At 52.4% G+C, this 280,135-nt stretch overlaps 10 protein-coding genes across 15 annotated transcripts; 5 read left to right on the top strand and 5 right to left on the bottom strand.

The window, feature by feature from the left end:
* Positions 1–12,645: 12,645 nt before the first annotated feature.
* LOC132430328 (SKA complex subunit 2-like) lies at positions 12,646–13,038 on the bottom strand. Its single transcript, XM_060019717.1, is given in 1 exon segment — positions 12,646–13,038. A coding segment is annotated over 1 exon segment (393 nt).
* A 57,610-nt stretch (positions 13,039–70,648) lies between these two features.
* FTH1 (ferritin heavy chain 1) lies at positions 70,649–73,597 on the top strand. The gene is made up of 4 exons (XM_060019023.1): positions 70,649–70,978; positions 72,591–72,737; positions 73,052–73,177; positions 73,274–73,597. The coding sequence occupies exons 1-4, from the start codon at positions 70,865–70,867 to the stop codon at positions 73,436–73,438; spliced, it is 552 nt and encodes a 183-aa protein (XP_059875006.1). The 5' UTR covers positions 70,649–70,864; the 3' UTR covers positions 73,439–73,597.
* Positions 73,598–73,693: 96 nt separating this feature from the next.
* BEST1 (bestrophin 1) lies at positions 73,694–82,238 on the bottom strand. Of its 2 annotated transcripts, XM_060019022.1 has the most exons (10): positions 82,087–82,238; positions 80,768–80,862; positions 79,961–80,194; positions 79,182–79,336; positions 78,711–78,788; positions 78,259–78,411; positions 77,959–78,039; positions 77,520–77,671; positions 75,137–75,778; positions 73,694–74,072 (listed from the first exon to the last, which is right to left on the bottom strand). In XM_060019022.1, the coding sequence occupies exons 1-10, from the start codon at positions 82,236–82,238 to the stop codon at positions 74,054–74,056; spliced, it is 1,761 nt and encodes a 586-aa protein (XP_059875005.1). In that variant the 3' UTR covers positions 73,694–74,053. The 2 variants fall into 2 exon arrangements, with proteins under 2 accessions (XP_059875005.1, XP_059875004.1); XM_060019021.1 differs by lacking the exon at positions 73,694–74,072 and having other exon boundaries at positions 75,106–75,778.
* Positions 82,239–112,134: 29,896 nt separating this feature from the next.
* On the top strand, positions 112,135–129,989 carry RAB3IL1 (RAB3A interacting protein like 1). Its single transcript, XM_060017463.1, has 11 exons — positions 112,135–112,234; positions 120,418–120,664; positions 121,059–121,154; positions 121,241–121,318; positions 121,987–122,205; positions 123,444–123,572; positions 123,667–123,779; positions 124,056–124,079; positions 125,253–125,352; positions 128,066–128,132; positions 128,964–129,989. Exons 1-11 carry the CDS (start codon positions 112,224–112,226, stop codon positions 129,044–129,046), a joined length of 1,167 nt encoding a protein of 388 aa, XP_059873446.1. The 5' UTR covers positions 112,135–112,223; the 3' UTR covers positions 129,047–129,989.
* A 7,566-nt stretch (positions 129,990–137,555) lies between these two features.
* FADS3 (fatty acid desaturase 3) lies at positions 137,556–153,199 on the top strand. The gene is made up of 12 exons (XM_060017462.1): positions 137,556–137,978; positions 147,060–147,170; positions 147,667–147,864; positions 148,247–148,348; positions 148,481–148,603; positions 148,868–148,928; positions 149,486–149,562; positions 150,045–150,142; positions 150,493–150,589; positions 150,701–150,780; positions 150,965–151,090; positions 152,753–153,199. Exons 1-12 carry the CDS (start codon positions 137,772–137,774, stop codon positions 152,802–152,804), a joined length of 1,332 nt encoding a protein of 443 aa, XP_059873445.1. The 5' UTR covers positions 137,556–137,771; the 3' UTR covers positions 152,805–153,199.
* A 4,707-nt stretch (positions 153,200–157,906) lies between these two features.
* On the bottom strand, positions 157,907–223,197 carry FADS2 (fatty acid desaturase 2). Of its 2 annotated transcripts, none has more exons than XM_060019017.1 (12): positions 222,733–223,197; positions 183,438–183,548; positions 181,707–181,904; positions 181,486–181,587; positions 175,194–175,319; positions 166,640–166,700; positions 166,153–166,229; positions 161,342–161,439; positions 160,983–161,079; positions 160,597–160,676; positions 160,013–160,138; positions 157,907–159,658 (listed from the first exon to the last, which is right to left on the bottom strand). In XM_060019017.1, the coding sequence occupies exons 1-12, from the start codon at positions 223,195–223,197 to the stop codon at positions 159,607–159,609; spliced, it is 1,593 nt and encodes a 530-aa protein (XP_059875000.1). In that variant the 3' UTR covers positions 157,907–159,606. The 2 variants fall into 2 exon arrangements, with proteins under 2 accessions (XP_059875000.1, XP_059874999.1); XM_060019016.1 differs by lacking the exon at positions 222,733–223,197 and adding an exon at positions 192,677–192,944.
* Positions 223,198–223,209: 12 nt separating this feature from the next.
* Positions 223,210–235,853, top strand: FADS1 (fatty acid desaturase 1). 2 transcript variants are annotated; one of them, XM_060019019.1, is made up of 12 exons: positions 223,210–223,401; positions 225,323–225,433; positions 225,999–226,196; positions 226,863–226,964; positions 227,068–227,196; positions 228,888–228,948; positions 230,063–230,139; positions 231,043–231,140; positions 231,309–231,405; positions 231,656–231,735; positions 231,844–231,969; positions 232,323–235,853. In XM_060019019.1, exons 1-12 carry the CDS (start codon positions 223,210–223,212, stop codon positions 232,372–232,374), a joined length of 1,323 nt encoding a protein of 440 aa, XP_059875002.1. In that variant the 3' UTR covers positions 232,375–235,853. The 2 variants fall into 2 exon arrangements, with proteins under 2 accessions (XP_059875002.1, XP_059875003.1); XM_060019020.1 differs by lacking the exon at positions 223,210–223,401 and adding an exon at positions 223,495–223,551.
* A 373-nt stretch (positions 235,854–236,226) lies between these two features.
* Positions 236,227–239,698, bottom strand: FEN1 (flap structure-specific endonuclease 1). Of its 2 annotated transcripts, none has more exons than XM_060019014.1 (2): positions 239,658–239,698; positions 236,227–238,605 (listed from the first exon to the last, which is right to left on the bottom strand). In XM_060019014.1, the coding sequence occupies exon 2, from the start codon at positions 238,585–238,587 to the stop codon at positions 237,445–237,447; it is 1,143 nt and encodes a 380-aa protein (XP_059874997.1). In that variant the 5' UTR covers positions 238,588–238,605; positions 239,658–239,698; the 3' UTR covers positions 236,227–237,444. The 2 variants fall into 2 exon arrangements, with proteins under 2 accessions (XP_059874997.1, XP_059874996.1); XM_060019013.1 differs by lacking the exon at positions 239,658–239,698 and adding an exon at positions 239,302–239,505.
* TMEM258 (transmembrane protein 258) lies at positions 239,690–243,140 on the top strand. The gene is made up of 4 exons (XM_060019015.1): positions 239,690–239,759; positions 241,687–241,796; positions 242,263–242,399; positions 243,013–243,140. Exons 1-3 carry the CDS (start codon positions 239,757–239,759, stop codon positions 242,387–242,389), a joined length of 240 nt encoding a protein of 79 aa, XP_059874998.1. The 5' UTR covers positions 239,690–239,756; the 3' UTR covers positions 242,390–242,399; positions 243,013–243,140.
* Positions 243,141–243,662: 522 nt separating this feature from the next.
* Positions 243,663–276,964, bottom strand: MYRF (myelin regulatory factor). Of its 2 annotated transcripts, none has more exons than XM_060019011.1 (27): positions 276,828–276,964; positions 264,596–264,683; positions 264,144–264,407; positions 261,671–261,732; positions 260,517–260,775; positions 259,208–259,458; positions 258,998–259,121; positions 257,148–257,343; positions 255,608–255,684; positions 255,314–255,424; positions 254,823–254,913; positions 254,270–254,470; positions 253,910–254,021; positions 253,312–253,421; positions 252,472–252,632; positions 252,327–252,399; positions 251,963–252,051; positions 251,603–251,671; positions 251,088–251,168; positions 250,847–250,932; positions 250,558–250,737; positions 250,069–250,320; positions 248,650–248,755; positions 248,330–248,422; positions 247,855–247,960; positions 246,437–246,511; positions 243,663–246,257 (listed from the first exon to the last, which is right to left on the bottom strand). In XM_060019011.1, the coding sequence occupies exons 1-27, from the start codon at positions 276,871–276,873 to the stop codon at positions 246,177–246,179; spliced, it is 3,444 nt and encodes a 1,147-aa protein (XP_059874994.1). In that variant the 5' UTR covers positions 276,874–276,964; the 3' UTR covers positions 243,663–246,176. The 2 variants fall into 2 exon arrangements, with proteins under 2 accessions (XP_059874994.1, XP_059874995.1); XM_060019012.1 differs by having other exon boundaries at positions 248,330–248,404.
* Positions 276,965–280,135: the final 3,171 nt, after the last annotated feature.

The raw sequence follows: 280,135 nt of genomic DNA, 5'->3' as shown, positions 1-280,135 counted from the left end.
TTTTAAAAAATGAAAAACAAAAACTGAACGTGCTCAGTTTAAAGTCTTTGTCAGATTATTTTATGAGACTAATTTCATCTGAAATAAACTCATATTCTAATTACTGATTTTGTTGACTGCCTTAGTATTACATCTTTTCAGTGCTTCTTGTTTGTTTGTTTGTTTTTGCGGGACGCGGGCCTCTCACTGTCGTGGTCACTCCCGTTGCGGAGCACAGGCTCCGGACGCGCAGGCTCGGCGGCCATGGCTCACGGGCCCAGCCGCTCCGCGGCATGTGGGATCTTCCCGGACCGGGGCACGAACCCGCGTCCCCTGCATCGGCAGGCGGACTCTCAACCGCTGCGCCACCAGGGAAGCCCCTCCGCGTTTTATAATACTGGTTTATGGGCCATGTTCAGAGTCCGTGTGTCTCTCTTTGTCTCTCTCCTTCTGTGCTCACCCCTCCCAGTTCTATGCTTTCGCATTTGCCTCCCTCCCATCCTCAAGGCTCTAGTCCAGAACTGGCTCTTATTATGACAATTGGGCTGCCCCACTGAGCGATTAAGGATGACACAGATCCAGGCACTGAGCCAGCAGGCAGCCTGGCTCACTCCCTGGACTGCAGGCTGAATCCTGGTCGACCCACGTCCCTGGACTTGCAGCTTGTTATACACCTTAGCCCAGGCAGGTTTCAGCAACAATTTAGTTCAGCCCCTAGCCTAGCCTGGCCCAGCCCACAACTTTAAGCAGGGATCCAGCTCCAGCCCCCATCTAATTTGAGACTTTTAGTTCCCATGACCCCCCCCCAGGAATGAAACTTGGGGGTCCCACTGAATGTCTGGGCCTGGAGCTCTTCAGCCCACTTACTGCAGTGCATTTTCATCCTGCTTCTCATCCGTGGTTCTGAGCCCCCCATATGCAGAATAATGGCCCGTAGAGGTGTCCACATTCTAATTCCAGGAACCTGTGTGTATGCTACCTTACATGGCAAAGGGGAGTTTGCAGATGGGATTGAGTTCAGCATCTTGACATGGGGAGATTGTCTTGAATTCTGCCAGTGGGTTGATGTGATCACAGGGGTTCCTTGTAACGAAAAGGGGGAGACAGGAGAGTCAGAGAAGATGTGACGATGGAAACAGCAGAGGTCAGAGAAAGAGATTTGAAGATGCTACACTGCTGGCTTTGAAGATGAAGGATGGGGCCAGAGCCAAGGGATGCAGGCAACCTCTAGAGGCTGCAAGGGAACAGATTTTCCCCGCGAGTCTTCAGAGTGAACGCAGGCCTGATGACACCTTGATTTTGAGCTCAGTGAGACCTAATGTGCACTTCTGACCTCCAAAACTGTAAGATGAATTTGTGTTGTTTTACGCCACAAGTTTTCAGTAATTTGTTACAGCAGTAATAGGAAACTATCTTTGTTTTTCTGATGTTGCTGCTCTGTTTTCTTTTTGATTATTTTAAACCTCCCCCTCCTTTTCTGTGTGTGGAGCTGAGAAAGACTGTTAACCGTGCATTTGCCCCCAAGTGGACCCTTTCTCTAGAAATAAGTGGTGACCATTTATTAAAGTGCGAACACAGATTGGTAGTGACAGGAGTGCGTAGAATGCTAGCTAGTGTACTTTCAGCATTTTTTTAAAGTACTTTAAAAAAAGTTTTTTCTAAATTACACATATACCATGTATGCACCTATAAACCTAACATTGTACGGCCATAAATGAATTGCCGGACTGTTTTTGAAATAGCTGTAACCAAGTACTGGACAAAAAATAATTGAAATCTGAGATATCTTTTTATCCCTGCCATCTAGTCCCTGTGAATTAAAGAAATAACTCACCTTCTCTAAGACTTCCCTTTTCACTGCCTGCCTCTTTCAGAGTCTGTGGGAGTAATAACAATATTTAAAGGCTTTTAAGCAATTAGAATTGTTTTCTTGTTATCAGATTGGTGATGCTTCTATAAGAAAACCATTGTATACGTTATCTATTGCTGCAAAACAAACTACCCCAAAGCTTAGTGACTTAAAACAAAACAAATATTTATTATCTCACATCATCTCACATCATTTTTGTGGGTCAGGATTTCAAGAGCAGCTTGTCTGGGTAGATCTGGCCCCAAGTCTCTCATGAGGTTGTGGTCATGGTGTCGGATATGGTGCAGTTGATCTGAAGTTTGATTAAGGCCGAGGTTCTACTCCCAGAGTGACTCGCTCACATGGGTGACAAGTTAGTGCTAACTATTGGCAGGAAGTCATGGCTCATCTCAAGGATCTCCCCATAGGGCTGCTGAGTGCGTTTACCACCTGGCAGCTGGCTTCCCACAGGGCAGGAAGTTCAAGAGAGAGCAATGCAGAAACCACAGGGCCTTTTATGACCTAGTTCAGAAGTCACGTGGTATCATGTCCACACAGCCAACTGGCTACACAGGTCAGCCCTGCTCAGCATGGAGTGGACTATAGAAGGGCATGAATAACAGGACCACTGGGGGGCTATCTTAGAGGCTGCCTACCAGGACCAAGGAGAAGGTTCTATCTAGTCTTCAGCCTTAAAGCCTTCCTTATCCCATAAATCCCTAGAGAGGCAGAGTAGGAAGGAAATTCCAAGGTTAGTCCAAACATCTAGCTCACAGGAATCACATCTTTGAAATCATATCACCTAAAACTCTCTACTGATAATTTAAAACTGAGTTGCCTAAGCCTTGTCTCATTTGCATTAGAGCCTCCCGTATCCCCCAGGAGCAGAAACCCTGCCCTGTGCTTCCGAAGCTCTTAGGACATCTTGCCTGCTCCTTGGCACAGAGTCAGGAATACATACATTTTTGTAAACTTGACAAATTGTCAACGGGCATTGGAAGAGTAACACATTGGTTAATATCCAGCCCCCCTCCCCCCCACCCACCCTGCCCTCTTAATTTGATGTTTCTGTGTGTTTTGAAAGCCGGGGCTCATGGGAGTGGCTGACTCCATAAGAATTTTAGGAGAAGTCAGTTGTAGGGTGAATCTCTCCACGCTGAGGTTGAATTTGGAGCCCAAATAGGAGCCAAATGGGGGTATATACAGAACCGTAAATATTGCCAGCGTCCTTGTCCAGGGATGCTAGTGAAGGAAGCACATTGGACAGAAGCAATCTGTGTAACAGAGAGACAGGATGTCAAAGGTGGTGGAGACATAGCTGCACCTGCTGTGTGATTCTTTGGCAAGTCCCCAAATCACCTAAACGTTCTGGGTGTGGCTTCCTTATTATTTAATTGGGATAATAATGCCCACGTGTTTTCAAAGATGTGAAGCAACTGGACCTCTCTACTGGAAGGACCGTAAATAGTTATAATCACTTTACAGAGCGCTGGCAATATCCAGTATAGCTAACGATGTAATACCCACCCGATGATAGACACCCCAGCAATTCTATTCTTGGTCTGACCTTGGAGCAGAAGTTCTCAGCCCTGATTGCATGTTAGAACCACCTGGGGGAGTTGGGGTTTTTTTAAGTGCTAATGTCTCAGCTCTACCCTCAGGGATTAAGATTTCATCAGTTCTGGGAAGAGGCCCAGAAAATGATTTTTTACAAAGCTCCCAAGGCTATTCTAATGTGCACTCTGGCAGAGAGAAACTCACACAGACAAAGAGACATCCACCTGGCACCAAATATACACGTAAAACCAAGGGGGGTTAAGCATCTAAATGTAAAAAGTCAATCTTTAAAATTCTTTTAAAAAGGTAAAAACTACCACATGACCTTGGGATATGGAAGGATCTCATGAGATTGGAAATGCATACACCATAAAAGGTAATACATTTGCCTTTGATGTGTAAAAATCTTGTGTTTGAAAAGATGCCATAAACAAAGAGAACAGATAAGCCACAGGCTGAAAGAAGTAATTTGAGAATCAGATAACCAAACAAAAGATTAGTATTCAGAGTATAAGAGAATTCAATCGTGTTAGTAAGAAAAAGGTGAATTATCTATAAATGCTCCAACCAAAAGACACAGGCTCGATGAATGGATACAAAAACAAGACCCATATATGTGCTGTCTACAAGAGACCCACTTCAGACCTAGGGACACATACAGACTGAAAGTGAGGGGATGGAAAAAGATATTCCATGCAAATGGAATCAAAAGAAAGCTGGAGTAGCAATACTCATATCAGATAAAATAGACTTTAAAATAAAGAATGCTACAAGAGACAAGGAAGGATACTACATAATGATCAAGGGATCAATCCAAGAAGAAGATATAACAATTATAAATATATATGCACCCAACATAGGAGCACCTCAATACATAAGGCAACTGTTAACAGCTATAAAAGAGGAAATCGACAGTAACACAATAATAGTGGAGGACTTTAACACCTCACTTACACCAATAGACAGATCATCCAAAATGAAAATAAATAAGGAAACAAGAGCTTTAAATGATACAATAGGCCAGATAGATTTAATTGATATTTATAGGACATTCCATCCAAAAACAGCAGATTACACTTTCTCCTCAAGTGCACATGGAACATTCTCCAGGATAGATCACATCTTGGGTTGCAAAGCAAGCCTCAGTAAGTTTAAGAAAACTGAAATCATATCAAGCGTCTTTTCTGACCACAACGCTATGAGATTAGAAATCAATTACGGGAAAAAAACCGTAAAAAACACAAATACATGGAGGCTAAACAATACGTTACTAAATAACCAAGAGATCACTGAGGAAATCAAAAAATACCTAGACACAAATTACAATGAAAACACAACAATCCAAAACCTAGGGATGCAGCAAAAGCAGTTCTAAGAGGGAAGTTTATAGCAATACAACCCTACCTCAAGAAACAAGAAAAATCTCAAATAAACAATCTAACCTTACACCTAAAGGAACTAGAGAAAGAAGAACAAACAAAACCCAAAGTTAATAGAAGGAAAGAAATCATAAAGATCAGAGCAGAAATAAATGAAACAGAAACAAAGACAACAATAGCAAAGATCAATAAAACTAAAAGCTGGTTCTTTGAGAAGATGAAAAAAATTGATAAACCATTAGCCAGACTCATCAAGAAAAAGGGGGAGAGGAATCAAATCAATAAAATTAGAAATGAAAAAGGAGAAGCTATAACAGACACCGCAGAAATGCAAAGCATCCTAAGAGACTACTACAAGCAACTCTATGCCAATAAAATGGACAACCTGGGCTTCCCTGGTGGCGCAGTGGTTGAGAGTCCGCCTGCCAATGCAGGGGACACGGGTTCGTGCCCCGGTCCAGGAAGATCCCACATGCCACGGAGCGGCTGGGCCCGTGAGCCATGGCTGCTGAGCCTGCACGTCCGGAGCCTGTGCTTCGCAACAGAAGAGGCCACAACAGTGAGAGGGCCGCGTACCGCAAAAAAAAAAAAAAAAAAAAAAGGACAACCTGGAAGAAATGGAAAAATTCTTACAAAGGTATAACCTTCCACGACTGAACCAGGAAGAAATAGAAAATATGAACAGACCAATCAAAAGTAATGATATTGAAACTGTGATTAAAAATCTTCCCACAAACAAAAGTCCAGGACCGGATGGCCTCACAGGTGAATACCATCAAACATTTAGAGAAGAGCTAACACCCATCCTTCTCAAACTCATCCAAAAAATTGCAGAGGAAGGAACACTCCCAAACTCATTCTGTGAGGCCACCATCACCCTGATACCAAAACCAGACAAAGATACTACAAAAAAAGAAAATTAAAGACCAATATCACTGATGAATATAGATGCAAAAATCCTCAAAAAAATACCAGCAAACAAAATCCAGCAACACATTAAAAGGATCATACACCATGATCAAATGGGATTTATCCCAGGGATGCAAAGATTCTTCAATATACGCAAATCAATCAGTGTGATACACCATATTAACAAATTGAAGAAGAAAAACCATATGATCATCTCAATAGATGCAGAAAAAGCTTTTGACAAAATTCAACACCCATTGATGATAAAAACTCTCCAGAAAGTGGGCATAGAGGGAACCTACCTCAACATAATAAAGGCTATATACAACAAACCCACAGCAAACATCATTCTCAATGGTGAAAAACTGAAAGATTTCCTCTAAGATCAGGAACAAGACAAGGATGTCCACTCTCACCACTATTATTCAACATAGGTTTGGAAGTCCTAGCCATGGCAATCAGAGAAGAAAAAGAAAAAAAAGAATACAAATTGGAAAAGAAGAAGTAAAACTGTCACTGTTTGCAAATGACATGATACTATACATAGATAATCCTAAAGATGCCACCAGAAAACTACTAGAACTAATCAATGAATTTGGTAAAGTTGCAGGATACAAAATCAATGCACAGAAATTTCTTGCATTCCTATACTAATGATGAAAAATCTGAAAGAGAAATTAAGGAAACACTCCCATTTACCATTGCAACAAAAAGGATAAAATACCTAGGAATAAACTTACCTAGGGAGACAAAAGACCTGTATGCAGAAAACTATAAGACACTGATGAAAGAAATTAAAGATGATACAAACGGATGGAGAGATATACCATGTTCTTGGATTGGAAGAATCAATATCATGAAAATGACTATACTACCCAAAGCAATCTACAGATTCAGTGCAATCCCTATCAAATTATCAATGGCATATTTTACAGAACTGGAACCAAAAAATCTTAAAATTTGTATCGAGACACAAAAGACCCCGAATAGCCAGAGCAGTCTTGAGGGAAAAAAATGGAACTGGAGGAATCAGACTCCCTGACTTCAGACTATACTACAAAGCTACAGTAATCAAGACAATATGGTACTGGCACAAAAACAGAAATATAGATCAGTGGAACAGGATAGAAAGCCCAGAGATAAACCCACACACCTATGGTCAACTAATCTATGACAAAAGAGGCAAGGATATACAATGGAGAAAAGACAGTCTCTTCAATAAATGGCGGTGGGAAAACTGGACAGCTATATGTAAAAGAATGAAATTAGAACACTCCCAAACACCATACACCAAAATAAACTCAAAATGGATTAGAGACCTAAATGTAAGAAGGGACACTATAAAACTCTTAGAGGAAAACATAGGAAGAACACTCTTTGACATAAATCACAGCAAGATCTTTTTTGATCCACCTCCTAGAGTAATGGAAATAAAAACAAAAATAAACAAATGGGACCTAATGAAACTTAAAAGCTTTTGCAACGCAAAGGAAACTACAAAGAAGACAAAAAGACAACCCTCAGAATGGGAGAAAATACTTGCAAACGAATCAACGGACAAAGAATTAATCTCCAAATTATATAAACAGCTCACTATTAAAAAAACAAACAACCCAATCCAAAAATGGGCAAAAGACCTAAATAGACATTTCTCCAAAGAAGACATACAGATGGCCGAGAAGCACATGAAAAGCTGCTCAACATCACTAATCATTAGAGAAATGCAAATCAAAACTACAACGAGGTATCACCTCACACCAGTTAGAATGGGCATCATCAGAACATCTACAAACAACAAATGCTGGAGAGGGTGTGGAGAAAAGGGAACCCTCTTGCACTGTTGGTGGGAATGTAAATTGATACAGCCACTATGGAGAACAGTATGGAGGTTCCTTAAAAAACTAAAAATAGAATTACCATATGACCCAGCAATCCCACTACTGGGCATATACCCAGAGAAAACCACAATTCAAAAAGACACATGCACCCCAATGTTCATTGCAGCACTATTTACAATAGCTAGGTCATGGAAGCAACCTAAATGCCCACCGACAGATGAATGGATAAAGAAGTTGTGGTACGGATATACAATGGAATATTACTCAGCCATAAAAAGGAACGAAATTGGGTCATTTGTAGAGACATGGATGGATCTAGAGACTGTCATAAAGAATGAAGTAAGTCAGAAAGAGAAAAACAAATATTGTATATTAACGCATATATGTGGAACCTAGAAAAATGGTACAGATGAACCAGTTTGCAGGGCAGAAATTGAGACACAGATGTAGAGAACAAACGTATGGACACCAAGGGGGGAAAGTGGTGGTGGGGTGATGAATTGGGAGATTGGGATTGACACGTATACACTGATGTGTATGGATAACTAATAAGAACCTGCTGTATAAAAAAATAAAATAAAATTCAAAAATTCAAAAAAAAACAGAAAAAGAAAAAGATGAATTATCTAATTACCATTACTTTTTGTAAGGAGATTAGGTAAATAAAATGGGCAGAATTATATAGGGAACTTTTCAGCAGTAAAAAAAATGAATCAACTGTGTATTAACATATATACACATTTACATATGTGCATACATACATATGTATTAACATAAATAACTCTTAAGACAATGTTGATCAATAAAATCAAGACCTTCAGAATGATACCATATGACGCCAATTTCCTGAAAAAATTGAAACACACAAGTCAACACTATATGTGTTCATTAATAAAGACTGTACAAGTATAAATACACACATGGGTCTGAAAAACACTATCCTGAGTTTTATTTTTACCTCTAAGCAGAAAGGGAAATAGGATTGGGATTTCAAATAAATCTATAATATTTTAGGTGTTCAACTGAATCATAAATACATGAATGTCTATTGTATCATTATCTATGCTTTTTTGTGTGCTTAAAAATATTATAGGGACTTCCTTTGTGGCGCAGTGGTTACGAATCCGCCTGCTAATGCAGGGGACACGGGTTTGTTCCCACATGCCACAGAGCAACTAAGCCCGTGTGCCATAACTACTGAGCCCGCGTGCTGCAACTACTGAAGCCCACGCACCTAGAGCCCGTGCTCCACAAGAGAAGCCACCACGACAAAGAGTAGCCCTCCACTCGCCACAGCTAGAGAAAGCCCACGTGCAGCAACAAAGACCCAACGCAGCCAAAAATAAATAAATTAATTAAGATATTATAAAAATTATTGAAAAATCTAAAATTAGTTATAGCGTCTTTGGGGGCTAATCCTCTAGAACCGCAACAGACTTTTTGGTGTGAAATCTTGATCCGATTCTCCTGGTTTTGTAAATCGTCACTTTAAAAAGAAAGCTCGTGACCCTGTAAGAGAAACGAAGGCAGAAAGTCTTTAGTTCATGGAGTAAATATTGGGGTTTTAGCTTCCTAGACGAGGCGCCGCTTGGGGGCGCCAGAGGACAGCACAAGCCCGCCGATCCCAGGTTCTCCCAGGGGAACAGAACGCCGGGTTCACCTGTTCCACACTGGTTAATAATCAAACATCTGGTGGGTTCTTACCTCCCGAAGTGTCTTGTGATGACGGTAGCGCGTGCTGTCTTTAACGCCCTGGACTTGATATAGTAAGGGTTTGCGGAGCCCCTGAAATGCAGCTTATTTTTGACCAGAGCACTTAGAACTTTGCAAGCTGAGTCAGGTGGCAATGGTCCTTCCATTGCATAGGGTTATGGAAAATTAATTTGGCTGAAACTCTGTACTTTCTGACACCCCCAGGATCCTCTTGAGCAGGAAATGAGGCTGCTTGATGAACGTGCTTTTTTCACCTCTTGAGGAATTGCCATATATTAAAAATAATTTAAAAGAAAAACTGGATGATCGAGGTTGTTACCCAATATTACAAAGAAAATTGCACGTAGATAGGTTGATGCCTGGTGAAAATGGAGTGTGAACGGCTTTCCTTACCTAATCGGAGGGTCTTCTGAGAGGTCCTGTTAAAATCATCCAGCCAAGTTAGGAGGAATTCTTCCCATTTTATAGCAAATGAAGAGAAAAGATCACCAAGAAGTCCCCTCCCCTGGGTCCCCTAGACCAGTGCTGTCCATTAGAACGTTCGTGATGATGGAAATGTTCACATTTATGATGTACAATGAAGGAGCCACTAGCCATGTGTGGCTGCAGCATGCTGAACTATGGCTAGAATGAAGAATAAAATTTTACATTTTATTTAATTTTAGTTCTTTTCAATTTAAGTGACCACATGTGGCTGGTGGCTACTGAATTGGACAGTGCAAGTCTAGATATTTTTAAATGTTTATTTTTGTGTTGTACCACTAATATATGCACTAAAGAAAATGAGATGCATGTTAAATTCAAATTTGGGTGTATATACTTCTAAAGTTTTCCCTACTGATGTCAAATGTACTTATAGAGACACACGTTTTTCTTTTCAAAAGTGGGATCATACTTAACATATTGCTTTTAATGTTTTAAAAAAGTAATATACAGGGAACATCTCCCCATACCAGAGCTTTATATAATTTTTAGTACCTGGAGTATCCTCTGTTGAGTGATAATAATGGACAGTTATTATTCTAAGCACATTGCCCGCATTATCTCATGTGATCCTCAAAACCCCATGAGGTAGATATCATTCCATTTTACAGATGAATTCTCTGAAATACATAAAGATTAACGTGTACTTTGCAAAACTCAAGCAGAGGCGGTGGGAGAGTCAGGGTTTCAAGGCTCCCAACCAGGTGGGCCGACTTCAGAGCCTGCTGCTGAATTGCTCTGCTTTAAATAAAGTTTTTTATTTAATTAATTAATTTATTTATTATGTATAGGATGGATAAACAACAAGGTCCTACTGTATAGCACAGGGAACTATATTCAATATCCTCTGATAAACCATAATAGAAAAGAATATAAAAAAGAATGTGTGTGTGTATATATATATATATCTGAATCACTTTGCTGTACAGCAGAAATTAACATAACATTGTCAATCAACTATAGTTCAGTTTTAAAAAGAAAACCCATTTCAGCTCCTTACACTAGTAAGATGGTAAAGGTAATTAGTCAACTTCCTGCTGGGCCAGTCTCTTAACTAGTTTGCTAATTTACCCATAGGATTTCTCCTCTACAGGAGTATCTAGAGGACTCCCTTAAGCTTCTCCCCAGAGGGTTATAAAAACGCAACCATTTAGAAAATGGAGAGGCACTGTCCTAATCCTCTATAAATCCTTAAACTAGAGAAGAAGCTGTTACTGATTGACACACGTAACTCAGGGGAGCCCAGTCTTGGGGATGGGGAAACATGAGTTCACCATAGGTGGCCTTTGTTTGTTTGTTTAATCGTAGAGACTTCTCTTAAGTCAGCTGTTAAAGACCAAGGTCTCTTTGCAAACCAGGCCACTCAGACGCCCTCAGCTCCGCCCTCCCTCCCCCCCCCCACCCGCCCCCCTGCCTCCGCGCAGGCCCCTGCAGGGCGTCCACTTCCTCCAGGGTTTCAGTTGGAGGCATCAGCCCTCTTGGCCTTCAGCCAACCCTTCTGTAACTGATGTCCCTGTGGACGAGAGGGAGCGAAGCTTCAGGTTCATGTCAAAAATATTTTAACCCTTGCTCCACCCAGAAGCCGCCTGCGTAGGGTTGATGGACTATAAGGGCCTCGGTCCTAATTAGGGTCAAGCGGAAGTTACTAATCAGCACCGTGCCCAGGACTTCTAGGCTCAGCTGAAGCAAAATGCAGAGCATGCCGTCACACGCCCCGTGCGCGGGAGCCCATTGGAAAGGAGGAAACGTGAGCCCCCATCAGACACGGGCCTTTAGATGCAGTGGCGCTGACTGCCAAGGAACTCCACGTTCTCTGCTTTGCGCAGAATCTGATGAATACTCAGATTGTTCAGTGCGCAAAACATACACACCCAAGTTCTGGAACTGGAGAGCGGTGATGGTTGCACAGCACTGTGGATATACTTAACGCCACTGAATTGTGCACGAAGTGGTTCAAATGGTAAATTTGACACTGTGTGTGTTTAATCACAATTAAAAACAAAAACCAGAAGCTCAGTTGCTTGCTTCTAGAAGCTGAGCCATCCATTTTATTTTTCATTTACGATGTTGACTTTTTAAAATCTTTATTTATTTATTTATTTATTTTTGGCTGCATTGGGTCTTCGTTGCTGTGCGCAGGCTTTCTCTAGTTGTGGCGAGTGGGGGCTACTCTTCATTGTGGTGCACGGGCTTCTCATTGCAGTGGCTTCTCTTGTTGTGGAGCACCGGTTCTAGGTGCACGGGCTTCAGTGGCTGTGGCACGTGGGCTCAGTAGTTGTGGCTCGTGGGCTCTAGAGCACAGGCTCAGTAGTTGTGGCGCATGGGCCTAGCTGCTCTGTGGCATGTGGGATCTTCCCGGATCAGGATTCGAACCCGTGTCCCCTACATTGGCAGGTGGATTCTCAACCACTGCACCACCAGGGAAGCCCGACTTTCTTTTATCTTGAACTATAATTGACACATAACATTAGTTTCAGGTGTACATTGCAAAATGATCACCACATCCATTCTTTCTTTTTTTTTTTCTATCCTTTAATTTCCACAGCATGTTCATTCACATTTGACTGACTGGTGGTACATAATTTTCTTTCACAATAGGCCAGGACATCTGTGTTATCCTGATTATACAAAAACAGATACAAAATGGTGTTGAGACTTACTTGCCTGAAATTACAAGACTAAGTGTATATGCATATAGTTTTTTAAATCTCTCTATTTCCATTCCATCCCTTTGGCCGAACATTATGAGTACAATATTTGCCCTTCTTCTCGTATTCCCTTCTCTTGTGGCAGGCATCACTGTCCAGTAACCCAAGCCAAATCTCCTTTGTCATCCCCCCCACCAACGGTCATCAAATGCTAGCAAGACATCTTCCTAAATCTCTCTGGAATTGATCTCTTCCCCATTAGGGTTCCCTTTTGCAAGTCCATTTCTTCATCATAAGTCTGATATGTGAGCTCTTAATTGCTCGGCCTCAGTTTTCTCTTCTTCAGTCAGTGGTAAGAGCTTCAGGTCTGTTTGCTTTTGTAGTCCTTGTATCAAGGTCATAGTCTTATTGAAAGTAGCACAAATGCGGCTCTTAGTCTCTTTGTGCTCCACAGCAGTTGGTTGAAAGCATGCATGCAGAGTTTGATATCGAGACTTTATTGCTGACAATTCCTTTAAGAGTGTAACTGGATTTTTCTTGCCTGCCGAATCAGGATAATTAGTCTTGATTTCCTATTCCAACCTGTGCTGAATGTAATCCGGATCAGAGTCAGCTTTCTGGAACATCAGTTCCAGCTTATCGACCTCTGCCTCCGTGTTGAATAGCTGACATTCCTCCTCCATTCTTTTTTTTAATTTTAATTTTTTTTAATGAAGTATAGCTGATTTACAATGTTGCATTAGTTTTAGATGTACAGTACAGTGATTCAATTATACATATATATGTATCTATTCTTTTTCAGATTCTTTTCCCTTATAGGTTATTACAAAATATTGAACATAGTTCCCTGTGCTATACAGTAGGTCCTTGTTGGTTATCTATTTTATATATAGTAGTATGTATATGTTAATCCCAAACTCCTAATTAATCCTTTCCCCCCTTTTCCCTTTGGTAACCATAAGTTCATTTTCTATGTCTGTAGGCCTATTTCTGTTCTGTAAATAAGTTCATTTGTATCATTTTTTTAAAGGTACCACATATAAGCGATTACATATGATATTTGTCTTTGCTGTCTGGCTTACTTTGTATGATAACCTCTAGGTCCATCCATGTTGCCGCAAATGGCATTATTTCATTCTTTTTATGGCTGAGTAGTATTCCATTGTATATATGTACCACATCTTCTTTATCCATTCCTCTGTTGATGGACATTTAGGTTGCTTCCATGTCTTGGCTACTAAGATCCTTTTTTTGGTTGGGGGGGGGCGGGCTGTGCAGCTTGTGGGATCTTAGTGCCCCCAGCAGTGGAAGTGTGGCGTCTTACCACTGGACCACCAGGAAAGTCCCCTAAGATCCATTCTTTCTTTTTTTAATTAATTAATTAATTTATTTTATTTTATTTTTGGCTGCACTGGGTCTTCGTTGCGGTGCGCGGGCTTCTCACTGTGGTGGCTTCTCTTGTTGCGGAGCACGGGCTCTAGGCATGCAGGCTTCAGTAGTTGTGGCTTGCAGGCTCTAGAGCACAGGCTCAGTAGTTGTGGTTCACGGGCTTAGTTGCTCCGTGGCATGTGGGATCTTCCCGGACCAGGGCTTGAACCCGTGTCCCTTGCATTGGCAGGTGGATTCTCAACCACTGTGCCACCAGGGAAGTCCTAAGATCCATCCTTGAGTCTCTCCTTTACTTACCCCACATGACCAATCTATCAGGAAAACTTGTCAGCTCGACCTCCAGGAGATTTCCAGCATCTGTCCTCTCCATCTCCGTACCACATCCTGGTCCAAGCTACCAGGAGGCTGTGCTCCGCAACGGGAGAGGCCCCAACAGGGAGAGGCCCGCGCACCGCGATGAAGAGTGGCCCCCACTTGCCACAACTAGAGAAAGCCCTCGCACAGAAACGAAGATCCAACACAGCAAAAATAAATTAATTAATTAATAAAACTCCTACCCCCAACATCTTAAAAAAAATTGTCAATCACTATATTGTACACCTGTAACTTATATAATATTGTACATCAAGTATACTTCAGTCAAAAACACAACAACAGCATTTAGCTCCTGTTACCTCCGTCCTCCCTGAGCCTGACTACGGTGGAAAACTTGTTCTCTGGCTGGAACTTGTAGGCTTGTCAAAATGACTGAGTTCTCGGAGGGGGACCACCCGGATGGCGGGGGAGTTAATGGCTTTGTTCTTGGTTCTCATTTGCTCCATCTCTGGGCACACACCCAAGTCTGGTGGTCTTCGCTGGGGGCCTCCCCAGGTGAAGGAGGAAGGGACAGTGGGAGAGAAAATCAAAGGGGAAAACATAGCCCACAAGAGAGAGGGAGAAATAGCAGGCCCAAGGGAAAAGCAAGGACTTCAGAGTTGGTTCATCCCTGAAAACTGGTTCTGGACAAAAAGAGACTCAGCTCTGACCTGTGGGCACCAAAGGCACCAGCGGCCGCGTTAGGGAGCAGTGGATGCTGGTCTTTTCCTAAGAGGACACCTCTTGTTTTTCTTTCCTTTTTTGACTGTGGGTTTGTCCACTTTGTCATTTCTGCCCCGGCTTCTCTGGGGATCCCTGTGCTCCTTCACAACAAGGTTCTTCTGACTTTGCTGCCGAGAACAACTTCTATAAATGCTCCGTGGGGTGCCCAGGACCCCCTCCCCGCAGAAGGCAGCAGGGACACCCCCCCATGCCCCCACTCCTCCTGTGCCTATTTGAAGCATGAGGGCAGAGACAGTTGATTTTCCTGCCCTGGGGCATCGGAGGGCAGGTGTGGCCATGTGGACAGCATCCCGGACAGAGATGACGAGAAGTGTCTCTATTTTCCGTTTCTCTGGACTTCCTTTTACGGATTCACCCTTCCCCCCCATTTTCTTTCCAAACTCAGAAAGGAGCAAAACTTAGTGTGAAGCAAGAAGTGAAGGTAAAGAGGGGGAAAGAGCAGAGGGAGGGGGAAAGGTGGTGGCCCTGCGGTAACAAGGTGAGGTTTAACCTGATGAGCAAAGTCAGTACAAGCAATTTACGTAAGGAAGAGCTGTTCAGTAAGCATCAGGGGTGCTAAGTACCTTCTAGAGAGTTAAGGCCCGGGTTGGATGCCTTCAGGAGTAGATTTTCTCAACCTTGGGCTATGAAGATTGAAAATGGCCACCGAGGCCACTGAAGAAATGGACTTGAAAGGAAAGAGGCTTCCACCTGTCCCAGCAGGTACAATCTGAGAAGTGAGGAGGGGATGCGTATGATTGGGTCACCCGGACACACGTGCTTTCACATGGACACACACACACACACACACACACACACACACACTTTGGCTTAGAATGAGTCTGTCTGGGCCGTGACTTGTCTTAGAAAGGTTCTCAGTGGACCATGACCGTGGCAAAGGCACTATGGGACATCAGACACTGCAAGGGTGGCCTTCGTGTGGTGGTACCAGGACTAGCCCTGGGGTACAATTTTAAAAGTTATCTTGTTGGGGCTTCCCTGGTGGTGCAGTGGTTGAGAGTCCGCCTGCCGATGCAGGGGACACGGGTTCGTGCTCCAGTCCGGGAGGATCCCACATGCCGCGGAGCGACTGGGCCCGTGAGCCATGGCCGCTGAGCCTGCGCGTCCGGAGCCTGTGCTCCGCAACGGGAGAGGCCACAACAGTGAGAGGCCCGCGTACCACAAAAAAAAAAAAAAAAAAAAAAAAAAAAAAAAAAATTATATATATATATATATATATATAAAATATGCCTTTAAAAATACATCTTAATAAGTTGAAATATGTGTCTGCTCTCCTTCTTCCTAAGAGGCTTCTCCTCTTCTCTATTTGCTTTGGCATTCGAATGCGTTGCAGACAAATGAGTCAGTTGAGATGAGGTCTTCAATTTGCTGGAGCCAGACATGTGTCAGCCCTACTCTGGGGAAGAAGCAGGAAGGTGCTCATTTCATACCTCGCCTAGGACACCCTGGCTGAAGTAACCTCAAAACATGCCCTGCCTTCCCCAAGGGTCTGTTTTGTTTTATTTAAAAAAATTGTTTTTGAAGTATAGTTGATTTCCAACATTGTATCAATTTCTGCTGATGATAAGGTGCTTCAAATCCCTTTGAAAGTGAAAGCACTGGCCAGGGGCTAGTGGTGTTTTTGTGTATTTCTTTCTTACAGACCAGGAGCATAGGAAATGGCTTGTCCTCAGGCCTGGCTGGTGGCTGTACTGGGACCAGAATCCATGTTCTGACCCCCAGCCTGGGGTAAAGGCTGCCCAGCCAAGTGCTTAGTTGGGTCTCATGTCTTGCAACTCCTTCAATTAAAAGCAGTTTAACTGGGACTTCCCTGGTGGTCCAGTGGTGAAGACTCTGCTCTTCCACTGCAGGGGGCACGGGTTTGATCCCTGGTTGGGGAGCTAGGATCCAGCATGCTGTGCGGCTCCACAAAAAATTAAGGGGGAAAAAAAAAGCAGTTTAACTGTTGCCTAGAAGGAGGAGAGCCTGCCACCGTCTACAGTCAGCGTTGAGGGAAGGACATCTGTCCATCTAAGGGTGGCTGGTGGGAGTAGGTGGAGGTTGGGGCTGAGGTGGGCAAAGGCAGGAGACAGAGAGACTGTCAAGAAGTCATCCTGGCAAGAGATGGTGAGAGGCTGGATTCCAGAAGGAACAGAGCAGAGGGACCAATTTGAGAAATGTTATTTATCTTGTGTTACTTAACTTTCTGTTTTGGAAACAGTCAGACTGACACACAAATAGAGAGACTAGTATAATGGACCTCCATATAGCCAGCACCCCCCTATTCACCAGTTATCAACATTTTGCATTTGAGAAGTTGTAGAAGGTGAGGTGGAGAGGACTTGGGGATTGATTAGGTGGTGGGGGAGAGAGGATGGTGATGGAGAGCAAAAGAGAAGGAAGAATCCAGAATGATCCTGGGCCTCTGGCTTGGTCAGGTAGACAAGGGAAGAAGCCGAGCCAGTCTGGAGGGAGATGGTAAGCTGGGTGAGCAGAGGCTTTCTGCAACGCGGGGACTGTGCTCTTTGCAGCCCCCAGCCCCTTACACGGCTACCTACTAAAGGAATAAGCAAAGGACACTGGGTGGCAGGGTCAACCAGGGGCTCTCCTGAGGGCTGAGCCAGGGGAAGCTGGCGGAGTATTTGCTTTCTTTCCTCTCTACTCCTTAAACCTTGGTTTTACCCCTTGAGAATTTCTTTTTTTGCTTTTTCTTTCTTTATTTTTTTGGAGTATAATTGCTTTACAATGTTGTGTTAGTGTCTGCTGTACAATGAAGTGAATCAGCTATATGTATACCTATATCCCCTCCCTCTTAGACCTCCCTCCCCCCATCCCCCCCATCCCAGAGAATTTCTGAAAATGAAAATAACCACCTAGCCTTTTTCCCAGAAAAAGAGAAGCTTTGCAGATGAACAGAAGGTTGCAAGAGGGTGTTCTGGAAAGAGAACAGTGATGTAACAGGGCTGACGGCTCCACCCTTCAGGGAACTGCCCAGGCTCTGCCCCAGGGCACTCTTCCGGGCATGAGAATTCAGCTCTACCTCGAAGGTGCCCACATTCACCCTCCACTGTGTGTGTCTTGGAATACACTTAGAGTGCACGGCAGAGGGGATAAGAGGTGTCCCATGGTGGGTCACCCTGACCTACGGAGGGTCCGGGATGGGGAGCCAGCCTCTTCTCATGTTCCAGACAGAGCCTGTCTCATTTTAGGTCAGGATGACACTGCCTGGTCCTGATTTGCAGAGGTTCCAACTTGTCCTCCACTGTTTCCAACCAGGGATGTGACCACCCTGGTTGGCTGGTGTTCAAAATTCCTTATTGCCATTCCAGCAATTACGGGCCACACCAAGGGTGCCCTGTGGGTCTGGTTTTATCTGCCCTGAAGTGTCCATGCCTCTGAGACACAGGCCTGAGTCACCTCCTGTGCGTTCATTACCCAGGAAACCCTTTGGCATTCTGGCCAAGTCCCAGGCTATTGCGGGTTTTTCCCTTGTCTTCTAGCCAAAAAGCAAAACAAACAAATCGCTCCCTCTCTACTAAACTTCTACCAGCCTTCTAGACCCAGTGCAGTCTTCAAAGAGGCGTCTCTTTGCACAGAAATTTCTCCCATGAATTTGAACTCCCCAGATGTGCTGGTCCGAGAGCCTGTGGCACTCTGCCTGGAGCTGTCATCAAGTTGCCATCTGGCAGGTTTCGTGCTGTGTCATCTCCCCAACTGGATTCAGAGCTCCTGGAGGACTTGCTTCTTCCCTTCCCTCCAGCGGCAGCCGTGTAGTGTTCCCCAAGTTGGATTCATTCAGAGGTGGTTCTTCTAGTTTTGGTGAAAATTATTCTGCCCTGAATGTTGAGATGGAAGCCTAAGGTAGCGAAGGTCCCCAGCACCATCTAGGACTTTTGAATTGACTTCCACAGCTGTGACACCTGTAGGGATCTTGAGGGCAGCCCGGGGGGCATGTGCTGCCTTGGGTAGATGTGGTCCCAGGTCAACCTGCTCTGAGAGTCACATTTCGTTTACTAAGACTTTCTATATTTAAGCACTTCAGACTCATTGGACTCAAATCTCCTCTTAACACCATCCAAAAAGCAGTGGCTTGGGTTTGGAGGGAGCGAGGAGGGTCATCTGCTTCCTCACGTCCTTCTGCTCTTGTGTTGCTTCTTCTTTTTTTTTTTTTTTTCGGTATGCGGGCTTCTCACTGCTGTGGCCTCTCCCGTTGCGGAGCACAGGCTCCGGACGCGCGGGCTCAGCAGCCGTGGCTCACGGGCCCAGCCGCTCCGCGACATGTGGGATCCTCCCGGACCGGGGCACGAACCCGCGTCCCCTGCATCGGCAGGCGGACTCTCAACCACTGCGCCACCAGGGAAGCCCCTTCTTCTTTTTGTAATTGGAGTATAGTTGATTTACAATGTTGTGTTAGTTTCAGGTGTACAGCAAAGTGATTCAATTACACATCTGTACATATATCTATTCTTTTTCAGATTCTTTTCCATTATCGGTTATTACAAGATATAGAATACAGTTCCCTGTGCTCTACAGTAGGTTCTTGTTTCTTGTCCATTCTGTTGAGAATGGAACCAGGGAGAGGAAATTCAAACGTTTCTCTGACTACCCTTGGCAAGCCACCCTCTCTCTGTTTATTTGTAACAGACCCCATCCATTGTTGTGGCTGCTTTTCTGTCCAGCACTGACCATTCCTTTTTTTTGAGTGTCAACAGCCCGGTGCTGCCTCTCCAGGGGAACTCGATTCTCTGTTCTTCAAAGGGCCCTAAGGGGCCTCCCTGCACAGCCCCCATGGGACCAGCTAAGGCCCAGCCTCTTCCCCCCAGGCCTCACCTAGCTGGGCTCAGCGCTTCTCAAAGCCTCTGGGCTGAAGGGTAGGGTTTGTTTTTCTTTTCTGCCAATGTGTCACGGATCAGTACTTCCATAAAATGCATTAAAAATTACTAGGGGGGTGCTTCCCTGGTGGCACAGTGGTTGAGAGTCCGCCTGCCCGTGTGCCACAACTACTGAGCCTGTGCTCTACAGCCCACCAGCCACAACTACTGAGCCCATGTGCCACAACTACTGAAGCCTGCGTGCCTAGAGCCCATGCTCCACGACAAGAGAAGCCACCACAATGAGAAGCCCTCGCACCACAACGAAGAGTAGCCTCCGCTCACCACAACTAGAGAAAAGCCCACGTGCAGCAACGAAGACCCAACACAGCCAAAAATAAACAAGTAAATAAATTTATTAAAAAAATAAAATAAAAATTACTAGGGAAACCACTATTTACAATAGCCAAGGTATGAAAGCAACCTAAGAGTCCATCGATAGATGAATGGATAAAGAAAATGTGGTACATATATATAATGGAATATTACTAAACCATAAAAAAGAATGAAATAATGCCATTTGCAACAACATGGATGGACTTAGAGATTATCATACTAAGCGAAGTAAGTCAGACAGAGAAAGACAAATATATAATATTACTTCTATGTGGAATCTTAAAAATGATACAAATGAATTTATCTACAGAAGAGAAACAGACTCACAGACTTAGAAAACAAATTTATGGTTACCAAAGGGGAAAAGTGGGGGGGAGGGAGAAATTAGGAGGTTGGGATTAACATATGCACACTTCTATATATAAAATAGATAAGCAACAAGGATCTACTGTATATCACAGAAAACTCTACTCAATATTCTGTAATAACCTAAATGGGAAAAGAATCTGAAAAGAATATATATATATAATTGAATCACTTTGCTGTACACCTGAAACTAATACAACATTGTAAATCAACTATACTCCAATATAAAATAAAAATTTTTAAAAAATGACTAGGGAAGGGTGGCAGAATATGCCACCCCAAAGTATGCCACTTTGGCATAAGGATTAGTTTGAGCTAAATGCATTTTTTGAAATAAATTTATTAATTTATTTATTTTTGGCTGCGTTGGGTCTTCCTTGCTGCCCACGGGCTTTCTCTAGTTGCGGCGAGCAGGGGCTACTCTTTGTTGGGGTGCACGGGATTCTCATTCCAGTGGCTTCTCTTGTTGTGGAACACGGGCTCTAGGCACACAGGCTTCAGTAGTTGTGGCTCGTGGGCTTTAGAATGCAGGCTCAGTAGTTGTGGCGCACGGGCTTTGTTGCTCCACGCATGTGGGATCTTCCTGGACCAGGGCTCGAACCCGTGTCCCCTGCATTGGCAGGCGGATTCTTAACCACTGCACCACCAGGAAAGTCCCTAAATGCATTTTAAAAACAGCAGGTGCAAGAAGGGTGCTCTGACTCTCCCCTTTTTCTCTCTAAAAGCAGGAGATAAAACCCCAGATGGAAGATGTCTTCCCTACCTGTGGAGGAAGGTAACATTCTTATCATCAAGACCAGGGAGTTGAACCCAAGAGAATTCTGTGCAAACAGACCTTGTTGAAATAATTCTCATCTTCCTTCAGCCTCTCTTATATTTTTGTAACTTTTCTACAATCACCTCTCTTTGTTCAACCTACTAGAAAAACATTTAAGGTTTGTCACTTTCTTTGGGTCTGCATTTCCTCCTGAGGGCTCTTGTGTCACAAAAAACTTGTATTAAATAAATGTGCATGCTTTTCTTCTGTTAATCTATCTTACGTAAATTTAATCCTCAGGCCCAGCCCAAAACCCTAAGGGGAAAGAGGTAAAAATCGCCTTCGCTACACTAAGAAAATGACATTTTGAAAATAAACTCCCAAAATACAAGTCCTGTTTTCATTATTAGACTCAACAGTCAGAAAATTACGCTGCCAAATCACTATGAAACTGTCTTAAAAATTTCTCTTTACTTCTGCACTTATTTCTTCTTGGACTGGCCACACAGTTCACGGATCAGTTCCTGTCCCTGGAACACAGTGTGTGTAGCCCTGGGCTAACCCATCTTGAAAGAATTTGCTGTGTTTTAAGAAAACGCATTCTTTACTCTACTGTCGTAAGTAATATCCTAACAGTTTATAACTTAAAAAACAGTATTTATTCTTCCTAGTTTTCTCTCCCTCTCCCCGCAGACCAGCTCCGCTTCCTATTTCCTCCTCTCCTCCCTCTATTCTTCTTTTTCTTTCTCCGGAATCCCGATAGCCAACTAGTTGGATGGGTTGACCTTTTCTTCTGAGTTAATTTGTCTCTGTGTGTGGCAACTACTCTGGGGGAACAGGCAGTAATGGAGCCAGGAACTCACACTGAATAGAAGCAGTGACTTGGGTCACGGCTGGGGCAGAGGTGGTTGAAACAACCACCAATGCTGTAGGAGAGATAAGAGAAACGAATGCTCCCGGCTTCCATGTGAGGGAGGTTCCAGCCCTGGGCGCTTCCAGCTTTGCTCCTTATGGCTCAGCGTAGAGAGGCACTTCCTTAATCTTTCAAGGAGTCCACATAGCCGATGGGCTCCAGTCCTTGCTCAGCCACTTTACCGACCTGTCTTTCTCCCTGTGATGCAGGCTGCAGACTCATCCACGTGGCCCTCAGTGTCCTAACCACCCCAGTCAGGATTGCATCTGTCCTGCCAATGGTGGTTGACGGACACTGGATTCAGCTCCACACTCATTGCTTCCATGTCCACCGGACAGCCTGTGGCAGACAGAACGACAAAAATGAGTCTTGAAGATAAGAGTCCTCTAAAGTTCAGCGAGGAAACAGATTTAGGGCTTATATCCCATCTATCATTAACTCAGACGAAGTAGAGCTGCAGATGTCTGGGGGAGGGCGGGGTGGGGGGCAGGGGGTGCTGGGGAAGAGTCACAGCGGGCAGCGTACGTGAACTGTGTTCCCTGCGTTAGAGGAGAGAGGATTGCAGAAATGGGGTATGGGATGTGCAGGAGGATGAGAGAGGGGTGGCTGGAGCTGCGGGTGGGAGGCAGATGCCGGAGAAGAACTTGCCTCAGGCGGCTAGGCTCCACCACCCACTACACTCTCACGAGACTCCTGCAGTCACGTCCCTACCTTCTGCTCTCCCTTCCTCTCTTGTCCCCTAAAAATCCATGCTCGGCAGCCAAAGCGATTCTTTTAAAAGTAGCTCAGACTTGTCACGGCCTTGCTTCACCCCATCCACTGGTTTTCTATTACTGGTCGAATAAAATCCAAACTCCCCACCTATCCTCAATGCCCAGTGTGACCCCCTGTTCTGGCCTGTCTGGCACCACCCTTCCTGGCACACTGTGATGGGCACCAGCTTGACAGCGGTGCAGCTCGACACCACCTGGACCAGAGGGGAAGAGGTTGGAGTGGCAGAGCCTTCCGGCCTCAGGGGACCACAGGAATGTCAATTTCTTTGTGCAGCAGGTGCTCATGGGCTGATTTGCTTGAGGAGATGGGATTTCCATTTTCCACATGCTGAATTTAAGCATTAAATTTAAGCATTAAAGCTGGGCATTATCTGGTGAGGCTAAAGATGTGCGAACCCTATGACCAGCCGTTACGCTCCTGCAGAAACGTTTATGCATGTGTACGGGGAGCTCAGAGGGCAGAGATCAAAGCCACAGCCCACGGCCCGATCCTGCCCCAAGTCTGGGTTCGTACAGCTCGTGAGCTGAGAACTGGTTTACATTTTTAGGATGACTTTTCCTCTTTTTTCCATATTTTAAAATTTATTTCAAAATAAAGAAGACTATGCAACAGAGACCACATGTGGCCACAAAACCTAAACTATTCCTTTACAGAAAAAATTCGCCAACCCCTGATTATAGGACTGCTCACACAGGATTGCTTGTAATAACAGAAAACCAGAATCATCTAAAGTATCCATCGGCAGTAGATCAATAGATTATAGTTTGTTCACGTAATGAATCTTACTCATTGATGGAAATGAACAGACTGTAGCTCTATGTAACAATCTGGATGATTCTCACAACCACACTGAGCAAATAAAATAGGACACACAAAAAATACAGATGGATTCCATTCACATCAAGATCAAAAACAATCGAAAGCAAACTAATTTAGGAATGCACATATGCATGGTCAACGATGAAGAAAAGTAAGAATTATTTTTTTAAAGTCGAAACTGTGGTTACCTCTAGGGCTGAGGGAGGAGGTGGTGCTCAGGAAGGGCACATGCAGGTTTCTGGGGTGTTGAGTGGTATTTGATTTCCTTCCCTTGGTGGTGGTTTTGTGGGTTTTCCTTGCATAACTAATCTTAATTTGTGGGTCTATGTCTTATACCTCCATCTCTATGTAAGATTGTATTGGTTAGCTGTTGCTACAGTAATGGTGTGTAACAGACCACCCCAATATTCAGTGGCTGAAGACCACGATCCTTTAATCTCACAGCCCTGGGGGTCAGCGGGGCCAGTGGCTGTGATGCATCTGCAGTCATGGGGCTGCTCTGCTTCTGGCGTTAGGTCAGCACTTCGGCTGGGGCAGCTTTGCTCCATGTGTGTTCGTTGCAGGCCCAGACTCAGGAGGCAGGGGAAGCTCCGTTCACCGCAACGCCCGAGACTCAGATAAGGCATATAGTGTCACTTCTACCCTGCTGGCCAAAGGAAGTCAAATGACCGAGCCCAAAATCAAGGGGCGGGGGTGAAGCCCACAGTGAAGCAGAGGGGTGAAGAACTGGAGCCAGGAACGCAAGTATATCTCTCCCAATAAAAGCATTAGTTAGGAGAGAAATCGAAGCTACTTTGGGGCAGCCAGTTAGGAGTCACAGATGCTGATCAGGAGCTCAGAAATCTCTCGAACGCAGACCAAGACTTGGCTCGTCCGCATTTAGGTAGCAACCAATGCCCCACAAGTGACTGAGTTGTCTGGGGACATTGTACTGGGTTGAAGCAAGAGCATCACTAATGTGAGTTGGGTTCAAGATAATCCAGTATAGTGGGTTTACACAGGCACCAGCGGAGCGGCAGGAAGAGGGGGCTAAGAAGGGAGAGAGTTTGAAACTGAACAAGGCAAATGGCACTGATGGTGTCGAGTGTGGAACAATGTGCTGGGCTTTTGCTCTTGGGAGATCGCATTAGAGAAAGGAACTTGACAGCTCTGTAGGGACCAAATCCATCTGCAATGGGTTGAGGCAATTGGAGAGGATACAGGGCTGTTCTTTCAAGCAGCGTGGCTACGGAGCAGAGGTTTTCAACCTTCTCCCCACTCTACCCCACACTAGACTAGTACTTCCCACCGTCATCAGTAGCAGCGCTCACCGCAGGGTGACTTTCAACGGTCCTCACCTTCCTCCAGCCCCGTTTTAAGAAACATTGTTATAAAAACAGGACAGAGAGGTGGTGACTAGGAAAGGATGCTGTACCCAGAGAGGATATCATATTACTGATAAATAGAAGAGCTTGGGTTTCTGCCCTGCCCAAAGGTGAATCCAAGGTCAGCATCCTTGCAGAACTTATTGTCTCTAGGGGAAGTGACCTGTGAACACCTTACAGGAGTTCAAGGCAGGGCAACAGGAGGGATGACTACACTCACCTGCTATCTGCAGTGCTGGCATTGAGGAAGGAGCAAGGAGGGGACAGGCTTACAAAGGAGGAAGCATTTAGGGAGTGGGCTGAGCTGGAAAACAGATGGGGAAGGGTGAGTGGGGATGGGGAAGGGTGAATGGGGGTAGGGCAACACGTGGAGTGTTTAGGAGGGCAGGGTGTGGAAGGAGAAGTCTGCAGATGGGGCTGGAAATGAAGGTTGGGGCTCTGTATGGAGAACATCAAATGCCAGGGGTATTAGGGCTTACACTCTGCAGGCAATGGAGAGCCACCGTGTTTTTTGTTTTTAATATAAATTTATTTATTTATTTATGTATTTATTTATATTTATTTTTGGCTGCATTGGGTCTTCGTTGCTGCATGCGGGCTTCTCATTGCGGTGGCTTCTCTTGTCGCGGAGCACGGGCTCTAGAGCGCAGGCTCAGTAGTTGTGGCTCGCGGGCTCTAGAGCGCAGGCTCAGTAGTTGCGGCGCATGGGCTTAGTTGCTCCATGGCATGTGGGATCTTCCCGGACCAGGGCTAAAACCTGTGTCCCCTGCATTGGTAGGTGGATTCTTAACCACTGTGCCACCAGGGAAGTCCAAGTGAAGTGTTTAGAAGAGTGTGTGGCATACAGAGTGTGCTCAAAAGTATTAGCTATTATGTAGCCCAAAGGTGGAGGCAATCCGTGTGTCTACCATGGGTGAACCAATGAACAAAATGTGGTCTATACATACAGTGGAATATTATTCAGCCTTAAAAAGGATGGAGGACTTCCCTGGTGGCGCAGTGGTTGAGAGTCCACCTGCCGATGCAGGGGACACGGATTCGTGCCCCAGTCTGGGAAGATCCCACATGCTGTGGAGCGGCTGGGCCCGTGAGCCATGGCCGCTGAGCCTGCGCGTCCGGAGCCTGTGCTCCGCAACGGGAGAGGCCGCAGCAGTGAGAGGCCCGCGTACCGTAAAAAAAAAAAAGGATGGAAATTCTGACACATGCAGCAGTGTGGATGAACCTCCATGACATTATGCTAACTGAAACAAGCTGGTCACAAAAGGACAAATACTGTATGAGTCCACTTATGTACGGTACATAGAACAGTCAGATTCATAGAGACAGAAAGTAGAATGGTGGTTGTCAGGGGGTGCGGGGGAGGGGGTATGGGGACTTGTTTAATGGGGACAGAGTTTCAGTTTGGGAAGATGGAAAACCCTCTGAGATGTATGGTGGTGATGGTTTCTTAACAATGTGAAGGTACTTAATGTCACGGAACGGTGTACTTAAAAATGGTAAAAATTATAAATTTTATGTTATGTGTATTTTACCACAACTTTTAAAAATATGTAAGAGCTATTGTTATCTCTAGTCTCAGAAACGGACGTGGCGATTCCTGTCTGCCCTGTAACTCTGGCAGACAGGGCTCAAATTTTGCTCCCCTCATATCTTCTCAGTTACAGTAAGTTACCTTTTCCCCTTTAAATCCAGCCCTACCTTTGTCGTAGGCCAAGAGAACTATGGAACAGACAGCCTAGATGGTGGAATCCAGGAAAGCCAGAGGAAAAAGAGTGAAAGCTCTAAGCAGAGGGGCCCCCAGGCTCTGCTGGAACTCTGGCCGCAGCTCCTGGCTGACACTATACTGACCCTGTTTGCTGCTGCACCAGAGAACAAAGTCTACCCAGAAGCCGGATGCCCGCTGGGGAGCTACGGAAGTGGTTTCTCGTGGCATCCCCTCCGGTGAGCACCAAAAGAATGGCGGATCTGGGAGAAGCGAGGCTAAGGCTCAGGTGACTGTAAAGTTTGGAGGCTCTTGGGTCCCATTTGTACCCTCAGCAAAGCCGTTTTCCCCTGGGACCCCGGGAGGTGAGGGCCAGCGGGCCTGTGCCTTGGGCGGATGACTCTCGCTTACAACATGGCCCAGGACAAGGGCTCTGTCACTGGTCTCCACAAAAGGAATCCTTTTTCATGCTTAATTTAATAAATCTTTTCTTAATATGTCCCGTAAGCAGGACTTAAAAGCAGCTGCACATTCTAAAAAAATACAACAAACTGTGGGGACTTCCCTGGAGGTCCAGTGGTTAAGATGCCATGCTCCCAGTGCAGGGGGCACGGGATTGATCCCTGGTCGGGGAAATAAGATCCCACATGCCTCACGGCTCGGTGAGAAAACAAAACAAAACAAAAACCAACGAACTAGTGAATATAAAAAAAGAGAAGAAGTGTCGCAGATATAGAGAACAAACTAGTGGTTACCAGTGGGGGGGAGGTAGGGGAGTAAAAGGTACAAACTATTAGGTATAAAATAAGCTACAAGGATATATTTTACAACACAGGGAATATAGCCAATATTTTAGAATAACTATAAGTAGAGTATAACCTTTAAGAATTGTGAGTCACTGTGTTGTATACCAGTAACTCAGATAATATTGTACAGCAATTATGCTTAAAAAAAAGGAAAAAAAAGTGGGCTTCCCTGGTGGCACAGTGGTTGAGAGTCTGCCTGCCGATGCAGGGGACACGGGTTCGTGCCCCGGTCCGGGAAGATCCCACATGCCGTGGAGCGGCTGGGCCCGTGAGCCATGGCCGCTGAGCCTGCGCGTCCGGAGCCCGTGCTCCGCAACGGGGGAGGCCACAACAGTGAGAGGCCCGCGTACCAACAACAACAACAAAAAAAGCAGCTGTATGTTGGGACCAGTTTGGGGAGCTTAACCAATATGATGCCCACACCCAAACTCCAGAAGTTCTGGTTTAATTGGAGAGGTGCCACCCAGGCATAGGGATTTAAAAAGCTCTCCAGGTGATTATGAGGGGCAACCAAGGTTGAATACCACTGCTCTAAAGTTCAAACAGGAAGACTATGGCCTCAGTGAGTGAGGTAGGAGCTGCAGCAGATGGAGATTAAAAAGGTCCAGGGAAGCCCAGGTACCACTGAGTGATCGTTTCATGGGGAGGACCATGGACGGGCAGTATCCGCTATTTCTGATGAACAGGAGCCATTAATCTGAAGCTGGTTTGGTCTGTGCACACATAGTGATGTGAAGACCCTGCCTTCTGCATTGAAAATACAGCTTTGGACTTGCCTGGTGGTGCAGCAGTTAAGAATCCGCCTGCTAATGCAGGGGACACAGGTTCGAGCCCTGGTCCGGGAAGATCCCACGTGCCGCGGAGCAACTAAGCCCCTGCACCACAACTATTGAGCCTACTCTCTAGAGCCCGCGAGCCACAACTACTGAAGCCTGCACGCCTAGAGCCTGTGCTCCGCAACAAGAGAAGCCACTGCAATGAGAAGCCTGCGCACCACAACGGAGAATAGCCCCCGCTCTCCACAACTAGAGAAAGCCCGCGCACAGCAACAAAGACCCAACGCAGCCAAAAATAAATAAGTAAATAAATAAATAAATTTGTTAAAAAAACAAACAAACATAGCTTTGTGAAATATAAACTAGGTCCCCCAAATGGTCACTTTTCTGCCAGTCATGGTGTCTGGGCTTTTCCCTTTGGCTTGTACCGGAACTGCTGAGAATCGTAGTCAAAACACACCCTGTCACATCTGCGGGTGTCTGCTGACTGCTTACTTCAGCTTTCTTGATGTCATAACAAAGCTGTCCAATGTATTTCTTAATGGGGTGAAGTCTGCTGTCTCTTCTGTTTTGAAATCCATGAGTGGCAAGACTCTGACTCATTTCCCTGAGCCTGTGGAGTTCTACTGCTTCCTGGATCGCAAACCCTGCGGGCACCAGAATTCATAGCAGGGGTGAAAACTACCATTCCTCAAGGCCACGAGTTCAAATTCAGACTCTCCCACTGTTGGCGGGGGAGTTGCATGGACAACTAGCTGACATTTCTGGGCTTTGAGGGTTTGTAGAAAAGGAGATGTGTAAATACAAAACGTGGTTAACCCTAATTCAGACTTTTGAGGAGAGGACCAGCAGATTTCTCTCAGTGTGTAAGAGACTTGATTGTTCTCCTGGGCGACCCTGACACCGACTAGCTTTTGTTCAAACATTCAAGACATACGCACTGCCCGAAACTGTTCTAGGCTCCTAGAAAACAGGCAGAGGCAAGTTGGACATTATGGACCCGGCCTCTTTAATTTTTTGGAAGACTTTATTTGTTTAGAACAAAAGGTTTACAACAAAATTGAGAGGAAGGTACAGAGATTTCCCATATATCCCGTTCCCTTCAACATGCATAGCTTCCCCTATGGTCAGCATTACTCACCAGAATAGTACATTTTATTTTTACCGAGGATGAACCTACACTGACACATCAGAATCACCCAAAGTCCACAGTTTACCTTAGGGTTCACTATTGGTGTTGTATATTCTATGGGTTTGGACAAATGTATAATGACATGTACTCACCACTACAGTATCATACAGAGTATTTTCACTGCCCTAAAATTCCTCTGTGCTCTGCCTGTTCATTCCCTCACTCACCCTCCCAACCCCTGGTCTTTTTATTATCTCCATAGTTTTGCCTTTTCCAGAATATCAAAAAGTTGGAACCATACAGCATGGAGGCTTTTCAAATTGGCTTCTTCCATTTAGTAACATGCATTTAAGATACCTCCATGTCTTATCACGGCTTGATAGCTCACTCTTTTTTAATCTGAATAATATTCCATTGTCTGGATGGACCACAGTTTATTCATTCACCTACTGAAGGATATCTTGGTTGCTTCCAAGTTCGGGCAATTATGAATAAAGCTGCTCTAAACGTCATGTGCCGGTTTTTATGTGAACATGTTTTCAACCCCTTGGATAAATACCAAGGAGCTCATTGCTGGCTCATAGGGTAAAAGTACGTTAATTTTGTAAGGAACTGTCCAACTATCTTCCAAAATGGCTGCACCGTTCTGCATTCCCATCCGCAACGAATGAGAGTTCCTGTTGCTCCGCATCCTCCCCAGCATTTGGTGTTGCCAGTGTGCGGGATTTTGGCCATTCTGATAGGTATGTAGTGGTATCTCCGTGTTGTTTTAATTTGCACTTCCCTGATGACATATGATGTGGAGCTTTTTGTATGCTTCCTTGTCATCTGTATATCTTTGGTGAGGTATCTGTTAAGGTCTTTAGCCCATTTTTTTAAATCAGGTTTTTTGTTTTCTTATTGTTGAGTTTTAAGTGTTCTTTGTATATTTTGGATAACAGTCCTTTATCAGATGTGTCTTTTGCAAATATTTTCTCCCCATCTGTGGTTTGTCTTTTGATATTGTCTTTTGCAGAGCAGAAGTTTTCAATTTTATCTGGACTCTGCCTTTTCATGAAGCTTACCAAGATGTGTGCTTGGGAAATAGCATTTACTGTCTTCAGACTATTTTTTTTCCAGTTTTATTGAGACATAATTAACATATGGCATTGTATAAGTTTAAAGTGTACAGCATAGTGATTTTTTTAAAACTTACCATTTTAATTATTTTACCATTTTTTGTGTGCACAGTTCAGCGCCATTAAGAACATTAACATTGGGGACTTCCCTGGTGGTCCAGTGGGAGTCCGTGCTCCGTGCTCCCAGTGCAGGGGGCCTGGGTTCGATCACTGGTCGAGGAACTAGATCCCGCATGCATGCCGCAACTAGGAGTCCACAGGCTGCAACGAAGAAAGACCCCGCATGCTGCGGCAAGGATCCCATGTGCTGCAGCTAAGACAGGGTGCAGCCTAAATAAATAAATTAATAATAAATATTTTTTAAAAAAGAACATTAACATTGTTGTGCAATCATCACCACCATCATCTCCAGAGCTTTTTCATCTTCCTAAACTGATACTCTACCCATTAAACACTAACTCCCCATTCTCCACTGCCCCCAGCTCCTGGTAACCAGTATTCTGCTTTCTGTCTCTATGAATTTGACTGCTAGAGACCTCACATAAGTAGAATCATACAGTATTTGTCCTTTGTGCCCGGCTTATTTCACTTAGCGTAATGTATTCAGAGTTCATCTGTGCTTTCGCATACAACATAGTGATTTGACTTACATGTAACCTTGAACCATTCTTTTTCACTTAATTAATAACAGCGAACGTTTAGGGAGTGCTTACCGCATGCCAGTTCCCGTGCTAAACCCTCGGTTTGCACTCCCTTTAAAAACAGCTATTTCCTTTTATCACAATTCTTACTCCCCTTTTCCTTTAAGCAACCATCCTAACATGTTTTGCGTATGTCCTTGTTTATGGTTGTGGAATCTTCAGTTGTTGTTTCTATGCATGCATTTTAATTTATATTTGTCAGATATGCTTATGTAAATTAGGGTGGGTGCACTTTTTCTTCCAGCATATGTTAGTATGATCCATCTGTGTTGCTAGCTGTGCGTCTCCCCTCTTCTCATGGCTATAAATGACTCACAGAGTGCAGCCACTGTGTTTCACCTGTCCACCACCCCACGGAAGGGCTGCGAATTGCGCCCAGCGCCCTGCCCCTGCCAGCAACCCTCTGCTACAACGAGCATCCTCGTGTAGGTGTCCTTAGGCCCCTGTGTGAGACACTTCCGGATATATCTCTCTCTATATATATTCCCAGGAGTGGATTATTGGTTATGTGGCATACATACAGGTGGTCAGGCTAAGGAAGGCGGATTGCCTGTAGAATGGCTACACCACCTACCTACTACCTGCAGTCACGTAGGGAGCTTATAGCCCCACATCCTAACCCACTTGACCTTACTAAGCTTTTTAATTTTTGCCAAATAGGTGGCAAGTAATATCTCGTTGGTCTAATTTGCATTTACCTTATAACCAAAGAACATCTCTCCATATATGTGTTTAGTCCTTTTGGTTTCCTCTTCTCAAAATGACCTGTTCCTAGTCTTGGCCCATTTTTCCACTGGGTTCTTCTCTCTTTCTTGTTGATGTGCAGGACTTCCTGTCTATTCCAGACACGAGTCACTTTTGGGCTTGATATTGCAGTATCTTTGCCCAATCTGTTATCTGGTCATTATCTTTGACCGCTGTGCCCTTTGTTTTACAGAAATCCTGTATTTGGAGGGATCACATTTACCTCGAGTCCTATGATTGTGCTTTTCGACTTTTTTTCAAGAAGTCCTTCTTTGCCTCTAGTCCGTAAAGACACTGTTTACGGTTCTTCTCTTACCAGCTGAGTTTGTATTTCACAGGTCGGGCTGCAGTTCATCTGCACAGTAGCTCTGTAAATGATGTTTATCAGGGATCCACTTGTGTTTGTTTCTGCTTACCCTACTCACTGGATCTTTATAACAGCTCTCTGAGGTAGAGGAATAAACTGAGGGCAAGGAAGGTTAAAATGCTAGCAAGTGGCAAAATCCAAACCTGATCTTGTTTCTTCAAATGTCAAGTAGCTGGACCGTGTTACAGAGTTCCAGGGCAGGGGAGCAATGAAGCCTGGGACCCAGAACACAATTCACCTAGAATAGGCATTATTCATTACTCGGTGGATGGATGAGGCCCTCAGTTTGGTCTCTTGGACTTAGTTCATTAAGAAATGCCAACAGGGCTTCCCTGGTGGCGCAGTGGTTGAGAGTCCGCCTGCCGATGCAGGGGACGCGGGTTCATGCCCCGGTCCAGGAAGATCCCACATGCCGTGGAGCGGCTGGGCCCGTGAGCCATGGCCGCTGAGCCTGCGCGTCCGGAGCCTGTGCTCCACAACGGGAGAGGCCACAACAGTGAGAGGCCCGCGGACCGCAGAAAAAAAAAAGAAAAGAAATGCCAACAAACCCCCAGGAAGGGGCACACTCAAACCCCCAGCTTCAGTAGGAAGCCCCTTCCCATCTCTCTGACCCCTTCACCACGTAGGCCACACACGCAGCCTACTCCAAAGTAGCTTCTCCTCCCTCAGCTTAGGGTCTCCTTCTACTTCCTGTCCTCATATTTTGCGCTTCTGAACTCTAAGAAATCTAAGAAACTCTAAGATGCGGAGAGTATTTTCCAAGTGCCAGGCACTGTCCTATGCACTTAACGTGTAGACACTCATTTACTGTTCATAACAACGCTATGAGGTGGGTATTATCATTGTACCCATTTTGCAGATCATAAAATCAAGGCCACAGTTCTCACTTTTAGTAAGTAGCAGAGCAGGGATATAAACCCAAGCCACTGAGCATGGAGCCTGCACTCCCAACCACTGCATCATACTGTCTCTTGTAGGGTACATTACCATCCTATCCAGATCAAGTACAACTTCAGAAACTATAAAATACAGGTACCTGAATAAGGCTGTGAGTTTTATTTCAAGCATCTTTGTAACAGACGCTGCCATTTGACATTCCAGCATCCAGAATCACCTGGATGAAGACTTGCAGTCATCGCGGTGGCCTGGTTACCTCACATCCCTGCTGGAGCCAAAGACCTCAAACATCTTGCTCTGCAAGAAAGCCCACCTGATTCATTAGGGCTTGCTGTGCAGCACAACTTTTTATTAAGTGAGCATCCCACTAACTGTAGAGTTGCAGTTCCCAGCCCAGCCACACAGCATGGCGCTTGTCACTGCTTTTGGCAGAATCTCTTAGTCCCCTTTGTGTAACGGAATCAGGGGGGCGGCAGTATGACCACTTCCCAGCCTGTGCTGGCTCTGTCCTGGGCTTTGTTCTCCTCTCCCATGACCCATTGTTCTCAGACCCTTTGCTTTCTGCATTATCATCTTGTTTTTAGCCCATCTTGGTTCTGTTCATCATCATCATGTTTTCTTCCATCCTTCGCTCTTGCCTCCAGCTTTTCTCTCCTCTTTCTACCTCTTTCTGTCTCCTGTTCAAAAAGACATCTTATCTACCTGTCCTTTCTCTGCCCTTCTTTTTTCTAACCCTTTCATCCTAAACCCACCTTGGAGCTGGTTCTGTGCAGTCACTTCTTCTCTTTCCCTCCCTGCTGAGCCCCCCATCCTCCGGGCAAGCTCAGCCACTCCGAGGGCAGCCCCCCCCGACTGTGCGACAGTGGCTCTAAATCGTCCTTTGGTCAGATTTGAATGTAAGCAACGAGATAGATCTGGCTTCTCCTTGCTGTAGTTCTGATTTATTTCTCTCCTGCAGGGAAGGTGACTGGGCATGCCTCCTTGTTGGTATTGCTTTCATTTCCTGGGAACAGTCTCCTTTACTCAGCTTTTCCAGTTAACCCTGTCACTTCAGCCCCTCCTGTCTGACCTCTAATTCGTTCCCCACCGTCCCCGACTATGTCTTTGAGCACATTTAAGTGTAAGACTGTCCCACCTTATGAGACATGTCCTCCTCATCCTGTTTGTCCAGGGCACCTGCTCTGGCCAGGTGTCCTGGAACACCTGAGGTCCTGCATTGCCCCAACAGACGCACCCGTGAAGGTCCTTCAGGGGCACTGATATGCTATTAGAAGCACACGTGGGCTGCACATGGGCTTATTCTAATGTACACAGATTATCTCCCAACACAAAACCCGACCTCTGCCAACAGCTAACGCCAGCCAGTCCTGACCCCCTCACAAATGTGAACACCTTTTGCTGTCAGCGCTTTCGTCCCTTTGCTCATTCTGTCCTTTTTCCCCTCAGCTCTCCCACTTCATCCCCATGGCTGAGACTGCCTCTAGGCCTTTCCCAGCACAAGTCCTGAGGGTCTTCCAGGACCCGACTTGAGTCCCACCTCCCCTGCAGAGCCCTCCCTGCTCTCTGTCGTCTGAGTCCCCATAGTTGTACCAGCAATGTAAGGGCACTCACATCCGTACTGATACTACCTGGTATCGCTAGGACATTTTTTATTTGTCTCTCTAGTAAGATTCTTGGTGCCTTTGAGGCAAAGGATCACATTTTCGGTGTTTAGAGTCCAGGTGGGCAGATGGGGAACGATTCTGGATCCTTAACAAGTATCTGAATGAACAGATGTGGAATCTCGGACCCCTCCCTCCTGCCATAGTCACAGGCCGCCTTGGTCTACGGCCGTCCAGTTATATGTTATAGTTTCCCCCACTAGACTGTAAGCTCCTAAGGTGATTGGAGCAGGGTGTCTCCAAAAGGACCTCATCCCATCCCCCCCAGAACTCAGCACCACTGCAGACTGAGCACCCACCGAAAGTTGTCAAATTGGCATGGAGGTCAGAAGACACAGTTCTCTGCCCATGACCTCTAGGGCTGCAGGAGAAAAAGGAAGTTAAGGGGACAGGGGAGGGATCAGAAGCACTTGGGTGTCCATCTGCTGGAAAATCAATCTTTTCATTTGCAAGACCCAGAAGAGAAGGCCTAGGCAGTTAAACCCCAGACCAGGAGTATATTGTACCTTGGCACCGGGAGCCCGGGAGGAATTGGGTACTTGAGGCCATGAGAGTGTTGATGTTGACCACTCAGGTCAGGGCTCTGGGTTCCATGAGCCTTTGGCCTCCTTGCTTTCCTGCCGAAGTGACATAGAGCTGACTGGACTCTAGGGGAAGCCCAGGACTGGGGATTCAGGACTCAGGAAGGCCAGCTGTGCCACCCTGGGTGGGAAGGGGGCCCTTCCTGGACTTCTTGTTCTTGCGTTGAGAAACCATATCACCACCAATTCACGTTATTGCTGACCAGGCCCACATTCATTTCCTTTTGCTGCTGCAACAAATTGCCACAAACTTCGTGGCTTCGAAGAACACAAGTTCATCACCTCACAGCCCTGGAGGTCAGAGGTCTCAAAGGAGTCTTACAGGGGCTAGAAACGATCCTCCTGGAGACTCTAGGGGAGAATCCGTTCCTTGGCTTTCCCAAGGCTGCCCATGTTCATCAGCTCGTCGTGACCACATCACTCCAACTTCTGCCTCCATTTTCATGTCTCCTCTGACTCTGAGGCTCCTGCCTCCCTCTCATAATGAATGACCTTGTGATGCCAGCAGGCCCACTCGGATATCCCTCCATCCCCAAATCTTTAACTCAATCATATCTGCAAGGCCCCTTTTGCCATGTAAGGTCACATAGTCACAGGTCCTGGGATAAGGCCTGGAACATCTTTGGGGGAACATTATTCACCCCACCACAATGCCCCACAGAAGGACAGTTTTAATTATAAAATATTTCAAGCTTACAGGAAAGCACAGACCATGTTAAAGAGACCCATGTACCCACCACCCAGCTTTGTCCAATCTCGACATTGTATTGTATTTACTTCTTATGTTTTTAAGTAATAAAATGGTAAAACATTGCAGATTCAGTTGAAGCCCCTTGGGTGGCTCTCCCCGACATCTTCCTTGCTTCAAGAGATGACAGCCTGGGGGGATCACCCCCCACAGGGCCCTGTGTGCCCAGCTGCCTGGGTTTTACTCTCCAGGTAAGCCTGAAGTGGGGGTTAAGGTCAACAAGCCCGAGTGGGAATTGTGACCCTGTCGTTGCTTGGCTGGTGTGACCCCTTGGAGGTCACTCAGCCTCTTTGCTCCTGTTTCCTCATCTATAATACCAACAGAGCACTCCCTAGACTTGTTGAGAGAACTCAATGCGATAAGCTTTGGAAAGATTTCCTGGAACCCTAACAGCGTCCACTGAGCCACAATAATCCTCCTATCTGCTGTATCGTAATTGAAGGCATTCACCCAGGTGGGAGAGTCTCCCCGGGTGCGGGGAGGAGAGAGGATTTGCAGCTCCAGGGGCCCACGGGCAGATCCTTTCCTGGATGACTCTACAGAAGGTTCCAGGAAAGCCGGGAAGCATGGTGGGTGGTCGGGAACTCCCCGGCAGCTCAGCCTCCCAGGGAGCCAGAGGGAAACCCTGAACCACCTCGCCTTTCCAGAGGCCAGGACTCCAGCTTTCCAGCTCACCATCGGCGTTCCCCGCGGTGTAGCCTGGCCCCCGCCGCCCCGGCCCAGCAGCGGGAAGCAAGCCGGAGAGAGCCGGCAGCGGATGAGGGAGCTTAGGAATGTGGATCCTTCCCTCACTCTGCGTGGCTCAAGGCAGGCTCTTCCTCTGATTCATCTTTGCCTCCTGCCCTGCCCCCTCCCCACACTGCACCTGGCTCTCGGAAGCCACGTGGCTTTGAGCAGCTCTCAGTCCAACAGGGGCTCGGGTTTCCCTTCCCAAAGACCAGGGACCTGGGGACAGCCGGTTCCCTATGAACACAGTGTCCTATTCACGGATGAGGGCTCCGAGCACTCGCCCTCAGGGAGTTGGTTGAGATACAGGGACACAAAGGCAGTCAGTGGCAGAGCTGGGACCAGAGCCCTGTCTCGAGGGCTAGGGAAGGCCATTAAGCTCTGCAGTGGGGAGAGCACACATCAGCCGTACCCCAAGTCTTCAGCTCCGGGAGACAAAAAACTCAACATCGGGGACTCCAAAGGGAGAGCCCCTTTATAGGGAAAAATGAGATCTTTTGGTCTCTAAAGTGGACATGACTGATGTCACAGTTAGGAATGCATTCAGCTGCAGAAAAATAAAAAACCTGACCAACAATGTTTTAAAGAAAGAGTTGTTTATTTTTCTCATAAAGAAGATGACAGGGCTCTGGGTTCTTAGCTTTCCCCTCATGGTTTCAAGATGTTTGCAGGAGCCCCACACATCACATCACATCCTCACACCATGTTCAGAAGCAGGAAGCAGGTGGTGATATCAGGCAGCTTCTTCCCCCAGCTTCCCCCTTATCAGCAAGCAAAGACTGTTTTCAAGGACCCAACAGCTGACCTCACGTTATTGGCCAAAGAGGGGTTATAAAGTGCTCCCCAGAAAACCCAGACTGTGTATCTGGCTGTCCCAGGCTTTACAGTGAGAGGAGGACAGGAAGAAAGTTTTGGGCGATGACTCTGGGTTAGGCAGCAAAAAGTACCTGCCACAGCTGACTAGCTCGAGGACTCCTGGTTTTGAGTAACTAGACTTAGGTGAAAAATTCTTACGGTTTTCTGGTGGGAGGACCAGAGATTGACCTGCAAAGCTAAGGAAAAATCTTCCAGTTTGGACTAGAGAAGAGAGAATTTAAACCCTGTCCCTGAGTGAGACAGAAAACTTCCTGATAAGACATCACTTTCAGGTGGTGTTTCAGTTGCCAATTTCTGTGTAACAAACCACCCCAAAATTTAGAGGTTTAAAAGGATAACTTTTTATTATCTCTCATGATCTGGGAGTTGACTGGGCTCAGCAGGGCAGTTCTTACTCAGGGTCTCTTGACATCACAGAGTGGGCTGGAGCCATCCGAAGTTGTCTTTACTTAAATGTCTGATTCCTGGGCTGGGATAGCTAAAAGAGCTAGAAGAATCATCTATATCCACAATAAGTAGTTAAGGGATACACAAAACAAAAAGGTGTAAAATATGACATCAAAAACATTAGGGACTTCACTGGTGGCGCAGTGGTTAAGAATCCGCCTGCCAATGCAGGGGACATGGGTTCGATCCCTGGTCCAGGAAGATCCCACACGCTGCGGAGCAACGAAGCCCATGCGCCACAACTACTGAGCCTGTGCTCTAGAGCCCGTGAGCCACAGCTACTGACCCTGCGTGCCACAAGTACTGAAGCCCACGTGCCTAGAGCCCATGCTCCGCAACAAGAGAAGCCACCACAGTGAGAAGGCTGCTCACCGCAATGAGTAGCCCCCGCTCACTGCTGCTAAAGAAAGCCCGCATGCAGCAACAAAGACCCAATGCAGCCAAATATAAATACATTAGTTAATTAATTAATTTAAAAACAACAATAACAACCAAAAAAACCCATTAAGGGGTTTTAATGGGTTTAATGGGAGGTAGTGATAATGCAGGGTTGTTACAACGTGTTCAAACTTAAGAAACTATCAACTTAAAATAATCATGTACATATAGGTTGTTACATATAAACCTCATGGTAACCACAAACCAAAAAAAATCTATAATTATAATAGATATACAAAAAAGAGAAAGGAATCCAAACATAACACTAAAGATAGTTATCAAATCACAAGGGAAGAGAGCAAAAGAAGAAGGGAACAAAAAAGAACTTCAAAAACAACCAGAAGACAATTACCAAATGGCCATAAGGACACACCAATCAATAATTACTGAAAGTGTAAATGGACTAAATCCTCCAATCAGAAGACACAGAGTGGCTGAAGCAACTGAAGTGCCCATCAATAGATGAATGGATAAAGAAGGTATACAATGGAATATTACTCATCCATAAAAATTAATGAAATCTTGGGGGAATTCCCTGGCGGTCCAGTGGTTAGGACTCTGTGCTCTCACTGCTAAGGGCCCAGGTTCCATCCCTGGTTGGGGAACTAAGATCCCACAAGCAGCGTGGCGCGGTGGGAAAAAAAAAACAAAACAATGAAATCTTGCCATTTGTGACAACATGGATGGACCTAGAGGGTGTTATGCTAAGTGAAATAAGTCAGACAGAGAAAAACAAAATACCATATGATTTCACTTATGTGTGGAATCCAAAAAAAAAAACAAATGAACAAACATAACAAAACAGAAAGAGTCATAGATACAGAGGATAAACAGGTGGTTGCCAGAAGGGAGGGAGGTGAGGAAAGGTAAGAAACAGGTGAGGGAGAATAGAGATGCAAACTTCCAGGTGCAAAATAAATGAGTCACAGGTATGAAATGTACGGTGTGGGGAATAAAGTCAATAATTATGTAATACCTTTGTATGGTGACAGATGGTAACTAGACTTATCGTGGTGATCATTTTGAAATGTATAGAAATAGCAAATCACTGTGTTGTGCTCCTGGAGCTAACATAGTGTTGTAGGTCAATTATACTTCAGAAAAAAAAAAAAAAACTAACTAAAAAAACTACATTAAAAAAGATTTGCAGCAACATGGGTGGACCTAGAGATTGTCATACTGAGTGAAGTAAGTTAGACAGAGAAAGACAAATGTCATATGATATCGCTTATATGTGGAATCTAAAAAAAAAGGCTACAAATGAACTTATCTACAAAACAGAAATAGAGTTACAGTTGTAGACAATAAACTCATGGTTACCGGGGGTAAGGAGGGGAGGGATAAATTGAGAGACTGAGATTGACATATACACACTACTTTATATAAAATAGGTAACCAATAAGGACCTACTGTATAGCACAGGGAACTCTACTCAATACTCTGTAATGGCCTACATGGGAAAAGAATCTAAAAAAGAGTGGATACATGTCTATGTATAACAGATTCACTTTGTTGTACACCTGAAACTAACACAACATTGTAAATCAACTATACTCTAATAAAAATTTTTAAAAAATAAAAAAGCTAATACATCAGTCTTTTTAAAATGTTGTTTCCACAAATACTATGAGTTATGTATGATTACCAAGGGGAAAAAACAATAGCAACTACCTGGTAATCATTTGTGCTTTTATGAAATTAAATACCATCTGTGCACATTCTTAATATTTTCTCCTCAAACACCTTAATAAGCTGTACCATTGGCATGCCATATGCCTCTCCTAGATGGTAATAACCGGATGAAAAGGAAAAACCCAAACGGAGCTGACACGTATGCTAACAAGGCGTACTGAAATTGCATTTGTGCCGCTGCGTGGACGATTCACCTTGACTTGGCAGCATTCCAGTTTGTTACGTTAAAACTCCATTGTAACCCAGTTTCTTACAAGATGGGTTTAAGTATAACATTTATCACAACATGTGTGCCGAAACCTAACCACCAGAGACATTGTGAAGTTGAATACATGGTTATAGTATTAAAATTATATTGATTTTGTCCCCTAACACACATTTCATGAATTTTGGGGGTATTTTTATATTAAAAAAGTGATCTATTTTGGAGAAATAAATAAGACAGCTGGAGGATGTCGAGCGTCTCTCTTTCCATGTGTTCTCTCTGCTTGACTAGCTTGGGCTTCCTCACAGCATGGTGGTCCTGGGATTGTCGAGCTTCTTTCAAGGCAGCTGGCCCCACTCTAAACAAGTGTCCAAAGACAGGTTTCGGGACTTCCCTGGTGGTCCAGCGGGTAAGACTCCACAGTCCCAATGCAGGGGGCCTGGGTTCAATACCTGGTCGAGGAACTAGATCCTGCACGCATGCCGCAACTAAGAGTCCGCATGTCACAATGAAGATCCTGCGAGCCGCAACTAAGACCCGGCGCAGCCAAAAAGAAAAACAAAAGAGAAAATAGGTTCTGTCAGAACCTGCACGGCTTCTTGCAGCCTTGCCCTAGAAGACCTAGAACACCCCTTCCACCTCAGACGGAAGAGCCACTCACACCCAAGGTGGAAGAGGGGTCATTGAACTCCATCTCCTGACATGAGGCAGGGAAGGCTTGATGGCAGCCCTCGGAGATCGGGGGTCATAAGGTGATCTCAATGTGGCTGCTCTTCAGTGGGGAAGGAGGGACAGTGAGGCCTTAGGCCAAGGCACGGAGACGCCCTGCAGGGAAGGAGTGACATCAGAAGAGGAACTTGTGGGGTCCAGAGGGAGATGTTGGTGCTGAAATGCTGACCCAGCCCAAAGGGCTACCGCAAGGGTATGTCCCTGAACAATGAGTTCTGAGAGTCTCTGACGCTGTGAAACTATCAGCAAAGGAGGTGTGGCCAAATCTCCCCCCTGGAATCATGGGGGATAAGGAATTATGCTGTGGGAGGAGCCTAAAAACAGAGGCGGTGAAGGGCCATTCGTGCCTGGGAAGGGAATGATTATTTGTGCTCAGAAGCTAAGTGCTTAGAGAACTAACTTATGGTTACAGGGGGAAGGGTGGGGGAGGGCACAGACTGGGAGTTTGGAATTGACACGTACACAGTGCTATATTTAAAACAGAAAACCAACAAGGACGTGCTCTACAGCACAGGGAACTCTGCTCAGTAGTCTGTAATAACCTAAATGGGAAAAGAACTTGAAAAAAAACAGATACATGTATATGTATAACTGTATCACTTTGCTGTACACCTGAAACTAACACAACATTGTTAATCAACTATACTCCAACGTAAAATAGAAATTAAAAAGAAAAAGAATAAGTTGAGCACCAAGGAACCCCTTGGGACATCACAGGCTCCTATCGCTCTTGGGAATCTGCTCTTCTCTCCTACAGCCTGTGCACCAAATCCAACCCTGGGCCTCTTTTTATACAACCCAGAACTGAGAATGATTTTAAAGGATTGCAAGAAAAGAGGAAGGAGGGGGTGAGGAGTATGCCACAGGGATGCAAGTGGCCCTCAGAGTCGAAAATATTTCCTCTCTGGTCATTTACAGGAAAAGTTTGAGGACCCCTGCTTTAAACAAAGGGCGTGGCTCCCACTGGTGCCAAGTGCACTGACTGTAGGGGAGATCTGAGCTGATATTAGGTGTCAGCAAGCACATCATTCCCTTTTCAGCTCTCTCCCAATCCTGATTTCTTCCAGGGGCAAGTCTCAGTTGTGTGTGTGGGTATGTCTTGCAAGCACGACTAACATTTGAGAATCTCCTTTTCAAACAGAGAAAGGAGGCCACGGTACCCAGCTAGAATTGTTCGAAGTCCTCTGGTCAGCCCAGGAGTCCCGCATGGCCCAGCACCCCACCTCCACCCCCGGCTTGGCTTCCATGCTCAGCCTGATGCTCGGCTCTCCTGAAATAGACGGAACTCTTCAGTTTGCTACATGCATGCTGTTCCACTTCAACCTTGGACCTCTGCATCTGTGTCTCCTCTTAGAATACTTCATACCTGGCCTGCGCTGAGTAACTCCCACTCACCCTACAGGGCTCTATAGTACCATTGATTCCCATAGAACAATTTCAGTGATTTACAGACAGCCTATCTATCCACTGTCCCGCACCCACCTGTGTGGTTCAACAAATGAAACATTCTTTAACAAAATAGGAAAAGAAGTCATTTTAGGGAACATATAAATACAAAGAAAACAAAAAATAACGCTCATCTCCCAATCGCTGCTTCTCCATCCCTGGCCCTGGGCAGAGGGCTTTAACCAGTCCAATCTCATTTTTCCTTCACAGTGGGTGTGGCTTCCAGTGGACAATGGTTCCATTCAGCTTCCCAGCCCCTGACCCTGGGGGAGAACCAGAGAAATGGGGTTGGGTCTGGAAGAGCCATCTGAAGCAGATGGATGTAAATTCAACCCTGTGGCCCCGTCTATAACCAGGGCTAACCCTCCCCACCCCCCAACAGTTTCCCTCCCTTAGAAGAGAACCTGGGACTTCCCTGGTGGTCCAGTGGGTAAGACTCTGCCCTCCCTATGCAGGGGGCCTCGGTTCTATCCCTGGCTCGGGAACTAGATCCCGCATGCACGCCACATCTAAGAAGTCCACATGCCGCAACTAAGACCCAGCGCAGCCAAAAAAACAACGATAAAAAATAAGAGAACCTGATTCTTGCTGGTGTTCTCTCCAGACCGGGGTCTCAGACACTGTGTGATCGTTTCCCACTCTTACCCCTCAAAAGAGGCACCACCACACGGTGGTTGGATCACGGGCTCTTGAGTCAGACAAACGTGCGTTCAAGTTTCCACTTACTACAAGACCTTGAGCAAGTTGCATAACCTGATGCCAAATGGGTTTATTGAGAAGAAAAACATGAGACAATGTACATACTGCACTTAGCACAGAATCAGGCACATGGGAAGCAAATGTCAGCCACTATCATCATTAACTTTTTAAGTTTTTATTTTAAAAAGTATCACTACAGTAAAATTGACTTATTTTGGTGTACGATTCTTTGAATTTTTGCACCTGTATAGACTCACATAACCGTCACCATAGTCAGATACACAACAGTTCCATTATCCAACCCTCCCGAAAACAACCAAACCACTCTCCTGCTACCCAGTACCCTGCCCCACTCATAACCCCCCGACAACCACTGACCTGTCCTCCCTCCCTGTATTTCTATCCTCAACAATGTCCTATAAATGGAATCTCACAGTATATAAACATCTGAGACTGGCTTCTCTCGCTTGGCATAAACACCATTGCGACTCATCCAAGTTGTGTGTATCAGTGGTGTCTTCCTTTTTATTGCCCAGGAGTGTACACTTGCTGAAAATGGCTTTCTCTTTTTTCATCCCAACGAACTGTCCAAGTCAGATAAACACAAATACTCTATAGGTCTTGATCTAGGAGTCACTTTCCCTGGGGAAGCTGGTAACCCCATATTTTGTCAGGTCCTCTTCCTATCAACCTCCCATAAGCCCTCCTGAAAGAAAGGCCCTGAGTTTACATTTATGGTTTGAGGGAAAGAAAAATCTTTGGTGCCCTGGATGGTAGCAAATGGAAGACCCCAAAGGGTCTGGGGAATAGCACTCTGAGCCTGGAGTCCCTTGTGCTCTGTGACCTACAATTTGCAGCCAACTGGCCAGACACAGTCAGGCGGCCAGTTATCCTATTCCCCTCATACACAATTGCAGGGCAGAAAGGCTGGTGCCTGAGGGTGGGAAGAAGAATTCCAGAGACCAACGGGGAGACCGAGCAGAAGAGGCCGTTTGTGACTCTGAATACCATCCTTCTTTGCACTATTTTGTTTCTCCAGATTGGCTTAGAGGGACACCCCAACTGCTGCCTTCTCTGCTGTTCAAAATTATTATTGAGGGACTTCCCTGGTGGTCCAGTGGTTAAGAATCAGCCTTCCAATACAGGGGACACAGGTTCCATCCCGGGCCGGGGAACTAATATCCCACATGCCGTGGGCAACTAAGTCCGTGTGCCTCAACTACTGAGCCCACGCACTCTAGACCCCACGCACCACAACTAGACAGAAGCCTGCGTGCCGCAATGAAAGATCCCACATGCCGCGATGAAGCTAATGCGTGCCCCAACTAAGACCCGACGCTGCCAAATAATAAATATTCTTAAAAATTATTATTAAAGGGGGCTTCCCTGGTGGCGCAGTGGTTGAGAGTCCGCCTGCCGATGCAGGGGACACGGGTTCGTGCCCCAGTCCGGGAAGATCCCACATACCGTGGAGCGGCTGGGCCCGTGAGCCATGGCCGCTGAGCCTGCGTGTCCGGAGCCTGTGCTCCGCAACGGGAGAGGCCACAACAGTGAGAGGCCCGCGTACCGCAAACAAACAAACAAACAAACAAAATTATTATTAAAGGGCACATCCTTTCTTAGAACCATTAGGGAACAGATACAACACTGGCCTCTGAGTTGTCCTAGGAATGTCTTTTTTGTCTTTTGTCTATCCTTCTGTCCATTCCTGGGTGGCCTAGGGCAGGGTCCTAGGGCAACTGCTCATTAGAGGAGGGGGTGAGAGAGAGAGAGTCTTTGATTTCAAAGTGCAAAGTCCATGGCCAGAGAGCCTTTCCAGCCTCCCAGATCCTTAGGGGACACACCGTGGCAGTGCCACTGACAAGTGACCCAGTTCCGCCATCTTCGGGAGGCTCGTGAGCTTTGGCTCAGGGAAAATGAGCTTGTTCTGGGTTCCAGGGCAAGAAGTTAGCTTTGGGGTTGGGCTGTGGCCAGCTGGTCTGCATGTCCCAACTGGTGCTGGAGGCCGGCTTTCACTTCCTTTGGAAATCCCACGCACTTGGCCTCTGAGGTTTCCGCAATATGCATAGACCCTAAATTCCCCTGGGAGTTTTGGTTGACGGGTTTTCTGAGCAATGGATCAACTTCAGTAAGATGACACACAACGTTAGAGCTTTCTGACCCAGGAGAGCAAAGGTTACAATCCCGAGAAGCCTAGCACCGAGAAACACAGAACACTGAGAACAGGTGTGTGAGTTAGAAACTATGTCCTCTCACCTGGACTTGGCATCAGAGGAGATTCGGGTGGTGTCAGAGGCTCGAATCCCAGCTCTGCAGACAGCCCGGAGACCTTGGACAGACCCTGGACTGCGGCCTCTTGAGCTTAGGGTCCTCTGAGTCCTGTTGTCCATTCTGAGTCACTTCATAGATGCCCAGGTCTGTGTGAGGCCCCGTTAGAGACACGGGAAGATGGGGGTGGTCCTTGCTTCCAAGGGCATGTGGAGATGTGGCCCACACACCAGATAAGACGGGAGCGTAGGAGGAGATGAGGATGTGATTCAGGTCAATAAGCGCTGGAAGAATCAAAGGGTGTGATGTTGGTGCTTGACGAGGACTTTCAGAGGAGCAGGAAGGGGACGTCGGAGGCGGGGGAGGTGGCAGAGGCCAAGGCACCTGGGGGGAGGGGTGTGGCTCATCCAGGGCAGTAGGAGGCACGGTTGGAGGCCGTAGGAGACGCTACAGATGCCCCACCCAGATCCCCATCACCCACTCCCCTGAGCTGTGACTGTCCAGCTGCTGCAGCCCCATAGCTACACCCTTCCCCAGACCAGGAGCCACCTGGTCATTACACCCCCAAGGGGTGGCCGGCAGCCAATGCCGGGACAGTTACGAAGGCCCGCCCCCTTGCATCCGGGTGGAACGGCTCTGTGGGGCCATTCACACTCCAGAGCCCCCAGGGGATCAGGCTGAAGTCAGACTTGAGCCACAAACAACTCTGCTTGGCTTCTTCACCCGCCCTATCCTGCTTCCCCCACTCCCTCACCGGTTTCCATCCTCTGGGTTCTCCCACAACACATCATCTGCACAAAAGCCCCAACCTCAGATGCTGCCTCTAAGGAACCCGCCAACTAGGATCAGCACAGGCAGGGCTAAGGGGTCCTCGGATGCTGGAAGGTCTGGTATGTGGGCAGAGACCAAATAGAAGGAGACCTGGCTCCTTCAAGCTGTTCGCACCTGTGCCACTTACTTTTCTTTCTTTTTTTTTTTTTTTTTTTTTTGCGGTACGCGGGCCTCTCACTGTTGCAGCCTCTCCCGTTGCAGAGCACAGGCTCCGGACGCGCAGGCTCAGCGGCCATGGCTCACGGGCCCAGCCGCTCCGCGGCATGTGGGATCCTCCCGGACCAGGGCACGAACCCGCGTCCCCTGCATCGGCAGGCGGACTCTCAACCACTGCGCCGCCAGGGAAGCCCGCCGCTTACTTTGAAAGTTCAGCACGTCAAAGTGGCCCACCCCACTTTATCCTGGGTGCCCGCCCCACACAGAGAAGAATTTCTAATGGATTTGCTAATGGTACTGGAAGTTCTTCGGTTTAGCTAAAGAACAGGGGCAGGTGTGATTCTGCTGCCCCGGAAACACCTCTGTGGGGGGTGGTCCATCTGCCGACCCCAGCGCAAGGGGGAGTGTCAGCCTCCTTGTCGGTGAAGGCGCTTAAAGGGGGAGACTGGTGAGGTGTTTCTTTCTTCACATGATCCGCCCCTCAGGAGGCATATGAAGAAGAAAGGCAATAGAAAGGAAAGGCCATCTCCCCCCGACATGCCCCCTTCTGTCTCCAAGCCACCTCCTTCCTTTCCCCCTCTATTCCAAGTACCACCCACCAATTCAACTAAACATCCACCAGGTGCCGGGCACAGTTCTCGGCACTGGGATACGGCAGTGATCGCCACAGTGAGGGCCTGCTCTCGGAGACTTCACATTCTAGTCAGTGGAGGCTGGAAAGGGGAAGTATATTAAACAGAAATAGTGTTCACGACCATCAAGAATATACAGTAATGGCTTAGAGAGAGGCTGGCTCCTAGGGGGATGGGCCACCTTGGGTAGGGGTCAGGGAGGGCCTCTAGGAGCTAAGCCATCAGTGCTGAGAAGGTGTTGGTCCAGCAAAGATCTGGGGGAAGAGCATCCAGGCAGGGGGAACAGCAAATAAGGAAGTCCTGGTGTGCATTGAATACGACGAACCTGGGAGATCCAGGGGGATCTCTGCGGAATCTCAGGTTGTTCTCCCTTTCGTCTGGTCCTTGCAAGGATGCTCGTGGAGGGAGGAAATCGAATGTGTCTTCCTGAAGTTTCTACAGCTTTACGCTGATGGCATTCTGACCAAGCAGAGCTCTCTGCTGGGGTATCTTCTCCTCTTCCAGACAGTGAGCTGGGTTTTCAATAGTAACCCAAGGCTTTCAGGTTGGAGCCCAGCCTTGCGTTCTCTTTTTAGTGCCTCGTGGCTTCGGACATCCTGGTCACTCCCTGTACTGGACCGCTGACTCGCACGTGCCAGGGATGATGAAACTTCCTGTCTGGATGCAAAGGCTTCAATTTCCTTCTCTTCGGACACACAAACACATTGCAAACTTACAGACCGAAACTGTCCTATCGGCAAGGTAGGTCCAAAACACCTCTTAGAGCCGAGGGAACAGGGGCCTCCACCTCTTCTCCCAGGAGATGTGGAGCCAGACAACGTACTGATTAACCTTCCACCAGACTCCGGCCAAGTCTTCCCCCCAAGGCATGCTTCCCTAATGAGTCAGCTGGGCCCCAAAGCTGGCTTCCTTCCTCCACTGGCCTCTGGGCTGCCTGGACACTGGCTTGGCTCATGACAATTTATTTTATTATATGGTCAGGAAGATGCTCAGGGGTCTCAGCAGGTCAGATGATGGGCTTAGGAACTTCGAGACACTTAGGAACTTCCCCAGACCCCACGTCAGGGAGACACCTGTCCCTCTGTTCTCTGCACCTGGCACCCCTCTGGCAGGCAGGGGAGAGGGTTGGTGAGGGGCCAGGACACAGAGGAGGCTGGAAAGCGTGGCATGTGGGACACAGAGAGCAGTGTTTAGGGGAAGGAGATGGAGAGAGTGGGAGTGGCCGGGTGTCAGAGCGGGGCACTCAGATGACGTGGGCGCAACTTCCCGGGGCTCAAGGAGTGGGCAGAAGTCACTTTATTGTAATAAGGAACAGCCTGATTCTGCTGCAGCCCAGCAGAGGAAGGGGCTACCCCAGGTGGCCAGCCCCGCCCCTCAACCACGCTGAGCCTCAGGTTCTCAGGCCCGACGGGGCCAACCAGGAGAGCCGGTGGTCCTGGATCTGGACGAGGCCCATACTCGGGGCAGGCTGGGCTAGAACCACACAACCTGGGCAGCTCCTCCCTCCACACACACATCTGAGGGCGGGACATGCTTCCGTAGCATCCCCCGCTTCCCATGAACGTAAATCTCAACAACAGCTGTGGGGCCGGCAAACAGGGCCACAGCCGCCATTGTTCTTTACTAAACCAAAGTGCTACCAACACTGAGAATCACTGCATACCAGGATTTCTAGGGTCACTTTAACTCTTAAACAGTGTCTGATTCTATGAACCTGGGACTTCAAGGTCAACTTGGAGGGCTAAGGGAAGCACAGGAGTCAGAGCTACTAAGCCAGGAATGGCTGTCTGATGGTGGGGAGAGAGGTCGCAAAATCTAGGGCATATGAACAATAATAATATTGTGGGGCACTTGCCTGTAAGTCACTTTATACGGTGTCAACACACACATCAACCCTCCCAGAGACCCTGTGCAGTGAGTGGAGCAGGTATGACGTCATGCAGGTGTCCGGGTGTGGGAGGAAGCGTACCATGGCTCCCACTTCCTGTGGCCCTACCCTGTGCTCTAGAGCCCGCGAGCCACAACTACTGAGCCCACGTGCCGCAACTGCTGAAGCCCACGCGCCTAGAGCCCGTGCTCTGCAACAAGAGAAGCCACCGCAATGAGAAGACCGCGCACCGCAACGAAGAGTAGCCCCCGCTCGCCGCAACTAGAGAAAGCCCGCACGCAGCAACAAAGACCCAACGCAGCCAAAATAAATAAATAAATAAATAACAAATAATTTTTTTAAAAAAAAGGTGAGAGCTTAACTTATCATTAAAGGCTTGTCCCCTGGTCCTCTCCTCCTCCTAGAACTTGTATTTCTGGCCAGCAGAGTTTTGACAACAGACACTGATTTACTGAAGCAGATGTGTTGACCACTGCTCAGAAAACAAGACCCACTCTTCTTTTCGTGATGTTTTTAGCTCTCAGAACATCTGTTCTTATCTCCCCAAAGAAACAAGAACAGTGTATTGATTCTCTTCCCCCCCAGCACAGAGTATGGTATTTGCTACAAAGTAGAAGTTAAGTAAATATTGATAAGATGAGTGGGTGGATAGGTGATAAATGGTCTCTCTGTCTTTTGTTTAAAGAAATGATCCTTTAAGGGCCACCATTAGCCAAGAACTAGATTCTCTCCGGGGCCCCAGCTCTGTAGTAAGGATAGAATATTTGGTCCCACCCATACCTTCCCCAGGGGCAGAATAGGGACCACCTACTTCCAGAGAGCTCTCCTCTCTGAAGGTCATTCTCCAGAAACAGCTCTTTATCTGCAGAGTCTGGGTTAGTGTGAATTTGGCCCCCATAGACTCCCTCTCAGAGCATTTGCCTCCAAAGCTTGACCTCTGAGCCTGTAGGAAAGGGCTTTGTTGTCAGGTGGGAGCCTTCCCCAAGGATGATCTTGGCAAGGAGGGTCCTAAGCAGTGGTGAATGAGATAAAGTGATTCCCCTTGACAACAAAGTCCAAAATCCAGAAACAGCCCCCGTTGCCTATGGAAAGCTTGTATATGATAAAGGCAGCATCACAAATTGTGGGGAAAGCATGGGTGACTTAACAGTTAGTGTTAGGAGGGACTTCCCTGGCGGTCCAGTGGTTAAGACTCCACGCTCCCAATGCAGGGGGCATGGGTTCCATCCCTGGTCAGGGAACTAAGATCCCGTATTCTGCACTGCGCAGCCTAAAAAACAAACACACACACACACACACACACACACACACACACAAACAGTTAGTGTTAGGATAACTGGAGAGCCTTGTGGAATCAGAAACAGTTGGTGGCATTCCTCTTGTATTACCAGGACACATTCCAAAAAAACTGGAGAGTTCAGTATAAAAGTGAAACCATCCAAGCACTAAAGGGAAACATGGGTAAATCCTTCTGTAATTTGGGACCAGAGAAATCTTTCCTGATTCTGACTCAACATCCAGAAGCAATAGGGGGAAGATTAGTAAGTTTCATGGAATTGACGTTTTTCTATGCGGCCAAAAAAAATTTTTTTAATTTAAATAAATAAGTAAATAAAAATTTAAAAGACAAATGACAGACTGGTAAAAAAAAAAAAGATTCACAACTACAACACAAAAGAGTTAACATTCTTAGAATAAATATAAAGTGTTTCTAATACAAATTAAAAGGCCAACTATCTGTGAGAAAGATGCACTAGAAATATAAACAGTTTACAGAAAAAGAAAAGCAAATAAATATTTCAAAACTATACGAAAAGATGTTCAACCACACTTGTAGTTAAAGAAATGCAAAGTGCTCCAAGGAACTATTTCTTGCTGGTCAGATTGGCAAAAATCCAAAAGTTTAACAAATACTCTCTTCTCTAGGCTGTGAGAAAACAGACATTCTCACACTTTGCTGGTGGGAATGTAACCGTCCTGATGGAAGGGGCTTTGGCAATACCTACATGTGTATTTGCCCTTTGATCCTGCAATCCCACTTCTAGGAATCTGTCTTAAAGATTCACTGCAAACAGTACAAAAAGACACAGGGACAAGGTTATTTATTGCAGCTCTATTTGTAACAGCTTAAGCCTGGAAAAAAAGCCAAATGCCCATCAATAAGTCCCAGCAGAATAAACAATAGTATATCCACACAATGGAATACTTTGGAGCCATAAAACGAATGAGGAGTGTTCCTCAAAAAATTAAAAATAGAATGACCATATGACCCAGCAATTTCACTTCCGGGTATATACTAAAAAGAATTGAAAGCAGGGTCTCGAAGGGACCCTGTGTTCACAGCAGCATTATTCACAATAGCTAAAACACGGAAGCAACCCAAGTGTCCACTGATGGATGAAGGGATAAGCAAAATGTGGTCTATACATACAGTGGAATATTATTCAACCTTAAAAGCAAAGGAAAATCTGCTACATGGATGAATCTTGAGGACATTATGCTACATGAAATACAGGATCTCAAAGAGATATCTGCGGGATTTCCCTGGTAGTCCAGTGGTTAAGACTCCACGCTCCCAATGCAGGGGGCCCGGGTTCAATCCCTGGTCGAGGAACTAAGATCCCACCGCAACTAAGCCCACGCACCGTAACTAGAGAAGTCCACACGCCACAACGAAGACCCGGCTCAGTCTAAATACAATTAAGAATATTAAAAAAAAAAAAAGAGAGATCTGCACTCCCATGTTCAGTGCAGCATTATTCACAATAGCCCTGAAATAGAAGCACCCTAAATGCCTATGAATAGATGAATGGATAAAGAAAATGTGGCATAGACACACAACAGGATATTATTCAGCCTTAAAAGAAGCAGAAAACTCTCTCATCTGCACAATGCGGATGAACCTGGAGGAAGCTGTACTAAGTGAAATAAGCCGGTCACAAAAAGACAGTTTCTGCCTGTTTCCACTTATGTGGGGCACCTAGAGTCATCAAACTCATAGAAACAGGAAGTAGAACGGTGGGTGCCAGGGTCTGGGGGGAAGGGGAAGCAGGGAGCTCTTCAATGTGTGTAAAGTTTCAGTCGTTTAAGATGAAAAGCTCATGAGATCTGTTATACAACCATGTGCATTTAGGTAACAGTATTTTCACGTATACTTTAAACAACGATAAATTCATGTCATGTTTTTTTTTAATTTTTTTATTTTTTATTTTATTTTATTTTTTTTTGCGGTACGCGGGCCTCTCGCTGCTGTGGCCTCTCCCGTTGCGGAGCACAGGCTCCGGACGCGCAGGCTCAGCGGCCATGGCTCACGGGCCCAGCCGCTCCGCGGCATGTGGGATCTTCCCGGACCGGGGCACGAACCTGTGTCCCCTGCATCGGCAGGCAGACTCTCAACCACTGCGCCACCAGGGAAGTCCTAATTTTTTTATTTTAATAGATCTTTATTGGAGTATAATTGCTTCACAATAACATGTTAGTTTCTGTTGCACAACAAAGCGCGCCAGCCATATGCGTACACATGTTCCCATGTCCCCTCCCTCTTGAGCCTCCCTCCCACCCTCCCTATCCCACCCCTCTAGGTCATCACAAAGCACCAAGCCCATCTCCCTGTGCTATGCGGCTGCTTCCCAGCACCCAACTATTTTACATTTGGTCGTGTAGGTATGTTGATGCTACTCTCACTTTGCCCCAGCTTTCCCCTCCCACCCCAGGTCCTCAAGTCCATTCTCTATGTCTACCTCTTTATTCCTGCCCTGCAACTAGGTTCATCAGAACCAATTTTTTTTTTTAGATTCCATATATATGTGTTAACATATGGTATTTGTTTTTCTTTTTCTGAATTACCTCACTCTGTATGACAGACTCTAGGTCCATCCACCTCAGTACAAATAATTCAATCACGTTTATTTTTATGGCTGAGTAATATTCCGTTGTATATAGGTGCCACATCTTCTTTATCCATTCATCTGTCGATGGACACTTAGGTTGCTTCCATGTCCTGGCTATTGTAAATAGTGCTGCAATGAACATTGTGGTACATGTCTCTTTTTGAATTATGGTTTTCTCAGGGTATATGCCCAGTAGTGGGATTGCTGGGTCATATGGTAGTGCTATTTTTAGTTTTTTAAGGAACCTCCATACTGTTTTCCACAGAGATTGTATCAATTTACATTCCCACCAACAATGCAGGAGGGTTCCCTTTTCACCACACCTTTTCCAGCATTTACTGTTTCTAGATTTTTTGATAATGGCCATTCTAACCAGTGTGAGGTGATACCTCACTGTAGTTTGTTGTTGTTGTTGTTGTTGTAGTTTGCGGTACGCGGGCCTCTCACTGCTGTGGCCTCTCCCGCTGCGGAGCACAGGCTCCGGACGCGCAGGCCCAGCGGCCATGGCTCACGGGCCCAGCCGCTCCGCGGCATGTGGGATCTCCCCGGACCGGGGCACGAACCCGTGTCCCCTGCATCGGCAGGCGGACTCTCAATCACTGCACCACCAGAGAAGCCTGGATTGTTTGTTTTTTTGATATTGAGCTACATGAGCTGTTTGTATATTTTGGAGATTAATCCTTTGTTGCATTTGCAAATATTTTCTCCCATTCTGAGGGTTGTCTTTTTGTCTTGTTTATGGTTTCCTTTGCTATGCAAAAGCTTTAAAGTTTAATTAAGTCCCATTTATTTATTTTTGTTTTTCACCATTGAGTATCATGCTTGCTGTGGGTTTGCCATGCATGGCCTTTATTATGTTGAGGTAGGTTCCCTCTATACCTATTTTCTGGAGAGTTTTTGTCATTAATCAGTGTTGAATTTTGTCAAAATCTTTTACTGCATCTATTGAGATGATCACATGGTTTTTATTCCTTAATTTGTTAATGTGGTGTGTTACATTGATTGATTTGCATATATTGAAGAATCCTTGCATCCCTGGGATAAATCCCACATGATCACGGTGTTTGATCCTTTTAATGTGCTGCTGGATTCTGTTTGCTAGTATTTTGTTCAGGATTTTTGCATCTACATTCATCAGTGATACTGGTCTATAATTTTCTTTTTTTGTGATATCTTTTTCTGGTTTGGGTATCAGGGTGATGGTGGCTTTGTAGAATGAATTCGGGAGTGTTTCTCCCTCTGCAATTTTTTGGAAGAATTTGAGAAGGATTGGTGTTAGCTCTTCTCTAAATGTTTGATAGGGCTTCCCTGGTGGTGCAGTGGTTGAGAGTCCACCTGCCGATGCAGAGGACACAGGTTCGTGCCCTGGTCTGGGAAGATCCCACATGCCGTGGAGCGGCTGGGCCCGTGAGCCATGGCTGCTAAGCCTGTGCATCTGGAGCCCATGCTCTGCAACGGGAGAGGCCACAACAGAGGCCCACGTACCGCAAAAAAAAAAAAAAAAAGTTTGATAGAATTCGTCTGTGAAGCCATCTGGTCCTGGGCTTTTGTTTGTTGGAAGAGGTTTAATTCCAGTTTCAATTTCATTACTTGTGATAGGTTTGTTTATATTTTCTAATTCTTCCTAGTTCAGTCTTGGAAAATTGTACCTTTCCAAGAATCTTTTCATCTCTTTGCGGTTGTTCATTTTATTGGCATATAGTTGTTTGTAGTAGTCTCTTATAATCCTTTGTATTTCTGCAGTGTCGGTTGTGATTTCTCCTTTTTCATTTCTAATTTTATTGATTTGCGTCCTCTCCCTTCTTAGCCAGATGAGTCTGGCTCAGGGTTTATCAATTTTGTTTATCTTCTCAAAGAACCAGCCTTTAGTTTTACTGATCTTTGCTATTGTTTTCTTCATTTCTATTTCATTTATTTCTGCTTTGATCTTTATGATTTCTTTCCTTCTACTGACTTTGGGTTTTCTTTGTTCTTCTCTCTCTAGTTGTTTTACGTGTAGGGTTAGATTGTTTATCTGAGATTTTTCTTTTTCTTGAGGTGAGGTTGAATTGCTATAAACTTCCCTCTTAGAACTGCTTTTGCTGTGACCCATAGGTTTTGGGTCATCGTGTTTATGTTGTCATTTGTTTCTATGTATTTTTTGATTTCTTCAGTGATCTCTTGGTTATTAGTAGCACACTGTTTAGCCTCCATGTATTTGTACTTTTCACAGTTTTTTTCCTGTAATTGATTTCCAATCTCATAGCGTTGTGGTCAGAAAAGATGCTTGATATGACTTCAATTTTCTTAAATTTTCTGAGGCTTGATTTGTGACCAAGATGTGATCTATAGAATGTTCTGTGTGCACTTGAGAGGAAAGTGTATTCTGCCACTTTTGGGTGGAATGTTCTATAAATATCAATTAAATCTATCTGGTCTATTGTGTCATTTAAAGCTTGTGTTTCCTTGTTTATTTTCTGTTTGGATGATCTGTCCATTGGTGTAAGTGGGGTGTTAAAGTCCCCTACTATTGTTGTGTTAGTCGATTTCTCCTTTCATGGTTGTTAGAATTTGCCTTATGTATTGAGGTGCTCCTATGTTGGGTGCATAAACATTTATAATTGTTATATCTTCTTGGATTGATTCTTTGATCATTATGTACTGTCCCTCCTTATCTCTCGTAACAGTCTTTATTTTAAAGTCCATTTTATCTGATATGAGTATTGCTACTCCAGCTTTCTTTTGATTTCCATTTGCATGGAATATCTTTTTCCCACTTCAGACCCAGGGACGCATACAGACTGAAAGCGAAGGGATGGAAAAAGATATTCTATGTCATGTGTTTTTTACCACAATTTTTTTTTAAGTGATTCCTATGGTGAAGAGGCTGACCCTTAGCCTTGGTTAACCCAACCTTCCCCACACCTGAACTCCGGAGGGGCTCCCACCCTGTTCTGCCCCAGGCTACGTATGGTACCCTTGGCAGGGTGCACGGTGAAAGCAGCCAGGGACAAATCCAAGAAAAAAGGGAGTGACTGCCCTGGGGTTAAGATGCTGGTGCAGCCCTGCCCTTTCACCTCTGCAGCCCCAGGCCTTCCCCAGTCACTGCAGAATTAAGTCGGTGTGTATCTAGTACCTTCCTCCACAAGCAAAGGGCACTTCCATTCTTGGGCTCTTACGTGGCTCTCAGGCTCTCAGCCCGCTCTCCTGAATCCCACCATCCTCTTATTTCATGTCCCTGCTGATGCCAAGTCATGTGCCCGGACCACCGTGAACGCAGCGGTGCTGCTCAGCGAGCTCACCCCTTCAGAACCTGTTGGGAGCTTGGCTTAGAGAGCGCAGTGAACTTGTGTCTGTTAATCGGATCCCAAAGGAACTGGGTTTACATGGCTCTAAAGTAACTCTCAGTTCATCCCCTCTGCTCTTGCAGCTGGAAGGAATGCTCCTCCAGGAAGCACACAGTGAAGAAATGCAAGCATCCTTATCTCCAATGGACAATTGACCACACAGAGGCCCAGAGAGGTTGGCAACTTGCCCAAGGTCACGTAGCTAGTTAGCCGCAGAGCTGGGACCAGCTTCAGCAGGTCTGGCTCCAGGCCTGGTGTCCTTTCCGGCGCAGGCACGCAAGTCACCATCACTAGACTCCACCCAGCTTGTTCTCCGTAATAAGCACCACAGGCCCTGGGCCTCGTGCTCCTGAGCTTTGCAAAGGCCCAAGACAATGTGCTGGTTCCTAAATTCAAAAAGAAAATAGCAAAATCAGTAAAAGCAAATGTTGGAAATCCCCTGGTGGTCCAGTGGTTTAGGACTCCGTGCTTTCACTGCCGAGGGCCCAGGTTCAATCCCTAGTGGGGGAACGAAGATCCCGCAAGCCACATGGCACGGCCAAAAAACTAACAAATAAATAAATAAAAGTAAACGTTTACAAACTGTGACACGGTCACCTATTCAACTGCAACTGAGCTCAGCTATTTTTTAAGTTACTTTTCCATTAAGTTGAATGAGGCATGTAGGTACGTTTTAATGTATTTGCTGTGGTATGCAGTGGAACTTCCAAAATCAGAGTGCTGGGCCCCTCATAGGTCTTCAAACAGACACATGGTGGTAGAACTCTGTAGGGCACAGGCCTGGGTGCGCCAGCTCCAATGTCCTGCCTCTAAGATAACTGTTTTATTTGGTAAAATGACACCAGCAAGCCAGACAAGAGAGCGCTTGGCAGAAACTCCTCCTGTCTCCAGTGAGCCCTGGGGCCAAAATCCCACTTAGAAACACTCATCAACTCCATCTTCTAGGTTTACGTAAGCAGCTATTTAGAATCAGACACTCCAACTGACTCAGGTGAGACCCGATCAGACAATGCTCGTGAAATGGAAGGGCTGGGGGAGTGGGGGCAGTGTGTGTGTGGCATGTCTAACATTACCTCTGGAAGAAGAAGATCTGCAACACTGGATGCTATCGGAAGATAGCCTGAGGATGGAGCTCCACAGATGGGAGCAGATCCCAGAGAGAATCACAGAGAAATAGGGGCAGAGGCCTGATGGAACCGTGCCTGAAACCCATCTTCTCTTGATCTCTCAGCTACAAGAGCCAACAAATCCCTTTTGTTGCTAAGCTAGTGTGGCTTGGATTTTATTGCCTGAAATCAAAATCATCCTGACTGATATAGACCTCCCAGCTTTTTCATCCATCTGATCTTGGAGAGACAGCAGTGAGCAGTCCGGAAGAGAGATCTCAATTCGCTGCCCAGGAATTGAACCTGGCTAGCCTGGATGAAAACCAGGACTCCCAGCCACTAGACCACCAGGGGCTAGAGGCTAGAAGCAAAGTAGCTCTGGCTCTTTCCTTGGTCTGAAAGAATGTTGCAAGGAGGCAAAAAAATGTAAAAATACAGGTACAGAGTTTGTTAGTAGACACAGCACAACGTACGGGAGCGCACACAGAGAAGCAGTTTATTTATTTAAGTCAGAAGCTAGGCAGAAATACATACCCAGAGAGGAGTGCAGGAGTCCTGAATGAGGAGGGCAGCGAAGGGGTGATTTATATCACTTGTATAGGACACTCCTCCTGGTGTCTGTTTACCTTTGGCCAATTATCTTGTTTCTTTTTTCACACCTGACCTGTCCTAGGAGTCTCCCCAACATGCATGTGCAACTTTTCGCTAAGATGGATCCCACAGCAGAGGCCTATGGGTGCATGTCCACACTTACTATGGGGTGGTGCCCCACCCCTTTTTGGCCCCCAAGGAGCCTTCCTGTGCATGCGCAGACAGGGAAGTTTTCCTTGACCTCAAGAGTGGCCACTGTATCTCTTTATTCCAGCACAGCTCAGCTTCTGCCACTAGCTTTGTCCTTAGAGTGTCTGGGTGAGAACAAACTTAAGTTTTGCTGCACTTGACAAACATCAGCTGTCCAGCCCGGGGACCCGTCTATCTCCTACCTCACGTATAACCTCAGAAGCCTCCAGAGTGTTTTCCCCTGGAGTACTTTCACAGGGGCTGGCCAAGAGGCAACTGTACTCAAGCCCTCTGATCTTACACTAACAGTGACGAGAGCCTATCTGAAATCTGGGAACTTTTCAGAAACATCCGTTTCCCTAGATGTGGCAGAGAGTATCAGGGTGTCCAGGAGGCTGGGCTTGGGGTGGGAGTGTCCGTGCTGCTGGACCCAACATTTTTGTTCTTCCCTCTCATGCCCTCCATACCCTCCTAGGGATAACCTGGATAAGCAGACAGAATTCCCAAACTCCATTCACCTGTTCCAGAAGCACTCACTAAACCCCCAGGTGAGACACCCCATGATGGACCCTGGACACGCAGAGTGGAGTGACGAGCAGAGAACGGGTTGGAGCAGAGGGATGAGTGATCTGGGCAGTGGAAGGGGGATGAAGAGCAGTTAGGAGTGTGGGCTCTGGGAGTTCCCTGGCGGTCCCGTGGTTAAGACTCGGTGCTTTCACTGCTGGGGCCTGAGTTCAATCCCTGGTTGGGGTACTAAGATCCTGCAAGTTGTGTGGCCAAAAAAAGTTTTTAAAAAGAGTGTGGGCTCTGGATCCGAACTGCAGGTGTCCTTGGGCAAGTTACTATGTAGTTCGGTGCCTCAGTTTTCTCATCTGGCAAATGGCATGCCTGGAATATCTAGTAAGGGCTCAAAAGTATTAGCTTTTATTATTAAGTATTTGTTTTTATTATTGAGCATTATTTATTATTATTATTGGATTCATTTTAAGAAACGGAATTGACTATAACCCACATGGCTGGGTGGAGCTTGGGCCTGAGGACCCCTTACCTTGGAACACAGGAGTTTTCAGCTAAAGAGCTTCAGAAAGGGACGTCCCTGGTGGTCCAGTGGTTAGGACTCCGCACTTACACTGCAGGGGGCACGGGTTTGATCCCTGGGGAACTAAGATCTTGCATGCCTCTCGGAGCAGCCAAAATAAAAAGAGGGAGGGTGGGTTCAGGCAAATTCCAGAGACCAATTCCAGTTCCAGCTCTGAGGTTCCCATTGTGGGCTCCTAAGGAGAAAATGCAGGAGGGGCCCTCCCTAACCCTTAGTTAAGAACCATGTCTGAGGGAATGAAGGATGCTCCTGGGGCAAGGATTCCTCCTTTTCACAACGGTTCAACTACATCCAACCAGAGCTTGCACTGAGCACCTGCAGTGTGCCAGAGCACGGGCCAGCGTACCAGGAGCACAGAAGAAACAAAGTTCCTGTGTCCACTGAGCCCTCGGTCTCCCAGTGGCCATGGAGGGATGGTGATGCAATGGCACAAGTGCCTACTGTCACTCAGTAAAAGTTGAAGGGACCAATGTCAGAGGAAGAAAGAGATTAGCTCCGAATCCTGGAAGACTCCTCGACAGAAGCAGGGTTTGGACCGGTGTTTGGAGGAAGGGTAGGTCTTTCATAACTCGAAGGGCACAGCTTTGGGAGGAAAGACGTAAGCAAAGGGACAGAGGTGGGGCCCATACAGGACCTGTGGGGCACTGCAGGGACGGGGGTGGATGAGGCAGAGAGCTGATGGGACCAGCAGGAGGGACGCCAGCAGGGACTGAGACCTCTCACAGCCTCAGCCTGCTCTGCCACCTGTCAGGCAACTGTGTCTGGCACGCAGGGCAGCTGCTGGTAGCAAATGCTATGAAAGGTTAGTAAAGCTCAGAAAGACAAGAGTGAGGGACTTCCCTGGCAGTCCAGTGGTTAAGACTCTACGCTTCCCCTGCAGGGGACACTGGTTCCATCCCTGGTCAGGGAACTAGGATCCCGCATGCCACAAGGCGCGGCCAAAAAAAAAAAAGAAGAAACACAAAGGTGAACCAGATTGGGGGGTCGGGGGCAAGGATCCTTGACGGCCCCTCCACAGGTGCCTAATGGGTTTGACAACAGCTCCCCTTTCCCTCTGACTCCTGGATAGAAACACAGGGCATCTGGAATCTGCTCTGATCAGTTCTGGGCAATGTTTCCACAGGCCCCATTCCACAGCTGCTAATTGCTGCTTGCTTGCCCCGGGGCCCCACAGGGAGGTGACATCTGGGCTCAGTGCTGCCCTTGCAGCCAGCAGGTATGGCAGGCAAGGTGGTCATCACAGACATTCACAGGGAACGTTGTCAGACACGGCTGGAGCTCCTGAGGACAGACACGGAGTCCCACTTGTCACTGTATGGCCACGGCTCAGCCCAGCACTGAAAGCATAAGTGAATTGTTCAGTTGTTTCCTTTAGCCATTCTCTACCAGGCAAGCGGTGTGTGTGTGTGTATGTGATTTTCGTGTGTGTGTGTAATTTTCATGTACATATGTGTGCTGAATTTTTCATAAATGTAGTTTTGATCATGGACAGCTCTTTATTTTCTCCTTCCTCCTTCTTCTCTGTCCCTTTCTCTGCAGTCTTTACCACCTCTGCTTTGCCCAGAAAGCAGTGACCACTGCTTAGCATAGAGTCCTCCATCTTTTTCACACTCACGTATCCACGTGCAAACACCGCCACTGGGATTTAATCTCGGGAAGCCGAGGAGCATAATTAGAGAATGCTGGCTTGGGGGGCAGAAGGCCTAGGTTCTGGTCCTTGACTCAGCCGCAAACTTTCTGTGAAACCCTGAGTCAGGCCCCTCCTCCCTCGAGGACTCAGTCTCCTCATCTAGGGCCTGGCCCAAAGCCGGCATTTTAAAATGTTGCTTGAGTGGCTGAATGAAAGTATTCGATAGTCTCAAAATCAACTTCCTGGCTTGAAAATTCTGTGATCCATGAAGGAATTAGTTGCCCTTTAGGTGATTTAAAAGGTAAATTGACTGGAAAATGTGTTGCAAGTGACAGAATATGTATCTTCCTCTGAATGTGGGGGGCAGAGGCCGTTCTAACTGTAGTACAGGGCAGGGGCTGGAGGGGAGGAGATGTCTCCCCAGAGGAAAATCGGGGTGGGGGTTGGGGGGGAGTGGATGTGAGGAAGTAGGTGTGACTCTTCGAGAAATCACCCATTCCAGAAAAGGTAACATTTCTGGATTCCTGTCACTACCACCACATACACACCCACAGTACTGAAAGGACAGCTGGACAGATGAGCAAGTTGGAAAAAAATTAGAGCTGCTGAACTCCAGCTAGTGATTCCAAAGTATTACAAAAGGCGGGGATGTTTGAAAGGGGGACACCTCATTGTGGTTTTGATTTGCATTTCTCTGATTTGCATTTCTCTGCATTTCTCTGATGATTAGTGATGTTAGTGCACTGCCAAGGTGAATAGGGCAGGAGCTCCCCTTCCGGTGTGGGAGGTGGGTACAAAACAAGTCACTGCAGTACTGTGGCCACAGAGAAATGTTCAGAGCACTGGAGGGCACAAAGAATGGAAATTCTCACCTCTGCAGGGGGAGGTGAGGGAAGCCTCACAGAGGATATGTGAGCTGGGTGTCGAAGGCTGGGTTGTTTTCAGGCAGAAAAGTCAGGGCAGGGCAGTCCGTGCAGAGGGACCAGATATACCAAGTCCAAGGGGACCGCCACTGGGCTGAGGGGAATAGCTGAAGAGGAGGCCCAGGAGGAGAGTGGCTGGCGGATGAGCAGGGCCTCTCACTGCACGGTAGACTGGACTTTTATCCCAAGGGCAGAGGAGAGCCTGGGAGGAGTTTTAAGCAGAGGAGTGAAGTGCTTACCTTTGCATTTCATAAAGCTGGGACAGGCAGAAAAGAGACTACAATCTTCCCTCCATATCTGTGGGTTCCATGTCCACAGATTCAACCAACTGGATTGAAAATACTAAAAAAAAAAAAAAATCTAGAAAGTTCTGAAAAGCAAAATGAATTTGTCGTGTGCCTGGCATGTTTACATAGCATTTACATTGTATTAGGTATTATAAGTAAGCTAGAGACAATTGAAAGAATACAGGAGGAAGTGCATAGGTTATATGCAAATACTACACTGTTTTATACAAGGGACTGGAGCATCCTCGGATTTTGGTACCACAGGGGTCCTGGAACGATGGTAGTTAGAGAAGGGCCAGGCTGCAACTGGTAGTGCAGGCAGGAAATACAGGGCCAGGGACACTGGTAACAGTCAAAGGCTGACTAGGGCCTCTTCCACGATAACGGTGAGGTCTTTTGGGTCCTGACCCTCTCCTGGAACACTCAGGACTCCCCTCTGCTGGCCACTGGGCCCCATCTGCTTGCTTAGCCAGAAACACTAGCTTGCCCGGAGCACACGCACCTACGGACCTTCCTGGGAAAGTCAGAGAGTCACTCACTCCCGCTACATTCTACTGCCTCCCAGCTTGGTTAGCCCCCAGCTGCCCTTCACTTCGGCCTCCCCTCTGCCCCGGGCTGCTGGCCTCTCAGATTCCTAACAAGCTTCTGTGCCCTGCGCCCCACCCCCCACCCCCGGCTCAGGGCAGCCTGAAGCTCAGGTTTCTGCCTCCATCCTCAACTTCTCCCAGCAGACGTGGGACTGTGCTCGTGCAGCCTCCCCTGGGTGTGGATGAAATGCGCAGCCACGTGGCGAGAGCAGAGGCAGACGTCAGTCTCTGCTTCCTGGCTGCCCACCTCGGCCAAAGCGAGCACGCCACTCTACTCATTCCCTTCTCCGAGGCTGCCCTTTGCTGAGCCAGGCCTCTCCTGATTTGGCCAGGGTGGGCGTGGCCGAGCCTGGACTGGGTGACGTGGGCATGCCATGCGGCTGGGTACCAGCTCATGGGGTGAAACATGAATCGTGGTGACAAGGGCACCCAAAGTGTGTGTTGGGGGGGGACACCCAGGGTAGCACGGGGGAGGACTAGCTCCAGAGACCGTAAATAAATATAAGAATCAAAGTTTGGAAAGGCCAGGTGACCTCATTGAAGCTTCCAGAATGTGGGCACATACCCAGGGGCTCCTTCGGAAGGATATAGCAAGAGACCATCAAAGGCCAGATGCTTACTTCCAGAGGCCTACAGTCTGAAGGCAGAGACTAGGTATTATTCCACTGGGCCTGATGATTCCAGAGGAGGGCCCTAGGGCTGCAAACTGCTAGAACCGGAAGGGCCCCCGATTGTGCTAGGGTCTGGTGACACAGGTTAAAATGGAGCTCAAAGTCCAGTGGGAAGGCAGACAAGCAAACAACAGCCAGGGTCCATGGGATAAAGTCTCTGGCAGAGGTGAGGTGTGCTGGGCTCTCCCAGAGGGAGCTCCCATGGATGTGGTAAGGCCTGAGTTGCCTTAAAAAGTGGGCCTTCCAGGCTTCCCTGGTGGCACGGTGGTCAGGAGTCCGCCTGCCAGTGCAGGGAACACGGGTTCAAGCCCTGGTCCGGGAAGATCCCACATACCACAGAGCAACTAAGCCCGTGCGCCACAACTACTGAGCCTGCGTGCCACAACTACTGAAGCCTGTGTGCCTAGAGCCCGTGCTCCGCAACAAGAGAAGCCACCGCAATGAGAAGCCCGTGTGCTGCAACGAAGAGTAGCCCCTGCTCACCGCAACTAGAGAAAGCCTGAGCGCAGCAGCGAAGACCCAATGCAGCCAAAAGATAGATAAATAAATAAATAAATAAATAAATTTAAAAAGTGGGCGTTCCTTTCTCACTTATCCCCAAACATCCCAGGTCATGGCTCTTGACCTTAACCTCCTGGAAAAGGGGAAACCTGAGTACCTAGACTGCTGGGTTTTCAAGAAATGCCTTAAGGACAAGCTCTCTGAATCACGGCTGCATCGTCCAGAAACGCACCCAAATCTGATTCAGTATTATTTTTTCCAATTTCTGAACTCTGATTTCCTGCACACGTCACTTTACTTAACTTCAGGGAAAATCCCAGACACTGAAAACACCAGCTCTTCAGTGAAAACATCACTGAACCCGTTCTCTCCCAGTCCTCCTCTGTGCTTCCAGCCTGGGGATTCTTCACTGTCATCAGCTGTGAAGGAACTATTCTGGGCTCTGCTTTTTCATATAACATCATTTCATATACACTTTCCAGCAACAAATGTATCCATTTTAACGACCCCACACCGTATGCCCTCATGCGTCTTGTCCTTCATTTTCAGCTTGTGTTTCTGCCAGTGATGATGGCCTTAGGCAAGCCCTGGCCTTCTATGGGCCTCTTACCTCTGTATCTGTAAAATACAGTGATTTGGAAACTCTAAAGTTCTTTCTGAGCCTTAACATTCCAAGGCCTATGATTTTCCAGCTGTGGAATCATAACCCCATAGCAACAATCCCTAGAAAGGAAAAAGAGACCCAGCATCTGTTGAGAACTCACTGTGAGGCAGGAAAGCACTGAGGAAGAAGCAGGCACAGAAAAAAAGAAAAGGGAATTCCCTGGTGGTCCAGTGGTTAGCACCCTGCGCTTTCACTGCCGACGGCACGGGTTCAGTCCCTGGGCGGGCAACTAAGATCCTGCAAGCCGAGCAGCGAGGCCAAGAAAAGAAAAGAAAAGAAAAAAAATATTAAAAAAAAGAAAAACAAATAAACAAAAAAGAAATGGGTGTGAAAAGTGACACCTTCCCTTTCCTGCAAAAACACTATCTGAGGCCTGGGTGGGTGAACTAGATCCCTTTGTTCCAGGTCCAGCCTGGACACCCGGACACACTACCAAATGTGGCTTACCCTATAGTAAAGCCCTCCAACGTTCCCCTCCCCCGGATGACAGAGCACTTTTGGAGCCCAAGCCCCACCCCTCCAGCCCAGCAGAGTGCTGAGTCACGGTGGGGCAGCAGTTCTCCATCCCATCCCCCACCTCTTCCCCCTCCCGGGTGAGCTGGAGTCCTCCAGAAACCACAGGCCTGGCTCTTCCCTAGCCTGAGGCTCCTCCCGCAGAGGCCCCAGGGAGGCCAGCCAAACTCCCCACCTTCTCAGAGGAGCCGGGGCTGGAGGGGAGGGAGGCAGAATCCTGGTCAACAAAGGTCCAAAGACCAGGCCAGGGCTTCGAAAGGATCTAGAGGCTTGGAGATGGCAGTTCGGACACCCCAGGGTTCCCAGAAGGTGCGGAACAGGCCCAAGCAAACACCCCCCACCCCCAGCACAAGACTGCCCTTTCATTTTTCCCAGCCGGCCTCCCCCAGTGACCTTCTACATCCCAAGCTGACCCTCAGTTTTGCTGTGATGGTCACTGCAGCTGCATGTGTTTTAACCAAGCACGGAGCCAAGAAACCTCCTTTCTGCACCAGAACAACTTCCTTCCGGTGGATCCAACTTCATGTTGGCTCTGTCCACCTGGATGTCCTGGAGGCCCTGAAACTCAGCAAATCCTGTGCAAAACCAAGCTGGCCTCCTTCAACAACCCTCCCCCCAAACTGCATTTCCTTCTGTGTCCCCATCCTCAGTGAACGGCAGCAGCAACTCAGCTGCCCAGGCCAGACAGCTGGGGGCTCTCTTGCCCACCGGCCCCCCCTTACCACCCCCCTCCACAGCTATCCAATCAGCTACCTCATCCTGTCTGTTCTGTCTTCTCCATATCTCTCAAATCTGCTTTCTGTCTCTTCTACTCACTGAGAACTAGGGCTGTTACCTCCCAACAGGTACCCAGCCCTCTTGTCTGACTTTAAACTATCCTCCACATTCAATCATGCATCCATCCGTTCATTCAACAAATACTGAGGACCAAGTTACAAGCATCTTGCAAAATGCTTGAAATGCAGGATGGAGAAGACAGAACTAATGCCTGCCCACCAGGAGCTTACAGTATACAGCAGCAGGGAAGACGATCCAAAAGTGATCTATATGTCTACAATATACGGTTATACATACGAATATATATTGTATAGTATGGTTATGAATCTTCACTACTTAGCAAGCTACAAACACTAACTTAATTGTCATTTGTATTTTAACTTTGTTTACGGCATCTTTTGTCTTACAGCTTTTCATTTTTGTTGTATGATTCCATCCATATGAAATTCTAGAACATGCCAAGTTAGTTAATATCAGAAGAGAGCTCTTCTTGAGGGGTATGGGGGAAATCTGGAAAGGGGTACAGAGAAACTTTCTGGGATAATGGAAATGTTCTGCATCTTGTTTCAGCTGTATTCAAGTGTCAAAACACATTTAATAAAACACCTAAGATTCTGCATTTTATTTAGTTAATTATAGCTTTATTTCAAAAACTTAAATCACTCATCTTTGCAAAGAAAGGAACAATTTTGTTGGCTTTTTACCTACTTGATACCAGTTAGCTTCATATTCCAATAACTATTCACAGTATGTTTCTAGATATGCCTCTCAAAGACTTAACTCCATGTATTTTGAATTCATCAAGATTTGGTGGGACCACACCCTTTGCTCTCCCCGCGGCCCCCCCCCCCCGGGCCCCCCAGGCGCTTGGTCCAACGGAAAGGACTTCCTAGAAACTACCTTAATCCATTCAGAAATTTTAACAAACTGTGTGACGGCCATGCTCTTGATTTGGTCATTACCCTGAGGATTCATCTTAATCAGCCTGTGTTACTCAAAGTATTTCTTGGTTTTATTTTTTACTGGTTGAAAAAGACAAAGAGTTCTAACTTCAATACTACACGTCCCAGAAATTCTGGATTCCCTATTTTCCTCTTCCCTCCCACTGCCAAAGGGGCCAGTTCTGTTCTAAATTTATCTCTTTCCTGTAATCAAATGCACCTGATAACCAAGGCACTCTAGTAACATTCTGTTTCGCAATCTTGCTTCATTTTGGAGCTCTTTCAGGAATTGTAGTGTCATCGATTTTCTCTGCTTTGGCATATTTTTTGTTTTCTGAAGACTTGGACTTTACTTTTTCTTTGGTGTAGTTCAATAGTTGGTCCTTCTTGCTCTGCCATCGTCCAGATTTTCAAGTAGTCATATCTGCCAACTGGCTTCTTTTTTTAAGGCAGCCTCAGAAGAACACTCCCTACCCCCTAATTCTAAAAGATAATTTTCTATACATTCTTCTAATGACTTCATAGGTGGTGGTTGTTTTTTTTTTAAGGCAGCTGCAGAAGAACACTCCCTACCCCCAAATTCTAAAAGATAATTTTCTATATATTCTTCTAATGACTTTATAGGGGTTTTTTTGTTTTGTTTTTTGTTTTTTAAGGCTTGGATCTTTAATCCATCTGGAACGTATTTTTGAAATGCTGAGTCATTTTTCACTACATGACTATCTATTGTTTCAACATCATTTGCTGAACCCACTCTCTCTCTCTCCTAATTGAAATGCCACTTTAGCATGTACCAAGTTCCCGTTCATATGGGGGTAGGACTGTTTAGTTGCACTGATCTACTCACCTTTTCCTGCGCCAGTACCAACTGCTTTATAATATTATATTTATACTACTGTTTTTTTTTATATCGGGGAGGACAAATCTAACCTCATAACATTTTTCCCCCCAAATGCTTATCAGCTTTTCTACACACTCTTCCAAATGAACTTTAGAAGCATTTTGTCAAGGTTCCAAAAGACCACTGAGTTTTACAGAAATTGCACTGAATTTATAAGTTAATTTGGGGAGAATTGACATCTTTGCCAAACTGAGGTTGGCTATGTAGAAACACGGTGTCTCTTCATTTATGCAAGTTCTTTTCTGTCCAGCAGTAAACATTTATAGTTTTCTTCACACACTTGGTAACTTTATTCCTAGGCACTTTAAGCTTTTGTTGCCATTGTAAATGAAGAAAATTTTTCTCTCATTTCATTGTCTAACTGGTTACTGACACATAGGAAAACTTTGCATCTGGTAACTTTGTCATACTCTTACCCTAATAGTTTTTCTGTTGATTCGGTGTAAGATTTCTAGAAACAAAACTAATGTGGTTATTTCTCTGGCTAGAAATCCTTTAGGGTCTCCATGTCCTCCAGGATAAGATTTAACCCCTTTTTACGACACACAACCCTTCCTGACCTTGCCCCTATACTACCCTCCCAGGCTTCACCAACATGGACTCTACTTTCAGGCCAACACATTTTCTTAAGGTGCCTTGGATAGGCCATGCATTTCCACACCTTATACCTTTACATATGCTGCTCTCTCTGCTTGGAATTCCCTCCTCATCTCCCTCCTCCCTTTCACCTTTCTTTTACTTTTCCTTCTTTTACTTTTCCTTGAACTAAGTGACACTTAGTTCAAGTGTCACTTTCTTTTCTTTTTCAACATTTATTTATTTCCCTTTTTTGTGTGTGTGGCTGCATCGTGTCTTAGTTGCGGCACACGGGATCTTTGTTGAGGCATACGGAATCTTTTCATTATGGCCCTCAGTCTGCTCGGGTTTCTCTCTAGTTGCGGCTGTCGGGCTTCTCTCTAGTTTTGGCAAGCGGGTTTTCTCTTCTCTAGCTGTGCTGTGCGGGCTCCAAAGAGAGTGTGCTCTGTAGTTTGTGCCATGCGAGCTCAACAGTTGTGGCACGTGGGCTTAGTTGCCCTGCAGCATGTGGGATCTTAGTTCCCTGAACAGGGACGGAACCTACATCCCCCGCATTGGAAGGTGGATTCCCTACCACTGGACCACCAGGGAAGTCCCCCTCAAGTGTCACTTTGTTAGGGAAGCTTTCCCTGACCTCCTATCCCAGACTGGGTAAGGCACTCCTTGTCTGTATTCTCCCACCACCCTTCTGCTTACTTTATCATATGTAGCTCTAGCCCCACTAAAAACTTTTTTCCTTAAAGTAACACATGTTCGTTTTGAAATGAATAACAGATGCAAGAGATCGTGCCATAATTCCATCAGCAACTTAATATTTTAGTAAAGTTCCTTCTTTAAAGTTTTTAAAATTGAAATATAGTTGATTTACAATGTTGTGTTAATTTCTGCTGTACAGCAAAGTGATTCAGTTATAGAGACATACATTCCTTTTTTTCCATTCTTTCTTTTTTTAATTGAAATTTTTAAAAAAATGTTTTTTAAAGGTTTGGAAGTCCAGCTTCCAGTTGCATGTTTATGAACATCCTGAAAAGGTTCTTGGGTAGGTCTCCCACCCATGCGTTGAAGAACCTGGCTAAGAATAGTGACCCTGAGGAGAGCAGACTGGGGCGCAGGCGCTCGGCCTAGCTCCGTCCAGTTCTGCCACCCATGAATTCACACCCATTCAGTGCTGGGGACACTGCTGCAAGCCACACGCAGTGCCCCTGTGTTTCCCCCCCTCCCCAGGGTCCCTGGCATCTGTCGCGCACATTCGTTCAGTGCCATTGGCTTCTCTCCAAGGACAACCTGGGGGTGGCTCCCTGTAGCGCCTGCTCAGCCCGAGGCTCCTGGGACTGGGGCCAATAAAAGAGGCCTTTTCAAAATGGCCTCGCAGCATCCTTTCCAGACCCAAGCGGCTTCTTCTCTATTGTCTAATCCCTGGTCTCTGAGCTTTAAGCTACCGGCGATTTCCTCAGAATTCAATGGCTCATCCCCACGTTTCCCTCGGGAAGGCGATCACCGCAGTCTCTCGGGAAACACGACCCGCCCAGCCTTTGTTGTATCAAATGCTTCACGAGGAGCCATATTTGCTTTCAGCAAACGGCGGACCAGGTCGCCGGAGCCGGAAGAGGGGCCGACCCGCGACGGGCCGTGGGCCCCACCCGGCCTGCATTCGGTCTCTTTCTAAGCTTTGAGGAAGAGAAATTGAGCCCTTTCCCAGCCCGACCTCTGACTCACTCGGCCTCCTCGGGCCCACGTTCACCCTCCAGGTTCCCTATTTGCATCACGAAGTAATCACCTCGGGGTGTGGCAACTGCGGCTCTACCGCTCTGATTTTTAACATGCCCTTGGCCAAGAGTCTCAGGGTGCCTTCTGGGACCTCGCAATCGCCCTGACGCCCCCGGCGCCAGGGGCAGTTTCCTGTCGGTTTCAAGACCTAGGACGCCACCGGGGTCAGGGCTCCGAACTGAGCTTCCCGCCCCCGCTCAGGTTTTCTCTCCAACCCCACGAAACAAGCCCCACGTTCCACGGAACAAGCTGCACCCTCCAGGCCACCCAGACCCCGCACCGCCACCCCCACCCCTCCTTCCCCACCCACCCCCAGCGGGGCGGAGCCGCGCGTCCACAGGAAGGGGCGGGGCTCAGCTAGGCGGGCGGGCGGCGTGATTGGCCGCGGCGGGCCTGACGCCCATTCCCGCTATAAGAGCCGGGCAAGAGTCACCTGCGCCACAGTCCTCGCGGAGAGTCGCCGCGGTTTCTTGCTTCAACAGTGCTTGGACGGAACCCGGCGCTCGTCCCCCGCTCCGGCCGGCCGCTCAGAGCCAGCCCTCGCCACCACCTCACGGCGCCCTCTGATCGCCCCAAGGTCCCCGCCGCCGTTACAGCGCCGCGCAGCCACCGCCACCGTTTCACCTCAGCCGCCCGCCATGACGACCGCGTCCCCCTCGCAGGTGCGCCAGAACTACCACCAGGACTCGGAGGCCGCCATCAACCGCCAGATCAACCTGGAGCTCTACGCCTCCTACGTCTACCTGTCCATGGTGAGCGCGGGCGGGCCCACGGGGCACGGGCGCGGCCTCCCTGGCTGCAGGGCGGGGGTGTGGCTACCGGGAGGGCCCTCCCGCCTCCCGCCTCCCGCCTCCCGCCTCCCGCCTCCCGCCTCCCGCCTCCGTGCGCCCTTCTGCAAAATGAAGGGTGCTCGGGGTCCTCTAGGACTCCTGCGCAGAAATTCTGAGCAGTTGTCCCCTGGGAGTGTTGCCTCGCGGGCCAGGGCCGCCTCTGCGCACCGCAGTTTATTTAAAGAGAGCTGAGTTTCCTCCCGGGGTTGCCACACTTGCCACCAGTACGACCCTGCAGTTAGGAAGGTGGATTTTCGCATTTCCATCCCTTCTGCATTCGATCACGTGATGGGGGCGGTGCTGAGGAGGTCCGGCTCCCATCCCCCAGAGTCAGGCGGAGCCTGCTGGGTAATGGTGTCCAACTGTGGGGGCTGGTGCGAAGTGGTTTATTTCTCGTGGGCCGAACAGCCGCCTCCACCTCTCCGCTCTGTTTATCTCGAAGTCCCGCTTGAATTGAAGCATATCTCTAGAAATCTCCCTTTCAGTCTCACCGAGTTGTCTGCCACCCGTATTCTTTATCTTTTTTGTGTCTGAGGGTTGTGGCGTAATTAAATCTTTAGTTCTTGGATATAGTCCACCAACAGTTACGGGGCCTGAAAATTTTCCATGCAGTAATCGGTGGAATCAGTTTTCCAAAATCCTGGTTTTAATCGGTGTGGTAGGAGTTTTAGTTATAATTGTCTTATTACGTTTTGCAAATCATCCAAGAATAAACGTGTTCCGGATGGGTTTGGAATACGCCTGGATTTCTATGACTGTCACTCCATTTCAGGAACAACTGAATACAGCAGGGGTGTAAAAGGGACTAAAATTTTTGCTTTCTACTGATAACATGTTTACATGGTAAACAAGGTAACAACTGTTACCTTGCCTAGTGGGTTAATTTTACACATCCATCAGCCTGCTGCAAGCTGGCAGCTCATGTTTTTTGTTTTTGTTTTGCTTTTTTTGCGGTACGCGGGCCTCACTGTTGTGGCCTGTCCCGTTGCGGAGCACAGGCTCCGGACGCGCAGGCTCAGCGGCCATGGCTCACGGGCCCAGCCGCTCCGCGGCATGTGGGATCTTCCCGGACCGGAGCACGAACCCGTGTCCCCTGCATCGGCAGGCGGACTCTCAAGCACTGCGCCACCAGGGAAGCCCGCAGCTCATGTTTTAACGTGGATTACCCAGGGAGGAGGGGGAGAAGGCACTACTAACAGTGCAGGGTAAATACTCCAACATCTCTTCAACCAGATTTCACAGGGGCTGTAAGAACTTTACTGTGCACTTAAACAGATGCTTAAGATGTTCCATGGTGGAGGCAATTCCCATGATATTCTAACGGTTCCTTGTAGCAAACTTTCAGTTTCAAGGACCAAGTTTCATTTTTGTGTTTCAGAGTAAAAACTAATTACTGTCGTGTTCAATCCGGGAACACACCTTGCTCTAGTCTTCCTGTGCTCAGACCCTTTCTTGCTGGGCTTTGAGAAGGAAGCCTAGACTAGCCGACTGCCTTTCTTTGGGAATCCCTAACATGTTCATGTACTGTTTTCAGTCGTACTATTTTGACCGCGATGATGTGGCTTTGAAGAACTTTGCCAAATATTTTCTTCACCAATCTTCTGAGGAGAGGGAACATGCTGAGAAACTGATGAAGCTGCAGAACCAACGGGGTGGCCGAATCTTCCTTCAGGATATCAAGGTGAACTGAAGATCCTAGGGTCGGCATGCCTCATCTGTCTAGCAGTCCTCTGATGTCAGAAATCACTGAGCTCAGCAGTTGCCCTTATCAGATGAGGATACTTTGGGTTTTTGTCTTTTGCGCTTTTTCGGGCCTACCGTCTAAGCTAAAGTTGGCAGACGGTAATGGGCAAGGATATTAAATGGGAAGCGGTTGTCAGGGGGAACTTGGCTGTTCCTTTTGCCAAGCGCGGTTGTTACACATTAGATGCTTGCTGATTTGTGGTTTAAGTGGTAGAGGTTGCAGATGCACTGACTTAACCTCCTCTCATTCAGAAACCAGACCGTGATGACTGGGAGAATGGGCTGAATGCAATGGAATGTGCGCTACACTTGGAAAAAAGTGTGAATCAGTCACTACTGGAACTGCACAAACTGGCCACTGAGAAAAATGACCCCCATGTGAGTATTGGCAACCTGGGAGTAAATGGAGGAAATCATTTGTCTTAGGGGCTGGGGAAGCTTCCCAATAACTTTTTTCCTTGTTCTCTTTTCTAGTTGTGTGACTTCCTTGAGACGCATTATCTGAATGAGCAGGTGAAATCCATTAAAGAATTGGGTGACCACGTGACCAACTTGCGCACGATGGGGGCCCCCGAATCTGGCATGGCACAGTATCTCTTTGACAAGCACACCCTTGGAAACAGTGATAATGAGAGCTAAGCCTTAGGCTGGCTTCCCGTAGCCACAGGGGTGACCTCCCTGGTCACCAAGGCAGTGCATGCATGTTTGGGTTACCTTACCTTTTCTGTAAGTTGTACCAAAATATCTACAAGTCCTTTCCTTAGTACTATTCCTTCAAATAAAGTAATTTGGTACCCAGCTGTTGTCTTTGAATTCTCGGGGTGGGCTAGGAGTGTATCCAGGCCATCTTTATTAAACTTGTAAGTGCCACCATGGCTCAGTCACACTCACCAAAGTGAACCGCTTAGGAGGATCTGTGTTTACGTACGAAATTCCTTAGTTTGCGAAAGATACCAAGGCTTGGGTGTTTTGAATTCAGACAGGACTTAAGGATTCCTGATTCTGAATTAGGTGTTTTATACGTTTCCAGCAGTTCTGGCTTTCACAATTTATATGTATGGAAAGCATTTTGAGGCTTAAAGTAGACTTGAAGCTACTGATTCTTGTTCTTCATTAAGGTAACCATTTAATTCAGGCTGTCGTAGGGACATGTTCTTCAGTGTGGACAGCTATATGGCTATGACTGGATCAGTGTCCTGCTGGTGTACACGCAGGTAGGACCAGGCCGGTGAAGCATCCCCCTTGGGAAGCAGGCTAGGAACGTGCTTCATCCCTAGTGAGAATTTGAGGAAAGTTTACATGAGTATGGAAAGACCTTCATTTCAATAGGAAAATAGCTGCAGTAGGAGGGAAGAGGTTGAGACATCTTGAATATTAACCAGTGAGTAGTGTTAGAAGACTGGGGAGCCGTCTGGGTCCTTGCTAACCAACTACATTAACATTGTTTCCTAAACCAGCCACAGTGATTTGTAAGTTTCCAGCTAGCCCTGAGAAGTATGACAGGTGGTAGGCCTTTTCAGCCTTTTCAGTTTTCAATACAAAGCTAGGTATTCTGACCTCAGAATAACTGCTTGAGAATAATAAGAAATGAGAAGTTACACTTCCCTTTCACATCGTGATGGGGGGCTGGGGTGGGGGGCTGGGTCTAATTGGGTGAGTGAACATCTGGGGAATCTGGAATAAAGGCAAACATCTGGTGGTACCGTGACAACTTTAGGTTGACCTCAAAAATGCATGAAGAGCTCATTTAAGTTCAGAAGTCTTGGTGAGGTCCCCAAAGCAGTAAGATGCCCCAAGGGACCTGGATTGTCCCCCACCTCATCTGCCAGTTCCCAGGAGTGTGGCACCCTTCCCAGGAGGGCTTCAGAGCCACCACTGGTTATGGGGGAGGGCTCATGCGACCTCCCAGCTAAGCCTGGCCAGTAAGTCGAGTTCTTGGGCTACAGTCTAGAGCCCCGAGTTCTGCCTGTGTTTCTGTGTCTGCCACCCCCGCTTAAGGTGAGCTGGGCCCACTGGTATCATCAGCCCATGTAAGCCTGGCCTAGTGGCCCTTTGCCGTTACTCTTGGTGCAAACCTCGTCTTCCTATCCCTGGGCCCCAGAGAAGTCTTGGTGAGTCAGGCTCTCGGGTGAAATAAGCAGAAGTCGCCAACACCTCCCTAGAGCCCCTGCTGTGGCGGCCAGGTGTGTGCCCCAAGCCAGCGCTGGGCATGGCCTGGCAGCCACAGAGCCATAGGAAAACTGGGAGTAGGGTGGGCTTCAGAGCAGCGGAAGCTGGTGGGGACCACCCCTGGTGGGCTGGGGGGTTCAGTGACCCTGGTGTGGGTAGAGGACAGACCTGTTGTTTTCCAAGGCCCAGTAGGGATCGCCACGATCTTTGAGTATAGTGTGTATGTTGCTTGTCGACTGTCCCAAATGCGGTTCTCTGAGATGTTCAGGGGCCTCTGACATGTCTGTTAGGTTAAACTCAACAGTTTTCCTCCTCATGTGACTCACTTCCGGGTGCTCCGTTGAGGCCCCAGCACTCTCTGGGAGCAATTCAAAGCTCTTCTTGGACCTGGGAGTTGGAGGCTGAAGGCTTTGGTCTTTGACGGTGTCATCCATGCCTGAGACTTTGCGAAGACTTGAGGGTGCTGACTGTCCAGGTGGGAAGACCATAGGGGTGTGGCTGAGGGGTGTCTGGGGGGCACTGTGGTAGCCTGACCTCCCGTATAGCACGGCGGACTTGAAGGCATCCTCCCCTTTCCAGGCCTTGACGTCTTCCTGATCACTGGTGTCCTGGCCGTCTACCCCGAGGTTCTTGGGCTGGCCCTCGTGGGAAAGGACTTCTGTCTTCGGCCACAGTAGTTTGGTCTTTGAGTTTGTCCTGGGGGGCTGGCGGTCGTGGGATTGCAGCCCTCGGAAGCGGCCAGCGATGCCAGTGTGAGCACTTTCCTCCTCCTCCGGATCTGGCTGGAACTCCAAATCCTCCTTATCCAGACTGGAAAGAAACAGGAGACTCGGGGGTCAGTGGGCAGACAACGGCCTGAAGCCTGACTTGACTTCTCCCTGACCCTCTCTTCTCCCTCTGGCCCAAGGCCCAGGACACAGTCTTCCTTACCTCAGCTTTGACTCGCCTCTCTGCTGATCCATCTTGTACCTCTCAATGAATCCCTCCTGGCCGAGCTCGCCTCACTGTTCTGTGGCTCCTCCCTCTTGCCCATGTTAACATCCAAACTCCCTAGCCTGGTATTTCAGGGCTTCCTCTTCAGCACCCACATTTTCCCTTTGAAACCCCTCACTCCAGGCTGTCTGAACGGCTCTTCCCCAGGTATGGAGGGTCACGTGAGGCCCAGGAGTGACTGAGTGAGCCAGGGGTTTGTGGTTCCCGCTGGGGAGCAGTATCCCCCCAGAGAGAAGTCTGGCTTCCTGGGAGCCTAAAGCCTTTACTCTGCAAGAGAAAGCCTACCCACCCGTGAATGTGGCCACCTTTGCCCATGTCCAAATTCTCCCCATGCTTCAAGGCCCAGCTCCAGGTCCAGCTGGAGGCCAGCTCTCAGGCAGCCAAAGGTGATCTCTGTTCTATACTCTGTCCCTTGCCCAGGCATCCAGTACTTTGTACCTTGTATCCAGAGTCTGGGCCCTGGGTTTGAACTCCCTCACTAAATCGTGTGTTTCTTGGAGGCAAGGTCTATGTGTTATTATTCTCTGTTATCCTCCTTCCCCAGCAGCTGGGCTACCAACCATGGAAAACTCAGAGGCGACCTCCAGCAATGTTTCTGACCTAAGCAAGCCTCCCTCCTTGATCATTTGATCTCTTATCCAAACCTTCCTCACACCAACTAGAGACTGTAGCTAATTCTAATTACAGCTGAATAGGATATTCGGTTCTTAAAAAGAGAACAGCGCTTTTAATACTGTGGAAGAACACCTTGATGGGATAGATCCCGAGATGCAGCAAACACTCTCCGAAGTCCTCTCCACTCTGTCATCCTAGGGAGAGAGAGCTGTCTGGGGCGCCTCTTCAGCCGGCCATGGCCCAGCTACAGCTCAAAAGGGATTCTAACCAAATCAGGGAAAGAGGACCCATGTGGGGGAAAATGTGGCTGCTGTGGGCTGACCTGAGGCCCGTACTCTGTAGCAAGAAGTCTGCTCCGAAGGTCCCTGTGATGACCCAGCCTCTTGCTCGCTCCCTTGCCCAGGGAGCCCCACTCCCACTCCCCATGCCAACACCCTGGCTTATCAGGAAACATAGCTCTGAACCAGAGTCAGGAACCAGGCCCTGACATCCCAGATGCATCACTAATCACTGACTGCCCTTGAGTAAGTCCCTTCTCTCTCTAAGCCTCAGTTTTCAACTCTGGATAAGGGGTGGGGCTTAGATTGGAGACTACCTAAGAGCCCTTATAGCTTTAAGAGTCCTTACACAGCACAAGGTAAGGGTTAAGGGTGTGGAGTTGGACCCAGACATACCTGGCCCACCTGTGCTGCTTGCTAGCTATGTGACCTTGGGTTGGGCAACTGACTTAACCTCTCTGAACCTGGTCTTAATCATCTGAAAACTGGAGAAAACAAACCAAGTTTATTGGAGGGGGGGGGAATAGCTAATATATGTAAAGAGCTTAGTACAACGCCCAGCACTCAATAGGAACCCAATATGCATTAACTAATATATTCTAAGCTCTCAGGCCCTCGCACTTGGGGTTTTCTACCCACCGAAGTGGTTCCCTGGCACTTCCCACCTGATGTTGAAGGTGGAGCCGAAAAAGGAGGGCCGACGAGACTGGGCAGAAGCGGCTGTGTAGGGGGGATGTGGTTCTGGCTCATTCCAGTACATATCTCGCTCCATCGGTGGCAGGTCCTGGTGCATCTCATCTACGGCCAACAGGGACACCTGGTCATCGGGGACAGAAGGAGAAGTCCAACAGGTCAGCCCAAGCAGGACCATGAATTTGCCAGGTGACTTGGAGAGGTCACTGCTCTCTCTCTGGGCCTCAAGTTTCCCTTCCTGTGAAATGGAGAGACTGATGCAGCCTGTAGCCTCAATAGTTAGGCTGAGAATCCTGTGAGTAAATGGTTGGGCCATTCACTGTGAGGCCTCCCTACAGAACTGTGGGCCCCCCCCGCCCGGGTCCAGTTTGGGGAGGGACTATGGGGCAGGCTCTCTTCCTCCCGTCATACCTGCAAACTCCTGTCGACAATCCAGTTGGTCTCAAAGTCATCATCATCCTCTCCGAACGGGTTGATGAGCTGCTCCGCCACCTTGAGGGCAGGTGAGGCTCTGGAAGTCCTCAGGTGGGACCCCTCGCAGCCTTGCTCCCACCCTTAAACCTTGGCTCCTGCCATGTCCACCTCTCCACCCCCCTCAGCGATGCCCTTCTCGCCTGACCACTGTCTCCAAAGCCACTATGTAGGGCCCCTCCTCTCCTAACTGGCCATGACTCCCTGGGCCACAGCTGGCCTTGTCCCGGGGAGGCTTACCTTCAGCCAGCCAGCATAGAAGAAGAACTGCAGGAATGTGAAGAGGGGCACAACGAGGTCCATCTCGTGGCCGGGGTAGGCCTTGGCTGGGTTCAGAAACTGCCGTCCCACCAGGCAAGCCAGGAAGAAGCTGTACACCGCCACGGTCACCACCTGGGAGGCAGAGGCGGCGTCGGCAGAGATGGGCCGCGTGGGGACCGCGCGATCAGGAAGCTCCCCAGGCTCTGTGGTCTCCCCTTTAGAATGGGGATGATCACACTGCCTCCACCACCTGGACCAGGCAGGGACCTGGACTCTTTGAACTTGGCACTAGAGACGACCTGCAAAGTCCAGACCTGACTCCCCAGGGTGAGCCTCTTCTTCAGCCTCTGAGTGAGCCCTTCCCATCACAGGCTGCTTCCCGGGTCCTCCTCAGTTTCCCAAAGGGGCAGCTTCACCAGCCTAGTCCTCACCTGAGTGTACACCAGTGGGATACTGATCCAGTCGTAGGCATACAGCTGTCCACACTGAGTACGCAAGGTGTTCATTTCCTAGGGGGGCAGGAGGGAAGGTTGGGCCTTTGACCATCACCTGCTCTCCCAGGCTCACCCCCCAGCTCTTCCGCAGATACCAGGGTCTCGTGCTCATGGTCCAGCCCTGGCTGTGTGGTCATGGACAGCTCACTTAACCTCTCTGTGCCTCAGCCTCCTCAATATCAGAAAGGAACCAGGATCTCAGAGGTTCACTTTAGAGAGGGGAGGGGAGGGGAAATTGGAAAGGGGCCACCTTGGGCCACGGAATCCTGTTGGAAGAGATCCTACAGTCCCAAGGTAGGCTCTGGGAAGACCCTCAGAGGCTCAAAGTTCCTCTTTGCAGAAAACCTGTTCCACGTGGGGCGTGACCCTCCCCGCGCTGCAGCAGCCCCATGTGTGTAGCGGGCTCACGTTGAGCAGACTCTGGAGCAGGACAGGGTCCCGGATTCGACCTCCAATCCAGGCCTTCGTTGACAGGTTGGCAAACCACACCCAGGGCATCCAGAATGAGTTGTGTGGCAAGCTCAGTTTTTGTAAGTGCTTGTGTTCCGAGGGGGTCATAAAGCCTGCGGGGTAGAGTGGAGAAGACAGTGGGTAGGGGAACCTGCAGAAGGGGTGGCTGGCCAGGCCCTGCTGGGTGGGACCCAGAGTTCAAACCAAGTCCCTGCTGAGCCCATAGGGACCTCAGAGCTCCTTTGCGATCCTCTTTCTTTCAACAAATTATCACTGCGTCGTATCTACTATGTGCTGCTCTGGGCTGAGTACGTGAGAGGGATCTGTCTTATTAACCAGGATCAGGTCAGGCAAGGCCAGAGAGTGAGACTGCTGACGTACAGACTGGAAACCGGAAAACAGGAAGGGGAAGGGCAGTTCCCAGCTCCCAAAGCCCCACTCTGGCCCTCAACCCTCACTCTTCCCTCATCCCTCAAGAGGCCTTAGCCCTATCTCAAAGCCCTATCCTCCTAGAGTCGGTTCCTGGCCTCTCCCCACCTTTAGACCCCTGACTTCGCCCCGCCCAATTCAGGTCCCCGCCCCCCACCCCCACCCCGCCATCCCAGGTCTCGACCCCACGCCGCTCCTGGTCCCACCCAATCCTCAGCCCTGGGGCCTCTGACTCCACCCATCTGCAGCTCCGGCCCCGCCCTTGTCAGCCTCTGGCTCCGCCCACTGCTTCTCCAGGCCCCGCCCACCTGCTTTCACCAGGTGTTGGGGACTGGGAAAGCGTTTGTAGACCGCAGCACTGACGCTACGCAGGATGAGCACGTTGCCCAGGTTGGCGTAGCGCATGAGCGTGCGCCGCAGCAGCCGGCCCTGCTCGTCCTTGCCCTCGACGAAGCACGACACCAGGTTCATGAGGCGGTCGGGCCATGGCAGGTTCTCATATTGGTTCCACCAGCGGGTCACGACCAGTGTCACGTAAAAGCCTGGGCGGGAGGGGGGCGGGGGCGCGAGGGGCGAAGGCCCACGCTGCGGCTAGAGCCCAGCGAGGGCGACGCCTCGGTTTCTCCATCTTTCTAATGGGGCTGGGCCCAGCACCAACCCTCCTGGAGGGCGCTCGGGAAGGGGAGACCATCAGAGCTTCGCGTGAAGGCACGAGAGACTTGAGTTCTCTCTCTGGCCCCGCTTGCTTTCCCAGAAATCCGCCAGATACCTCCCCTCCTGCGCAAGGCTCCAGAGACTACTGTAATGTCGGCGCTGCCCTCAGAAAGTGGGGTCTTAGCAGAAACTAACACAGCAATGTAAAGCAGTTATACTTCAATAAAGATGTTTAAAATAATAATAAAATTTAAAAAAAGAAAGTGGGGTCTTGAGTGCTAACAGCAGGACAGCCTTCCTAATGTCTAACTTCAGTCCCTCTGGCTGCAGGCTCCCCGTTTCCCTGAACCACCGAGAGGCGCTGACATGCCACTGGCCTTCCCCAGCTAGCTCTTCATGATCTGCCTGTCTGGAGCCTGGAGCAGCCACTGGGACCCCAACACGCGGAAGGGGGAGCTCACCCAGCACGAAGGAAATGGGGATGAGCTGGATGTAGCTGTCGCAATATAGAGTCAGCTTCTCAAAAATCACCTGCTGATCGTCCGTGAGGGCCATCCTGGGGGAGGCGGGGGGTGGGGGGAAAGATGTGTAGATACTGGAAGGGGATGGCTGAGACCGGTCCCAGGTCCAGCCAGGCCCGGGGTAGGAGAGTGGCAGCCTCACCTCCCTATCCCTTTCACTGGCCTGCCTGGGGCCCCTCCTCTGGCCTGAGCCAGGTCCCCCTCTTTCTCCCGCCGCCCTGAAACCCCAATGGGCCCTCTGCTCCATGCCTGGAGGAGAAACCCTCAGGAGGTTTTCTATAAGGTGGAGGAAGGAAGGTCCTGCTGAAGGGGTCAGCTTTAGGTACCACTGACCTTTTTAAAGGATCCAAAAGACAGTTGTTTGAAAGCAGGTTGAAATGAGTGTTTGGTCTTTAAAAAAAAATATCTGGTAGGGAGGGATGAATCGGCAGAGCACAGAGCAATGGAATTGTTCTGTACGACACTGTAACGGTGGATACAAGTCATTATGCATTTGTCCAACCACACAGAATGTACAACACCAAGGGTGAACCCTAAGGTGAACTATGGACTTCGGGTGACAATGATGTGTCCGTGTGTGTGGGTTCATCTGTCATCACAAATGTCCCACACTGGGGTGGGATGGTGATAATGGGGGAGGGCTGAGTGGGTGGGGCAGGAGGGGTGGGGTATATGGGAACTCTCTGTACCTTCTGCCCAGTTAAGCTACGAACCTAAAACTGCTCTAAAAAATAAAGTCTTCATTTTCTTTAAGTATATTGACACCCTAGTAACAACCAAAGGAAATGAACATGCTTTGTTATTAGGATTATCATTATGAACTCAAGAGGTTTATGTGTTTGATATTTGTCAATGCATTGCCATCATTAATGCTTTTTCCATTAAAAATGCTATCATATATTCTGTGGTTTTAGCTGCCTTTTATCGTTTAAATACACATTTTTATTGGGAAAAAAAAAGTATGTTATGGGCCTGTGAGACTATGTGGGATTCAGGGAAACAGGCTGACTGAGTGGGACTAGGTAAGGCCTGGGTTCCAATGCCCCTCCCTCGATTTGAGGAAAGCGTGTTTGAGATGCTCCGACCTACACTGAGCTGCCCCCCAAGGCTGCCTCCTTTTCTCTCCTCCCCAGCCCCCAGGCCTCAGGCCCCACGGTTTGACCACAAGCCCAGCTCAGCCTTATCTGTCTCTGCGCATTGGCCGCCTAGATGGCTGGGAGGCACCCAGGAGCTCCAAGCCCTGGCTTGTCCCCCCATACCTGTAAATGAAGCGGATGATGTAGTAGCAGATGAGGAAAATGAGGAACTCGCCGTAGAGCAGCTTGTAGATGCTGCCTCGCCAGCACAGAAGCAGGCGGGAGAAGGAACCTAGACGGGCATTAGCCACTTGGCTCGAGTAGGTGACGGTCATGGCCAGGCACTGAGCTGCAGCAGGTGGGCTTGGGTGCTGGTGAACAGACAGAGAGGGATACTGATGGGGGGGGCCAGGAAGGAGTAGGGACCTCTTCAGAATCTGTCCAGGACACACGAGTGACCTTATCCAGGACCCTTCCCTTCTCTGGGCCTCAGCTCTCCCATCTGGACACTGGGAGGGGGGCGGTGAGGTGACCTCCAAGAATCCAGGAAAGTGAGCTCAGGGACCGTCCATAGCCTTGGCACAGAAGACACAGAGAGGTCTGTGCCCTTAAATTGTACCACAAAGGCAACAACAGAAATGTCCACATGCTGGGCTCCTTCCTGAGTTATGAGCCCATCATGTTCAGTAGCTCCCCCAGCTCCATCAACCACCCTGGAGTGAGAACTGGTAAGGGGCGTGGTCAGCCTTGGCCACCACCCTGTTCCCCGTGCCCAGAACAGAGCCTGGCTGGTGGAGATGTTTACTGAATGGTGGCCCCAGGGCCTTTTCACATGCTGATCCTCCTTCCTGGGGGATGCTCGTCCTAATCTAACTGTATGGCTCACTCCCACTTCAGATCACCTCCTCAGAAAGGATACCCCCAGCCACCCTACCTGGAAATAACATCCTAGTACCGCTGGCCCTCTCTTCCCCTCGCCTTGCTCCATTTTTCTACACAGCACTTATCATGTTATAACTGCCATTATATTTTGCATGTTACCTGCGTGTTTACTGCCTATTCCCTCCTGGGAATGGAGCTCCTATTGTGTACTCATAGGTGGTGCTCAATAAAAATTTACTGAAGCGATGTTTGGCACCCCATCCTCCCCCTACCTGCTCTGATGCAGCCGCACTGGCTGTCTCTGTGCCTGGTGTTCCCTAAGTTCATTTCTACCTCAGGGCCTTTGCACAGACACACAGGTGCCCGCACACCTGCACGTGTGCTGCCTGTGTGTATCCATCATGTGCACATGTACAGGTTATCTACCCCAAAGGCTCTCAATGTCCCAGCCCAGCCTTCTGGGGTAACCCTTACTCACAGTTGGGGCTCCAGGCTGGTCAGGCGATCCCACAAAAGGTCTGGCCACAGGACTGGTGGGACTCTCTGGGGTCCTCTGGCCAGTGCCCCTGCCCACTTAGGGGTTGGCACTGCCCACGTGTGTGCTAAGTGGTCACTTGACTCCCTAAGCCAGGGCCTCCACAAAGGAACCCTTGTCTTGGCCCCCTTCTCGTAATCTGCCCATTAAGCAGCAGGCAGCACAGTCTGGCCTCTAATTCCTTCCGGGGGTGAGGGGCATTGAGCTGAGACCAGGGCTGAGATGGGGGGCAACCCCCCTCCACCGTGGGCCCTGACTACCCTGCCATTTCCTCTGGGCCCTAGACTCCGGAGACTGAGGGATCTGTTTCTGACCCCTGAGGTCTTGCAGGGAGAGCTGTGGGGAGGAGGGGCCAGGGCCTTGGACCTCACCTCCTGTGCCAGGAGCCATCCAGAGAGGGGAGCCTCCGCCCAGGCCCTGTGGGCTTTGGCAGCACTCTGGGCACCCAAAAGAACATTGGACCACAGGCAGAAGTCCTGGCTTCTAGTCCTGGCTCTGCCACCTGGTGAAGTGACCCTGCGTGGGCCTCTTCTCCTCTCTGTGCCTCAGTGTCCCTCTGTGAAAAGCATGGCGTTGCTTTAGAATTCCATCACCTCATTAAGATGACAGAATTCAGCATATACTCGTGAGGAGCTCTGATTGGCTGCTGGTGACATCATAGGTTATTCGGGCTGTGATTGGCTGGCAGGATCCAGTGAGGTTGGTTTATAGTTATGGAAGGAGAAGGGGGGCAAGGGGGCTGCTGCGTGGGGGCCGGGCCTGGTGTGGGATGACACAGCAGTGTTTCTGCATTTCCCAACTAGCCTGTGCAATAGGGAAGTATGTGCCCAGGTCCCCAAGGACAGCTGGTTGATATCTCAACAGTGGGTTTCATACATTTTAATACATCAGTCCATATGTGAGAACCCTCCCCTAAGTCGCTAGAAGTGATGGGGGTCTAGGACGTATTTCCTCTTGTATTAAGTGAAAGCTTGAAGCAGCAGTGGCTCTTGGTCTTCAGTGGCTGTAAGAAGAGCCTGGAATATTTGTTAAACATGCAGCTTCTCAGGATCTTTCTCCAGAGTCTGATTCTGAGACCTGAGGGATGCTGCATTTCTCACAAGCACTGTGGAGATTATAATGCCAGTGGTCTCTGAGCCACACTTCCGCAGCCCTGATTTACAATGTGACCTTGAGCCTTACCATAAATCCGCTCCTTCCCTCCTCCCTCCCTCTCTCCTTCCCTCTCCCCTTTCCTACCTGTCCCCACACCCCCCACCCCATACTCCTCATGGTTAACAGTGCTGAGATTGCAGGCGATTTTTGTGCACAGTATTTTGCCTTTATAATTCTCTGTCTGGAAAAAAAATTATTTGACAACAACCTTGGGTACTTTTCTTATCACAGCAAACAATCACACCATTATTGTTATAAGGGAGTCTCTTCAGAGATCAGGGACCATCTTTTAGGAGTATTTGCTGCATCCCTGCTGCCTGTGCTGTGGGAGACATATTCCCCACAACTATCCTTAACTGAACTGGGGAAAGGGGCAGGTTCACTTGAGCCTCAGTCTCCTAATCTGTGAAATGGGAGAATAACACCTACCTCAGCAGCTGGGTGAGAATGACGGACGGGAAACGTTTTAGTCAACTCTCCAAACCAGAGAGTTCTCGTGCCTGTTCACTCTTCCTGGGGAACATCTACAAACCCCTGGTGCCTCTGCCCCACCCTCCAGAGTCAATTGGTCTGGGTGGGGCCCAGTGGTTGGTGTTTTTTCAAGTTCCCCAGGTGAGTCTAGTTGACGGTGTAGGTTGAGGATCGCTGCTGTGAGGGAATTTCTCCCTTCCTTGTATTCCCTCTTCCCCCACCCCACCCCAGCGCATATCAACGCTCAAGAGAGAGCTTTCCATTTACCAGATGATTAATAAGTATATTTTATTTTATTGTATTTTTTTAAAATTTATTTTATTTATTTTTACTTTTTTGGTTGCACTGGGTCTTCGTTGCAGCGCACGGGCTTTCTCTAGTTGCAGCAAGCGGGGTCTACTCTTTGTTGCGGTGCGCAGGTTTCTCATTGCGGTGGCTTCTCCTGTTGCGGAGCACGGGCTCTAGGCGTGCGGGCTCAGTAGTTGTGGCGCACGGGCTTAATTGCTCTGCGGCATGTGGGATCTTCCCAGACCAGGGCTCGAACCCGTGTCCCCTGCATTGGCAGGCGGATTCTTAACCACTGCGCCACCAGGGAAGCCCAATAAGTATACTTTAAAATTAAAATTGAAACATGTGCCCAGCACCAAACCCGGCATGAAGATGTTCAATTAGGTGGAATAAATGAACCACCTGCCTTTGTGGAGTCAGGTTCCTGCCTCCCCTGTGGTGGCCACTGGAGGGCGCCCTTGGCCAGCTGGCTTTGTCCTGGAAAGCCTGGTCCACTGGTCAGGGCCTGGGTGGACGGTGGAACTGGCACTGGATGGCACCTTCATCTCCTTGAGCCTGACAAGCAGCTATAGAGAGGGAGTTGGGAGACACTGGAGTCCTCCCTCCCTTTTCCTGAACCACAGGTTCCTTGGCAATTCCCCCAAATCCCAGCAGGACCAGCTGACTGTGCTACCCCAGCCCCCTTCCCTCCCAGATGCCCCAGGATATCCCCAGAGACACCCCATGAGCAGCTGCTCCTGGCCACACCCCACTGCTAAGACAGGCACACCCCAGGCATGCCACTGTCTTTCCCACTGGGTCTTGGCCGTGAAAATGTCCCCAGCCAGTCAGGCATGGCTCAGGCACACAGAAAGGCCACAGCAAGCACTGATTGACTCAAGCCATCTCGGACAAAGGCCCTAGGATTGACCCCTGCAAGGATGGGGCCCAACCCCATCAGTGTCGGTCTCTTCTGCTTTCCATTCCGCAAAGTAGTCAGTCAACAAACTATTTCCAGCAACAGAACTGAGCCTAATCTGATTCCTGCCTCCAAGAATTCACGCTTAATGAAGCAAGTCAGACAGAGAAAGACAAATACCATATGATATCACTTATATGTGGAGTCTAAAAAAAAGGCTACAAATAACTTATGTACAAAACAGAAATAGTGACAGGTGTACAAAACAAACTTATGGCTACCAAGGGGGAAAGGGTGGGGAGGGATAAACTGGGAGATTAGGATTGACATATATATATAACTAGATATAAAATAGATCACTAATAAGAACCTACTGTATAGCACAGGGAACTCTACTCAGTACTCTGTAATGACCTATATGGGAAAAGAATCTAAAAAAGAGTGGATATATGTATATATATATAACTGATTCACTTTGCTGTACAGCAGAAACTAACACAACATTGTAAATCAACTATACTCCAACAAAAATTAATTAAAAATTAAAAAATAGGGCTTCCCTGGCGGCGCAGTGGTTGGGAGTCCGCCTGCCAATGCAGGGGACGCGGGTTCTTGCCCGGTCTGGGAAGATCCCACATGCCGCGGAGCGGCTGGGCCCGTGAGCCATGGCCGCTGAGCCTGCGCGTCCGGAGCCTGTGCTCCGCAACGGGAGAGGCTGCAACAGTGAGAGGCCCGTGTACCGCAAAAAAAAAAAAAAAAAAAAAAAAAAAAAAATTAAAAAATAAAAGAACTCATGGTTAAGTAAAAACCAGGAAAACACTTAAATAACTAACACAGAGAGGCAAGGCCTAATATCTGTGCCAAGTACACAGAGGTCAGGGAAAGTTTTTCAGAGATGGGAGCATTTAAGTTGGGTCATGAAGCATGAGTAGGAGTTTGAGTTGAGAAGGATGGAAGAGCACTATATATCAGGAGTACAGCCCATGAAGTCACAGAGGCATTACTGAGGGACAGTTAAGTATGGCGTTATTATCCACATTTTATAGAGGAGGACACTGAAGTTCAAAGCCCACATTTTTTTTTTTTTTTTTTTTTGACCTTGGCCGTACGGCTTGTGGGATCTTAGTTCCCGGACAAGGGATCGAACCCCGGGCTTTTGGCAGTAAAAGTGCAGAGTCCCAGCCACTGGACCGCCAGGGAATTCCCAAAGCCCGCCTTGTCCAAGGTAACGCGGTTATAAAGGGCCAGGTTGGAATTGGAATCTGTGTCTTCTGATTTTGAATCTGTGCCTTTTCCACCACCCATCATCGCCTCTCCAGTGGAGGTCAGTTTCTGAGGGGGAGAGTCTTACCAGTTAGGGTAGTGGTCTCTGTTGGGGTTGAAGGGAGGTCCAAGGGATGGGGGATGCCTGGAAGAGACTTTGACTGCAGTAGAGCCCGTGCTCTCAAGCCCCCCAACAGAGAGCCATCTCCGGCGGCAGGCAGAGCAGAGCTGGTCAGATGGGTGGAGGTTCCAGAGGCAGAATGTTATGGCCTTCTTATCTAGGATAACCATGGCAACAGGAGCATCACAGACGGCCTGCCACTGTGCCCTTCCAGGCCCTGTCTCAGCCGGGCAGGAAGGAGGGGACCCAGCTTGGCTGGGGGCAGTGACAGGGGGCCCTGGGGTGGGCCAGCCAGGCCTGGATGCTGCCCAGGCTCTGTGTAGGGCACCTGCCAGCCCACAACCCTCTCTTGGGCCAATCACAGTACAAACAGGACAGAAGCCAAGAAAGAAAAGAAGAGGTCTTGGCACAGTTGGACAGGGGTGGTGAGGGAAACTGCCAGCCTGGAGCCTGGAATCAAGACAGACAACACCTCTACCCTGGGGCCAGGCAGCCCTGATCCCTGAAGGGCCACATAGACTCAACATACAAAGATATGAACACGTGAGCTCTGATTCCTGCAGGAAGACGACAGAGACCAGGAGAGGCAGAGAGAGGCTGGGACATGCCCAGGTCCAGCTCCACCAAGCCCAGTCCTGCCAAAGACAACAGAATAGCCCGAATAGGAATTCTGGGATAGGCCAGAGCTGGCCCAGCTACAGACACAAGGCGAGAGCATTCACCACAGCCTTCGGGAGAACACTGGGATCTCCAAGATACCCCGTCCCCATGGACTCTACCCCCCTGAGGCCAGCCAGGTGAGGCACAGACGCCAACCACACCCCCAGCCCACCAGCTCAGGACCGGGGCTAATGGGCAGGGGAGGAAGAAGAGGAGCGTCCCAGGGCAGGGCTCCCCGAGGGTACTGCACTGGGTGCGAGAGCACAGGATGCTGTCATGCATTCACCACAAGTCAGGAGCCTCAGCTTTCCTCATCTGTCCAATGGGCATGTTAGCAGTTTCACATGCTGTAGACAAAGAAAGCAAGGCGTAGAGGCAGAAGTCGACTTGCCTCGAGTCACAGAAATTAGAGTTGGAGCTGGGAGGTATAACACATCATGGTCTAGGTCAGAGCAGTGTGTCTTTTCACTGTTCCAGCAGGTTCCTGAGTTTCAGTTCCACAAGCAAGCACTAAATACCAGCTGAGCTGAGTGCTGTGCTGGGTATCGTGGGAGGAAAAGGGAACAAGAAACAATGGCTTCTCCGGTGACTCAGGCACTTACTGGGTGCCAGGCAGTGCACTAGTGCTTTTTAGAAATGATCTCAGCTCGGGACTTCCCTGGTGGTCCAGTGGCTAAGGCTCCCAATGCAGGGGGCCTGGGTTTGATCACTGGTCAGAGAACTAGATTCCCCAGTGCCACAACTAAGAGTTCACATGTCCCAGCACCCTCAGCTAGGACGCAGTGCAGCCAAATAAATAAATATTTAAAAAGAAAAGAAAAAAAAAAAAGAAATGATATCGGCTCATCATCAGAACTGGGGAATAGGAAGTGTTAACTACCTGTGACAGGTGGTTGTCGAGCCCAGAAAGAAAGTAAGTAACGTGCCTAAGTCTCCACTCAGACCCAAGTCTGTGTGGTCCCCAGCCCTAGAGGTAATGACTGTGAAAGCTGTCTCCTGGCCCGAGGTTGCTGACCACCGGGCCGCCTGGGGTAAGGCCGCCTGTCAGGGTTGCCCTGGAGGGAGATTCCTGTACCAGGTGGGCGACTGGACCAGGCAGCCTGCTCTGCGTTTGCGTCTTCCAGGGGAGCCTTCCTCAGGAGACGGCCAGACCCAAGGGCAGCGGGGGAGGACGGCACAAGGGCAAGCCGTCGAGGAGTGAACCATGGGGGTGACTGTCTGCTGGGCCAACAGGACGGCCAAGCAAGCGGCCTTGAGTTGTCTTGATGGGCCTCAGACACAGGTTGCCTGGCGTCCGCAGCTCCAACCTCTCTCTACCCCAGGCCAGGGCTCCAGAGTTAGCAAGTAAAACTACAGGACAGTCAGTGACATATGAATTCCAGATAAATAATGAATAACTTTTTAGTGTAAATATGTCCTGCACGACATAAGCTCCCTGGGGAGGCGTCCAGAAGCAATGGTCCTTTCTGTGCTAGCCCTCCTGCAGCTGACTTCTAGAGCCTGGCTGCCTGGGGCGTGGGAGCGGAGGGTTGGGAGGTGTCTGTGGCCCAGTTGCAAAAACATCATTTGGAAGCTTTTTTATTTTTAAACAAACTTGTTTATTTTTGGTTGCGTTGGGTCTTCGTTGCTGCATGAGGGCTTTCTCTAGTTGAGGCGAGCAGGGGCTGCTCTTTGTTGCAGTGCGCGGGCTTCCCACTGCAGTGGCTTCTCTTGTTGTGGAGCACGGGCTCTAGGCGTGCGGGCTTCAGTAGTTGTGGCTTGCAGGCTCTAGAGCGCAGGCTCAGTAACTGTGGTGCACGGGCTTAGCTGTTCCGCGGCATGTGGGATCTTCCCAGACCGGGGCTCGAACCTGTGTCCCCTGCATTGGCAGGTGGATTCTTAACCACCGCGCCACCAGGGAAGCCCAGAAGCATTTTTAGAAATTAAATAAACTAGACTCCCAGAATCCCAGGCCCCACCCTGGACCTACTCAATTAGAATCTGTATTTTTTTTTTTTTTTTTTTGCGTTACGCGGGCCTCTCACTGCTGTGGCCTCTCCCGTCGCGGAGCACAGGCTCCGGACGCGCAGGCTCAGCGGCCATGGCTCACAGGCCTAGCCGCTCCGCGGCATGTGGGATCTTCCCAGACCGGGACACGAACCCGCGTCCCCTGCATCGGCAGGCGGACTCTCAACCACTGCGCCACCAGGGAAGCCCTAGAATCTGTATTTTAACAAGGTCCCCAGGAGATTTGTGTGGACATGAGAGTTTGAGAGGCTAGCTTCAGACGATGACAACAGAGATAAGGGAGATTTATTATTGTACTAAGTGTTTATTGTAAACACTTAGGAAAATATAGAGCAGCAAAAACACCCCGCAAATCACCAAAGGTATCATTTTGATGTATTTCGTTCCAGTCTTTTTTTTTTTAATATTGAGGTAAAATCCACATCCTATAAAATTCACTATTTTAATCATTTTAAGTGAACAATTCAGCGGCTTTTAGTTTATTCAACCATCACCACTATCTAATTCCAGGACATTTCTGTCATCCTGAATGGAAATTCAGTACCCATTACTCAGTCACTTATTCATCCTTCTCTCCAATCCCTAGCAACCATTAATCTGCTTTCTATCTCTATAGATTTGCCTATTCTTGACCTTTTATATAAATGGAATCACACATATTTGCCCTTTTGTGTCCGGTTTCTTTCACTTAGAGTAATGTTTTCAAGATTCATTCATTTCCTAGCATGGATCAGTGCTTCATTCCTTTTTGGGTTGAATAACATTCAGTTGTATGCATGCATCACAATGTATTTATTCATCAGTTGCTGGACATTTGGATTCTTTTCATTCTTTGTCTATTATGTATATTCATGTACAAGTTTTTGTTTTTAAACTTCCGTCTTCAATTCTTTTGGGTATGTACCTAGGAGTGGAATTGTTGGGTCATATGGTAATTCCATGGTTAACTTTTCAAGGAACTACCAAACTGTTTTCCACAGTGACTGTATCATTTTACACTCCTACCAGCACTCTATGAGGGTTCCAATTTCTCCACATCCTCTCCAACACTTGTTATTTCCCCTTTTTTTAAAAAAAAATAAAGCCATCCTAGTGGGTGTGCAGTGGTATCTCATTGTGGCTTTGATTTGCCCTTCCTTAATGACAAATGATGTTGAGCATCTCATGTGCCTGTCATTTGTATATTTTCATTGGAGAAATGTCTATCCAAGTCCTTTGCCCATTTTTCAATTGGATGATGTTCTCATTGTTGAGCTGTAAGAGTTCTTTGTATATCCTGATTACTAAACCCTTAAAGGATATATATGTATCTCATAAGATTTACAAATATTTTCTCTCATTCCGGGTTGTCTTTTCGTCTTCTTGAGAATGTCCTTTGATGCACAAAGATTTTAACATTTTGATGAAGTCTAGTTTATTTTTTCTTTTGTTGCTTGTGCTTTTGGTGTTGTATCTAAGAAACCATTGCCAAATCCACGGTTCTAAAACTTTACCTATAATAAGTACAAAATATTTATTTAATAAATATTAATATTTATTTATTTATTTAAAAAAACAACAAAATTATCCTTAAGTTTTTTTTGAAGAGTTTCAAAGCATTAGTGCTTACATTTAGGTCTTTGACCTATTTTGAGTTAATTTTTGTATATGGTGTGAGGTAAAGGTCCAACTTCACTCTTTTTTTTTTTTTTTTTTTTTGCTGTGTTGGGTCTTCGTTATTGTGCGTGGGCTCTCTCTAGCTGTGGCAAGCGTGGGCCACTCTTCATCGCGGTGCACGGGCCTCTCACCATCGCGGCCTCTCCTGCTGCGTAGCACAGGCTCCAGACGCACGAGCTCAGCAGTTGTGGCTCACGGGCCCAGCCGCTCCACGGCATGTGGGATCCTCCCAGACCAGGGCTCGAACCCGTGTCCCCTGCATTAGCAGGCAGATTCTCAACCACTGTGCCACCAGGGAAGCCCCCAACTTCACTCTTTTGCATGCAGATATCCAGTTATTCAAGCACCATTATTTGAAAAGATTATTCTTGCCCCATTGAATGGTCTTGAAACTCTTGTTGAAAATCAATTGACAGTAGTTGTATAGGCTTATTTCTGGACTCTCAATTCTATTCCTTTAATCTAAAAATCTATCCTTATGTCAGTACCACACTGTTTTTATTGTGTAGCTTTGTAGAAGTTTTAAAATCAGAAAGCGTGAGTCTCCAACTTTGTTTTACCTTTTCAAGAATGTTTTGACTATTCAGGGTCCCTTGAAATTCCGTATAAATTTTCAGACCAACTTGCCTATTTTTGTAAAAAAGGCAGTTGGCATTTTGATAGAGATTGCATTGAATCTGTAGATCACACTGCCTTCTTTTCAATATTGTCTTCCACTCCATGAGCATGGGATGTCTGTTATTAAGATCTTCTTTAATTTCTTTCAACACTGTTTTCAGTGTATTTGTTAAATTTATTTGTAAGTATTGTATTATTTTGATACTATTTAAAACGGAATTGTCAATTTTAAATGGGATTATTGTCTTAATTTTAAGATTGTTCATTGCTAGTATAGAAATATAACTGATTTTTGTATGTTGATCTTATATTGTACAACTTTGCTGAATTCACTTACTAGGTGTAATAGTTTCTGCGTTAGGATTTTTTAAAATAAATTTATTTATTTAATTTATTTACTTTTGGCTGCGTTGGGTCTTGTTGCTGTGCACTGACTCTCTCTAGTTGTGGCGAGCGGGGGCTACCCTTTGTTGCAGTGCCCAGGCTTCTCATTGCAGTGTCTTCTCAGTGTCTTCTCTTGTTGCGGAGCACAGACTGTAGGCACACGGGCTTCAGTAGTTGTGGCACGTGGGCTCAGTAGTTGTGGCTCACGGGCTCTAGAGCACAGGCTCTGTAGTTGTGGTGCATGGACTTAGTTACTCCACAGCACTTGGGATCTTCCCAGACTAGGGCTCGAACCTGTGTCCCCTGCATTGGCAGGTGGATTCTTAACCACTGTGCCACCAGGGAAGCCCTGAGTTAGGATTTTTTTTTTTAATATTTACTTATTTATTTTGGTTACTTTGGGTCTTAGCTGCGACAGGAGGGCTCCTTAGTTGTGGCATGTGAACTCTTAGTTCTGGCATGCATGTGGGATCTAGTTTCCCGACCAGGGATCGAACCTGGGCCCCCTGCATTGGAGTCTTAATCACTGTGCCAACAGGGAAGTCCCAAGGATTTTTTATCTATAAGATCATGCCATCTGTGAACAGAGATAGTTTTACTACTTCCTTTCCAATCTGGATGTCTTTTAATTCTTTTTCTTGCCCTAGTTAAAACTTCCAGTAAAATGTTGAATAGAAGTGGCAAAACCAGACATCCTTATATTGTTTCTGATCTTAGGAGGAAAGCTCTCAGTCTTTCACCATTAAGTATGATATTAACTGTGGGTTTTCAAAGATGTCCTTTATCAAGCTGAGGAAGTTCCCTTCTAGTCCTAGTTTTATGAGTGTTTCTATCATGAAAGAGTGTTAGGTGTTTTTTTCCCCACCTTTTTTTTATTGTGGTAAAATATCTTTAACATAAAATATACCATCTTAACCATTTCTAAGTGTACGGTTCAGTGGTATTAAATATATTTATAACGTACAACCATCATCACTCTCTATCTCTGAAACACTTTTCTTCTTGTGAAATGGAAACTCTAAACCCATTAAACAATAACTCCCCACTCCCCCAGTCACTGGCAAACCCCATTCTACTTTGTCTCTATGATTTTGGCTACACTGAGTATTTCATATAAGTGGAATCATACAGTGTTAGTCTTTTTGTCACTGGCTTATTTCACTCAGCATAATATCCTCCAGATTCATTCATAAGGGTGTTGGGTTTTATCAAATTATTTTTCTGTATCCGTTGAGATGATCATGTGGTTGTTTTTCTTCATTCCGTTAACACAGTACATTACATTGATTAATTTTTATATGTTGATCCATTCTTGTAATTCCTGGGATAAATCTCACTTGGCCGTGAAGTATGATTCTTTTAATATGTTGCTGGATTCAATTTTCTAGTATGTTGGGGCATTATAGTGGTGGTGGGGGGGGAAAGCGTTATTATGGGATTATATGAAACCATATGTGTGAAACTTTTGAAAATTGTAAAGCACTATAGAATTTAAAGAATCTTTTATTCAATTAAAAGAAGAGGGGCATCCCTGGTGGCGCAGTGGTTGAGAGTACGCCTGCCGATGCAGGGGACGCGGGTTCGTGCCCCGGTCCGGGAGGATCCCACATGCCGCGGAGCGGCTGGGCCCGTGAGCCATGGCCGCTGAGCCTGCGCGTCTGGAGCCTGTGCTCCGCAACGGGAGAGGCCACAACAGTGAGAGGCCCGCGTACCGCAAAAAAAAAAAAAAAAAAAATTTAGAAGTTTTCAGCTATTATTCCTTCAAATATTCTTTCCCCTCATTTCTCTTCCTCCTCTCTTTCTGAGACTTCCATTATGCATATGTTAATAACATATGCTTGGTGGTGTCTCACAGATTAGGCTGTATTCATTTTTTTCACATTCTTCTTTTTCTTTTTTCTGCTTCTCAGACTGGGTAATCTCAATTGACTTATCTTCAAGTATGCTGACTCTTTCTCCTACCTGCTCAAATCTGCTGTTGAACTTCACTAGTGAATCATTTCAATTAGAATTCTTCAACCCTAGAACTTCTATTTGTTTCCTTTTTATAACTTCCGTCTCTTTATTGATATTCTCTATTTAGTGTTATGTTCTCATGGTTTCCTTTAGTTCTTTGTACATGGTTTCCTTTAGGTCTTTGAAAATATTTTAAAGAGTTGATTTAAAGTCTTTGTTTACTAAATCCAATATCTGTGTTTCCTCAAGGACAGTTTTTTTTTCCCCATGTATAGGTCATGCTTTCTTATTTCTTTGCATGCATCATAACTTTGGTTCTAAACTGGACATTTTTAGTATTATAATGTAGCAACTCTGGAAATCAGATTCTTTACCATGCGAGGCCTTGTTCTTGCTGCTTGTAGTAGAAATTGTTTGTTAGTTGATTAACTTTTCTGAACTAATTTTGTAAAGTTTATTTTTTGTTGTCTGTGGCCACCGAAGTCTTTTCCATTAGCTAGTGGTCAGCTAGTGATCTGACAGAGATTTCCTTAAATGCCTGAAACAACAGCCATGAAAGTCTTTGCAGATGAGCCTGTATGTATGTTGGGACGTACCTTTAAATACTCAGCCAGGCAGTTTACAACTGCTTCAGCCTTCATTTCCTGCTTGCTCAGAGCCTGAAGATCAGCTAGACATGAGATCTTAGAGCCTTCTCGTGTCTTTTCTGAGCATGCTTCCAGCCCTGGGCAGGCATGTGGACTTCTAGTCCCATGAATAGGTAGGTGCTTTTCAAAGCCCTTATCCCTAGAGCATCTCATTCTCCAGCCTTTCTTCCTAAGCTTTTTGGTTTGTTTGTTGTTTTCTCCAAATGTTACCCAGATGACAACATCTAATACAATAGACTTTATATACGTTCAATAAATGCTCCCAAGGTAACAGAGAGTTCTGAATTGGGAAAAATAAGGTTAGCCCTTTGAGCCAGACGTCCAGGGAACCACCAGAGAGGTCAAAACAAACAACCACAGTTCTTTCAGTAGAAGGTCCATTCCACTCCCTCTAATGCTAAGAACAGGAACGCAGGCTGTTGTCTTCAAGGCTACCACAGAGCTGGGGAGTGGGGGATGGGCCAGGGTAAGTTAAAATATCATAAAGTTCTCTTACTGAAATTCAGCTACTTATTTCTTGATTAAGTGTTCACCTGGTTGCTGTAAACTTTATTTTGTTTCCAGAGTTCTGATAAAGTTGATTCTGACAGTTTTGCAGTTTATTAGCTGCTTTTGTGAAGAGATGAACTCTTGGAGTTCCCTACTCCATTTTCACTGACCTCCTCAGTCTTTTTTTTTAAACACAGAATATTTTTACATAAAAATAATTATTTGGTATTTCAATTTTTTGCATCTTTTTCACTTAATGTTATACCATAAATATTTCTGTTTACCTGTATTATTCTTCATTATTATCCATTTTAGTAGATCATTTAGCAAATAGTTCTTGGGTACCACTTACCTGGTGGTCACTCTATGGAGACTGAGTATACAAAAATGAGTAAAACAAGGCCTGCTCATATGGAGCTTATATTCTAGAAGGGAGAGAAATAAGAGTCAAAGAAATATTCATTCTTTTGAATGCTGTATAATATTCCACCATAAGAATATAACTCTGATAGGATGAAAAATGTCCCCCACCCCCGTAATATCAGGTCCTAATCCCAGAAACTTGTAAATGTTACCTTATATGGAAATGGGGTATTTGCAGATATGATTAAGTTCAGGGTCTTGGGATGTGGAGATTGTCGGGATTATCGGAGTGGGCCCTAAATGCAACCACATGTGTCCTTTTAAAAGGGAAGAAGAGGGAAATTTGACACGTACAGAAGGGGAAAAGGCAATGTGATAATAGAGGCAGAGACTGGAGCGAAGCCAACAGATGTCTGCAGCCACCAAAAGTTGGAAGGAGCACGGAACGTATTCTCCCCTAGACCCTCCAGAGGAACACAGACCTAGCAACATCTTGATTTTGGCCTACTCACACTAATTTTGGCCTCCAAAATGGTGAAAAATCAATTTCTGTTGCTTGAAGCCACCTAGTTTGTTACAGTTACCATAGAAACTAATACAGAGGTTTGGAACTGAGAGTGGGCTGCTGCTGTAACAGATAGCTAAAACCTGGAGATGGCTTCGCAATTGGGTAATGGGTAGAGGCTGGAAGAATTTTGAGAAGCATGATAGAAAAAGCCTAGATTGCCTCGAACAAACTATTGGTAGAGATATGGATGTTTAAGGCTCTGCCAGTGAGGGCTCAGACCAGAATGAGGAAAATGTTACTGGAAACCGAAGGAGAGGTGATCTCTGTTATACAGTAGAAAAAGTCTAGCTGAATTGTGTCCTACAGTGGTGAAGAGCAGCATTTTAAGTGATGAACTTGGATTTTAGCTGAGGCAATTTTGAAGAAAAATTTTAAAGATGTGACCTGGTTTCTTTTTGCTGATTATACTAAACTGTAGAAAAAAATATATTGAGAAAAGAACTGTTATGCAAAAAGGAACCAGTACTTGATTTTGGAAATTTGCAGCCTATCCAGGTTGCAAAAGATGTTAAATTAGGTGATTTACTGTTAGAAAACTGTGCTCTAGAGAGAAGGCCATGGGTGTGGTTGGACAGCCTTCTGCCAGCGCTGAGGATATTAGGTGTATGACCCGTGGATCCACTCAACCATCTCAGCAGAAGCCAGGGATAAAAGACGATACTTTCCAGGAAAGATCTGTGGGAGACTCTAATGATGTGAGTCTCTGTGACATACAGAGGAGACCCATAAGGCCTTGGAGAATGTTATACCAGCAGAAATGCTGCCAGCTTGAACTGAAAGGAACAGAGGCAATGAAATGAGGGAAGGCTGTTGGACTCCCAAAATTCTACAGGCAGGAGATGGGTTTATAAAACTACGCAGCTTCAACCATTTGCTTGCCTTTAAGAAAAAGGAAAAATGACTCAAAGGGCAGAGCCTCAGGCCCAGAGGGCAGAGCCTCAGGCCTAGAAATCAGAGTCAAGGATGCAGAGGCTGGAACTGTGAATGACAGATTCACCTAGGCCTTGAAAAAACTAATGAAATTTGCCCTTTATCTCTTCCATTTTCTTTCTTTTGGAATAGGAATGTCTATAACTGTTATACCGTGCCTGTCCCACCATTGTATTTTGGGAACAGACAACTTATTTCTAGTGTCACGGTTCCAGAGATGGAGAGGAATTTTTTTCCCCAGAATAAATCATACCCAGAGTCTCACTTATTCTCGGTTTAGATAATGAGATTAGGGATTCTGAGCTGATTATAGTTAGATGAGATTTTGGATTTGAGTTGATATTTTGATGGATTAAGACTTTCGAAGATGTTGGGATGGGTTAAATGTATTTTGCTTGTGTAAAAGGAGAACGTTTTGGGGTCGGGGGCAGGCTCTAAATGCAATCATGTGTGTAATAAGAGGGAGGCAGAAGACAGACAAAAGAGAAGGCAACGTGAAGATGATGGAGAAATTGTGAGGCTGTGAGACAAGGAATGCCAGCCACCACCATAAGCCAGAAGAAACAAAGAACAGGTTCTCCCCTACAGCCTCCAGAGGAAGCATGGACCTACTGACATCTTGATTTTTGTCCAGTGATACGAATTTTGGACTTCTTGCATCCAGCATGGTGGAGGACGAAATTTCTGTTTTAAGCCTCTGTAACTTTTTAGAGTTGCTATAGGAAGCTAATATGATACCACAATGCATTTATCCAGTCTCTGTTCATTGGACATTTGGATTGCTATTATGAATAGCCCTGTACATGTCTCCTGGTGCAAACGTGCTTGAGTTTTACCAGTTTACGCTCCTACCAACGCTATAGTTCCTGTTGATCCACATTTTGTTTATCATGTGGTATAATCAGATTTCTTAATTGTTGCCAATCCTAGTGAGTATGAGATAGTGTCTCACTGTGGTTTTATTTGAATTTCCCTGATTACCAATGTGATTAGGCTTGAGTATCTCTTCAAATCCTTATTGGCCATTTGTAATGACTCTTCTATGAAATGCATGTTCATGTCTTTGCCTATTTTTCTAATGAATTATTTTATGTATTTTTATTGACTTATAGGAGTTCCTTTTATAGTCTAGATACTAAAATTTTGTTAGTTATGGCTTATCTTTTTACTAGCTGTTCCTTCTGGGCTTTACACATTTTTATATTGCTAAATAACATGTGTATACTGATAACTTTTTTAAAAATTTATTTATTTTATTTATTTATTATTTTTGGCTGCATTGGGTCTTCATTGCTGCACGCGGGCTTTCTCTAGTTGCGGCGAGCAGGGCTACTGTTCGTTGCAGTGCGCGGGCTTCTCATTGCGGCGGCTTCTCTTGTTGCAGAGCATGGGCTCTAGGCACGAGGGCTTCAGTAGTTGTGGCTGGCGGGCTCTAGAGCGCAGGCTCAGTAGTTGTGGCGTACAGGCTTATTTGCTCCGCGGCTTGCGGGATCTTCCCAGACCAGGGCTTGAACCCGTGTCCCCTGCATGGGCAGGTGGATTATTAACAACTGCGCCACCAGGGAAGCCTGACAACTTGTTATTAATTGTTTAACCTATTGACTTATTTAGTAGATGAGGATTTAATTATCTGATACCACTGCGGGTTAAAAATTAGTGTTTAAGTGAACGTTTGGCGTTTACATATTTATGCCTACTCAAATATTATTCATAGCTGAGCACTAATATGACTATATTTTGTACTTTTAGTTTTCTCTAAAGTTAGTAACTGTCATTTTTTTTAATTGTTCAGGTTTCTTTGTACCTAGTGCTCATTCTTCCCACACCTTCCAGTATTTTCAATCACATCAGTTAATCTATCCATTCCAATGATTTTTCCTTGGAGACATTATTCCTAGTGACCATGGTTCTCCTCTGTCTAGGCGTGTTACTCTCCATACTGCTACACAGCCATTGTCCTGGGGCTTTGCCTTCGTCCTTGGAATAATCTTCCCCATTCACCTGGGTTGGAGTCCTTGTTTCCCTGTATCCTCTTTCTTTCTTATGGTTTTACCCTTCTGTTTTGGTGGAACACACCCTGTAAGAGTTCATGAGTTCAAAGTAGTGGTACAGTGGCGGAAGGCACGGTGATGATTGCTCTTAACATACCGACTTCTTGATCTTCTCTCTTCCAGTTTGGTCTGATTGCCGTCGTTGCCTACACAGAATCCCAGCATCTGCTCTCACAATCATCCTGAAGATTCCCTTCCCTTTAGTCCTTTGTTGGCTTTCCAGTCTCCTGACCTATAGGGTTTTTTCCTTGGTTCCCCCCTCATTTTGCTGAAGTGCATCCTTCAGTGGTTCTTGAGAAAGAGTACGTGAAAGTTAAAATTTTCAAGACCTTGCACGTGAACTTGAATGATAGTTTAGTTGGCATAGAGTTCCAGGTTGGAAATAGTTTTCCTTCAGAATCTTGAAGGCATTTTTCTCCATTGTTTTCTTGCTTCTGGTGTTGCTATTGAGAAGCCAAAATCCATTCTGATTCTAGGTCCTTTGTTGTGGTTATTATTGTGTTTCTGGAAGCTTGTAAAATCTTCTTTTTGCCCCCAGTTTCCTGAAAATGTACAATGATGTATCTTAGTGTTTTCATTGACTCTACTAGGCACAGTGTGGGCCTTTTCGGTTTGAAAAATCCTATCCTTCAGTTTGGGGAAGTGATCTCAAATTATTTATTGGATGTTTTTATCTCCATTTTCTTCTGTTCTCTCTTTCTGTAGTCCTTGTAATGCAGATAGTGAGTTTCCTAAATTTCGCCTTGAATTTTCTAATCCTTTTTCTATTTCTTTATTTTTATTTTATTTCTTTATTTTGGGGGGATATTCCCTTAGCCCCTCTTCAGAGCTTTTCTTTTCAGCTGTCATATTTTTTTAAAAAAGGTTAATTTTTTTTTTTTTTTTGCGGTACACGGGTCTCTCACTGTTGTGGCCTCTCCCGTTGCGGAGCACAGGCTCCGGACGCGCAGGCTCAGCGGCCATGGCTCCACGGCACAGGGGATCTTCCCGGCCCGGGGCACGAACCCACGTCCCCTGCATCGGCAGGCGGACTCTCAACCACTGCACCACCAGGGAAGCCCACCAAGAGTTCTTTTTGTTCTCTCAACTTTCATTGTATAAAATCATGTTCTTATTTCATGAATGCAATACCTCCTTTTGCTCTCTCTGAGGGATATTAATGATAGGGGGGATTTTTTGTTTGTTTTTTGAGGGTTTTTTTCCTTCTCAGAGTCTCTGTTTCCTGCAAGTTGCTTTTTTTCTGCTTACTAGGTTTGACTTCCTTCATGTTAGAGGTTCTCCTTCGTTGTCTTATAGTCTTTGGTTGTCTGCTCATTATTATTATTTTTTAATACTTTCTTTCTTTCTTTCTTTCTTTAGGGCTGCGTCAGGTCTTACTTAGTTGCAGCAAGTGGGCTTCTCTCTAGTTGTGGCGTGCGGGGTTTTCTCTTCTCTAGCTGTGGTGCGCAAGCTCCAGAGTGCACGGGCTCTGTAGTTTGCAGCACGTGGGCTCTCTAGTTGAGGCGTGTGAGCTCAGTAGTTGTGGCGCGCTGGCTTAGCTGCCCCGCAGCATGTGGGATCTTATTTCCCCGACCAGGGATCGAACCCATGTCCCCTGCATTGGAAGGCAGATTCTTTACCACTGGACCACCAGGGAAGTCCCTGTCCGTTCATTATTAAGAATGGGAGCTTAAAAATTGATGGGAAGCTCTAAGCATGTTGACTTTGACCTTCACAGTATGGTGTTCCGATGGGGCATTTCATGGGTAACACTAATCTTAGGGTCTTTAGTCCTCTCTTCTTGGGCTGGCCTGAGTCCCCAGGGAAGGTTCATCCAACCTGCTGCCTGGAGGGTAAAAATCTGGCTGCCAGTATTCTGACTGCTTGGTAAGGGAAGAGGGTTTAGGGCCAGGGAAGGGGGTGGTGTCTCAGTTTTCAACTTGTATGCAATCACTTAATCCCCTTAGTCAGCTATTGTCCCAAAGACTGTTTTACCGTCTCCAGAGAACAAATTTCCAGTCTTCTGTTAGACTCAGAAAGGGGAAGTTGCTTAGTGGCATGAAGTAGGGGAGAGGATACAGGGATCTAATTTCTTCTCAATCAGCTTTGATCGAGAGCTTCACGTTTTAGCCTTTACTACCAATGCTAGAGGTCTCTGTTGCTGCCAGTTTCTGATACTTTGCTTCCTTAAATCTACTCATAATTGAGAGAGATTTGTTGATACCTCACACTGTCATGACAGATGTGTCTAATTTGCCCCTGTAGCTTTAAGGATTTTTGCTTTAAATATTTTTAGACTTTTTTATTAGGTGTATACTAATATAGAATTGTTATATCTTTCCGGGTGAATTTCACTTTTATTTTACTTAACATTGTCATCACTTCATCATTACTGCATAGTGACTACCTTTAATAATACTTTTTGTCTTAAAGTTCAGTTATTAATATAGATACACCACCTTTCTTTTGCTCTGTATTTTCTTCATATAACTTTTTTCTTTTTGATAATATGTTTTATTAAAATATAGTTGATTTACAATGTTGTGTTAATTTCTACTGTACAGAAAAGTGACTCAGTTATACATATGTATACATATGTACATATATACATATATATACATTCTTTTTCATATTCTTTTCAAGTATTGTTTATCACAGGCTATTGCATATAGTTCCTAGTGCTATACAGTAGAACCTTGTTGTTTATTCATATAACTTTTTTCAGTCTCAACCTTTTCATATTCTTATGCTTAGGTGGGTCAGGTGTGTGGGTTTTTAAAACTGCTTTAAGCATTTAAGTGTACAGTTTAGTGACAATAAGTACATTCATATTGTTGTGCAACCACCATCCAACTCCAGAATATTTTCCTCTTCCCAAACGGAAACTCTGAATCCATTAAACAAATGTTGATGTCTATCTGCGCTTTACTTTCTTTTTTTTTTTTTTTAAAGAATCAATTTCATTTATTTTTGGTTGTGTGGGGTCTTCATTGCTGTGCTTGGTCTTTCTCTAGTTGCGGCGAGCAGGGGCTACTCTTCATTGTGGTGCGTAGGCTTCTCATGCGGTGGCTTCTCTTGTTGTGGAGCACGGGCTCTAGGCACGCGGGCTTCAGTAGTTGTGGCACACGGGCTTAGTTGCTCTGCAGCATGTGGGATCTTCCTGGACCAGGGCTCGAACCTGTGTTCCCTGCATTGGCAGGCAGATTCTTAACCACTGCACCACCAGGAAAGTCCCTGTGCTTTACTTTCTATTCTTGGATTTTATAGACCTCATAAGTCTATGCTCTATATCTCTTTTCAACTTCTTTTTCAAATTTTCCATATCTGTGTGTACTTTTCTGTTACTTTTTGATTATTTATATATATTTTCCAGGACTCTAATTCTCTCTTTGGCTCTGTCTAATCTATTTAACCCATTCTTTTGGAGATATACATCTATATGTATACTTCATTTGGTCATTCAAAAATCTGTTTGGTTCTCTTTAATAATCACTTGTTTATTTATCTTAAGTTCATACATAACCTTTCTATATTGTATATAGGACCTGAGTATCCGGGGTTCTATAGCATCTAAATCTGTTCTATGTTGTTTCTTCTGATTCTCACTCATAGTGGCTAGCCTCCTTCTGTGCTGGCGATCTCTGATTGGGAGCTCATTACTTGGTATTAACCAATGGGAATCTTCTTACCTGTATTTGGACACTTCCCTCCAAAGGGGATTTGCCTCTGCTTCTGCCAGGAGCCAGAGGGTGCCACCAGCATGGGACACTTCAGTCCTCCTTGAGGGCCCTGGCTTCGTATAGTTGCCCAAGATCCAGCTCCCCCACCCTCTCCTGGCCAAGCTCCCAGCTTCATTCTAACTTTTCTTTTGGAGGCAGGAAGTGGGTTTTGGAGATCTTGGAAGACAACAGGGCCTCAAGGAATCATGGCCTCTCTTTGCAGGATATTCTTTTTCTGTAGCAAGAAGGTTCCTCACTGCTCTAAGTCCACCAAATGAGAAGAAGCAGAAATTTTCCAATCCAGGGACTTCCCTGGCAGTACAGTGGTTAAGGCTTCGTGCTTCCACTGCAAGGACGCAGGTTCGATCCCTGGTTGAGGAGATAAGATCCTGTGTGCCGCAAGGCCAAAAAAAAAAAAAAAATTCTCCAATCCATTCCACACACGTCTATAGTAGCCACCTTTTGGACATGCAAATCTGATCACATCACACCCCTGCTTAAACCCTTCAATGACTCCCTTTTGTCCTTAAGTATAAAGTTTGAACTCCTTGGGAATTCCCTGGCGGTCCAGTGCTTAGGACTCGGTGCTTTCATTGCCGGGGCCGGGTTCAATCCTTGGTCGGGGAATTAAGATCCCACGAGCAAAAAAGACAAAGTTTGGGGCTTCCCTGGTGGCACAGTTGTTAAGAATCTGCCTGTCAATGCAAGGGACACAGGTTCGAGCCCTGGTTCGGGAAGATCCCACATGCCACGGAGCAGCTAAGCCCATGAGCCACAACTACTGAGCCTGCACTCTAGAGCCCGCGAGCCACAACTACTGAGCCCACGTGCCACAACTACTGAAGCCCGCGCGCCTAGAGGCCATGCTCGGCAACAAGAGAAGCCATGACAATGAGAAGCCCGCGCACCACGATGAAGAGTAGCCCCCGCTCACTGCAACTAGAGGAAGCCCGCGCACAGCAACGAAGACCCAACACAGCCAAAAAATAAATAAATAAGTTTATTTAAAAAAAAAAAAAAGATAAAGTTTGAACTCCTTGCCCAGCTTACAAGGCCCCACCTGATCTGGCCTAGTTGCTCAATGTACTTCCCATCCTTGTACCTGTCACATTGTTACAATTAGATGTCTGAATCCCCCAACACGCTCCTCCCCTGAACTGTATACTTCATGAGTATAGAAACTTTGTCTTGTCCACTAATATCTCCTTGGCACCTGGCACAGGTGCTTATTAAATATTTGTCGAATGAATGAATGAATGAACACATTTACTGGGTGCCCAGTGTTTTTCTTACTGGTTTCTGTGAATTCTTTATCTTAAAGATGTTAACATTTTGCGATTCGTTGGGAATATTTTCCCCAGGCTATCTGCCTTTTAATTTTGGTGACTTTTTGGTGGAGGGAGGAACATAGAACATAGATAAGTTTTACATTGTCATGTAAACAGATCTTCTTCTTTTGAGGGTTCTTCAAACGCTTCTAAGTTCAGAAAGTCTTGCCCTCCCTGGATGTTTGATGTGTCCCTTCTATTTTCTATGCACGCTGCTGTCGATTTCTTCTTCCCAAAGCAGGGCTCCAATCACGCCACTCTCCTGCTTAAAAATGCTTAACTGTCTCCTTGGAGCCTTTAGTATAAACTTCAAACTCTTTAACTTGGCCTCCAAGGCTTTTCATGATTCATCCCGAGGCGGTCCATCTGATCTTTTGTTTACTGTCCCCCAACTTAGCCTGAGCAGAATGAAGGGATCCCTCCCTCTGTACCCTGCTCTCTCCCACCTCCCAGCCTTCGTTCCTGATGCTCCCTCTGCTAGAATCCCCGTCTATCTATTTAATAATTATTTATTCTATATATTCATAATTATTACATATTAAACTCCTGCTTATTCTTCAAGCCCTATTTTCTCTAAAAAGCCTCCCCTTACCCCTCCTCCTGAGAGGATGAATGATGGAGGGATAAGAACATGAGCTTCTGGAATCAGATAAATCTGAATGAAAATCCTAGCTCCTTCCCTTGTTCACTGCGACCAAACCCTTTAAACTTTCCACATCTCAGTTCCTTCATCTTCGTTTTGTTTGTTTTCTCGTTTTTGGCTGTGCTGCATGGCTTGCAGGATCTTAGTTCCCTGACCAGGGATTGAACCCTGGCTCCCTGCAGCAGAAGCATGGAGCCATAACCACTGGACCACCAGGGCATGCCCCCCTCCTTCAACTTTAAAATGGGAACAGAAAGCAATGAGAGGACCGATGGGTGATTGCCAGGGTGAACGAAGTCTGATATCATGAATGCAAAGATCCTAGCATGGTCCCTATCCCACATTTTGGAAGGGAGTCACCTGCTGCCCTAGGGTCATACTCTCCCCCTCTAATTGTATTTGTCCCTCAAGGTTCGGCTGGTTCTAATTCCATTAGGTGGCTGAGTTTTCCTGCTCTGGACCAGGGAGTGGGCAAACAGGTTCCACCTCAAAGAATCCAGCCCAGGCCCCCAGGCACCTTTGTGGGACACCCACACCCCTCTGGCGCAAAAGGAATCCCCTCCTTCCTTTCTTGTGAGCTCCAGTGGTTTTGTCCCTGGGAGATAATTTAAGTCTCCAAAGAGGCCCACCAGCCAGCGCTCTCTGCCCCTTGCCATCAGCACCCAAGATGATGATGAGTCAAGAAGAGCAAGAGTAATCCTCCCAGTTTAAAGGTGGGTAAACTGAGGCTCAGGCTATCTTCCAAATAGCTGGGTCTAGAACTTGTGTGGCTTCTCAAGGGGCTCTGGGAGGCCTGGACGGCTGTGGTGGGGAACCTGGGGAGAGCTCTGACCCCAGAGTAGGAGATGGTACAGGAACCCTGGCTCTCATGGCCTCCACCCCTTGTGCTCGATGGGTTGGTGCCACTCTCGGAGGCTGGTGGGGAGCTCAGTGTCTGTGTAAGCTTCGTGAACCTAGAGTACTATGCTGGAGTAGGTTGTTTTGTCTGTGTTGTCTGGGGAGAGTAAGGATGACAGTTCGTTGGCTGGAGCGTGTGTGTGTCTTGGGGGCTGGGGGTGAGGGTGGGGACAACCTGGACAGAGAGAGGAGTGAGCTTAGGGTCAGGAGCCCGGGGCTGCAGCTCTACACCCAGCATGCTGTCACCTGGGATGAGCGCCTGCCCCCTCTGGACACCAACTGCCTTATCTGTAAAATGGGGGTGGTGGTAGATGGGCCGATCGCTGCCAGGGGATCAGACGGCTGCCCTGGGCCCGGCTCCCCCCTGAGCCCAGACCGTCTTCTGGGCCTGACTTCACCCGATTGGCCCCCACAAATCTCTGACACCATTCTGCTGCCTCTTCCCTCTGTCCTGTCCTTCCCCCAGTGGCCTGGGCCGGACTCTGGCTCCCCACCATGGCGGGGGCGGGGGGAGCTGGGCAGGCAGTGGTGCTGGTCAGGCCTGGGCGGGGGGCCTCCAAGCCCACAGCTGGCCTCTCAAGCCTCTTCCTGGAGCCAGCATCCTCTCCTCCCTCCCTCTTGAAATCTGAGCCCGGGGATCCAGGGAGCTCTCGCCCTGCAAAACATTCCATCCAGTTGTCCAAACACTCTGCACAGCTGGCGGAGGGAGGGGCCCAAGCCTGGCTTTCAGGGAAGCCTTGGGCTGTTGTTTTCATGGAAATGGCTGAGTCCTTACTCAGAGGGCCAGTCTGGGATGCTGGAAGTGGATTCGCAGGGCTGAGAGGATAAAGAGCCCCCAGCACGCCCTCCTGGGCTTGCCCAAGGCCTCCCTCACCAGGGCCCGGCCGCTGGTGGGAAGGATCCAGGCTGCCTCATGCCGATGCGAGGTGGCAGCCGGGCGCTGGCGGCCTTGTGACCGTCCCCTCGGAACTGGGCTTGGTGCGGTGGCGGGGGAAGGGCAGCAGGAATGGCTGAGAGAGCAGCCTGAGAGGTGACTTAGGGCAGCAGCTTTTCCGGGCAAGCAGTCCCAGACCTGGCTGCCTCTTGGTTCTGACCCACCAGTGACCCGGGATGAGTCCACAAGCCTCAGTTTCCTCACCTGCAACAGGAAGGGGTTGGGCTCCTTCTGCCTCTGATTTTCCTAAGTCACAACGAAGGACAAGGTCCTCAGAGCTTCCCGTGCAGTCCCAGCTGTGCCTAAATGTCCAGAAAGTAGCCAGATTTTCTAGACAATCCCCAGAACAACTCTGACTCAGTTTCCCCTCTGAGAGGACAGCTGGGGCTTGGCAGGGAGGAACCATAGCCTGTACACTTTGTCACCAGCCAGGCTCAGCCCCTTCACCTCCCGCCACGTCAGGGTGATGGGGAGACCCCCCCCCCCCGCCCCTTCACACATCCTGTTTTTCATTCATTGTTTCCAGGTGGGCCCAGAGGAAGGTGGAGGCACGGGAGAATCTAGCAGGAGGATCAGTGAGGAGCAAAAACAGGAAGGGGTTGGGAGCAGGCCATGGAAAATTCACTGCCAGGAAACAGAGGCCAGCATCTGGTTTGCATTAGGCTGAGAGAGCTTCGAAGCCCAAAGCTTGAGTGAGAGATATTGTTATCCATGCGCAGGGCAGGCGGGGTGTGACTACCCCTCAGGAACTGGCAGCTTCTCCCAGCGGGAACTCAGAGGCTGACAGGAAAAAAGAGGGAAGGCGAGGGAGAAGGGGACAGGAAACTCAGTGTCCACTGTGGCTGCCACCTCATGAATGTTATCTTCTTTGATATTCACAACTTCACAGGGGAGAATTGTTCCCATTTTTATAGTTGTGGGGATTGAGTCCCAGAGAGGTTAAGTGACTTGCCCAAGGTCACACAGCCAAGGGAACGGCAGAACTCCCGATTAGAATGCAGGCCAAATGAGATAGGGTGGAACACTCAAACCATCCCACGGGTGGATTGAGGCTGACTGTGTGCCAGGCAAGGGGCCACTGAGGATTTGGTGATGAGCGCGGGCCAGCCTCTGCCCAGGGGGTCACTCAGTTCATGTGGGGGGTGTCTGACAGTGCCATGGGGCACTGTTCATGACACAAGGTGGACCACGTGTCTGAGGGCTCCAGCCCAATGCCTGCAGAGGAGAAAGCAATCCAGAGGGGAAGGCTTCCTGGAGGAGGGGGTATGAGCAAAAGAGAATTTTATCAGAGGGGGTGGGTTGGAGTGGAGGATGCAGAGAGGGGGTAGTGTGAGGAATGTGGGAAGAGGCGGGTGTAGGGCATGTCTGGGCAATAGCAGCTGGCCTGATGTGCCTCAGAGGGAGAGATTCCATTTTATAGTTGGGGAAACTGCAGCATAGAGCCTAATGTGTGCAAGGGTCCACAGTCTGGGAGTGGGGTTGAATCCAACCTCTCTGACTCCATCCAGGTCTGCGTTCCTAACTGCTACACCATCTGGTCCTTTTTTGCTGGTGGTTAATAGTTTTAAGGGGATATTGAGGCCAGGGACCACAGGGCAGCGGGGGCCTTGCCCAAGGCCACACAGCCAACTAGTGACAGGGTCAAAGCTGGACAGGCTCTTTTCAACTTGCCAACCTGAGTGGGAAGAGGACAGGCAGCCCCATCCATGGGCCCGGTAAAAACCTGGGGCCTTAGGTATGTAGAGGGAGGCTCTCACTTCCCTTCAAGGTATCTCACCTTCCTTAGGAGGGGGGCCCAGCCTCATATGCTGTCTGCTGAGCCACGGGAGTTAATAATTACTGGGTTTAAGGAGATAGAGGCCTGTCTGGGAGGCGCCTCCCTCACTGGCCACTGCTCCTCAGAGATAGCAAAGGTTAGTGTGAGTCTCAGCCTGGGAGTGGGGAGAAGGCTCCTGCCACCTCCCCGCTTGGCAGTCTCCAGAGACACTCTCGGTCTGGCCCTCCAGCCATGGACCCCGCTAAGGAACGCACTGAGTGCCCTGCCCGAGAAAAATGCCCTGTGTTCCTGGCAATGAGCTCAGGGACCGTCCGCTACGCCCCATCAGGTTTGGGCCTTGCACTCAAGGGCAACTTGGGAGAGCAGCCCTGGGACACAGACAGGTGAGCGGAGGGGATGGTGGAATCTTGCCACTCAGCAGGGGCATTGGGGGAGGGGTGAGAGGCGGGGCTCCAGACAGGGGACTGGCATAGAACTATGAGGAATTTCATGAGCATTCTACAAGGTCGGCACCAGGGGTGGCCCTGATTGTCTTGTCCAACTTGGTGGTTGTACAGATGTAGAATCTGAGGCTCAGAGAGGGCAAGACACTCATTCTTGGTCACACAGTGAACTGAAGTCCAGAATCAGGGCCTGGGTCATCTAGGCTGGCAGTCTTCTGGATGGGTCTGTGGCCAAGGCTGCCAGGCTGGGGATAAGGATGGCAGGGGTGAGGGGGAAGTTTGGGAAGGGCAGTGGCTTGGGGGCAGAGGACACACCTTTTATATTTTCTTCCCCACCTGCCGGTCAGGCACCTAGTAGGCTCCTCTTGTTGCCCGACAGCATGTAGCTGGGGCTGCCAGAGAGCCCCTCTGGTTTCTGGGCTGTCTTTTCAGAAAACCGGTATAAGGGGTCACAGCCCCTCCATCCCTGGCTGTGTGACATTGGGCAGGCTCCTTAACTTCTCTGAGCCCATCTTTTTCAACTGAAGAGTTGTGGGAGGAGCTAGTGAGGCCTTGGGAGTCCTAAGCAGCTGCATAGATCATGGGATATTTTTGGCTAGTAATTGGGGTGGTGACAGTGACCCCACACTTGTCCTTCAAAGCCTCCCTCAAGAGTCTCCCCAGCCCACCGGTCCTCCCGGGCTGAGGACCCTTCCTCTGGGGCCATAGCCCTGGACTGACACCCCCTCCACCCCTTATCTCCCACCAGTCCGGGTTACCACGACTTGGACCAGGTCTTATCTCCTGCCTGGGCTTGTGACGACTTGGAGGGTAAGCGCCCTGTTCTGAGCTCCTTTTGTGTCATCCCCTCCCCATTCCCCTAAAGAGTGAACAGAGCAAGGTCCAGGAAGACAGCAGTTGCTCAAGACTATTTGGAGAAGGATTCGTCGACAAACATAATGACATCTGCTTTGGGCCAGACCCTGGGCTGGGCTGCGGTGGGTGGAGAAACACAGCCCCAGGGAGGACCTGGTCCCTGCCCTTGGGAAACCACAGCTGTGGAAACAATTGCCCTGCAGAGTGAAGGAGGTCTGGGCAGAATGAAAAGGACGTCACAGAGGGCTGCCCAGGTTGTTCACTGCACAAGGTACCAGCCAAGGGGGCATGAGAGCCAGACATCAAGTCTGGCTTGCCCTCCACTCACCAAGTCCTGTACCTTGGCATGGGCCATGCCCACCTAGGAAAGGAGTACCGTTCTCTAATTTGAACTAAGACACCATTCACTTGGCAAGGTGTGCCCTGGGCAGGCAGTGGCCCTGGAAGTGGAGGTCCCCACCCCACATCTCTCCACTGTACTGGAGCCCCAGGAGGACAGAGCCTGTGTCTATGCAGTTTCCTTTTGGGTCCCCAGCCCTTGTATGGCCCACAGTTTGTGCCCAGAAGGGGTGGTTGGATGCATGCATTCAAAATACGTGCCCCAGATGAAGACGTGATAAACTCAAGCCTGGGGCCCCAGCTCGGGGTCTGAGGGTAGTGCCCCAAGTTCTAGCAATATCTGGAAGGGAAGTACTTCCTCCCATCCTCCCAGGCCTCCTCTAGACACGGAGGCTGGGAGCCATGGTCCCTGGCAGGAGGGAAGCGGGGTTATGCTCTCACTGGATCAGCCCCAGGCTGAAGTTGAGGCTGATGGTCAGGGCTCAGGAAAGGTGACAGAGGGACAGGGGGGTGGAGGGACAGGCTAGACCAGCGTTCAGGGAATCTGCAGAGGATGTGGGACCTGACAGGTGTGTGTGTGTGTGTGTGTGTGTGTGTGTGTGTGTGTGTGTGCACACGCGTGCGTAATTCTCCCAGAGAGTAGATGGTGGGCAAAGGTAAGGATGGGCAGTATCTGTTCAGAGCAGGAAGGGAGGCCCCTGGTTGGGGGCGGGGGAGGGGCGGGGTTGGGGTTGAAGACTTGGGCCAAAGGTGGGGCCTCCCTCAGAAAATGCACTCAGTAGGAGTGAGAAAACTAGTTTTGGGGTCAGCCCCACTTCTCACCAGGAGGGAAGTTGCCCAGAGACAGGCGCAGAGCAGGGAGGCCAGGGAAGGAGTGATGGCCGGAGGGCCGCGTGAGGGGGTGGGAGGGTGTCTGCCGGCCTTGAGTGACAGTCCGCTAAGAATCTGGGAGCTGAAAGCCCGGAGCCATGGTAGGCTCTTGAGCAGGGGTGGTCCTGGGAGGGTGCTGCGCTGGGCCGCGCTGGGCGCCGGATGTCTGGAGCAGAGTAAGCTGGGAGCGTCGGAGAGCAGTGCTGGCCGCAGGATGATGGGGACCCGCTCCTCCCCCACTCGGGCCGTCGCACTGTCCGGGGAGGGCGGCCGGAGCGGGGCTGGGCCGGGAGCGCGCGCGAGCTCTCCGCGTCGGCCGCCGGAGGGGCGGGGCAGGGCACGTGTCCTTGGGCCACCCCTCGGCCACGTGACCCGCCGAGGGCAGGGTCGCAGAGGGACTGGGGGCCGGGTCGCGAGCCCGGGCCGCACAGACCCACAGGCAGCGGGCAAGACTGACAGGCGGCGGGGCAGCCTGGCTGGCCCGGGGCGGAGTCGGCTGCGGGCGGGGACGCGGCGGGGGCGGCGCGGGGAGATCTCTGGGCGATCGCGGCGGCGGCGCGGGGAACCGACGCCCGGGCGCCCCGAGTCGCCAGTATGTGGAGCGGGTAGGTCCGCGCGGGGTCGGGCCGCGGCTGCCTCTGGGGGTGGGACGGTGCGGGGGGGGTTCCCTGCAGTGTGTGCACCCCTAACGGGAGGTGCTCTACGCCCCCATCCCTGCCCGTGCTGTAGCACGAGGACTGGCGAGCCGGTTTGGGGTGGAAGGACATTCGGCATGGAGGGTTCAGGGGGTCTCTCTGGGGGCAGGAATTGTGAAGGGTGGGCTGCTGACCGTCCCGGAGTGACAGCGCCAACTCCTAGCTTGTCCGGAGCGCAAGTGAGATGGGGGCAAGGGGGTGTGCGGCGGAGTGCAAGCCAGAATAAGCCTGGGATAAGCACCTAGAGGAGGGACCCCCAGGCTGAGTGAACCCTTGAAAAGCAGTGCATTTGCGAAAGGGGGGACTGGGTCTCTGCCACATTCGCTTGCAAGTTGGTGAACTTCCATCTGGGGCTCCTGGAACCTGCTGAGCTCAAAGGTGGGTGGGACCTCCCTGCAGCCTGGAGGGGTGCAGCGCAGACTCTGGGCCCTGGACTAGTGGCTCCACTACCCATATCTGTTCCTTGATTCTTAGGGGTGGTCCCAGTCCCTGGGCAACCAGGTGTGGGACCCTTTCCCTGTATGTGCAGAAAAGCTGTGGCCTTCTCATGGAGTTGGGTAAACACTTCTTCCTCCCCATAGCCTGGAAAGACCAGGTCCTGGCGGAGATGTGGCCAGAGTGGGGGTGGGTTGTACTCCTGGAAAGAACGGGGCCAGATGGGTGGTCCCAGGACAGGGCTCCTCCCAGCCACAGCCGGGGAGTGAGGGAAGCCCCACTGGAGAGGCTGGCGGGCTGGAGAGTTCTGATGCAGGCTAGATCCACTTTACTCCATGGCACCTAGCGAAGTTCGGAGTTCGAGCTGAGATGCTAGGGGAGGGCTGGGGAGTCATCCCCAGCAGGGGCTCCTGAGAGAATGGGCTCCTGGTAGGGGTGAGGTGTGGAGACACGTGAGACTCTTAAAGGGAGAGAGTTAAGCAGAGCCTGGATTCTTGTGGAATTGCGCCCTGGGGGAAGGAGACTGAGCTTACGGAGAAGGTGGTTGAGGTGGGTTGGTGACAGCTGGAGAGGTCAGGGCGATCCCACCTGGGGTAAACCGTGCTTGAGGAGCTTCTGGAGGAAGCTCGTGACCCCTTGTGTTGGGTGCGCCCAGGCAAAACACAGCCACCGAGTTGCTGTGTGATCTTGAGAGTATGGCCTCACTGCCCTGAGCCTCAAGGTGAAATGTGTGGGTTGTGTGGTGGAGGTAATCCAGGCCCAGAGAGTGTCCTTTCCTGGAGGCGTCCAGGCTGGAGCCAGACAGACAAGTCTGGGAGGTGCCAGTAGACGGATGCTCACTTTAAAGACTGGATCCAAGAGTCCCGGGACCGTTCTGGATGGACCAGGCTGCCAAGCTGACGCCCGCTTGATCCTAAGTGTGGCTTACTTGGATCCCCCAGGGTGTAGCTGGGTGCAGAGCACATAGTAGGTGCTTCATAAATGCAGATGGAAAGCATGAGGGGCAGAATGAGGAGCTGGGCATCTGGGGAGTGAGAGGCAGAGTTTTGGGGTTACCTTGAGCTCTGCCTTTTCATGGCCCCCTTACTTGGATGTTGGAGGCAGGGGCCAAGCTGCCAGCACCCGCTGGGGTCCTGGGGTCCTATGAGCTCACGCAGACCCCAGCAGCAGCTGGGAGGCACGCTGCTCAGGTCACACTTGCCCGGGTAACTGACTGAGCTGCTGTGACACCTCTGGGCAAGTGCATACTTGGGACCCTTCCTTCTAGACTAGGAGGGGTGAGGAGTTGGTGACTCTGGCTAAGCCATTGATGTCTCTGGGGCTTGGTTTCCTTACCTGGAAGACAACAGAGATACGTCTCTTGGGTGACTGCTCTGTTAATGGCCAGGTCGTAGTGCCAGTTCACCTTCTTGGCCCTGGACTCAGGGCTGCTCCCCTGGGGTGGGTGGAAGTGGCAGGACTCTACAGGAGCTCAGGTGGACCCTCTTCCTTGGGACTCCTTGAGTGTGGGCCCTGAACTCAAAACCCAGAGGTGGCTCCCCCAAAACAGGACTGCTCCCCTCCCCCTCCCCCACAGTGTCCCCTGTCCATAGTCTAGGGTGCCAAGCCGGCTTCCTGGTGATGGGGTGAGGATGGTGACTGGGGTACTTCTGCTGCTAACACAGTGCTGGGCACTTGAGACTTGGTCATCAGAGCCGAGAGTTTGGGTTCTGGGCTCGTTTTCTGCCACTAAGTGGCCACATGACATTGGTGTAGCCCCTCAGTCTCAGTTTCCCCATCTGACAGATGGGGCTAATCATACCTCCCTAGAAAGGGAGGGGCAGGCTCTGATAGACGCCCAGGAATGAGAAAGACCACCCCAACCTCCCAGGGATGGGAGACTGTGTCTTTGCTGCAGGCAGGATGCTGGGGAGCTGCAGGGCTACAGATGGGCTGTGAGATCTTGAGAAAGTCACCTAACTGTTCTGGGCCTTGGCTATCGTAAGGAGCTTGGATCTGTGAGGTCCTGCCTTTAAGGAGTAAGTCACAGGGAACTCCAGGCTCTGAAATGGCATCTGAAGTATGGCCTAGGGGCTCCAGGGTCAAGAGCAGGAGAAAGGGGTTTTGCGACCTTCACTGTCACCTCCTCCTGGAAGCCCTCCATGATTTAACTACCTCCCACCTCCCCCTCAACAGATGGAAATGTCTTTCCTGCTGTCCCTTAATCAGCACACCTGTCTGTGGCACTCAGTAGAGTCCTGCTTGTCCTAGACTCTCCCCACCCGGGATTTGTGCTCAACAGGGTGGGGGAAGGGAAGCAAAATGAATTCCAGTGTGATGAGAAGGGGGCTTGGTGATGTGGCTGCCAGAACCTGTGCACACTGGGTGGGTCTGGGCCGGTGGAGTGCCTGGCACACGATAGGTGCTCGCTGCATACGTGTTGGATGTTTGAGGGCTTGGGGTGTCAGATTCTTCTAGGACCAAACAGGCAGATGTGAGGCGTGTGCCATGTGCCCTGCTCTACCTCAGTGGAGGAGGGAGCCCTCCACCCTTTCAGGCCTTGTGCCACCTCCGGTGGAGACACAGGGCTGGATTCCCTCCCTCCTCAGGGCTGGGCTGCGCTGGGCTGGGCTGGCAGGCCTGGGGCTATGGCAGGGAGAGGCTTGGCCTGGGCCCCCTGCCTCAGGTGTTCTGACCTCCCTGCTTACCACCCTGAAGCTGTTCCTGACCTCCTCCTCCCTCCTGCTGCCTGTCCTACCAGGCACACACCTGCTTCCCCCTTCCTGGAGCGGTCCAGGCCCACCCTCTCCTACACTGGGGGTCCCGCTTGGCTCACTTCCCGGCATTCTTCTGGTGCCTCGTATGACCCTGTTCTCCCATTCTTCTGGAACCCTCCCCTCCAGCCCCTCTGATGGCTCGTGTTCAGGTCTCCAGGCGGGCTCTCTGGCCCTCAGCTCCTCTCTCACCCACCCCTCATCCAGGCTCAGGGCTGCAGCTGCTCCCTCTGGGCTGGTGCCTCCCCTCAGCCACCACTTCCCCAATGCCTCAGCCACGCCCCTTACCTTCCCTGAAAGACCCCCTCCCAGTTCCTCAGTCGTGTCGTGGGCACTGCTGTTCTCATTCACCTTGGCCTCCGTTTTTCATTAGATTAATTACTGCAACTTTTGTTCTGTTCCCCTCTCCAGCCCCTGGTCCTCCCCTGATTTCCTCCCCACCCCCGCCCAAGTCTTTTGTCTCTGTGTGTCCCCTCTGTGTGTCCCCTCCCAGCCCAGAGCCTGCCTGGCTAGAACAGCAGCCTTGGGCGGAACCGTACCACCACCACTCAAGCACTATCTCCAACTTCCTCAAACCCCCGTCTGCATCCTGCCTCACTTCTCTGAAACCACCATTCATCCCCTTTCCGCCAGTCCTGACTTTTTTGGGTGACAGTTCACATGATGCACTAGTGCCTGGACTCTGGGTTCAGTTTCCCCACTGCCACTCCCTTGCTGTGTGTTACAGCCAGGTCGCCATCCCTCTCTGAACCTCGGGTGCCTCGTCGTTCAAACTGGGCTGGCGAGAGCATCTCCCTGTGGCAGCATCGCAAGTTGACACACGATGACGTCTGTGGGGATGTGGAGTGGTGGGCTGGCGTGGACGTGAACAGGAGCTTGAGAATCGGATCTGTTTGTGGGTCTGGAGCTGAAGACTTGGCCACTCTGTAGGCTGAGCCTGGCCGGGCTTGCTGGTTGGTTGGGGACCCAACACACGAAACCTTTCCTGGGACCCCCTTGGCCTCGTTACGAGAGTCACTTGCCTGTCAGCCTCAGTGTCCTCAGGGCTTACTGGACCGCCCATAAGTGTATGAGCGTGATTCTGAACTGGGCCCCTGTGCCATGGCTGTTCCTGAGCTGCGCCCTGGGTCAGAATTCCTGCAGACCAGACCAGCTGTAGTCGCCCTGGAACCCGGGCTTGGTGGCCCCAGGCAGAGGGTGAGGGTCGCAGTCTGCCCTCCCAGCCCTCTCCTTCCCCGGGTTTTCAGTGCTTTCTTCACTGGCTTCCCCGCTGCTTGCTTAATGAACCCACTGTGCCTGTTAGCACAGGGGAGGGGTCTTTAACCCAAAGAGGTGACCTGGGCACTGGGGGGCAGAGAAGGGGAGGTTAGGGCAGAAGGACCCCATGGCTGGCTGGTTGGGCTGGGGCTGGGAAACGGTATCCAGGACGCTACCTGGGTCCGTCTGGCCCCAGGAGTGGGCTCCGTTCAGGCCCTCCTGGCCCAGTGGGGTTGCTGGGTGACTGGGGACCGTAGAATCCAGGGTGGGCCTCATTTCGCCATTTTTTCTGCTTGGGGACAAAAGCCCTGCTGGCCCTCCTAGGGGTGGCCTGGGGGGGTGAGGATTGAGGTTACTGCTTTCCCCTGCCTTGTGTGTTTCCTGGGGAAGTCACCCAGTGGGGCCTTTCCTGTATGAGCTGCCCTGGGCTCTAGGCCGCAGAGCTGGCTTCGGGATGGGGGATGTTGGCTGCCCCCACCTACCTCTGACCTTGACTCTTAGTATCTCCCACCCCCCTACCCGAGCAGACCCCTTCCTAGCCGGCCCTGCTGTGTGTCCTGGACACTGAACTCTGTGTCTGCAGGGAATGGGGTCCGAGAAGGTTTGTGCACAGGGCCGTGGACCTGAACTGGAAGGGGAGGTGCACGGCAGGAGGGCTCCAGTGGTAACCCGTGCTCGCCCAAGGAGTGAGCTCCCCAGCCCCCAGGCACTCACCCCCGGATTTTCGGGCCTCTGGTCTAGGAGACTGAAGTGTGTGGGAGATAGCAGATGCTGGCTCGGGTGGACCCGAGGGGCCTGGGCTCCCTCCTTCATCTGAACTTTGAGTCTCGGGAGCTGGCCTCATAGCCCAGAAGTGTGAGGGGCAGGGTCTGCAGACTTCAGTACAGGGTGGACCCCCCTTCCCTCCAGCTTCTGCACCCCTGGCCCAGGCATTGGGCATTTGGTGACCACAGGGTGGTCCTGCTGTTCCCACGCCTTCTGCCATGAGGATTTGCTCGTGGGCTTTTCCACCAGGGAGAGGGGGAGGGTATCGCACTCTGTCTCAGGCCTCCCTGGACCACTGTTTCCTCTGGCTGCAAAATAGGGCGCCATCCCCCCAGAAGTAGACCAAAGTGAGCCTGTTAGGAAAATGATGGGGGCCGCCTGGACGCACCCCCAGCCCGTGCCCTTGGGACCCGCTGGAGAGCCCTTCACTGTGGCCAGAGGCCCAGACCACACTGGTGGACGAAGCTCAGGCCTCGTGGGAGGGGCTGGCGGCCTTGTTCCCCTAGGCAGGCGGTGTTGGCAATGTCAGGGTGGTCCTTGTGGTGGGGCTAGGTGTCTGAGACCTGGGATCCTGCCCTGTGCCCTGTGCTGTCCCTGAGTCAACCCCTGCCCTTGGCCTGTAGTTCCTGCTCATTCTATTGTAGTGGGCAGTCCCGAGATGGGGTCCCCACCAAGCCTGAGTGACTGTGGCCATTCTCTCAACTGAGGAAGTGGGGCTGGGGCCCAGGCCTCCAGGTTCCCACAGTGGGTACATCCCCAGGGCCTGGGGTTTCAGGTGCAGGACACAAGAGCCTGGGCAGGGATGGTGGAGATGGTGGAGGTGGTGGAGGCACCTGGCAGATAGCCCACTATTTACCAGGCGATGTAGCCAGTGACTTCCTCATTGGATTCTCAGTGTGTCCCTGCAGGTTTTAACCGCCATCCCACAGGCGGGGAAGCAGGTTGAAAGAATTTCAGCAACTTTCCCAGGGGCTCGCGTGGACCCCAGGTCAGAGGCTGGCATGGACCCGGCCGTGCCCGACTGGCCTGTGCTCTCAGCCACAGCTCCCCCAGTCCTGGCCTCCCTCCTGGGAGGCAGTTTCTCTGCCTGAGCAGAGGCTGAGAAGCCAGTTTGGGCTGGAATTGGGTCAGATTTTCCTGTCACAGCCAGGGAGGAGCCTCCTGGATGCCCCTGGGCTCAGCGGCCCTTGATCCCAAGGCAGATGCAAAATTATGTAGCCCACAGCCCACCTGCCTGTCCGCTGTGGCTGGAGAGCTTTGGGCCTGGACTGAAGACCTGGCCGCCTGTCCCACCAGTGCCACCGACTAGCTGTGTTGCCCTGGGCAAGTCCCATTACCTCTCTGAGCATCCGTCCCTCAACTGTAGAATGGGAACAATACCATGAATGCTGCTGAGAATTTTAAATGAGATAACACGGGCAGAGCACCCTCATGAGTCCCCTGGGTGCAGACCCCAGCCTGGGGCTGCCACAGTACTGCCAGAGACACTTAAGCTTCAGGGACCGCCCCCCTTCCCGACTAGACCCCCCCCAAGCAAAGTATTAGGAAAGATCCCTGTCCGGCATAAACACTGTTGACGGAGTGGTGGGTGTGTGTTCCCACTTTATTCATCAAAGCCCCACGTCCTAGCAAGGCAGGACCCAGCCCCAGGAACCTTGAGGCCACACTCGGGGCCAGTCCCAGCAGACGGCAGGCTGGGCTGGGCAGCTGGACAGGGCCATGCGGAGGGTCGGGAAATGGGCTCATTGCTGGGGTCCCTGGGTGCCCTCTGTGTTACCTAAGGGCAAACTGAGGCTCCGGGGCCGCTTAGTGACTGTCCCAGGGCCCAGAAGACAGGGAGGTGGGACCGGAGAGACCCTGGCCTTGTGTTACTTCCCCTCCGCGATCCTGAATTTCATGACCCCTTGGCCCTGTCTTTCCTCCCTCCCGTGTGGGCCCCTCTTGGCCCCCTCCCCTCCACTTCCCCACTGCTATCAGCAGCCCAGCCCCCAGCCTCGGCCCAGCCGCTGCAGCTCAGAAGCTGCTGGCTCAGGAGCCGCCAGCTTTTGCTGAGTGAGCGAGTCCAGGGTGCTGTCTTGGCACAAACCGCCACGGCCCAGCCCGCTCCTCCCCTCCCTCCTCAGGGTCTGCTGCGAAGGGGGGCGCGTGGATGGGAGGTGGGCAGCGGCTGGCGGCCCCCACCCCGCACCGCCTCTAGGGTCTTCAGCTTCAGAGGGAGGAGGGTCCTGAGGCCCAGAGAGAGGGGGTGTTTGCCTGAGGTCACAAGGCAGACCAGGCAGAGAGCTGGGACTGCCCCCCTGCATGGTCCAGAGAGCAGGAAGTGGGGCTGCCTTGCCTAGGCTGTTTGCAGAACCTTCCTGCCTCAGCCGGCCCTGCCTGCCCTGGCTAGGCCCTTCCTCTCTGGTCCACCCTAAATGGCGTCGAATTTGCATAAACTATGCATGAACCATAGCAATGAAGGCAGTTCCCACTTAATCACCTCGTGTGCCAAGGTTTTCTGCACATCGCTGATCCACTCAGTGACCCTTGAGGTAGGGCCATTGGGATTGTCCCCATTTTATACAGGGGGAAACTCGGGCTCTCGACAGGCATGCATTTACAACATCTGCTGGGCAAACGAGCACCTGCTGTGTGCTCAGCACCTACGGTGGTCCTGGGCTGGAGGGGATGGTTGACAAAGATGAATGAGGCCTGTCCTTGCCCCCAGGAGACCCTGTGCTTGGTCATTCTGCCCTTGTGACGACCCCCGTGACGGCCTATTTTACAGATGGGGAGACTGAGGCCCAGAGTGGCAGGTGCATTGCCCAAGGCTGGTCCCTGGCCTCAGCTCTCTAGCTCTCCAGGCCTCGGGACACCACCCTGTATCTGCTCTTTGCCTCACAGCCAGCCCCACCCGGACGAGGGCCACCCACCGCCCCCTGAAGCTGTCCCAGTCCCCTGGAAGAGTGCGGGCCCCTGCAAAAGCCACAGGGATTCAGGCCTGGTGGAGACCCCTGCTGGGAAGGAAGCCCAAGGCGAGGAGGACCCTGCGGCCACCCGGCTGGACGTGTTGCGTCTGCGCAGCTCTTCCATGGAGATCCGAGAGAAGGGCTCAGAGTTCCTGAAGGAGGAGCTGCACAAAGCCCAGAAGGTGGGCTCTGAGGGCGGGGGCGGAGTGGGGGGGGTGAGGGGCCGGCCTGAGGGGCCGTGGGCTCTCACCCAACGGCCAGAGACGTCACGTTCCTGTCAAGGCCGCCTACATGCCAGGCCTGTGCTGGGCAGGAGGGCAGCCCAAACGAAGGAGAAACAGTTTTGCTTGTGACTTTTAAACGAGTTTTAGAAGTCATGACATCTCTGAAAACCGTTCCCAGGCTCTAACAAACTGACAGTTGGGGTCCAACTTCACGCTCTGAGCTAAATGGAAGCACAGAGGAGGCAAGCTCGGGGCCCTGAGGCGCACGTAAGGCGGCCCCGGGAGTGGCGCCAGGCCCGGGGCCGCTGGGGGGCTCACAGCGCCCTCCCTCGTGCCCACGCCCGCCCCGCAGGAGCTGAAGCTGAAGGATGCGGAGTGTGAGCGGCTGTGCAGGGTTCGCGGCCAGCTGGAACGGGAGCTGGAGGAGCTGACGGCCAGCCTGTTCGAGGTGCGGGGCGGGGCGGCGGGCAGGGGGCGGGGCAGCTGGGCGTCCGTCCGCGCCTGCCGCTCACGTGGAGCCCGCCGTCTTCCCAGGAAGCCCACAAGATGGTCCGAGAAGCCAACATGAAGCAGGCGGCGTCAGAAAAGCAGCTGAAGGAGACGCGGGGCAAGGTGAGGCACGCGCCGGCCCAGACCTCCTGCCCACCTCTGAGCCCTGCGAGCGCCGGCCTCCGCCACCCGATCGGACCCTCGCATGGACTGGGGGGCCAGCAGGGAGGGGCAGAGGCATCCGAGATGGCCCCACTGAAACGTTCCCGCTGGAGTGGGAGCCCAGCTCCCTGGGACTCGAGCTGTGTTTCTGCTGTACCACGGAGACCCTTCTGGGGGCCTTTTCGGGGGCTGGAAGGATCCTGTGGCCATTGTAATTTCTTTTCCTCCGTCCCATACCGCCTTTACAAAGCAGAAACCTCAGGCTGGCTGTGTGAGCCTGGGCAAGCAGCTTTATCCCTTGGAGCCCGTGTACCCATCTGTAAAATGGGAGGGCTGGGCTGTTCCTGGCTCCTGGGGGCCCCTCAGTGGGAGACCCAGCCAGCTCCCAGATACGTGCACCTACCAGAGTCCTGGCTCCCAGTATGACCTCAGCCAGGCTGTGTCTCCTCTGAGCCTCAGTTTCCCTATCTATGGAAAGGGTATCTCAGCCCCCAACCCAGAGGCTGTTCCGAAGATAACGGGTGGAGTTAGGTGCTCAGGGTGGTCTTTCCTGAGCTGGGGTGGCAGTCAGTGGCAGCCGGGGCAGCCTCAGCCCTGGGTTAATATTGACAGCCGTCTCTCCCGGCCAGATCGACATGCTGCAAGCAGAGGTGACAGCCTTGAAGACACTGGTCATCACGTCCACACCAGCCTCTCCTAACCGCGAGCTCCACCCACAGCTGCTCAGCCCCACCAAGGCCGGACCCCGCAAGGGCCACTTGCGTCATAATAGCACCAGCAGCGCCCTCTGCCCCGCCGTGTGCACCGCGGTAGGACACGCCCCCAGCCTGGACAAGGAGGGCAAAGAGGTGAGGGGCAGCGGGCAGGCAGTGGTCACAGGAAAGGGAGGCAGTGCCCACTGTCAGCCAGGCAGCGGTGCCCAGTGGGGACCCGCCTGGACCCTGCTGTGTGACGGGGAGCGTGTCCTACCCTCTCTGGGCCTCTGTGTCCTCTGGCTGTGAGGGCTGCCTGAATTCCCTGTGATAGGAGGTGTTGGGCCCTCAGTAGGGTACGTGGGGCACCTGGTCCAGGCGGGACAGTGGCTGTGATGCCCTTGGCCACGGGTCTTTGGGCAAGTGAAGCCGCCTGTCAGCACCTCAGTCTCCTCGCGTAAATGGGGTTTCCTGGGGCCACAGGACGTGGGCGTCAGGAGCTCAGCTCAGGGCTGCACCCAGCGGACGGCCCTGAAGGCTGTAGTGGGATTCAGCTTCCTGGAGTCTCTGATGCCAAGGTGGCCCCAGCGCTGCCCTGCCCCAGGCCTCCCGAGCGTCCAGGGAGGAGGTGCGGGCCAGGCCTCTCCATCCCCTCCTGAGCTCTAAGCTTCCGGCTGGACTCTAATAATCTCCTTCCTCTGTCTGTCTCTGTGCACCTGTCTGTCTGTCTGTCGTGCCGGCCCAGCCCGGGCTGCCCCCTCTCCTCTCCCTGCTCCTCTGCGTGGTCCCCAGCAAGGCGGTTCACCTCACCTACGAGCCGGCCTGGCAGCTCCCACCTGGGGAGCTGCCCGTGGGCCCCACCTCTGCTACCTCTCTCTCCTTTTCCCGACAGGTAAAGGCTCCGGAGAGGGGCCGCTCCCTCTGCCCCCTCCCAGCCTCTCCCTCTGCATGTGCCCCAGGGCAGCCAGTGAGCTGTGTGTGTTCCTTTCCATGTGCGCATGCCTGCGTGTGCCGTGCGTCCCGTCAGGTCCCTGTGTGTACCTGCGGGTACCTGCAGCGTCACTCTTCAACTTACCCTCCTCAAGGAGGCAGCGAGGGTCTTCAGAATGAGACCCTGGACCCACGTCTAATTCTGTAGGCCAAGAAACTGGCAACACACCTCCAACACGCTTAGAAGTGAAACTTTTGAGTTCCGAATCCAAATTCTTCTGTGCAAGGGGAAGAGAAGAGTTCTTCTTTGGGACTCGGGTCCCCTGCATGGCTACAGGGGACAGGCCCGCTGGGGCCTGCACTGCATCCTCCCTGGCTCCCCACCTCCTGGGGCTCTGCCTGTCTCTGCCATGCTGGCCCCCCCAGTGCCCTGCCCCCCACCACCGGCTCACCTTCCCCCACAGGTGGACACGACCCTGTTTGCAGAGTTCCAAGCCTGGAGGGAATCGCCCACCCTGGACAAGACCTCCCCCTTCCTGGAAAGGGTGTACCGGGAGGACGTGGGCCCCTGCCTGGACTTCACCATGCAGGAGGTGAGGCAGACAGAGGGTGGCCCGCCGGGGGGCCCAGCCCCGCAGCCGGCGGCCAGCCCCTCACCACCTCCCACTCCTCCCTGCTCTACCGCAGCTCTCAGCCCTGGTACGGGCCGCCGTGGAGGACAACACGCTCACCATCGAGCCGGTGGCTTCGCAAACACTGCCCGCGGTGAAAGTGGCCGCTGTCGAGTGTGGCCGTACCAAGTAAGCTTAGCACCCTGCCCCCGGGAAAGGCCCGCGTAGCCTTGGGCTGCACCAAGGGGGTGGCCAGGGAGGACTGAGCCTCAGGCCTGCCTGCTGGGTCCTGCAGTGGGACCTGGGGGTGGGCAGGGGCACCTGACCAGAGAGGGACAGTGGCTGCCTCCGCGCAAGGCAAGGAGGCATCTTTGGCAGACATGCTGCCTCTAGTCATGGAGCCGGGGTCTCCTCCTTCCTGGCTGGCCTGACGTGCATCTCTCTCCTACCCCCTCTCTCCCACAGTGGGTTCCGGGCCCCGATTGACACGTAAGTGACGTCATTTTTCACTCCACCTCCTGACAATGACCCGATGGCCCTGGCATCTTGTCCTCCCTGCTTCTCAGCTGGCATTGGGCAGGGCCAGCAGCAGAGCAAAGCTGCCAGCATGGAGCAAGGGCAGGGACTGGAGCCTGCGAGGGAGGCCCCTGGGTGGGAGCCTTGTCACAGAGGGGAACATTTGAGCCGGGTTTTGAAAGATGAATAGCAGTTTGCTGAGCAGGGAAGGACCTTTCAGGCAGAGGCAACAGCGTGAGTGGAGGTATGAGAAGCTGGAATATTAATGGAAACACCACTGGATCGGTGGGCGGAGCAGTGGGGTGGGTGGGCATGGGGTTGGGGCTGAGGCCACAAAGGGTGTTTGGGGCCAGAGTGTGAAGGCCTCAAATGAGGTTTGGGCTTTAACCCACTGAGGCCAGCATTTCACAAATCATCGATTAACGTTCCCTGAAAAGAGGGTTCCCTGGTCCAATCAGAGTCACAGTGAACCTGGAGGCAGCAAAGGCTCTGATAAGTCCTGCAACCAAGGAGCCTATTTAACCTTCCTTTACTCGGGATTCTCCGTAACTATTTCCTGGGCAGTAGGGAAGCAGCAGGGAAAGATAATGGGCTAGATGTGGGTTTTTGGAGTAGCCCCTGGCTGTAACATGGAGAAGAAAAGCAGAGATGAGGCAGAAGTCTGGTTGGAAGGAACTGAGGGCATCCGGGCAAAAGGTCCTATTGGCAGAACCTAGCCTGGGGACTTCGTGACCTAAGTGGAGGAGAGAGAAGACTCCTGCTTAGGAGGAAGGGATGACTGGGTCTGAGGGCCCTAGTAAAGTAGGGGGCAGCATTTTTAGGGGCGGCAGAGGGTGGAGCTTTTGTACACCTGGCCTGAGGTTGACCAAGCTCTCCTGCCCAGCAGGGGTGAGGTGAGGGGTTGAGGGATGGGGTCCAGCTTGGTTTAAAGGTCTCCCCCAGGGACTTCTGAGACTGCCCTCCTCCTTGGCCTGCCTCCAGGCTCCTTGGGAAGCTGGGACCAGGGGAAAGGATGCCAGGCCCCACCCTGATGTGTGTTTGCCTCCCCCTCCCTCTGTGCCTTCTCTGGCTGCTGCGTCCTCCCTGGACGAGCTGGGTGGGCAAGCCCCAGCCGTCCCCATGGTCCTGAGGTCTGCTTTTCTCTAGTACATGTGCCCTGAGTGGCCTGGCCTGCGCCTGTCGTCACCGAATCCGGCTTGGGGACTCCGAGAGCCACTACTACATCTCACCGTCCTCCCGGGCCAGAGTGAGTCATCCAATGGGAGTGTTACCTGGCTCCTTAGAGGCTCCCTGGGCTGGGACTCTGAGCCCCAGGCTGCACAACCTACAATCTACAGAGCAGGGCACAGGCTCAGAGAGGTACGAGAATGACTTGGGCCACACAGCCAAGCCGGTGTATTTGTTTGCTGTTGCTGTGTGACAAGTTACCATAAACTTAGTGGTAAACTTCGATTTAGTATCTCACAGACTCCCTGGGTAGGAGTCTGGGCACAGCTTAGCTGGGTCCTCTGCTCAGGGCCTCAGGGACTGCAGTCACAGTATCAGCGGCTGCATCCTTTCTGGAGCTCAGGGTCCTCTTCTGAGCTCACATGTTGTTGGCAGAAGTCAGTTCCTTGTGGTTGAAGGACTGAGGTGGCCATTTTCTTGCTTGCCGAAAAGTACTCATGGGAGTGACACCCATCAGCTCTGTCGTTTAATATAACCTAATCAAGGGAGTGACACTAGAGTTCCAGGCTCCTGACTCCTGGCTCCGGCCCCAGGCTTTGGAGAAGGTTCTGAGGCTTGTCTGTCACACAAGGCTGACAGTCAGCTGTGGGCTCTGAGGGGCCTCCAGGGATCCCAGCTTCTGCCCTCACCTGCCGAGTGACCCAGGTGAGGGTCAGTGGATCAAGGGGCCTCACTGGGCTGGGATGAGGGTGGGGTGGACCCCTTTCCTCTGTCCCTTCAAAGACAGTGAAGAAGATTGGAAAGAACAAAAGTTTGGAAAACTCAAGCTTGGTGCAAAGGTGACGTGGTGTGGAAGGTCCTCTTAGAGGAACCATCTCCTCCCCTTGACCTACTAGAGGTGCCTAATTGGACTAAAGTGGGCAAATGGCCTCATCATCAGGCAGTAGATTGACCAGCACAGTCAGCTTGTCTGGTCCTGACAGCCTCTGCAGGGCAGCCCAGCATGTTGTTCTGGCAAATCCCCCAGCAGCGAGCTGAGCTCCCATTAGAGAGGGAGTCTGAGCCTTAGAAAGGAAAGGGGTGCACCCCAGGCCACTCAGCCTAGACCGGAGGTCTCCCCATCCTGGATCCAGTCTCTTACTTCTGCAGTCTCCACCTCCTGCATCTGTGCCCAGAGCCTTGTTCGGTGGCCATGGGTCACCTCTGTTTCTTTCTGATCCCAACGAGGGGATCTGTGCCAGACGCTCCCATGCCTAGAAAATTACATCTAGAACGTTGTTCTGCCAGGCCTATGTGTCTGCTGTCCTGGGCAGAGCTGGGAAGGCAGAGGGGAAGGGTGTGAAGTTCTCGGATGTGGTCCCCACCCTGATGAGACCAAGGAGTGTGGAATCCATAGGGAGAAGAAAGTTCTGTCCCCAAAGCGCAGCCCTGGGGAGAGAGCCCCACTGCTCCCCACCATTCCCTAGTCACGGACCTCTGGTAGGGCCTACTGGCCACTGAGCAATGCCAGGGCCTGGGACCCAAGCTTCTCCTGCCCATCCCATCCGGCCCTACGCAGCCCCTCCTCAGCCCTCCCAGGCGGCACCTTTGCCACACTGGGTTAGTCCCCTCACCTGGCCTCTCTCACACCTCCCTGCCTTTGCCAGGGCCACCAACCCCCTGCACCCAATTTTGTCCTCCTGGCAAGGGCTCCTGTGTGTTTGAGGGCCCAGCAGGAGCATCGCCCCTCCCTCAGCTTTCTCCACTCCCCAGCCTGTGGCCCCCACACACTTGATGTCCCTCCCCCAAAGTGCTGGGTATTCAGCATGGGCAGTTGTGGGCGCAGCTGCCAGCTGCCTTCCACCCTGCTTTAGGTTGGGTACCCTAGAAGCAGAGCCTAAGATGGAGATGGTGTGCAATTCTCAGGAGGCAGAATGGGGGTGGGGGGAAGGACAGGCAAAGGTGAGGCTTCAGCTGGAGTCTGGCTTCAGCCTGATCCACAGGGGCCCTGGAGCCCAGAGTGGATTCCACCCTGAGGCACGGGCGTGGCCTTTTATACCCAAGATGCCTGTCAGTCATTGGCTGAAGTCTGTGAGGGTATGGGGTGCAGAGGGGCACCAGCAGCCAACATTCTCAGCAGTGGGGAGATGGGGCCCCAGCCTGGGGAAGGGGCCTGGGAAGGGCACTAACAGCGCCCTCTCAAAGGTGTGAGAGTCTTCGTGACAGAGCTCAGGTCTGAGCCAGCTGGGGGTCCCCAGTGCCTGGCGCAGGGCCTGGCTGGGAGCAGGCCTCAGGTCAGTCTAGGGGCTTCAGGTGGGGATCCAGGGCAGCCAGGTGAGCAGCTTCTGATCCCCTCACCTTTCCTGGCATTATGAATAGCACCTGGTAAGGCCTGGCTGGCCGGGGCCTCCAGTAGCCAGAGCGAGCAGGCCCCTCCGGGGAGCGTGGGTTCTAGGCAGCCTGCCCGGTTTCATCTTTGCAGCTCAGCCACTTAATAAGTGGAGGCTCTGTGGCCTCCGCAGTCGTTGTGGGGTCGTTCCTGGAGCCTCAGCGCTCCCCACGTGTAGACTGGGAATGATAGGCACGTCCGGCGCACCGGGTACGCGTACTTGATTACGCTTAGTGGTCGCTATCGTTTTTATTAGGAGTACTAGTGCTGCTGTTGACTGTAACGTTAGAGCCCAGAATTATCTGAGTCTCACAGGACGTGGGTCTTCCCGCTCTGGTCTGCGATCTACCCTGGCTTTTTTTGGGGGGGGAGGGGGCAAGTGTGAGGGCCGGGGGGGGTCACACCCTGCCCCCTCTGCCCACAGATCACGGCCGTGTGCAACTTCTTCACCTACATCCGCTACATCCAGCAAGGCCTGGTGCGGCAGGACGGTGAGCGCCCCCTCGTGGCCGCTGGGGGTGGCGCCCGGGAGGGGAAGGGCGGGGCGGGGCGGGGCGGGGCGGCCGGCCGGGCCAACCCCAGGGCTTTGCTGCACCCCGTCGGAGGAGGACTCTGCGAGAGAGAAGGTCGTAGATTAGCAAAGCGATCCGGAAGCTCCTGTTGCTGAGCCCTGTGGAGAGAGGAAGAGCGGAAGGAGCCTCCTGGGCTCTGCCTTACCGGGAAAACCAGCCTGGTGCCCCCACATACCTGGATCCAGCTGCTTTTTCCCGTTCAGAAACCTCTCCAGCCCCCCGGGCCTGTAGTGACGGCATTCTTGTTACTGGCCTGGCCTACACGATGGGGCCTCCCCTGTGAATCTCCTCCCCTCTCCCGCCGCGTGGACCTCCAAGTGGTGGCTGGACACGGCTCGCCCACCTCCCCCTGTAGACACTCCCCGCCCTTGCCCAACAGGTCCTCTGTCCATCCGTTGTCCCCCTGCCCCCATTCTGCCAGGCCAGGGACGGACCCTGTGCAGGGTCGCTGGAGAGCCCCGGGAGCAGGGGTTGGAGAGCATTTGCAGTCTGTCCAAGTGTGTGGCAGTGTGTACGTGCGTGTGCGTGTCAGGCTGTGGAGGTGACCGTCACCTCCATGCCTCCCGGGCTGCAAGCCCCCAGAGTGGAACCTCAAAGAGGTCCGGCTACTCACTGAGATCTGTCCTCAGGGACTGGGGAGTCCTAGGGTGCCCACCAGCTGCCCTGCCCAAAGCCGGGGGAGAGGCCAGGCCATCTGCCTGAGGCGACCCTGAGTGGGCACTGAGCTGTCCACCCTCTGTCTGCCTGCAGCGGAGCCCATGTTCTGGGAGATCACAAGGCTGAGGAAGGAGATGTCGCTGGCCAAGCTTGGCTTCTTCCCCCAGGAGGCCTAGGTCATGGCCCAGGCCTGGAGGGGGTCTCTGAGCTGGAGCCAACACCTGCCCCAGGAGAGACAGACAGACAGACGGGGTCCTAGAGCCAGCCCTGAGCCAGAAGCTGACCAGAGGGACGAATGGCCAGGCCGTGGAGGCAGCACTGAGCCGGCAGCAAATGTCCATCCCGGGACAGGCCTCAGGAGGTGACCTCTCCCCTCTCATAGTACTACAGCCACCAGGAGACTTTCAAGAAAGCACCAAAGACCAAGGAGCTGGGAGCCGTACAAAGGGGCTCAGCCCTTGGGAGGGCACCCCTGGGACAGCCAGCACCCACTCCCCAGTCCCAGGAGCTGCTGCCTGCAGGTGCCTCACTGGCGAGATCTCCAGGGTATCTCCGCACCCCCCCCTTTCCTAAGCCCTGGGCACCAGCACCTCCTTGTGGCCATCCCTCACCTCGTTCCCAGGTGGGCCTGCTGTGCCCAAGGGCCCGAGAGCTAGGAGGAGCGGACGGGGCGGACGGGGGCCTCGCTGGCTGTCTTCCACTCCATCCTGTATCTGCCTGACAATGACCCCAAAACATCCTTAAGATGTATCAGGGGCCCTCCTCCCGCCCGCCCGCTCGACCTTCCTCCTTCCCGCCAGCTGAGCCCAATGCTGCAAGGAGCCTTCGCCCCCACCACTGCTGGGAGGATTGGGGCACTTTCCTCCCAAAGTAAAACACAGACAGGCCTCAGGATGCCCGGGCCTGTTTTCAGCTGTGGATGGCCGTTCCGACGACGGAGGCTGAGATCGCCCAGCCCGGCACACAGGGCTGGGGTGGGGCAGGCAGGCCCCGGGCCCCTCCTCCCCCCTCGCAGGCTACTCAGTACCGGGGTCCAACCTGGACACATCCCTCACCACGTCCGATTTCCTCCTCTGAATGGAATGTAACGCGATCTCTATTTAATAAAGGACGGCTTTGTTGGTAGAGGCCAGGCAGCCACGCGCCTTCACTCCTGCGCCCTGGGGCTTGGGCCAAGGCTTGGGCATCTGAAGGAATGAAACAAAATCCTTTCCTTGCCCGCCCTCGTGCTTGGGATTAAACCCAAATCCTGAAGGGATTGCTGGAGGGAGCACCAACCGAGTCCTCCCCAGTGTTCCTGGGGCAGTAGGTTTTTGGGGGATGAGCCCAGCTCCCTCTCCCGAGAAGTGGTTTGCTGTCAGGAGAACGGGGGCTCTGTCGCTGCCTCACAGGGGATCTTGGGCAGATCCCCTTGCCATCTCCCTGCCAAGTGTCACGGAAGCCTGGAGCTCAGAGTCAGAGCATCAAGGCTGCCTGGTGCCTGCAGGGCAAGGCAGGATTGATTGGTGATGTCTGCCAGCAGCACAGCAAGGCCTGTGGTAGCTGTGGTTTTCCCCGCCCTGGTCAAGGGACAGTAGTCAGAGGTGGAAGAAGGTGGAGTCGCCCAGTCCTCTGAGAACCCAGGATAGGCCTTGGGAGGTGCCTTGTGGGGCCTGATCCCCTCCCCACAAGTAGGGATGTGGGCCCAGGCCAGTTGGTGTCCTTCCTTGTGGGGTGGGGCGTAGCAGCTTCTGGGTCAGTATTTACTGGGGCTGGTGATCCCTCGAGGGGACTTCTCTGTTGGCCTGAGACCTTGGGGTCACTCAGCTGGTAGGTCGAGGCCCCCCCACCCTATCACTCTCTCCAGCCAGTAGCCTTTTCCCTCTCGCTCTCCCGCCTCCAAGACTCTCCCTCTCTTCCCAGCCCTCCCCACTACTCCACTAGTGATTTGAATCCCTTCTGTCTCCCCAGCCCCCTCGGATGTTCACCGGTTAGGCCTCCTGTCACAGATGTTCATTCATTCACTCAACAAACGCTGGGCAACTCATATGCCAGACACTTTTCCTGGTGCAGGGGGTACCTCGCTTGAGCTGAGACGCTCACGGGGAGACTGGCAATAAAAACAATGCACGGGTGACATCCACGGTGTCAGATGGAGGAAGGAAAACAAGGAAGGCGATGGAGGATGTCAGGGAAGGGTGTACCCTGCCACATTATATGGGGTCACCTATGTCCTCTCCTGCATACCAGTCTCTTTCTGTCCTGGGTCAATCCTGGGTCAGCCAGGGGACAAGGGAGGATGAAGGTCTGGGCCCTGGAGCTGCCCGTTCCTGCCCTGAGCTTCTGTGCTCCCGGTCCAGCCACACCCAGCGCCAAGGAGACACCAGGCAACAGTTCAGGCAACCTGGCAGAGAATCCCCACGGCCAGATGTGCTCAGCCTGACCCTGCCAGGTGAGCAAACAGTAGCTGAGATGCCTGGGGGGTGCCTGTGACCCTTACACTCTGGCGTCAGTACATAATAGCTGAGCACTTACTGTGTCCCGGGGCTCGTTCCACACCCTTTATGTGAACGCATTCACTTAATCCTCAGGACAACCCTAGGAGGTCCTGTTTTCCTCATTTTGCAGATGAATCGACCTAGGCACCACGAGGTCATACAGGAAATGGTGGCCCCAGAACAGGAATAGATGAGCCCAGCTCCAGAGCCCACGGTGTGAGCCAGCTTCCTAGATGCTTTATACTCACCACCTGCCACGTCCCGGAGGCTGCGTTAGGTCCTTCCCTGTTTTTCAGGGATGTAGAAACAGGCTCAGGCAGTGACGGAGCAGAATTTGAATCTAGGTTTGTTTCTCACCTTTACCCCCTGAGGGGTGCCCTCGCCCCTGCTCTGCAGGCTTCTGGGGGTGGGTATGGGGGGAGCTCAGGGCTTTGGCTTTTGGAGTTGGGGGGCGGGGAAGGTTAGCTCACGTCAGCCACACAGGAGTTGTTCCTCTCAAGTGAATTTTCTAGATAACCCACTCAGGTCTCTCTAAGTAGTGCCGCACAGGTGGCCACCTCTTACAAGCCAGCACCAACCACAGTCTCCGAGCCTGAGCCCAGCCCCACCCTGGCCTCACACGTTGCGCTGCTGTGTCACATTTTGCCATCTGCCAAGCCTGTACCGATTGGGTCCTGCCAGGGTTGTGTACCTGGGCAAGTCACTCCTCTCTGGGCTTCAGTTTTCTCATCTTTGACTTGGGAATATCAGACTAAATGACCTTTGCAGCCCCACTCTTTCCCTTTTTTTTTTCCATTTATTTTATTGTGGTGAAGACCCACACAGTTGACCATCTTAGCAATTTTTCATCGTATAGTTCAGTAATGTTAAGTATATTTGCATTGTTGTGAAACAGCTCTCCAGCACTATTTTTTTTTTTTTTTCTTTTTTTAGCGGTACGCGGGCCTCTCACTGTTGTGGCCTCTCCCGTTGTGGAGCACAGGCTCCTGACGCGCAGGCTCGGTGGCCACGGCTCACGGGCCCAGCCACTCCGTGGCATGTGGGATCTTCCCAGACCGGGCACGAACCCACGTCCCCTGCATCGGCAGGCGGACTCTCAACCACTGCGCCACCAGCACTATTTTATCTTGCAAATCTTAAACTGTGTACCCATTAAACAAATCCCCTCCCCCATCCCTGGCCACCACCATTCTATAACTACTTTAGAGATTTTATATAAGTGAAGTCATGCAGTATTTGTCTTTTTATGACTGGCTTATTTTATTTAGCATAATGTCCTCAAGGTTCATCTGTTTTGTAGCCTGAGACAGGATTTCCTTCCTTTTTAACGCTGAATAATATTCCATTGTATTCATAGACCACGTTTTGTTTATCCACCCTCTGTTGATGGACATTTGGGTTGCTTCTACCTCTTGGCTATTGTGAATAATGCTGCTCTGAACATGGAAGCACAGATATCTGTTTGAGACACTGCCTTCACTTCTTTTGGATATTTAGAGGTGGGATTCCTGGATGATATAGTAGCTCTTTTTAAAAAAAAAATTTATTTATTTATTTGTGGCTGCATTGGGTCTTGCTCTACGCGGGCTTTTCTCTAGTTGCGGTGAGCGGCGGCTACTCTTCGTTGCGGTGCGCGGGCTTCTCATTGCGGTGGCTTCTCTTGTTGTGGAGCACAGGCTCTAGGCGCGCGGGCTTCAGTAGTTGTGGCATGTGGCCTCGGTAGTTGTGGCTCGCGGGCTCTAGAGCGCAGGCTTAGTAGTTGTGGCATGTGGCCTCGGTAGTTGTGGCTCGCGGGCTCTAGAGCGCAGGCTTAGTAGTTGTGGCACACAGGCTTAGTTGCTCCGTGGCATGTGGGATCTTCCCTGACCAGGGCTCGAACCTGTGTCCCCTGCATTGGCAGGCGGATTCTTAACCACTGCACCAGCAGGGAAGCCCCCATATAGTAGTTCTACTTTTAATTTTCTGAGGAAACTTCATACTGTCTTCCGTAGCAGATGCACCATTTTACAATGCCACCAATAGTGTACAAGGGTTCCAATATCCTTGCTAACACTTGTTTCACTGGTGTTTTTTGATAATAGCCATCCTAATGGCTGTGTGATATCTTATTGGTTTTTTTTAATTGACGTATAGTTGAATTCCAATGTTGTGTTAATTACTGCTGTACAGCAAAGTGACTCATTTATACATATATACACATTCTTGTTCATATTCTTTTCCATTATGGTTTATCACAGGATATGGAATATATTCAATAGTTCTCCGTGCTATACAGTAGGACCTTATCCTACTGTTGTTTATGCGTTCTATATATACCAGTTTGCATCTACTAATCCCATACTTTTCCACTCCTACCCTCTCCCACCCCTCGGCAACCACCAATCTATTCTCTATGTCCCTGACTTTGTTTCTGTTTTGTAGGTAGGTTCATTTGTGTCATATTTTAGATTCCGCATATAAGTGATATCATATGGTATTTGTCTTTCTTACTTCATTTAGCATGATAATTGCAAGTTGAATCCATGTTGCTGCAAATGGCAGTATTTCATTCTTTTTTATGGCTGAGTAGTATTCCATTGTATATATGTACCACATCTTCTTTATCCATTCATCTGCCAGTGGACATTTAGGTTGTTTCCATGTCTTAGCTATTGTGAATAGTGCTGCTATGAACATAGGGGTGCATGTATCTTTTTTTTTTTCTTTTGTATAAAACACAGTCCCTACCATTTATTTATTTATTTTTATAAATTTACTTATTTTATTTATTTTTGGCTGCTTTGGGTCTTTGTTGCTGCGTGCGGGCTTTCTCTAGTTGCAGTGAGAGGGGGCTACTCTTCATTGTGGTACACGGGCTTCTTATTGCAGTGGCTTCCCTTGTTGCAGGGCACAGGCTCTAGGCACGTGGGCTTCAGCAGTTGTGGCTCGTGGGCTCTAGAGCACAGTGTTAGTAGTTGTGGCGCACAGGCTTCGTTGATCCACTGCATGTGGGATCTTCCCGGGCCAGGGATCAAACCCGTGCCCCCTGCATTGGCAGGCGGATTCTTAACCACTGCACCACCAAGGAAGTCCCACATGTATCTATTTAAATTATAGTTTTGTCTGGATATATGCCCAGGAGTGGGATTGCTGGATCATATGGTAATTCTATTTTTAGTTTTCTGAGGAATCTCCATACTGTTTTCCACAGTGGCTGCACCAACTTAAATTCCCACCAACAGTGTAGGGGTGTTCCCTTTTCTCCACACCCTCTCCAGCGTTTGTTATTTGTAGACTTTTTTTTTTGTAGACTTTTTAATGATGGCCATTCTGACTGGTGTGAGGTGGTACCTCATTGTAGTTTTTTGTTTTGTTTTGTTTTTTAAATTAATTAATTTATTTTTGGCTGTGTTGGGTCTTTGTTGCTGCGTGCGGGCTTTCTCTAGTTGCGGCAAGTGGGGGGCTACTCTTCTTGCGGTGCACAGACTTCTCATTGCGGTGGCTTCTCTTGTTGTGCAGCACGGGCTGTAGGCACACGGGCCTCAGTAGTTGCGGCATGTGGGCTCAGTAGTTGTGGCTGGGGGGCTCTAGAGCACAGGCTCAGTAGTTGTGACGCACAGGCTTAGTTGCTCCATGGCATGTGAGACCAGGGCTCGAACCCGTGTCCCCTGCATTGACAGGCGGATTCTTAACCACTGCGCCACCGGGGAAGCCCCCTTCATTGTAGTTTTGATTTGCATTTCTCTGAGATTAGTGATGTTGAGCATCTTTTCATATGCCAATTGGCCATTTGTACACAGCCTCTTTTTTTTTTACTATGGGGTATTCTAAGGAGCTCTACTGTTCCATCATAGTGATGCCTCCAGGGAGAGTCTTTCATGGCTGCTAGGGCTCTTGAATAATGAATAATAACTCTTCACTGAGTAGTTGTGTCTAGGGCCTAATAACCAAGCTCGAAAAGTGGTGAGCTTTAACTCAAAGCCAAATCGCAAAGCTCTGACTTGGGTCCCCTTTGCGCGTCTGCTGGAGAACAAACGCCTGGGCTTTGTGACTGCTCTTTTTGGTAGGCGCAGAGTTTTTCGGAAATTTGCCCGACTGGGCCACTGTCGCCCCTACGCGGCCTACACAAACATCATTTGACCCCAGGACAGTGGCTGGTGGCACCGTACGGGTGTGGAGACTTCAGTGTGTCCAAGAGGCTGTGTAGCAGCTCGTGGAGAAGCCCAGCAGGGGCTGGGACAGGGGCTCTCTTCAAACCTCATGTGCCCCCCCAAAAAATTGCTCCAGCTGGCCAGACCCTCCCTTGCCTTTTGTATACTTCCCCCTCCCCCTGCCTAAACCCTGACAGTGGCCCCTTGGCAGCTCAGGAATGTCAAGTAGTCCCTCTCTCTTTCCAAGTAGCCTGAGGGGCCTCGCTGCCCTGATGGGGGTTTGGAGACAATGGAATCCCTAGTTTCCCCAGGGCCCCTGACTCCAGGAAAGTTGCCAGCTCCACTGGTTTGAAGCCCAGAGAGGCTATGGAAGTCCCTAAGGCCTGCAGAGAAATGTGGGAAGCTGCTGGTTGGGCTCTGGGGAGGAGACGTAGTTCCGGCTTTTAGCCACTCAACTCCAGGTGGCAGGAGGGTTCAGCCATCTCTCTCCCCCTGTTGGGATGAAGTAGCTGGAGGCAATGGCCTGGCCCTGAGCCCTGTCCTTGCTTTACCTCCAAAGGGATCCTATGAGGGCCTTCATCTGCCTCGTCTCTCTGGGGGCAGCTGGGGCAAGTGAAGGTTCTAACCCACTTAATTCCCCGCTACCTCACATGAGCTGACACCAGGCTCGGGCCCAGGGAACGGGTCAGGTGTCAGCAACTGACCACTGATGGCTGCTGAAGACAGGGTGAGGGCCACGCCTCCTCCATCCTTGTGCCCATGTGTGAACGTGGTGGGGGCAGGGGCATCTGCCGTCACCTCCAGCCTTAGCTGCCAACCACATTCCTCTATCCCCGCACATGCTCAGGGAGGGGGCTCGAGGATGCCTGAGTGGAGAGGGCTCAGGCCGCCTATGGCTGTGCTGGCGACAAGGCCTTACTGGTTGTCCTGGCAACCGAATGCAGGTGCTCCTGGTACCAAGGAGAACCCACACGACCCCTCAAGCCCTTCTTTGGATCCTGCCCAACCTGTCCCACAAACGTTAGTGACAATGATTTCCTACAAAGTGTGAAACGAAAATAAAATTTTAGCACATCAGAGAACTGTACTTAGGGTTCTCAAAGTGTGTTCCCCAAACCAGGACATCCGCATCACCACATCAGCATCACCTGGGAACTTGTTAAAGCACGATTCTCTGCCCCCAAAGCAGACCTGCTGAGTCCCACTCCGGGGATGAGCCCAGCAGTCAGTGTCTTGACAGGCCCTCTGATGATTCTGACGTGCACTCAAGTTTGACACTTCCTGCCCTGTAGCATAACCTTAGCCTGATTTCATTCGGTGTTAGGTGTGAATTCTTAACTTTTAGGAACACGTACCTTTGTCTCAAAAAAAACTACAGACCGTAGGGGAGCAACCTACACTCTCAGAAGGAATTTAAGTAAAAAGTAGGCAAGGGTACCGTACCGAGCAAGCCAGCCAGTAGAGCAACCACATCCGGTGAATGACAGCACCCCACTCCCCACTCTGGCGCCCCTGCTCCCCTTCTGCCCCAATGGCCATCCCAAGGCATCACCGACCCTGCAGCTCCAAAGGCAGGAAGCCCACCGACTTCCATAGATGGGCGGGGCGGGGGGAGGGCGGTCAGGCCAGTAACCTCAGCCCCGATAGAGGGGCCTCGCTGAGCCGATTCTGGGGACCCATGGTTTGAGAGCTGTTTATGGTCACCCCTAGGTAGTGTCCCCACCTCTGAGCGCTCAGGGTTTAACGTTCTAGGAGGCGCGGCGGGAAGCCCATTCTTCGCAGACTCTTGTTCTGGGCCCCACTGGGCGCGGACCGGACCCCCGAGGGCGCGGCGGACGCCGGCTGTGGGCTTTCCGTCCCTCCGGTCCCGCCCCGCCCCCGCACTGCCGAGCGCAAAGCCCGGCTGCGGACGGTGCCCCCCGCAGGCCAGGGTGTTGTGGCCGCGGAGCCTCGCGGGCGGGGCGCGCCAGCCTCGACACGGCCCTCCCCGCCAGCCCCGCCAGAGCGCGGCGCAGCCAATGGGGGCCAAGGCGCTGCGCCGGGATTGGGGCGGGTGCGGGGCGGCGGCAGGGGCCGGGGTGCGGGGAGGGCGAGGCGAGCGCTGTCAGCGCGATTATAAGGGAGTGAAAAGTTGCCGGCAGACAGCCCGGCGCACGCTCGTACGGCGGCCGCAGCGGCAGGGCGGGGCCGCGGAGCAGCGGGTGGCGGCGGAGGAGGTCTTTGAACGCGGCCTCGCTCCTCAAGAGGTCTCGTTCGGCGAGGTCCCGGCTTCGCGAGGACTTTTGCACGCAGCCATGGGCGGCGTCGGGGAGCCCGGAGGGGGACCTGCGCAGCTGGGGGCGACGCTGCCCACCTTCCGCTGGGAGCAGATCCGCCCGCACAACCTGCCAGGCGACAAGTGGCTGGTCATCGAGCGTCGCGTCTACGACATCAGCCGCTGGGCACAGCGGCACCCGGGGGGCAGCCGCCTCATCGGCCACCACGGCGCCGAGGACGCCACGGTAAGGCCACCCACCGCTGGCGGGGTAGAGCCCAGCGCTCGCTGGGGCCTGCTCGTGGGCACCGTGCCCTGCTCCACCGGCGGGGCCTTAGCATCCTTCTTACTCTCGCTGACCTTTGACCTCCCGGCCGGGGACCCAGAGTTGGGATCTACTAGCCGGGGCCTGATGTGGAGTAGGGAGACCACATCAGCATGGAGGACCCATACCCCCGGCAGTGGACCAGGGCTGGTCTGGAGCAGATCTGTGCGGGGAGGAAGGGGCTCTCAGAGGTGGGTGTGTCATGGCAGAAAGCACTGGCCCTTGGTGAGGGGGCTCCCTGATGCTCTGAGGTTCCTCCTCTCAGTGCTGGCTCTCCCAGACCAGGCTCTTCAGGCCGAGCGCTTGCTGGATGCCAGAGGTAGGGCGGGTTCCCCAGGGGCTGGCAAGGATGTGCCTGCCATCAGAGGCTGGAGGCTGGGCAGCAAAGCTTGAGTGAGGCCTAGAGGTCTGTGGCTCCCCAGAGCTGCTGTAAATGGCTCTGAGGAGCCGTGACTCACCTCTCGTGGGCTAACAGCTGCATGGGGGAGAATTTCGCTAGTCAGGCTGGGTGGGCCTCTTTGGGAAGCACATTCACCCCAGGAACAGGCTGGCCCCTGTGGACCCCAGCTTCCCCTTTGCAGCCATGTTCAGACATGTTCTGGTCAAGGAGGAATGTGGCCTGTCCAGTGGGACCATCTGGCAGAGCAGCATCAGGATGAGAGTCCTCACCAGCCCCTTTTCCCACAGTCCCCCAGCTGGACAATAGGACCTGGGGCCGTGACGCTCTGTCCTTGACCATCCAGAATTCTAGGCTGGTCCCACTGGGTACCAGGAAGGTCTTCAAGATTCCAGGGGATGAATCCCTGACTGGCGGAACTTCAGATAACAAAAGCGACTGTGTCCCGTCGCAGGAGGGTCAGTGCCCCTGTTGCCAGAAACATCTGCTCTCTGCCCACTGCCTTCTCCCGTGGCTTGCGCAACCTTCCTGGGACTCTTTTAGGGGGAAACGTGTCTCTTCCTCACTTCCCCAGGAAGCTGAGAGGTTAGGGTCAGAAACCTCCTGAAACCCTAGAAGCTGACCGGGAAAGCCTTGTGGGTAGTGCCAGACGGCCCGGCGGTGGCCACGGCGTTGGAGCTGACTGTGGGCCAGGGAGTGTGTGACCGTGTTAGGCCTGTCCACGTGCGAACGAGGCGTGTGTTTGTGTGCGTGGTTATACATGTGTGTGTTGCTGCCAGGGCGTGGGGGGCGTGAGGTGCCACAGCCCCTCCCCCCTCAGCCTGGCTGAGCCCTGGCCACCCCTCCGGGATGCTGGGGGCAGCTACTCTGGCCTTTTTTCAACCTCTAACCTGTCGGACGGGATGGAGGCTGGCAAGAGGAAGACGATGGAGAATATTTACGAATCGTTTTTTCCCGCTTGGTGCCCAGGTCTGTGCTGGGGGCCCTCCCGTGTGGGAACCCCATTTAGCTCTAGACGCTGAGACACCCCCCCCCCCCCCGCCCCGTGACAGGTTTCTCACTGATTCATCACCAGTAAGGTCTGTTTTCCCATTTCCATTAAAACACTCTGTCCGTTCCCTGGGGCCAGGTCCCGGCTCTGCCGTTGGAGGCTCTGAGGGACCTGGAGCCAGGCATATCACTCCTCTGAACCTCAGTTTCCTCATCTGTAAAGTGGGGACAGCTGGGCCAGACAGTGAGCCGGCGGAGGGCAGGACTGTGCCTTCTCAGCTCCGTGGCCCCAGAGCTGCTATATAGTTGTTCCTGGTCAGTTTGTGTTGCCAGCGGAGAAGTGGGAGTGTGCCCTGCAGACTGTAGAGTGCAGTGGACAGCCACGGCATAGCCACGTCTTTGCTGGGTGACCTTGTCTGGTTCGTTCATGGCTGTAACAGGACATGATGTTAGGCCATCTCTTAGCTTCCCCGAGGCCCCAAACCCTGGGCTGGAGTTGCCAGAAATACCTGGTCTGTTCAGGCCAAAGGGGTTGTGAGGAGGCTGGGGTTGGGGGACCCCAGTCTTTGTCTGTGGTGGGCCCACAGGGCAGAGCAGGGATCAGATCACCCCAGTGCCCTGTGTGGTCCAGCCCAGACCCCAGGCACGCCATCCCCGGTCCTGGAACACAGGTGGGGGTGGGGCAGCCATCTTGCCGGGCTCTGTTCCCGCAGCCACCTTTTAGCAGCCCCTGCTGCCCATCAGCTGTTCTCCTGTTCACGCCACAAAAGCCTTCCTGCCAGGAAATGCCCAGAGTTCCTGCGCCGTGAAGTCAGTCTGTGGCCATCCTGGGATACAAAGCCGGGTACCCTGGGGAGAGCGCTCTGGGCCTTGGGCCAGGTTTGTCTAAGAGTCACAGGCGGCCTGAGACTAGTGGAGCCAGCCATGGAGGGGTGAGGCCCAGCCGCTGCTGATCGTGAGTTTACCAGGCCTGGGTGCCGAGCACCTACTGTGTGCCGGGCTCTGAATTCAGTGCTTGATTTATAGATACCCCTCTCTGAATCCTCATGATACCTCTATGGGACAGGTACTGTTACTGCTATTTCCATTTTAAAGATGAGAAAACAGACTCAGAGAGGCAAAGTGACTTGAAATTAAATGATGGGTCTGGGATTTGAATCCACAGCCCATGCTCTTAACCACCCGCTTCACTGCCACTTAGCTGTTTATTTCATTCATTCATTCATTCTTCAATTATCAAATCATTAAATCCAACAGCAGATATGCAACGAGCATATCCTACGTGCCAAACCCTGTTCTAACCTCTGAAGATACAGCTGTGAACAAAAAAATGTGCTAGGAGGGACTTCCCTGGGAGTCCAGTGGTTAGGACTCCACTTTTCCGCTGCGGGGGTCACGGGTTTGATCCCTGGTCGGGGAACTAAGAACCCACGTGCTGCGCAAAAAAAAAAAAAAAAAAAAAAAATCTGCTAGGAGGATGTTCCTTGGCAGAGGGACCAGCTAGGGCAAAGGCTCGGAGGTGGGACTCCATGCATTTAAGGAACAGCAAGGCTATCCGCTCTCAGCGTGGCTGGAGCGCAGCAGTGAGGAGAAGGGCAGGCAGTGTGGTCCAGAGGTAGCAGGGGAAGCAGGACTTTTGTTTTATTCTAAGGGGAGCTTGAAGGGCAGAGCAGGGAAGCCAGGGGAATCTGATATACATTTAAACAGATCCCTAATGAGGAGGGGGAAGGCAGAGCCTCCTAGGAGAAGGGGGAGGCATTAAGAGAAGAGATGGTGGGGACCTGCCCTCCCCAGGGGAGGCCGCTTGGAAGAGGTGGCCATTCACCTGGGCCCTGGCGTGCAGGTACGTCCAGGGCAGGGGGCAGGTGATGCTGTGGGCTCAGGCACACCAACAGGAACCATTAGGATTTAGCTCAGTGTGGTCTCGAGAAAACAAGCTTCAGAGGTGGTCCTAGCGTTAGCCCACTTTGCAGATGAGGAGACTGAGGTTGAATATGGGTGATTTGAAGGGACCTTCTTGGAACCCTCAAAGGGCAGGGCCTTTGTCCTTGGGCTTGGAGGGTGGGGTTTGTATCTGGGAGATCTGGGCAGATCTGAGGCTGTGGAGCGAGGGTGGGGCCGGAGACAGGGGCTGGCCAGGAGCTCAGACAACCTGGCTCCAGAGCTGAGGAAGCCGTACTCTGCTTCCTCTTACCACGCCAGCTGCCTCGAGAGCTGCCTAAGGGCCACTCCCCGTGAAGTGTGACCTCTCTGGGCTCTGTGGGTGTTTTCTGCAATGTCCCCACCCACCCAGGCCCCTGGTGGGGCAAGAGGGGGATGGCAGTGCCCTGGGGGAGGCGTCAGATCATATGGTGCTGGGCAGGAACTTGGGGAGCAGGGGTGGGGATGCTAGTATCCTAAGCACGCCGGCAGTCCCTCTGCATTTCCTCCCAAGGATGCCCAAGTGGCAGCCATGGGTTTCTCGGGAAACAGCAGCGGGAAAGAGCCAGAGCTCAGTGGTGGAGAGAGGACCCGGGGCCAGAGGGCCTGGCCACTTCAGGCCACCGCTGGGTCAGTGACACCTGTGAGGCCAAGGGTGCTGGATGGAGGAACCCCACCACCACCACCACACCTGTCACCAGGGACACCAGGGGTGCTGGGGGGACAGGGGCAACTTCCTGAGGACATCCGTCCTTGAGCTGGGCTCTGCTGCTCCAGCGGGAGTTGATGCTCATGTTCAGGGCTGTGTGCCCTTTGGCCTCAGTTTCCTCATCTATAAAATGGTGATACTGATAGTGCCTCCCCATTGGCCTCCTGTGAGGAGACCCAGGGAGAGGATGGGAGGGAGCATCTGACCTGGGCATGAGATCCTGCTTTATCTTCCCACCCAGGAGAGGGAGGGAGGAAGAAATTCCTGGGTGTGTCCACTCTCCCATCCTCACAACCCCCTGCTGCCTCCTGAGCTGAGGTTAAGAGGAGCAGACCCAGACCACCTGAGCCCCCAGCAGCCCTGCTTCCTTCCCTGCTCTACCCCCTTCCTGATCTGGAACATTCCAGATTCTTTGGAGAAGTGACCAGAAATGCTCCCCGCCCCTACCTTATCTCTGGGGTGGAAGGAGGCTGCCAGCCCCTCCTGTTTCCTAGCCTCAGGCTGGCCAGGACAGTGACCAGCAGGGCGCACCTCCACCCTCCTGCCTCAGGCCTGCGGGCCTGAATCTCACGGGACACCAGGCCCCTTCTAAGTGCTCTGCCTGCACTGACTCAGTCCTCCCAGCAGCTCCACAAGATGGGTATTTGTGGTTCCTGATTTACTGAAAAAATATAGGATGGAGAGGGGGTGCGACCTTGTCTGTGGCTCCAGGGCTCAGCTCCTAAGTGGCGGCTCAGATTCCATCCCCTGCAGGCTGGCTCCTGAGTCTCCCCACTCCCACCCTTAACCAGCTGCTACCTGGAGTTCAAAGCGGGGCTGGGGGCAGGGCAGGAGCCACTCTGAGGCTTCCAGGGACTTAAGCAAGGCTGGGTGGGAGCTCTGTCCTGGGAGAGCAGGGACGTCACAGAAGATAGACCTGGATTCGAATCCCAGCTCTGCCACTACAAACTCTGACCTGGGCAGGCCAGAGCCTCTGTTCCCTCACGGGCAGAATGGTTCAGACGCCTGGCTTGTGAGCTCCTTGCCCACTTACGCACACCTGCCATCCTGCCCCAGCTCCGTGCAGGGCTCTGAGGCCACCCCTGTGAACAAGGGCCTGTCCCTGTCAACCGCAGCTTATGTTTAGAGACATCGTTTGAATTCTAAAAGTTTCACCCAACTCTGTTCCAAGAACTCGTGAGAGGCCTCAGTTGCCATCCCCGTGGGGGAGGGTCACAAAGTTTGCACCTATGGCCCTGGGAGGACGTTTCCAGGCGCATCAGGGGTGGGGCCTCCTGCAGTACACTGAAACTTGGTCAGTGCAGCCCCAGAAGCACCAGGACCACCGTCCCGACCCCCACAGCCCGGTCTCCGAGCAGCCAGATCCTTGGCTCCCCGGGATGGTGACCAGCCTCGTGACGAGGGCCCCTTCCCTCCACCTAGGAGACCCACTGCCTCCCCTCTGACCAGGAGTGGCCACCCTGGGGCTACTGCCGAGTGGCCACAAGCACAGTTTTACGGTCAGACCAAGTTCTGGTCCAACCTCCATCAAATGGAGCTGTGTAACCTTGGGTAAGTGGCTCAACCTCTCTGAGTCTTCTGCCCAGCTCCTGAATCCTTAAACAGAGGCCAAAGAGGACTGAGTCACATGGCCCCAGCCAATGTTCCAGGAAAAGCTGTTTGCTGAGGTTTTGGTCTGCGGCCAGGGACCCACCTTGTTGGTACTCAGACTGCAAGAAGCGTAGGCTCAGCAGTGCCCACCCAGCCCCAGGAGCCCGAGCTGCTATCCGAGGACCTGGCACAGCTCCGCGCTTTCCCACCCACCAGCGGAAGGCTTGTCCACCAGCTCTGGGATGTCCCTGCCCGGACCTGAGGGGGCGCACAACTTCCCTCCTCAGTGCAAAGGACATGCCTGGCTGGGGGTCCCTCGGGCAAGCCTGGCTCTGTCCTCCTTCAGGGCATTTCCAGGCCTGGCTTGGGTGAATCAGGACCAAGGGAAAGGAGTTGGGGAGGGAGAGCTGCTCCCACAGCTCCTCAGCATGGCCCTGGAGTATCTGAGGTCGGCCGGGCGCTGGGGCGGCCCCAGAACAGACACAGAGGTCGTGAGAGCGCGGGGCTGGGAGAGAGGGAAGCCTGGGGCCGGAGCCACCGCACACACATCTGCTCTGTGAGTCTGTGTGCGTGCCAGGCCGTGTCTGTCTGGGTGTTCTTGTGGCCTTGCCTGTGCGCGTATTGCCAAGCGTGTCTGGGAGCCTTAGCGGGTCGGTGGTGGTGTCTGCACGCGTGGAGGCGCACCCTTAAGGCACTGCACTTCCGTGACACGTGTGCACCTCTGGTGTCACGCTCTTTGTAGCATGCCGTGTGCCTCTGTGTGCCACCAGGGCGGTTTCAAAGAAAACGAGAGGTAATCAGAGTCAACGCTCGCTCAGCCTTAAAAAGGAAGGAAATTCTGACATGCCACACATGGATGAACCTTGAAGACGTGATGCTAAGTGACAGGTCCGTCACAAAAGGACAAATACTGTATGATTCCTCTTCTACGAGTCAATTCTTCTTTTTTCGGCCGCACCTCGAAGCAGGTGGGATCTTAGTTCCCTGACCAGGGGTGGAACCCGTGCCCGCTGCAGTGGAAGCGCGGAGTCTTAACCACTGGACCGCCAGGGAAGTTTCTGTGAGTCAATTCGTAGAGACAGAAAGCAGCACGGTGGTTTCCAGAGGCCGGGGGGAGGTGGAAATGGTGAGCTAGGGTCTCATGGGGACAGAGTTTCAACTGGGGAAGATGAAAAAGGTTTGGAGATGCATGGCGGTGATGGTTGCCCAAGTGTGAGTACACTTAATGCCACTGAACTGTACGCTTCAAAATGGTGACGATGGTCAATTTTATGTGTGTTTGACTATAAAGAAAAAGAAAAAAACCTTAGTGCTCTATAGTCCAGAGCCCGAAAGGCCCTGGGGGCACGCCCTTTTGATGTTCCCCCTGGATTTGCCTAGTTCCAGGCAGGAGAACAGACTCGCTCAAGGTCACAGTAAGCGGGGTCAACCAACCACAAGAGCAATCTTCCTCTTAGTTCCCCAGCCAGTGCCGCTCCTGCGGCTCCCCAGTAGGCCAGCGCCCGGGCAGCTTCCTGTGGGGCCAGCTTCCCCTCCCCCCCCTCCCAGGGGCGCTGCCCCATCAAGGCTCTTCCGTCGTGAGGGTGAGGTCTGTACCTATACAACCCCTTCCCCTATTATGAGCTCCGCGGAGGGGCCCCAAGTCAGCCTTCCCAAGGGCCTAGGTTATCCCAGAAGCTACATCCTCTGAGCCCCCAGGTCCTCAGACTGCCCTGCGCCAGTAAGAGAGCAGGCAGCAAGAAAGGGGACCCCTCGGGTGAATCCTGCAGGGGTGGCCTTCAGGTGGGAGCTGGAGGGGCCTGAGGTGCTTCTGTGCCCGGGGATGGGACGGTGTGGGATGTCCTGAAGTGAGGACAGGGGCCCTGCTGTTTTAACACCCACCAGGTACTGCTAGGCTCACTAGCAGCCAGCAGTCACCTTCCCCGGCCCAAGGGGACCCGCCACTACTCCAGGTGCTGCTCCCACAGTTCAGGCTGCTGGCCAGCTGGGGGTTGGCACTCAGAGAGAGCCTCCGAAAGTGCGAAGATAAAAATGGGTTGAAGAGCTGCGAACAGCAGTGAGCCAGTGACACCAGGGCTAGATCAGGAAGACTGAGTGAGTCCCAAGCGTGAAGTTCAAGTTCACTCACACTTCAGAACTGCCCGGTGCTAGAGGTCGGGGTCACTTCCTGACCGGTCCCTTTCCACAGCCCTTTATCTTTCCTGGGGTCGCTCTCTTCCTCCAACCCCTTCTCCCGCTCTGCACCCTGCCCCCATGACAGAGAATCACAGGAATGTTAGATTGTTTATTTAACTTACTGTTTAAAAAACTTATATTTTCCACTCCTGCTTTTAAAATCAAGCGAGTTTAACTGTTTGAGCATCTTCGGGCTGTGTGGTCCTCGACTGATTTTTTTTTCTCCCGGTGGCCCAGTGGTCGTCAATTCCAAGTTCCCTCACCCACGTTTTACCCACTGCTTGTGTGTGTGAAAGGTGATTAATCTGATGTTTGTGACCCAGTAGAAAAGCATATGATTTCAAGAAAGCTTTCCAGTGATCTTTTTGGAAAAGTCAAACCCTTTCAGGAAAGGAATCAGAGTCTTCCAGGGAGAACTTTCTGTAAATCCTGATTTATTTTTTTTAATTAATTAATTAATTTATTTATTTTTGGCTGCATTGGGTCTTCATTGCTGCGCCCGGGCTTTCTCTCGTTGCGGTGCGCGGGCTTCTCATCGCAGTGGCTTCTCTTGTGGCGGAGCACAGGCTCTAGGCATGCGGGCTTCAGTAGTTGTGGCGCGCGGGCTTAGTTGCTCCGTGGCACATGGGATCTTCCCGGACCAGGGCTCGAACCTGTGTCCCCTGCATTGGCAGGCGGATTCTTAACCACCACGCCACCAGGGAAGTCCCAATCCAGACTTTTAAAAAATACATTTATTTATTTATTTATTATTGTGGCCGCGCCGGGTCTTAGTTGCAGCACGCGGGCTCTTAGTTGCGCCGTGCATGTGGGATATAGTTCCTCCAACCAGGGATCGATCCCGGGCCCCCTGCATTGGGAGCACAGAGTCTTACCCACTGGACCACCAGGGAAGTCCCCTGTTAGTCCAGATTTTAAAATACCCGACCGAATTTGGGGAAGGGCCCCATGGCGGCGTGAAACAGCTGGATCCTGGCAGGCGAAGGGTGTCTGTTGGGGCACCCAAGGTCTGGGGAGGACCAGGGAGGGCTCACAGGCAAGGCTGACCCGTGTGGTCCTATTTCTGTGACGGCTGAAACACCAGGGGACTGCCTGCCTGCCTGCCTGTCCGTCTGTCTGCTCTGCCCTTGCATCAACAGCCCTTCCACTTTGTCTCTGCCTGCTGCCTCTGGGTGCTACTCCAGCCGTCTGTCTGTCCACCTGACTGTCTGCTCTCCTTCAGGATGCCTTCCACGCCTTCCACCAGGACCTCAATTTTGTGCGCAAGTTCCTGCAGCCCCTGCTGATTGGAGAGCTGGCCCCGGAGGAGCCCAGCCAGGATGGACCCCAGAATGTGAGAAGGGCCCCGGTGGAGGCTAAGCCCCCAGTGGGGGGGCTGGAGGGGATGGAAGGCGTTGCCAGTGGCAGCTTCATTCGAATTATCCCAAGGGGCCCTGGGGCCAAGGCTGGGTCTGCCGTCCCTTCCTGGGCAGACAGCTGTAGGCAGAGCCGTAGGGACACCCGCACCAGCGTTTGCCGGGCGACCCCAGGCAAGGCCCTTCCCTGCTCTGGGCTCTGCAGCCCCATCTATGATGAGGATTTTGATGAGCTGCACTCTCGGGGTTTTCCCTGCTTCTCAGGTACCCCACACCTTTTGTGGGTGGCGGAGGAGCCTTTGCCGCCAGCCAGCAACCCAGCTCACACCCCAGGCTGGGCACTCTGGTCCCTCCGTCCCCTTCGGCCACAGACCCACTGGGCCTGACGCTGGGAGGAGTGGCTGCTGGGGGGGTTCCGGGGACGCCTGTGGCCTCCCTCGCTTCCTCGGCTGACCGGCCGTGCCGCCGTGGCAGGCCCAGCTGATCGAGGATTTCCGAGCCCTGCGCCAGGCGGTCGAGGACATGAAGCTGTTTGAGGCCAAGCCCACGTTCTTCGCTTTCCTGCTGGGCCACATCCTGGCCATGGAGATGCTCGCCTGGCTCATCATCTACCTCCTCGGCCCCGGCTGGGTGCCCAGCACCCTGGCCGCCCTCATCCTGGCCGTCTCCCAGGTGACCCCAGCACTGTCTTGCAGACACCTGAACTGACCAACAGACACAGGGCCTGGCACACACGGACACTCGGGACATACTTGCTGAATGAATGAATGAATGAATGCCCAGTCCCATAAGTGTGTACCTGTGGGTCGAGCTACAGTTTCAATATGCGAAGGAAGCTCTTTACTTAATAAGCCCAGAGGGAGCCCACGGCTGGGAGCTGGACGGCTGCCGCCTACAGCTCTGTGACAGACCCGCAGCCCCTGGACCTCCCGAGGAAACTGGCCTACTAGGGTCTAGAGTGGAGTGCCAGCTTTGGGGGTGCCCTGCGAGCTGGGAGGGCTGGCCGGGGCCGAGGCGGCTCCCTGCCTCGGCTCCTGACCCTGCGTCTCCCCAGGCCCAGAGCTGGTGTCTGCAGCACGATCTGGGCCACACCTCCATCTTCAGGAAGTCCCGGTGGAACCACGTGGCCCAGCAGTTTGTGATGGGGCAGCTGAAGGTGAGGCTGGGGGCAGGTGGTGGGCAGCCAGGGGCTTAGTGGGGGGGCCACACTGGGTCTGCGCAAGTGTGTGGTTGCCATGGAGAGGGGGGCGCGGCCTGGCCCCACTCCTGAGAGCCCCCTCCCCTGCAGGGCTTCTCTGCCCACTGGTGGAACTTCCGCCACTTCCAGCACCACGCCAAGCCCAACATCTTCCACAAGGACCCGGATGTGACCGTGGCGCCCGTCTTCCTTCTGGGGGAGTCGTCTGTCGAGGTGCATGGGGGACACGCTCGGGCTGGGCCTCCAGCAGAGGGGAACTGGTAGTCCCTGAACCCCCTGCTGTGGCCCAGCCCCTGACCCAGCCCCCGACTGTAGCTCCAGGCTGAGCCCCTGCTCTGGTGGTACCCCTTCCCCCTTTCCCAGTTGGCTAGAATCCAAAGTTGCCTTGGCCCCTGGGCCCCAGCCGGCCCCCTGACCCTGCCTGGGACAAGGAGGGCCTGGAGAGCCACCCTCCCCAACGGCTGCCTGTCCCCACAGTACGGCAAGAAGAAGCGCAGATACTTACCCTACAACCACCAGCACCTGTACTTCTTCCTGAGTGAGTGTCCGCTTGTCCCCCTGGGGGTGGGAGCCATGCCGGGGCCTGCACGGTCCACCTGACGCTTCCAGCCCCCTCAGCACGGCACCTCCAGGTCTCTCCCGGCCTCTCTCTGGTCGCCCTAGCCTGCAGCCCATGCCGACTTCCATCGCCAGGCCTTTGCCCCAGCCCTTCCCTCTGCCCGGGGTACCTTCCGGCAGAAGGGAGCAACCACAGTCTTGCCTGGAGCTTTCAGAGTTCTTTCCTACCCTCACCGCAGGGCGAGCCAGAGCTCTAGGGCAATCGTTGGGGCAACAAGGTGAGGATTAAAGGGCGCGGATGTATAAGGCTGGGGCCGACCTGCTGAAGAGGCACAGGAGGTGGCGGGGCGAGGACCAGCCTGGAGAGGCTCAGACACGGAGGGAATGAGTGAGGACCGGGCCTTGTGGGTGACGCGGGCTCGTCCCAGCAGGATGGGACCAGCGCCAAGTGCCGCTGGCCTTCCTGGGGGAGCAGAGCCCCGCCCCCAGCCCTGTGCCCCGCCCCACCCCTGAGCCCTCTCACGCCCCTCCTTGCAGTCGGCCCGCCGCTGCTCACCCTGGTGAACTTCGAGGTGGAAAACCTGGCGTACATGCTGGTGTGCATGCAGTGGATGGTGAGTGGGGGCCCCGCTCGGGTCCCCTGGGCGTACAGCTGTGGTGGCAGGAGGTGGGGCGTCAGGGGGCAGCCCCTCTCAACCAGCGCAAACAGGTGTGCCTGTGATGGTGCGGTAGGCGTGTGCACCCGCGCAGGGGGCGTGAGTGTGTGCCTGTGTGTGGTTGCAGGGGGAGAGGGGTGTGTGCACGGGGCGTGCTGTGGGTCTCTCACGGTGGGGTGTCCTCCCTGGGGCTAGGGATCCACTGGGCCCCTTCTGCCAGGCATTTGTCTTCCCGGGCAAGGCTTCCCTCAGCCCGCACCCCTGCACAGCACCTTCACCTCCGTGGTCAGCCCCCTGAGGCTGGCAGGGCAGGGATCCTACCCACTTACCTGGCTGAGACACCCAGGCCCAGAGAGGGGCGGTGACGTGCCGTCCAGGGTGACCCAGCTCCCCTTCCCGGCTGCCTCGAGGCCTCTGCCCTCCTCCTCCCTCCTCTACAGGACTTGCTCTGGGCCGCCAGCTTCTACGCCCGCTTCCTCTTTTCCTACATTCCCTTCTACGGTGTTCCTGGGGCGCTGTTCCTCTTTGTGGCTGTCAGGTATGGCCAGGTTTGGCATGGCGGGGTGTGGGGAGCTCACACACGGGCGGCAGGGGCCCCTGACCTCAGCCCTCCACGTCCCCATCTGCAGAACGGGGACAGTACTGTCTCCCTGGGCTGTCGAGTGGCAAGATCCTGGGGGTGGCAGGCCTCAGGGAAGCGGCCCCGGGGGTGTCCCCCGTCTTGAGTAGGGCAACTCTGGCAGCCTGGCAATGGCCCCTGCACCACTCAGCTGCTTTAAACACTAGCGGGGAGGGCTTGCCGCAATCCCGTAGCACAGATGGGGAAGCCGAGGCCCAGGTCTGCGTGGTCAGCTGGACGCGGGGTAGCGCCTGGGCCTCCCCTCACAGGGTCCTGGAGAGCCACTGGTTCGTGTGGATCACCCAGATGAACCATATCCCCAAGGAGATCGGCCACGAGAAGCACCGGGACTGGGCCAGCTCTCAGGTGGGCAGCAGAGGCGGGGTCCCAGCGGAGAGGCAGGGGGCGCTGACGGGGCTGCCGCGGGGTCGGGCTCCGTGCCGGCCCCCTCACGTGTGCCCCGCCCGCTCCTGGCAGCTGGCGGCCACCTGCAACGTGGAGCCCTCTGTCTTCCTTGACTGGTTCAGCGGACACCTCAACTTCCAGATTGAGCACCAGTGAGCGCGGGCCCCGGGGGCCCACGGGGGTGGGAGTGAGGCCTGAGCCTCTCTGTCCAGTCTTCCCCCAGGGAGGCCGAGACGTGAGCCCTGGATTTCCTGGAGGGCCCGGGAGAGGTGGTGAGCGGGGCCCGGGGGGCGATGGGTGGGTGGGGGTGCCAGCACACGCTCTCCCCGCCCCCAGCCTCTTCCCCACGATGCCGAGGCACAACTACCGCAGGGTGGCCCCGCTGGTCAAGGCCCTGTGCGCCAAGCATGGCCTCAGCTACGAGGTGAAGCCCTTCCTCACCGCCCTGGTGGACATCATCGGGTAAGGGTTCTTTGCTCATGGTGGCTCCCTGGGGGCCCCTGCCCACCCTGGGCCTGGTCAGCCCCATCCTGAGCACCCACCTGGCTCTCTGAGCTCACGTGGGCTCCTTTGTAGAAGCTGGCATCCAAGGCCTTTCCGATCAGCCTTTCTGCCCTCAGCCCGTGACCTCCCTTCCCAGTGTCCGCCCACGTAGCCAGGGTTTAGGGAACACCTACCATAGGCCCAGGCCCTGTCCTTGCTGCTACAGACACATCAGTGAGCAAAACAGGCTGACATCCCTGCCTTCCTGGAGCTGACATCTGAGCGGGGGAAACAGAAAAAAGGCAGTTAAAATAAGTAAATTACAGAAAATGTGAGAAGGGGAGAAGTGCTTCGGCAAAAAACAAAACAAAACCACAAAACCTGAGGGTGGGGGCAGGAGAGGGACTGGGTGGTGCAGGCAGGGTTGCAATTTTTAGTGGGGTGGCACGGTGGGTGGTATCAAGAAGGCAATGTGTGAGCAAGACAGGGAGGAGGGGAGAGGGCTGGCCATGGAGAAATCTAGGGGAAGCAGATTTGGGGCAAAGGAATAGCCGTGCAAAGGCCCTGAGGCAGGAGTGTGCTAGGTGAGTGGGAGAGTCGCTGAGTGGAGGAGGGGCACGATTTTGGAAAGATGCTCTGGCTGTGGGAAGGTACTGATGGGGCAGAAAGAACAGAGTGGGGGTTCCTGCAGCTGTCCAGGGATGACATGGCTTGGCCCTGATGGTAGCCTTGGCCGTGGGGAACAGAGGCCGGATTCTCAGCCAGAGCTCTTCCACCTCTGTGCCTTAGCACATGCTGTTCCCTTTACTTGGATGCCCTTCCTTCTATACTGGTGTTGGAACACCTACTTCTCCTTTTTTTCTTTTTTTTTAATTAATTAATTAATTTTTGGCTGTGTTGGGTCTTCGTTGCTGCGTGTGGGCTTCCTGTAGTTGCGGCGAGCGGGGGCTACTCTTCGTTGCAGTGCGCGGGCTTCTCACTGTGGTGGCTTCTATTGTTGCGATCACGGGCTCTAGGTGCGCGGTCTTTAGTAGTCATGGCTTGCGGGCTCTAGAGTGCCGGCTCAGTAGCTATGGCGCGCTGGCTTAGTTGCTCGCGGCACGTGGGATCTTCCTGGACCAGGGCTCAAACGCGTGTCCCCTGCACTGGCAGGTGGATTCTTAACCGCTGCGTCACCAGACCCGCCTACTTCTTCATGGCCCTTCCCAGCCCAATCCTTGGGGCCACTGCCACTTGGCATGGCCCCTTTAGGACACCTGGCATAGGGTTTCCTAGCAAGTTCTTGATGTTTCTGGTTCCTCTGCCTGATGTCAGGCTCCTGGTGGGCAGATCCCAAGCCTTAGCGGGGCTCAGCAGGAGGAAGCAACAGAGAGAGCTGGGTGAAGGAGAGACAGGCCCACCCTGGTTCCTGCCTGGACTTGGCCTTGGCTGCCCCCCTCCCGACTCAAGGTCTAGTTCCCGCTCCAGTTAATGAGCATGTAGCCTCCTCTCCCAATCCTCCCCTCCAGCCCCACCCAGCTGCCTGCCCCAGGGGACAGGGACTCACCGGGGAACGGGGACATCTCACACTCCTCATCGTGGGGGGAAGGGGTTAATATTTGCACTTGAGTCCCTTACCTCTTCCTGCCCCCCGCCTCCCAGGTCCCTGAAGAAGTCTGGCAATATGTGGCTGGAAGCCTACCTCCACCAGTGAAGGCAGCGGCACCCAGGGCCCCAGCGCCACCCAGCCACCCAGCCGGGCTCCCCCACCTGCCCCCACCTTGCCCTGCCTCAGCCTGAGGACCCTGCCCGCCGTCCTGGGCCCCCTCCCCGCCTGCTCCACGCCCCTCAGGCCATGGCTCTAGACCCCACGGGACCAGGGCTGGGGGCACGGTATATAAAACCACACGGTGAGCATGGCATGTTTTCCTAGCGCAAAAATTTAGGGAAAAAGGTTATTTTTATATAAAAACAAACTCAGATATATTACGGAGTAGAGTATTGAATTCGCATGAATTTTGGAGCTGGAGTTCAGATCCTTCAGCCATCAGGGTCTTGGTGGGGCGAGGGGGTAGTGGTGGGTGGTGGCTTTCCGAGTTGTGCTCCGCTCTGGGTCAGGGAGCTGGCATCTGCCTTGGGCTCAGGTCACCTGAGGGCCTGGTTCCTTCCTGTTCTTCACCCACTCACCAGCAACCTTGGCAGATCACGCTGGGCTCCCCTCACTTTACTCCTTTGCACAGTGGGACAGGGGCTGGCAGCAGATGGGGCCTCAGGGCTGAGCGCCATGTCTGCAGGCGCCCCCGGGGGGCGCAAGAGGCACCCCTGTCCTGGATCTGCACTGGTTTCTTGCAGCCTCAGCCTCAGCGCTGAGGGGCCTCAGAGGACCACGGGCAGTGGGTCCCCTGCTGATCTCCAACCCACACTTGGCATCACACCTGTGGAGGTGCAGCTGACCATGCTCAGTGACCTCAGGAGGTGATCCCGGATCCCCCCAGTGCCTGCCTGGGGCCAGGTGCTTGCCTGCAGTGAACCATTCAGGCGGGACCCCTGGGAAGGGGCTGTTTCCGTCCCTAGAGTCTGAGAGCACAGCGCTGTCCTTCACTAATAAGCCTTGGGCTCCTCATCTGGAAGATGGGTGTGGTTGGCCTGGGCCTGTGGTGTTTGGACACTTCTGGGGAGGGATTTGAGTTGCCTCTTGGGGCTTCCTGAAGGTGGGAAGAAGGGCTTCCTCCGCTCCCAGTACACACACACTTCGGCAGCTCCAAGCTGAGCAGAAGGTTTCATTTGAAGAAATGTCAGCAGCTTAAAAAACAAAAAAATTGAAATGCTGAGCTAGAATTCCTCTGAGGGACTTTCTGGAATGGGAGCCGCCATCTCCCCACCAGCTGCAGGATTGCTCCCCACTCTGTCTGGGCTCCCATGGCCCCAGACTGGGTTCCCTACAGGAGGTGGAAGAGGTGCAGGTACCGCAATTCTTGTCCAGTCTTTCCAGGGACCACCCAGCCCCACCCTGACCCCCTCCACGCAGCTTCCACCCCCTCTTCTCTGGAATCAGGCAGCCAAGGGAAAGACCTGCCTCTGCCTGGACTCTGGGCTGTGACCTTGGGGAAGTTATGCAATCTCTTTGAGTAATAGCATGACCTCCTAGGGTGATGGAAGATCAAAGGGATGCTTTGAAAAAAAAAAAGGGGATGCTATGTAGGGCTCTTTGCTTAGGGGCTCCAGCAATAGGGCTTAGACTTTATTTTTAAAATGTTCTGCACAGAGTCCATGGCCCTGGGGCCATCACCTGCTCTCACCTGAGAAAAGCACTTGGCTGCCTCCAAGCCTGTTTTGTCCTTGAAAGGTACTTCCTGCCCTGAGAGCAAATCCTTGTGTGTAGGGCAAGTCCCACTTCCAGGGCCCCTGCACAGGCTGTTCTCTTTGTGGGAGTCCCTCTTCCTGTGGTCACCCGCTGACTCCTGGTGCCTTGTGGGCCCTGGGATGGCAATCCCCCTGGGCAGATGGTCAGTGCCTTTCCTGCAGTGACTCTGATGCCCTTATCAGGGAAATGCTAACACACTAGACTCAGGGACAGCGGGTGCCCACCCAGCGGGAACGCTGAGCCTGCAACGCCCCCCAGAGGTACCTGGAGTATCTGCACCAATGTGGGGCAGGCCGAGCTCCGTGCTGCCCCTGGTGGTGGCTGAGGGCAGTGGGCCCTCACAACTGCAAATGGGTAGTTGCCTAGTAACTTGCTGAAAAGACCATTGGGAAGGCCCTCTGGCCTCAGTTAGCCACCCCACTCCCTATTGCCTGAAATCCTTCACTGGGGGGTCATCTTTGCCCTTGTCCCTCTCTGTCCCCCATGCTGGAACCCCTGAGGACAAGTCAACCACCCCTCTCCCTAGTTGAGTTCCCCCTTCTATGTCTATAGGTTTCTTATGCAGTCACGGGGCCTGGGCTGGGTCTGTACAAGGAGGGAGGGAAGGGCCTTGGCGGAAACTCTAAGAAAGGCCGTGGCCCTGCTTTACAGTCTGCAGTCTTGGGCCCAGAGGAGAAGCAAAACTCCTTAGGGAAGCCATGCCTTTTGCCCCCTTCAATCAACCAGCATTTAATCAGAGTCTTCTGTGAGTTGGCCTGGGCAGATGGGGGAAAAGGAGATTCACAAGACCCAGCCCCTGCCTGTAACGTTGGGAGCAGCTGGTAGGTTATGTGACTGGACAGGTGGTGGGTCTTTCCCGCCCCACCCCTCCCCCACACACGTCCCGGAGCACCTGGCTGCCTCCATCTCCTTGGCCCTTTCCAAGCCCCTGGTACCTGTCACTAGTCCTCCTGGATACTTGCTCTTAAACCAGATAATTTGGAAGAAAGACCCAAATGCCTTCAAAACTCAAAGAAATGTATTTATAATAGCAGAGGACAGTAGAGACATGATCTTTAAGTCCTAGCCTGCTAGGTGTTCTCTTGTTCTGTTTATGCACGGGCTAGTAGTTCCAGACCTGCCTGGGCCCTGCCTTCCCCCTCCAGGCCTCGGTTTCTTCATAGATGGTGTAGGTACCCTACTGGATCCACAGCTAATCATTTCCATCTCAGACTCAGACCAGGGGTGAGCAGCTGCGTTCTGTCCAGAGGGGCACACCTCTCCAGGGACGGCGTGGCTGGGACAGCTGAGGAGTCCCCGAGGCACTGTGTCACACAAGCAGTAGCCTGTCACTCCTGAGGGCCGTCTGTGCCCAGTCTAGGTGGCTGCCACCTCCGCCCTGCCCCTCCCACCAAAGGCCTCCTCTCTCCTCCCAGTGGGCCAAGAGGGTCTGAGTGTCCCACTGGACGCCTGAGGAACTTGTCAAGCCAGTGACCACCTCTGGGGCTCCAGGTCCACAGGCTGCTCTGCCAGCCCCTCCTCTGGGCCCGGTGCCCAGCACATGTCCACGCCACCCACAAAGCTGATAGCCTTATCAGGGTAGCCACCTGCCATGGGTGAGCTCTTATCCCCTCCACAGGGACTAACTCCCTGCGTGTCTCCACCCCGTCCACCCAGCCGCTGGGCCTCTCAGGAGCAGTCTGACGTTTGGCCTGATAGGATGGGAAGAGCCCATGGTCTGGGAAACGGCCCTTCCCTGGCGGCGGTGAAGGACACGCCAGGCGGAGTGCAGGGTGAAGAGCTGGGCTTCAGCTGCTGCGCCGAGTGCCCTCAAGCCAGTCCTTTCCCTCTGGCCTCAGCCTCACCTGTGAACGGAGGTTTGGTCCTGTGACCACTCAGGGCCCTGCACGTTAGGGTGTCATGACTTTGGCAAGGGGTGGGGATCAGAAACCCACGATTCTGGGCTGGGCAAGAGCCTCAGCAGGGTCTGGGGACAGGAGGGGCGCTTGGACAGAGAGCAGGTATGGGTGTCCCCAGCTTCTTGCCCCAAAGGTAATACATCAGGGCAAGGTGGGGAGTTGGAGGGGGGGAGAAGTCACAGAAGATCCAGGTGCCCATCAACCTGGGCCAAGTGCCCATCGACCTGGTGCCCATCGACCTGATGCCCTCAGAGCCACCACTCTCCTCCCCCTCCTGGGATCCTGGTTGTCACCGGTGAGGGATGCTGGACTCACAGCTGGCGGGGGTACAGAGGTGTGTGTGTACTCTACCATCCTGCGAGCCAGGGTGCGAGGCCCAGCCCAGGTAGGAGGCAGAACACAGGCACAGGTAAGAAGGATGAAAGGTCTGTTCCCCAGTGTCTCCCAGATTTGAAGGCTTCTAGTGGGTGTCCAGGCAGGGCGAGGCCAAGGGCTCAGTGTTGGGAGATGACAGCATCCTTGGAGCTCTGTAGCCCACTGCCTTCTCTGTACAAATGGGGAGACTTCAGCCTTGAAGGCTGGGGCGGGCAAAGGACTCACCCAAGGCCACTCAGTGAGCCAGGGCTGGGTCTTTGCCTCTTGGCTCGAGGCTTCTGGAATCCTAGGTCCTACTCCACAGTCTGTGCCCACTGGGGAATCACACACACACCCGACCTGGATCAGCTGGCTGTCCCTGCCGGCTATACTGAGGTCATAGGCTAAGCAAGAGGGAGGGCAAGTGTCTGCTGTGGAGCCTCCCCAGCCCTGCTGGGAGGAGGCGCAAGGCCAGGTGGGGAGCCCCTGGGATTCTGGCCCCCGTGAACCTCTTGGTTCTTCCCTGGCACAGCCGGCTTGACCTGCCAGCTGAGCCAGCCCAGAGCAGGGTCATCAAAGAGCAGTGTGGGAGCCACTGGGAGGTAAAAACTGTACGAGTGCTCCTGGCGCATTCCTGTGGACTCTTTCCGGGCTTGGGGACTGAATGAGCCACTGCATGGGCACAGCGGCCATAAGACATCTGATCCCCAGGGCTTTCCTCAGCCCCTTGAGACTCTCTGCCCCCAGCGCTCGGTACAGTGACCAGAAACGGGTAGAGAGGAATCCAGCAGAAGCCAGCTGATGTGGGCCTGTGGGCAGACAACTGGTCCCTAAAGGAGGAGGGGGATGGGAATGAGGATGTCAGGAGGTGGCCTGTGCCAGCCCCCTGCTGCCCCCCGGAGACCTTCCGGAAAGCCTCACTCCGGTGGTGGTGGTTTTGTGGGAGATGTGGAGAGTCCCCAGCCCCCAGGAAGAGGAAGGAGGGCTCATTTATTTGGGCCATTTGTCCAAAATTCCTGGCCTGGAGTACACTGCGGGGCAGGGGAGAGGAAGTCCTCTCCCGAGAAAAGGCGTGGCGGGGGGAGGGGGCTGGGGAGGGGTGGACAGAGGGAAAGGGCTCCCAGTGCAACATGGGCCCCCTCCTCCACCCTCCACCGACATCCCGCCCGGCATCAGCATGCAGGACGCAGCCAGCGCTGATCACGGAAGTGAGAATAAAATCACTTCATTTATTTCCAAAAATGTAGGGGTGGGGAAGCAACATGATAAAAATTAAGATCAGTTCCCTATGGATCCATTCTGCCCCAGGGGAGGGACAGCGGCTCTTCTGGCCAGTGTGTTCTCAGTGGGAGGGCCTCAGGCGGACCCTCGTTGCCATGGCAACCTGAAGGTCCATCACCAGCCAGGGCGGGTCCCTCTTGGCTGGCCAGCGGCTGGCTCCTGTCCCGCCCTCCCCTGGAGCTACATAATGGTTAGTGGGTTAATTTCCAAATGCAGCAGCTCTGGATGCTCCCAGGGGCACCAAGCTCCCCACCCTCCCCTCTCACTTTCCTGTCCCCTCAGCTGTCTGGCCTCCAGCCCCAACCCCTCCTTGTCCCACTAGGTCCCCCCCAAACCCCCGGCTCCTCAGGGTCACCTCCTCCGGGACTCCTTCCTTCTCTGCCTCCCGACACTCAGGGCCACCGTGGCCTCAGTGAGTGAGCCCAGCTCAACCCACTGTGGGGCCTGGGGAGGCTGCGAGGGGCGGCTGGTAACAGGCAGATTGTCACATGGCCCAGTCCCGTTGCCACCCCCGTCAGAATGCATCCTGTAGCAAAAGGTTAAAAAACCAGGAAAAGACACGACAGCATAGAAGATGGTGAAAGAGAGTGTCCACGCGGGCAGCCCCAACCTGGGGAGGGACTGGGATGAGCCCCCGGGCTCCAGTGCCCGCTTGCAGCCTGTGGGACCCAAGTCTGCACGGGCCAAGCAGCCAGGGACTGGCTGGCACTGCCCGGTAGGTAACGGAGCACTCTGGGGAAGGGTCTGATTGCTCCGGAATTTTAGGCCTCTCAACCAGGATAAACATCTGAACAGGGATGGGGGGACAGGGCTGAGCCTACAGGCTGGCTGACCCCTGACCTGGCCATTGCTTCTGCTAAGCCCATCTGTGGCACTGCCCCTTGGACCCAAAGTCCCAGGCTCTGGAGCTGGGAGGCAGCAGGGTGGAACTGCTCGAGCCCGGGTCAGGGGGCTCCAGTGGGGCCAGGAGGACATCTCCCTGGGCCCCGAGGCCTGAGCTGGCTGCGCTACAGGTACTGGGAGCCTGGCGTCAGGGCCCAGGGGCTGAAGACCTCTGAAGAGAAAGTGGGGCCTGCAGGGACGCCCCAAGTACCGATCCTGGCGGTGGGAAGGAGACCCAGGCACAAAGCACGCCACCCCACGTAGGGGCAGACGGTGGGCGGCCATCAGAGAGGGTGGAGCCAGGCTTGCAGGCTCAGGGAGCCGTCCTGCTGGCTAGGACCCAGCCCTGCAGACCTCAAGAGCATCGGAGGGAGAACGGAAGGCGGTGTGAGGCCTGGAGGCCAGGTGCAAGGGGGTGGGGGCCACAGGCTGCACCTGTGCACCTCTGGTCTGCAGATGCTTAGGGGCAGAGGGTAGTGGCCAGGCTGCAGCCACCTGGCTCTGCTCCTAGGTGGGGAGAGCCGGGCTGACCGGGCAGGCCCCAGGAGGGAGGGTGCTGGGGGGAGGCGCAAAGGCAGCGAAACCAGAGAGCAAAACAGGAAAGACCGAACCCAGAGTCTGTGAGCCAGCAGGTACCACAGCCTCATGACACCCCCCTGAACCAAGTCCCACCCTTCCCTTTGGCCACCATCCCCACCTGGTCCCCCTTCCCCATGGGCACCCGGAGGGCTGCAGCTTCATTTGTGGAGGTAGGCGTCCAGCCACAGCTGCCCAGACTGCCTCAGGGACCTGGGAAGAGAGAGGGATAGGGACAGTCAGGGACCAGGGAGCCTCAGGAAGCGGCGGGCTGGGAGCATGGGTGCCTCCTCTCAGCTCTCAGCCAGGGGCCTGCGGGCCTGCTAGCTCAGGGCTCCCCGGGAGACCCCGTGGAAGGACCAAGGGAAGGTCCTCATCCAACCCACACAGAGGCCAGGCAATTCCTAGCGACAGAGGGGCCGGCGGGGGGCACCAGTGCCAGCAGGGCCTCGGCTCCTCTCGTCACCCGTCTTCACTATGGGTGGTCCCAGCTACGTGCCTCTCAGTCTCCCCCCTGTGCCCCACGGACCTCCAGGGGCGCCAGCGCCCGTGCCCGCCAGCCCTTACCTGATGATGTCCTGCAGGGCCTGCAGCAGCGGCTTCTGCTGGTACTCAATGCCATGCTTGGCGCACAGGGACCTCACCAGCGGGGCGACCTTGTGCAGGTTGTGCCGGGGCATGGTGGGGAAGAGGCTGGGGAGGGTGCGGGGGCCGGGCGTGAGGAAGCACCCACCTCCTCTCACAGCCCACTTGGAGGCTGGCCGGGCCCAGGGGACCCCGTCCATCTCTCCCTATGTGCCCACAGGGGCGGCTGGCATGTGGAGGGGGAGGGCTGGGCCTCGGGTTCCCTGGCAATAAAGGGACCAATCACCTGCCCTGCTAGGCTCACGGGACCAAGGAAGATGCCAAGCCACACGTGCAGGGGTGGGCGCCACTATACCATGTGGCCCAGGGCAGGAGAACCCCTCTCCAGGCTTCGGGGGGCGCTGGGGTGGAGATACGCTCTAGGGTCGGTGGGGGGACCTCACTGGGGAAGAGAGAGGTAGTCCCCAACTGCTGCCCTCTGCCGGGGAGGCTGGTGGCTACTTCCCTCCACTGTACGGCCTCCACCCTCCACCCACCCCCACCTCCCCGCCCGCGCCTGCGCTCACTGGTGCTCGATCTGGAAGTTGAGGTGGCCGCTGAACCAGTCATTGAAGAAGGACTGCTCCACGTTGCAGGTGGCTACCAGCTATCAGGGAGAAGGGGGATGAGTGGCCAAGAGCCAAAGCACAGAGGGCCCCGTCTCCTTCCCACGAGGCCCAGCCTTACCCAGGGGTCTCACCGCCCTGCCCAGATTCCCCACTGGTCCCTCCAAAAGCTCCCCGCCACTCTCTCTTGCCCAGCCCTGTTCCTCCCAGCGGAAGGACACAGGCAGCCCCAGGAAGCGCAGGACGGCGCCGGGCCCACTGGGCAGCCACGTTCCCGGGAACCAAGGACATGGACCTCGGGTCCAGGCTCCGCAGGGCCCCGGTGGCCCAGCTCTGGCCACCCTCACCTGGCTGCTGAACCAGTCACGGTAGGGCTCCTGGTCAATCTCCATGACGATGTGGTTCATCTGCGTGACCCACACAAACCAGTGGCTCTCCAGGAACCTGGAAGCGAGCTCGGCTCAGCACTGGAGCCCGGCGTGCTCGGTCTCCACGGGGCCCGGGGAATCGGTGGGAACAGAGCCTCCCTCCCGACCCCGCACAGCCCAGGGCGCGTGGGGGGTGAAGCGAGTGCAGCCCCTGATGAGGGGCCGGGGCAGGAAGTGGGGACCTCTGAGCCTTTCCTCTTGGGGGCCTCGCATCAAAGCCCCCATCAGTGCCAGTGCTCGAGGGGCCCAGGGATTATTAACCAGCAAAGCACAGGCACCTGATGAAGTTGAGGAAAATGATGGCCCCCAGGACACCATAAAAAGGGATGTAGGTGATGAAGAAACGGGCATAGTAGCTGATGGCCCAGGCCAGGTCCTGTGGAGAGAAACAGGTAGATGTGGGAGTGTCCCGCCCGCCCCCCGGCACGGCTTCCCGACCACAGGTGTGTGTACACAGCACCTCCCTCTCACTGCTGGGCCAAGGAAGCTCAACAGGCCTCCGTGAAACTGGGCACCAGGCCCACTGAGGACGCGACGCCTGCCAGTGCAGGGTGTGCACGACTGTCTTTATATGTCTAGGGAAATGCTGAGTGTTTTAGCAACAGGAAGGGAGCTGCAAGCTCTGCATTTAGGGAAGTAAACAGGGATGGGGACCAGCAGATGCCAGCCATGGGGAGGGGCCGGGGGTCAGCAGCTCTTTCATGGTCCCGAGGATTCTGAAGGTGCATTACCATCTGCACGCACCCCTGACACCTGCAGGTTCACAAACTGCTCATCAGCACCTGGGTCTCCTTCCCGGACATTCACTCCAGCACACCAAAGGCCAGAGACACCATCCATCACCCGCCTCTGGGCCCTCCCAGCAACCTCTGACACTGCTGGCCCTCTTCCCACACCTGATTCTCCTCCTGGCCCCTCTTCCTCTCGGCTCTCCTCCCTTCCTGGGCAAGCACCTCCCCCAGCTGCCCCAATGGCTCCGTAACCATGGCAACCAGAGCGACCATCTTAGCTCCAAGCAGACTCTATCTTTCCCTAAGCCCTCCCATCCCACCCAGATCAGCCCACAGGGATTGGGGACCACTGTCTTCTCAGCCACCCTGACCCAGCCTGTTCCCACCTCAGGGCCTTTGCACTGACTGTTTCCGCTCCCTCATCCCTTCTCCCAGACACTCGGCAGGGTAGTGATGAGAGCAGAGGCTCCGGGTCAGGCTGCTGGCTGTTAATTCTAGCTCCACCCTACTCTGTGTAGCTGCAAGTAATTTTCTGAGCTGTGCCTCAGTTCCTCCATCTGCAGGATGGGAAGAGAACACCCCCACACCCCCTGAGATTCTACATGGCTTGAAGGTGTTGCAACAATAAGAACAGTCCACAAGTCTGAGCTCTAAAGACTCCAATCTGGTCTCTGCACCACTTTGCTACCATAGAGACTTTCCTAACATGCAAGCTGGACCACGCCACTGCGATCCTCAAAGCCATCACGGGCCTCCTTCCCCGCCGGGGGATAAAGGGTAAAATCCAGCCCCTTAGTAGCTGCACGGCCCTCGCATGCCTGCCCACCCACCTGGCCTCATCCGCAGCCCATCTCCCACAGCCAGGCTGCGCTGCAGCGTCTGCGTCTCGCTGCATCCACCTGGAAGCTCCTCCCCTTATCTGCTCAGCAAACTCACCCTTCAAACGAGCTCTGTTCAGTTAAGCTCCACAAACACTCAGTAAATGCCTTCTCTGTGTCAGGGACCGAGTTAGGTGCTGGGGGCAAAAGGAAGTCCTTCAGAGCCCCTCGTCTGGAAGGACAGACTTATACAGAGATCCCTTCAATATCATATGCAAGGGGACACACAGTTACAGGGGTGATGGGAGTGTGGTATGACGTCCCGACCCGATCCTGATTTAGGAAAGGCCTCCATCAGGAGGTGGTGCCTGTGCTGGGCTGGGAAACGCGGGACGTCAGCTAAGCAAAGAACAGTAGGATGGATGTTTGCAGAATGATGACAATACGAAGAAAAGCCCAGAGAAAAGACCGGGCAAGGGCTGTGTTTGCATACAGATTATATGCTCCATATACCCCAGCCCAAGCGCTCGAGGTGGAGGCGGGACACCAAGGCCAGGTCACGTCCGCCTGGGGGGACTGGCCTCTACCTTGCCGGCAATGAAGACCCACTGAGAGCTTTAAACAAGAACATGGTCCCTTCTGGACCTTAAACTGGATCCCCGCCAACTGGAGGTGGGGAGATTCGGTTATTCCAGTAGCTCAGGAATGAAATGACAGAGGCCCAAACCAGGACCCACGGCACTGAGGAGGAGATAACAGATTCCAGAAATATTTAAGAGGCAGGGACAGCTCCACCTGGGGACTACTTGGTCATGAGGAATCTGGGCTGGTCCCTGGCGTGGGTACCATCAGCTGGGGTAGGAAGGGGTTGGGGGGAGCGGCTGCGGAGGGGAGTCGAAGGGCCAGCGGTGGGCGGAGGGCAAGACCTCAGGACCGAGGCGGTCTGAACATTCATTTTAATTCCTTGTTGTGTGTAAGCAGTGCAGTAGGATGTACGTATATATTAACGGAGGTACGTGCTTAGGTATTGTTGTGCGGAGCGATACGTGACTGTGGGACCACTGGTTTCACAGGTAGGGGATGAAGGAGATGAGGGAAACAGAGGTGGAGGAGAACCAGCAGAGGCGGCACTTGGAAGCTGACACGGAGAATTTTAAGAAGGAGCAGTAAGTGGTATCGGATACATCGGACCTCCAGGAAGTTGAGGCCTGGGAAACATCCCCAGGATGTAACCACTGGCAACGCTGGCTGGCATTCGGGGCTGGATAATTCTCATCTCTGGGGGGCTGTCGTGGGCACGGTAGGATGCCCACTAGAGGCCAACAGCTCTCCACCCCCCCTGAGTTGTGACAATCAGAAATGTCTCCCAGGACTTCCCTGGTGGTCCAGTGGTTAAGACTCCGAGCTTCCACTACAGGGGGCACGGGTTCGATCCCTGGTCAGGGAGCTAAGATCCCACATGCCACGGCCAAAAAAAAAAAAAAAAAAGTCTCCCAGATGTTGCCAAGTGGCTCAGTAGAATTGTGCCTGTTGAGGACCACTGCCCCAGGTCACAGCCACACGTGGCACCCAAGCTCACTGTTACCATGAATCAGAAAACCACAGCGCAGGGCATGCCTCTGCCCATGTGGGCCCCTGAGGGGAGTGCTGGGTCTGGCGCCATGCCTGGCTGCAGTCAGCTACAGTTTTGTACTAGAAACCCAAGCTTGAACCCTACTCCCCAGCGGGAGAGCTCTGCCCTGAGGGGCCCGATCAAATGTCCCTGGCTGGGCCACCTGAGCCGGTTCAGGTACAAAGTCTGATTCCCTTTCCCGCTGTCCCTATGTAATGCTTTGTTCCTGAGGGAACAAACACAGTTTAAAAAATAAAAAAAGGATTAAATATTCACGTCAGGAGTCATTTGCCATGAAAGCAGATTCAAGTACCCCCGGCAGCAGCAGCATCGCGGTCCCTTTCTGCTGTGACCCCTTCCAGGGCCCAGGTGAGCTCAGGTGCAGGAGACCTGGATTCCAATTTCCACCACTTAACTGATCCAGAAACTCCTTCCCTCTGGCCTGTGCCTGCCTTGCTGGCAAAACAGGGTTAGATGACACGACGTAGGGGGCAGTGCTTAACCGTTCCCGGAACACAGTGGGTACGGATAAAAGAGCGTGTCTTAGAAGAGTGTAGTACAGGTTTTACCAGCACGGGGCTGGCAGAGACCTCAGACTCCCACCTCCTCCCCAAACAGCCCCACCTGCTCCCGAGTCCCAGGCCTGGCCCTCTTAGCAGAATCAGCAGGCACCTTTGCCAATAACGCCAAGGAGAGAACGTAAGACAAAGTACTTTGAAGCGCTTCCATTGCTGTACAAACATGGACAGTGGTGGTTGGGGTGTGGGGACAGGATCCAGGCCGTGGCATCGGGAGGTCTGGGTTCTAGTGCCCGACCCACCCCTCGGTGTCACCTTGGGCAAGTCCCAAACTCTTAGAGTTTCAATATCTTCATTTATGAAACTAGGTTTTTTAAAAAAGACCAGCAATACTGACTCAGTGACTCTCCGCTTGGTCCCGAGGGCAGGGGCCCTGTCCCCGCCCCAGGGAATCCTGTTCTGCCCAAAGCAGTCTCTGCCTAGGGTCACTGCTCCACCCAGGGCATCCCACCACGGGCACATCGTCCTCTTCCACAGAACCACGCCTGCACATCTACATCAAGCCAAAGACCTCTGTGCACCACGCCACGCGGCCCTCTCCAGGGTCCCTTTCTCTCTCTGGAGTTACGGGCTGGATCACGGCCCCTAAAATGAGTATGTTGAGGTCTTAATCCCCAGGACCTCACAGCGGGACCTTATTGGGACATAGGGTCCTTGCAGATGTAATTAGTGGAAATGAGGTCATTAGGGCGGGCCCTAATCCACTAGGATTAGTGTCCTTATACAAAGGGGGAGACCTGACACAGATACAGACGCACACAGAGGAAAGATGAGGGACACAGGGACGAGATGATGGTCATTCACAAGTCGGGGAGAGAGGCCTGGACTAGATCCTTCCTCAGAGCCCTCAGAAGGACCAACCCTGCAGACACCTTGATCTCGGGCTCTAGCCTCCAGAGCTGCGAGACATGCGATGCTGTCGTTTAACAGAAACGCCACTCGGTTTGTGGCTCTCTCATGCAGCTGCAGCAAACTAAGTGCCCGGCGGCTCTCCATTTACCAACCAGAGTGCAGTGTGGCCCGGCCCACCGGGTCTTAGGGGCCGCACGGGGACACAGGAGGGCGATGGCTGGAGCAGAGCCTTGGATGGGCGGGCTCATACGTTGCCTTCAGGAACTTTCTGAGGAGCTCTGCCAAGGCCGTGGCTCTCCCAGTGGGTGCCCTGTGTGGGGGGATCTTTACGGTTGGGGTGCTATGGCCTCCCTGGCTCCTGGCAGCCTCAGAGCTAGTCCCTTCCTGAGGGCGACAAGGCAGCCACCCCAGGAGGAGATGCCAGGGGCCCTGCAGGCCCCCAGGGTCCACTCGCCTCCGTCGCCCTCCTCCCCACACTCCCGGGCCCCCTGGACTCACCACCCAGTCTCTGTGAACGATCATGGACATGATGATCTGGTACTGGAAGTATAGGGGGATGAGCAGCGGTGGCCCAACTGCAGGAGAGAGAGGAGAGGCGCTTAGAGGGCCTGTCTCACCCGGGTGGGCCTGGAAGACGGGAGGGAGCTGGGAGCAGAAGCCGGAATGTGGTGTCAGCTCTGCAGCTCCCGGGCAGAGGCGGCCGGGGCCCCGGTACCCAGGAGGGGGCTGGGAGCAGACAGCACCTGCCGGCACCCCGCCCAGCGATCATGAGTGTGGGACCCTGGGCAGGTGTCTGGGCCCACGTCCCTTCTGCATCATGGGCCACGTGGGGTTTGCCTGGGATGGCTGCTGTGGCCCCTTCTCATCTCACAGGTCTGGTGTCACTTTCTGGGTCTGGAAGGTTGTCAGGTGGGAGGGGAGACAGAGGGCCACACTGGTGTGAGAAGGGGGTCCGGGTGTGGTGGCAGGGTGTCCCAGCACTCACTCAGGAAGAAGTACTCGTGCTGGTGGTTGTAAGGCAGGTATTTCAGCTTCTTCTTGCCGTACTGAGGAGAGAGCAGAGACCGTGAGCCCCCAGCACCCCTCAGGCTCCAGCCTCCCGTGCTCTCCTCCACCTGCTCTGCAGCACCGTTCCTTCCTCCTGCCCAGGGGGCTTCTGTCCTCTGCACCCTGGGCTCCCAAGGCTGGGCCCCTGTGGGCTCCCGGCCACTCCGGCCAACACTTCCTCAGCCCTCGCTGGGCGTGCCGATGCCAAGCTGCACCCCATGCTGGCCTCGGCTCATGTGCTCCTCTACAAGCGATGCTTCCAAAGCTGAAGCTCTGGGTCAAATCACTGCCCGAGGCCGCAGGGCCGGCTGGGATCTGAACCCAAGAAAGTGGACGCAGAGCCCATGCGACAGGCACTAAATAAATGCTGAGTGAATGCACAACTCAACAGTGCATGTGGCGGGCACAGACACCCAGAGGGAGCTCCTTGGCCAGTTTCCACCCCTTTGGGAGACAGAAAAGCTCCTGGGTCCGCCTGAGAAGCTCCCTGGAGCCCGCAATGGGCAGGAGAACTCAGGTAAGGGCCTGGGGAATTGTTAACAGTCACCAGGCCAGGCGCATCTACCTTCTCGGAGCCTCCTGCAATTCCCAGGCCGAGACTTTTCACTTGAGGATGCCGGCGGGCCAGAAGAGGTCACCACGTGGACCACGTGGACTCTTCAGGCCACACCTGGTCACCTGGTCCTACCCAGGGCACCCTGACACCCAGACATTCAAGTGAGATGGGCTGGGAGGGCTGGCTGGGGCGTGGGCATCCTCACTGTACCAAGTGGCTCAGGCCACACTGACCATGAACCCGGGTGAGGGGACCCACGGCCCCACAGGGCCCCTGCAGCTCCTTAATTCAAGGTCCACCCCCACAGGGACCAGCCCACCTGGCCCTTAGGGGACTGAGACCAAAAGATGCTGCTCGAAGACGGGCACCTGCGATGCTGGGGGTCTGTGTGGGGAGCCTGGGCTTCGACTCTGCCTCTCACCTGCGCTGAGACACCGCACAGGTCGCGGAGCCCGCCTGAGCCCTGTTTGGCATCCAAATCACTGGTTGCCAAGAGGAGCCAATGAGAACAAGGGCGCAAATGCCAGGGGCTGACCCCTGGGCCACAGCTCCTCAGCCCCCCTCCCCCAACCCCACCCCCGGCTCCGGAGGCTGGCGCGCTCTCATCCAATCATGTCCACTGCTGCTTCCTTCAGCTGGGAGATCAAAGCACGATATGGACGGCGAAACCCTGGACATCCTCTAGGCCTGTGCTCCTGTTCTTGAGGTGAGAACACAAGAGGGGAGGGATTGCCAAAATCACAGGGAGAGCCCACGGACAGACGGGCCCCGGGGGGAGCAAAGCCAAGCCTGTCCCCAGGACGTGCATCTTGGCACAGAGGCCATGGCCGTGGCCCACCCAGCTGAAGCACCACCAGAATCAATCCCTTTGCTCCGTGTGGCCCCCTGTGCCTTGGCAGGGGTCTCACCCATCCCCAGAATGCACGTCCTTTGCACGAAGGCTGTCAGTGAGATTGCGGCTGGCCTTGGAGAGGTCCCAGCCGGGGGACACCAGACACAGTTCTGGACAACTTTCCAGAGGAGGGAGGGATTAGAGGCGCCCCCTGAGTGGCCGGTCTGGTGGTCTGAGTTCTGGGGAGCATGGGGCCCATAGAACAGGCCCCCAGGTCTTGCTCTAACCTCCTCCCAGAAGCCAGGAACCGGGCCCAGACTTTGTCTGCAGGCTTCTCCAGCCCTGGACAGGAGGCCTCCTACATCTCTGCCCCACAGGTCAACCCAGTGGACAGCCCCAGGCCCAGAAGACCCTCAGGCTGGTCCAACGCTACTCGGGGAGTGAGCACTGAAGGCAGCGCAGGCTGGCTGGCAGAGGGACCCCACGGAAGGTCTCGGGGTGGGCGCAGCTGGGGAGTTGGTTTGAAGCTGCATTTGCACAGTAAGCACCCTATTTGCACTGATCCATGGTGCCCTGTAGGGGGTGACAGGAGATTACACGGGGCTGATGCTCCCCAGCTGCCCCTGGCCACTTAGCACTGCAGGCTCCCATGCGTGTCCCCTCAATGCCCCAGACTGTCGTGTGGGAGCTGCCGAGTCCCTGCCCCCAGGCAGCGGCAGGCCTCCCCTGTCCACCCCTGAGGGCTCCCAGCCTTAGAGAGGCGGGGGCTCAAGATTTGGAAACAATCTGTTATTTGAGCAAATTGCTTTGCTGTCCCCGCGCCCTCCCATCCCATGAGCTGTGGGCTCCTTATTTGTCAAGTGGAGGTATGATGGGTACTTCTTAGTACTTCTTAGGGCTGTCGAGGGCCCGTTGGTGATGGGGCCGTGAAAGCACTTCAGGACCGTGGGGGAAGGCCAGTCACGGTTACACGTGCGCCCGTGTGTGGTAACGTGCGAAATGTCATGGGACGCCTGTTCCCGTCTTGATGACCTCAGTTAGGGGAACTGCAAGGTCGCCTGTCAGGGGAAGGCTGATCCAGGGCACTAGCTTTCCTCCGAAAACCAGCCAGGCACAGCTGTGGTTTGGTGATGCCAGGCCCGGCCCGGGGCCAACCTTCTGGTTTCTTGACTTTCACACGCTCAGTTCTTTGCAACACTCAGTTGTATGTCATGGGCACAGGGAAGGGATGGGGAGAGCTGTTTCAGAATGTACCAAGCTAGGAGGAGGGGCTCCTGGCTTCTTAATTCATCAGGAAGCTGGAGGGATCCAACAAGCACAGGCCTCTAGTGTCCAGCAGGTGGTGGCCCCAGGCAGGGCCCCACAGGACCCGGAAGCCCTGGCTGGGAGCCAGGCAGCCTGGTTTTGGATGGCGGCACTGCTCTTCTAGCTGTAGCCTTGAGCAAGTTATTTCTCTCTCGGCCTCAGCTGCTCCACCTATAAAATGGGTTTGATGAGGGTTCCTGCCTCCCGGTTAAGCAAGGATTAAGGGACGCCCCACGTGCAGCGCTCGGCACAGTGCTAGGCCCGGGGACTCAGTAAGAGTCAACCTTCCTCCCCAGTGGGGACCACAGGCCTCTGCCCTCCAGGACAGTCCTTATCACACACAGGGAGAAAGCTCGGGTCATGAGGCCATCACAGGGGAGTTGCAGGAGGATAGGGGTGCTTCCACTCGAGCTGCGGGCGAGGATCCGGGTGGCTTGTCGTGTCCAGACCCCAGGGAGTGGCGGCGCGTGCAGATCCTGCTTTGACACGTCCTCAAGCTGAGGCTGAAGGGAGCACAGGCCCGAGGCAGCGGGAGGCGGAGTACGGCCAGCCCCGGCGGCCTGTCTTCCCGGAGGCCCACCACCCTGGGCCCCGGCCAGCTGACCCTCCTGTGCTCAGCCTCTGGAAGGACCACAAGGCCGGGCTTGGATTATGGGCTGAGGGGGTGCCAGGGGCACGTGCAGGGGACTTTTCAGCATTGGAACAAAATGTCTGAGGATGGGCTTCCCTGGTGGCGCAGTGGTTGAGAGTCCGCCTGCCGATGCAGGGGACACGGGTTCGTGCCCCGGTCCGGGAAGATCCCACATGCCGCGGAGCGGCTGGGCCCGTGAGCCATGGCCGCTGAGCCTGCGCGTCCGGAGCCTGTGCTCCGCAACGGGAGAGGCCACAACAGTGAGAGGCCCGCGTATCGCAAAAAAAAAAAAAAAAAAAAAAAAGTCTGAGGAATGACCAGGCCCTTCCTTGTCGGTCAGGGGAAGGGGGAGGGGAGCAGTTGCAAAACCCTGCCCAGACTCACACACAGAAATGAGGAACATGGCCACGGCAGGCATGCAAGGTGGCAAGACTCCAGCCCGAGGGCCCTGAGAGGAGGGCCACAGGTGCTCCAAGGGAATATTTGGCCTGTTCAAGAAGGAAGCCTGGAGGGTCAGCTGCAGACCGGCCGTGGGGCAGGGAGAGCCTCCCAGATGGGCGGGACAAGCAGGATCTCAGGCAGGAAGGCAGAAACATCCCCAGCTTCTGAGAGCTCGTTTACAGAGCTACAGGGCTAAGGGCCTCCTCGTTCCCCCCCATGATATGGAAAAAAAAAAAAAAAAAAAAAGTGGGTGGTGGAGGGGCAGGATGAGCAAAGCAAGACCGTCCTTGACATCGCCACGAATTCTGTTCTGAAGTTCCAGTAACGCCAGAAAACCCAGGCCAGGAATAAGCGTGTAGAGCGATTAGGAAGAGCCTAAATGTTCATTATTCTCAGGATGTGACTGTCTACCCGGGAAATTCAAAACAATCAACTGAAAAGCAGCTAGAATCATAAGCAGACAGAAGTGGACACTAGCTGGACATAAGATAACTAGCCAGACATTAACAGGTTTCCTGAATACTGGAGAAACCCCTATCATAATGACAAAAAATAGAAGTTACCCAGGATTTAATTGAAAAAAAAAAAAATTCACAAGACATATAAAGAAAAGGAGGACTTCCCTGGTGGCGCAGTGGTTAAGAATCCACCTGCCAATGCAGGGAACCCAGGTTCAAGCCCTGGTCCGGAAGATCCCGCATGCCGCGGAGCAACTAAGCCCCGTGCGCCACAACTACTGAGCCCGCGTGCCACAACTACTGAGCCCACGTGCCACAACTACTGAAGCCGCGCGCCTAGAGCCTGGGCTCTCAACAAGAGAAGGCACCGCAATGAGAAGTCTGCGCGTGGCAATGAAGAGTAGCCCCCGCTCGACGCAACTGGAGAAAGCCCGCATGCAGCAACAAAGACCCAACACAGCCAACAATAAATAAATAAATAAAAATAAATTTTTTTAAAAAAGGAAAACCTTTCTAAGAGATATAAAAAGGAGACTCAAGCATAAATGGAGAAAGATGTCTCATTTCTGGATGGAAAGGTTGAATGTAAAGACGTAAATGCTTTCCGGGAGGGAAGTCGGCCCACGACAAGCGTGCAGTGAGCTCTAAGGAGCCATTGTGGATGGATTGGCACGGATCGGCACGATGCCCAAGTCACCCAGACAGCGTCCCGTGCTGACGCTCAGCCCAGACCAGGTGCTGGGGTTCAGGAGGGGATACCCTCCCACTCAGAAGGGGTGGCGTGACCCGGTGAGGGGGAACCAGGAAAACTGGCTGACTCCTGAAAATTATGAAGGTTGACCAGCAGTCTTAGCCAAGTCCCATTTGGCAAGAGTCAAGCATTCAAAAGTGACACCAGGGGACCTCCCTGGCAGTCTAGTGGTTAAGACTCCACGCTTCCACTGCAGGGGGCATGGGTTCCATCCCTGGTCGGGGAACTAAGACCCCACATGCTACAGTGCAGCCAAAAAGAAAGAAAAAAAAAAAAGAGGTCCAGGGAACCAGGCTCTGATGGGGCTCCATCACTTCTCATCCACAGCCAGACCCTCTCCACCTGCAGACCCCTCTCGACCCCGTAGAACTCTCCCCCTTCCCTGGGTGCAGATCCCTGCTGTCAGCACTCCCTCAACTCCTAACACCCTCAACAGAGCTGCTGGCTTGATGTCTCCTGCTACCCCCTAGAGGGTAACATGCCCATCTGAGGGCGCGTCTTAGCTCCTTCACTGGGCTGGGAGTATCCTAGGAAGAGGGACAATGGCCAGCTCCGAGCCTCCAACTCCCAGCACAGGCCGACACAAAGCAGCTTATTCATTCAACAAACATACGCTGAGGGCCTACTATGCACAGGCCCTGGGGACCCAACAGAGAGCAAACCATATTACTTTTTGATTATTTATATATATTTTCCAGGACTCTAATTCTCTCTTTAGCTCTGTCTAATCTATTTAACCCATTCTTTTGGAGATATACATCTATATGTATACTTCATTTGGTCATTCAAAAATCTGTTTGGTTCTCTTTAATAATCACTTGTTTATTTATCTTAAGTTCATACATAACCTTTCTATATTGTATATAGGACCTGAGTATCCGGGGTTCTATAGCATCTAAATCTGTTCTATGTTGTTTCTTCTGATTCTCACTCATAGTGGCTAGCCTCCTTCTGTGCTGGCGATCTCTGATTGGGAGCTCATTACTTGGTATTAACCAATGGGAATCTTCTTACCTGTATTTGGACACTTCCCTCCAAAGGGGATTTGCCTCTGCTTCTGCCAGGAGCCAGAGGGTGCCACCAGCATGGGACACTTCAGTCCTCCTTGAGGGCCCTGGCTTCGTATAGTTGCCCAAGATCCAGCTTCCCCAGCTCCTCCTGGCCAACCTCCCAGCTTCATTCTAACTTTTCTTTTGGAGGCAGGAAGTGGGTTTTGGAGATCTTGGAAAACAACAGGGCCTCAAGGAATCATGGCCTCTCTTTGCGGGATATTCTTTTTCTGTAGCAAGAAGGTTCCTCACTGCTCTAAGTCCACCATATGAGAAGGAGAAATTCTCCAATCCCAGGTCCAGGAACTAAGATCCCACATGCCACGTGGTGCGGCCAAAAAATTTAAAAAATTAAACATTATAAATAAATAAATAAATAAAAGTGAAACCAGGGACTTCCCTGGCGGTCCAGTGGTTAGGACTCCACGCTTCCACTGCAGGGGGCACGGGTTCGATCCCTGGTCAGGGGACTAAGATCCCGCATACCATACGGCCAAAAAAAAAGTGAAACCATGAAACACTGAAAATATATGAAGAACTTTCTAAGCATAAAAGAAAGGTCCCTTCCAGGCAGCATGGTCCTGTGGACACCAGGGTATGGCTCAACCAGGAACCCAGAAACAGCTGGCCTTTCCCCCGAGTATGTGAGAGAAAGGATTTCATGGAGCACCGTGGCCGTGGCCATGGTCTTTCAAGGCCACTGGCAACTGGATGGCCAGATCCCCAAATCCTCCCACCGCACCCCCTCCCCAGAAGTCGGCATTCGAGAGGCGTCTAGGGAGAAATGTTGGAAGAAGTTTCGCCGGCCACCCCACAGAGAGGAGAGACGCCTTGTTGCCAGCATCACTGGTGAGACTAGATTTCGTTTTCAGGGACACAGAGAGCATTTGTCAAGCCAGTCAACAGCTCTACAGCATGAAGCCTCACCCAGAAAGGGAAGCCTTTGTCTTCTTATCAGATGGACCCAGGTTAATCAGTCCTGCTATCTAGACACCTCAAATCAAAGCGAGCAAACTCTTTCCTAGAAGGAAAACGTAAGCATGTATTTTGGCAGAGAATAAAATCCTTGCCCAGCCAGAGAGCCTCCACACTTCCAAAGTACTGAATTTTGGCTAATTTCCTCTGAATTGACAACGTCACAGAAAACCCACGTTTCTGCTCAGATAGATATGAAACAGGAGAGGGGGGTACCAACCGGGATTGAGGGGACAGGCTCTCTTCTCTCCCTGTTCCAATCCTTGGAGGCCAACACTACTGGGAATACGACCAACTAAAGACACTGCTCCTTACTGAGGGTAAACATGCCTCTCGTGGCAAACGCTTATCGGGCCCCTACTCTGCGCGTCACACTTAAGATGTACGTAAAAGCAACAAGGATCTTCTAAACTTTAGTTTACATCACCAATGTATTTCTGAAAAGTAAAGCATATGCAGATTTTTTTAGAGGCTGTCACATAGAGGCTCTACTTTTCGCAGAATGTTAAATGAGGACAGTCTTTACATTCTTTAAATGCGTTGGCGGGGGGGCCTTTATTCAAAGACTTAGCAACACCAATTTTTCCTGTCATAAAATAGTGTGGGTTACATTATGGTATAGAAATACGACAGAGCACTTGGACAGCCCCAGGTGGAGGTCCATACACTTCTGACTCCAGCAAGGAAGTGTACGTTTGGTGAGGCAGCAAGTTGCAGAAAAATTGTTTAAGTTTTAATTTTTGTGTTTAAAAAAAGATATGTGTGTGTGTCTACACACATAGAAAATATCTGGAAGGATTTTGTAGTATGTTGTCCACAGTGGTCACCCTCAGGGGCATGACACTAGAGGCAAAGGGGGGATGGTAGAGATAATAGGAGACTCACTTCTTAGTTTGGTCGATTTCTGTTATTATTTAAATGCTTGTAACAGGTATGTTCTATATTTATAATAATAATAATTTTAAAAAACTAATGTAAAAACAAGGCAGTGTGATGGAGTGGAAGGAAATGGCCTAGCTGTCAGATCTGGGGCCTCATCCTAGACTGGCCAAAAAATGATGTGACCCTGAACACACACCCTCCTCCTGCCAAGCATCGCTTGGCATCTATGGTGAAGCAGGTGGGACCAGACCCCGTTGAGGTCCCTCCCAGCATCGGGGACTGTGACCCTCCAAGTAAGGTTTCCTGGGGCTGGTCTTCGGGGACCAAGCTTGAGCTCTGGAATTGTGCCTTCCTGCTAAACTGGAAGGAACAAGCCAGGAAATGCTCTTCCCCGGCCCATGGGAGGTGGGGAGGCATCGACCACTCTGATAAGGATCTGTATCCATTATTTACACAGGACGCCATCCCACAGACATTTCAGCTTGAATAATTCAGGGTGTCCAGGAAAGGTTTTCGTGTAAACATCAGACACTCTCCACCCTACGGGATTCCTCCCCTGATCCCTGCGCAGGCCCAACACTGCCCATGGCCACTTGGTCCCCTTCATCGTACCTCAATGGGCTGCCATTTACCCAGGACAAACACATGCAGCATGTTCACATCCGGGTCCTTGTGGAAGATGTTGGGCTTGGCGTGGTGCTGGAAGTGGCGATGGTTCCACCAGTTGGCAGAAGCACCCTGTCGGGGGAGGAATAGGGGGTGAGCAGTGCAGTCCTCGGTGCGCAGGAAGGGGATCCACGACAGGCCCAGCTCAGGACCAGTTCCCAGCAGGTCCAATACTCAGGGCTGACTTCTCCCTTATACACAGGGCCTCGGGCCCCTGAGAGTCAGAATGCAGTCCTGCCGGTGCTGAGTCCAGAGTGCTTCCGTATGGAGCCAGGTCACTCCCCCCCTCCAGGCCTATTTCCCTGATCATAAGACGGTGCTGGGGATGGACAGAGAGGCACGTGCTTCAGCACGTGCGGTGGAGTCTCAGCTCTCTGCCAACACCGGGCGTGAGGCTCCACCTCCCTCATCCTCTGCTGGCCTCCTGTTGGCGTGTGTTGCGCAGAGGGGAACCCTACTGTTTTGGGAACAGTAAGAAGGGGTCCCTACCATATGACCCAGCACTCTGCCCCTGCGTGTGTACCCAAGAGAAATGAAAACAGAGCCACACAAAGACTTGTACACAAACGTTCCAGCAGCATTATTTAAAATAACCAAAAAGCGGAAACGACCCAAAGGTCCATCAACGGATGAATGGATAAATACAATATGGCAGACCCGTACAATGGAATACGTTTGGCCATGCCACAAAAAAGTGTGACATACTGACACGTGCTACAACGTGGGTGAACCTGGAAAACACGATGCTAAGTGATAGAAGCCAGACACAAAGGATTCCATTGATACGAAATGTCCAGCACAGGGAAACCCACAGACAGAAAGATGAGTGGCTACCTAGCGCTAGGGCTGGGATGAGGGGGTCGGGAGGTGACGGCTAAGTGGTGTGGGGTTTCTTTTGGGGGGGATCAAGATGTTCCAAAACTGATTGTGATGGTGGTTGCACACACGTGGTTTGTACACTTTATTTCTGCCTTGCCTCGCAGCATGTGGGATCTCAGTTCCCTGACCGGAGATGGAACCCACGCCCCCTGCAGTGGAAGTGCAGAGTTTTAACCACCGGACTGCCAGGAATTCCCTGGTTTGTACACTGCAAATGCGCAAATTGTATAGCATGTGAATTAAATCAAGAAAGCTTTAAAAAAAAAAACAAAAATGAACACAAGTGATCCCTGCTCTCAGATGGCCAAGAGAGAGCCAGACAAGCCGCTGCACTGAGAGGTGACAGCTGAGTCACACCACGCCCAGAAGGCTGGCGGAGCTTCATAAGCAATCACCAACAGAGCTTCCTGGTTCTAACGGTCTAGGGACTTCCCTGGCAGTCCAGCGGTTAGGACTCTGAGCTTTCACTACCAAGGGCCTGGGTTCAATCCCTGGTCGGGGAACTAAGATCCCACAAGCTGTGCGGCACAGCCAATAATAATAATAATAATAAAATTACAATTCTAGCAGACAAGAAGCATCGCATGAGTATTTCTTTCAAGGCCACAAATTTCTGTCTCACCAGCTCCAGCTCTGGGCACATTCTGAAGGCACGTCCCTCTGCAAAGTCACCCAGTGACACAAAGAAGGAAACAAGACTCCTCTGACTCTTCAGCATGAGGACTTCACTGTTGCCGGATCAATCAATGCTTTGGCCAAGGGTCTGGCCATCTATAAAAAGGCCTAACTGCGAAAACAAATATTTTACTTGGAAGACGTTTTGATACAAACATAGTCTCTGGACCCTAACGGACAAGGGCGGGAACAGCTCTGAGCAGCTGTGGCCTTTGCAGTGACCTCAGGCCCCTGTAAGCAGGAGGGCCTCAAAACCCAACAGGGCAAAAAAAAAAGTCAGCGAATGAGAGCTTAGAGGATTAAGAAATCAGATGACACATTGGCCTTTCTAGACAAAAGGAACCAAATTCCTGGGAAGAGCTCAAGGGAGTCCCTGGCACAAAGAAATCAAGGGGCAAGGCGTGTACGCACGATGTTTACAATACACCAACCAAGAGATGTCTGTTGAGTAACTGGAGGAAAGACAGGCTATGAGCACCACGGGGATGAGAGGAGGCAAGGTGGGGCCATCCCCGAACTTGGCATCGGCTGTAACGACAAAACATTTTTCGATGGTGCTATTCTCTGCTGTGATTCTTCTCCATCCTTCTTCACTAGGCTCAACCCTACGTATCCTTCCTGGGCACTGGGAAGCCCTGCCTGCCCTGGAACAGTGACTCAGTGCTGTGCTCTCGGAACATGGTGCCGATGTTGCCTGCCCTGGGGATGAAGTGGGGAGGGAGGCGAGCCCTTGTCGAGCGAGGGAGAGTAGGGTATCACTCCACACTGGGGTGGGCTGACGGAGCTGGAAAAGTTTCGGGAGGCCACTCAGAAGGCCTGCCCTTGGGCAGCAGGCTGGGCAGGAGCAGGCCGGCCAGAGTGAGGGTCCCTTTTCTGACAGAGGGAAGAGCCTAGGTGAAGGCCTTGGGGGAAGGGGAGCGTGGAATGTTCCAGAAGCCAAAAGAAGGCCCCCTTAGTTGGGCCAGCAGTGCTGGGCAGAGCCATAGCAGACCCTGAGGCAAACTCATCAACAATATTTCTAAAAATCTATGCTTTTGCCCATCCCATTTTCAATTGAGAGAACCGCCAAGTTTGACAATTTCTCTCAACCAAGTGACAGTCTTAAATCATTTTTTAAAAATATTTATTTATTTATTTGGCTGCGCTGGGTCTTAGTTGCGGCACGTGGGATCTAGTTCCCTGACCAGGGATCGAAGCTGGGCCCCCTGCGTTGGGAGTGCGGAGTCTTAACCACTGGACCACCAGGAAAGACTCTTAAATAATTAAAAAAAAACTTTTTTTCTTTTTTAAAAAATTAACTAATTTATTTTTTGGCTGCGTTGGGTCTTCGTTGCTGTGTGCGGGCTTTCTCTAGTTGTGGCGAGCGGGGGCTACTCTTTGTTGCGGTACGCAGGCTTCTCATTGCGGTGGCTTCTCTTGTGGAGCACAGGCTCTAGATGCGTGGGCTTCAGTAGTTGCGGCACATGGGCTCAATAGTTGCGGCACATGGGCTCAGTAGTTGTGGCTCACGGGCCTAGTTGCTCCGCGGCATGTGGGATCTTCCCAGACCAGGGCTCAAACCCGTGTTCCCTGAACTGGCAGTTGGATTCTTAACCACTGTGCCACTGGGGAAGTCCCTTAAATAATTTTTAATTAACTTAAACTGTAAAATAACAATAAATTCGGTTTCAGTATAAACAATCAATTTAAACTTCATATTAGGATTTTTAATATACCACCTTTTCAATTTTTAAGTAGTTTTCAACTATTTTAATGCTCTGGGAAAAAAAAATCAACCATCAGGATTTCCCTGGTGGCATGGTGGTTGAGAATCTTTCTGCCAATGCAGGGAACACGGGTTCGATCCCTGGTCCCAGAAGATCCCACGTGCCGCGGAGCAACTAAGCCCGTGTGCCACAACTACTGAGCCTGCGCTCTAGAGTCCCCGAGCCACAACCACTGAGCCCACGTGCCACAACTACTGAAGCTCGCGCGCCTAGAGCCCGTGCTCTGCAACAAGAGAAGCCACTGCAGTGAGAAGCCCGTGCACGGCAACGAAGAGCAGCCCCCGCTCGCCACAGCTAGAGAAAGCCCATGCGGAGCAACGAAGACCCAACGCAGCCAAAAATAAATAAATAAATTTATATTTAAAAAAAAAAATCTACCATCAAAAAAAGAAAAACACGAATACATGCAAACATGTATGTAAGCTACAAGTTGTGCTTTAGCTTCAGATTCCAATATGGCTCAACAGTCCTGAGCTTTATTTGAAATGTTGGTATTTTGTTCATTGTGGATTGTTTTGCATTAATTTTGCTTTTTTTTTCTTTAAATATTGCATTAAAATGTTACTTATCTCAATTCCTGACTCGTTTTGGTGTCCCCTTAAATTCTGTGCCCCTGGGACACACTTGTGTGCTCACTTGCCTCACCCTAGTTCTGGCCCTGGTGGCCCCAGATAAGGTTGTGAAAAGGCTGTGGGTTCCGAAGATTTCCATCTCCAGATGTAGAGCCTAGATGGCGCCAGGCCTGGTGGTTTGCATTTTATCCTCAGTGCAGTGCCAAACAGAGATTCGACCTCTCAGCACTGTCTCTGTACAAGATCACCCTTGGGAAGAAATGTCCAGCGGAAGTGACATGGGCTGAGGGAAAGGGGGAGCTGGGAGGTGGAGGGCTCACCCGTGGAACCCTACAGCAGCGCAGGCTGACAGTAAGAAGCGGGTCCCAACATCTCGAAGCTTGCAGCACCCTGTTCAGTGCCCTCACTGTCTTGAGCTAAGACATCCAAATTGGCAGGGCACCTGAGGACCTCCCTGCAGCCAGCTCCTTTCTGTCCCAGAAAGGGACAGAACAGCTGGACCGACAAGGCTTGTCTGCAGCCGTGTGGCCACTGGGTGCCAGAGCGATTCCACAAAAGCTGTGATGCTCCTCGCTCTGGGGCACCCCTGCCCAGCCACACCACTGGCCTGGACACAGCACGAAGGACACAGCTCGCAGCGGGCTGGGAAGCCATCCGCAGAACCCAGGTCCCTGACCTCCTGTAGCCTCCCAGCCTGAGTACCCTGTCACCCCAGAGTTTACAAGTCAACGTTCTACATGGAGGCCAGTCTTCCGTCCTGACGGCATCTTCCGTCTGATCCAAGAGCTGTGCCCCAGGGCCCTTCAAGGACCGAGAGACATCAGGCGGGAAAGGCCCTCCCGCCCAGAGTCTGAAAACAGGACACAGTCCATCTTTGTTAAGTGTGTGGGGATAACATGGGTTCGGAGTGAAATGTTACTTTCAGTACCCAGGAGGGTTTTCTCCAACAGAAAAGAATATAAAATGAAACAAAGTACTCAACTATGTGCAACCTTCACCCCTGAAATTCTGGAAAGAAACCAGGTTCTCAGACAGCTCCAGGCTCAGGTCCAGGCAAACTGTCTGCTGAGGAACTGGTTATTAGTTCAATGGTAGTTCACGCCCAGCCAGATCCGCAGCCGGCAAGCCAGGAGCTGGATGGGGTCAGGTCGCAGGGAGAGACGATTAACCCGGACACGGAGCTCTTCCGAAGCCAGGGTGGGGAGGCGTGGGGGTCTTTAGGACACAGCTTTTCTTAGGAAGCAGCTGAATGATGTAGAGGCAGGGCTGGGGTGGGGGATGAGATCTGTTTCCAGGTGAGAAGTGGCAAGGACTTACTCCCGAAACCAAGGAGATAACGCCTATCACAGCAGCACAAGGTCGCTGGCAAGTCGAGCTCGCCTTTTTACAAACTTGCCGAGCTAGAAGGCTACTGCAGGTCTGCCTCCTGATCTGGAGGGTGGTGAGAGAACTACCTTCCCTTCTGAGTTTGAAACAACTCTTGCCCTTTGGCTCAGCTGATCAGTACACTGTTTGATTTCCCTTATCTAAAAAGACTTATATGAGACAATATTCCCTTTTCATGGCCCCATATACTTCCAAAACGTACTGGAGGTGGCTTCTGATAAAGGACTCATCTATAACAGAACGCTTAAAGATAAAAGTGTAAATGACAGGTAGTGGGAGGGAAGGATACATACAAGGAGGACGAAGATTAGGGACAGTTGCTGTTTCATGTTTTGCTTCGTGTTTCCTGGCATCCAAGGGGGAGAAAACAGCAAAACACAATGTATCAGATAGCAAACATTCCCTGATGGAGGGAAGCAAACCGATTTATCAAGAGAGACTGCTTCTTCAGATGCAAACCATTCTATATAGAATGAATAAACAACAAAGTCCTACTGTGTAGCACAGGGAACTATATTCAATACCCATAATGGAAAAGAATATGAAAAAGAATGTATATATAAGAATGTATATATACGTATAACTGAATCACTTTGTTGTACAGCAGAAATGAACACAACATTGTAAAACAACTCTACTTCAATAAAAGAATTTTAAAAGAGACAGAGACTGCTTATCTACCGGCCCCAAACTGAAAGGAATTTATTAGTAAGTCCTTAGGTAAGGAACAAATATAATCAACTAAGAAGCATGGGCTTGTTTTTATAACTAGGACACTGGTTTTGCATGTCTAATGTGGTTAGGAGACAGGGCTTGGAAGTTCAGAGAAGTGGAGGGTTGGCAGGTCCTGCAGGTCAGCCGGGACAGTGACCTGACGGTGGACCTGGTCTGAGTAAAGTGAGATGGTGCTACCCCAACCACTAACTGAGAGGACAGATGCCCAGGGCGGCTGACATTTACCTTTAAGTGACCAATCATGAACTTGTGGGCTATGTGGTTCCACGTGGACTTCTTGTAAACAGAGAGGTGGCCGTAATCGTGTTGCAGCCATCCAGCTTGGGCCTGGGGAGAGAGGGCCACGGATGCTTTCCCAGCGTTGGCACCCAGGCACCAGGCCTCTGCCAGCTGGGGGAGTCAGGGGGCGGGGGCTTCGAGTGACAGGTGAGAGTGTCACGCCTCACCTGAGAGGTAGCGAGGACGAAGGCCGTAATGACGGTTGGAATCCAGCCGTTGCCAAAGTAAAAGATGGTGAACCAGGCGATGCTCTCCATGACGATGATGTGGGCCAGGTAGAGAAGGAAGAACAGGTGGCTGCTCTTGAAGAGGTTCATGTCCTCAGCCGTCTTCCTCAGCGCCCGGAAGTCCTCAGTGATCTGGGACTGTTGAGCCAGAGTACCGGGAAGGAGTCAGCCTCCCAGCTGCTCCAGAGGGGACCAGTCGACACACCTAAGCTCCACAGGAGCCCGGCCGCCGTTCACTGCAACAGCTGCCATCACCGCATACCTGCCTGAGCCTGGCACAGCCCTGGGGCTATGTGTTTGTCCACAGCCAGTTCAGTGGCAGAGAAAGGACTTAACTCAAAGCTTGCATTTTACACGGGAGCATTACTCAAAATAGGCAAAAGGTGGAAACAACCCAAATTCCACTGATGGATGAATGACTGAACAAAAGGTGGTCTATACATACGGTGGAATATACAGCCTTCCAAAGGAAGAAAATTCTGACACTTGCTACTAATGAACGAACCCTGAAGACATTAGGCTGAGTGAGATTAAGCCAGACACGAAAAGACAAATACTTATGAGTCCTCTTATATGAGGCACCTAGACTAGGCAAACTCATCCATAGAAAGAACAGTGTTTACCAGGGGCTGGGGGGAGGGACAGATGGGTAGTTAATGTTTAATGGGGGCAGAATGTCAGTTTGGGGTGATGAAAGTTCTAGAGATGGGTGGTGGTGGCTGCAGAACAACGTGAACGTGCTCGAAGCCACTTAGCTGTGCGCTTAAAATTGGTTAAAATGGGGAATTCCCTGGTAGCCTAGCGCTTAGGATTCCGCACTTTCATTGCGGAGGGCCTGGGTTCAATCGCTGGCTGGAAAACTCGGATCCCCGCAAGCTGCCCAGTGTGGCCAAAATATAAAAAAAAAAGTTAAAATGGTGACTTTTATGTTGTATCTATTTTACAACAATTTTTTAAAATACAAGGTTTATAGCAAATGTTTTCTTTCCTTTTCTAAAAACAAACATTTATTTATTTATCTGGCTGAGTGCGGGATCTTCGCTGCGGCACGCGGGATCTAGTTCCCTGACCAGGGATCGAACCTGGGCCCCCTGCATTGGGTGTGTGGAGTCTTAACCACTGCACCACCAGAGAAGTCTCACAACGATATTTTTTTTTAAAAAAAGCTTTTTTCCACTACCTGACATGCACCAGTTGTTCCGGACACTCTATCAGGCAGGAGAGGGCTGGGTGGGCACTGGGCATGTGGGGTCAGGGAGACAGAGGCAGAGTCAAGGGTGGCTCTGGGGACAGGAGGGCATCACTGGGACAAAGAGGGAAGCTAGGAGGCAGGGGCAGGGCAGGAGGGGGAAGAAAGGCCAGATACAAGGGCAGGGGGCTGGGCAGGACAGAAAGACCCTGTGCGCAGCCTGGCACCGCTGAAGCCCCAGAGGTGGAGAGGCTGGGAATGAATTACTCCACAAGGTGAGGGCCAGCCCAGGCTGGCAGCAGGAGGGGGGCTCACCAGGGCCATCGGAGGCTCTGAGTCCTCCCTGACCCTAGGTGATGAGCAGTGGCTCCCCCTGGACTGGCATAAAGGCTCCTTTGCCCCACGCCCTGCACTCTCCTTCTTGGGGCGAGACCCCCTCCCCCCACAAACCCTCCCCTTCTTCCTTGTGAGGCCCGACTCACATTCTTGCTGTGGTCCTGGCTGGGCTCCTCAGGGGCCAGCTCGCCAATCAGCAGGGGCTTCATGAACTTGCGCACGAAATCAAGGTTGCGATGGAAGGCCAGGAAGACATCCTGGGGAGCAGGGGACAGGTGGTGAGTGGGAGACCCCGACCTCGGCCAGTGCCTCCGCCCCAGGCAAGACGGGGCTCGCCAGCAGAAGCTCTGTCCCACTAGGACATCAGGACACCGAACGGGGCTGCAACCATCCGACCCCAAATGCTCTCTCAGCCTCATTCCGGCAGGTCCCTAAGTGCCCAATTCCAGTGGAGGTGTCACTTCTGGCTCTGCCCTGATGAGGGGCCGCTGAACTCGCCATGGGTGTTTACAAAACCGCAGAGACGTGCGGCCTGCCGCTGGGCGAGTCACGAAAACGCGCCCCTGCAGGGCTACACGGCGCGGGCACCGGGCAGGGCACAGCCAGGAACCCGATTCTCCTCCAGCTGCTCCTGCGGCGTGGGCTGCCCGGTTTCCGGCGAACTGCACCACCCACCACGTGGTGCACACGCCTATCAACAGAAAGAACAAGTCTGGAGCCTACCGCAAGCATGCAAAATGTGCTTAGCTCATGTTAAACCAGAAACAAACGCAGAATTCCGTAAAATGCATTTCTGGAGGGGTGGGGGCAGCATTTTCAGACTTTGAAAAGGTATGAAAATAATTGTGTAGATTATGAAAACTTTTTTATGTAGAACTCTAAACTGTTATGTGTTAAGGTGGTGGCATTATGCCTTGCTTTCTCTTAGTTTTTCCAAACTTTCTCTAACATTGCTGTATTGCTTTTAAAAAAATTTTTAAATTAAGATTGTGCCTTTTAATCTTTTTTCCAATTATAAAGTAATGTGCATAGTTTTGGCAAATTTAGAAAATGTACAGAAGAATAAAGAGGAAAATAAATACCACCCAGAGTGACCATCATTGCTAATATTTCAGGATTTTGTTTTCCAGTTTTTTTCTATACATGCTATGTAAATTAGATAAAACAAATACAGCATCTCCACTAGAGATGTGCTGACCATAGACCGCCCCCTCCCACCGCATGGGATACAATATGATGTCGCTGTGATCAACAATGTTCACCTAGCATCAAACCAAGCTTCAAGGTGAAACTCACATAATATTGTACGTCAACTATATCTCAATTTAAAAAAGTTTTTTAAAAACAAGTCTTGAGACTTTGCTAGGAGAGAGGAACAAGTTGCATGATACCACGAGAAGCAATCAGAAAAATCAATGTAGTGGGGAAAAAGAAGTGAGGGTGCACGTGTGTGTGTGTGTGTATGTGTGTGTGTGTTGGGGGAGGGGTCCTAGATTAAAAGAGACAGAAAAATATATAACAAAAGGTTATAAAAACTGCAATGTTTGATTTGAAAGGTTCCCATTGGAGGGCGGGAAACCCAGCAGTTACCCAAGACATTTTGGTATTGAATGAGAGATTTTGGATATGGACAGGATATCTGATCATATTAAAGAATCACTATTGGGACTTCCCTGGTGGCGCAGTGGTTAAGAATCCGCCTGCCAATGCAGGGGACACGGTTCGAGCCCTGGTTCAGGAAGACCCCATATGCCACGCAGCAACTAAGCCCGTGCGCCACAACTACTGAGCCTGTGCTCTAGAGCCCGTGAGCCACAACTGCCGAAGTCCCGCAATGAGAAGCCCGTACACCGCAACGAAGAGTAGCCCCCGCTCGCCGCAACTGGAGAAAGCCCACGCACAGCAAGGAAGACCCAACGCAGCCAAAAATAAATAAGTAAATAAAATTTCAAAATAAATAAGTTAAAAAAAAGAATCACTATTAATTTTCTTAAATGTAACTAAGGTATTGTGATTATGTTAGAGAATGTCCCCATTCTTAGGAGAAGATCGTGAGGTGGCATAATGATGCAATTTATCTTCATATGATTTGGCGAAAGACAGTGCATATATGCATAAAGAGGAATATAAATGTGGCAAAACGTTGGGATTAGTGAATCTTGGTTGAGGATATACAGGTGTTCGATTCTTTCAACATTTATATATGTTTGGAAATTTTCAAAATTTTTTTAAAAAGAGGAAGGAAGATGCTGACAACTCATGAAAATGTGCTCAGGGCTTCCCTGGTGGCGCAGTGGTTAAGAATCCGCCTGCCAATGCAGGGGACACGGGTTCGAGCCCTGGTCCGGGAAGATCCCACATGCCGCGGAGCAACTAAGCCCGTGGGCCACACCTACTGAGCCTGCGCTCTAGACCCCACGAGCCACAACTACTGAGCCCGCACGCCACAACTACTGAAGTCCACGTGCCTAGAGCCCATGCTCTACAACAAGAGAAGCCACCGCAATGAGAAGCCCGCGCACCGCAACAAAGAACAGGCCCCGCTCGCCGCAACTAGAGAAAGCCCGTGGGGAGCAACGAAGACCCAAGGCAGCCAAAAATAAAATAAAGTAAATAAATTTATTTTTGAAAATGTGCTCGGCCTCCCCTCCCCCCACCCCACCCCCCTGCCAAAGTAGCTCACAATTGCCCTGGCACCAAGCCTTTTGCCTGGTCTTTGTTCTGTTTGTGTCTAGAACAGACTCACAAAGCAACGCTTTGTGCAGAGGAAAACTGGGCCCAGAGTCTCTTAAAAATGTCTGCACCCCCCCACTGAACAGAAAGGGATGGTAGCAGAGGATCAGAGCAAGTGTATCTTCAGAGGAGGGATGGGCTGCTATCCCAGGGGTCCTGAGCGGGCAGCGAGGAGCCTGTGGTCCACGCTGGGCCAGCTGCCACCCAGACCCCAGCCTCCGTCTCCTCTGCAAGGGAGGACCCTCCCAGCTCCAGTGTTCAAAGGCCCTGGGAAAGGGCCTACCAGGAGCTTCCAAAGTCAGGGCTCAGGCATTGGTGGTAGGGCAGTGAGCACAGCTGCCTTCCAAAGTCAGAGCCGTAAAAGGCCCTTTCCTTGGCCCACCTCACAAGACACCACGGCTTTTGAGAAACGAAGGGGGACGTCCTTGGTAAGGCAGTTTCCTGAGGAACGACGGCTGATAATAAATAACGAAACAATCTCTACTCTTCACTGGGAGACAGACAGCCTGCAAGTGCATCACCTCTCCTCCGGCACCCGCTGCCCCCCACCAGGTCCAGGTCCCACCTCCAAGCCTCTGTCTGGGCTGAGGAACCTGGTGGAGCAGACTCCTGTCCTGACTGAGGCCATCCCTGGGTCAGTTCCAGAGAGCTCTTGGGTGGCGTCATCTCCCTGAGGCCAAGGGAGAGGAAGGGCCACGTGCCAGGTGGGGAGCCAGGAAAGTTGTCTCTGTTACCTCCCTGATGCCTCAAAGCCCCACTTTACAGTTGAAAGCACTGGAGCCCAGGAAGCTGACACCCAAGTGGCAGAGTCAGGGTCAAATCCAGGTTCACCCGATCCAGGGACCGCAACCCCACAAGCCTCACGCAGGTTTAGAAAGCCAAGCGCTGTTCAATTATCTCATTATCCATGTTAGATCCAGCAGCTTTCCGAGCAGACCTGGTGGAAACCACGCTTGGACCCACCAAGCTGGTTTCTACACCGGGGCCTCTGGCTCTTCCTTCTGCCTGGCGCCCTGCTCCCTCAGCGTCCCGGGGCTGGCTCGTCCCAACCTACCACCCTATCTGAAAGAGCCACCCTCCAGCCTCACGCTTTCTGGGACATCACCCTGTTTTAACAGTTATCAAAACCACAAGCTCTATTATGTGCTCACTTCTTTATTGCCTGTTTCCCCAACTAGAATATAAGCTCCACTAAAGGGCCAAGCCTGTTTCGTTTGTTGCAGTAACCCCAGTGCCAACAATGATGCCTAAGAGAGGCTCACAAGACCCCACAGCTGTGCACCCTCTCAGCCCAGGAAATTTTCCACTCTTCGGTCATTTTGCACAACCCGGCTTGTGCTTCTGCAACATCTTCACCTGCTCAGTGGCTGAGATTACACAGGTCAGCCACTGAGCTATGGGCTTTGTGTACGTAACCCAAGAATCTTTACCAAACTCTGTGAGGCAGGTCCTATTTTAGAGGTGAGAAAGGAGGCTGACGGAGGTGAAACTACTTGCCCACGGGTCACACTCCAGGTCCGCCTAACTCTAGACTTTTCTGCTGTTCATACAAAAGCCTCGATCAAAATGAGCTTCCTTCTCCTGAGAGGTGATCACTTTTTGTGTCTCCCCCTTGCAAGTGTCACAGATGTGCCTCACCAACTTGTAGCGGGTTCCCAAAAGTTAAAGTGTCTGGCTGGCACAAGGCAGGACACGGCCAATCCAAACGTTGACTTTGGAACAAGAATTGGAAGCAGGCTCTATCCTCGTCCGACAGGGAGATTGGAGGCAAAGACATTCCAGGAAGAAGGCCGGGGACACAAGTAAAGGGGAGGGAGTGGCCAACAGTTCCAGCGGGGGCAGATCCGCCCCCAGGAGGGTAGGTGTGCCTGTTGGGTGCTGGGGAGGTCAGGCTGAGGATGGAGGGACAGAACACCCAAATTCTCAAATGCAAGACCTTCACCAGTTCCTGCTTCTGCCATCGCCCGGCTCCCATGCCAGCCCCTTCTGCATGAAGACAGCCTCCCTGCCTGGCTCCCAGGCGCTGAACAGAACTCACAGCTCCTCCTGCACTGAGCAGCAGGCGTCACGTCTCGTTTCTGGCTGTGTCCACCTTCTCTGCAGAGCAAGACGAATCTCTAATTCAGCTTCTCACATCTGGGCACACGGCCAGGGACTGGGGAAGCGCAGGAGAAGCAAACTCAGGGCAGACAATGCTGCCGGCAGCAGCCCTGGGAACCAAGACTGTGGAGCACGGGGTTAGGGAGGGAGAAGCAGAGGAGGGACCCTACGTTCTCAGCTGGAAATAGGGATGCTAGCTTCCTTTCCATGGCGGAGAGATGTGGGCAGGATGTCCCCTCCAAGGGAAAGAAGCGATGGGGGGGGGGGGGTAGTGCTTTGTGGCCAAAGGACCCTTGGCGAGAGCGTCCCTGCTGATGCCATGCACAGGCAGCCTGGGCATGAAGGGATTACAGCAAAGGAAACACACCTCGATAAGATGCCAAAGATACCAGGGATGCTGGGCTCGGTATGGGGTCTTCTGGGGGCTGCAAGGAGTCGACTGCTCCTACCAAGATCTAGCTGAGGGGGTGGGGCTGCCCTCCAGGCACAACCACAGGAGGGATTTCAGGTAAACACCTTTTACCTTTGGCGAAAAGGAGGTCACCAAGGTTCCTCTGCTTCACCCTTGTTCTTTTCCTGTTTACTGAACCCCCTACTGTGCATGCTGGGAACATGCACACAAGTGCTCAGGAGGCTAAGGGTTCCAGGGTAATGTCCCCTCACACCTGCAGAGAGAATGATCTCATCTACAGCCAATTTGAGCCTGATAATAACCTTCCCATTTCCTAGACCTGGAAAGTGAAGTTCAGGGTTAAGTGCCTTGCCTAGAATTCCTAAAGCTGGGACTCGAACCCAGGTCCTCTGCCTCTCAATACCTCGACCCTCCTGCCCTAAGGAGGCCAGAGATTCATTCCATTTTCAACAGTAAAACTCCATTGCATTTCCCAAGAACGGCATCGGAGCAAGTTCAAAGATGGAATGAATCCTGATCTCTTCTCGCCCTCCCTGGGTTCCAAGGGGCGACTGACGCAGACAGGGCAAAAAAAGTCACCGAGACGAGGGGGGCAGAGGTGGGGAAGCTGGTGCCTAGAGGCAGAGGGTCCAGATTCAAGTCCCAGTTTGAAAGGAGAGAAGCAAATCCAGCAAATGCACTCACTATCTGGGAGTTATTCATCTTTGTGCCCAGGGCCAGCTCGGAACCACAGAGACACTGGAATAAACGTGTGATGAGTCTTTGTTAGAGATGAAAAGTTCTGGGGAACTTTTTTAACTTTTATAACTCTGTATATAACTGAATCGCTTTGCTATACACTTGAAACTAACACAACATTGTAAATTAACTATACTTCAATTGAAAAACAGAAAAAAAAGTTCTGCCCTGAAAGAGGAGAGACACCCCTGGGACCCAGGCGAGGGCTCCCTTTGCCCACAGCAACGCAAAGACCAGGGAAGTGCTGGAGGAACAGAGGGGAAGAAACCCAAGGTGTAAATAGGGAGGAAGGAGGAGAGGAGGAGGGAAGGGAAGGGGAGCTGGGAGGTCTCTGTGTTGGTAGATCCTGAGTTGAGGTCTGAGTGCTGCGAAGACAGCAAGGTGTTTAAACCCGAGGGAGCTACTCCCTACAGGGCTGATCGCAGCACTAAATGAGGTGATCCGTACAATGTGCTTTGTGAGCTGTAAAAATTTAGCTTCATTTTTTATTCTTGCAGAGAGAAGGACCACATGACGATTGGCCTTACCCTTCACTAAGCCACCCTTCTGGGGAGGAGGCCGTCCTGACTTCTGAGGTCTTCTCTTCTTCAGTAACAGGAAAATCCCCTATGGAGGCCCCAGGTTATCGGGCTTCCTTGACTGTCAGCCTCTGGTGAGGATACCACTGCATCAGGAATGGCTCGTAACAGTGCATTCAAGTGCTCCCTGGAATCTAACCTCTATCTGCAGATCAGTCCTTCCCACACTTCACAGGACCATAAATACTCACTCCCCCAGATCTGAAGAAGTCCATGCCCCGAGGGCGAAACCACCTGCTCAACAGCCCAAAAATAAAGAGACAGAGTCTCTCCATGCCTAGCCTGTTCCTGCCCCTCTCAAGTCCCCTGCCCAGAGACCCCACACTTCCTGTGGCCTTTTTCCAACCTGGTCCCAGAAAATAGAGAAAGAGGGAGAGGGAGGGAGAGGGAGAGAGAGAGAGAAAATATTCAGTTGCTCCGTCCACCATTATTCAACTCGATCAGTGCATTTCATGCCCCCAAAGTTTTATCTCGGAAGGCAGTAAGCTCTGGGCATAGGGATTGTCTTCATATCTTGCTACACCAAATAGAGCTGGCCTGGATTTAAAAAATTTTCCTCCAAATTCCTCTTTGTTTACTTTACATTCTAGCTGTTACATAATCCTCACTCTTACCGCTCACTTATCTGATAATGTAATACGGAAGAACCTTTTGCATTCTATTACAAGTTAATCACTAAAGGGATGTTGTCTATAAGCTTAAATTATACATAATGGCCTATCTCTGGGAACCCTGCTTCTCAGGTAATGAACATTAAGCTACAATACCTTTGTTGAGCTCACAGGAAACATCCTGACCAGGCCCACCTATGACTACAGGGAGGAAGAAATGAACACATACATCCCCTCCAGAGGCTGACGGGAACCAGGAAATGTTTGATTTGACTCCCTCCCCTTTTAGTATAAAAGGAGCCTGAATTCTAAGTCAGGCAAGATGGTTCCTTGGGCACGAGCCCACCATCTTCCCAGTTTGCTGGCTTTCCGAATAAAGTCGTTATTCCTTTGCCCCAGCAACTCGTCTCTCGATTATTGGCCCGTCGTGCGATGAGCCATATGAGGTTAGACTCGGTAACAGTAAAACTCCATTGCATTTATCTAGTGCTTAGTTTAGGAAATGCCTTGCCGCAAAAGAAAGTATATTTATTTCACACTACGGAGTAAACAGACCAATCCACTGGATTTGACTTTTCCTTCTAGGAAACATTTCGGTGAAGGCTCAACCAGGACAGGAACCTTCAGAATTCACCTATGAAAGATCTCAAACCAGGAGTCAGGTCTTTACTTGGGAATCACTCTTACCCGACCTCCTCACAGGGCTGTGGGAAGGTCCCAGTGAGATAATATACTGATGGTGCTTGAAAATCTTATACCCACCTAAGTTACAATCGGTATCCCAGCCCCAAGGGCTCAAGGCGAGTTCACAAGCAGGTAAAACGGGATCGGGCCCAAAGCTGTAGGCGCTATTGCTGACCCTCTGCTCGCCAGAGCAGCGAGCCAAGCCACAGCTTACACTATAGCTGCCTGCTCTGCCCCCCAGCACTTGACTCTGTCTGTCCCAATTAGATAGAAGAGGTAGGGAGATCTAGAGTTCCACCAACTGACGGCCCCATACAGCTTGCCCAGCAAAAGCCCAAACAGGTCAGCGTGCCAGACCTCCAGGTGGAATGAGCTATGTCAAGCTGATCTCTCCCTAGTCACCCTTCCCAAATTCTCCATGCCACCAGACCTGCTCTGCTTCCAGCTCACTGCCACCAAGAGTGGCCCCTTCCTTCCCTCCCGGCCTCTGTTCTTCGAGTCCATGGGGTGGGGATGGGGGGAGCAGATCCAGCTGCACCCGAAGAATAAGCAAGGATTTGGGGCTGGGGGGTAGGGGGCGTGGTGGGGTGCTGTGTCATCGCAGAGCTGCAGGTTTGGTGCGCAAAGGTGAGGGTAAGATGGACAGCCCCGGCTCCAGGAAGATCCCAGAGTCCCACTACCTTTCCGAGGGCAAGATGAGGGAGGGCACTCCTGGCCGGATTTGGGAACAGAGGACCATTGAGTTGAAGTCCCAGAGTAACCTCGAATGCAGCTGGACCTGTTGCCAAGCTAGCCTAGTGCTGCTAAATCGACCCGTCTCAAGGCCCCTCTCCACCTGGGCTTTGCAAACTCCAGCCCTTTTTCTTTCCACCAATTCCCACCCGGGGCCCCCAAGAAGGCCGGCCCTTGCCGGGGGGGGGGGGGGGGCGGGGGCAGGGGGTCCTGGTAGTCTCTGAGAGCGTGGGAACAGGAGCTACCAGGCGGTGTCTCCGCGGCAGCCATTGCGGACCTTCTGAGACTGGAATTCCGGCAGGAGCGAGCCCTGGCCGGGGACGAGCTTTCCTTCCCCGCCCCCTAGTCTGGCTGGCGAGTGGGGGACGCGCGCGGAGTCCCACACCTGGCTCCTCTCCCGCTCCTCTCCGCGGGGCCCAGGGGCGGCCATCTTCCACGCTGGGGGCGTCAAGGCTCCAGGGCCCCGGCGCCCTCTCTGGGGAGTCCCAGGCTCCGGCTGAACTCTGAGGAAGGAACGGACGCAAGGATCCCAGTGCGCGCGGTAGATCCTGCATGGTTCTCCACCGCTCGAATATGCCTCTTGGGCTCCAAAATCCGACCCCCACAGCACGTTGGCCCAGCTGTCCCAGAGGACGAGGATTCGGGGCGGGGGATGAGCGCAGTAGACTCTTTCCTTCCCTCCAGGACGCCCCAAGCTCCACTCAGCGCTGGAGGTCTTGTTTGGCGCCCTGGGACCCATGACTCCTGATTCCCTCCTGCAGCAGAGAAAGGTGGCGGGAGAGGCCCCAGACCCTTACCGTAGCATCTTCCCCTGCGTAGTGCCCGATGACCCGGTGGCCCCCCGGGTGCCGGTGTGACCATTCGGTGATGTTGTAGACCTTGCGGTCGATGACGAGCCACTGGTCCGTGCGCAGGTTGTGCTTCTGAATCTCCTCCCAGCGGAAGGCAGGCATCGGCGCCTCGCGCTCGGTGGCCCCCTCGCCCTGGTTCCCCCCCTTCCCCATGCCGCCTGCCGACAGGGTTGCCCCGTGCACTGCGGTGTGTGCGGCCCGGGGCCTCCTCGCTTTCGGCTTTTGTCTTCTCCTACTCCTCCCCCCACCGCGCCCCCTCCCCCAGCCGCCTCGCCTTCGCTCCGGAGTATCCTTGCCTTCCCTCCAGGCTTCCCAGTGCCCCCAAGCGGTCCCCTCCTTCCGCCCCTCCCTCCGCCCGCCGGCCCGCAGTGGACTTTTGCCTCCTGTAAAAACTCCTCGGTAGCTCAGGGCCTCGAAGCCTCCTCTTCCCGCCCCGCTGGCTCCCCCCGTCCGGGGCTTCGCATCCTCCCGCGTTCCCCTCCGCCTGGGTTTCCACAGTGATCAGCAGAGCGCCTGCACCAATCCGGGCGCGTCGCCCCGCCTGCCATTGGCCCAGGAGGATCTTTCGAAGGCCAGCGGGCTGGAACAGCGGTCCCCGGCTCCCCCGCCTGCCCCCCCACGAGGAGTCGAGAGGGGCCTGGAGGTCGGTTACGTGTCCGTACTCCTCCCTCCCCCGCTCGAGCTGGGGGGTTGGAGGGGGGGACCCAAGGATATCCCAGGGTAGCTTGGCGGGCGAGCTGGGGCGGCGGCTGAGTTCCGCGCTTTCCGGGCGCTTGCGCGCACACCCACGGCCCGCGCTCCCGGGTTTGCACCTGATGCCGGCACGTAGAGGACCCAGCCGCTCCGCGCGCTCTGCGGTGGGGACCGGCCCAGGGCCCGGCTGGCGGGCGCGCAGGCGGCGCCGAGCCGCCGGGCTGGCGAGTTCCACTCTGGGACTGGCCTGGTTAGGTGACGCCCTCCCCTAACCCGCTGGAATCCGGACTCCAGTATATCCACATTGTCCGTGCTATCCACACTGGCGCCCTTCTGCAGCCTCCCTGGGGGAAGAAGCCGGCCTCCGGCTGGCCCAAGGCCTGTAATCAGTGGATCTTAGAAAAGAATTGTGGAACCTCTGATGTACTTTCCTGTGTTAGGCGCCATGGTGGAGGGAAGCGGGGGTGGGGGTGGGGGGGGCATGGGAGTGGGGACTCCAGGACTTGGTTCTTTCCCTGAACTCAGGAATCTCACAGCCGATTTGGGAGAGGTACCATGGAAACAATATAGGACCTCATAGGATTAATTGTTCAGTGATGTTTATAAATAACAGGAAATAAAAATGGGGGTATCAAAAGTGTTGTGGTCCGTGCGCGGGCTGGAAGAAGAATTTCGAGACACGAAGTATTTTAGAAAAGAGTGAGTTTATTGAGAACAAAGAGCAGAGTTAGGGGCGCTGCAAATACCGCGGGCGACTTCCTGATAGACCAGGGCGAGCCGACCCCCTTTGTGGGCTAGTAGCCAACTTTTATAGCCTCAAGACAAAGAAAATTCCTGCTGGCAGGATGGCATTAGGTGATTGGTCAGGATGCTACAAGGTTACTACAAGGCGATTATTTTGCCTAATATGGAATGGGGGAGGGGGGCTGTCTGGTTTAGATTAGGAGCGCGCGTGGCAACAGTTGCTATGGGGGCTAGGTTAATTCCTGAGTTTTTGTCCTGTGTCCTCGATGTAGGGTGTCCTTGATGCAGGGCTCCACACTTCCCAGGGAGGAAGAATGGCATGGAAGCCTTACTGGTTGCACGGGACAAAACGCAAATTGGGTCAGAAAAAAGGAGGAGTTTGTTGTCTCGTTAAACTCAAGGAGGGACTTCCCTGGTGGCGCAGTGGTTAAGAATCCGCCTGCCAATGCAGGGGACACGGGTTCGAGCCTTGGTCCGGGAGGATCCCATATGTGGCGGAGCAACTAAGCCCGTGCGCCACAACTACCGAGCCTGCACTCTACAGCCCACGAACCACAACTATCGAGCCCACTTGCCCCAACTACTGAAGCCTGCGTGCCTAGCGCAACAGGAGAAGACACCACGATGAGAAGACCGCGCACCGCAACAAAGAGTAGCGCCCACTCGCCACAACTAGAGAAAGCCTGCTCACAGCTACGAAGACCCGACGCAGCCAAAAATATAAATAAATAAATAAATTTATTTTTAAAAAATCAATAAGTTCAAGGAAAGGTGGGACAATCTGAACACAGGAAGGTGGGGATGGAGGGGCTCAGGAACCAGCAGATGCAGGAACTTGAAGGCTGCCAGGTCTCTCCCTCCTCTGTTCCTCCTTGATGTCACCTCTTTCTCTCTCCTTGCAAACGAGGGTCTGGTGGAGAGACAGCTGAAAACTACTGAGTCTTAGGTCTTAGGGCTGGCTGCGTTGGAAGGTAGGCCTACTAATCTCTCGAGGTATAAACTCAGACACAGAAGGAAGAACTCTGACTGGCACGCCCTTCTTGGATCAAGTACCCACGCCTGGATGAGTCAACTATGGCCTGGAGATTAATCTCAAAGAGTCCACATGCTGGAGTGGGGAAAGTGTCAAGGTATGAGCGCAGCTTGGAGAAGAATTTCCAGACATAAAGCAGAACGTAAAGAAGATAGAATTTATTAGAGGAAAGGGTCGCTGCCAGAACAGTGGCCCGAATTCCTAGTAGTCTGGGAGAGTCGAGCCCGCACATGTGTTATTGATCAGTGTTTATAGCCAGAAAACAAAGGAATGGTCCAAGGTGAAAATTTCATTTACTGATTGATCGAGGCACGCCTACCTTCCTTCTGTACAGTGGGAGTAGGACAGGGCATATGCCTTTCCTTCCTTATTTGGGACAGGTCCCATTGCCCAGGTGGGCATCACCCAGGTGGGCGCAGGGATTTCAAAACCATCTCAACATGGTGGCGAGGGCGATTAAGAGTCCAGTAACTTTTTCAGGCAGGGTCATCCTTTGTCCTTGAAGCACCATTGTCCTTGGAGCACCACACTCCCCCTTCTCTTTATGTGTAGGGCCAATTCCTTGGCCTTATTGAATACCCTACTCATATCTACCTAACTGCCTAATTCCCTCTCAGGCATTCAGGAAGCCCTTTTGGGAGGAGAAGGGGCGATGAACTCTCTCTGGCCGCTTCCTGCTGAGTGAGGGCGTCGTGGGGCCCTGGGATCCCTCGCCTGCTCTCTGTCAGGGTGCATCTAGGGAGGAGTGTGGGCCCCATGGAAAGAGATGTTGGCTTGTTCAAGGGTACGAGTGTTGACTGTCCAGTATTCTTTTTTTCTTTTTAATAAATTTATTTATTTATTTTTGGCTGCATTGAGTCTTCATTGCTGTGTGCGGGCTTCTCATTGTGGTGGCTTCTCTTGTCGCAGAGCACGGGCTCTAGGCACGCGGGCTTCAGTAGTTGTGGCACATGGGCCCAGTAGTTGTGGCTCGCGGGCTGTAGAGCGCAGGCTCAGTAGTTGTGGCGCACGGGCTTAGTTGCTCCGCGGCATGTGGGATCTTCCCGGACCAGGGATTGAACCCGAGTCCCCTGCATTGGCAGGCAGATTCTTAACCACTGGGCCACCAGGGAAGCCCTGTCTGGTATTCTTGTTGTATCACCATTTGGAGGTTTATTTGTTGTATTCTGGAAGAGACAAACTTAACAAGAAGGTTAAAAATACATGGCCCAAAGATTGGGCTGGACCTTGCCCGGATGGTTGACCAAAAAACAGCAATCCTCCTATAATGTTGCACAAGTCCCTCCCTGATAAGCCTTTAGGAGGTCCAGAGCTCTTTTATTTTGTAAAACTACTCCTGCAGAGAAATTATTTGTCTTGTAGCATGTTAATTTGAGCTGCGAGGTTGGCAGTCTGTTGTGTAAGTTCAAGAGAGAGCTGTAGGGGTGAAAATAGGGTTTAAGAGTCCGGCTGAGCCTGTTCCCATCCCTGTTAGGAGGATCGAGGAAGAGCGAGCGGGACCAGAGAAGGAGGTCGGGGCTGAATAAGTAGCCGCTGTGTCACTTCGAAAGGTTATAGTCGCCCCTGTCACATCCAGGGTTACCTGGGGCTCCTCCGGTCTTCTGGGGAACATAGGGGCCTGTAGACTGAGACTTGGGCACCTTCAGTCATCCGCATCCAGGAGCCCCAGATCTTGAGCGTAATCCCGTTCTCACTCCTGGTAGTCAACTACCACCAACAGGGGCCATTGGCCTTGACCTCAGCCAGGGGGCTGGGACCCGAGATACCCCAGGTGTTGGGTGGTTGTGGTGTTGGCCTACCAGCTTGAGGGCGGCAGGGACAACTCCTCTTCCAGTAGCCCTTTTGATGACAGTAAGGGCACGGGGTGTCGGGTGGTGGGGTGCGGCCGTTCTTCACTGTGCGCCCCTGCTGACCGCACGGGTCGCAGGTCAGCTGTGATTTCTGCGACGGGAGATGGGCTGCCTTGAGTCCGTGCTGTGGGAGGGACTGAGTAATGACAAGAGCCATATATTGAGCAGGTCGTGTTAACTTTTCCTCCTCTCTTTCTCGTCTATTCCTAGAAGCCTCCTCCCTATTCGTGAAGACCTTAAAGCCCGTCAATGGGACGGAAAATGGGGTCTGTGGCCCTTGCTCTAGTTTCCGTAATTTCTGTCTTATGCTTGGCGATGCCTGGCTTATCAAGTGAACCGCAATACAGCCTGAACTTCAGGAGTCTCAGGGTCTAGGTTGGTGCATTTCCTCATAGCCTCTGCCAATCGGGCCTGAAAAAGGGCCGCCTTCTCCAAGGGTTCCTGGGTAACTTCTCTGAGCTTCTTATAATTGTCCTGTTTGATGACTGGCCTTTTCATACCTTCAGTAGATATGTAGTCATGAAGTTTCTCCTAGTGAGCCCTCCTGCTGGCCCATTTTCATTTGCCTGGTATCTCCATCCTGGGCCTGCCCGTGGGACTGTCTCTTCCCCGGCTCGGTTCTCATTAGGATCTCGGGCATGTGCCTCACCTGCCCAGGCCTGAGCCAAGGCCCCGATCCCAGCCTTGTCTTCGTGATGCAGCAGGTAGTTAGGACACAGGAATATCTGGCCAGGTTAAGTCAAAGGCTATAGTTAGGGCCTGGAATTCCCTGATGAAGGTGGAGGGGTCCTGGCTAAGGGGCCCAGTTTCCCTTGAATAGGAGAGATCAGACATGGGGAAGGGGACATGAACCCTGATAGTACCTCGGTCTCCATTAGCGACCTCTCGTAGGGGGACCATGTTGGGACTCGATTCAGAGCGTTGGGCTGCTCGTGACCGAGTGTGGGGAGGGGAGGGAAGGTCTGCTTGCGGGTAGAGAGGTGGGGCTTGGGGAGCAGCAGGTTGGGGAAGAGGCTGGTGAGATGGGGGACAAGAAGGCTCATCCAAGGGCTTCCCTGGTGGCGCAGTGGTTGGGAGTCCGCCTGCCGATGCAGGGGACACGGGTTCGTGCCCCGGTCCGGGAGGATCCCACATGCCGCTGAGCCTGCGCGTCCGGAGCCCGTGCTCCGCAACGGGAGAGGCCGCAACAGTGAGAGGCCTGCGTACCGCAAAAAAAAAAAAATTTGGTTACTGATTGGTCGAGGCACATATACCTTCCTTCGTAAGGGTGGGAGTGGGACAGGCCTTATGCCTTTCCTTATTTGGGACAGGCCCTTTTGCCCAGGTGGGCATTGCCCAGGTGGGCTCAGGGATTTTGTAAGCAGAGCAACATTATGGGGAGGCCGATTAAGAGTCCAGTAGGGGGTGTAATGGTGAAAGTTCTTCAGACAGGGTTGTCCTTGTCCTTGAAGCACCATTGTCCTTGGAGCACCACAGAAAGGAGCCACTTTCAGAGGAGGAGAATGTTGCTACCAGAAGAAGAGAGCATGCTAGGCAGAAAACCAGAATCTGAAGGCAGAAACAATATGGGCTTTGGAGTCAAGACCAGCTTGGGTATGTGTCCTGGTGCTGCAACTGCTGTAGCTGGACTCTGACAGGTTACTCTGTCTTTCAAAGCCTCAGTTTTTTTGCATCAATGATACCTACCCCATGGGGTTGTTTTAAGCATTGGCAATAACATGCTCAGCATATATATCAGGGACTTCGGCCCTGACGGTTATTGTTCACTGTTTGCTTAGGTCCAGCACTTTGGACATTTCTGCCACACCAACCTACTTGTGCATCAAGCCTCAGAATATTAGGTTTGGAAGACATCATTTAGTCATTCCAAGTACTGGTCCACAAACTGGTTCCAGACAGCATAGAGTTTTCAGCAGTTAGTTGAAAAACTAGAAAAATAAAGGAAAATGTAGAGTGCTTCATAAAACTAAGGGTATTCAATTTAAGTGACTGCCTTTTAAAAAATTCTGTCCTAATTTTCTGTACTAAAATGTTTTTCAATAATGAAATGGTAACAGTAGATGGTGGAGTTTTGAAAATATGTTTATTTCATAAAATGAAAAGTGGACAACTCTACACTCATTTCCATATTTAATTTACTTCTTCATGAACAATTCAAAAGCTCGAGAACCGCTGATCTTGCCCAACTCTTTATTTTCAAGCAGAAAATCAAGCCCTGGAGCGTTCACGTAACTTGCTCATATCCCAGATTTAGAAAGTGGGTACTTTCAGACACCACCTCGCATTTCGACTCAGCGTGGGATTACCTCTGACAGCTGGTTTTTGATTTTTAAGGTCTCTTTCATTAATTTTTTAATACACTTATTCTTTTTTTTTTTTTTAACAGAAACACCTTTATTTTTGCCTTCAAAGAACAAACTGTTCTTCTTTGTCCAACATAATCATGATGAATACATTTATTCTTTACGGTAGTTTGTGGTTCACAGCAAAATTGAGTAGGAAGGTCAGAGAGTTCCCATATACACGCCATATGTCCACACACACACAGCCTCCCCCATTATCAACATCCCCTACCAGCGGTACATTTGTTACAACTGATGACCAATACCGACACATCATTACCCAAAGTCCATTGTTTACATCAGGGTTTACTCTTTGTGTTATACATTCTATGGGCTTTGACACATGTATCTACCATAACAGTATCGTACAAGATAGGTTCACTGCCCTAAATATCCTCTATGCTCTACCTATTCACCCCTCCCTCCCCTCTATCCCCTGGCCTTTTACTGTCTCCATAATTTTGCCTTTTCCAGAATGTCATATAATTGGAATCATACAGTATACTGTGCACTGAATATCTGTGTCTCCCTCAAGTTCATCTGTTGAGATCTAATCCCCAATGTTATATGTGTGGAGATGAGGCCTTTGGGAGGTGATTAGGTCATGAGGGTGGAGCCCTCATAAATGGGAAGAGTGTCCTATACAAGAAGTCCTCGACCCTTCCACCATGCGGAGTTAAAGCAAAAAGACGGCCATCTAGGAAGTGAACCCTCTCGCCAGACACCCAATCTGCCAGCACCTTGATCTTGGACTTCCTAGCCTCCAGGGCTGTAAGAAATAAATTTCTGTTGTTTACAAGCTACCCAGTCTATGACATTTCTGTTATAGTAGCCCAGATAGACTAAGATACGTCTGCCACCTCACATAGTTCTTTTTGTGTGTATATATGGTGAGAACTTTTAAGATCTACTCCCTTAGCAGTTTTCAAACATACAGTACAGTATGGCTAACTGTAGGCACCATGCTGCTCTATGTTAGATCCCCAGAACTTATTCATCTTATAACTGGAAATGTGTGCCCTCTGACCACCATCACTCTTTCTTCTCCATCTCTCTGGCTACCACAATTCTACTCTCTGTTACTGAGTTTGGTTTTCTTAGATTCCACATATAATTGAGATCATACAGTATTGGTCTTCCTCTGACTGACTTATTTCACGTAGCGTAATGCCCTCAAATTCCATCCATATCACAAATGGCAGGATTTCCTTCTTTCTTATGGACAAATAGTATTACATCGTGTATATATACCATAAGACACAAAACCATAAAACTATAAGATAACCTGGGAGAACATTTAGATGATCTTGAGTTTGGCAATGGCTTTTTATGCACCACACCAAAACCATGACCCATGAAAGAGACAACTGATAAGCTGGACTTCATTAAAATTAAAAACTTATGCTCCGTGAAAGACACTGTCAAGAGAATGAGAACACAAGCCACAGACTGGGAGAAAATATTTGCAAAAGACATAGCTGATACAGGACTGTTATCTAAAATACAGAGAACTCTCAAAACTCAAAAAATAAGAAAACAAATGGGAGAAAATAATTGCAAACCATATATCTGATAAGGAACTCATACAACTTAATAGCAAAAATATATAAGGAACTCATACAACTCAATAGCAAAAAAATCAAATAATCCAACTTAAAAATGGACAAAGTATCTTGTGAGGTAATAGAAAATCTCTATTGGTCTCTGTCCCCAGTTCCTGAAACCCTTGTAATTTTCTGGGTGATACGAGTGTCTTTTGTTCTAATGAGGTGACTCTGGGTGGGCTACTGGATGAGGGCTGGTCACCAGAAAGATCAAACCATAATCAGGGGCTTGGAGTTTTCAGCCCATTCCCCCATCCTCCAGAGAGGAGAGAGGAGCTGGAAATGGAGTTAATGATTGATCTTGCCTACGTGAGGAAGCCTCCATAAGTACCCTAAAAGTATGGGGTTTGGAGAGCTTCCAGGTTGGTGACCACATGGAGGTGTGGCGAGAGTGGCGCACGTGGACGGGGCATGGGGGCTCGGCGCCACTTCCCGCATACCTTGCCCCCTACACATCTCTTCCATCTGGATGTTCATCTGTATCCTTTATCACATCCTTTTATAATAAACTGGTAAACAGTAAGTAAACTGTTTTCCTAAGTTCTGTGAGCCACTCTAGCAAATTAATTGAAACCAAGGAAGGCATTGTGGGAATCTCTGATTTATAGCCAGTGGGTCAGAAGTGCAGGTCACCACCTGAACTTAATACTGGCATCTGAATTGGTGGTGTGTGGGACAGTCTGGTGGGACTGAGCCCTTACCTTGTAGGATCTGATGCTATCTCCAGGTACACAGTGTCAGAATTAAGCTAAATTGCTGGTGTCACAGAATTGCTTGGTGTGGGGAAACCCCCTTCACATTTGGTGAGCAGAGTGTCAGAAGTGAAGTGTTCTGTGTAAAAGAAAAGGACACACATAGGAAGAAAGGACTACTGGGGGGGGGTTAAAATACAGACTGGAATAAACATTTTTTCCAGAGAACGTATACAAAGGTATACAAATGGCCAACAGATACATGATTTGACTTTTTTGCTATTGAGTTGTATGAGTTCCTTATATATTTTTGCTATTAAGTTGTGTGAGTTCCTTATCAGATATATGGTTTGCAATTATTTTCTCCCATTTGTTTTCTTATTTTTTGAGTTTTGAGAGTTCTCTGTATTTTAGATAACAGTCCTGTATCAGCTATGTCGTTTGCAAATATCTTCTCCCAGTCCGTGGCTTGTGTTCTCATTCTCTTGACAGTGTCTTTCACGGAGCATAAGTTTTTAGTTTTAATGAAGTCCAGCTTATCAGTTGTCTCTTTCATGGGTCATGGTTTTGGTGTGGTGCATAAAAAGCCGTTGCCAAACTCAAGATCATCTAAATATTCTCCCAGGTTACCTTATAGTTTTATGGTTTTGTGTTTTACATTTAAGTCTATAATCCATTTTGAGTTTTAATTTTTCGTGAGGGGTCTAAGGTCTGTGTCTAGATCATTTTTTTGTATGTGGATGTCAAGTTGTACCAACACCATGTGTTGAAAAAATTCTCTTTTCTCCACTGTATTGCCTTTGCTCCTCTGTCAAAGTTCAGTTGACTGTATTTGTGTAGGTCTATTTCTAGACTCTCTATTCTGTCCCATTGATCTATCTGTCTGTTCTTTGCCACTTCCACACTGTTATGATTACTGTAGCTTTACAGTAAGTCTGAAATTGTGTTATTATTTTTTGTTATTAGGAAAACAAGAGATGTTTATTATGAAAATCAGAAAATATAGATAAGTATTTTAAAATATTAAAATAATGCTTATCCTCTCTACTCAGAAACAATCAACTTTACTAGCAGTGTGTACAAGATCCGTGTGTGTGTGTGTGTAAACATATGTATAATTAAATAGAATAGGCCCTGGTCCCATGGAGCTCCCAGTGTGGAGAGGACACAGCAAATACATAACACTCACAAGATAGTGAGTTAAGTGCAAAGGAGTCAAGGGCTAAGTATTAAGGAGAGATACAGGTTCTAGAGTGACAGAGAGCCCAGAAGTTTGCATGGAATTAGCCAGGTGAAAAGGGACTGAGGATGGCAGAAATGTTCCTGGAAGTGAGAAGAGACTCCTGTAGGCACAGAAATCAGAGAGAAGTTGGCAGCTCCTGAGGAGCTGAAAGAAGTTCAGTAGGTCTGGAACACAGAGACAGACAAGAGGTGGGGAAGTGGAAGGGAGAATTTCCGGCAAGAAGAGTGAGATTTAAGGTCCGGGGTTGGGTGGGGTGGGGTGGAGGCAGCAGGCATAGCTCAAAAGGGCCTTGCAAGTCATGTTAAGGAGTTAGACTTTATGTCAAGGTCATTGAGAAGCCAGGAGATTGACTGGCTGCAGATACTGTTCGTCTTTCTCTGTCTGACTTACTTCACTTAGTATGATGATCTCAAGTGGCATCCATGTGGCTGCAAATGGCATTATTTCATTCTTTTTTATGGCTGAGTAGTATTCCACTGTATATAGTACCACATCTTCTTTATCCATTCATCTGTTGATGGACATTTAGGTTGTTTCCATGTCTTGGCTATTGTGAATAGTGATGCAATGAACATTTGGGTGCATGTATTTTTTTGGATTAGAGTTTTGTCTGGATATATGCCCAGGAGTGGGATTGCTGGATCATATGGTAATTCTATTTTTAGTTTTCTGAGGAACATCCATACTGTTGTGGGTTTTTTTTAAATTTTATTTTATTTATTTTTTATATAGCAGGTTATACAGCACGCCCACCCGCCACCGCTTTCCCCGCCTTGGTGTCCACACATTTGTTCTCTACATCTGTGTCTCAATTTCTGCCCTGCAAACCGGTTCATCTGTACTCCATGCTGTTTTCTATAGTGGCTGTACCAACTTACATTCCCACCAACAGCGTGGGAGGGCTCCCTTTTCTCCACACCGTCTCCAGCATTTGTTATTTGTAGAGTTTTTAATGATGGCCATTCTGACAGGTGTGAGGTGATACCTCACTGTAGTTTTTTTTCTAATAGTTTTTTTTTAATTAATTAATTTATTTGGCCAAGTCGGGTCTTAGTTGCGGCATGCAGGATTTTTAGTTGCAGCATGTGGTATCTAGCTCCCTGACCAGTGATTGAACCTGGCCTCCCTGCATTGGGAGCATGGAGTCTTAGCCACTGGACCACCGGGGAAGTCCCTCATTGTAGTTTTGATTTGCATTTCTCTGTTAGTGATGTTGAACCTCTTTCCATGTATACGTCTTCTTTGGAGAACTGTCTGTTTAGGTCTTCTGCTCACTTTTTAATTGGGTTGTTTGTTTTTTTGTTATTGAGTTGTATGAGCTGTTTGTATATTCTGGAAATTAAACCCTTGTCTGTCATATCATCTGCAAGTATTTTCTCCCATTCCATAGGTTATCTTTTCATTTTGTTTATGGTTTCCTTTGCTGTACAAAAGCTTGTAAATTTGATCAGGTCCTATTTGTTTATTCTGCTTTTATTTCTATTATTGCCTTGGAAGACTGACCTAAGAAAACATTGGTATAATTTATGTCAGATAATGTTTTGCTAATGTTCTCTTCTAGGTGCGTTATGGTGTCATGTCTTCTATTTAAATCTTTAAGCCATTTTGAGTTTATTTTTGTGTATGGTGTGAGATATTTTCTTTTTTTCTTCATTATTCTTGCTAGAGATTTATCAATTTTTTTCAAAAAAATAATTTTTTATTGTATTTACTTTCTTTAATTGTATTTTATATTTCATTGATTTCATACCTTTTCTAAAACAAGCATTTAAAGCTATAAATTTCCCATTAAGCACTGCTAGTTGTAGCCCATAAATTTTGATGTTTTCATCATCATTCATTTAAAAATATTTTCTTTTTTTAAAAAAATAGATTTATTTCATTAATTTATTTATTTATTGGCTGTGTTGGGTCTTCGTTGCTGCGCGTGCCGGCTTTCTCTAGTTGCAGCGAGCGGGGGCTACTCTTTGTTGCGGTGCGCGGGCTTCTCATTGTGGTAGCTTCTCTTGCTGTGGAGCACAGGCTCTAGGCACACAGCCTTCAGTAGTCGTGGCACGTGGGCTTCAGTAGTTGTGGCACGTGGGCTTCAGTAGTTGTGGCTTGTGGGCTCTAGAACGCAGGCTCGGTAGTTGTGGCCCATGGGCTTAGTTGCTCTGAGGCGTGTGGGATCTTTCCGGACCAGGGCTCGAGCCCGTGTTCCCTGCATCGGCAGGCAGATTCTTAACCACTGCGCCACCAGGGAAGCCCCTAAAAATATTTTCTAATTCCTTGCAATTTCTTTGAGCCTGTGGATTACCTGGTAATATGATAATTTCCCAATATTTGGAGATCTTCTGAACAGTCCTTTGTAATCAACTCCTAATTTAACACAGTTGTCAGAGAATATACTCTGTATCATTTTATTTTATATTTAGTGATATATATTTATTTTATGGCCTAACATATAGTCTATCTTGAAGAATGTTCAATGTACTCTTGAAAAGAATGTGTCTTCAGTAGTTGGATGCAGTGTTTGATACATGTCAGTAGGTGAAACTGGTTGATGGTATTGTTCAAAATTCTATATTGATTTCTTTGGTCTGTTTTATAAATTACTAAAAGGAGGTGTTAAAACCTCCAACTATGATTATGGATTTATCTATCTCTCTTTTTATTTGGTCAATTTTTGCTTCACATATTTCAATTATTAGATTCATACAAATTTTGGATTTTTATGTCTTCTTAATGATTTCCTTATTATGAAATTCCCTCTGATAATACTCTATCTCAAAGTCTATTTTATCTCATATTAATTAATTTAGCCATCCCAGCTTTCTTATGATTACCCTTTTTTAATTTAATTTTTTAAATACAGCAGGTTCTTATTATCTATTTTATACATATTAGTGTACATATGTCAATCCCAATCTCCCAGTTCATCCCACCCCCACCCTGCTTTCCCCCCTTGGTGTCCATACATTTGTTCTCTACAACTGTGTCTCTATTTCTGCTTTGCAAACCGGTTAATCTGTACCATTTTTCTAGGTTCCACATATATGTGTTAATATACGATATTTGTTTTTCTCTTTCTGACTTACTTCACTCTGTATAACAGTCTCTCGATCCACCCACATCTCTGCAAGGGACCCAATTTCCTTCCTTTTTGTGGCTGAGTAATATTCCATTGTGTATATGTACCACATCTTCTTTATCCATTCATCTGTTGATGGGCATTTAGGTTCCTTCTGTGACCTGGCTATTGTAAATAGTGCTGCAATGAATATTGGGGTGCATGTGTCTTTTTGAATTATGGTTTTCTCTGGGTATATGCCCAGTAGTGGCATTGCTGGGTCATATGGTAATTCTATTTTTAATTTTTTAAGGAACCTCCATACTGTTCTCCATAGTGGCTGTATCAATTTACATTCCCACCAACAGTGCAAGAGGGTTCCCTTTTCTCCACACCCTCTCCAGCATTTGTTGTTTGTAGATTTTCTGATGATGGCCATTCTGACCGGTGTGAGGTAATACCTCATTGTAGTTTTGATTTGCCTTTCTCTAATAATTAGTGATGTTGAGCACTTTTCAGGTGCCTCTTGGCCATCTGTATGTCTTCTTTGGAGAAATGCATATTTAGGTCTTCTGACCATTTTTTGACTGGGTTGTTTGTTTTTAAAATATTGAGCTGCATGAGCTGTTTATATATTTTGGAGATTAATCCTTTGTTAATTCGTTTGCGAATATTTTCTCCCATTCTGAGGGTTGTCTTTTTGTCTTGTTCATAGTTTCCTTAGCTGTGCAAAAGCTTTGAAGTTTCATTAGGTCCCATTTGTTTATTTTTGTTTTTATTTCCATTACTCTAGGAGGTGGGTCAAAAAAGATCTTGCTGTGATTTATGTCAGAGTGTTCTTCCTATGTTTTCCTCTAAGAGTTTTATGGTGTCCGTCCTTACATTTAGGTCCTTAATCAATTTTGAGTTTATTTTTGTGTATGGTGTTAGGGAGTGTTCTAACTTCGTTCTTTTACATGTAGCTGTCCAGTTTTCCAGGCACCACTTATTGAAGAGACTGTCTTTTTCCATTGTATATCCTTGCCTCCTTTGTCATAGATTAGTTTGACCATAGGTGCAACTTTCTATTCTGTTCCACTGATCTGTATTTCTGTTTTTCTGCCAGTACCATACTGTCTTGATTACTGTAGCTTTGTAGTATAGTCTGAAGTCAGGGAATCTGATTCCTCTAGCTCTGTTTTCTTCCTTCAAGATTGCTTTGGCTATTTGGGGTCTTTTGTGTCTCCATACACATTTTAAGATTTTTTTGTTCTAGTTCTGTAAAAAATGCCATTGGTAATTTGATAGGGATTGCATTGAATCTGTAGATTGCTTTGGGTAGTATAGTCATTTTCACGATATTGATTCTTCCGATCCAAGAACATGGTATGTCTCTCCATCTGTTGGTATCATCTTTAATTTCTTTCAACAGTGTCTTATAGTTTTCTACATACAGGTCTTTTGTCTCCCTATGTAGGTTTAGTCCTAGGTATTTTATTCTTTTTGTTGCAGTGGTAAATGGGAGTGTTTCCTTAATTTCGCATTCAGATTTTTCATCATTAGTGTATAGGAATGCAAGAGATTTCTGTGCATTAATTTTGTATTCTGCAATTTCACCACATTCACTGATTGGCTCTAGTAGTTTTCTGGTGGCATCTTTAGGATTTTCTATGTATAGTATCATGTCATATGCAAAGAGTGACAGTTTTACTTCCTCTTTTCCAATTTGTATTCCTTTTATTTCTTTTTCTTCTCTGATTGCCATGGCTAGGACTTCCAAAACTATGTTGAATAATAGTGGTGAGAGTGGACATCCTTGTCTTGTTCCTGATCTTAGAGGAAATGCTTTCAGTTTTTCACCACTGAGAATGATGTTTGCTGTGGGTTTGTCGTATATGGCCTTTATGATGTTGAGGGAGGTTCCCTGTAAGCCCACTTTCTGGAGAGTTTTTATCATAAATGGGTGTTGAATTTTGTCAAAAGCTTTTTCTGCATCTATTGAGAGGATCATATGGCTTTTCTTCTTCAATTTGTTAACATGGTGTATCACATTGATTGATTTGCATATATTGAAGAATCCTTGCATCCCTGGGATAAATCCTACTTGATCATGGTGTATGATCCTTCTAATGTGTTGTTGGATTCTGTTTGCTAGTTTTTGGTAAGGATTGTTTTTCATCCATATTCATCAGTGATATTGGTCTGTAATTTTCTTTTCTTGTAGTATCTTTGTCTGTTTTTGGTATCAGGGTGATGGTGGCCTCGTAGAATGAGTTTGGGAGTGTTCCTTCCTCTGCAATTTTTTGGAAGAGTTTGAGACAGATGGGTGTTAGCTCTTCTCTAAATGTTTGATGATATTCACCTGTGAGGCTATCTGGTCCTGGACTTTTGTTTGTTGGGAGATTTTTAATCACAGTTTCAATGTCATTACTTGTGATTGGTCTGTTCATATTTTCTATTTCTTCCTGGTTCAGTCTTCGAAAGTTATACCTTTCTAAGAATTTGCCCATTTCTTCCAGGTTGTCCATTTTATTGACACAGAGTTGCTTGTAATATTCTCTTATGATGCTTTGTATTTCTGCGGTGTCGGTTGTAACTTCTCCTTTTTCATTTCTAATGTTATTGATTTGAGTCCTCTCCTTCTTTTTCTTGATGAGTCTAGTTTAAGGTTTATTAATTTTGTTTATCTTCTCAAAGAACCAGCTTTTGGTTTTATTGATCTTTGCTACTGTTTTCTTTGTTTCTATTGCATTTATTTCTGCTCTGATCTTTATGATTTCTTTCCTTCTACTAATTTTGGGTTTTGTTTGTTCTTCTTTCTCTAGTTCCTTTAGGTGTAAGGTTAGATTGTTTATTTGAGATTTTTCTTGTTTCTTGAGGTAGGATTGTATTGCTATAAACAGCTCTTCCCTCTTAGAACAGCTTTTGCTGCATCCCATAGGTTTTGGATCGTCTTGTTTCTGTTGTCATTTGTCTCTAGGTATTTTTTGATTTCCTCTTTGATTTCTTCAGTGATCTCTTGGTTATTTAGTAATGTATTGTTTAGCCTCCATGTGTTTGTGTTTTCTACGTCTTTTTCCCCCGTATTTATTTCTAATCTCATAGAGTTGTGGTCGGAAAAGATGCTTGATATGATTTCAATTTCCTTAAATTTACTGAGGCTTGATTTGTGACCCAAATGTGATCTATCTTGGAGAATGTTCCATGTGCACTTGAGAAGAAAGTGTAATCTGCTGTTTTCAGATGGAATGTCCTATAAATATCAATTAAATATCAATTAAATCTATCTGGTCTACTGTGTCATTTAAAGCTTGTGTTTCCTTATTAATTTTCTGTCTGGATGATCTGTCCATTGGTGTAAGTGAGCTGTTAAATTCCCCCAGTATTATGTGTTACTGTCAATTTCCTCTTTTATAGCTGTTAGCATTTGCCTTATGTATTGAGGTGCTCCTATGTTGGGTGCATATATATCTATAATTGTTATATCTTTTTCTTGGATTGATTCCTTTATCGTTATGTAGTATCCTTCCTTGTCTCTTGTAACATTCTTTATTTTAAAGTTTATTTTATCTGATATGAGTATTGCTACCCCAGTTTTCTTTTGATTTCCATTTGCATGGAATATCTTTTTTGATCCCCTCACTTTCAGTCTTTCTGTGTCCCTAGGTCTGAAGTGGGTCTCTTGTAGACAGTATATATATGGGTCTTGTTTTTGTATCCATTCAGCGAGCCTGTGTCTTTTGGTTGGAGCATTTAATCCATTCACCTTTAAGGTAATTATCAATATGTATGTTCCTGTTACCATTTTCTTGATTGTTTTGGGTTTGTTTTGGTAGGTCCTTTTCTTCTCTTGTGTTTCCCATTTAGAGAAGTTCCCTTAGCATTTGTTGTAGAGCTGGTTTGGTGGTGCTGAATTCTCTTAGCTTTTGCTTGCTTGTAAAGCTTTTGATTTCTCCATTGAATCTGAATGAGATCCTTGCCGGGTAGAGTAATCTTGGTTGTATGTTCTTCCCTTTCATCACTTTAAATATTAAATATATCATGCCACTCCCTTCTGGCTTGTAGAGTTTCTGCTGAGAAATCAGCTGTTAACCTTATGGGAGTTCCCTTTTTATGTTATTTGTCATTTTTCCCTTGCTGCTTTTAATACTTTGTCTTTAATTTTTGCCAGTTTGATTACTATGTGTCTCGGTGTGTTTCTCCTTGGGTTTATCCTGCTTGGGACTCCCTCCACTTCCTGGACTTGGGTGGCTATTTCCTTTTCCATGTTAGGGAAGTTTTTGACTATAATCTCTTCAAATATTTTCTCAGGTCCTTTCTCTCTCTTCTCTTTCTGGGACCCCTATAATGTGAATGTTGGTGTGTTTAATATTGTCCCAGAGGTCTCTTAGGCTGTCTTCATTTCTTTTCATTCTTTTTTCTTTTTTCTGTTCTGTGGCAGTGAATTCCACCATTCTGTCTTCCAGGTCAATTATCCATTCTTCTGCCTCAGGTATTCTGCTATTGATTCCTTCTAGTGTATTTTTCATTTCAGTTATTGTATTGTTCATCTCTGTCTGTTTTTTCTTTAATTCTTCTAGATGTTTGTTCTTTAATTCTTCTAGGTCTTTGTTAAACATTTCTTGCCACTTCTCGATCTTTGCCTCCATTCTTTTTCCGAGGTCCTGGATCATCTTCACTGTCATTATTCTGAATTCTTTTTCTGGAAGGTTGCCTGTTTCCACTTCATTTAGTTGTTTTTCTGGGGTTTTATCTTGTTCCTTCATCTGGTACATAGTCCTCTGCCTTTTCAATTTGTCTGTCTTTCTGTGAATGTGATTTTCATCCCACAGGCTGCAACTGCAACAGGCTGCAAGGAGAACTGTAGTTCTCCTTGCTTCTGCTGGCTGCTCTCTGGTGGATGACACTATCTAAGAGGCTTGTGCAAGCTTCGTAATGGGAGGGACTGGTGATGGGTAGAGCTGGGTGTTGCTCTGGTGGGCAGAGCTCAGTAAAACTTTAATTTGCTTGTCTGCTGATGGGTGGGGCTGGGTTCCCTCCCTGTTGGTTGTTTGGCCTGAGGCAAAGCAGCACTGGAGGCTACAGACTCTTTGGTGGGGTTAATGGCAGACTTCAGGAGGGCTCATGCCAAGCAGAACTTCCCAGAACTTCTGCTGCCAGTGTCCTTGTCCCCATGGTGAGCCACAGCCACCCCCCGCCTCTGCAGGAGACCCTCCAACAGTAGCAGGTAGGTCTGGTTCAGTCTCCTATGGGGTCACTGCTCCTTCTCCCTGGGTCCTGATGCGCACACTACTTTGTGTGTGTCCTCTAAGAGTGGAGCCTCTGTTTCCCCCAGTCCTGTCGAAGTCCTGCAATCAAATCCCGCTAGCCTTCAATGTCTGATTCTCTGGGAATTCCCCCTCCCATTGCCAGACCCCCAGGTTGGGAAGCCTGGGGCTCAGAACCTTCACTCCAGTGGGTGGACTTCTGTGGTATAATTGTTCTCCAGTTTGTGAGTTGCCCACCCAACGGTTATGGGATTTGATTTTATTGTGATTGCACCCCTCCTACCATCTAATTGCAGCTTCTCCTTTGTCTTTGGATGTGGGGTATATTTTTTGGTGAGTTCCAGTGTCTTCCTGTTGATAATTGTTCAGCAGTTAGTTGTGATTCTGGTGCTCTCACAAGAGGGAGTGAGAGCACGTCCTTATACTCCACCATCTTGAACAGACTGTCTTATGATTACACTTTGCATTGCATATATTTTCCATCCTTTTATTTATTTGTGTCAGTATATTTAAAGTGCAATTCTTGTATATAACTGAGTCTTGTTTTTTAATTCAGTTTGACAATCTGGAATACATGGTCTGTTTACATTTAGTGTATTTATTGATATGGTTGAGTTAAGTCTATGATTTTGCTCTTTGTTTTCACTTTGTCTCATCTATATTTTGTTCCTTTATGCCTCCTTTCTTGCGTTTTTTTTTGAACTCTGTTTTTCTTTTTTCATTTTAACTCCTCCACTAGCTTTTTAGATATACATCTTTGTTTTAATAGTTGCTCTAGGGAATACAATACACATCCATAACTGATCACAGTCTACCATGAGTTAATATATCACTTCACATATAACCGAAGAACTTTACATTATATTATAAACCTCATGATACAGTGTTATTATTTCTTCTTTGAATAGGTTTTTTTTTTTGCGGTACGCGGGGCTCTCACTGTTGTGGCCTCTCCCATTGCGGAGCACAGGTTCCGGACGCGCAGGCTCAGAGGCCGTGGCTCACAGGCCCAGCCATTCTGTGGCATGTGGGATCTTCCCGGACCGGGGCACGAACCCGTGTCCCCTGCATCGGCAGGCAGACTTCCAACCACTGCGCCACCAGGGAAGCCATGAATAGTTATTTTTAAAGAAATTTAATAAATGAGAAAAAAGTATTTTTTATTTATCTACAAATGCACCATTTCTGGTGCTTTCCATTCCTTTGTATAAATCTCAGTTTCTACCTTACTTCATTTTCTTTGACCTGAAGAACTTGCTTTAACATTTAATTTCTTGTAGTGCAGGTCTACTGGTGAATTCTCTCAGCCTTTTTGTCTGAAAATATATGTTTTTGCCTTCATTTAAAAAAAATAGAGCAGTTTTAGGGTCACAGCAAAATTGAGTGAAAAGTACAAAGAATTCCCATATACCCTTGGAACCACCCCTCAACCCCACCCCCACCATCACAGGCCTTTGTTTTTCAAGAATATTTTCACTGGACATAGGTTCCCAGATTGACAGCATTTTTTCATTGTCTTCTGAGAGCATTATTTCTGGTGAAAAATCAGTGATCATTCTTATTGTTGTTCACCTATTTGTAATGTATATTTATTGTTGTTTGCCTATTTGTAATGTATATTTCTCCTCCAGGTACTTTTAAGATTAACTCTTTTTCATCTTTAGTAATTTGATTGCTGTGCCTAGGTATGACTTTCTTTGCATTTTTTTTCCTGTTTGTGGTTCACTGAGATTCTAGGATCTAATGAATTGATATTTTTCTTCAAATATGGAAGCATTTTTGGCCACTATTTCTTTAAATTATTTTTTTCTACCCTAGTCTTTTTCTCCTCTTAGTCTAGGACTGCAATTATACACATGTTAGACCTTCTGATATTATCCAGTAGCCATTGCTTTTTTCCCTTTTTCCAGCCTTTTTCCCCCCACTGTGAGCATTACTCTGGATAATTCTTATGTTCCTATCTTCAATTTCACTGATCTTTCCTTCTCTAGTTTCCAGTGTGCTATTAATTCCACCTGGTGAATTTATATTCCAGATGCTACATTTTTCATATCTAGAATCTCCATTTCTGTCCATCAACAGATGAATGGATAAAGAAGATGTGGTACATATATACAATAGACTACTACTCAGCCATAAAAAAGAACAAAATAATGCCTTTTGCAACAACATGGATGTAACTTGTGATTATCATACTAAGTGAAGTAAATCAGAAAGAGAAAGATAAATACCATATATCATCACTTATATGTGAAATCTAAAATATGACACAAATGAACTTAACTACAAAACAGAAACATACAGACATATAGAACAGACTTGTGGTTGCCAAGGGAAAGGCGGGGGTGGGGAAAGAATATAATGGAAGGCTGGTGTTAATAGATGCAAACAATTATATATAGAATGGATAAACAACAAGGTCCTACTGTATAGCACAGGGAACTATATTCAATATCCTGTGATAAACCATAATGGAAAAGAATATGAAAAAGAATGTATATATGTATATAACCAAATCACTTTGCTGTACAGCAGAAATTAACACATTGTAAATCAACTATACTTCAATTTAAAAAAAATAGAATTTCCATTTCTTTTCTTACTGTTTCTATTTCTTTAGTGAGCTTTTCCATCTCTTACCCAGTATGTTAATCTTTTCCTTTAAATCTTTAAGTATATTTAGAATAGCTGTTTAAAATTACCTGTCTGCTCTTTCAACATTTGTCATCTATGGGTAAATTTCTATTGCTTTTTTTTTTCACTCTGGTTATGGGTCACATTTTCCTGATTTTTTTTTTCATGTCTAGCAATTCTACGTTTTATGTTGGACATTGTGAATGCTAAATTTTTTGAGTGTCAGGATTTTGTTGCTTTCCTTTAAAGGATGTTTTGTCTTGTTCTGGCAAAGTTAATTTACTGGCAGATAAGTTGTTCTTTTAATGGTTTATTTTTAAGCTTTATTGGAAAGGTCTAGAGTAACCCTACTCCTAATGCATGGCTAGAGTAACCCTATTCCTAATGCATGGCCTTTCTGGGGTCTCAATTGAATGCTCAGAGTATTTAATGATGTCTCTTGATTCCGCCTAATAGGAACTCCTATGTCTCCCAGTGCTGTGAGACCCAGTAGCTGTTCTCTGCTAGGCCTGTGAGGTCTCACCCTAAACATAGTTATGTCTTTAGTGCTTGGCTAAAGACTTAAGAAGATCCATATGCAAATTTCTGGAGCTCCTTTTCTGTACACGCTTTTGTCTAATATCCCGACCTACAATTCCCAGCTGTCTCAACAGTTTCAAATGTTAAATTAGGGACTTCCCTGGTGGCGCAGTGGTTAAGAATCCGCCTGCCAATGCAGGGTACCCGGGTTCGAGCCCTGGTCCAGGAAGATCCCACATGCCACGGAGCAACTAAGCCCGTGTGCCACACCTACTGAGCCTGCGCTCTAGAGCCCGTGAGCCACAACTACTGAAGCCCGCATGCCTAGAGCCCGTGCTCTGCAACAAGAGAAGCCACCGCAACGAAAAGCCCCTGCACCGCAACGAAGAGCAGCCCCTGCTCGCCGCAACTAGAGAAAGCCACGCGCAGCAACAAAGACCCAATGAAGCCAAAAATAAATAATAAAAAAAATTTTTTTTTAATGTTAAATTAACCTCTGCTGTTTTCTGCTTGAATTTCACCTCATTACAGCACCAGAAAGTGCCATCAGGCAGAAAGCCAGCGACATAGCGGGGTCCACTTTGTATGCCTCATTTTTACTTGGGGAATCACACTGCCGATTGTGCAACGGCCAAAAACAGTCACTTCATGTATTTTTTTCCGTTTTATAATTGTTTATGGTGGGAGGGACACACCCTGTGGAACTTCAAATACCATATTTATGTAACTTGTTCCCTACTTAAACAGATATTTAGGTGGTTCTAAATGATAGTACAGCATAATGATCGAGTGTGCAGCTCTGGGTTAAATTCTCAGCTCTGTTACTTACTTGTTGTGGTTCCTTGGGGAAGTTGCCAGCTAATTACCCCACTTGCAAAATGGAATATAATAATAAAAACCACTTCATAGAGTTGCTCTGTGAAGTATATGAGATACTGTCCTGGAACACAGTGAGTACTCAAAAATGTCAGCTGTTATTATTCCACATTCTTCCTATTACAAAAAATGCTACAATCAGGAATTCCCCGGCAGTCCAGTGGTTAAGACTCTGCGCTTCCACTGCAGGGGGCACAGGTTCGATCCCTGGTTGGGAAACTAAGATCCCACATGCCTAGCGGTGCAGCACCCCCCGCAAAAAAAAAAGCTACAATAAACACTCTGGAGGATACTTATTTGCATTCTTATGTAAGTGTATCTCTGGAATTCTTGGGTCTATGAATATATGCCTTTTATAATTTGATAGATATTGCCAAATGCTTTCTAAAAAAAACACTGGGGCTTTCCTGTTTTTCTAAACTCTCACCAAGGTTAAGAGATATGGCCAAACCTCTAAATTTTGGCACTCTGATATATGAAAAGTGCAGTCTCCCTCCTTTTAAATTATGGGACAAATTCTGGGCATCCTCTTATGTTTGTTGGCTCTCTATACATTTTCTCCTATGACCTCCTGTTGGTATCACCTCATTTGGGTTTTTTTTTCTTATTGATTTTATCCATTCATCCAACTAATTGTATTGAGTACATATTAGGCATACAACAGTGAACAAGACACGTCTCGTCCTTATGAAGCTTATAGTTCAGCCAGGGAGACAGAAAATTAGCAAAGAAAGAATAAAATAATTACAATTCCCGTGAGAAGAAAACAAAGAGGATGTTAAAATCGTGAGTAAGCAGCAGTAGGGATCTTCCGTAGAAAGAGTGGTAGTCATGGAAAGAGTATTTAAAGAAATGAACTTTAAGTTGGGAACAGATGGTTGAGAAGGAGCGAGTCATGGAAGGAGCAGTGGATCACGTTTGAAGCAGAAGGAACAGCCATATGCAGAAGCTCTCATTCAAGAATGAATTTAGCATGTTTCAGGAACAGGAAGGCCACTGTGGCCATAGTGTCCTTGGTGAGGGGAAAAGAGCCACCAGATGAGATTGGAGATGTAGGCAGTGCCCACAGGAATATGAATTTATTTATTTATTTTTTTGCTGTACGCGGGCCTCTCACCGTTGTGGCCTCTCCCGTTGCGGAGCACAGGCTCCGGACGCGCAGGCTCAGCGGCCATGGCTCATGGGCCCAGCCGCTCCGCGGCATGTGGGATCCTCCCGGACCGGGGCATGAACCCGTGTCCCCTGCATCGGCAGGCGGACTCTCAACCACTGCGCCACCAGGGAAGCCCAGGAATATGAATTTTATTTCCAGTGCTATGGGAAACCAATTACAGGTTTTAAGCAGGAAACTGACATGATCTTAAATTCTCAAAGACCACTCTAGCTGTTCTGTGATTGGATAGGAGGGAGTCAAATGTGGATGAAGCCAGAAAGGCTAGTGAGGAGACTAATGCAGGAATCTGAGCAAGTGACAATAGCTTGGATAGAGTGGAGACACTGGAGAATGAGGAAAGGGAGGACATTTATGATATTTTTGGAGGTATAACTGGCAGGACTTGGTAATGAATCAACCACGGCAGCTCATTGGAGAGTGAAGCTTCAGAAATGACTCCCCGGTGTTTAGCTTGTGCCACTGAGTGAACAGAACACTTATAACGGCGGGGAAGACAACAGAAGGGGAGGTTTGAGAGATGAAGTGGGAGACGGCAAGTTCAAGGCTTGGACATGCTAATCTGGATACGATGGTAAGACATCCTAATGGAAGTGGCCACAAGGCATGAGCTACATGAGTTAGAAGCTCAAAAGAGTGACCTGGACTAACCACATAAATTTAATGGCAAATGTTCTTTGTGTTTTTACTGTGAAGCCTGAGGGTAATTAAATGTAATGATGTGAACATTTAGAGTTTTGCAATCTAAAATGATTTAGCTGTTCATTAGACTGCCTGTGGTGATCATTTTGCAGTACATAGAAATTTCAAATCATTATGTTGTATACCTGAAACTAACATACGTTATATGTCAATTATGCCTCAATTATTTTTTAAAAAGAGCAACAAGTTAGAAATTTTTAAAAAATGACTTAGCAATGAAAATATCTTGCACTTATATCAGGCCTCTCTCTCAAAAATTCAATGCACATCATCAAATCAGAATGGCTGATAAAAATAAGGAAGCAGGGACTTCCCTGGTGCAGTAGTTAAGACTCCACACTCCCAATGCAGCGGGCCCGGGTTTGATCCCTGGTCAGGAAACTAGATCCCACATGCGTGCCACAAGTAAGAGTTCACATGCCACAACTAAGGAGTCCGCAAGCCACAACTAAGGAGCCTGCGAGCTGCAACTAAGGACCCCACCCGCCGCAACTAAGACCTGGCTCAACCAAAGAAAGAAAGAAAGAATGACGGAGCAGTAAGCAGGAAGGAGGCAGGGGAAGGACCAGCTCCTCCATCGTAGAAGAAAAGTGTGCTGCAGTCTGGAGCCCTCCCCCCACAGTAAGGTACCCTTCTCTACCAGGGCAGAATTGAAACCCAGCAAGGGCTCAGGCACCCGTGGCACAGAAAGCCCAACTCTGACAGCGGGAATTTGCAGCAAAGTAAGGATTTACTGCAGGGCACCAAGCAAGGGAATGGGAGACAAGCCTCAGATGTATTCTAACTTGGTCTTTGAGTGAGGGGTTTTTTTTGGGGGGGGGGGGTACACGGGCCTCTCACTGTTGTGGCCTCTCCCGCTGCGGAGCACAGGCTCCGGACGCGCAGGCTCAGCGGCCATGGCTCACGGGCCCAGCCGCTCCGCGGCACGTGGGATCTTCCTGGACCGGGGCACGAACCTGTGTCCCCTGCATCGGCAGGCGGACTCTCAACCACTGCACCACCAGGGAAGCCCGAGTGAGGGTTTTTTTTAAAAGGGGAAGAACAAAGAGGCTGGGATTAATCATCGTCTTGTGAAAGTTCTATGGCATTTCTTAAATGTAGTTTCAGGAGCCAGGATGTCTCTGGTTTACGATTCTCTGGACAAGTGGTCCACGGCTCAGGGATCTGTTAGCTCATATTGCCCTGGGAAACAATCGAGTTTGTATGTTTAATGACGATATTTAGAATAGCAATTTCAGTACATTAATGATGTTATCAACAACAGTAATTTTAGTCACCTGACTCTGGTTGATGACTGTTCAGTTAGCACAGGACTGAGGTCAGAGGGGACAAGAAAGGGAATAAGTTTTGGATAAGGAGATTAATCGTAAACTCGGTAAGGGAACCCGGTTTTAGGGGAACTCGGTTTCAGAATCACTTGGCCACACTTTTACAAAAACTCTAATCTCCTCAGTCCTTAAAAAGATAGGTCAGATGCCACGGTACCTGAGGAAGGGGTTTCTCTTTTCCAAGGTCCCATATTCAGCCTTTCTGGATTGGGACTTTAGTTTGGGTCCAGTAAATAAGTGACGTGTTTAGCACACTGCCTGGCACACTGGAGGTGCTCGATGACTCCCTGCTGTTATTAACATTAGAAGAAAGGGCCCTGGGGCCTAAGAGCCAGAGGTTCTAGGTTCATTTCCTGGCTGCAAATAAAAAAAGGAATTCTAATTAGTGTAAGGAAAAAAAAGAAAGTTACTGGCTCACCTAGGCTGGAGGACTAGCCAGACAGGTCACAGAACTAAACGGCTTCAGAAACCAGGGCCTCTGGAAGCAGCGATTCAACACTTGATATTTGTCTCTGCTCTTCGTTCCCTGTTGGCCTGCTTCTCTCTTACTGCAGAAAGGTCGTCTCCATGGAACAGACAAAAATGGCTGCACTTGCTAAGCAACCCCAGCAGAAAGAATGTTTCCCCAGCCCCTGCTTCCTGCACTAATCCCCCAGGAATGGCTCTGCTGGGCTTGAGGTCACATTCTGACCCTTGGGCCAATTACAGTTGTCAGAGGAATGAGACATTCTGCTTGGCTAGGCCTAGGTCACAAATGCAGCCGTGGATCTGGGCTTTGGGGAAGAGTGTCTGTTCCTTCTTGTGGGAAGTCCCAGATCAAAAGCAATCACAGGCCACATGAATATTCCTGCTCCATCAATTACGGCCTGATGTTAGGTCTCCCAGCCTCTCAGTTTCCTCATGATAAAATGGAGACTGTAACTTCGGACTTACCATACTCAATTTTTTTTGTTTGTTTAAATAATGAAGATCAAAGGACACAAGTTGTATGAAAAAAAACGTACACATACTATCTTAGCTAAAAATATTGGTCAGGCCAAGATATTTTAACTAAGTACACTAGATAACAATTTAATTTGCAGCCAAAGTTGTTAACTATTAAAAAAATTCAAGAATTTTCAACAATAAAAATGGCGTAAACTTAATAAGGCTGTCAAATTCAGTTGCCTTAAATGACAGGCAACTATTGAGTAGTCTATCTAAGAAACGAGTTGTTATCAAAAGCATCAGGGCTTCCCTGGTGGCGCAGTGGTTGAGAGTCCACCTGCCGATGCAGGGGACAAGGGTTCGTGCCCTGGTCCGGGAAGATCCCACATGCCGCAGAGTGGCTGGGCCCGTGAGACATGGTCGCTGAGCCTGTGCGTCTGGAGCCTGTGCTCCGCAACAGGAGAGGCCACAACAGTGAGAGGCCCTAGGGCAAAAAAAAAAAAAAAAAAAAAAGCATCATCTCTAGGTGGATGTCGACCAGAGATATGGGATCTTGAGTGACATTTTCATCAAAAAAGGCAGGAACTGCTAGTGCTGGAAGGAATCTGGCCTCTTTACTTTAGATATGGAATCTGTGACCAGAGAGGCTAACATGGCATCCAACATTGCACAGCAGCCGGTGGAGCAGCAGGACTTCCCCAGGTCTCTCAAGTAGCAATCCTTATTCTTCCTATTCTATCACATTGCCTCCCTCCGTGATCACATCCTGCCGGAACTTGATAAAGCCTTCTCTAACTCTGAAATGCATTTAGAATAGAACTTGCTTGTAGGTTGATAGTACAATTATTTGGATAAAATGTGGGGGATTGAGAGACTCCCGGGAGAGACCCCAAGTGGTGGTGCTTCATTCCTGAATGTTTAGAGCTCACAGTATTGGCGGGGAGGCAATTGGCCAGGGAGCAGCAGACCAGCATTCCTTTCTTGTTCTGGTGACAGCAGCTGCAGTCAAACTAAACAACCCACAGTAAATGCTCAGTAAACCAACTTTGCTGAGAAGCAATGTGGCAACACATAACAGGAGCCCAAAAATGTTCTTACTTAGTGCATTAATTACACACATAGAACTTATCCTAAGAAAATGCTCATAAATATAACTAATATCTATGTTTAAAATTTTTTCAGCACTGCAATTTTTTTTTTTTTTTTTTTTTTTTTTTTTTGGCCACGCTGCTCAGCTTGAGGGATCTCAGTTCCCCAAGCAGGGATTGAACCCGGGCCCTAGGCAGTGAAAGCATGGAGTTCTAACCACTGGACCGTCAGGGAATTCCCCTTTTTGCTTTATTTTAAATGGAGATCCTTTGTACTGTAAAGTTGCATTAGAAGAGCAGCAAAAAGCTGACATCAATGGCTGGGGCAGTGCAGACCAATTTCCTGGGGAAATCCGAAGGTCTGGGGCTTACCTGTTCAGGCCTGCCTTCTCCCATTTTATAGAGGCGGGTCTAAGGACCTGGAAGGAAGAAGGTGCCCAGAGAAGCAAGGACAGCAACACTGACACTGCTGCCTCTTTTTGAAACCAGGGAGGACTTATATCAAACACGTTCATTGAACCCACTGTTTAGGAACTCCTGCAGAGAGGAACTAAAAGGTATAAATGAGTCCTAGGGTAAATTCCAGCCCCAGATGTCCTATTTTCAAATGTGTGGCTCCCACGCTTTGGCTCTCAGTCACCTTATCTGTTAAATAGTAGGTTTAATATACTGGTCTGTAAGGTGTCTATCCTCTATACAACAAAAAGAAGACAACTGCGTTACGGAAATCCCATGAGTTCATCCTGCACGAGCCCCTTGTCCCCCACCTCCTGTGTTACACACCGTGAAATTGTTCAGCAAAGTCTTTATTTAAGTGGAAAATTGGCTGTCCAGGGGGGCAGCTGCATGGACCATGATTCCTGAGCAAGGTGCAGTTGCCTGGCATTTAACTGGAGCTTCCCCTTGGGAACTTGGGAAGTCCCTTCCCCATTCTGAACCTCAATTTTCATATCTCAAGAAATGAGGGATTTGGGTTGAATGGATGAAGGTCCTTTTCTACCAGAAATCTGGCTGTATTTCTCCTAGTCTCCTGACTCCTAGGGGCAAAGACCCTAGTTCAAGTGCATGGAATAAAGCTTGGCCTCCTTTCCCCTGGCTGCAGAATCCATTAGTATAATCAGAGGAGAGACAGCAGAGCTACACGCTGGTTCGAAGCTCAGTCCTGCCACTCACTGTGTGATAAAATTCTTCACCTCTCAGTGGCTCCATTTCTCCATCTGTAAGTGAGGTTCCTACCTCAAAGAGTTCTTATGATAATTAAATGAGTTAATGTTTGCAAAGCACTAAAAACAGTGCCTGGCACGTAGTGCTTTGTAAAGTGTTTTTTGAATAAATAAAATTTAGTATGTGAACTGAATCTCTTCATAACTCTAACAGCTTCTTGACTCCCCCTTCCCCCAGGCCCCAGCCTCTGTGTTCACCCCTTCCTAAAGCTCAGAGCTCTGAACCCCCAATCTCTCTACTTAAAGGCCTCCTACGGCTCCCAGGTTCCTCCAGGATGGAGCATTGATGCCTCAGCTGGAGACCCAGGCTCTTCACACAGGCCCTCCTAGAGGTCCAGAGATGCTAGGCCACTTCCTTTTATTTAAGGATCCCAGTTAATTGAAAAAAAATAAAAATAAAAACAAACAAGCAAAAAAGGCACACAGAATTACGAAAATTGTGAGGCATTTTTTTTTTTGTTTTTGTTTTTTTGCGGTACGCGGGCCTCTCACTGTTGTGGCCCCTCCCGCCGCGGAGCACAGGCTCCGGACGCGCAGGCCCACCGGCCATGGCCCACGGGCCCAGTCGCTCCGCGGCACGTGGGATCCTCCCGGACCGGGTCACGAACCGGCGTCCCCCGCATTGGCAAGCGGACTCCCAACCACTGCACCACCAGGGAAGCCATGTGGGGCATTTTTAATGTTATACTGAGCAAAGTCAAGCGTTAACCACTCCCACACCCCAGCGCAGATAAACCGTAATTACGCTGTTTCAAGATAATTGCCAAGGGTTCTCAGGCTCTTAACTTCCAGCCGCACAACTGGTGGAGCGGCGTGGCAAGGAGGCGGGGGTTCATCAGGTGGATCTCTGGAGGGTCAGCGTCGGGAGACTGGCGAGGACGCCCCCAACCCAAAGACGAGGCCCCTGGGACAACCCCTCTCCACCCCCCCCCCCCACAAAACCCCTCAATCTCCAACCCGCGGGCCCGGCAGGCCTCCCAGGCCGCGAGACCGGCCCTCCATGCACCCACTCACCCGGCTCCGCCGAGCCCACCCTACCTTAGTAGCCCAGGGCGCCCGCGCACCCGGTGCCGCCGCCCCGCGAGCCGGGACCCGCACCCAGGAGCCTCCACAGGAACCGTTATCTTGCCCGCGGCGCCCCCTGTGAGCTACAGGCGTGAGTCGGAGAGTGGGGTCCGGCGGCGGCGACCCCCGCAAAGAGCCCGCGAGGAGGCGCGCGTCCCCGCGCTCAGCCGGCCTGCCACGACCCTCCTGCAGCGCCCGCCCGCGCGGGGCCGGCGGGAAGGCGGGGACTCGGTCCCCGCGCCACGCGGCTCGACCAATAGAAGCGCGCGCAGCGGGGCTCGGCGCCGACCACCTCGGTTGCTGAAAACCCGACGCGCGGGCGGCGGGCTCTAGGCGGGCGCCAGCGGACCGGCTCCCAGAGCACTCGAGGCCGGTGCGCGCTACCCCGCGGGTCCCGTGCGCGCGCCTGACCTCCCTTGCCCAGTCGTTGCGCGGCATCGCCCGGCCCCGATGGCCCCCGAGACCCCGGCCCAGGGGCCTATCCCGCGCTACTTCACCTGGGACGAGGTGGCGCAGCGCTCGGGACGCGACAAAGAGCGGTGGCTCGTGATTGACCGGAAGGTGTACAACATCAGCGAGTTCACCCGCCAGCACCCCGGGGGCTCCCGGGTCATCAGCCACTACGCGGGTCAGGACGCCACGGTGAGCGCTGCCAGTCCAGGGAACGGGAGGAGGCGGGGCCGGGCGGTCGGAGCCTGGGGCTCAGCGCGCGAGACAAGAGATTTGGCACTCAGGGCCGAATACTCTAATTCGGGGAAAAGCCGGGAGGCGCAGGAGCGTCCCGGTTGCCAGGTGATTGGGTGTGCTGCGGAAACGGGATGCAAGGGCAGGAGAGAGGCTGCGAAAAGTGGAGTCTGGGGAGTAGGGAGGGAGGGAGGCCGGCAACGTGCACGCACAAACAAAGGGCCGCGCCATCTGTCTGTGCGCTCCGTCTGCTGCCCGGAGTCTGCGGTCTCCAGGCGTGGGCAGTCCCCGGAGCAGGGGTAGGAGAGAGGACAGCGGGGATGTGGAACCCCCGGACGGCGGCACTGCCGAGACCAAGGGAGGAGGGGTCAGTGGCAGGGAGAGGGATCAAGTCTTGACCTGACTTGGTGGCTGGGAGGGAAGCGCAGACGCGTCTGGGCCGAGCATGCCGGACTAGACTGGCGAGCGTGAGCAGGGCAGAGAACGAGGGAACCACGCTCGGGGATTTTCCTGAGCGGGGAAGCCACCTAGTGCCCGCTGCCTTAGGAACCCCTGCACAGGGTGAAGACCGGAGGGTGGGGAAGGGGCAGCACCGGCCAGAGAGGGCTAGCGCCTGCTCTTGCACAAAAAAGAGTGGGAGCAACGTGCTGAAGGGGGTGGGGCTGCATCAGCATACACTTAGCGAGGGCCCTGGAACAGTCCTGGAATCCTGTGGGGAGGTCACTCAGCCTCAGGCCAGCAGCTGTTTGCAGTCCTGGGCTGTAGGCCCCGTGCTGGGTCGCATCCCTCCTCCCTCAGGCCTCACTGCGGGCCAGCGCGCGTCCCAGCCCCGATTCTGTTGCTTCCCTCTCTAGACGACCTGCTCTCGGAACTAAAGCACCTAGCACTTCCCTTCTGGGTTTGAGAGCTGAGGGTCCACTCCTTGGGACCCAAACATTGGAGCGTTCGCTTCGCCGTGTCCCCTCCCCCTATATCCTTCCCCCATCCTTCGCCTAGCGGCGTGACCCCTTCCACTGTCCCCAGCTTTCTCCCTGCCATCTCGGAGCGCGCCTCGGGCCACTAGGGTTCCCGTGATGTGGCGGTACAGCCTAACACGGTAAGGACCCGCCGGTCCCTCCGACGCGGCTGGCCTGGGAGTCGAGGCCTGAGCCTGTGCTCGTCTCAGGAGTGACCACTGGGGAGCTCAGGCAGTGGCCGAAGGTGAAGGTGTGGACTGGCGCATGCGTAGACGGAGCAGGCTTCCTGCAGTGTGATTTAGGGCCGGGGCCGGCTGCAACGGAGACCGCGATTGGTCCGGATGTGTGGTGCCACCGGCCGCCGGCTCCGCCCCGGCTCCCTCCGCCTCCAAGCTTGTGGCTTTGGGCCTGGGGCTGTCTGACCTTCAGGACATTAATCTCTTAATCTAGTCGCTGAGGACCCCGCCTTGCGTAACCAAAATTAGTGCCCTAGGGCAGGGGGTGTTCAGAGTGGGAAGGGAAATATGGAACCCCAACCAGAACAGCAGCGGAGGGAAGGGGGAGAAATGCAAGAGTCCTCCAGTTGGACACAGGGAGTCTCCCTCAGCACATTTCATGAGACACCTAGAGGAGAGGCCAGCCCAGGCAGGTCTTTCTGTGGTCGCCCTACCCGTGCTTCCTATTCCTTGGCATGGTACCCTTCTTCCTAGAACACAGTTGTTGGGTGATCCTGAGCTGTGGACACCAGGGACAGGTCTGAGCACTCTCAAAGGGCAGCTGCCTGGAGGGGGGTGGGGTCTGTTTGAACTTGGGTACAGCCTCCTTGCTGGATCAGGAGGATGGTCCTTGGTGTGAGCCCTCCACAAATCTTGGGGGGGCCGGGCTGACTTCCTCACTGTTCTGCCTTCTCCCCAAACTTGCAGGATCCCTTTGTGGCGTTCCACATCAACAAGGGCCTTGTGAGGAAGTATATGAACTCTCTCCTGATTGGAGAACTGTCTCCGGAGCAGCCCAGCTTTGAGCCCACTAAGAATGTGAGACCCCGTCTGCTGTTTGGAGATCCTGCAGTTGTTGAGGGGCAAAGGGTAGAAGGAAGCCCTAGATATGATCACAGGGGACCACAGTCAGTAGTTCTTGGGAATCTCGAGATCCTTGCTTCTCCTGCATAGTTATTGGGTTGCAGGGCTTTGGAACCTGTGGTTCTCACAAGGCCACCACCACCATCCCCATCCTCAACGTGAGACCTATCGACCGAGCACTTATTCTGTGCGAAGCATAACATCATATAATCCACACACAGTTACAGATGAGAAAACTGAGTCTCAGAGAGGTTAAGCAACTCGGCCAAGGATCACACCATTACTAAGTGGCAGAGCAGTGGCTTGAATGAATTCTGTTTAACTCCAAAGACCACATGCTTAGACTTAATCCCATATCACCTTCTGTCATCCCTCCTCAGCATTGTGGTATTTTTACCTAGGACCGTGGGCTTCCCTCAGCTACCTTGGTGGGGGGCCTTGAGCTTAAGAGGGTCCTTGGCTCCAGTGCTGGGTTGCATCTGGGGAGAATAACACCCTTTCCATCTCCACTCTTCTACAGAAAGAGCTGACTGAGGAGTTCCGGGCGCTGCAGGCCACAGTGGAGCGGATGGGGCTCATGAAGGCGAACCCTGTCTTCTTCCTGCTGTACCTGCTGCACATTGTGCTGCTGGATGTTGCTGCCTGGCTCACTCTTTGGCTCTTTGGGACATCCTTCCTGCCCTTCCTCCTCTGTGCAGTGCTGCTCGGCACAGTTCAGGTGAGAGCCCTCGGCTTGTCGAGAACACAGCCAGCTCAGCTTCCGTGGGGAAAATTCTTTGTACCCCTCAGGAGGCCAAGGAGCCCTCTGTCCAGGGCAGAGCTGAGGACACATGGTAGAGTTGGTGCAGAAAGAGCACACATTGCGTCATCTGTGGCTTTCATCTGCTCGTCTTCACCACGTGCACCTTCATTTCTCCCACTGCCTCTCCAGCCGCTTCTCCCAGGGCTCCCTTCTTCCCGTGGCATTTCTCCTCTGAAACTTCACATTCAGGTTCTGTCACAGTCCAGGTGTGCCAAGAACCAAGATTCTGGTTTCTCAGCTGGGGCCCTAATACTTGGCTGTCAGAACCATTAGTTAAGCCTTTTACTTGCCTGAGTTTGTCACTCTGTCCTGTTCTGTAGTTTGGATGTTCAGTCCATCGGAAGTCACAGAACTCCAGAGCTGGGGACACCAAAGAACAGGGAAGGGGTAGTGATTTGCCCTAGCTCTCGTGTGAGTCAGTGGCAGAGCCAGAAGCAGGACCCAGGCTTCCTGACTCCTTTCCTGATGTGCTCAGTTAGGCCAGCACAGGCCTAGGTAGATGAAGGACGAGGGAGAGGCCGAGTCAGTTGAGACAGATGCAGGGCTGGTGGGCTGCTCTCAGCGCTAGCCTTTCTCACCCAGGCCCAGGCTGGCTGGCTGCAGCATGACTTTGGACACCTGTCCGTCTTCAGCACCTCTACATGGAACCACCTGCTACATCATTTCGTGATTGGCCACCTGAAGGTCAATGGGACGGGGAGGGACTCTGTGAAACTCCAGTCAACAATGGGCTGCCTGTGGGAGGGGGGGCACCAGGCTTCCATACTCATGCCCCGCTTTTCTGTAGGGGGCCCCTGCCAGTTGGTGGAACCACCTGCACTTCCAGCACCATGCCAAGCCCAACTGCTTCCGCAAAGACCCGGACATCAACATGCACCCCTTCTTCTTTGCCTTGGGGAAGATCCTCTCTGTGGAGGTGAGCAGAGGTATCGGTGAAGGTCTCGGAGAATGGGAACCAGGCAGCACACAGGGCTTGCAGGGAAGTGCTCACAATGCTGTCAGTGTGGGCAAGACATTGGGGGCCGGGCTGGCTGGCTGTTTGGAAGTTGTGGGACGCCACAGGCAGTAAGCAGGCTGCCCAGGACACTCACCTGTCCTCCCTCATGAGTTCAAGTCAGCAAATAGCTGTTGCAGAAAGGTACCCCACGCTGCTAAGGACCCAAAGGATGACCAGATTGCTGTGCAAACCCTGCTTGGCCTTGAAGGTGATGGATGGCCTCCTTGCAGGTGCTTTTTAGACACTCCCACCCCAGGCAGTCAGCCCCCTGCACTTTGTAATCCTCTCTCTTACGCAACGGCTACACTGGCTTACTCTTCTCTGATGCCCATTATCTAGAATATTCATTCACTGAGTAATTCTTCCCACCCGCCTGATCCTAGCCTGACTTTCAGGGTGGTCAGCACTGGGTTTGAGTTGTCATCTGAGGGTGTGAGCAACCATTATAATGCAGCTGCTAAAGCCTGGGGGTGGGTGGAGATCTGGTGAGCCTTCAGTGAGTGCAAAGTGATGGACGCTGGGAGTGGGCAGGGGAGTTCTTTACAAAGTTAATTTAGGGCTTCCCTGGTGGCCCAGTGGTTGAGAGTCCGCCTGCCGATGCAGGGGACATGGGTTCGTGCCCTGGTCTGGGAAGATCCCACCTGCCGCGGAGCGGCTGGGCCTGTGAGCCATGGCCACTGGGCCTGCGCGTCCGGAGCCTGTGCTCTGCAACGGGAGAGGCCACAACAGTGAGAGGCCCGCGTACCGCTAAAAAAAAAAAAAAAGAAAAAGAAAAACAGTAGATGGACTCATGAAAGAAGGGTGAGCTGGCATTCTGCTCTGGGGTAGAGTCCCTCCTGTGCCCTGTGGTCATCTGGTGGCCAGAACTGACCAGGACACGGGGAACAGAAGGAGCCATGACTCGAACACGAGCGCAGAGCTTCGCGGTCATGGTTGTGAGAGCTCCCGCTAGGGGACCCGGACTGACCGGCTGGCCTGGCAGCCCCAGCCTGTCTCTATGGCCGCTCAGCTTACAAAATCACCACCAGCCGCTGGGGAAAACCTTGCCAGAGCCTTCAGATTGCCAAGCTGATTTTGGTAATCTTTCCACAAATATTTGCCAAACTGTGCTTAGCTTTCAAGGGATTTTATAAAGCTCATGTTGACATTTGAAGAGACCGAAAGATTTGGAGAAGGTCAGGGGCTGGATGTAGAGGGGATCCTGGCCCGGGTAAGGGTAAAAATTGTTGTCTGTGGAGACCCTGGTGTCAAAAGAGGACCAGATGGAGAAAGGAAGGGGAGGTGGAGGGGCCTGGAAACCTGACAAGGGCGTCTCGGGCTGAGCACGAGGTGTACTGAGGACCTGCAGGCTCCGCTGTGCCCAGGCCTCGTGTGGGTGTGGGCCACCGAGCTGCGTCCACGCTGTGGCGCGCTTGGCAAATCCAGCAGCCCGGGCTTCACGCGCCAGGAGCTGGAGGTAAGGCTGGGCTTGTTAGAGCCTTCCGTGGCGCCAACAAGCTGACGGCCCCCGCAGGAGGCCTCGGCTCCTGAGCAGGGAGAAGCCAAGGTCACGGGGAGGGGAATGGGTGACTGGCCTGTGGGGGCTGATGTGTGTTTGCTTTCCTTCACAGCTTGGGAAACAGAAGAAAAAGTACATGCCGTACAACCACCAGCACAGATACTTCTTCCTGAGTGAGTGTCCTCGTCCAGCCCCGGGGGGCGGGGCTTGCGACGCTGCCGCGGGACTGCGGTACTTGAAGTGAAGGCTGGAGGATCTCCACCTGGAACAGGGTGCCCCCTGCAAGGGGACAGTCTACCTTCTCAAGGGGCAAAGGCAAGAGTTAGGCTAATGTTTGGTCAAAGGTCACTTGTGTTGGGGGCAAACTAGTTCCTCCAGGCCCACCCTGGCTTCCACAAGGGAACTGAATGGTGGGGGGCCATCCCGACTAAGTCTGAAACCTCACTTTAAATCTTGTCAAACAGCCCAGGGCTAAGGTGACGCAGTGGGACACAGTCTAACACCCAGAAGGACAAAGGTAGATAGACTAGCAATGGGAGGATTGGATCTGAAGAGGGAGCTGGGGAGAAAACATTGCTGTGGTTGTCTTAAGCTCTTTCTCAAGACTGCTGTGTATATTCCCTGCTTTAAAAATCTCCATAATGTCTAAAATTTTTTAAACCCTTTCAAAAATTCAAATTTTTAAAGGAAAGGAGGGGATGAGTCCATTGATCCCATTTTCGTTCAAAGGAATTTTTTTTTTTTTTTTTTTTTTTGCGGTACGCAGGCCTCTCACTATTGTGGCCTCTCCCGTTGCGGAGCACAGGCTCCGGACGCGCAGGCCCAGCGGCCATGGCTCACGGGCCCAGCCGCTCCACGGCATGTGGGATCTTCCCAGACCGGGGCACGAACCCATGTCCCCTGCCTCGGCAGGCGGACTCTCAACCACTGCGCCACCAGGGAAGTCCCAGAGCAGTACCTTTTTAAAGGCACAGGAGCAGAGCAAGTTCCGTGCGTGGAGCTTGTCTCCCCAGCTATCCTTTTCCATGGAAGAGAATGCCACGTTCCCCCCACCTCACCCTCTCAGCATCCACTGGGAGGTTCTGCTTTCTTCAGACTTGCATTCATGCCCACCTCCAGCGCCCGTCGGTTCCAATGGATTGAGGACTGCCGAGGCAGCTGGAGGGGCAACAGGAGATGGCAGAGGGGCAGCCCTGTGCTGGAGGCCATCTGTCCAGCACCAGCTGGCCCTTTAGTGACACTTTAGTGCTGCTCACACCTCCCCCCTTGTGTCCATTTCCTCCCCAGTTGGGCCCCCAGCCTTGCTGCCTCTCTACTTCCAGTGGTATATTTTCTATTTTGTTATCCAGAGGAAGAAGTGGGTGGTAAGTATCCATGGCCCCCACATCCTTTGTCTCCAGTACCCTGAGGGATGGGAAGGGGGTTCTCCAGGGGAAATCCCACTAAGATTTACTCCAGGCCTAATTTAGAGCAAAGTAACAGAACCAGGTATAGACCCTTCCTTATCTCTAGGTGAGATGACTTGGGCTCAGCAGGCAACCTGACTCCTGATGCCCTATTTAATTCAGCGAGTTATCTCCTGAGGTTATTGTGTTCGGCATAAAGCAGGGGCCAGGCTGGGGAGGGGGAAGATGAATGAGAGACGGCACCTTCACTTGGGAAACTTCTGATGAAACAGGATGTGGTTGACACCAGACAGGAGGTACAGGCAGCAGCTTTGGGGATTCCGAAAGGGGCCTGACTGCCTCTGGCTGGATGGGAGGCATCAGAAAGGACTTTGCAAAGTCCCTTACCTAGCTGGCCTTGGAGGACAGGCGGAGGCAGGGGAGGTGGGCTGGACTCTGAGCAGAGAAGCTGGGAATTAAGGGGCGAATCTGGTCACCGGACATGTGGTGGAGGACTCGGGTGTCAGGAGAGGAGGGTGGTGCAGAAAACTCATCAGCGATTTGATCAGGGCACTGGCACAGACTCAGCCACGATCCTGGAAGACTCACTTGGCAGCGTGATGAAGGGGTGAAGGATGGAGATGGGTTGGGAGGAAGTGGAGGCAGGGAGACCTGGCACCTGTGAAGGAAACAGGCAAGGAGGGCTGGGGGCGCCACTAGGAACGGAGCGGAGCTAGATGGTGCCGGACAGGGCAGCTGGGAGAGGCTGCCGTGAGCACTCCAATGTCAGGACCGGGGAGGATGGCTGCTCCACGCAGAGGAACAAGTGCCGTGAGAGGAGAGGTGCTTTGTGCCGTCACAGGGCTCTGCCTCTCGCTGCAGGACTTGGCCTGGATGATCAGCTTCTACGTCCGCATCTTCCTCACTTACGTGCCGCTGCTGGGACTGAAAGGCTTCCTGGGCCTTTTCTTCATGGTCAGGTAGTACTTGATGGGGGAGGAGGGAGCGGCGCAGAGATGTGTGGGAGTAACCAGTCTGGTCTGGGGGCGTTGGCTGGGGAGGGTGGCGGGGTTGGAGCAGCTTCTGAGCGAGAGTCAGAACTCTGGGCTGTGCTTGTACTGGTTTTGTCTGGGTGCCATGTCCACCAGGTTCCTGGAAAGCAACTGGTTTGTTTGGGTGACACAGATGAACCACATCCCCATGCACATTGATTACGACAGGAACGTGGACTGGGTCTCCACCCAGGTGAGGGACAGTCACTTGGAAGACCTGGGCACAACTAATAAGAAGGGTGGGTGGGCACAGACCCAGGGTAGGGGGTGGGCGGTGGTTGACAACAGACGCTCCCAAACCTTGCCTCGTTAGCCTGAAGCTTCTCTCCTGCCACCACGTGGAGAAGGGAGTGACCAGGGACAGGCCGGCTTTGCCTGGAGAAGGCTGGGCTGGCCTTTCCATCTGGTACCCAGAGCCATGCTCCCCCAACCTTCTCCTCCAGCTCCAGGCAACATGCAATGTCCATAAGTCGGCCTTCAATGACTGGTTCAGTGGCCACCTCAACTTCCAGATTGAGCACCAGTGAGTAGGGAGGCCTGGGAAGCAGGGACCTGGGGAGGGTCCACGTAGGAGGGGGATCGGGGGGCCACAGGAGCTGGAGCCACTGACTGTCCCCTGTTCTCCGTGAAGTCTTTTCCCCACGATGCCTCGACACAATTACCACAAAGCGGCTCCCCTGGTGCAGTCCCTGTGTGCCAAGCATGGCGTAGAGTACCAGTCCAAGCCCCTGTTCTCAGCCTTTGCCGACATTGTCCAGTGAGTATCTGAGCCTAGGAAAAGGGCTGGGAGGGCTGGAAGAGGGTAGGGCAGTGGGGTCAGTGGTGAAGTACGGGGTGGGAGCCACAGGAAGGTGTCCCCAGCTCGTCTGGAATGGAGGTCACCAAGGCCAAGGCCAGGTGCTCTGTTGGTCTTGTGGCCAGTTTGGGCCTTTGCTCTCAGTGCCATGGCCGAAGCCCTTTCTCAGAAGCAAAGGGGAGGCGAGTGCTCAAGTCAAGGGGGCCTTACATCACCTCTGGAAGGGCCTCACTGCTGCACTTCTGGTGGGTATGGCTTTGGGGCTCCTCTCCACTCTGTCTCCCTCACCGTCTGCTCCCATCTTGTCCCCTCAGCTCACTGAGAGAGTCCGGGCAGCTCTGGCTAGACGCCTATCTCCACCAGTAAGAGCAGCCTCCCATCTGGAAGAAGAGCCTTGGAGCCAAAGCAGAGGGGGGCTTGGGGACAATGCCACTACAATCCTAATGTTCAGAGGGGGTGGGTTTGAGGAGATAAAGGCTCTGACTCAAACCCCTCCCCTTTATCTTCTAGGCACAGATCTAAGACCCAAAGAGGGGTGCGCAAGCCCCCTGGAAGGAGGGGTGGAGCTGTTGGGACAGGGATGTGAAAGTTTTGTTTCCTTTTTTGTTTAGCAGATGCAAGTGGTTGGTGGGCAAAGAGGGAGTCAGGAGGGTGTTAGAATAGGGAGGGTCTACTGAGCCCAGAAATCAGGAAGAGATTTAGCACTAAAATTCCACCCAGGGGACTTCCCTGGCGGTCCAATGGTTAAAACTCCGTGCTTCCAATGCAGGGGGCGCAGGTTCAATCCCTGGTTGGGGAACGAAGACCCCACATGCCGCACGGTGTGGCCAAAAAAAAAAAATTCCATCCAGGAAAGGGAGGAGCTCATCCCACTGGTCCACTTCTCAGTGCCTTCTCCACTCTTGCTTGCAAACCTCAGAAGTTCGCAGGCTGGAGGAGGACAGAGCAGCTCAACCTTCTGGGCAAGATTTAGAAAGGAAGCATTAGCGCCTGAGGCCCCGCAGCTTGGCTCACTCTAGGGCTAGGTGTGACCCATGTCTGCCTCAGGCTCCTGGAGAAGCAATTTTTCCACTCTTAGAAGCAGGGAGGGCAAAGGCCAGGGCTGTGGTGTCAGAGGCATCTGGCCCTGAAGGATGCTGCCACTACAGGATTTGGTCCCGCATTCCATCCAGGGTACCAAAGGAGCATGAGGTCCCAGGGCTTGCCAAAACAGCCAGCAGAGAGTCGCTGGCCATTAAAAATCCTTTCAGCTTTTGACCACCACCCGAGGGAGAGCACACTCCTAGGATGGGGAGTCTACTTCTCGCTCCATAAGCAGGTGGGCAGACGGGCGCTTAGTCTTCTCCTCCACAGAAACAAACGGGGGCTCCCAGGGGTTTCCCTTTGCTCCCCAACCTGTAATTCCAAATTTAATGAAGTAGCAGTTAGTGAGCACAAGTGACCAAGCTGGGAGAGGGTGAATTAGCAGTCATGACGAAAACACAGGGTTCAGTCATAAAGAATATAAGGGCCGTAAGAGATTTTCCATCACCTAAATTATGTAGCATTACTTCTGAGCAGGAGCAATGGGTTAAGTGTAATGACTTCATAGTTCTAACCGGAAACAGGAAGGGGAAAACGCAGACGTTTGTGATCTCATGGCTGCCCTTCAGCATCCTTCCTCTGGCAATTCTGTCCAAGTACCTTTCTCTGCTGGAGACCAGGTAGGAATTTAGGAGAATCTCTTAAAGGTTTATCAGTCTAATACTGAAATACAATTTTTTTAATCTCCGGTTTTTTTTAAAAGATAGAAACAGTTTAACCCATCTCTAGAGAGTGAACACAGGACTGTTCCCCATGGGTTGCCAGCGTTCACACCCTTTCCCCTTCCCACACCCACAGCCTTGCAGGTGAGGTGAGGGGATCATTCACTTGTCCCAACAGCATCTACTCGAAGCATATTGAGCATTTTGGACACTGGAAAGAAAGTACCTTAAACTACAAGGAAAAAGCAGAGACCTGGGAGAACTCATATTTCGTTTAGGAAAGGAACGGCAAGGAGATGAGAATGGTAATCAGGGAGGTGAAGGTCCTAAGGCATGCTGGGGTGGGATTAGAGGCACCACCTAACGGGAAGGCTGTTGTGATTACTCAGAGGTTTGTCAAAACAAAGACAGACTTAAACACACACACGCACACACGGCAGAACAGGTTACAGAAGGTTTTAGACCTTTTCCATTTGGGCAGAACCTGGCTTGAAACAGTCTGGGTAGAACAATTAGGAGCAGAATTGGAGAGTTCTACTTGCACTGGCGCCTTCATTCCAGAACAGGTGCTGAACCCAGCCCATCAAGCCATCTGGCTTTGGGCCCAGGCTGCCCGATCTGAGCAGAGCCAGTGAAACTTACTGAGCCAAGTCCAAGCCCTCAAAGCACCTCAACCACTGTGGCCTTCTCTCCTTAGCCTGGACCAGTGTGGTCTCACATGGCCACCAAGGGACAGACTAGTGACAAAAAGCTCAGACGTCGCGAGGTAACATGAGTGATCTCAAATCCAAACAATGACATGAGAAAACAGGATTAGAGAGGATAAGCTGCCTCTGGTCATAGATGTGGCAGAACTAACATTTGAACTCACTTTGTAAAAACTCCAACTTCTATGCTTACCTTTGTGACTTTCATCTTCCTACCACTTTGCCAGAGGCATTTTCATCAGACCCAATATCATCCTTTCTGTGTGTGCCAGTTTTGTTACCACACGCCAATGGAGTAAAACAGAAATAAAGGTAATTTTGACCAAACGAAGGCTGTTATAATCCACGATCCTCTCCTGCATCTGTTGACAGGAGTCCCTGTACCTCTGCTACAAGTTACTATCCGACTCTCTCACTTCTTTCTGAATATGAGTCCCCATACTGACTCCCCCTTGCCTAAGCCCCTTGGGGCAGAGGGAGGGTCATCAGGCTGCTGTAGAAACACCAAGGCACAGGTGGACTGTGGCAAGGAGAAGAAAGGCCAGCCCATTCCCATGATACCTACATGTTCCAATGCTAGACTGCCTGTGTGCGCTAGCCCATTCTAGTGTTTAGTGCACTGCTTCCTACTACCATGAGGCAATGCCCTCACCCTTTTAAACTCTGATAGTCTGTGTAGGTAGTCTCCGTAAGTTTCCTTTTTGCCTAAATCTCTGTAAGGCGTAATACCTCAGAGCTGGACTGCAAAGCAATGCCCTTTTAACACTGCCCTACTGGAACAGCTCTCCTCTCCAAGCGAGAATATTAGAAATGTGCTAGGGCTTCCCTGGTGGCGCAATGGTTAAGAATCTGCCCGGCAATGCAGGGGACACGGGTTCGAGCCCTGGTCTGGGAAGATCCCACATGCCGTGGAGCAGCTAATGCACCACAACGACTGAGCCTGCACTCTGGAGCCCGCGAGCCACAACTACTGAGCCTGTGTGCCTAGAGCACATGCTCTGCAACAAGAGAAGCCACCGCAATGAGAAGCCTGCATGCCGCAACGAAGAGTAGCCCCTGCTCGCCACAACTAGAGAAAGCCCGTGCAGCTACGAAGACCCAGTGCAGCCAAAAATAAATTTATATTTTAAAAAATGTGCTAAGTAGGATTTGCAGGATTGATTTTCCCTGCAGTGGTTAATAAACTGGAAAAGACCAGGTAACTCAACTTCAAAAATAAGAGGAAAACAAACCACACGCTACCTGCTACCACAGGGGACAGGCCCTTAACTAGAGCTACTGCGCTGAGGTGGTAACACCTAAGTCTTCCCACCTCGGCCCCATCACCATTACTGCAGGCTTAGAACTGAATTACCTGAATGAGAAAATGGAGCTCAGGAAAATTCCCTGGCGGTCCGGTGGTTAGGACTCCACGCTTCCGCTGCAGGGGGCACAGGTTTGATCCCTGGTCGGGGAATGAAGATCTTGCATGCTGCGTGGTGCAGCCAAAAAAAAAAAAAAAAAAACAATAAAAAAAACGGAGCTCAAATAAGTTGTGCGGCTTGCTTCAATCTGGAAAACTGGTTTCATTTGTCAACTGCTAGAGACAGAGCAGTGAACAGATACTAAGATCGAGAGTTTGAAAACTACTGGTCTTTAGTCCTACCTGCTTAATCTGTTGAAATATTGTCAACTTAAATTTCAGACCACTTAAGTGTCCTTGGTTAACTTTAAATGGCAGTGATAGGAATGCTACAAAATTAGAAACTCAAACAGGACAGCCCCCTATCAAGTTTTATTAGGATTATTAAAATTTCAGAGTACAAAAACATCCCACCTCTACGAAAAACAGTAACCTGAAGCTGACGTCACAAAGGGAACAAAAAGGGATTTTCGAATGGCAGCTTTCACGATTTACAAACTGGTAAATGCTTGGATGCTATGAAGTAGTTGATCTAAATTGTGAGGATTTCTCAGAGGAGCTCCTTTATCTCACACAGTAGGTGGAAAACTAGAAATTCGTTCAATTTATTAAAACTCCTTTCCCAGCAAGATAAGCTAGGCACCATCCTCTAAATGGCTGAAGTACTGCCAAAGCCGCTTTGACCATTCTATGGAGCACAGTGCCATCTCGTGGCCACTCAAACCACCCATTACTACAGTGCAATTCCAGCATGTTAACTTGGAGTGAAAAGAACATTTTAAACTGCCTGAAACCTGAGGCACTTGAGATGTCTTCAAATGTTCTCAAAGAACAGGACATTCTGGTTACTTTTATAATTTTATTGACTCTTTTCTCCTCATATCTTTCAAAACAAAAAACGCAGCATCTTATCCCAAAGTTTCAACTCAACTAACTGCCTCAGAGAGGCCACGTGAAGCACCACCACTTTATGCCTCTGAATAACCACTGTAAAGACTAGAGTTATGTACATAGCAAGTTCAGGTTTCTGCCCACCTTAGGACACACAGCTGGTAATCAAACCCTTGTTGCCAACTCCAGGGACTCTGCCTGTCTTATGTCCCGGCAGCTCTTCGCGCCTGTTTAAGACTGCATCTTCCTGATGGCTACCCTTTAGGGTAGGTCAAGGCTGAGCCAAAGAGCACAGTCTAGTCCCCCGGTCACCTCCCACCAGCCCCCAGCTGCCCAGGCAGGAAATCATTTCCAGTCTTTTGTCTCCACCATTTATCTCCCTCTTTCTTCTTCAAAACTTGTTGCTATCACTTTCATGTAACAATGGATTCAGTGTCCATTAAATGGCCTGAGAGGCGGCTTCAGCCTGACATACTTTTCCTGAGCTAAAAAAGAAGAAAACAACAAACCTCTGTGGCCTTTCTGCCATGAGATCACGTAACAAAGGGAAAAGCACTACTGAGCAGGGTGGTGCTAGGGAAGCAATGCAAGGCCCTCCCCACCCCCACGGAGGTTTCTCCCGCGCCAGCTCTTGCGGGGACAACACGGCAGATATTCTGGGGTCAAGAAGGTATAATGAAGGGAAACCCGTTTATTTTACCCTTTTGAACTTCCCTGCTGCCCCAGTCTTGGCCTTCTTCTTAGCGGACCCCTTGGGTTCTGGCTCCTTGCGCTTAGCTGAAGAGAGGGAGCCGGTCACCTTGAAGAAATCATCCAGGCGGCCCTGGGTGCTGCCCTGGCGGCTCTTGCTCAGCCTCCTGACCCCGCTGCGGATTCGCTCCTCGGAGAACTGCTTTTCACCACACATGAACTTGACGAGCTCTTCTTCGTTCGGCTCGCTCCACTTCAGCTCCACAGACTCTGGGTCCAGCACCTCGGGCTCCAGGAAGAGCTGCTGGGCCTCCTTGTGGAGCCAGTTTTCCGGCACAGGGTACTTGTTGGGGTCGAGCCGACGCAGGATCTCCTCGATGCTCTTGTGCTTCTGGATGAGGTCCACGGCCCGCTTGGGCCCAATGCCCCGAATGGTCTCACAGTAGTCACTGCCCAGCAGGATGCACAGATCCACAAACTGCTCCTGGTTCAGGCCCAGCTCCTGCAGAACCCGGCTCAGGTGGAACTCCTGGATGGGCAGCTTCTTGGCCTCGCTAGCAGTCAGGTGCCGCATGAGCACGGGGCTGCCAAAGGTCAGGCAATCCATGTCCTCGGTGGCCGCGGCGTAGACTCTGCCGGCCTTCACCAGGGCGGCGCAGCTGGCCTCAGCCTCGCTGGGCGCATCGAGGTATGGGATGCCCATGAGGCTCAGGAGATGCTTGCACTCATCATTGTGCTGCTTGGTGACCTTCACCAGCCGCTTCGTAAACTTCTCCACCTCCCCTTCGGCCCCAGCAGCCTGGGCCTGCTGCAGCTGCTTCTCCGCCTCAGCCCGCCGCTCGCTGCGTTTGGCCAGCTCCCCTGACTTCAGCTGTGGCGGCTTGCCGTCAAAAACGTACACGGGCTTGATGCCGTTCTCCATCATTCGGATGGTGCGATAGAACATGCCCATCAGGTGGCTGGTGGTCTCACCCTCCTCATTCTGCAGCACATCCCCCCCTTGGCGAACAGCTATTAGGAACTGATAAATGCTCATGGAGGCATCGATAGCCACCTTGCGGCCAAAGTAGCTCTTGATGTCATTCTCCCGGATGGCACTGGGGGCCACGTCGGCAATCAGTTTGGCCAGTCCTTGAATTCCCATAGCAATACAGAGGGACAGCTAAAAGAGAAAGGCAGGTAAGACAAGGAGGAACTTAAAGGATGCAAAAGGAGGAAGGGTCACCAGGGGTGCTGTCTCACCCACTTCACGGCCTCGGCTAAACGTATCTAGCGCAACAAAACGACACCAAGTCAGCACCTCGGAAGATGAAAAGAACAAGACAGGCTCCCATCGTCAGGAAACGTACAGTCTAGTAAGGAAGTCCTCTCAATTCATACTAAGGCCTCCTGAGAGTTAACTAACAGACAAAAACCCCGACAAAGATTAAGTGCTCCGTAAACGTTTTCCCTGCAGAACCCACTCGATCCTTTGGCTCGTGCCTCAAGCTGCCTGCTTTGCTAGAACGTGTACCGAGGGGACAATGCCTCGTTAGCCGGGGCATCCTCCCCCTGCGTCCGACAAACGCAGGCAGGAAAGGGATGTGAACGAGTGTAGCTCAAAACAATGTCTCCCCTCCAGGAGCTTAGTCACAATACACAACGACCTCATGAGCTGGGAATTATCTTCTTTCTACAAATGATGAAAGAGGCTCGGAAGTTAAGCGACCGGCCCCGGGCTCAGAGCGGGAAAAGTGGCGGGCCCGCCTGACCGCGAATCCCGCGCTCGCTCCGCCCCGCCCCCGGCAGCCGCCGGCCTTCCCCAGCACCCGGGGCAAAACGGCCCGCCGCTCTCGGAGACGCTTCCGGAAGGGCTCACCTGGCCTCTGGAGCGCTCCGGCGTGGCCCAGGACAGATCTCAGCCCAACTCGGTCCTCAGCCCCGCCGCCTCCTCCGCACTAGCCGCTGATACACTCTAGCTCCGCCGCCTTCCAAAGCCCGCGCTCCCGTCACGTGACCTGCTGCGGCGCACAGCCTCCTGGGAAGTGTAGTACATGCCCCGGCCCTCTCGGCCAGCTTCTCTCACGACAAACAGTCCCGCCAGGGTGAACGGACTCGCTCAGCGAGCCGACCCTACCCTTCTCTACCGCTTGCCCCCACTCCACCCCGGTCGCCCCGCAGGCCTCAGATCCCGCCACACCCGAAACCACACGACTACAAATCCCACAATGCCACCTGTGCAGCTGCACTTCCTCTTCCGGCTGAACAGCGCGCCTGCTCCTGCCGACGTGTTCTTCCGGTGGCTGAGCGGCGGATTACCCTGTGTCCGGCAAAATGGTGAGAGGGTTGAGGGGAGTTCCGGATGGGACTTCGGGGACCCCTCGGGGCCCGTCCCGCGCCCTGTTTTTTCTCGCAGAAGCCTCAGATGTCCAAGGTCCAGAGGGCTGGAGGCTCCTGGATCCTTCGGCTTGGGCTGAGGGGCGGGGAAGGGAAGCCCCTTGCCGTGGACTCCTTAGGCTGAGGTTTTGATGGCATGGGCTTCTGATCTAACGATTTATAAGGATGAGGAGCATGGGGAGCATTTCTAATACCTTCGAGCTTTTATCTCTGTTACTTGTGATCAATCTGTTACCCCTGTCTGGAAAGTTTTTCCCGCCTGCCGAACTCGTACTCATACTACACGGTCCCGGGCAAAAGTCACCTTCTTGATGAAGTACTAACAACTGTCTCGGGCACTTGTCCTCTTTCTCCTGGGAGCCCCGCAACCTATGTACAGACCTCTTGCCACGTGTCATGGACTTCTTTGTTATTTGCCACGCCTCCTAGTGACCACCATCTGACGTGCCTCTGGCCCTGGGATGATGTCTATTCATCTTTGTATTTCCAGTGCCAAACACTGGGGCCGGCAATTGGAGGCTCAATCAATGGCAGCGATTGTCTTTATCATTTTTAGGGGGGCATAAATGTTTACTGAATTGAATTCCAGTGTCTCTGAGAACAATGAGGTCAATTTACTTCTCTAGAGTTGTTGTGTTCTGGATTTTAGAAGCGTTGGCTGGTGGGTGACAATGGAAGTTAACATTTGTACAGAACTTTACGTTTACAGCCCTCTTTCACAAGCATTATCTCATAATCTTCCCTATAACCTTGGGAGGGAAACAAACACCTATTGAGCAACTACTCTATGCCAGGCAGTGAGTTAGACGCTATTGCGTTTGTCGCCTTTCTTAAATCATACGTCAGCCTCGTGAGAGAGTTATTATTATAATCACTTTACTGAGGCTCATGTTATTCAGTAGAGCCAGAATTTTATTTATTTTTTATTTTTAAAAAATATTTTTTACTTGTTTACTTACTTATAATTTATTTTATTTTTGGCTGCCTTGGGTCTTCATTGCTGCGCTTGGGCTTTCTCTAGTTGCAGCAAGTGGGGGCTACTCCTTGTTGCAAGGCCTGGGCTTCTCATTGCGGTGGCTTCTCTTGTTGCAGAGCCTGGGCTCTAGGCACGCAGGTTTCAGTAGTTGTGGCATGTGGGCTCAGTAGTTGTGGCTCGCGGGCTCTAGAGCGCAGGCTCAGTAGTTGTGGTGCACGGGCTTAGTTGCTCCACGGCACGTGGGGTCTTCCCGGACCAGGGCTCGAACCCGTGTCCCTTGCATTGGCAGGCGGATTCTTAACCACTGCACCACCAGTGAAGCCCCAGAATTTTAAGTTATGTCTTTTGCCTGTAGGTCCTGAGATTCCTTAATTGTGTAATGGGAAGAATACAAGATTAGGAGTTGAGATCTGGGTACCAGTCCAGAGTCTGTCTTTCAGCAGTGATTCTGAGCTTGACGTCTACAGACATGGGTTCATAAGGCTTCTAAAATTATAAGCAGACTTTTTCTTGTATGCGGTTTGTCCCAGGCAAAGAGTCCATACCTTTCATCACGTGTTTTTCATGGTGGCCGGTGGCCTCAGATAATGTTAAGGACCATTGCATTGATCTGTAGCTAATCAGTCACCTTCTGTGTGCCTCAGCCTCTGACTCTCAGCTGCCCATCTTGTCTCATATTGAAAAGACAAAGTGCCACCTTAGTTTAAGATGTAATTGTTGTCATTCCCAACCGGAATCATTTGACGGTGGTTCTGAAGGATTTCCACATTTCCCAAGCTGAAATAAGCTCCTAGCAGTCACAGCAGCACGAGGCTCCGTGATAACCCCATAGTGCCCCCAGATTGAGGTCATGGGATTCTTTGATGGCTCTGATCTCACGCCTTCCCTTAGGAGCTTGAGGCCATGAGCAGATACACCAGTCCAGTGAACCCGGCTGTCTTTCCGCATCTGACTGTGGTGCTGTTGGCCATTGGCATGTTCTTCACCGCCTGGTTCTTCGTGTATCCTTTCACTGAGCAGCCAGTGGGCCAGAATTAGTGAGGTGGGAAACTGAGGGAGGGGCCATGCTGGGTACATGCACCCTGCCAGTTTTGTTCCGGTGTGGGGACGGGGGATGGTAAGGAGGTTGAGGGAAGGCTATTTGACGTCCAAAGTCAGGTTGTGGCCTTATTTTCCAGGTTCAGGTGAGCTCAGTTCACGCCTCCGGTTTCCAGGACAGTGAGCAGAGGGGCCTGGCTGGACTGGAGGCTAGGTACGGGGCCCTGTGGTGTGCTCAGGTGTCAGGAGGTACGAGGGCTAGTCCCGGCTCTGCCGCTCATTAGCTGTGTGACCTAACCCCTCTGGGCTTCATTTTCTTCATGGGTGCTGGAAGGGTGGTAGGAGCACCAGAGTCTAGGTCACCTCTTGGGCCCCTCTGCCCGGAGCCACGCCAGCCACCCCTTTGCTTCTCCTTAATTGCCCTGCCAGTTACGAGGTCACCTCCACCAAATACACTCGGGATATCTACAAAGAGCTCCTCATCTCTTTGGTGGCCTCGCTCTTCATGGGCTTTGGAGTGCTCTTCCTGCTGCTCTGGGTCGGCATCTACGTGTGAGCTCCCACGGGTAAGAGCAATGGCAGGGTGGGACACTGGAGAGGCCTCCCCACGCCCACATCAGCGGGGTCCTTGGGCCTGCATGACCCCTTGGTTAATGGAGTGAGACTCAGCAGAGTGGATAGGGACACCACACACAGGTGCCCCTTTCCCTGTCTCCTAATGGGGATTTGAGCCAAGTGGGACCACCTTTGTCAGTTCTGAGGTCTCCACACTGTCCAAGGCCTCGACCTGGCTCTGGGATATACTACGTAGGGCTGTGGGCACAGGCTTCCCGTGGTTACACATCTGCATTCTTACCTGTCATACGCAGTGATTGGAGAGCCGCTGGGGGGTGACCCAGCAAGGGGCCGGGATCTGGGACTTGCTTCCAGGAGTAGCCTTTTAGTTAGTTTCAACGTTTTCAGTCATTGAAATAAATTTTGACTAAGCGACAAAAAAAACCACCCACAACCTTGCTGCAGATGACCCACCAAACAGGTCACTTAGAATCCGTCGGCTCTGGTGGCCCTGCTTCCAAGGACTGTGCCCGTCAGCGCTTGCCCCAGGAGCGTAGGGGTTCAGTGAGAAAAGCGGATGGAAAGAAGGGTCACTGCTCTCATTCTGATACCCCTCTTTTTCAGGTACCAGCCAGGCGGCTTCACTGAATCCCTGCTTTTGTAAATTAGTTTTTTTTACTATGCCAGAAATGTCCCACCTGCTGCTCACAATAAAGGCAGATGTGTGACAGCCCTGCCTGGTGCCCGTCCTGCGGGGTGGGAGTGGTGCAGGTGGGACCCACGACTTCCCCAGTCCCACCCCTTCCCGTTTCACCTGCCTTTCAGGTGGTTCCTGCTTGCTGGGAAGCCCTGCCCTCTGCCTATGAGAGGGCTATGGGGAGTGTCTTATCCTTAGAATTGAGGGCTCACCTGTGGATAGGAAGGGGCTTGGCCTGCCCTCCACTGTGGCTTCTAGTGTAAACTTTTGTAGGAACCCGTACCAGTCGAGTCTGCCCTGGGCCAGTCCCCTCCTCTGAGTGGTGCCGGGGACCCTCGAAAGGCTCAGCTTTTCCCTAAGGTGGCTACTTTTAACCCAGCCAGGGCAGCAGTAGGTCCGTGGGGTGTGGCTAGGGGAAGGGGCTGCTGCATCATGTTCCCAAGCCGGGCCTGAAGCTACGAGGGATAATGGGGTACGAAGCATCCATTGGGCTCAGGAGCCCCAGTTGGTCCCAGGCCCACAGGCAACCCCATCTCCCACCAGAGCAATCTCAAGAAGATGGCGAGGCAAGCTCAGATACAAAGCAGTATTTATACATTTATTTATATACGTATATTTACTTCAGAAAAGAACAGTTCAGGGGACAGGAAGCAAGCAGGCCTGGGGCTGCTCCCCTCTGCCCACTCCAGAGTCAAAGCTCAGGGGCCGGAAGGGGCGGTTAAGTGGGAGGGAAGGGGCGCACTCTGCACACGCAGGCTTTCCGGGGGGCGGGGGCACTTGTGCATCGAGAGGCGCTGTGTACAGCTGGAAGCCTGGGGGAGATCGGCCCAGTGGCTACAGGAGCAAATGCCAAAAGGGAGAGCGGAGGGGAGGGGTAGGCTGCTGGACCCGGGGTAGGGGATGGAGCCACGACACCCACTCACCGGCACCCGCCAGGCAGCTGTCAGCCTCCAGCGGGTGGCCCACTGGCCTTCCCTGAAGCCCCTTTCCCTCACTGGGCTTAAGGCGACTTTAGTCCAAGGTTGACCTCCCCCCGCCCCCCGCCTCGGCCCCAAACTCAGCACTGAGGACCCCCTCCCCAGGCATGGAAACAGCCAGCTGCCAACCAGATTGGGGCGATGCTGTGTCCAGATGGCTCCAGGGAGCAGTGGAGGGTCACCTTCCAGTTAAGCACAGGGGGGCTGCGGTCCAAGAACTTGTACCCCCACTGAGGAAGCCCCAGAATCCTATTAGAAGGGGCAGGGCTCGGTAGTTGTATGGCATTTAGGGAGGGTTCCCCCAGTGGGAGGAAGGAGAACAGAGCAGCGCTAAGTAAGGCTCGGCCGCCAGCATGGCGTGGGCAGCCACGTAATTCCTATGTCGGAAGGAGGAGCCACACTGGGGAGGGGGCTGGGAGGCTAGGTATCCTTGCTACCCCCATTCCCCCTGTGTTTCCCTATCCCTAGGAGAAGTGCTTTGACATCCATAGCAGAAGGGGGCCCGCGGTCCCTAGGCTTCTTCAAGATCCAGGTCTCCCACAGAAAGGCCTCCCACTCAAAGCTGAGAATGAGAGGTAGATGGGGCAAGGCCTGGCTCCCAAAGCGGTGGCAGAATATCACAGGGCAAGGATGGCATTTCCGTCCCCATTTCTGAACCCATGGCAGACACGACGAAATGATCTCCACTCTCCTTCCATGAGCCTGGATGTGGCCTCAGAAAGCTCCAGATACCCACTAAGAAAGGTTAACGTTGGCACTTGAGATAAGACTTCTTCCGTAACCCAAGCCCACCACTCTGCTCCTGGGAGGAGTGGGCAGAACTGGGACTACTGCCGAGCACGGGGCCCCCAGCCTGGCTGTCCAAGCCCAGCACAGGAGCCCTCGAATCTGGGGAGGTGAGGCCACCAGCAGACAAGAGTGGAGGGAAAGGCCAGTCCTGGTGGTCGGGAGTGGGGTGGGTGTCTCAAAGCTCCCTGGGACGGATCAGAGCCAGGGCCTTGCCTTTCAAGTGTCCCCCCGGGGCTCTGGCCCACTCCGGGCTTTCAATCTCCATCCTTCGACTCCTGCCCGGGTTTAAGTGCATTTTAGTAATTATTTCATTAATAACAGCAAAAGCTATTTGCATCCACCCACCAGACGAGACCAGCCTGCTGCCTCGCAGGGATTCCCGCTCCTCTGCTCAGAGACCTCTGTGAGCTCTGGAAGCTCCCAGGGGCCCAGGCCGCGGGGCCGCAACGCCATCTGGGGGCTCACAGGGAACTTCCTTCCCTTCGGGATACTCCAGGTTCAAGGGTCCAAGGCTTACCTGGCCCACTGGCTCCCCTGGTTCAGCCAGGCACTAAGTGTACACAAGGCACGTGATCGGTCCCCAGCCCATCCAGGGCTGGCTTCAGCTGCCCTGGGAGCTCTTGGAGCCAAGCTCTCCCAGGGAGAGGAGACCTCCTGGGCCATGCTTAAAGCTTAGAAGTCCAAGTCCAGTAACAGTCAGACCCTAAGAAGTCCACTACCTAGCCCTCCCCAGGGAGCAGCTTCAAGGGTGAGGGCTGTCTGCCCTCCACTGACTCGTGGGTCCAGCCAAGTCTCTGAGGGCTCGAGCCAAGCCCCTGCCGGTCTCAAAGGCGGACGGGTCCTCTCTCCAAAAGAGGGGTGGCTCCCAGTCGCAGAAGGGGAGGCAGGAAGGGTAGGCTCTGGGCCGAGTCACGGGCTTCCCCCGCCTCTGGGGCGCTGCTGCCCACCAGCCCTCCATCGGCCGAATCCGGACACATGTGAATCAGGCCGGCCTGGGCCCGGCAGGTCTCCCTCCAGCGCCCTCCGTGGTCTGGGGGCGCCGCCAGCAGGCCCAGCAGCTCCAGTGTGAGGACTTCCAGTTTCACCAGGCACGGGGAGGGCCGAGCCGCCTCAGTCCCTCCAAGGAAGTGTCAGCGGCGGGCTCCAGTGTAACACCATGGCGTCCAGTGTGGAGGGGCGCCCGGAGCCCCGGGCCCAGTGTAACACCATGGCGTCCAGTGTGGAGGGGCGCCCGGGACCCCGGGCCCAGTGTAACACCATGGCGTCCAGTGTGGAGGGGCGCCCGGGACCCCGGGCCCTGCTGTGGCGCTGCCTCCCTGGGCAGCTCAGTCACATAGGCGGTAGAAGTGGAAGTAGTAGTCTGCGGCCGGCCAGACCGGGGCCTCCAAGCTGCAGTTGGCCTGACCCTGGAGGGAAGGGCAGTGGGAACCAGTGAGGTGGCTCCGGGGTGGGGGGGGGGATGCCAGAGCGCTCCCCGTGCTGACGTCGCCGGACACTGCCCATGTCCCGCCATGTGATCTTCAGTCCCCCCCCTACCCCCAAGCCCCACCCTGAACCTCTGGGGGCAGACGGCGCAGGTGCTCACCAGCAGTGCCACCCGGAAGTGATAGGTGAATCTGCGGAAGGACAGGATGGTTACTGGCCACTGGTGGGAGGTGCCCTGGGGAAAGAGTGGGGCAGAGGGGTCAGGACAGCTGCGCAGCCTCCCACCCCCTGTCCCACCCCAACTGGCATCCCCCGCCATGGCCGTCGCAGCCCTGGCTCTGTGGCATGGTTTACAAAGTGGAGAAGCAGAGATCTGAAGAGAGATCGCAGGGTGCACTTTCTACTTCGGGGAGCAACAGCGCCCACCGTCTGTGTGTACTCCGTGCCAGGCAGCCGGGGGCCCACAGCCGCTGCTCTCTTACTGCCTTCCCTCTCACCACTGTGCTCCGGGCACATCCAGGTATTTCGCTCACCCCATCCGCACTGCAACCCACTGAGGCGGTGCCGCTTACAGACGGGGACAGTGCTGAGTCACCTGCCTAAACACCGAGGCTGGGCAGAGCTGGGATTCCAGCCCTCCCCGCCCAGGGCCTGAGCCTCTTCAGGGCTCTCACCCACTCCATCCTCTACTCAAGCTACTTTCTGCACCCCTTTTCTCCCCGGCTAGAGAGTGCATTCTTGGAAGGCAAGGCCTGTTTCTTCCCTACCTCTGTCTCCCCTCAGCTGGGCCCAGCACAGGGCCTGGGACAGAGGAGGCCCCAACAGATATTTGTTGAATGAACACACGAGTGGGTGAGAAGAAATTCCCTTAACTTGTGTTGAGAGTCACAACTTCGGGTCACATGGCCAGGGAGGAGCCCGACGGTGACAGGTTCCCAGACCAGGAGGCAGCCCCCTCCACACAGCCCAAGAGATCTTCCAAAGTCACAGATGGAACAATGCCACTGCCCCCGCCCAAGCTTCAGGTCCAGCCTCCTTCCCATCTCCCCGGGCGCACAGCCCTCGCCACGTTTCCAGCTCTGCCAGCGCGCCATGCTCTCCCTGGCCGCCAGGCCTCTGCACCCGCTGTTCCCCTACTCCTGGGACGCTGTCCCCTTTCCTTTCCCCAGCTGATCCCGTATTGCTCTTCAGGTCTCATCTTAATCAAACATGACTTGGGGGCAGCTGGCCTGACCCTGAGGCCACACAAGGTCAGCTCTCCCTGCCACGGGCTCCCAGGACGCCCTCCACACGCCCTCCCCGTCTCCACCATTGCGCTCACCCCAGGTTAGGCCTTATGGAACTGTTTTCCTCCCCAGGCCTTCGTCAGGGCAGGCACAGGGCCGGAAGACACTCAGTGGTGAGCAGTGCACGCATGCCCCGCTCCCTGCGACACAGAGGCCCAGGCCCCAAAATGTCCTCCGTGGAGATGTCTGCTCTCTTGACTCCAGCTCCCTCTCCTCTCCCGCTTGGGAGCCCAGATGTGCCGGCGCGGAGGAAGCTCCGGCCTGGCTGGCCCACAGCTTCCCAGTCTCCTACCTGGGTGTCCTGGTGGGCATGGAGGCTCTGTGGAAAGCCCCCCTCCTCACACGGCTCCTCCTTTGACATCAGGCTGCACAGCGCCACGGACACGGGGGCCGAGGAGCTGGGAAAGAGCCAGTTAGCAGGGAAGTGGGGTTCCGAGCTCCTCCAGCCCAGCCCGCTCCCAGCCAGCCCTCCACTCTACCTCCCTCACCCCGGTGAGACAGGGCACTGAATCCTCACAGCCTGAAAATGATGCATAGCCGTCAAGGCTCTAGACGGCTACAAACCCTTTTCCATCCACTGACCCACACAGCCTTCACGGCCCCTGGGAGGCAGCAGCGCATTTCCCAGATGAGGAACCAATGCCCGGAGGTTGCCAGGTCACACAGCCAGTGAGGCATGGATCAGGCAATAAAGCTAGCACCCCTCCTCAGCCCCTCCCCCGGCTGCCTGGGACCACTGGGTCCCCATCCCCCACGGCGGCACTCACTTCATCTGCAGGGTCAGGCGGAGGTGCAGCGGCGTGCTGCTGCTGATGGGGATGTGGTAGGTGACATTTCCAGGCCTGAAAGGGCAAAGCTGGCTCCTCAACAAGGCCACCCTGCCCTGCACCCCCCCACTCCCATCAACTCCTCAGCCCCCAGTCTACAGTGGAGCCCTTCAGGGGCCTAGAAAGGGGCTGCCCCACCTTGAGGGGAAAGTTCCTCCCTGAGGGGAGCAAGATCTGAACACCTGGACCGCCTGGGCTCATGTTACCAGAGGGAACCTGTCCTGGGGCGGGGGTGGGGGAAGGGAGGTAGCCAAGCCCACCTGCAGGCATCCTCTGAGGAGCAGTACTGGGACGTGATGGGCATCGAATTCTCCAGCACCTGGATGGAGGTCAGGGACGGCACTGGGTCTGCAAGGAGAGAGGCCACTGGTGCAGGAAGGAGCGTGAGAAGACAGGACACAAATGAGAAGCAGCCAAACCTGTCCTTGCCCGAGACTCGAATCAGTCATTCACACCTCAGCAGGAATAAATTTCAGGTTATTCTTTCCAGACTCCCACAACGGCTGGGGTCACGCCACCATCTTCCCCAGCAGCCCTAGGACTACACAGTTCCCATGAGCCTGAGGTGTGCCTCCCTGACGGACCCAGGACACCCACAAGTAGGGATGGGTCTTCCATATCCCCTGCATGGGGCGTACAGGAGCCCGCTCTTCAGGCCCCTGTCCCTGACTGCACACATCTCTTCCCAACTCGGGGTACAGTGACGTCAAGTTGGTAGCTTGAAATCAGCCATGGCGGTAGTATACACACACACAAATCAGGGCCCCACTGTCCTTCGAAGACTCAGCTTTCAATGTCGCCTCCTCCAGGAAAGCCTCCCCAATCATCTCCGCACCTCAGTCCGGATTCTGTACCCTCCCCAGTCGCCAAGCTGCCTGTGTGTCCCCTCAGAGCCTCACCACACTGCTGTTTTCGTGTCTGTGAGCCCCTGGGGGCAGGACACATCCATCTCCATCACCCCCGGTGCCCTGTACGGAGCCAGTCACAGAGAAGGGGCCCAGGAAACGGCTGCCTGGTAAGCATCTACCCCGTGGGGTTTCCCCATCACTCTGAACTTCAATCTCGGCAAACCAGTTTCTAAGCTTTTTTTTTTTTTGTCTCTCTTTAAGCCACAAAACCCATCAAATGGAAGTTGATGAGGAAGCCCAGTACCTAGAGCAGAGGTGCCTGGTTGAAGCCAGGAAGGTTCTCGGCCTCCCCTTCAACCTCCAAGGCAGCCCTGGGGATACTTCAGAGAAACCCGGTTTGAAAACAAAGGGTTCTCTAGCTTTGTTAAAACCAAAGGTATGAGGTTTGGAAAACTGGGGGGACTCTGAACAGTAACCTTCTTGCCCTGGCGTGGTGACATAAAAGGAGCCACGTGGACTTGGGATCAAATTCCACCCCTGCCGCTAACAGGCTGTATGACCCTGGGCAAGTCACTTCACCCAAGTTTCCATTTCCTCATCTGAACAATGGGGACGATTCCTTTCTCGCAGGACTGTTGTGAAGATTAAATGATGCGATGGATATAACGCTATATAATCAGCCTGGCCTGACTCCTGGGACTTAGTAATGCTCAGCAAATGTCTGTCGACTGACAATTCTGCACCCAGGTATTCTGGTGATGGGCTGAAATGGGCCCTGGCCAGTGAGCCTTGCCAGGTTGGGCTGAGCGGGGGAAGGGGTAGGGCAGGTACCTGGCTGGCTCCAGGCCTGGGTGGGCTGAGCAGAGCTCAGGCCAAGCTGAGGGGCCCCTCGGCGGCCCCGGACATGGAGACCAAGGCCTGGGCTGTTCTTGGCTTTGCCCTGGCCTCCAGGAAAGGGGACCGCAGGGCTGGCCACAGGGTCCGAGTTCTTTGGATGCTTGAAGTAGCCAATGCCGTTGGCTGACAGGCCCCAGGACTTGGCTCTGATGTTGGTGGCTGGCAGCAGGGCCATCTGGCTGGGGCCTGTGGAGAGAACCAGGCACAGGCTGCCTCCTGCCCAGCTGTCTTGAGGGCCCGACTGGACTCTGGGTGGCTCCCTTCTATCTCCTGGTCTCCTCAGGGGGAACCCCCAGTCTTTCTCCAGAGCCTCATTCTGGGCTCCAGGAGACCAGACCCTCCCACCAATGAGTCTCTGGGGCCTTTCTTAGGCCTCCTGTAAAAACCCCTCCAACCCAAAACCTGGCCCCAAGCAAGCCATACCTGAGCGGTTGGTGGAGGGGCCGGGACTGGGGCTGAGACCACGGCCAGGATTAAAGCTAGGGGCAGGGGTGGGGCTGGGGCTGGGCGAGGAGCAGCAGACGACTGGGCAGGGGCGGCTGGAGCACAGGTCCAAGGTGCGGAGGGCTGGAGCTGGGGCCGAGCTGGTCAGGCCAGTGGTAACTGAGGAAGCCAGAGGCTGTATGAGCTGGAGTGGGGCAGCAGAGCCCCCGACCCAGAACACAGCCACCGCTCCCCATCCCACCCCTCCAAAGCCACGCCCCACACGCACCCAGCAGCAGAGAGGGCTGCGAGCCCGGCCGCCCAGTGGTCACAGGGGACTGTCGGAGCTGAGTGGTCCCAAAGCTCTGGCTGGACCTGCTGGGGAAGGGTGGGCTGAGCTCAGAGGGGCTGGGAGAGCCTGAGCAGGAGGCCTGGGAGTCCCAGAGCAGCGGGAGGGGCGCGAGGAGGTGGACAAGGAAGGCAGAAAGGAGGCAGAGGCAGGCGGGAGAGGGCTTGGTCCAGACACGTACCATGGGCACATGGCCTCACTCCCCCCAGGGTGCTGGGGCCGGAGCAGGGCCAGAAGACAGGAAGTGGACACGGCAAAAGAGCTAAGGGGCGGCAGAGAGGAAAAGAGGGGGCAGGCACAGGGGAGGAGAGAAAGAGAAGACACGGTCAGAGATGGCCCAAGGACTGAGGGTGACAGTGGGCAGAAGAGCCCAAGGCCCCACCCTGGCTCTCCTTCCCCTACCCCCTGTTCTAACCTGGGCCGCTCAGATGCCCCCTGCCACTCAGAGGCCCAGCCACCTGGAGGAGCACTGAGTAGGCCAGGGAGAAACATCGGCTTCAGTACGACTGCGAAGCAGCTGCCCCCCTTCCAGAGAGGCCTTCCCACCCACCCCCACAAACTCCTGGCGGGCTAAGAGCCTGAGGTGGAACCCCCTTTAGAGGAGACAGCCTCCAGGGCTCCTCCGACCCTGGGCTGCTCACCAAAGCCCCGCCCGGCCTGGCGATGGCCCCCGCAGCCAGGCCTCCAGGGACATACCCATCAGTTTCCACCAGGTCCTCCTCGGTGCGCAGGCTCAGCACATACAGTGTAGACATGGACACCACGCTGGGAGCCACAGGAAGGGGCCACTGTTAGAGCTGGAGCCACCACCCGGCGCCCTCTCTCCAGGGCGGGGCCTGTGGTTTTTGCTCCCAGGGGCTGGACTCCCAAGTGATGCCTGTACGCGGGTCTCCCCAGTCCCAAGGGGAGGAGACAGAACGAGGCAGCCCCCCTTCCTTCCCCGAGACCTCAGCCACTTCATCTCCCAGGCCCCGCCCTCCTCTTCCCCCAGGACTGGGCCCGTGGGCAGCCCGACATCCCTGGCCAGCCGCCCCCAAAGTCTGGGGGACAAGTCACCTGAAGGCCATGACCACCACCAGGGCGATGATGGTTCCCTGCAGGAAGCGCTGGCTGATGCAGGCCTGGTCTGGGACCACAGACGATGACTGAAGACCAAGAAGAAAGGGGGAAAAGGCCCAGACTTAGGGAGCCCATGGTCTGACCCACGGTGGGCTCTGCTGGAGGTGGGGTACTCATCCCCTCGGGGGGCAGAGGGAGAGGAAGGAGAAACCAGGGGCTGGGAGGGCTAGAGGATCCAGAAGCGAGGGGAGGGGAGGGGAAGCGCTTGGAGTCAGTGAGCCTGGAGAGGCACCAGCTGGAAAGGGAGGCCACGAGGATGGGGAGGCCCCAGTCCCTGGCCCCCATCCCTGCCCACCCTCACCTTGCTGGCCACCTTGGGGGGCCTCTTCTTGTGGGGGACGCTGCCCGCCCGGCTGAACTGGCTCCCTGCGTGGCTGCAGCAAGAGGGCAGGGTCAGAGGTGCCTCTGGGAAGGGGGTCTTGCCCTCCCCGGCCCCGAGCCCCCACCTGAAGGCGCCCGAGCTGCCGGTGGACTTGAGGCTGTCGAGGCGCCGCAGCTTGGCCAGCTTGTGGCTCCAGCGCTCCAGCTCATCAATGCGCGTCTCCAGGTTGTCCGTCAGCTTGCACAGCTCCTTCACAGCACCCACGTTCTCCATGAAGATGCGCTCCTGCCGCAGGCAACGGCCAGTGTCGAGGGCACAGTCAGCCCCTGGGAGCCCCAGGCTATGGGCCCACTGGGGCGCCTGAGGAGGGCACTCAAAGGCTCCCTCCCCAGGCCAGCCTTGCCTCTCGTCCAGCCTCAGCTCCCTCGGCTCCCTGTGCCTGCGTCCGAACAGCATCCCACCTCTGCACCTTTCCCCACCCCCGGTCAGAACCCGCTGTCTCTCAGAGGCTCCCACCCTCCATCTCCCCATCTGATGAACACAATGTCTCAGACTTCAGCAGAGGCCAAAACACATCACATGGTGCCCATCCTCACGCCAGGAAGGTTACGAACATTATCCTCACGACAAACCCCACGTTTAAGCTTTGCCATAACCACATTAGAACTTCTTAGCGGTAAGTGTCGTTTCCCTCCTTTTGCAGGGGAGGAAGATGACCCTCAGAACGTTCCTCTTGCTCTTGATCGCACAGCGGCAGACTGGCAGAGTCCCCACCTCCCACCTCCACCTCTCCCAGTGGGGTGGGGAGGGGGCTCTGGAAGCAGCATGAGAGAAGACTGGGGGGCAGGGGAATGCTCCTGTTCTCTGCACTTCAGTGTCCCCAGTCTCTACGGAGGGCGTGAACGCCCTCCAGCGGGTCCACCCCTCTGCCCCTTGGGCTCCCTTCAGTCCCTCCTCCACAGACCTTGTTCACCACCAGGAAGTTCTCTATGGTTTTCCCATTGGCAAAGACCACGTCTCCAGTGTCCTTCACGGCCTCAGGCAGGATCTCCTTCACCTCCTGAGCGATGACACCTGGGGAGGGGCAAGCCAAGTGTGTGTTGCGGGGAGGACTGCCCACAGCACCGTAATGTAAGCAGGGGCAGGGATCGGTGAGGGTGAAATTCTGGGGGCTAGAGATTTGGGATCCAGGGAGCCCCGGAGCAGGGGGCTCCGAGGCACAGGGTCGCAGTTCCAGGGATCAAGGTGTGGGGTTCCCTGGGCTAGGGATAGGGGCATATTCCAGGGAGTAAGGACCCCAGGGGAAAGGGAGCAGGGATTCAGGAGAATAAAGGCAAGATTCATCTAGGGAACAGAGGAGTGAGGATCCCGAGGCCACAAGTCCCAGGCTTCCGGTGTCAAAGGTCAAGGGGTCCGGCCCGAAGGGCAGGTCTTCCGGAGGGCCGGGATTCCGGGGGCAGGTTTCCAGGAGTCATGGGAAGGGGTTCCCGGGAGTAGGGTTTCCAGAGGACAGGGACAGGGTCGGGGTTACCAGATCCCAGCCTGCGCACGTGAATCCTTACCCGTTTCTGGCGCCGCGGCCTCGATGCCAGCAGTGGCGGCAAACTCTGGCTTGTATCTGTAGTGGACCAGTCGCATGCGCGAAATCCTCTTCAGCTGCTCGGTGGTGTCCACCTGCGCGGGAGCCAGGGCCGAACTGAAAGCCTCCCGGCTTGGGCCCGTCCGGAGGCAGCAGTGTGGAGGGGAGACCCTGCTACTAGGGTCGCGGGATCCAGAGATCCAGGGCCAGCCTCCCCCAACGCCTTCCTTTGCAGCCCCGCCCCCTACAGAGCCCCGCCCACAAAGCAAACCCGTCCCCCGCGGGCAACCCCGGGCACCAGTTCCTCCCGCTCAGTTGTCCCCGCCCACAGCCCCGCCCCCACCTCCTGCAAGTGCTCCTTGGCCCGCAGATCCGAGGGGTGCATGAGCGAGCCCATGACCTTGACGTTGCCGTGCACCACCAGCGCCTCATCGGGCCGGTCTGTGTTGATGCCCACACGGCCATGGTGGAAGACGGTGTCGGGCACCTGCGCCCGCTGCCACAGCACGTCGCTGTCACTCTCAAACTGGCCCGGATTGGAGGCCTAGCAGGAGTTGGGGTTGGATCAGCCCTGGGGCATGGGGGACCTGCAGCGCCCTGGGAAAGGGGGAAACCCCGCAGCCACCTCTCCAGCTCCAGCCAGACCTCCTCACCCCACCATGAGGGGCGGCTTAAACTGTCCCTCCCATTGTGGCAACCAGGTCCAGGTCCTGGCCACCTCCACACTTTATCGTGACCCGGACAGGGTGGGAGCCTTGCCCAAGGCCACACAGCGAGTGCCCAGCAGGGTCAGCATTCCAGCTCCTGACTCCTGAGGACCCCTGTATCTCTCCTGGGTGCTGTCTCTCCCAGGTCTGGGGAGGACTCTCAGCCCTCTGCGGGGAGGTGGCCCTCACCCGCACGATGATGCGTTCTGAGATCTGGGCGGCCAGCGTGTAGTTCTGGTTCTGTGCGTGGGCCTGGAGGGCCACCACCAGCATGAAGTACCTGGGACACACAGGGGTCTTAGAGGCACCCAGGGGTCTGCCCCACTGCCTCCCCACCCCCCGCCAGCCTTCCTGGGTCAGATGTACAGTGCCCACTCGGTCATCTCGCCCAGGCTCCCACCAGCCAGGAAGAGGGCATGAACACCCCATCTTACAGAGGAGGAACCTGAGTCTCCACTAGGGGGCGGAAATTCCCCAGGGCCCACCAGCTAGCTAGGAACCAGGCTTCTGCTCTCCCATCTGTAAGTCATTAAGGAAGGGCTCTGAATCCCAGGTCCCTTTTTTTGTGAAATGGGTGAGTCTGTGGGACTCTGTGCCTGGCGTGCTATGTGGGGTGGCACCCTCCCGCCCCTCGTCCTCAGAAATGGAGCGGCTCCAGGGCAGGGGCACAGCCTGCTCACCTCTGGTCAGGGTTGGGTTTGCCTTTCTTGCGCATGTTGTTGGCGGTGGTCTCGCTGAAGTGCAGCCTCCCCACAGTCACCTTCGTGACCTGCTCGGGGGGCAGGCTGACCCTGCAGAGGAGGGGCAGGGTACTCAGGGCGCAGGGAAGGGGGCTGCGGAGAGCCAGGCCGCAGTGGGGCACTGGGGTCAGGAGTGTGTAGGAGGTGCACACTGTGGGTGCACTCCCGCACTCCCCTCAGCTCCTGTCAGGGTGAGCCCTCCTGGGGACCACCCGCCACGGGCCTGGCACTCACGTGACGGGGTTGAAGGGCCGCTTGCTTCGGTCCGACTGCGACTGCTCGATGTTGATGGACTGGTTGAGGGCCTCCAGCTGGGGGAGGGGCAGAGGCCAAAGGCACCTCAGGGCCCAGGTTCCCCACCTGGTTCCGCCCTCCTTCGGCCTCTCGGCCCAGGCCTGGCCCAGCTGGGGCTCGTGAGGAAACCGAGGCCCTGCCCTCCCCTCAGCCCACAAACGCTGGTGCCTTCTCCTACACGCCACACATCCCACAGCCCCGCGCCACGCCACTCCCCCACCTATGTGCACACACATGAGCGTGCACACACACACTCACCCTCACCGGCCCCCACTCCCGTCCGCACACCTATCCCAGCCCTGAGCACACACCCCAAACCGGCCTCCACAGCCACCCGCTCACTCGCCACCCAACATTTCCCAGACCCCGCCCCACACCCACTTCCCCTCAACCCCTCCATGAGCGCTGGCTGCACCGCTCGATCATGACACTGAAGGAGTCGCACCCGGCCGACCCCCCTGGGAGCTCGTGGGCTCAAGAACCACCACCACTGTGGCGGTGCCGGGGGATCGCAGGGGAGGGACCTCAAGTCAAGATGGGCCTCAGGGCAGGTGTCCCCGAGGACGCAGCAGTGTGAACGGTGAAGGTCAAGGAACAGCGGCGAGCCGGCAGAGGAGGGATGGAGTGGTGTTCAGCGGGCGTCCCTGAGAAAGGGAGCCGCCTGGGGGAGGCGGGGCTGCGACTGGGCACAGCGATGGCGGGAACGGGTGAGGCTGGGGTCCCAAAGCCCTCTGCAGGCCCAGCCTAGCAGTCAGGGCTTTGCTGGGGTGAGGGAGATGGGGTCCCGGAGGCCTTGGAAGGCAGAATGGGAAAGATCTCAGGCAGGAGCCACAGAGAAAGCTGCTGAGGACAGGTCAGACAAGGAGGTGGAGGTGGGGGAAGGAGGAGGGGACCAGGCAGAGGGGAGTTCTGGGCGACAGGAGGGCCTGGTGCATGGTGAGGGGTGGGCAAGTGGGCCCCGGATTCATGGCTCAGGTAACCAGGGCCCTGGAGCCCCGTTCCCAGAGAGGGGGCCCGGGAGAGGGGCAAGTTCCCAGGGAGTTCATTTGGGGGTGTGGCACTGAGACGGCTGACAGCGGGGTCAGAAGAGGGGTCTTGGCGGGGGGGCGCAGGCTTGGGATCACGGGGTAGAGAAGGAAACGGGAAGCGTACCTGAGAAAAGGGCTGAGGGGCCTGACGCTTAAGGGGCAGGCATGGGAGGACAGGCGGAAAGGGGGGCCTGGACTTAGCCACGAGGGGTTTCCTCAGGACACACTCACCTGGCCTTGGGCTCTTTCGACTCCCCCCAGCCTGCCTGCCCTCCTGCCCTGCCCTCCTGGCCGAGCCCCAGACCTGCCTTCACGCCGTGCAGCTTCAGGTGGAAGCAGTCGAGGGGCTGGAGGCCCTCGGGAGTCTTGACGTACTTGGGCTCCCCCAGCATGCCTGCCCTCCTGCCCTCCTGCCCTGCTGCCCTGCCCTCCCGGCCGAGCCCCAGACCTGCCTTCACGCCGTGCAGCTTCAGGTGGAAGCAGTCGAGGGGCTTGAGGCCCTCGGGCGTCTTGACGTACTTGGGCTCGCCCAGCAGGCCGATGTACACCGTCACCTGGAAGTGGTTCTTCTTCTGGCAGACGAAGGCGTCGTCGCCCACCGAAAAGTTGAAACCCTTGTCGGCGTCCACGCGGTAGGTGAGCATGGGCCTGGGGACAGGTGGGGGCAGTCACCCGAGGCCCCGCACACCGGGCTTGCCCTGCCCGTCCCACCCACATGCCTGCGTTCCAACCCAACTTCCCACGTGGTGCCCCCACTTCCCAGAGATGGAAACTGAGTCCCCAGGAGGATTGGAGCTCAGGTCTGCCAGTGCCTCAGCCCATACTCTTCCCACTACGTGCCTGGGACCACCCCACCCTGGTGATGGGGGCAGGTTGAGCAAGACACTTGGACGGGAGGGAACTCCTGAGGAGGGGGCCTGACGGCCCCTCACCACACTTGGCTTCTTCCCAAAACGCTGCCCGAAGCCCCCTCCCTCTCGGGAGCCGGGGTGAGAGGGGATGCGTCTGTGGAGCCTCACTGCGCCTGACAGCTGGTTGCCATGGAAACGGTGGAACCAGGCGCCGGCTCTGCGCTGGCCCAGCCCCTGCCCACCAGCTTGCTCAAGCCCCCAAACGTCCTCATTCTGACTCCACCATCTGCCCGGTTGGGGAGGGGGCACTCTGGGCAGCCTGGCCTCAGTCTCAGTTTACACATCTGTTGCTGGCAAGGTGTTCCAAGTCTGGACCCTTTGGGGGACCTCCAGGTGGACTGAAAGGGGGTGATTGTTGGCCCGCCCTCACCCAGGTCCCCAGGCACAAGCAGTGCCCCGGATGCCCAGGGCCCGCCTGGAGGAAGCTGGGCAGGGACAACGTTTCCAAACTTGTGGGGAGAGGCCTTTGGGCCTGGCTAACATCCATGGGAAGGCCCAGAGCTCACTACTTCTCCCTCCCTGGGCTCCACCCACCTGCCTGACCCAGGGGAACACCCAGGAAGTGCCTGGGCCACACTGGGGGCCTCAGCTGCCAACTTCCTGGCCTTGGGACCTGGGGTGGCAGGGCTGGCCCAAGAAGCATAGTAGTAGGAATGGGAGCTCCTCACCAGGCCATAGAGCTGGACAGCCAAAGACCTGCCCCTGCCACCCAGACAGGGCCTCAAAGGACCCTCTCACCACTACATCAGCTGGACGCCCCCTGCCCCAGCCCTGAGGGCTTGTGGCTAACAACCCGGCATAGCCTGGGACACCCAACTCCAGGAGGCTGGTCTAGCTGCAAGAGGGCCAAGTCCCAGACACCCTGCCCAGGCCTGGCAACGTCCAAATGAGCTGATGGTGAGCCATGCTCTCATCCCTCACTGGCCTTCCGTGGGAGTGAGGGGACTGGTCCCGGAGTGCTCCTGGCCACGTCCCAGGAAGCTGAATCCACATGGGTGGGTGCTGAAGGAGAGCGAGGAATGCCCGGCCAGCCTCTGACCCAGTCCTCCCCCACCCACTCATCCCTCCCCTCCAGGGAGGGGGCTGCTGGAAGGGCCTTGCTGACGCTCTGCTTCCGGCTACCTTCCTGGAATGCAGAAGGAGGAGTGGGGGAGGGGAAGGGGGGGCCAGAAAACACCCCTCCACCCACCGGCCCCTCCCTGGCGGACACCAGCTTCTTCAGGAGGCCTCGGGCTGGCTCCGGAGTCAGGAACCCTGAGCGCCAGTCCTAGCTCTTCCCTGAGCCTGTCTGCTTGTCTGTGAAACGGGACCATCTCGTGGCCGGTGTGCTCCCCAGCCCTGCTCTAGGACGGCGTGGCCAGGAGGGGTTAGGGGGAGCACAGGTCACTCACAGCTCTTTGTAGTTTGCATCGTACAGTGTCGCCCACTTGTTCTGCTGATGTGGTTGCCACTTGATGGACTGGTAGTTGGGGTCCAGGTAGGAGCCACTGAGGCTATCATTGTCCTGAAGGAGACCTGGAGAGAGAGAACGGCCATGGGCCCCGGGCTCTGGGCCCCCCCCGCCCCCCCACCTTGAAAGCTTGAGCAGGCCAGCCATGTACCTGGTGAGGGTGCACCTGGGGGGTGCCAAGGCGGTGTCTGGACCCGGGCGATGCTGAGGGGCAAGGAGCCAGGGCCGGGTGAGAGCGGGCCCTGGGGAGGCCAGGGTGGGGATGGGGCTCGAGCTGGGTGCGGTGGCAGGGATGTCACGGTCCCGGGCTCCTGTTTGATCATTCCATTCAGCATCTGGGCATTGAGGGTGTTGGGGGGTGATTCGGAGTGCTTCCTCTTCTTGGAGGGGTGTGTGGGGAGCCTGGGGGGGACACAGGTGTGCACCATGGGGGGCTGGCCCTCCCCAAGCCCCCTCCCACTGGGCAGTACCCCCGCTCCCCTCTTCACCCTGTTTCAGCAGGATACACCCAGCCCAGGGGATACCTCCTGCACGAAGCCCGCGCCTTTACCTCCTAAGTCCTCCCCCATCAGTCTGTGTTATCATTCTGTTTCTGTCCCTCCACCCTACCCCCCAGACTGTGGAATCCAGGAGGGCAAGACCCACACCTGACTTGTCTGTGGTTCCCATCACGCCCAGCAACTGGCCCGGCACACAAAGCGCTCAGAATCGTTCGTGGAATGAACGAGTCTGTCCCTTCCCTGTGGTGTCATTCTCAGTGTCACTCTTTATAGCGACGGCTCTTTGGAGAGCAGCCTCCATGGTTAGAAACAAGCCACAGAGGGCCTGGGCCACGGAGGCTGGGAAAGAGCGTTTCCTGGGGAGGGGGCTGACGATTTGGGGGCTACACAGCACCCCTGCCCCTTCTGGTTTACAAAAAGCTTTGCCAGTGGAATCTTTCCTTGAATGAAATCTTTCACGAAATCTCAATGTGCAAAACAGATAAAAAAGACGATTCTACGGGTTGGAGTCAGAGCAGGAAGCTTGGGTCTCCGCCTAGAACCTCCTCAGAAACTCCATGGTCACTGGAAAGTCACTGGTGTCTGGGTAAGAGCACAGTCCCAGGCTCAAGTACTGGCTCAGCTCCCTCCTATCTCCGTAGGGCAAGCATCCCACCCCCCAAGCCTCAGTTTACCTATCTGGGCAACAGGGGTGGCCATGCCCGCAAATAAGGTACTTGTGAGCACTTGGCCTTGGCCGTAAGTGCCCGATGCATTGCTCGCACATACATATACATGACACTGACCCCCATCTCTGGGGTCAGAGCCTTGGTCCTTCCTGGGTTCATTCATCCCCGCCCCTACCTCCATCTCTATCCTACCTGCTGCTGCCCTGAGTATCCCCCCCCCGCCCCCACCAGCCCATCTCCCCGCCCACGCCGCCCACGCCCCCCACCCTGGGGGAGGCTGCCCAACTCTTACTCGGCTCCGGCTCCGTGTTGCTGCAGCAGCTGGTGCAGCATCTGGGACTGCTGGGTATGGTGGAGATCGGTGGGCACCAGCCCCTGCCCCATGGCAGCGTAGGGGGGCATCGGAGGCTCAGCCTTCATGTACAGATCCCGCTGCAGGACGGGGTAGTGAGGCGGGGGCGGCGGGGGCGGCGGTGGGGGGTGCTCCGGGCGGGAGGGCACCCCCACGTGGCACAGGCTCTCAGGGGTCAGGGTGCGCAGGAGATGGGGGTCTGTGGGAGAGATGCGGGGTGGCCATTAGGTTTCCCGGCACCAGCTCTCCCCGGGGCGGGGTCTCCTGATTCCCGCCCCCTCCTGAACCCAGCCTGGGGGCTGCCCTCCTGCCGACCCCACGTGGGAGGAGGCTGGGCAGTCTAGAGGCTGGCCACTACAGGCCCCGGCGGGGAAGCCAGACCCTGCCCAGGGGGTGGGCAGCCTTTCACCCCATCCGAGCCAGCTCCTTCCCCTGGGCCGCCGGGCCTGGCCCGGCTCCCTGGGGAGGTCCCTCATCCCCAGGTTCTCCCCCAGCCCCTCTCAGGCCTGCTCCTCCTCTGAGCCTCAGGAAGGAGTCTCCGGGACCCCCAGCGCTGTCCTGCGGGGGGCCCTCCTCCCTCCGGCGGGTCCCAGGGGCCAGCCCCCCAGCCTGAGGGGGGAGGCCCCAGCTCCCTTTGTTCCCCAGGAGGCATTCCAGAGATGTTTTTGGTAAGATAAACAGAACTCTTGACCCCTCTCTGGGCTGTGGGGAGACGGCTGCCCGTGATCCCTCTGCTCTTGGCCACCTGGGGGCCACTGCACCCCTGAGCACCTCCCAAGGGGAGGTGGGCCCGGCAGCAGCCAGGCCTGTGTCCAGGCTGCACCCAGCCGCCCCCAGCCGTCCACTTACCGCCGAAGGGCGCGTCCATGATGGCGCAGGCGGGCAGGCGGGTGGCATCCCCGGCAGGGACACTTGCTCAGAGGCAGGGCCAGGCTCCCCACCCACCCATGGGGAACAACAGCCAGCGCCGGGGAGTATTTGACCAGCGATAATCTGGGCCTGCTGGGCGGCCGCTGGCCCCCTCCCTCCCGATAAGGCCGCCCCAGCCACTTGCCCAAACCCCAGAGGGGGAGGGCGGTGCCCGCTGGACTCACCATTCACCTGCTGGGGGGAGTAGGCCTCGGAGCCAGAGTCTGGGGGGGAGTCTGGCAGCGTGCTGGGAAGCAAGAGGAAAGGGTGGTTGGGGGGGCAGCCGAGCCCCTGCCTTCCAGCCGGGCAGCTCTTCTGCGGGGCAGGGTCCCGGAGACCCAGGGGCTGGAGGCTTCGAGGTTTCTTCGCAGCCCCCGTTATGGGCATTTCTCTGTACCAGCTACCTTGGGGTGCCTGGCAGGGCCCAGTTGTGGGTGGAGGCCTTGGGCTCTGGCCCAGCATCCCCTCAGACCTACAGGGCACTTGGGAGCGTGTCACCTGTGTCCCTGACGATGGCACAGGGATTCAAGGACTCCCTCTGCAGCCCGAAGGGCCAGGCCAGCTCTTTCCTTCCTGCACCCACAGAAATCCCACTTCCTGGAGACTCTAGGGGCCGGGCCTGGGAAACTTCAGTGGGTCACCGGGGGGGCTGCCCTGCCACAGGCAGGTGTAGGCTGGGCAGGGAGCCAGCTCGCCAGGCCTGCACTTATTTTTTTCTTGCAGGTTTTGTTTTATCAGTGGTTCGGGCAAAAGAACAAACTCAACTCTGAGAGGTCAACACGTCCTGCGTGAGCCCTGAGTCCGCCTGGGGGGGCGGCTGCAGCCACTCTCTGAGGGAGCTGACTCTTTGGCCACCCTGGTCCCCACATCTGGAAAGGCTGCCCACCGTCATGCCCAGGCAGCTTCTGAGGCGGCCCAGCTCTTGTGGACACAGCCCTGGGCTGCTTGCAGGGTCCCCCAGCTCCCCTGGACAAGCCACCGCTCACCCAAACCCTGCAGGCCGTGTGAAGATGACAGGAAAAGGTGATGGGGACTCGGTCCTTGCTGCGCCCAGCGGGCCAACCGGGGCCTCTCCAGCTCCGGGTCCACCATCTGCCCCCACTCCCTGCGCTGCCCTGACAGCGGCCTTGAGTAAAGGTCTTTCTCACCCTCCGGCCCCTATCAAATGCGCCACATCCACAGAACCTCGTGTTCTTCCTCGTAACTCCTCACGGTGCACGAGTCCTCGATTTGCTGATTTACTGATTAGTCACTCCCTCCCCCACTAGACCGCAGGAGCCACTATAGGAGGGATGTGCCTGCCTCGTTTACCACCTAGAACAGGGCCTGGCATGGGTGGGGGCAGTGGCCCTGGAGCGGCCCGGGGGCCACAGCGTGTCTGAGTGGTTCTGGACAAGCACCTTCTCTCTCTAGGAAATGGCCCCAGTCTGCCATCCGAATCCTGCCGTGAGCGGGGTGGGGCTTTACTCGCAGGCTGGCTGGTTTTGGGGTCCCCCAGGAGCTGGTAACTGGGGACAGTCGAGGGGCTCTCGCAGAGGCATGGAGAACAGCAGCGGGCACCCAGCAGGTGCTTATGATGTGTCAGTTCCCTTCCCTCCCTGCCCTTCGGGGCCTGTGGCTTAGGGACAGCCTCCGCGCCTCAAGTGGCCAGCTGCCCTGCAGCAATGGCTCACCCCCGGCTGGCACCCCAGCTCCCCTCCACGGCCCTCCCCCTGTAAGTCAAGACACAGCCACTGTCCCCCCAGTACTTCCTCTGGGTTTCCTCCCCTGACTTCCACAGTCACGCAGGGGCGGAAGCATTCGGGGCTCCCTTCACAGCCGGGGTGCCGAGGTTATGGGTTAGCACCCAGAAGGCCGGAAGTGGTGGAGCTGGAGACGGAGCCAGGCTGCCTGGCCGGCGTTGTGCTCCCAGCACCCTGTCATCCTTCCACCTAGAGATGGGGTCACCTGCCCCCTGCCTGAGCCCGGGAACCCAGAACTTTCTCCGAGCCCCTCTGCAGAGCCGAGCAGACCCACGCTCCCCGCCTCTCCCCACGAGCATGTGCCTGTGGACTGCCCTGCAGTCTGGCTGGGCTGGTGGCCACCTGGAACCCTGGGTCACAGCCGGGCCCGGGCTGAGCCCTTGGGTCAGGTGCTGACGTGGACTCCTTGGAGAGGAGCCAGGGAGCACGTCGGGGGCCGGTTTGGGTAGGGTCCCAACACCTGCACCAACGGCCAACTCCCTGAGGCCGCGGGAAACAGCAGCTATAAATGCACGAGCGACTGGGTAGGCCTGGTGCAGGGAGGGGTTTGGGTGCCCTGGGTGCCTGCATGCGCGTAGAGGTGCTCCCCTGAACGTAAACAGTCCTGCCTCCAGTCCCACTCCCTCCCCGCCACTCTCCACACAGCTCTCGGGGATGGAGATCTTTCTAGCACTTAGGTCAGCCCTCATCACTCCCCTGCTCAGAACCCTCCGTGGCTGTCCACTGCCTCAGCACAAAGCCGTGAGCACCTCCTCAGCCTGGCCCTGGTCCCCCAGCCACCTTACCTACCCACAGGGCAGCCCGATGCCCACTGCCCAGCCTCGGCCGGCACCTCCCAGGCCCCCAGTCACTGGTCCCACGGGCCGCCTCGGCCTGGGTCTCTGCATCTTACCCCACCCCCACTGCCCTCACTCACCCGGGGGCATAGGGAGCCTTGGGCTCTGCCTTGATGGGGGGCCCAGAGCCCCCCAGGAAGGGCTTGGGAGCAGCACCCATGCCGTTGTTGTTGTTGCAGTTGAGCGGGGCGCTGTAGTTCGGGGGTGGGAGGGGGCCATGGCGACCCGGGGAGGGTCCGCCCCCGGGGGGGCTCAGGTGGTGGACCCCGCTGGAGCCGGGGATCGCTGGCTGCCCGTGGGGGTAGGAGGCCGCACTGGCTGGAGCAGAGATGTCAGGGAAGCAGCTGCGGAGAAGGGTGGAAGCTCAGCGCCAGCCCGGCACCCCCGCCCCTCCCGGGGCTCCCACCTGCAGGGCGGCTTGGACGCTGCAGTGGGCTCAGTGGTTGGGAAAGGAGCAGCTCTCAGAGGCGGGGCCACGTCACCCCTCCCAGGTGGAGGCCAAAGGGGCTGGGGTGCCGCGGGGGCCACTCACAGGTCAGAGGCGTCCTCCTTGCTGATGTACTCCTCCAGGATGCTGGTGTCTATGTTGGAGGGCTCCAGGGCGCCGTTGATGTCGTGGCCTGTGGGGGAGGGGTGGACGTGAGAGATCGGCCCAGCCCGCCAACTCTCCGCAGGCTGGGCCCTCCCCATCTGTGCATCCACGTGGAGGGGGAGTACCTCATCACCCCCCACCTGCCAGCCCTCCAGGAGGTATTGATGGTGCTGCCCTCAGTCCACAAGGCCAGCTGGACTCTGCAAGGAGGGGCGGGGCCCAGAGTGCAGGTCTGGACAGACCGGCCACTTCCTGCCCCTCCATTCTCCTTTCCAGCTTCGTGACATGAGCAAGTCCCTTCTATAAAATGGGGTAACCGTGTCCCCGTCTTGCGGGGTGCTGTGAGGAACAAACGAGGCGCTTTATTTAGCCGGGTGCCCAGCGGATACCAGCCCCCTCACTGACTCAGACCCAGACTCACTGACTCTGTCCTGCCCTGTCCTCCGGGAGGCGGTTCCAGATGGCCCAGCTGCGGGCAGCCGGGACCAGGAGGCCTGGCGGGGCTGGACCACACATCCTGGGGGGCCCATGGGGCTGGGGGAGACTCCTGAACCCCGGGCCCCAGCTGCAGGTGGCGAGGGAGCAGGGGTCGGAGTCAGGAGTGCCCAGCCCACCCTCACTGCGTGTGCCCATCACCCCCACATCGAGGGCTGAGCCCAGAGGAGGAAACAGCCCCAGAGAGGTTCGGCGGGGAACGATGGTGGCCTGAGCGCTGCTCCTCTGCCTGACCTCTCCTGGGCCCTCCCCGCTAGCCCCAGCCCCACCAACGGGAGGGATTCACAGAAAAGGCAGCCCAGTGCTCTTGGGCATCAGCAGTGAAGGAGAGGGGGAGGCGCTGGCCTTTCCCCTCCCGGGGTCACCTTGCAGGGGGAGCTGGAGTGCTGGGTGATAAGGGGGCTGACGTGGGAGATGCGTCAACTCTGATAATGGAGGACGGCCCCACCCACACTGCTGACCTGGGCTGGCCGGCCCCACTGAGGCAGGAGGCACCCCTCCCATAGGCCCCTAGGCCTTGAGTCTGGGGTCTGCACCTCATGCCCCCTCCCCTGGTGAACCCTGGGAACAGAGCTCAGGTCCAGTAATAAATCCTAGCTCACCTACTCCCTGCTGTGTGACCTTGGGCAGGTCACATACCCTCTCTGAGCCTCAGTCGCCTCAGTAAAATGGGGACGTGAACAGCTAACACTTTACAGCGTTCTTCTGAGGATGAAACAAGTTAAGGTATATGAAGTGCCCGGAACACAGTGGGTGCTCAGCAAACAGTGGCTGTCCCCACTCCCCAGAGCCCTGGGGTCCCCAGGAACCCCCAGCCCAGGCCCCTCCCTGGCCCTGGCCGGCATTTCAAGAATGCTGAGCCCCGCTTAGGTGATTAATGAGTGGCTAAGCCCTCCTAGGAGTCACGCGCTGCCTGGGACAGGCCCTCCTGCTGGCCCCCACACTGGACTCACCCGGCCAGGAACAAGGGACACCCACCAAGCACCGCCAATGGCCGCCCAGGGCAAGGGGAGCTTCTCGAGCTGGGAATGACCAGGCTGCATGCCGAGGTTCCAGGACCCCCACCCCGTCCTTCCCTGTTAACCAAAGTTCCCATTTACTGAGCGCCTGCTGTGTGCCAGACACTTTCAGAGCCAAGTACGTTAATAATCACAGGAGTTTATTATACGTAAGGCATCCTGCAGGCTCTCCCTGTGCACTGTGACATAATTCTCCCAACCTATCACGGTGACGATGACAGTGGCTCACACTGACTGAGTGCCTGCCAGGCCCCAGCACCATCCTAAGTGCTTTACGGGTTCACCTCCCAATCGCCCCTGCAGACTTGGTGTCTGTTATTAGCATCATCCCCTTTGTTCAGAGAAGTCAAGCCTCTTGCCCAAGGCAACCCAGCAAGGAGAAGCCAAACTCAAGTGCAGGGGCCCGACTCCAAGAGGGAAAGTGTAGTTGGTGGTCGCTGAGGCTTCCCAGCCATGCTGGGCTGTCCCACTGGATGACGGGGGAGCGGGTGGTCCTGAGGGCACAGGAGGTGGGGAGGGAGGGGGTACTGGCGCATCACTCCCACCTTGGCTGCTGAAGCCGCAGGGTTTTGAGACTGAACTTGGAATCCACAGTGAATGATGGGGTGACAGAGTCCTGGTGCAGCTATTTATAACAGGCCAGGCCCCCTCCTCCCCCTCCCCCGGCCAGGAGCAACTCCTAATCACCCCTAATCCTCCTGCCCCCCTCCCCCGGGGTGGGGGGTGCCTCCGACAGAGGCATCTTGGGAGACCCTAACGAGAACCAGATGTGGTTGGGGGGAGGAGAGACCCTCGGTGCCAGGGGCCGGGCGGACGGGAGGATGGAGGAGGGAGGGGGGAGCCACTGGGGCAGGGTGGGGGTGGGCCAATGGGTGGGAGAGAAGTATGAGGTTTGGGGGGTTGGTGGGCCTCCTGAGGACCACGGACCCCACACCTCCTCTTTCTCTGGGAGTCCTCGCCGCCTGTCCCAAAGGGTCCAGCCACCCAGGAGATGCCCCCCGCCTATCCCATGACCAGGCTGGAGATCTCTAACCCAACGTTCCAGCAGGACAGGGTGGAGTGGCTCCTTGACTCCTGAGGCTGGGGCAGAGCCTCCAGGAACCCAGGAGAAAGGCATGGCCCCCTCCCCCACTGCTCCCCCAAGAACCCTGGAACATCCTGGAATACCGCTGAGCGGCAGGTACAGTCGGGAAGGAAGCTGAGAATCTCATGCTGATCCTCAAGACCTCCCTGGGAGCTGGGGAGGCTGCCAAGGTCCCACAGCCTGAAGGCGGCACCACCAGGCCACAAACCAGCATCCCCGTCCTCCCTCTCCCCAGACCCTTCAACTTCCCATCGGGATAAGCAGGACCCTCGTCCGTCCAAGGCCTGGCCCGGTCGACCCCCTGCCTGCCCCCGTGGCCGCTCCTGCCCCAGTGCCCCTCCCTGCAACTCTCCACAGTCCAGCCCCCGCCTCATTCCATCCTGGGACAAACACCCCCTTGCACATCAGGGCCTTTGCACATGCTGTTCCCTCATGCTGTTCCCATTCCTCGTGACTCTATAGGCTTTGGCTTAAATGTGAGTTCCTCCGAGAGACCATGTCTGACTCCCCCATTCTCCTGAGCGGCCTCCCTTCTACTTTCTCATCAGGCTCTTTGCTCTCCTGCCCAGCACACACCTCGGGGGAAGAATCAGTCCTCTGCCCACCCACTGCCCGTAGCACACACTCACCGAGCGGCCACTCTGCCCAGCCACACCACACACACTTTATATGGCTCGTATTTAATTCCCATAACAACCCTACGGGGTAGGTGGTTTTCTTGTTCCCTCTTTCACAGATGAGGAAGCTGCGGCTCAGAAAGAATAAACGCCTTTCCCATAGCTTAGAGGTGTGGCAGCTGGGCCGTGAGTCCTGCCCCGTTTTGTCTCTCAGCGGTGTAAGCATCTGAGCATACCGCAGGCACACGACGAACGTTCATGGGATGAATGAGCAAAGTGGCAAGCGGGGCCCTGGGACCAGGCCTGCCCGAGTCTGGGCACCTCCGCCCGGCCATGCTGTGGTCAGGGTTCAGGGCTAGACAGGGCGCCTCCAGGTACCGCCCCTGCCCTGCTGAGCTATGCACCCCAGCTGCTCCTCATTAATTAGGCCCTTTATTACCTGCTTTTAACAGGAGCCAGACACTGCTCCTTCCCAGGCAGGCGGGATCGGGGCTGTGGGAAGGAAGCCCCTCCCCTCCTGTCTCCTCCTCTCTTTAAGGCCACCCAGCTAGGCAGAAGAGGAACCGAGGCGACACAAGCCAGGTGCGGGATGAGGGCGGATGGGGGCCCAGGTGGTCCTCCACCCTGGACCCTTCCCTTCCTGCCCCCTCGTGCTCATGCCCCCCCCCCACCAGCTGTGGCCACTGGCTGAGTCTCGGCCATTGTCCCGGGGAACGGGGGAGGGTGGGGACCCGGCACAGTGGGAGGCTTGTGCCCTGCCCACACCCTCCCCCTCAACCGTCAATGAGGCACTTGTCAATTCATGCCCCAAACATGGCGGAAATCCCGTCGGCCACGTGGCTGTGGGCAGGGCAGGCCATGGCCTAAGGATGCCGGCCAGGCCTAGCTGATCTGAACCTGGGGCTAACAGGACACAGGTCTGCCCCCCTGCTGTTGAGTGTCCACTCCAGGCATCTGAATCTGAGGGGCATCCTGCCTCCAGGCAACAGCTGGGCCAGGGTAGCAGTGGTCAGGGGATTGCCCACCTTGGCATCCCCATAATGCCCTAAGGGACCCCTGGGGTCAAAGAGGCCTGGTTGCTAACGCGGGTCCCCCTTCATTGCTGCGTGACCCTCGGCAAGTGACCTGACCTCCCTGTGCCTCAGTTCCCTTCCCTCTCAAGTGAAGGAGGTCCCTGCGTCACGGGGTGGTCATGGGTCTCCAGTGAGAGGGTGGGAAAGCTCCTCACCTCTAGAAGGCCATTCCTCACCTTGCTCTGTTTCCATCCCTCCTGGGCTCCCATCTCCTCTCCTGCCCAAGCCCAACCTGTGCCATGATGGTATTCTGGCACACGCATGGCACAGCCCAGCCTCCAGGACTGGGCTCTAGCCATCCCCTCTCCAGTGGGGAAGCCTTCTGTGACTGCCTGCCTACCCTGGCAGTCCCTCCTCGATCACCCCAGTCACAGAGGGCCCCCAGTGCTGCGGCTCATTTCCCCATATTGACTGAACTGATCAACATGTACCAAACTAGTTCACACTGGGACAGGGCACAGAGGGCTCTCACCTCCCTTGGTTTGGACTTTCTATCTTTATTAATTGATTAATATGGCAACTACTTCAGGCTTCAGATTGTGACCAGAGCCTTCTCAGTCAAAACGCCTTCAGGCCAAATGCTTGATTCTGCAAGCTACGCTTTGCATCTCTGCATCAAATCCCCAATCATCTTGGGGCTGAGTGACAAGGATGTAGCTCTGGAGTCATTGCCATCAGGTCCTTAATCTGATCCACAGTTGTCTTTGTTCCCTCTCAACTTCTTGCCAAAAATGCGGTAGAGCCCTGCCTCCTGCCTGCAGAGACCCAGATCCTCCAGGGGACCTGAAATCTTCAGCCACCCCTGGGCTATAGCTATGTCCTCCCCTAGTCCCCACACAGCTGCCACCCTGTCCTCAGGTCCACACAAGGCTGAACTCACAGCCCGAAGATGCTGCAAAGCCAGGTCCAACAGACCTGGCCCAGCAGTTGTGGCCTCTTCTTAGGGAACCCACATGGGTCCCTAGGGATCTCCACTTTGCTCTGGGGGCCCCCAGCCCTCTCCCACAGGGACTAGGCCAGGCAGGCTGGGGAAGGCCCCTCCCCACAGAGGCAGAGTAGAGACCCTGCAGCTTGGGGTGGGAGCAGGTCTCTACCAGGGTTACCCATGCCCAGCTGTGTTCATACACCAGCATGCCCCACAGGCATGTGCACACACAAGGGCACACTCCCAGGCATGTATCCACTGGCACACACATGATCGTGTACATCCGAACATACACATGTACAGAGGCACACGCCCCGCACACTGACACACACGTGTGCACATACCGGCATGCTCCAAGTGTGCTCATTCATTCATTCACACAATTATTTACTGAGCATCTGCTGTGTATCAGGCACAATTCTAGGCTCTGGAGATAAAGCAGTAAACAGACAAAACCTACTCCCTCCACGGAGCTGACATCCTGGAAGCAGAGTCAGATGACAAGCCAGCTGGGCAAAATCCACAGCATTTCAGAAGGTGACAAATGCTACGGAGACAATAAAGCAGGGAGAGGGGCTGGGGTGCTAGGAGGGTGGGAAGCGTTGCAATTCTAAACAGGGTAGCAGGGAGGGCTTTACTGAGCAAAGATACGAAGGAGGTGAGCCACAGGGACATCTGGGAAGCGCATTCCAGGCAGTGGGGAGGCACTGCAAAGGCCCTGAGGCATGTTTACATCTCAGCACACCTCACAGACTTCTACATTTGTGCCTACCAATGCTCGCTGACCCAATGGCAGGCCCAGGCCAACACACCTCCCCATCAGCTCTAGGTGGAGCCAGTCCAGCTAAGCGAACTCGGTGTCACAGACCCCAAACTCCACCACCAAAGGCAGCCCCCTCCAAGTTAGCAAAGCAGGGGATGGGGACTGCCCCCTACCCCCCAGCCCCCGCCAAGGCCACAGACCCCAGGAGGGAGAACCATGGGGGAAGAAGATAGCACAGGGGACTGAGATGATGAAGAGGGGAGTGAGGGAGGGTCCCAAACCCTTCAGAGAGACAGAGGCTGCGGTTGTGCATTGCGGGGCTGGAGGGATCTAGGTCAGATGGAGGGAAAACTTTCGCACTGATGCAGCCTGGAGTCAGGGGGAGGCCAGGAAGCCCTGAAGCCCCCTGTGCATAGTCCAGGCCAGTGGGGGCTCCGGACCCAACTTCCTTCCCTCCCACTCCAGGCCCTGGGGGGGTCTCACTGCTTATGTCACACAACCTAGATCATCTGAGTGAGGGCTCTGAGGCCCAGAGAGGTCAAGGGGCTGGACGGCAGTCACCCAGCACAGCCATCACTGGTGGGTCAGGACCCTCAGCACGCAAGGAGGAGAGGCTCCCTCCCGCCCCACTCCAAGCTAGCACCCAACTGTGACGGGTCAGGAGACCCAGGGTCCCAGCCCAGCTCTGCCGTGGCCGCCCTGAGTGAGCCTGACCCATCGCCTTCCCCTCCTGCCTCAGCAGCCCCCTCTCGGAAGTGAGGGGGCACCACCCACACTTCCACGGAGGCCCAGGACTCCCGGGAGACACCACATGCGAAAACCTCTGGCCTGGGTGTGGCAGGCAAAGACGAAGGACAGTCAAGACCCTTGCCCACCCCCCTTACACCCCCCCACCCCCCACCCCCCGCCCCGCCACCTGCCCAAGGGCCGAGTTCCGAATCTCTGGGGTAGAGGGCAGGGCAGGCCCAGCTGGAGCAGGCAGCAGGACCAGTCAGGGCCAGACCTGTCATGGAGCAGAGCTCCGGAGTACCGAGTGTGCTCATCCCTGGAATAAGTAGCCCAGAGAGGGTGAGGGGTTTTCCCAAGGCACACAGCGCCAGCCACAGGCCCCAGCCCAAGCTTGGGGGCACTGACCTACCCATGGACCAATAAATCCTCCAAGTGGGGAGCATAATACCTGTTGTAAGCCTCCCAGGGGAGAACTGACATTCATGGAGTGGAACCGTGCCAGGCACTGCATGAGGCCCTGCTCAAGCCCCTTCTACCTAACCCCCATGGAAACCCTGAGAGGCAGGTACTCCTACTGCAACTGTATTCCCATTCTACAGATGGGAAAATGGAGGCACAAAGAGGTGCAGTGATAGGCCCAGGAGAAGGACCGTGGGTAAGCGGCAAAGCTAGGGACCGACCTTCAGCCCACCCCAGGGAGTGCACATGACCAACACAGACCCGAGGGGCTGCCCAACACGGTGGTAGCAGGGGCTGGAGACGGAGGTGAGAGGGGAGGCCCCCCATACACACACTCAGGCTGTGAGGAAAAATGAGGCCCAGAGGAGGGGGCCGTGAGGAGGAAGAAGGTGGGAAAAAAGGGCAGGCAGCCTGGGTGGGGCGGGGCCATCCCTGGTTAATAATTTAGTTAATGATTTCTTCTCCCCGTCCTTATCGAGTGGGCAAAGTCCAAGGGCAGCAGCCAATCAGCAGCCCTGCCGGGCTGTTACCCAGCAGCCTCTGCTGCCAGGGCCCCCCAGTCCTGTAGGCCCTTGGGAGTCAGGGAGCGGGGGCCAGGCCCCCAGGAGGAGGCCGTTCTGCCCAGAGCAGCCTGTCTTTCCCCCAGACACCCTGCTTGGCTCTGCCTAAGACCCCCAGGGGTACTCTGCCCAGGCCCCCAGACTCAGGAGAGGCCCTGAGGCCAGCACGTCGGAAGCGGCCGGCTCTGGTGGCTCCGCTCCCCTGTACCGAGCCAGGCCCTCACAGAGAGTCAGCTTCCTGGGGTGCGCCCCCCACCCCGCCTCTGTTCACACAGTCATTGTTGCTTCCATTCCTTGGGAACATTTCCTGCCCCCCTCCCACCCCGTGTGGCCCTGCGCTGTGTGTTGGGGACAGGGCGATGAGTCAGACCCCTGGCTACCACTTCCCCTCCAGCTGGAGTCAGGACCTTGGGAGGTGGGGCTGGGACAGGAGTCCTCTGGGGAGGCTCTGGGTGGACCCAAGAGGCACTCCATCTCATCTCCTTGAGAGTCAGGGGTCTGGCGGTCTCCCCATCCACCTACTCCATGGTCGCACTGCAGACAGACAGGCGGACACAAGGCACAGTGCCATCCCATCACACACCGCGCCTCAGCCCCAGATTCCAGGGTGGGCGTCCTCTCCCACAAGCGGTCAGGTGGTCTCCTCCTGGGGCCTCCTCCTGCCCTCTGGAGGCAGAGATGCTGGTCCCCATAGGAAGGCCACCCTCCCTCCCCCAAAGCCCTGGAGGCAGAGGGGTGTTCTGAGGCCTGGGTGTCAGCCCTGGCTCACGCTGGCTAACTCCCTTCTCTCAGAGCCACAGTCTTAGGCCCTGGGAAAGGGGGCCAACGCCACCGCTCCCGTCCCACATCCCAGAGCTGGGGAAGGGTGGCTTTCAAACCAGGATCTGGAGTCTGGGGTCTGTGAGGAGCCCATCCGCCCTGTGTCCAGTGTATATGTCCTATTCGGAGGCCAGGAGTTTGTCTTTGCTTGGTGGCTAACAAGAATCACATTGGAAGTCCCTGCTCTGGCCCAGCGCACCTGCCTACCCAAGGAGGGGACATGAGGCCAGAGAAATAAAGTCACCAGGCCAAGGCACCCATCAGGTATGGAAGGAGTGAAAACCCGGCTCCCACCTCCAGCCCTGGCGGGGCTCTAGAGGCCAAGGGAGGTCCCCCAACCTCTCGGTGGCCCTTCCAGCCCAGCTCCCCTCAGTGGCTTCCTCCACATCCACCGGCTTACCGAGTGCTGATCGCTGCTCACTCGTGCCCCGTGTGCCCCCGGAACCAGGGGCCAGCACCCTCCCCCTTCTAAAGCGTCCCTCTTCCCCAGGGCTGGAGGACAAGGCTCAGCTGCGGGCATCATCAGGACCTGCTCTGCCACCCACTCCTGTCTTGCAGGTGAGGAAAAGGGGCCCAGCGAGGGCAAGAGCTCTGCACAGGGTCATGCAGCTCTCAGGGGCAAGTCTGCACCAGAACCTCTCAAGTCCTATAGGGATCCTCTGATGCTGCCTTGCCCTGTCCCTGACGGGCTCTGAGAGTCCGAGGCCCCAGCCGGTCAAGGTGATGAGGGGAACACCTGCCACTGTGCCCCGGTTACCTGCTGAGAGCCAGTGCATCCTGCCCGGAGGGTCCCCTCTCTGCAGGCCCTGTGCCCGCCGATCTGGGCGGCCGCAGCCTCCCTCTAGGGGATTAGCAGGGCAGTCACGGGGGCCCGGCTGTACCAGCCTCGAGGGGGCCGCCCTGTCCCAGCCTCCCACCTGAGGCCCAAAGCGCCTTAGCTTCCAGCCCACCAGCCTGAGGCAGGGTACAGCCAGGCCCACCGCACAGGACCAGGCAGGACCCAGGGCATATGCTTGGTGTGCCTGGAGAGTGGGCCACGTCACACGAGGGGCCTGGGCACGCCCTGCCCCCTTCAGCCAAGCCCTTTCCCACTTCCAAGTCCAGAGCTGAAAGCACAGACCCTGCCCGCCATACCCACTGTCCTGGGGAGTGACCAAGGCCAAGCGGGAGCCAGGATGAGCGCTCAGGTGTCCCCAGCCCCAAGTGCGAAGCACCCTCCTCCTGGGAAATACATCCACGTGCACAAAAGCACCCTGCACTTCCACACTTCCACTCGTGAGCACACTCAGCAGCGCCCCCGCCCAGGGGCGCCCTAACAACCCCACTACGTCCCCCACATGCCACTGCCCACCGGATTCCTGGCCAGGCCTTCCCCACCAAGTGGCCCCGGAGACCCCAGCCCTCAGCGCCTGCCCCACCTTCCCCCCATCTCAGGCTCTGGGAGCACTTCTCCAGCCCCTGGCTCCCTCCACAGACATTCTTGAGTCTGCTCTTATCTCTCTGGAGGGAGCAGCGCAGCCTCCCCGCCAGGCCAGCCAGGCCGGCCGCATGGCTGAGCCGTGGCGTCAGGCCCCACCCCCACCCCCACCCCCCCGCCCACGGCCAGGAGGGAAAGTTTGGCTCAGGAGACAGGGAGCCTGGGCCAGCCAGGCCCACCCCTCTGCCCAGGCCCAGGGTCCTGGGGGAAGGGGGCACAGGGATTTCTGCAGGAAGCAAGGGGGCCTGGTCCGTGAGTCATCTGGGATGTCCGGCGGGCTCCGGGCACCCCCAAAATAGTGGCCCCCAGGCAAGGACTAGTGTCCCCTTCCTACCTCCCCAGAGCCCCCAGCCCCCATAAGGCCCCTCAAGGCTCTTAAAGGAGGAAAAGGATCTGGGGAGAACAAGAGCCCCTGGGACTGACGGGGAAACGCCTAGGACCCTCAAATGGCCCAACTACCTGAGGATCAACCACTTCATCTAGTCCAAACCTGATTTCTTGGATTCTGGGAGTGTCCAGAATCCTGGAGTGGGGAGGCCGGAGGCTTGGGGATGCCCTTACCTGGGCTGTTCGGCAAGCAGAGTGCACAAAGGCTCCCCCCGCCCACACACACACACCCCCTGCAGTCACAGACAGGGAGAAACTAAGTCAAAGAAAGACCTTCCTTGCTCCCTCATGGGACGCCAAAGGGCTCTGGGCGCTGGGCGCTGGGCTTGAAACTTGGACCCTAATTCCCTGCCCTGCGGCCCAACAGCTGCAGCACAGTGTGCCCCGTGGGCCACCGCGCCTCGCCATGGGCAGGTTCACACTAATGGAAGGTTCTGGATCATTGAGTTTTGGGTTCTGAAGGCACTGAGGTGCTGGAGATGGACTTAGGGACTAGGGGGAGGGTGGGGGCAGAGGCTGGGCTCCTGAGGTTGGTGGAGAGGGACACAAGAGCACCCAGAGGGTCTGAGAAGCTGGGAGAGTCAGCCTGCACCTCTGCACCCCCTCCCACACTCTGTCTCATCCCTGGTCTGGCTGGATGTACCAGTGAGGGTCTGAGAAGCTGGGAGATGTCAGCCTGCACCTCTGCACCCCCTCCCACACTCTCTCATCCCTCCTGAACCCAGAACCCAAGAGGGGGACAGCCTCAAGGGGCAGAGATTACTCAGGAAAGGGGAGTGGGTGAGAGGTAGGAGCAGACCCCCAAAACCACTGGCCAGGAGAGGGGAGAGGGTAGAAGAAAATCTTGTAGGGTGTGTGTAGATCCCAGCCCTGGGGACGGTCCTATCAGGGTCAAGGTGAGGGGATGAGGTCACTCTTGGGACGGGGGCACAGCCAGAGGAGGCATAGCTCCAGGGACAGGTGTGAGCGAAACAGCCCGGAGGAGCCACACAGAGCTGGCAGGATGCAGTTCACAGCTTTGGGAGGGTCTCGGAGTGCGGAGGTGGCTAACGGGGGGGATGCCAACTTCAAGAAGGTTCCAGAACCAACGCGAGTATTCCAGGGTGGGAGGTGGGGAAATCCAGCCCACAGAGGAATGCTGGGGAGGGGTTCCCAGCCCTAAGTAGGGGAGAGATAGCCGCTTCAAGGGGAAGTTCAGCCGTGGGGGGGGAGCAGCCTTGTGGAAGGTGGGTGACAGTCTTGAAGGGGGTCCCTGTCTCAGGGAAGCACTGGTGGGGAGGCGCTGGGGGCTGGAGTCAGGCTGGGAGTAGGGTGCCAACCTGAAAGGCACATAAGGTGCCTGAGTCTCTAGGCGGGGGTCCCAGTCTCTGGGAGGCATGCTGGGGGCCCCAGCCTGGATGGGGTCCCAGGGAAGCACAGTAGAGGGTCCCGGCGTCGGGAAGTGCGCTGGGGGTGGGAGGTGTCAGAATTTAGTGGGGACTGCAGGTCCTGGAAGGCATGAAGGAGGACCGAGCAGGGAAGGGGATACAGCTCCAAGGAAGTTGTGTGTTGGGGGACGGGGAGTGGGGAGCCCAACTTCAGCGGAGGTGGGTAGTAACCTCCAGGAGACAGAGTAGGGCCCCAGCCCAGAGGAGGTGTTCTGGGCCGGGGGTGGGGGGGTCCCAGCTTGATGAAAGCACAGTCGGGGGTCCCAGTCCCCGGGGAGATCGGCTGCGGGTTCCCAGCGCGAGAGGGTCGCCGCCCCCGCCGGCCCGCGGTCCCTCACCTTCGAAGAAGCGCTGCAGCGCCTCCGTCTCGTCCACCACCTCCATGTCCGGCCTGCCCCGCGTACACTCCACCCCGGCCCCGCTACAGCCCGGCCCGGGGGCGCGGCATCGCCGGCGCGGCCCGCGCGACAGTCCCGGCTCGGCTCCGGCTGCGGTCCCGCCCGGACCGCCGCAGCGCTCGCCCCCCGCGCGGCACTGGCCCGGCCCCTGCCCGCCCCACGCGCCCCGCCCGCCCACCGCGCGCAGCGCCCCCTGCCGGCCCGCCCCATTCCCGCGCCGCAGCCCCGCGGCTGGCAGGACGCGCGGGCCTCCTCCAGGGGGCGCTCGGCGCGGGGTCCTAACCAGCTTGGAGGTCGAGGGGTGGCCCAGCCTCTATGCCGGGAGGGCAGGGCCCCCGCAGTCCTCGGCAGCCCCTTGGGCAGGGGAAGATAGCGGGCTTCTGAACCTTAGATTTTCAGAACCAAACCTCACAGGCATCCCCCGTTTCCTCTCCTTTATCCACCCCCCTCTCAGCAATAATAATAATAACCTGCGTTTCTCGAATATTTGTTATGTGCCAGGCCCACAGTGAGCTGCTCTACAGGGGTTATCTCACGTTGTCCTCTCAGGTACCCTACAAAGGAGAAACTATTATGCGCATTTTACAGATGAGGAAACTGAGGCTCAGTGAAGTTTAGTACCGTCTGAGGAAGTCTGTCCTGGGTAACCTTCCGTGACGATGGAAATGCTCTCTGTGTTGTCCTGCATGGTCGCCGCCGGCCACATGTGGCTACTGAGTACTTGAAATGTGGCTGCTGAGACTGAGAAACTGACTTCCCAATTTTAGTTAATTTTAATTAGTTCAAATTTAAATAGCTATGTGTGGCTGCGGTACTGAACAGTGCAGGTCGAAGGGTTTCCAAGTAATTAGCAGCAAAGGCAGCATCAGTGCCAGATCCTGGCTGACTTGGGAAACTCCCCCCTCAATCATCCAAGAGGGTCTTGAGTGAATCCACCAGCCTTGTCCCTCTGCCTCCACCCCTGTGAGTGCCCCCTCATCTCTCTTCTGCCCAACTGCACAGCCTCCCTCCCCACCCAGTCTCCTCTATCATCCTCCCAAATTACTCTCTTTAAAATGTAAATCAGATCATTTCACTTCTTTGCCAAAACCTGTGGTTTCCCTTTGCACTCAAAACAATATCTAGGTCCATCCATGTTGCTGCAAATGGCATTATATATGTATAACTGATTCACTTTGCTGTACAGCAGAAACTAACACAACATTGTAAACCAACGATACTTCAATAAACATTTAAAAACCAATATCTAAGCTCCCGCCCTGGTTTCCAAAGCCTTGTATGACCTGCCCCTGCCTGGACCGCTGACCTCAGCTCCTATTTTTCTCTCCATTGCTAAGTCACAGCCACCAAAAGGCCTCCTTGCCATCACTCACATGAGCCAGACCCACACCTGCCGCGGGGCCTTGATTTTTTTTTTTTTTTTTTTTGTCCACACAGCATGCAGGATCTTATTTCCCTGACTAGGGATCGAACCCGTGCCCCCTGCAGTAGAAGCGTGGAGTCCTAATCACTGGACCACCAGGGACTTCCCTGCCGCAGGGCCTTGGGACATGCTGTTCCGTCTGTCTGCAGTGTTGATCCCACACGCCTGGTTCCTTTGTAGTAGTCAGTTCACTCATCGCCTCACTGACCATCCCATTGAAAGCAATTCCCCCTACCTAGGCCTTTCTTTCTCCCCACATAAAAGAGTTGTATCTACTCTTTGTTATTATCCTTCTCCTCGCTCGAGAATGGAAGCTCTATGAGGGTAAGGGATTTTTCTGGCTTGGTGATTGCTCTAGCTTCAGCACCAAGAACACTACCTGGCACACAGTAGGTGCTCAATAATTATGTGATGAATGAATGGATGGTGACAGCTTCACACTGCAGAATCCTAGACCTCTGAAACCTTGGAAGCAGAGAATTCTGGAATCCCGGACCCAGCGAATCATCTCACTACAGAGTGGCTCAGCTCGCAGCCTCCCCGGGTCCTCAGACACAGCAGGTTAGAGCTGGAAAAACCCATCCCACCCCAGAACTGTTTGACAGAAGACAAAACTGAAACTGAGGCCCTTGGGGGGGGTGGGAGGACTCACTGGCAGATCAAGATGCCAGCCTAGCCAGCCCAGAGCTCTCAACTCTGCCCACCAGTGGCCCCCCAGAGGAGAGTGGGGTACGAATTGGGCTGCCTGGTAGGGGTGGGGGTGAGAGCCTGCAAAGCGGCTTCCTCCCAGGCCACCCTCCCCCTCCCCAGCGGCCAGCCACAGGGGAGGGACAGCCAGGGCCTGAGCCCCAGATGTGGCCCAGTCAGCAGGCTTGCGGTGGCCCGCCGAGGAGGGTCAATGCCACGACAGTTCTGGGGCTGGGGGAGGGGACGCCCAGGCCGGCGGGCGCCTCACAATGAGGTTTTGTGCCCCAGGGGCCGCTCTCCGAGCTGTTGCTCTTAGATATATAGAATGGGATTTTGCTGGAGGCCCCAGCTGTGTGCGCTGATCAGTGCTGCCCCGCAGGGGCCGGGCCAAGCGGGGGGAGAGGGCCACACTGAGACGCCTATTCTTTTCCAGCTGATACACCCCAGAGGTTTTTCCCCCTCTGCAGCCTCCCTTAAGACAATTGTTATTCTCTGCTCTGCCCCCTCCCACACCCGGGTCAGGCCTGCCTGTGGACACAGTAGACACCGCCTACGCTGTGTGATATTTAAAAATGAATTTATTTTAGCAGTTGCCCAGGACTGGCTGGAAAACCGGCTTCTTTATAAGCTTCCCCCACGAGCAGGTCTTTCTGCCACATCCCACAGGGTACCAAAAAGTCCACCATCAGAGGGCCATCCCCATGAGCTTTGTGTCGCCCTTGCCATGGGTGGGTGGGCTATGCATATTTTGGTCCCGACACCCAACTTCGCAGGCTGCATTACTATGTCTCTGGGTCAGCCTTGAAGTTGTGCGGGGTGGGATGCGGCTTCCTGTTAATCCCGTGGCAGCTGGCCTTGCTCGGAGCTTCTAGCCCTGCCGTCTCCCGACTCCACTGGGCCACTGAGCAAAGGAGCAACGGTCCCCAGGGATCTTCATCTCTGGGCTGGGGGAGAACGGTGGCTGAAAGGTCCCAGACTCCAGGGCTCAGCTAAGAGTCGAGGCTGCCACCCCCAAATCCATAATGAAGGAGGTGAGCCTTGCACAATCAGGACCTTGAGGGGCTCATCCATGGAGAGGGGTCCCCATTGGTACCCCCTCCCCACCAAGCCACACGAGTGAGGGACCGAGACTTCAGTC

Source organism: Delphinus delphis, chromosome 8, assembly GCF_949987515.2.
Source record: "Delphinus delphis chromosome 8, mDelDel1.2, whole genome shotgun sequence".
Taxonomy (NCBI): domain Eukaryota; kingdom Metazoa; phylum Chordata; class Mammalia; order Artiodactyla; family Delphinidae; genus Delphinus; species Delphinus delphis.
Note: the sequence above shows the minus strand (reverse complement) of the source record. Positions and strands in the feature narration are given on the sequence as shown.

Bases quoted from the DNA above. Each gene is read 5' to 3' on its own strand.
- FTH1 (XM_060019023.1), top strand. From the start codon at position 70,865: ATGACGACCGCGTCCCCCTCGCAGGTGCGCCAGAACTACCACCAGGAC. The intron at 72,738-73,051 runs GTGAACTGAAGA...CCTCTCATTCAG, and splicing joins TCTTCCTTCAGGATATCAAG to AAACCAGACCGTGATGACTG. The intron at 73,178-73,273 runs GTGAGTATTGGC...TCTCTTTTCTAG, and splicing joins CTGAGAAAAATGACCCCCAT to TTGTGTGACTTCCTTGAGAC.
- BEST1 (XM_060019021.1), bottom strand. From the start codon at position 82,238: ATGACCGTCACCTACTCGAGCCAAGTGGCTAATGCCCGTCTAGGTTCC. The intron at 80,863-82,086 runs GTATGGGGGGAC...CGCCTCCCCCAG, and splicing joins ATCATCCGCTTCATTTACAG to GATGGCCCTCACGGACGATC. The intron at 78,789-79,181 runs GTGAGCCCGCTA...CTGCCCCCCTAG, and splicing joins TGCTCCAGAGTCTGCTCAAC to GAAATGAACACCTTGCGTAC.
- RAB3IL1 (XM_060017463.1), top strand. The intron at 124,080-125,252 runs GTAAGTGACGTC...GCTTTTCTCTAG, and splicing joins TTCCGGGCCCCGATTGACAC to TACATGTGCCCTGAGTGGCC. The intron at 128,133-128,963 runs GTGAGCGCCCCC...GTCTGCCTGCAG, and splicing joins AGGCCTGGTGCGGCAGGACG to CGGAGCCCATGTTCTGGGAG.
- FADS3 (XM_060017462.1), top strand. From the start codon at position 137,772: ATGGGCGGCGTCGGGGAGCCCGGAGGGGGACCTGCGCAGCTGGGGGCG. The intron at 149,563-150,044 runs GTGAGTGGGGGC...CCTCCTCTACAG, and splicing joins TGGTGTGCATGCAGTGGATG to GACTTGCTCTGGGCCGCCAG. The intron at 150,143-150,492 runs GTATGGCCAGGT...CTCCCCTCACAG, and splicing joins TTCCTCTTTGTGGCTGTCAG to GGTCCTGGAGAGCCACTGGT.
- FADS2 (XM_060019017.1), bottom strand. From the start codon at position 223,197: ATGCCGCGCAACGACTGGGCAAGGGAGGTCAGGCGCGCGCACGGGACC. The intron at 166,230-166,639 runs GTGAGTGCTGGG...TCTCTCCTGCAG, and splicing joins GCACGAGTACTTCTTCCTGA to TTGGGCCACCGCTGCTCATC. The intron at 161,440-166,152 runs GTGAGTCCAGGG...TTCTCTCCACAG, and splicing joins TCGTTCACAGAGACTGGGTG to GACCTGGCCTGGGCCATCAG.
- FADS1 (XM_060019019.1), top strand. From the start codon at position 223,210: ATGGCCCCCGAGACCCCGGCCCAGGGGCCTATCCCGCGCTACTTCACC. The intron at 226,965-227,067 runs GTCAATGGGACG...GCTTTTCTGTAG, and splicing joins TCGTGATTGGCCACCTGAAG to GGGGCCCCTGCCAGTTGGTG. The intron at 228,949-230,062 runs GTGAGTGTCCTC...TTTCCTCCCCAG, and splicing joins GCACAGATACTTCTTCCTGA to TTGGGCCCCCAGCCTTGCTG.
- FEN1 (XM_060019014.1), bottom strand. From the start codon at position 238,587: ATGGGAATTCAAGGACTGGCCAAACTGATTGCCGACGTGGCCCCCAGT.
- TMEM258 (XM_060019015.1), top strand. The intron at 241,797-242,262 runs GTATCCTTTCAC...TTGCCCTGCCAG, and splicing joins TTCACCGCCTGGTTCTTCGT to TTACGAGGTCACCTCCACCA.
- MYRF (XM_060019011.1), bottom strand. From the start codon at position 276,873: ATGGAGGTGGTGGACGAGACGGAGGCGCTGCAGCGCTTCTTCGAAG. The intron at 250,738-250,846 runs GTGCGTGTGGGG...TGGCTTCCTCAG, and splicing joins GCAGCCCTCTCTGCTGCTGG to TTACCACTGGCCTGACCAGC. The intron at 246,512-247,854 runs GTAGGAGACTGG...CTCTTTCCCCAG, and splicing joins ATGCCCACCAGGACACCCAG to GGCACCTCCCACCAGTGGCC.